Source organism: Phyllostomus hastatus, unplaced genomic scaffold (genome assembly GCF_019186645.2).
Source record: "Phyllostomus hastatus isolate PE091 unplaced genomic scaffold, TTU_PhHast_1.1 phas_contig_40, whole genome shotgun sequence".
NCBI classification, from domain to species: Eukaryota; Metazoa; Chordata; class Mammalia; order Chiroptera; family Phyllostomidae; genus Phyllostomus; species Phyllostomus hastatus.
In genome coordinates this window covers 80,129,593-80,417,950 of record NW_025333872.1, presented here as the reverse complement: position 1 = coordinate 80,417,950, position 288,358 = coordinate 80,129,593, and the positions used below count along the sequence as shown (strand labels likewise).

At 40.7% G+C, this 288,358-nt stretch overlaps 4 protein-coding genes across 11 annotated transcripts; 1 reads left to right on the top strand and 3 right to left on the bottom strand.

Annotated features, from left to right (window-relative positions):
• Positions 1 to 11,050: 11,050 nt before the first annotated feature.
• HECA (hdc homolog, cell cycle regulator) lies at positions 11,051 to 56,435 on the bottom strand. Of its 2 annotated transcripts, XM_045843766.1 has the most exons (5): positions 55,842 to 56,435; positions 25,749 to 26,789; positions 19,915 to 20,069; positions 16,923 to 17,103; positions 11,051 to 12,684 (listed from the first exon to the last, which is right to left on the bottom strand). In XM_045843766.1, the coding sequence occupies exons 1-4, from the start codon at positions 56,110 to 56,112 to the stop codon at positions 16,939 to 16,941; spliced, it is 1,632 nt and encodes a 543-aa protein (XP_045699722.1). In that variant the 5' UTR covers positions 56,113 to 56,435; the 3' UTR covers positions 11,051 to 12,684; positions 16,923 to 16,938. The 2 variants fall into 2 exon arrangements, with proteins under 2 accessions (XP_045699722.1, XP_045699721.1); XM_045843765.1 differs by lacking the exon at positions 11,051 to 12,684 and having other exon boundaries at positions 13,629 to 17,103.
• A 56,644-nt stretch (positions 56,436 to 113,079) lies between these two features.
• ABRACL (ABRA C-terminal like) lies at positions 113,080 to 125,962 on the bottom strand. 3 transcript variants are annotated; one of them, XM_045843595.1, is made up of 3 exons: positions 125,914 to 125,962; positions 120,330 to 120,396; positions 113,080 to 113,657 (listed from the first exon to the last, which is right to left on the bottom strand). In XM_045843595.1, the coding sequence occupies exons 2-3, from the start codon at positions 120,388 to 120,390 to the stop codon at positions 113,473 to 113,475; spliced, it is 246 nt and encodes an 81-aa protein (XP_045699551.1). In that variant the 5' UTR covers positions 120,391 to 120,396; positions 125,914 to 125,962; the 3' UTR covers positions 113,080 to 113,472. The 3 variants fall into 3 exon arrangements, with proteins under 3 accessions (XP_045699551.1, XP_045699552.1, XP_045699550.1); XM_045843596.1 differs by lacking the exon at positions 125,914 to 125,962 and adding an exon at positions 125,695 to 125,827; XM_045843594.1 differs by lacking the exon at positions 125,914 to 125,962 and adding an exon at positions 125,163 to 125,320.
• Positions 125,963 to 164,317: 38,355 nt separating this feature from the next.
• Positions 164,318 to 243,161, top strand: REPS1 (RALBP1 associated Eps domain containing 1). Of its 5 annotated transcripts, none has more exons than XM_045843847.1 (20): positions 164,318 to 164,485; positions 203,270 to 203,393; positions 205,230 to 205,426; positions 205,556 to 205,709; positions 206,229 to 206,290; positions 206,878 to 207,040; positions 207,315 to 207,378; positions 209,411 to 209,565; positions 220,345 to 220,466; positions 223,871 to 223,951; positions 229,408 to 229,495; positions 230,308 to 230,409; positions 231,133 to 231,205; positions 232,737 to 232,855; positions 233,675 to 233,739; positions 235,559 to 235,744; positions 236,791 to 236,886; positions 238,759 to 238,907; positions 240,143 to 240,248; positions 242,887 to 243,161. In XM_045843847.1, the coding sequence occupies exons 1-20, from the start codon at positions 164,333 to 164,335 to the stop codon at positions 242,953 to 242,955; spliced, it is 2,328 nt and encodes a 775-aa protein (XP_045699803.1). In that variant the 5' UTR covers positions 164,318 to 164,332; the 3' UTR covers positions 242,956 to 243,161. The 5 variants fall into 5 exon arrangements, with proteins under 5 accessions (XP_045699803.1, XP_045699801.1, XP_045699800.1 ...); XM_045843845.1 differs by having other exon boundaries at positions 206,229 to 206,353; positions 231,136 to 231,205; XM_045843844.1 differs by having other exon boundaries at positions 206,229 to 206,353.
• A 3,572-nt stretch (positions 243,162 to 246,733) lies between these two features.
• ECT2L (epithelial cell transforming 2 like) lies at positions 246,734 to 285,478 on the bottom strand. The gene is made up of 18 exons (XM_045843569.1): positions 285,238 to 285,478; positions 284,213 to 284,381; positions 283,352 to 283,490; positions 280,576 to 280,744; positions 277,509 to 277,637; positions 273,500 to 273,592; positions 271,710 to 271,892; positions 270,302 to 270,405; positions 268,612 to 268,737; positions 264,770 to 264,856; positions 261,954 to 262,168; positions 260,837 to 260,984; positions 259,148 to 259,221; positions 258,895 to 259,051; positions 258,219 to 258,284; positions 256,745 to 256,833; positions 248,777 to 248,949; positions 246,734 to 247,236 (listed from the first exon to the last, which is right to left on the bottom strand). The coding sequence occupies exons 1-18, from the start codon at positions 285,476 to 285,478 to the stop codon at positions 247,115 to 247,117; spliced, it is 2,484 nt and encodes an 827-aa protein (XP_045699525.1). The 3' UTR covers positions 246,734 to 247,114.
• Between the last annotated feature and the right edge of the window lie 2,880 nt (positions 285,479 to 288,358).

Sequence of the window (288,358 nt, the reverse complement as noted above, 5' to 3'; positions counted from 1 at the left end):
CTATGGTACCTTTACCCAATGGAATACTACACAGCAGAAAGAAGGAGCTCCTCCCCTTCACAACAGCATGGCTGGATCTGGAGAGCATTGTGCTAAGTGAAATAAGCCAGGCGGTGAAAGACAAATACCATATGATCTCACCTGTAAGTGGAACATAATCAACAAAACAAACAAGCAAAATATAACCAGACACACGGAAATAAAGAACTGACAGTAACCAGAGGGGAAAAAGGAGGTGAGGAAAGGGGGAAAGAAGGGGAAGGGTTGTCAAGGAACATGTATAAAGGACCCATGGACAAAGCCAAAGTAGAGAAGAATTGAGGGTGGGAGGTGGGGTAGGTGGGGGTGGGTGGGGTGGGGGAAAGTGCTGGCAGGAAAATGGAGACAATTGTACTTTAACAACAATTTAAAAAAGAACATAAAAAAAACAAAAAATTTTTTTAAAAAAGAAAAAAAGCCCTGGCTGGCGTAGCTCAGTGGATTGAGCGCAGGCTGCAAACCAAATTATCGCAGGTTCGATTCCCAGTCAGGGCACATGCCAGGGTTGCAGGCCATGACCCCCAGCAACCACACATTCATGTTTCTCTCTCTTTCTCCCTCCCTTCCCTCTCTAAAAATAAATAAATAAATCTTAAAAAAAATTTAAACAGACTTTAAAAAAGTGCTTATGCCTAGGACTACCCCCAACCTACATAAAAAATAAAATAAAAAAGAAAGCAAGCTAAAATAAGTGATCACATGTCTGGTATGTGAGGAATAGCAAGGAGACATCACAGAAACAATGAGCAAGGGAAAGAGTGGTGACCTATGAGCTTAGAGAAGTGGGATCCACATCATGTAGTTTTTCATTGGCCATTTAAAGGATCTTCACTTTCACTATGAGAAGAAAAGGGGGACGTGACACAGTTTCAGACAGGGTTATTATGGTGACAATACAGAGGTCAAGGCAGAAGCAGGAAACTGTGACTGGAAGGTCATTGCAATGAGCTGAGCAAGAGACAGTGTGTGAAGCGCAGTAGCACTGTGTCGTGTGAAGCGACTAGATGCTAAGCGTATTTTGTTGGCTGGGTTCACAGGATTTCCTGTAACATTCAATACAAAGTATGAAAAAGATGAGTCCAGGATGATTTCAAGGATTTTAGTCTAACCAATCAGACTTACTTACCAGTAATTGAAACAGGGAGCAATGCAGGAGGAACAGCTTTGGAGGAAAAGCTCAGGAACTCAGTTTGGACGTGTGAGGTCTGAAAGTTCTAATAGGCATTCTGCTGGATGCCATTGCTGCTCCCCCCCTTTTCAAATGAAGGCATACACTGCCCTGTCTCAAGCATATGACTTGCTTTAGCCAACAGAATGTAAGCAGGTGTGACATGTGTCATGTTTGGAGGCACTGAAAATTTCCACCTGCCTTCTTGTTCCTGCTCTCTACTATGAGAAAACAGCTCAGACCAGACAGGGGTGGTACCTTCAGCACCAGGTCCAAGACGGAGGAGACAGGCAGATAAGATCCACCTACAAAACAAGGAGAAAAATCTGAACCCAACCCAGAGCCTGGAGCTGGGATGAAGTTGAACTGCAATCACAAAAGAAAGAAAGAAAGGTTTGTCAGGGTGAGCCACTGAAATATGGGGGTTATTTGCTCTTGAACTAATACAATCTAGAGTGTAGGGGAGAAATCTAGAATTCCTCACTATATGTTGGCATTGAAAGCCATGAGACAAGATGAGATCACCAAGACAATGAGTATAGATAGAAGAAGAGAAAAGGGTCAAGCACGGAGCACTGGGATACGCCACTGTTCAGAGACTGGGGAGATGGAGAACCAGTCGAGGGATAGAGGAGGAGTTCGCTGTAAGGTGGGAGGGAAAACTGGAACGTGTGGTGTCCTGGAAGAGTGAGTGATCTCTGTATTAAATGCTATTAATAAGTTAAGTGTGATGAAGACTGAGAAATGGTGACGGGATTTAATATATGGAGGTCACTTAACTTTGTAATAGTTTAATAGAGTGATACCATGAAAGCAGTCTTTATGATCATATTCACCATTCATTCACTCATTTACAGTATCCAATAACTATTTTAGGGCATCTACTATGTGACAAGCACTATTTGAGATATTCGATATATACCAGTGAAACAGGCACCTCCCCCCGGAAAAAAACTCATGCCTTCATGGGGCTGATTTTCATGGAGAGGCATGCAATAAACAGTAAGCATAATAAATGAGTCAGATGGTAATAAGTGCAAGAAAAATAATGCAGGAAAGGGAAACTGGAGTGCTAGGAGGGTTGTGATTTACAGAGGGGAGCTTGGGTGAGTTTCATAAAGAGGATGACATTTGATTAATAGATTTAAAGAGTTGACTTTCTGGCCCAAGGCTGTATGTACTCCAGGATCTTATTCCCCCTCAAAGCCTCGGTTTACAGTGCTTAGCTGACATTAAACGATCAAGTATATCTACAAGACCTGTGACTCCAGAAGGTTCTCCAAATGTTAATCAGTTGAGTAAATTAACCAGACGTGAAAAACAAAATTCAGCGTCCACTGATTTATTTCACTGTTACTCTTAGAATAATCCAATTAGCACTGTGAACTGTCAGAACCATTCAACAAAGAAAAATCATCTTGGATTAAGTCTGATGCAGGTTCATAAGGCATTAGTAACTCAAAAACAAACCATTAATATTAGATTATTGGTGGGATTGGAAATTGGTGCAGCAACCATGGAAGAAAATATGGAAGTTCCTCAAAAAAATTAAAAATAGAAATACCTTATGATCCAGCAATTCCACTTGTGGGTATTTAATTCAAAGAAATCCAAAACGCTAATTCAAAAAGATATATGCACCCCAATGTTCACTGCAGCATTATTTAAAAAGTAAATTAAGTGTTAAGTTTAGCTGCACATAGAAGAGGCTAAATTGAACTGGGATGTTACGAATGCCAGCTTTAGGAATTGCTTTCACTTGACACAGACCTGAAATTAATCTTTTTTTAAAGGTTTTATTTATTTATTTTTAGAGAGGGGGGGACGGAGGGAGAAAGAGAGGGAGAGAAACATCATTGGGTGGCTGCCTCTCACATGCCCCGCACTGGGGTCCTGGCCCGCAATCCAGGCACATGCCCCAACCGGGAATCAAACCGGTGACCCTCTGGTCCTCAGGACAGCACTCAATCCACTAAGCCACACCAGCCAGGACTGAAATTCATCTTGACGGAACACATGAGGCAGGTAAGAGTCAAATAAGCCCTTTTCCACTGTGTCTCGGGAATGTGGTTCTGTGACTCCTCCCTGAAGGCTGTTTATGGCTGAATGAACCACACACACTCCATGAGTCTCCTGGGTACACCTCCCTTCTAGGATAACCAAAAATGCATAATAAGTAACAAAATCATTCCTCAAGTCATTTCCAAATTTAATTCATTTATTGAAACATATGATACAGTGTTAGGGGCCAATCATCAGGCACCCAATCATTTAAGGTTTTCACAGTGGAGAAGAAAGAGTTTGAGTGAAAAATTCTCATCTAGCATGGTCCAATGGAACTTTCTCCGACAATAAAATGTTTTATAATTGACACTGTCCAATACGATAGTCTATTCACATGCAGCGACTGAAAACAAAATGTGGCTTTTAATTGAACTTTTTTCAAGTTTAATTTGAATGGCCACCTGTGGCTAGTGGCTGCTGTACTGGATGGCACAGCTAGAGACCTCCGTTCTAAGCAACCCTCGTATCTGTTGTCCTTTCTCTACAGTAAGGGGATTGAGAAAGAGGATGTTTAAGGCACCTTCTATTTCTGACATTCTCTAATTTTAATACTTAAATCTTAACTACTCAAATAATCTTAAACATGATCACCTGCATGCTAAACATGAGCAAGATAAAGTGGTTTCTACCAATGTCCCAGAACAGAGGTCAGTTCTTATACCCAGGTATTTTCTTTACTTTTAACATTTTGATAGTTGACTTTGTGAAAGAATCCCTCAAGGAGCAGGCATCGAAGAGCAAAACCAGAAAGCAGAGTATAATGTACACCATAGGACAAGAGGTGGAAAGAAAAGCTGTCTGAATTCTGCCACCACCAGCTCATTTGTGTCTCTGTGAAGAGCTGCCATTGTTCGCTGAACAGATTGCTAATGGGTGAGGCCCTATACTAGGTGTTATAAATACAAGATGTCAGAAACACAGTCCCTGTCCCCAAAGAGAGCGCAATCAGTGGTGTCTATGTGGCATCTCTTCACACAGTTTCCAGGGCAAAAAAGCCTAGCAATTTCTCTGTACCTCTCATCTCAGCAACTTCATGTCCAGCAAGATCCTCCTTGCTAAATGTTGACACTGCCATCCTGTAAACCTCTGTTTTCATCAGGCTCTGCCATCCGCCTGCCTGTACCTCCCACAGATGCAAAGACAGTTTTGTCTTTGAAGAACTGAAAGCTTACTTCCTTGGACCGTATTAGTAATCTGACCCAGAAGTGTATACTTTCAAAATGAGTACATTTCCACAGCAGAGAACTCCATTTACTTCAAGACAGGATATTTTGAGTTTAAAAATAAGTGTTTAAATGTTTAGACTCATCATTAATATCTTGTTGATTAAAATGATGTGTAAACCAAGAACACTTAGTGCCAAAGTACTTTCTCCAACCTTAACATAGAGGCACTTCTTGTTAAAAAAAAAAAACCCTTCAACTTGACTATTGTTTTTTTGTAAACTAAGAAATATCTCTTTATTTTTTTATTGCTGTTCAAGTACAATTGTCTCCATTTTTCCCTCCAACTTGACTATTTTAAACAGTGTCCTTCTTAAATAAAATCATCTCTTTTAAATTTTAGAACTAAGCTGTTCTGAGTAAGCTTTCTCACAGATCAATTTGCCATGGATATGTTCTTAAAATGTTCAACTAATGCAAATCCAAGCATGCACATCAGCTCGAAGAGAAATCATAAAGTTTTTTAGCAACAGAAACAGAATATGCCCATCATCCTTCACAATGTTTTCCCCCAGAGCTATAACATTAGTACTTCTTACACTAAGCATCATGTAAATGCTTAATGCCACAATCCCAATTTCAAAAGAATTAGAACCACAGCCCATATCCCACCTCCTTAGACATCAGATTAAACGCATCTAGAAAATGCTTGAGATCCCAACTCAAATTCTTCAAAAACCTCTTACTTTCCTACACATAAAGTACCACATATGCATTAGTAAATCTGACAAAAATGTAAATGAGAGCCATGCCACGAGTGAAACTTCTCTTTCTGAATTTTTTCAATCTAATACAATTCTTCTTAAAATCTAAAAATGCAAAACCTATAAAATCACATGCTTTGTTAGAATTTCAATGAGTTCTTTTTAAAAAGGATCTGCATTTAAAATTTTATTTCAGTGTGAGGGTGGAAGATCACAGATGAACACAGCACTTCTCAGCGGGAACTATTTTGGGTGTCTACACCTGAACGAGTCCTGTCACCTCTCACGGAATGCTGACACATCAGAAGTAGAATTTGGCAACGTTTTTAAAAGATGTTCTCGGCTATTGAAGATGATCAGACTTCTGAACAAACAATCATGGCTCCTTTTTAACTCCTACCCCTGCACATAGTATGTGCTCCGTAAATGGTAAACTGAATAGCATTTAGCACAACAAGCATGACACGTGAAAGACCACTTTTAGTGAGATAGTCACAGCTGTTTCACACCAAAGAGCAAAGGCATCTGGGATGGTTTTTTTTTTTAATTTAGAAATAAATGGAATCATCACTGAATTGCTCACTTTAATAATCTCTTGTATCTATTTCTCATTGAAAAGTTTATAAATTCACTTAGCCTATTAATTAACTCTAATTCAAGAATATTATTAAGTTGTATTTGTGTTTCCGTGGTATAACAAAAGCATGACCTGAAAGGTTACGTGATTTGCTTGAACATGGAAGAGGCACCATTTAAACTCAGGCGGACCACCTGTGAAGCAGCACCCTAGCCCAATACTTGGCCCTGAAGGGCTGTGGAGTTCAGATGCCTTCCAGGGGTTCAGGACCCTGAAGCATTTCCGCAGGTGCGACTAGCCACCTAGATCCCCCAAGCTGGATGCAGCCGGGACAAGCAAACACCCACAACCAAAGGGCAGCATCCTGGCCAGCACAGGTGACCGTGTGTTTCCATCGCACTCACTAATCAAGAATGTGGATGCCATCCTTAAGGGTTCTTCAGATTAAAAAATAAACAAATAACAACAACAACAAAAACAGCCACTACCTCTCAACTGACAAGCAGCTGCTTGTTTTCACCACCAAGGGGAAAAAAATGGATCGTTTTTCCAGCCCAAGAAGAAACAGGTTTTTGAATGTAGGTCTCCCTTGCAAGCTAAACCCAAGCAGGAAAGAAGCAAATGATGCTTTCAGAAATTTCCAACCTCCTGACTCACTCAGATTTCAGTTACTTATTAGTCTCACAATCTTCTCACTCCCTTATCCCATTGCCTCACTGCGGCCTGGTTTCGCCTCGCTTCACAGACCCAATTTGAATTATATGAAGGAACATCCAATTCAAACGTAGGATTCAGCAAACGTTTTGAAAAGATGTTCTCAGTGCTTCCCACAGAACCTGCAGGATGGCAGAAATGGGACAGAAGACGGGGATGGTCCACAAGTTCACCTACCATGCACGTGGGTCTCAACAGCTGCGGGACTTGCCTCCAAGCCCCGGCCGGCCGAAGCAGCGGACAGCGCCCCCAGCGGCGGCTGAACTGGGTCGCACGGGAGGCAGCACTCAAATGCCTGAGAGAGGTCAAGCAGGGGGCACCGCCCAAGGAGGCATCCTACCTGGTGAAGACGCCAGGGATGGTGGGCAGCATGGTGCGCGTGCACAACCTCAAGACTTTCAACCAGAGGGAAAATCAAGCCTGAGATGTTTGGACACTACGTTGGCGAGTTCTCCATCACCTTCAGCAAGCCGGTGAAGCTCGGCCGCCCACTGCTCCTGTGGCATTCCCCTCAAGCAGTCAATAAAGACACAGACTAATCTTAAAACTTAAAAAATATGTATGGTCACAGCTATTAGGTGATCAGCTTCCTGAAGAGTCCGACATAAAATCTGCAGTTCCTCTCCTAGCATTAGCCTCTCCAGGTTTTCTGCTGCCTTTAGTAAGAAGCCCCCTGGGGCGTTTCCTTAGGGTTACCCATTTGTTGCGGAGGCTCAAGCCCTTCAGCCCTCCATGCCGATGTGAGTGTTGGTGGTGTTGTCAAGCCATTGCCCCCATCTGTAAAACGAATGTGTTGAGTCAGGCAATGTCTGAGGTCCTTCCTGCCCTAACCTGATGAGTGCTTTCTGAAATACAATACATGACCATACTAAGGCACATTTTCCATTTGGGGCTATTACAAAATAAAGCTGCTACTTCGTGCCAGGGATTGTACTAAGCACTTACATTACTTCACTTAAATCTTAATAATACCCATATCCACAGGTAGATGCTCTTTAATGGTTTCAGATGAGGAAAGTGAACATTAAAGAGCTTGAGCAGTAGAAATCTCCCTCAGCTGACCTTTATTTAGCCAATCCAGCAAATGCACTGACTCTTAATTTGTTTTGTAAAACTGCACTATGAAGAAGGACCTGAACCTTGAATGCTGGTAGCTGGTGGCCTCACTCTTGGGCAGCGTCCGTACCCGGTTTTCCCCAGCAAAGCTTGTGTGCTTACCAAAAGTTAACCGTGTTTGTTCCCAAACTTGTTTATGCCAGTTACACTTGCCACTGCAATAAAGAAATTTAACAAGAACAGTATATAAACCAATGAACTGTAATTGCAAAAAGGAAGCACAATTTCAATAACTCAGGAGAATGTTTTGGAAAGATAAGGCGAAGTTTACTCATATAAAAATATTGTTGACTTAAATGTAAGGAATAAAACAGTAAACAATTAGGGGGAAAAAATCCCAAAATCCTAGAAAGTTTTTATATGTATGTTGTTTCTCGTATGTCTTGAGTTCTCGTTAGAAAGAGAACCAAATGGAAAGTATTGTCAGAGAATGCATCACAGAGGGCACTTTGCAATAAAGGTACATGGTTCTACAACTGCAGGTATGGCACATTAAAACAAAAGGACCAAATCTGTCAAATATATGCATATTCCTGAGTTAAATAAAATGTTCATGGTATACAAATCATTCTGGGGTGATGGGGGATGTGTCCCAACAGATTCATTTGCATCTTGTAAAGTGTTGCCTAAATAGAATCATACAGTATGTACATGTTTTTTCCTGAGTCCTTTCACTTCAGCATCACTATTTTGAGAGTCATCCATGTTGTTGCCACTATCAATAGTTCGCTTTGTATTGCTGAGTGATATTCTACTGTAGAAATATCCCATATTTTGTCCAGCCATTGTCCTACTGATGGACGTTGACGTTGTTTCCATTTTGGGCTATTACAAGATAAGCTGCTGTAAACATTCATGAATGTCTTCCTCAGACATGCTTTCATTTTCCCCAAGTAAATACATGGAAGTGGAACAGCTGGGTCAGATAATGTGTATATGCTTAACTTTTTATGAAGCAGACAAACTGTTTCCCACTGGCAGTGTGTAAGTTTGTTACTTCACATCTCTGCCAGCAAGTGGTATTCCGTCTTTTGAATTTTAGTCATTCCAATAGGTGTGCAGTGGTATTGCACTGTGGTTTTAATCTACATTTCCCTAATATCTAATAATGTAGAATATCATGTTTATCTTCTTTTTTCCTTTGGTGAAGTAGCTGTTCAAATATTTTGCCCACTTTTTGTTCTCATGTTATAATCCAACGTATCCATCTTTAGATTTTACATTTAGATCTGCTATCTACTTTAACTTTTTGAAATATGGTGTGAGTTATAGACCCAGGTTAGATTGGTTGTTTTGGATTTTGCATATGGATATCAAATTGTCCCAACTCCATTTGTTTCTCTACCCTTTCTTCACTTAATTCTCATTACACCTTTGTCAAAAGTCAGTTGACCAGGCTGGTATGGCTCAGTGGATTGAGTGCCAGCCTGCAAAATCACAGGGTTGCCAGTGTGATTCCCAGTCAGGGCACATGCCTGGGTTGTGGGCCAGGTCTCCAGTAGGGGATGTGCAAGAAGCAACCCCACACTGATGTTTCTCTCCCTCTCTCCCTCCGTCCCTTCCCCTCTCTCTAAAAATAAAGTTTTAAAAAAATCAGTTGACCATATACGTGTGGATTTCTCGTCTCTCTGTTTTCACTGATGAACTTGTCTATTTCTATGCCAATTGTAGGCATCTACTTTTCAACCAACTTTTCTGATTTATCAACCAACTCCTGTCTAGGCTTGTCAGGAGACTTTTACTGTATTCCAGTAGCTAAGAAACTTGATGCAGCAGGAAGGGCAGGACAAGGTAGGAAAGACAAGTGGGCAGGTACAGAAAAGGTAAGGCAAAAGCATTACATGGGTAAAAGGATTAGAAGTTTTTAAAAATGCATTTTCCCAACTCAGCCATCACCAAAGGCCCCTACCCCCACCTAATATGACCCTAGCCTGTTTTGAAAGGTCGTGTCTATAGAATAAATGGCATTTATTAGGTCGTAATTCATGTGCGTTCTCATATATTATTCATCAAAGGCCTATGCTGCTGCAGTGTTTCGAGCAGTATGAGATAACCAAGGTTGCTACAACTCCTGCCAGAAATAAACTGACCTTTTCGATATCCTGTGCAGTCCTGTGGTGGGAAATGTTATGATCTCCATTAGGCTTTCTGAAATATTCACAACAGCCCCCAGGACTCCCACCACCTGCTCCCTGCCCAAACCACTCTCTTTTCAGAGCCATGGGTTTCTGGGGCCTCGAACAAACTCTACCTAGCTGCCTAGGGGCTTCACCTGGCTTCCTTCATCAACCGCTTGCTGTGTCATCAGAGCTTCAGGAAAATATGTGAATTGTTAATGTGATGAAAACAACAAGAAAGTGTAAAGCACTGATTGCCAGTCCCTGGTTTTGCAATAACCTGGAATATCACTGATTATTAGCTCAAAAGAGAGCCCCTGAAAATCAAGAAAAAAATATTCTATAAAAGAAACCTGTAACCAGCACTTTTCCCACTGAAGCTGTGTAGAATGCAAATAAACAATGATCAGGATTAGCAATTCAAAAAGTCTGGGATACCAGAGCCTCAGTCAAGAGAGTGGGAACTGAACATGAAATACACCAAGAGAAACTATTTGAAAAGTCAGTAGAAAGGAAAACCCTGCCCAAATTAGATAGATCAATGCTATCAAATATGACAGCTTGACATGTTTGAATCCAGAAACATTTCAAAGTCAGATCACATCCCGAAGTGAATAAAACGGATTCTTAGTGTAGACTGTTAAAACGTCACCTTGCACTCCCAGTTCTCCTTAAACAATGATCTACTTTAACAAAAGGGAACAGATGTCAAAAAATTACTGCATGAAAAATGAGGATAGAGGACACAATTATTGATTTTAAGTACTATTTTTCTTTTAGTTGCTTTGTTTTTCCTAAGGGAATGCTTTCAAATGTGCTTGCCACCCTTATGTAGAGGTCCCTGCAAGGGCTCTCGGAACTACCTCCATCACAGCACCTGTGCTGCAGTGCCGAGGGCTACCACACCTTTTCAATGTGCTATGTTGTCCAGACAAGCCTAGTCACCTCTCCACTAAAGAGAACGTACCCGTTCACTGATCTCATTTTGAGGACTACGAGAGGAAACCCAGACTTAATTCCCAGCTAGCCATTAACTACATGGAATTATTATTTAGATTTAAGTTCCCTGGGCCTCAGTTTCTCTTTAAAGTGAGTGCAAAATTCAATGAAATTTTAAAAACGTATCATTGTGAATATGATACAAAACCCGCAGTCTACGCTTTTCTGGAATAGCTGTGGGGTCCAATTGCCTGCCACCAGGAAGCATGACTCCCAATGCCACAGTTTGCTGAAAAGGAAAGGAATTGTTTATTTAAAAATTACACAAATTTAGAATGATGGCAGAATTCTGCCATTAAGTCCAACTCCCTTTAAAACAACCTCCCCCCCTCCCCCGCACACACACACAGCCCTGTCTCCCTTTGCCAAATCAGGCCATTTTCAGGAGGTGCCAGTCAGAGGCACTGTCTTTGAGAAAAACAGATCCGCGGCTCCGCACTGCAGGTCACAGTTCAGCATCCCAGGCATGTCCCATTAATCCGTGCTTGGCTGAGCAGAGTCCTCGATTCCCAGCACCATCATCCAAGTCCCCATGTTCCCCAGGTAGGTTTCTCGGGGTTCTCCTGTCTTTCTCCAGCTCTTAATACAAAACTGCACGGCACCTCCTTACGCACCAGACCTCGTGGCAGGCCAGAGGGGACCTTGGACACCCTTTCAAACTGCATGGCCGAATTGCCTCACCCCTGCCCGCCCTTAGTTTAAATCCTGACCTGGAGCCTCCTTTATGACCTTATCTCCAACTCCTCCCACAATGAGCTACAGCTGCCAATTCTCCTGTATTTACATCTTTGTGGCTGCCATCCCGTCAGCGCAAGAGCGACTCAGTGGTCCAGGGGTGCTGCCCCCCTGGCAACTCGGAGAGTCAGAATATATCCCGAAAGTCACACTCACCTTGCCCCAAGGCGGTAGCACAGCCATTATCTTGCCTTGACTGTGAAAAGTATCTTAAACTGCGTTGTCCGCTACCCCCATCTCCCAGCAAAGGGCTATGGGTGCTTTGGGAGCCCCTCAGTCTACACCCCGTTTCAAATACAAGAAAACTACAGCTATTGCTCTGAGTTCTGGCATCTCTAAATTCTGTGACTATTATGGCTATGCTTTTAGGGTTATGAGGCATGTAATTAGCTTGTTCTAAACCTGATTTTACGATATGATCTAAATTTCCAATCAGGTGTATCAGAACCACTTGGCATGGTGTCCATCCCCAGGAAACGGTGCTGTGGTGGCCGATCCCATTGGAACCCTGATAAATATGCGATCATGTTGTTCTACGAACTCCATAGGGCACAGTGCTTCATTTGTTTCTGCTTCTGCTGTCCTGAGGCCTACCAATACCAGGCCACGCTTATATAAATAATCACAATGCTAAAGGCTGCCATTAGAACAAAAAATATGCCTTAAAAATATATTATTTCAAACAGCACCCTACACAGAACTTCAGTATTTTCAAAGATATTTGACATTCATTAGATAAGATTGATCCCAGGTTGGAGAGCTTAGAGAACATGAAACAAAAGCTCAAGGCAAGCTTTTTCTTCCCAAGTTTAACTCTTTACTAGAGATACAGTGTAGTCTACATAATTAACAATCCAACTGCTGCCAAATTTAAGTCAAAACAACATAAGCAAGATTAAAGAAATAAAAACTACTAGGAACAAGTAAGATTTTTCTTCCATTAAACTTAATTCTTAACAATTACTACTTAACTGTATTTGTTTCTCTACTACAGTTAAGAACTGTACTTTCCTGATAATTGCAAAGGAATTTGGTTGACGTGAATTACAGTAGTAGAAATCACAATATCCCAAGTCCTTGACCTTTTAAAAAAAGTGAGATGTACGCCTCAGATGTCTGTAGTGAGTGAGGGGCAGAACAGGCTTCTGATCCACGGGCAGACTGGACTCCTTCCTCCCCCACATTTCCACATCTTAACCTGTGATTTCGATCCACTGGCTGAGAATTTCTGCAATGAAGAGCAACAACATGGATGAACCTAGATGACATTACAGAAGTGAAATAAGTCAGCCAGAGAAGGATAAATAATGTGTGATTTCATGTATGTGTGGAATCTAAAAAACAAAAAATAAAACAGAAACATACTCATAGATACAGAGAAAAGGCTGATGGTCACCAGAGAAGACAGGGTGGAAGAATGGTTGAAAGGAAAACAAACAAACAAACAAACAAACAAACAAAACTTTCTGAGCCCTGGCTGGATAGCACAGTTGGTTAGAGCATCGTCCTGATACACTCCACGGTTGCAGGTTTGATCCCTGATCATGACACATAAGAAGCAAACAATGAATCCATAAATAAGTGGAACAACAAATTGATGTTTCTCTCTAAAATCAATCAATAAAAATTTTTTAAGTTATTGAGTGTATATGTAGGCTTTAAAATATACTTGCTGAACGTTTCAAAAACTGATGAGGGCTCAAAAAAAAGAAAAGAAGGGGACAAGAGGATGTGAAAGATAAACTACACTTGATTAAAGTTCATAAAATCAACAAGCAGTTTAATTACAACTCAGTTTTCGTTTTCTTATAATGAAGAAGCATGTGATCAAATCTTTTCATTATAAAAATGTTTACACACCTAGGAACCAAAGAAAACATTTGTAGAATAGGATTATGTATCTATTTGATAGAATTCCCTATAACTAGAACAATACTTTTAGATTATTTGTAGGGAATCAACTGTTACCCAGAATGCTTATTTTGCTGCAAAGGGAGTTTACATGTGAAAAACCACTTTCAAACAGCAAAAAAAGTTCATTGTTTTTATTAACTGAAGTAGTGACTTTGAAATGGTTACCTGAATAGTGAACAAAACCTCAGAGTCTTCTCCAGTACGATTCCTGTCAACAACTCCAAGTTCAAAAAATAAAATGCCACACTGAAGAGAAAGTACAAGGCTAGTTTTCGAAATTTTATTATTTTTATTACATACAGTTCACAAACAGAAACCTTCTAACATCACACACAATTCCATAACCAAATGTGTCAATTTTATCAACATTCCTTAACTATTTACACTGTCTTCTCTCCACAAAAGTGCAATCCAAGATATCTTGACAAGAAATCTTTACTGACAAGGACATAGTTTGAGCTGGTTTTAAAAATGCCCACCTATTATGTTTTCTTTCAATGACCTGGAATAATACTAAAGTCAACAGGACACGGAGATGAGCTGGTTAGGCAGCATCCAGTCAGAGGAACCGAAACACTGAACAAGAGCCCTTTCCCCGCACTGCCCCCCCGAGCCTCCAGCTAAAATTCCTGGACAGCTGCCACCATGAGACTAAGGGGAGAGCGAAGGGCAGTCACTGACCCCGGCACATGAGAGCAGTCTGTATGTTAAAGCACTGGTCTTATAGGACAAAGTGAAAGATTTCAGCAGGTTAGTTCTGGTGGTCTGTTAGTTTTAGGATTTAAACACCTAAAAATATTCTTTTCTGATGAATTAATTTGCCCCAGATAGGAAAATACTTTTTATTCTGAAAATGAACTTCTTTTACAAAAACTACAAAACCAAGATTGAGGAAAGCTCCTTCTTAAGTAGAATGGGACAACTGGCCCCAATTGCCAACTCCGTGGCCAATGTCCATCTTCTAACGTATAAACCCAGTACCTTAACTGCTGCAGGTGCCACAAGAAAGTGGAGAACTGAGTTGGCCTGAAGAGAAGATGGAGAGACCATCAGAAAGCATCTTCTCACTAAACCAATGCAGATGATTTTATTTGTTCAACGTATATAACTCTTAAAAATAAATGATAAAAAAAGAATAGATAGAAAATAGCTTTGATATTTTAAGTCACTTATGAGTGGTTCATATTATTGAACACTATTCATCAGAAAACCAGAAAATGGATCTCTTAGGTGACTAATATCTCTTAATATTCAAACCACAACAAAAATAATCATCCTTTTTTGACACATTCCAATTTCCATCAAGGTATTCAGCGCAAAGTACTTTGAGGAAGCATGGGGAAAATATTAAGGTCAGCAGATTTCCAAAACAAGTTTTATTCTTTATATTATAGCATAATCAACTATATTTTATTCTCAAATCAACCAAATATTGCATGTTAAAAGAATGCATTGCCTTCAAGGCAAAGATATTCTTAGGTACGATACCTCTGCCTCTCCTTTCACATAATGCAGCATCAACAGAACCCTAACCTTATCACCAAAATAAAGGCCAAAAGTGAATTTTACCTAATTACAGTGAAACCTCATCTTACTTATTTTTTAGGGACTTGAAAACAACGAAAGGAGAAAACTAATGAATGCATCAGACACTACACTCACAGCCGCTTTAGAATGAGGAGCTTGCTGAGTGCGAATCTATACACAAACTTGAAGCTTGAGAAGAGCAATATAAGCAGGTTTCTCTACAGAAATGTAGGTGGGTTAAAAGAACAGCATTACAAACAGTTTACTATTCATTTTAAATCCAGAAGAAAAATGCAAATGGTGCTTGGAAGACAAGAAAAACTTTCGTACTGAGTACCTCAGAGAATCCACAGGGAAACAGTGAACTCACAATTACAGCTTGCATATTAAAGACAATTGTGCAAGGGTCACGGCCCACAGACCTCTCCCGGCTGCATCAAGTACTGTCGGACCAGTAACAATTTTCTGCTTCTTACTGGCATTGAGCATTTCCCCTATTGTGAAATATTTTTCAGATCAAACACCGAACTAGATGCCAAACTGAAAGATGAAGAATATTACTATACTGGTTCTTTTTAAGGCTGTGTTGTTTCAAACAAAACGTCAAATATTTCATGTAGAACTGAAACTCACTTGCATTAATGCCTAAACACTTCTGAGAGGAAAAGCAACTATTTTTCTGAGAGGGGAAAAATGGTATAAACCAAGTAAGTAACATAAACGTTCACATAACTCCAAAGCTGGCTTCCCATAAAATAATGATTATTTTAAGCATTCATTTAGCATGTATGCATATCATCTTTAAAATTATCAAATTCCTTTTTGAGCACTGATACTCCAATTTCAATTCTATAAGGGTGTACAGGGTATGTCTATTTAAATCACCCAGAGCTAATGAACAGAAACTGTATTCTGGAAAGCCCAAGGCTGTGAGGAGTTAGGTATAAATTATGATCTTTTCTCCCCAATGGTAAGGTATCACCGAGACCTTCTGAATGATCTATTTTAACATCAGTGATTTTCCAAAATGAAATACACTTAAAACAAATACTAAAATTATTTTCCTCATACTCTCACAAGTAATTTTTTTCCTTTCCTTCCTACGGTCAAATCTTTGATTTTGGAAACTCAGCATTAAGTAGGTACAAGGTAGCTTATGAAATTTGGGGATGGTAAGTATGGCCATGGTGGTTCTCAAACTCCCCAGTGAGAACTGGCCGTGAGATTTACCTGTAACAAGGGTCTGACGTGAATGGCACTTCGACAGTGCAACCTGTTGGAATTGGGGCCACCCAAACCATGTTATTCATGGATTCTCCTTAGGGGCTAATGGGACCAAATTCACACCACAGTTCCTGCCTTTTGCCCTCTTGAATCAGCGTGCACCATTCCCCAACTCATTTAGTATATTCTCTGTTTTAGGTCAGCTTACCTAAAAACACTTGCAATACCAGTAGCTTTCATATGTCTCATAATTTGGACACCATTTTCAGTATGAAAACTATTAAATCACAACAGCGATGGAAAAGCACTCGCATTCACCTCCAAACACTCCGTCGGTGAGTGTGAACCGCACGTCAAGGTGCGCTGCAGAGACAGGGCCCAGGTGGACTGACACACGGTCGACTCCAGGGCACACACTTGCTCTCACGTGCCGCATCTTTAAACTCGGATCTTTAAAACAGTTACCTTGTAATGAGTGTGCTCCCAACTCCCACCAGGCTCTTAGTTTACAACCACATAATCCCTTTCCTAAATTCACCCCGCCCCCCTCCTCACCTTGAAAGCTGCATGAGAGACTCTCTGTGGTGGTGAATCAATACCCGGAACTCAGAGGACCCCTCCCTGGGCTCTGGTCACGACCACAGACAAACCCTCCCGAGTCAGGAGAGAGCAAGGGCACCCCCATTTTAGTGGGGCGCACACACACAAAGGAGCCCTCCTTTACATTAGAAAAGTTAACGTCACAGAACGTTTGCCTAGAAAAGATATGTAATAAAGTAATATCAACAAAATAGCTATTACCAAAGCAAAGCTTTCATCAATAAGCTTCGAGAACTTTAAAGGAGGAAAATGGCTTCACAAAATGGTAGTCCAGGTTCCCACAGTGTGGACACTGCTGGACGTTGCTGTACTCGGAGAAGTACTGCATCCCGATCCGCACGTCGATCACGGGCTTCCCGCAGTGCTTGCAGTTCAGCCGCGCCTGTGGGGAGACACGCACAGGAAGCCATCACATGCTCCGCCTCCCAACACTGCCCAAGTCATCAGAGCCCAAATGCAAGGTTGTTAGAGCTGGGAAACTGATCCAGGGCTTAGTAAAGCACCCTTTTATTACCAACACAGGGTAGCAAAGCACAGGGCGTGCATAAGATGTAGGGTCCACTATTCATCATTAGCCTGAAGGTTAACTCCTGATTTCTTCCCCCATATGGAGCCCTGCTACTAGCTTCTACTCGCAGAGAGAGAAGGTACACTTGCACTGCCCTAAATTTCTCCACTGAAGTCCCCTTAACAACACGACATAACTTCCCTCCAGATTTCAAAAAGTGGCTGAGGCTGACTCCCCCCAGCAAACCTGTATAAACTTCTTTGAAGATTTAAGTTTATTTAAAAAACTTGTATACATTTTTCATTCTACCCCTCACTATATTTATGTGTTCTTTGTGTAAAAATAGAATTTCCCTAAAATGCTCAAGCAAAACGAACAGTCCAGGGAGCAGAGCTTCATGCATTGGGAGGTTCTGGAACCCTCTAGCACGGTGCATCTTGATTCATGCCCAGGCCTCTCTTTAAGGGCACGACAGGAGAGGCCTGCACCAACAGGTCTTCTGTGAGTAACCAGAAACAATAAATACAATGGATTCTCAATATGGATTCATTCCAAAAACATAACAGAAAAGTATAACCTCGTTTGCCCTCAAAACACTCCTGTGCGGTGAGAGGTTAGTATGTGAAGTTGTAGAGGATGAAACTCGGGCACACAGGGAAAAAGTAGCATGCTCAAGTCCACACTGTCAGTGAGTACAAAGCCTGAGTGAGATTCCAGCCCAAGCAGCTTATTCCAGAGCCCTCACTCCTAGCCTACCAGTCTGTGACCTGAGATAACCTCCCTTGTAACTGACTAGGATCTCTTTGAACAACATTGAAAGTAAGATTCTGAGCAAATATCTATCTTTAATTTGTTATACCTTTCTATAACTAATCATTGCTTACTTTTGGCTTAAAGTTTTATTGGAAGACTCGGCTTCATCCCTTAGTCACGTCTAACACATGTACCTTCACAATAAATATAGTTAACGAATATTTTTAAAGCCAAGCAACAATCAAGCATGTTTTCCATTTCTGTTGGCAAGGCGTGGAGAAAATAAAGGTCTGGGCTTAAATTGTTTTAAGGAGGACAGATACAGTAAGTGCCAGCAGGCTGGGCATGACAGGGTGCCCCAAGCTCTTCTCTCCAAGGTAAGGAGACAATCCCACTGCCTTTCGTGCTGAACCAGAACAAACACCAGCCTGGGAGTCACAGGTTTCAGCTGTGGCTCTGACACATTCATGCAAAACGTTCTAACTTTCTAAGCCTCCACTGTATGTGGAAAACAAGGAGTCTGGACAAGATCACCCAGGTCCTTCCGAGTGCTAACAGTCTAGAGTTACAGACCCAAACATTCTTTCATTTCCTCGTTTCTCTAAAAGACAACCTTCCTGGAGTGTGTGTGAAGAGAGAAAAGCTACTTCCTTTTGTTTGTCTCACCTCATGGGCTGGCATTAAAGCACAGTGTTATAAAATGCTACAGTGAATAACTAAAAGACTATGATATCTCATTTCCAAGGCCAAGTTTTAAGATGGAAATGTGGCCCATGTATTAGAATAGTGTACAAGTGGTCAGTCCTATCTGGAATCCAATGACAGGCTATGGATGGCCATTTAGGTCTGTCACGGCTATATTTCACTTTTAAGATCACTATTACAGACAAAGTACAGCTGAAATACCAACTCTGCCAACATTTAATTCAACCAACACTGGGTATCTTCTGAATAAACTGTGAATAGTAAGGATATCCTCTTTACAAAAATCAAACCATAATGCCAAAGATGCAAAACTATGTAGTACATCAAGGAAGTGTTCATCACTTTATTAAAAGCTAGGCTTGGCTACTGAAGAGCAAAGGAAAATCTCTCTCTTATCCATAGGATCAAGGAATTGCATAACAAGTGCCTGCTTTTCCCAAGCATTTGAAAATATGAGTAAACCAATGCATGTCCAAGGGTTCTGTCATCTCCTGTGTTTCTATGAACTTCTTTAACTTGCATGTTAATATTTCCCCCTTTTCCTGGTGACAGCTGGATTTCAGATGCTCTCTTAGCAGTGCTCAGTGCTTGCTCCCAGCAGTGCTTTAAGGGTTGCAAATCTTTCACATCAGCCTCAAACACCGTGCAAGGCGGGCAATTCCTGGGTAACTTATACTGTCCCACAGGAAGGAAACCAAAAGGAAATCTTGTCTACTAAAGAAAGTGAAGCTTTCTGCCTCCTTCTAAGTAATAACTTTTGCTGATTAGAAATAGGTATATGTTAACCAGATAAAATATTAGAAAATAAAAGTAAGCAAAGAGAAAACTAAAGAACCACTCAGCATCCCACACCCAGAAACTACCTATATGGTACGTTTTTCATGTATCATACCAAATCCCTTTTCATGTTCACTTTTTACAAATGGAAGCATTTATAATCTATGTATATGCCATTTATAATCATATTTTTTACTAGAAATATTCCCACAATATCCCTTTTCACGACTGCATAGTCGTCCAGGAACAGCTGCACCACGCTGTAGTCGACCAACCACCACCGGCGGACTGTGGAGGGGGTCCCATGAACACTCACTACTAAAGCCCCTTCCCCATGCCCTCTGCCTCCCCTGCCCCAACTGCAATGCTCATTCTAGCTCCTCTACATTGGCCTGGGGTTCGAAGAAGCCTGACATCACCCCCTGCTCATTCTGTGGGGCCAATACCAACCTGACAGCACGGAGAGGCAGCCAGGATGTCGTAGGTGTACATGGTGCCCAGCTGGTGCCAGCTGCCGTCCCATCGAGACTTACACTTGATGCAGATGATCTTGTGAACCCCTTCCAGGCAGTCCACGCACACGGCGTACAGGTGCATGAGCCTCCCTGTGCACAGAAGACACAGTGCTGAGAGTGGCTGTCGAGGAAATCACCCTTTGTCTCCAAAGGAGATTAAAAATTGGCTCATCCATCAATTGTAAACACACATTTTATCATTTGGATAATATAAAGAGCAAAACAGATATCACATATCCCCAAGTTGTCCTTTTAGAATAACGATAAGTTGCAACTATTATCAATGAAACATGTACTTCAAGTTCAATCTTATTAAATAGTGCTTTAACTCCCTTTCCCAAAAAGTGCTGCTAGGTCTAAAATTTGGACGTCCAAACTCAAATGACCAAGCCTCAGGTGCTCAAAACAGCCTGTGACTATGCAGGACCTTCTGCTCAGAAGCCTACGTGTGGCACACAGAACCTGAGCCAGCAATCCTGGACCGTATTCATGGGATCTCTCACCTATTAACAAGCCCCGTGAGAAAACCAGAAGTCTGTCCTAGTATCGGTAGCCCAGAATTATACCACAGCCCAAAGTACTATGTTAATTGCCCTTGTCTTGAAAATTGCTCAGCCATCACGACATCTAATGTAGAAACCAGAATTATATCTCACTTGTAAGTGGCATTTCAAAAGGAGTTCAATGTCCTATTATTTACTGGGCTCTTGGAAGTCATATCCCCATTCCTCCATTATTTATCAACATCTAAGGAAAAAATGCCACCCGGCCTGTATGGGAAGGTTAGGGTTCGCATCACGGAGGAGTCAGATGTTCAGGTCTGCCTGGACAGTGTGGAACGGCAACACTGCTGCTCTCCACGCGGGGAGCAGGAAGCTGCACTCTGCTGAAAACTACTATCAGGAGCACACCCCCCCCTCCCCCGCCCCGCCGTGTAGCTTCCTATTCAAAACAGGCTGCTCGCGGCCATCAGCCAGACCACAGCCCTTCTCCTTCTCCTCTCGGTGCTTAGGACCAGCATGCTCCTCACACGGGAGAAGGGCAAGCAGTACTTCAGAGACACCTTCTACAGCACGTTCTCTCCCTCTTCGAGGACGAGGGTTACTACGCACCCTTTGTAGGCTCAGAGTCGAGCACAGTGTCTGCAATGTGAAAAGCACTCTGTAATTGTATGTTGGATGAATGGAGGGGCATGTTAATAGCCAAAGACTATATAACCTTGGGAGCCATTACTGTCAAAAACAGAAGGGTGACGAGAGCTTCTTGCAGTACGTCCACCTCTGCCCTCGGGCACTGACAACGAAGAGGTCTCACCCACCACGCCCACTCACAGTGGCCCGGGGACAGTTCAGGATGTCAATTCAAGAATCCAGAAAACACTTTATTTCCAGTCTCCCTCCTGGATTTACTCACCACAATTCCCAAATATTCCGACACCCAGGCAGCTGCTAGGAAATGTCAGGGCAGGAAGAGACGCAGAGGTCGGGTGCCATTACCACCCGACGAAGCCGACGGAACGTGTACTGAGGGCTCACGAGGGTCTGGCACTGTGCTCTGAGGCTACATGAAGCGCTTCCCTTAACCCACACAGCAACACTATGAAGGAGGTATTTTTGTTATTCCCACGTCAGGTAGAAGGAAGTGAAACCCAGAGAGGCTTCAAGTCTCACCTGCCTCGCCGCTAACCTCCAGACAAACTCATGGCCACTCCTGGTGTGGACTGAGTCTCTAGATTTGTTTCAGTCACTATTATACATTGTCCTAAATACAGAGAGGTTTAAGTTTCTGAGCTCTAGGGTTGTGAGATCAAACAAAAAGCAGATCCTGAAAGAACAGACACCTGTGGTTCCAAGTGGGAACAGAGTACAATAAAAACCTCCTAAGTAGATCAATGTTAATAAATCATTAAAATCAAACACAAACATCTTATCAGAGGAAGAGCCAGAGAACAGAGGCTGGAGCGGGAGACTGGGGCCGGCAGTGAGGGTAAAGGGAACGGCGAGGGAGTGAGAGTCCACCCGGGCCCGCCCTGGAAGCGAGAAGTTGTTGAAGCAGCACATAAGCAACTGCAGCCTGGAGTCTGTGGCCCGGAAGGTGGCCTTTTCTATCCGAGCTGAACATGCTCTAAGGCCTCTGTGAAGGAAGAAGTAGTCTACACTAGCTTGCTACATAAAAAGGGTTGCATGGACCTGTCGGAGACGCGACAATAAAAACCCTGGCACATGCCGAAGCCCCATAAAGAACTTGGCAAAGCTCTTTATCACGGCTTGGAAGTGCACCTACAACCTGCTCTCCGTCTGCCCTACTCATTCTCCACGCTAGAACCTCTGCTCAACCACAGGTTCTCGGCAGTTCTCTATCTCCCGACTTTTTAAACTACTCTTCCCTTGCACACTGTCCCCTTTCCTCTTACTAACACACACCTGGTGTGGCTAGAACCTCAACCTAAATATGTGCCTTCAGACTGCCTCTGACTGCCCAGGCCAACTGGCCCCTTCCTCCTTGGAAATTATAGGACCCCTACTGTATATAGTATCCAGGTGTCACAGGGTCCCCTGGTGGCACTAGGGTCGTATGCCTGGGAGCTAGCTACATTTTTATAAAGCATCACACATCCTAAATTCTAAGCTAATGAAAGGCAAGGAATGATAATACCCAGCACATGAAATCTGTAAGTTTCAGGTTGGAACCCACTGGTTGATGAGTGGGTTAAATGAAGAAAAAAAAAGTGTGCATTCATGAGTATAAAAAGAACAACACTATTCTCACCTACCCTCTAACCTTGTACCCTTCAAGTATCTTCATAAAGAACATTTACAGTCTAAAAATGGTGAACTAAAGGTATTTCAACTTACTACTCTCTAAAATTATCCCCAAATAGCACAAAGCACAAGAAAAAAACACAAACTCCACATTCCATGAAACTAAGAGGTCCCTCAAACCTGAAGCAGACAGAATATGAGATCAAAAACTGGATGGCCCAGGCTGGTGTGGCTCAGTGGACTGAGCGCCAGGCTGGGGCCCGAGAGGTTGCCGGTCGGATTCTTGGCCGGGGCACATGCCTGGGTTGCGGGCCAGGTCCGCAGTTGGGGCTGTGAGAGAGGCAACCGATCGATGTTTCTCTTGCACATTATTGTTTCTCTCCTTCTCTTTCCCCTTCCTTTCCCCTCTCTTTAAAAATAAATAAATAAAATCTACTTTAAAAAAAGAAACTAATGGAGGAAGGGTGAACGCTCTACCCCTCAAACTGGACATCCAGCACAGAAGAGAGTGGGAAGGGGTGCTGGGAGGGAGACAGCGGGGTAGTACACAAGCAACCACGCACTCTACGCAAAGTTCTCCACCAAGAAGCAGAGTCTACTCAATCATCCCCTGAGTCTGGGCTAGGCTTAAACGTACTTTGAGGAACAAAATGTGACAGAAGCGATGTTACTCAGGTGCGAGCTTAAGTCTCTTGGACCTGAAGGAGTCCACGGGAGAGACTCGGCCTCCTGAACGGTGTCCTGAGAATGCCACGTGAAGCCCGGGCCAGCCTGGGAGGTGACAGAAAGAGAGACCCAGGACGAGCAATTCTAGAGGGGGCTCCTGAGGCCAACTCGCTGGCCCATGCCAGGCGAGAGACAGAGTCCGTCCCACCCAGTCAATCCAGAGAGCTGCCAGGAATTATAAACCCTCACTGCTCTAAACCACTATGTTGTGGAGTGGTGTGCCTGGTAACAAAGGCTAAACAAGACACGGGGGATGAGGTGAAACACTGAAAAATGAGTAAGACCACTCCCTGCCACTTCAGCTCTCTTTCCCTGACGAGAAAGAGAAGAAATTGCATCCATGAAACACACAAGAATAGGACATTATTAAAAAGAGCTCTTGGAAATAATAAATATGAGAAAAAAATCTTTAGGTAAAGAGACTGGAATATAAAGTCAAGAAAATCTTCCAGAAAGCAGAATTAAAATAAAGAGATAAACAATAGGGCCAAAATATATAATAAAAACCAAAAGTAAATTTCCCTAAACTTAAAACCATAAGTTTACAAAGTCAAAAAGCCAAGAAAGCACACTGTACAATGAATGAACAAAATAATAATGAAGACCCGTATCCGGGTGAGGTTTCAGAACACTGGGGAGAAAGAGACACGGGGAGGGGATGAAGGAGCAGGAATAACAGCAGACGTCTCAGTCACCACACCAGGAGACAGGAGATGGTGAAGAAATGCCTTAGACACTCTAAGGGGAAAATAACTGTAACTCGGAAGACCATACCCATCCAAATAGCGGCCACGTGTGACGGCAGACTCAAGACATCCTCAGACTTTCTAAGTCTTAAAACACCTACTTACATACCCCCTTCCTCAGAAAGCTCCTAGGGGGCACTGAACAAGTTCAGGGAACCAATCAAGGAAAAAGAAAACGTGGGGCCTAGGATGCTGCAGGAAAGAAAGAGAAAAGAACTGAAGAAACTCCCAGAAGGACAACTATGCAGCACAGCAGGAACCGAGTGCACCGGGGCCAACAGGCGCAGGAAGATGAAAGGTTTCCGTGAGGGAAATTTCTAGGAAAGAAAGTCTTCAAATGGGATAGGTATGTGGAATTGTTTCTGAGAGGCAGTTTGTATTGCTGCTTCAGAGTGAGAACAACCAGCCAAAGATTCAAAAAAGGCAAAGCAAACGAAATGTGAAGCAATTATCAACTTCAATAAAAACAAAAGGTGTCCTAGAATATACTGTACTCTATACAGGAAATATATGTACCTTCACTTCTTGGTTCAACACTAAACATTTCCACACGAATAGTAAAAAAAAAAAATTCCAAGAATTGTCGTATCCTGAGAGAAAAGGAAAGATGCATGAAAGCATAGTCATCCACCTTAAAAGTCAGTCAGTAATATCTAAAATCAGAGAATGAAGATACCAGTTTTAACATTATGGTGGTAAAAACCTAAAGAATCAGGTTAAGATTTAAAAGTGTCTCTAGGAACTGAGATAGCAAGGGTTGGTGGGAAGAAGATAGGTGGAGATGTATCATTTTCATTGCAGGCTTTTTTTTTTTTTAAGCACACTTTGAAAGTTAAAAAGATACGACATGTGTCCCATCTTTGCATAAATTCAACAGAGTCACATACACTGACAGAGTGCTCACCCTCTGTCATTCAGCTTACGGTTGAAATGTCACTGAGTCCGTGTACGGCATCCACAGCATTAATAAGCTCCCGCCCCTCACCACACCAAGGTAATATACTGAGTTTTCAACAGCCCTCCATTTCCTGTCTGTTGTTATCAGAAAGGCTCATATTCCATACATGTCAAGAGATTAATTCAAATAATCTAAAAACACCTTGTCCCTCCCTGACCCCTCCTCTCATACGCTTACGCAGATCAAAGGGAATACATAGCTTGCTGAGCACATTAACACAGGTTTCAAAGTCAGCTATTTTACAGTGAGTAACGTTTTCATACAATTCCTTCTCTAAACTTCCTCCCAATTATGAAAAGCTATACACCAAAAACCCTCCCTTGTAAGTAGAGTAGAACAAACACAACTGCCCACCAGGACAACTGTACTACTGGTACAGTGCCATCAGGACAAAGCAGGCTCCTACCATCTTCACCCCCTCACTGGGCAAAGCTCAACTATTCAAATGGTACTTTGCACCTGACTGGAACAAAAAAGCACCATCAGTTAAAACTGAGCCAGAACACAGGAGTCCCATCGGGTTTGCTTTCCAGCTCTTAACAAACAGAAAGCAGGCAAGGTGAATTAACACCTGTACCTTGAAGGTGACAAGGAACATCGTATTCGATCTCATCGTGTCTCGATGGGCTTAAGAACAGAGTCCCATCCACCAGTGGGAACTGTTCAAACACGGGGAGCGCCCGGTGGCACAGGGCACAGTTTACAACATTTCTGTGGCTGGCACTGAGGGCCGCAAGAATGAACTTGCGCAGATCCTCGCCCTGGCCCATCTGGGCATCGTCTTCCATCCGCACGTGGAAAGTGTTCAACTTATGCCTGGGGATGTGAGTGAGGAGCTCAGAGAGGTCCAGCCGCCGCAGGAACTGTACGGGCGTGTCAAAGTGGCTGCCCCGGTGAATGGATAAACCAGCCGAACTGTAATCAAAGTGGGCGTTTCGGAACACGTGGCCCCCAGCCATGGCCTTTTTGTGGGGCTCAAGATGGATGGCGTTCTTTAAGAATTCCCCAAGGTATCTGGAGGAGCGGGGGCCGCTGAAGTGGGCAGGGGAGAGGATGGAGTAGCCAGTGGGCGGGGACTGGCCGGGGGAACCACAAGGGGAACGACCCCCGTAGGCCCCAGTGCCGACGGCCTTCTCCTGGGAGTTCTGCCGGTCCATGGAATGCCGGCGCGGGAGGTCATGGTTCAGGCCTTTCTGGGGCTTGTTGGGGGGCCTGCACTTCTTTGCCTCCTCCACCGCCTCGCCAGGTGGTCTCCCTGTGTTCTTCTCTGACCCTGACTTCTTCTTCTTCTCATCCTGCATCCGCTTCACCTGGTACCAGTCTGTGTCCTTCTTTAAGTGGCCCTGTCCACAACGGCAGGAGCAGAAGCGGAAGGCCAGGTCGTAGCCTTTCTTGGTCCACATGTTCTGGCGGCACTGCTTCTCGTTCCAGCTGCGAGCCCGGCCGATGCAGTTGAACTGGACCAGGATGCTGCTCTCCCACTCGTAGAAGCACTGCAGGTGCATCCAGGTGCTGTAGGGGCAGTGCTCGTTGTTGCACAGCACCTTCTGGTAGTCGTCCTTGTCCAGGTCCACCGGCCTCCCGAAGCTGCAGATCAGGGGTGTGGCACAAGGGGCTTCTGGGGAGAAACACAAAAGGAGAGAAACTCAGCACCCAGGACACAGGATTCGGCTGACACCAAGTCAGAGAGCAAAGCTACCCATCCTACATGATCCCACTCACGCTACAAGTACAATTTTTCTGATGTCCAGATTTCCACCACTGGAATGACACCAGGCATGATTAGACAACATTTACCATTTTCTCCTGGGATGGTGTTGTGCCAAGGGAATTTATGGTCTGACATTTGTTATCTGCTGAAAAACACACCAATAAGCTTCAAAAATTCCAAATCCTTCACAGCAGAAATGGCTGTATGTCAGTACTGGTAGCAGGGTAGTATGGGGCTTTCCTGAGACGTAGATAATGACAGACAGTTCCAGGGTTCTTTTAAAGACAAATCACTCCAGTGGACTAGGAAAATAATATGATGAAGCTACTTAACCAACAAGTTCACATGGTAGCTCCCAAAGGGCCTTCCAAGCCCTCAACCATGGGGTTTAGGTTATCCTGAATACCACAGAGGAACTAAAGAACAGACTGGTCTCACCCCCAATCCCTTCTAGAATGGCCTCGCACCTCATGGCAGGGGTGTGTGGACAAACTAATTGTTGCTCTAACAGACTTACACTGCCAGGTCATGGACTTGAACATGGGAATTCTCCAAAGCAATCAAGACAGAGAGAGGGAACACCACGATCTTGCTACCCGACCTAACCACAAGCCCGCGAATGTTTGTGGGGCCCAGCAGATTCCCAGAAAAGAGAGAAACATGGTGACACAAAGTAGAACTCACAACAGAAAAAAAAATATTTAAAAAAGTGGTCAACAGGAAGTACAGAGATTGGAATTCCGCTGGATCCCCATCACCTCAGTGACCACACTGTTTTCAGAAGGCCCATCTGGAGACCAGCACCACTCCCAGAGGGGACCCAGCAGGCCTGATCACAAAGGTTCCATGTGCCACGCTCAGCTTGCACTTCGTCTGTTGTGGCTGAGAAGCTAAATGAGGACTATGAGCCACAGAGCCCCTCGGTCTGAGTTGTTTTAGAAATCTCCCTGGTGGCAGTGTGGGACAGGCGGCTGGAAGCAGGGAGGCCAGCGGCAGGGGGAGGGGGGTCCAGAAATTCAGGCGTAAAATGACAAGCGCCTGGGCTGCAACAGCAGCAGCAGCAGAAGCAGCAGCAGCAGGTGATTCTCAGTGTTGCGGGTGGGCAGACGCCAATGGACTGCAGGGACAGGTTTGGAGGAAGACTTTAGACCGGCCCTCTCTGAATCTGCTACACTGGCAGAGCCTGTGCACGACTGAGGAAGAGAAAGATGTGGCTGGAGCGCAACAGAGCTGGGGCTGTCAGTACAGGTGTGGAGTCATGCACCCACGTATATGATATGGGGATTAAACCCCTGGACTGATGAGCTGGCCCAAAGGAAATGTAAAGAGTGGGAAAAAACCCTGGGAAGTGACACTAAGAGGCTGGAGAAGAGTCCCCCACAGAGCTCGATAAGGAATACACTGAGAATTCAACAGAAGACAAGTCAGGCGAGGATTCCGTCAGGGCAGCTGGGAAAGCTGTGAGAACGGAAGACTTGAATTGTCCCAGGAGTGCCAGGTGAGACTAGTGTTTCTCATCCTGCACACTGCTGACGTTCACAGCCCTGCTCTCTACCCTGAGACTCAGCAATAAGGAGCTCCCCCTGCAACCTGCCAGGCCTGCTTGTTTACATCGCAGCCACTTTGATGTGGCCGTGTGGCTAGGCCTCAAGAAGAACACAAAGCTAAGTGCTTGCTTAATACCAAGTATGTGCAGCAGACACTTCCCCCAAGCACACCTCCAGCCTGAGGGCAAGGATTCTGGAGCAGGTGAGTAACAGGGTGGGCCTCTGAACAGTGGAGGACCTCTGACAAGGCTTCTCAATCCCACACAGCCTGGCCTCTACACTCCAAGGAATGATTTCCTTCAAGGCTTAGTTCAAACTTACGTCTTGGCTGCTATCCCTCCCCCTCCCAATGTCCACACTGGAAAGGCATCTAAAAGGTACCAATTCTGCCCCGACTGTTGTGGCTCAGTGGGTTGGGCATTATCCCCCAAACCTAAAGCTGTCTGGTTCGATTCCCAGTCAGGGCACATGCCTGGGTTGCAGGCCAGGTCCTGGGTAGGAGGTGTATGAGACTCAACCAATCAATGTTTCCCTTGTACACTAATGTTTCTCTCCCTCCCTCCCCCCCTCCCTCCCTCCCCTCTCAGAAAAGAACATATATGAAGTACCCACGTGGATACCCACATGGATAACAGTGTGGGGACTGAGTTTGGAAGTGAGGTGTGCACTGGGTGGAGGAAGGCAAAGGGGGAAAACTGGGACAACTGTAATAACATAAACAATAACATATTGAAATAAATAAATAAGTAAGCAAATACCTTTAAAAAAAAAGGTGTCAGTTCTGTTGACTAGCTGTTTGACACGGAGCAGTTCCCTCACTTGCGAAGTGAGGGTGAAAAAGAACTTGCTCTCACACTTCAAATACAAAGGCCAAGGTAGCTCTACAGTTGTGATATAAACAATAGTCATTAATAAAAAATAATCCAAGAATAAACTTTGTGTTTCGCGCACTCACAGTGGCACGCCTACTCCTGCCCACTCCTGCGTGCGGAAGCACACTGCGACTGTGAAGCCACACAAAAACTCTGCTAAACTGTCCTCACCACAGCCTTCTCCCTGTGTGACTGGCTCCCCAACTAAATGCAAACTGCTCCAACATTTTTCCTACTTTTCCTATCTAATGTTTTAGACATACAATGGGTGTTTAGAAAGTAAGTGAATAAATGAATAATGCCATGTCTCTTTTTTAAATTTCCTAAGTCTTACAGTTAACCAAAACATACAGGAAAAGACTTTGTAACTCTAAGAAACAGCACTGGTGACATTCAAAGTGACACCTATAAGAAATAAGCAGTATTACATACAGAAACATTTGATTGCCTCCTGAAAGTTGTCTCAAAATTTATAAAACACCTAGCTCTTAAAAATAGCCGTACCACGATGGTATAAATGGAATCCACGTCGATGAGATACAACTAAACCTTTAATGGGGAAGTGGGGGGTGAGGGGCTGGGGGAGGGATCACATGTTCAACAAGGGCCTGTGTCACACATATCCCTTGGGACTTCAGTCTAAGCCGTAATGGCTTAACTAGGGATATGGGGGCCACGTTCCCTTACGCAGAGAGAGGCAGCACGGTTGCAAAAACGTATATAAGCCGTCCACAGTGCCTGTGTGTGCAGCGCCATCATCAAACATCCAGTCTCCGCTGCTGTTTCTCTCTGCCCCAGTGAAAACAGTCAGGCCTCACCTCCTGCTGGGCAACAATTTCAAAGTTTTAAGTCCAGACAACAGGATAACTAGACTGAGGTCACCAAGGAAAAGCCCGTCACTCTCCCCAGATCACATCCTGTATCTCACCCCCCACTCTCAGGTCTCCAAGCTCCACCTATGGAGATGACAGTGATCATTTATGCTGACTGCCCAACAAACCCAAACCCCTGGACAAACGCATTCACCCCAGCAGGTGCCCCATAAACCAGACAGTGCCATCTTCAGCTTTTTTTCCCTGTGAGATTGAATGTTTTCCCCCCTCTTAAAATAGCTGTAAGCATCACAAGCATGTGGGGGCTTTGGTGGTGAGAGGGGATGAGGCAGAGACCTGGTCCCATTACTGTGAAACTCCTTTTAGCGTTTAATAGGCGTCTTGTTGAAGGAAAGTGTGGCCCAGTGAGGCTCAGCACTCTAGGTGATGCAGTGCTGGAGGGAGGAGAAGAGGGGAAGGCTAAACCCCTGCAGAGCACAGCCCGAGTGCTCAGCTCCAGATTAGCTCTCCACAGATCTAGATTCAACCCTGGACTCTCTTTGCGGCAGGCCCTCACTGCCTCAAGCTTGCCATAACCTACGCCATTCTCCTTTGGCACCCAATTACCAAATGCAAATATCAGGGGTTCTGAACAACTCTTACAAGGACCTTCGCCATACAGTAATTCCTCTTACATGGAAACACACCCCTTGTTTGCTGAGCAAGTTCCCTTCAGAGTCTGAAGGGGCAAGAGGACCTTCACCTCCAGCTTACCGAGAGGCCTGAGAGCATGGAGATTGTGGACACAGACTCTGCAGCCAACCAGCCTAGGTTTGACGCACAGCTCTGCAACTTACTAGTTTTCAGAGTTTGCCAAGTCACTTAAGCTCCCTGTGTTTTTGTTGCCTTACCTGTAAAGTGGCAGAAAGAGCAGTACCTACACCTCAAAGGGCTGCCATGAGAATTAGAAGAATTAAGGCCATTCGAACAGTGCCTGGCATATAATAAGCACCATTTAGATATAAGCAATTATTGGAAGCCTTAGCACTTATATTACAATGCAGTGGTACCGCGGTACTCATCTTTAATTTGTTCCAGAACTCGTGAGGTGTGCTGAAACCGACTCATACAAATTCTAGCAAATATAACGAGTCCTCATCAAGCACAGTGCTGAAACGTTTTTTTCTCATCAAAATGCAACAAGTGCAGGGTTTGACAAGTACTGAATCCAACAAGTACCAAGGTGTGACTGTACTTGATGTGAAAACCAAGTGACTCTGAATGCATTTAGAACAAAGCTACAACCAGAAAGTGATCATCCTATCGCCACATAAACAGATGCAAGAAATACATTTCTTCCCCACAACAAGCAAGCACAAAATAATTTCCTAAATATTTACCGACAAGTTTTAAAGAAACAGAAGCAAAATTCTCTTCTAACCCTTTAAAGGTGTTCTAACTCAATGTCAGACAAATAAGTATATTGCCCTATATAGTTTTCAACCTAAACAATCTTTCCAAAGCCTAGGTAGCAGGAATTCGTAAAGCATGGCTGCATCTCATTCATGGGACACGTTCCTGAAGAACACACATAATTCAGAGTGACCACACCACAGCCCGGGGGTAGAGCGCAGGGAAGGCAGCCTGAGAACACAAACACCTGCAGTCAGTACTGTGCTGCTGCTTCACCGACGCAGACATCATCAGCATCAGCTCCAGTGTTTCTCAGCTGCACCTCACAGATGGACAGCACGGCACATCGTACTGTTTGGTCACACTTCTGTTCCAAAGTTACTGATTTTCAAGATGTTTTCAGCACCAGTATTAACATGCTTGGATATTTTGAAAGCTTTAATAACGATCTAAACTGTAGCAGTTATTTTTAAAATAACTCCACAAATTTCACAAAAATCCTGTTAGTTCTAAAAAAAACACAAACAAACCAAGAGTTCACATAATATTGCCAAGGGGTAGCAGGTTTTTCTTATTAAGAAAAGGTGATGCAGCCCTGGCTGGAGTAGGTCAGTGGATTGAGCTCGGGCTGCGAACCAAAGTGTCGCAGGTTCAATTCCCAGCCAGGGTACATTCCTGGGTTGCGGGCCATAACCCCCAGCAACCACACATTGATGTTTCTCTCTCTCTCTCTCTCTCTCTCTCTCTCTCTCCCTTCCTTCTCCCTCTAAAAATAAAAATAAATAAATAAATAATCCAAAAAAAAAAAGAAAATATGAGATGGCCTAATGCATAATTTGGGGAAATATGTTCGTTGAAACTTTGCACATAACATGAAGCTTCTATTAATATTATTTATGTCATTACTTGAAATTTGCATAATTCAATTGGCTTGTAATGGGCTCACACGGTACTAAGAAATAAATTAGCAGGCTGCACTTCCTCTTGCCCCAGCAGGACCCGGAGCCTGCTGGGTCACAGAGGACTGCACCACACCCCAACACTGCATGTACTGCGTTCACTCACCCTGAAGGAAAGGTAGGCCCGGGGGCTCTCAGAACCACAGCACAGTCTCTTAAGATGGGAGAAGAGCTCCAGGTTGAGCATATGTGTATGTACGTGTGCATATATATATGACTGCAGAGAAACTGTCCAGACCATTGTTAAAATGTCCCATTTTTAAAGACTCCAGAAAAGACCCGTGTCATCCTTCAGCACTATGTTCCAATTTGAAAGCATTTCCCTTCACTCTTCTGAAACACTACAGAGCTTGATTTATTGCCCTTGTCAACATCCTTCCCACCTTTGCCAGCACAAATATTCACACTGTGGCCATAATCAAAACTCCTAAATCGTATTTTTTACACGTGATCCCCATTTATCGCTTAAGTCACAGCACAGCATCCCCAAAACGGTGGCCAGCTTCTTCTTCCCTTGGCCAGCCCACAACGGTGCCTGGACACCAAAGGCCACAGTGGATTTGGACCCTTCCCCTTACATCTGCTTCCCACTGGCCTCAGCTAAAAAGACGAATGACTTTACCTCCTCCCCAGGCTGTCCAACAGGTAAGACATTTGGCTGCATGACTAACTGGCAACATGGGTCATCTGCAGACCAGGTACCTGTCAGAGAATGCAACCCTTACCTCACCAACATTCAATACCTCCCAAAAGTTCAACGGAGAGAAACAATTTTTAAGAAAGACTTCACAGAAGATGCCCACACACTCCCCTAGACCAGAGTTCCAGTGGGGTGTCTGCAGTGTGTCTTACTGGGCCAGTTGATGGTTTCTGCTACGAAATCCAAGTGTCTTTTTGGTGCATCGTGTACTCCCTGGTCATCCAGGCTTCCGCCCAGCCCCATTCATATATTTATTCATGTGGCAGGACCCTAGAGATGTTTAGGTATGTGACTCCTGTGCTAGATAAAAAATCTGTACCTCAGTTAAGGTAGGTGCCACACAGCTGGTTACCGGGATCACATTGCTTCACTCCCTGGAGACACTGCTTTTAATGACATGAGCAGACCTAATAAATCTGTTTTACCCATGAAAGGGTACTGTCATGGACATTGCTCAATATTTTACAATGTCTTAAATGGCTAAGTGACTGAGTTTTTCCTTTTTAAATTGACGGACACGGTAGAGCATACCACCACTTCTGTTTGCCTCTTCCCTCTGTGTGCTAGACATCTGAAAGCCAAGTCTGTGACCTACTTCTTGTAATGTCACAGGACATCCATTATTTTTCCTAATAGCATTGTCCCTATCACTAATATTCTCATATTTATCTTAAAGTATTACATGTATTTTTGAAAGCCACTTTATTTTTGGAAGGGTACAAAAGATCAAAACAAGAACCAATCTGCCACACCTCCTCCCATAACTTTCAAATCAACTTTGCCTCGTATGTATTAAATTCTGTACTTGACAGGTGCTAAGACCCTCCCCTCCCTCTCCACTTTCCACGGTCTGCCAGTGAAGGGTGAGGAAGGAGGAGGAGCCCAGCACTGAGCCACTGGTCCCAGGAGCCCCACAAACATAACCCCCTTCCTGCAGGGCTACTGTCAATGCCAGCTCCCCCACACCCTGCGGCACAATCGCGAGTCCCTGAAGGCGCTCACCTCACCAACCCACATCCCTTACCCACTCCCCCTTGGCTCAGCTCCCTCGGCTTCAGACTCGGCTATTCATTCCTGGGCCTCCATCTGTTCCCATGTCACCTGCCTTCTTTCCACTCGTCTCTCTGACACCTGTCTTAGGCTGGCTGCTGTGGCTCCATGCTCCGTCAGCCAACAGAGCTGCCTCAGTCCTCTTTGCCCCACCTGGTTTTAAAAACCAAAACCACAGTATCACCTCATGCAGGTCAGAACGGCTGTCATAAATAAATCAACAAACAACAGTTGGGGAGGATGTGCAGAAAAGGAAACCCTCGTCTCCACTGGTGGGAATGCAGACTGGTGCAGCCACTGTGGAAAACAGTATGGAGGGTCCTCAAAAAAATGACAAATGGAACTGCCTTATGAACCAGGATTCCACTTCTGGAACTATATCGGAAGAAACCCAAAACACTACTTCAAAAGAATATATGCACCTCTATGCTCATTGCACTGTTATTTACAACAGCCAAGATCTGAAGAAGCCCAACTATCCATCAGCAGGCAAGTGACTTAAAAAGCTCTGGTATATAAAGACAATGGAATGTTACTCAGCCATAAAAAGTAATGAAATCTTACCATTTGTGATGGCATGGATGAACCTAGAAGGTATTATGGTAAGGAAAATAAGTCAGAGAAAGAAAAAAGCCATATGATTTCACTTACATGTAGAAAAACATGTAAGTGAAGAGAAAAACAAATAAAACAGAAATAGACTCATAGACACAGAGAACAGACTGACGGTTGCCAGATGGGAGAGAGGTTGGGGGGAACAGGTGAAAACGGTGAAGGGGCTGAGAAGTACAAATTGGTGGTTACAAATCAGTCACAGGGATGTAATGTAGAGCATGGAGAATGCAGTCAATAATATTGTAACTACTATGTATGATGCCAGGTGAACACCAGAAATACTGAGAACACATTGTAAACTATATAATTATCTAACTACTATGCTATACACCTGAAACTAATACAAAATAATATTGAATATAAACTGTAATTGAAAATAAAAATTTAAAAATAAAAAAATTTGAAGAAATATTGATGTGACAACTTAATAGTGAGAGTAACAGTATTTATCTGGGCTTTATTAATGGCATTAGCAATTATAATGGTAATTTATTTTCATAATAAGAAAAAGTCCTATTGGTAAACTAATTCTATAATGCAATCATAAGAATTACAAGTAAATTATATTTCTTAAATATAAGAATAATAAGAAAAATTATATATACATACATAAGAATTCTAAGAAAAAAGTTTATAACAGATGCCAATTGAAATAAGGCACATATATTTATACATGAACATAGTTTATTATCTATGAATAACTAGACATAACTTTATCCACGTGATTTTATAACCGTGTACATGTCTACATGTTAATATACACATGTCTACTCTAGATGCATTATTTCCACAGTGAACAAAAAAATCCCTGCATTTTACTATCACGTGCAGAAAATCCAAAATGCTCTTTCATTGGAAAATTGCTTATTATCTTCTTACAATTTTTGCAAACAGAAAACTATGAAATAAAAAGTAGAAAAGACAAGGGCCTTCAATTTATTATACACCCAAACTAGACCTCAAAAGCGAGGTATGTTTTTGCTAACCAAGTTCTTTAACAGTTAAAGTTCAACCTCATGGTCCACTGCAAACCCCAGCCATTTCTGGCCTTGTTGACAGTTGCCAGGAAACAACTGTCTCCTTCAGAGGCTGCGCTTTCTCCTGTCCCTGCACCTCCACTGGGAACTCTGACCACAGTGTCTAGGACACGCATCAGCCCTACCTCCCTGCTTGGCATCCCCACAAATCCAGTGCATCTTCTCCTGGCAGCGACACAGGATTTCGAAGCCTGCCGGTCTAGCAGGCTTCCTTCATCTTTTGTCAGACACTGGAGTAAACAGAATGAAGAAAATACAGGAAAGTACACACAAATGAGTACTTGGGAACAGAAAACAGTGATAACACTCTGTGCATAGAGGTGATCAGCACTCCCAGGTTCCTCTTTTCTGCTCCTGGAACGAATCCAGGACCATCAATACAGGACATCACAACCACGAATTTCTTCTACCATCACAACCAATCATGAAAATGGCGAAAGTCTGCCATCTGCAAATATTATAGATTTGAGCCAGATTTTTTTTAGATCAGCATGTGATGATAAAGTAGACTTAACACCAATATATTAGGTATGGAACAGTAAATTTTCTGAATCATTACAGTAAAAAAGTCATATGTAAGATAATGTGAGTACTTGACTGTAGGTCACTAGAGACCTAGACATCTGCAAAAAAATACTATACTAGTTACATTCCCAAAATACTTTAAAAGCTTAAACCATAAAGATAAACTTCGCATAGGAAAAGACATTTATCAGGTCACTGAGTAAGTCAGTTTTCTTAGCAGGTTTATTGTATATTATTGCACCCCTCCCCCGCAAAAAAGCCTTCAGATTTTCCAGGATGCTAATAAACACTCATTTGGGTAAATGTATGGCTTTTTAAAAACAGCTATCATTTAATAAGAACCCTGTTCTAGGAGCCATCATAAAAACCACCAGGGTTTGTCTTATGGTTATTAAACATTTACTACAAAAGAAGATGCATGCAGTCTGAAAACTAGCTAATAACAACCAGGTGCTAATCGATGTAAGTCAATTCAAATGTTTCTGAACAACTGTTACATGCCCAGTGTGGAGTGCAGTGTTTAGCATAGGGCAAGGGAATCAAACTCATTTTCACCAGAGGCCACATCAGCCTTGAGGTTGCCTCCAAAGGGCCGAATGTAACTTTAGGACTGTATAAATGTAAACACTCCTTAACTAGGGGCAAGGAGCTCAGTGCAACCACAGGGTAGAAACAAGGTGCCGGGCCAGATAAAACAAGGTGGAGGGCCAAAGTCAGCCCACAGGCCTTGTGTTTGCCACCTGTGACACAGGGGATGCAAATGATGAGTAAGATCCTAAGCTGTAGTACATTCCTATTTCTTACACTTTTTTTGAAAACTGGACACTTTATATAGCATCAGGTGGCAACTCTGAAAATCAGTTCCTTCTAATCACAGGATATGCTATTGGTGCTGTTGTTTATTTAGTAATTTCACTGGACTAATTCTGTGAAGTCTGTTATTTAGGCATGGGCAACCACCGAAGTGTCTACTCAGCTTAGTGGTCAGCTAATAACTGGACTGAGCAGCTCTGTAGGGCACTGGGCCACAGAGAAATGCACAGCACTCACCCTAAAGGAAAGGTAGGCCCGGGGGCTCTCAGAACCACAGCACAGTCTCTTAAGATGGGAGAAGAGCTCAGGTTGAGTATATGTGTACATATGTGTACATATATATAACTGCAGAGAAACTGTCCAGACCGTTGTTAAAATGTCCCATTTTTAAAGACTCCAGAAAAGACCCGTGTCATCCTTCAGCACTATGTTCCAATTTGAAAGCATTTCCCTTCACTCTTCTGAAACACTACAGAGCTTGATTTATTGCCCTTGTCAACATCCTCCCACCTTTGCCAGCACAAATATTCACACTGTGGCCATAATCAAAACTCCTAAATCGTATTTTTACACATGATCCCCATTTATCGCTTAAGTCACAGCACAGCATCCCCAAAACGGTGGCCAGCTTCTTTTCCCTTGGCCAGCCCACAACGGTGCCTGGACACCAAAGGCCACATTGGAGTTGGACCCTTCCCCTTACATCTGGTTCCCACTGGCCTCAGCTAAAAAGACGAATGACTTTACCTCCTCCCCAGGCTGTCCAACAGGTAAGACATTTGGCTGCATGACTAACTGGCAACATGGGTCATCTGCAGACCAGGTACCTGTCAGAGAATGCAACCCTTACCTCACCAACATTCAATACCTCCCAGAAGCTCAATGGAGAGAGATAATTTTTAAGAAAGATTTCATGGAAGATGTCCACACACTCCCCTAGACCAGAGTTCCAGTGGGGTGTCTGCAGTGTGTCTTACTGCGCCAGTTGATGGTTTCTGTTACGAAATGTAAATCCAAGTGTCTTTTTGGTGCATCGTGTACTCCCTGGTCACTCAGGCCTCTGCCCCACTAAGTCTCCCACCCCAAATTCACCAACAGGCTGTGTGTGTGTGCTGGGGCACACCTTCAGTGTGTCAACAGTCTACAAGTCTGTTTTAGCCATTACTTCCCTGCTTCTGCAGAGCCTCAAGGTCAGCGGGAAGAGAGAATGATGGCCTCCTCAGGTCCTGCCAGGGCTTGCGCACTGGTCTTCCAAAGTACCAGGAACATATCATAACTTTTTTCTTTTTTTTTAATTTTTAATTTTATTTCAATTGTTGTTCAAGTACAGTTTTCTGCCTTTTACCCCCATCCCAGACCATCCCCCCACCCCTCCCCACCTCCCTCCCATTTCCACCCCTCCTTGTTTTTTGTCCATGTGCCCTTTATACTTATTCCTGCAAACCCTCCCCCTTTCCCCCAAAATTCCCTATCCTCTCTCCTCTGGTTACTGTCAGTCTGTTCTACATTTCAGTGTCTTTGGTTATATTTTGCTTGTTTGTTTGTTTTGTTGTTTAGGTTCCTGTTAAAGGTGAGATCATATGGTATTTGTCTTTCACTGCCTGGCTGACTTCACTTATCATAATGCTTTCCAGTTGCATCCATGCTGTTGCAAAGGGTAGGAGCTCCTTCTTTCTTTCTGCTGCATAGAATTCCACTGTGTAAATGTACCACAGTTTTTTGATCCACTCCTTTACTGATGGGCACCTAGGTTGCTTCCAGCACTTGGCTATTGTACATTGTGCTGCTATGAACATCGGGGTGCAAAGGTTCTTTTGTACTGGTGTTTCAGGGTTCTTAGAATATAATCCTAGCAGTGGAATTGCTGGGCCAAAAGGTATATCCATTTTTAGTTTCCTGAGAAAATCTCACACTGTTTTGCATACTATCAGAGCTTTTCAAAGCCCCCTATGGACATCTCATTCCCAAGATAATCTTTTTAAGTTTTTGGCCCACTTCTTGTTTGCCCCACTGGTATCATTGCTGCAGACAGCTGCCATATCAAACTACTACTGCTGGTTGTTTTCAACAGATGCGCAAGAACAGGGCTTTCACCCCTGGGCGATCGGAATCAGGTCAAATACAGACAAGCCCTCTGCAAGAGGCTTCAGGGAAAAGCTTCCAGACGGGTCAGTGACAGTTCTCCCAGTGCATGGCCTTGGGGAAGCTCCAAGCCTGTCCCTCCCCCTCCTACAAGGTTGTTGTTAAAAGCTAACCAAACCTAAGGAGAGGGGGTGGGAACAAGCAAGTTAAAATACAAGAAAATTCACTGTTCTTTACGATTGTCATTTCCCTTGAATGAACACTCCTAGGATTATTGCAAGCATTTCATTATTTTCTAGAGTTCTGTAAAATCTGATTTTGATCATTTCTGCCAGTGTTCTCATTGTCTCTATGGAGAAACAGACTTCTAGAGGCCCTTATTCTGCCATTCCGGAAGTGCTTCTCAATGTAAATTTAAGTTTATATACATTTTTACATAAAAATCAGATAGGATAATCAATAAAAGACTTTGAAATGAACACTACTCCATCTTAGGATCAAAATCTAGGTAAGAAATAAATAGAAATAAAGAAAAAATGTAAAATTTCTCACTATTATTTTTATATGGCTGATAATGGTTGTCAAGTTAATGATAATTGTATTCTGTTTAAATACATTTAAATGGCAATGTTTGCAATAAACTGCAAGCTGTATCCTTGGCATTTATGTAAACCTTTAAAAAAAACCTATGTGGCAATGTTAAATATGCAAGAGAGACTCTGTTTTTTCAAATTCTTTTAGGGGAAACACAAAAAAAGTCTGATCATCACCTTCATATCAGCCTTCTGAAATTATACTATGATTATGTCATATACACATCAGGGACCTCCGAAACCCCCAGGCTGAAGTCCCAAGTCCTTTGGATATGTTCAAGGAACTCCCATTCAGGCCACCTTCTCCCTTTCCACCTAATCACCCACCAGGCCCAGAAGCAAAACCTCTGCTTCAGCGGAGCCCTGTGGCTGTGGCGGAGAAAGCGGATCAGAAGGGGAAGGAGTGGACGCAGACTGGTGAGAAGACTAACTGCAGCCCACTAGGTGTTTAAAAAAATCATTTCTTGATTAACTAATGAATCTTTTTTAACTGAAAACTAAAGAGGTTCTTAAATAAATTTTTTCAAGTATTTTGAGGCCTTTTTTCTCACTAAAAACTCTAAAAACACACTAAGTCTGATATACAAAGGAAAGTTAAAACAAAAATATTTTGTCAACTTGTTTCAATTACCGTTAAGAGCTACAGTAAGCTCACTTAAGCATATCTATCTTAACCTCTGATTTAGTTTATCCTCCCTTATGTTATTTTAAGTGTAAAGAGACTGTTCCAAAATGGGTAGCAAGTTGGGTACATGGCGATTATATTTGGTTAAACATGTTTTTGTATGCTTAGAGTAGGGTTTAAACACAAGGCTTTTACTCAGACAAACCACTCTATCCAAATAAACATGGAAGCTTCCCATTAACAAAAAAAAACAAAGTGAGCCTTTCAACTGTATTTAACAACTTGGGTTTTCAACATTGTCTCAATATATTCAGTTTATTCTCCTACATCTACTCTTTCCTTACTTTCAATTAAAACCCATAAGCTTAGCCAGCCTCAAATTCAAACTAAACAGGAAGCTATAAGCTTCTTTCGATTTTACCTATTTTTTATTCCCTTTCTGGCCTCAACACCCTGATAACGGTATATCAATACATCAACACTGATTATAAAATAGAAACTCATATCTTCCTTGTCTGACAAAGGCCATGTCAGGGCCCAAAATGACATGGACCCAAAATAAGCCTGATGTAGGCTGAGTATCAGGATGAAGAGAATGGTTTCACAGTTTTTCTTGAGTATTTCTTACAGATAGCAAAGCTCCACAAACAGAATTAAGGCAATCCCTTGGCTCAGCTTCTGCGAACACTTCCTGAGCCCACTTCCAGATGGTCCCCCAGCGTCCTGCCCAGGGTCATTCTGCTAGGAAGTGGCCTTCCTTTTCCATTCTCACCACACACAGACCAACAAAAAGCACAGAGCCAGTTTGTAAGAACAGGCAATGACCAATAGCTTTGTGTACCCAGATCTTAAGTAGTTCTATAATCTGTAATAGTGCTTTATTCAAAATTATAGAGCTATTTACTATGATCTGGTTATACAAGTTTGTTCAAAATGTTCAATACCCATATGAATCCTCAGAATCATGTGAAATCAAGGTATAAGGAAAACCAAGTTAGAGAAGCAAGTACTTAAACCCAACTACAATACAAAGGTTTCCTGATCCCAATCTTTGCACTCCTTAAAAACAAAGAAAGATGGACAATAAGGTAAATGTACTCTACCTAATATAATTGCCAAGGAAAGAAGAAAAGAGAAGAGAGAGAAGAGAGAAAAGAAAAGAGACAAGACAAAGAAAGGAAAGGAAAGGAAAGGAAAGGAAAGGAAAGGAAAGGAAAGGAAAGGAAAGGAAAGGAAAGGAAAGGAAAGGAAAGGAAAGGAAAGGAGAAAAGAAAAGAAAAGAAAAGAAAAAAGAAAAGAAAAGAGAAGAGAAAAGAAAAGAGAAAAGAAGAGGGAGGGTCGGTCATGAGCAAAGGGTCTACTTGTCAATCAATGAGAAAAAGCAATTTTCCTTGGAAAAGACATAAAGAAAAACCTTCTATCAGTATAGAGACTATCAAATTGGGCAGCTGACCCTGAGAAACAGAACCTCAGCCTATTTCTCCTGGGTCACCTTACCAACTTCCAGGATGATTTTAAGACTACTGTATTTAAGTCAGTAAAACCCCTGCACAAAGTGGCTAAATTCATTTCCCTATCTTTGCTTTCCTGCCCTGCTGAACCCCCTGGAAAATACACTCTTTCTGTTCCCTTGCCTTCCCTTCTAAATAAACCTGGCAACATTCTTTATAGCAATTCTGCAGGGATCTAAGCAGAAAAGACAAAGCTTCTGCCTGGAGGCCATACCACTGGCCTATGGACAAGCGACAAGCACATTACAGAATGTGTTGCAACAAGGAAAGGCTTGTCCCAGGAGAAGGCGTATCTAAGTCTCCACATACCTCCCTAAAACCGAAAGCTAGACTCAAGAATCAGTTGTGTCTATGCCCTGGCCCAGCAGTGTACCACCGAAGTCTGAGCACCACAGCCTGTTACCGGAGGACTTGTTTTCAAGAGTGTCTCACAGTATTCCCCACTGCAAAGTAACCTCAAAGTTTAGACCCCACTGATATACTGTCAAGCCAGTAATGTCATTTTAACTAGTTAGTGTCCCAATTACTAACTCTCGCGGAACACAGACGTAACTTTACAGTGTGACCGTCCCTAAAGACGAAACTCTTCACTTCTAAACTAAAGGGAATGAACAATACATCACTTAAAAAAGTTACCAAAATATCTAGACATTTTGCCGTAAGAGAATTTGTCATATTATAGAATTCTATTAAATATGTAAATATACACAAATATACATATGGTTATATTTCAAATGAATTCTAAAGTATTTCCAAACCTGTCTAGAGAAAAACATTTCAAGTCAATTCCTTAAGAATTCTTCCAAGTAATCCTTATATTACATATTTCATAGAATACTAAAAAATAAGTTATTTCAAAGCCAAAATTTGCAAATCTCTGTATCTCAAAGATGAAGCTTACAAATTGTTTTTAATCAGCTACGTCCTAAGAAACTCTGATTCAATATAAACATATTGACACATTTACATACATACACTGATACACATACATACCAAGTATCACACAACTACAGAAATTACTTTGAAAAATTCCACAATATAGTTTGATATATTCAAAATTCTTTTAATTTGTTTTTTGAGGTAACCATTGGTTCATAGCATTATATAATTTCAGGTGTGCAACATTATAAATCTCCATGTGCATGCACTACACCACGCCCACGACCAAGTCTAGTTTGCATCCATCACTACACAATTGACCCCCTTACTGATTTCACCCTCCCTCCAGCCACCCTCTTCCTCCTCTGGTAACCACCAATCTGCTGTATGCTCTGTAAGTCCGTTTTTGTTTCGTGTTTTCTTCTTTGTTTTGTTTTTGTTTTTCTTTAACCTAATGTACAATGCAAACTCTAAAAGGGAGGTCAGGAAACAAATTAAAGTCATATGTAAGCATTTCAATGTTTTTACAACACTTAAACTCCCACTCCATAGGTCCCTAGAGGCAGGTAAAGAGCAGAAGGCAGAAAGGCCTGAAGTGAATCAAGATACAAACTATGTGAGGCATGATTATAAATACAGGCACCTACTCATAAATCATGCAGTACAACAGGCCAAAAGCAGTGCTCTGTTAATCAAATGGTTAAAATCACAGTGCAATCTGCTGTTATAATGAAACCTGGGGACAGGATGATTCACAGATCACAACAAAACAATCCCAAGTGGTAAGAGAACCTTCCCCAAGGCTTTAGCTGCCAGCCCTTCCCTACTCTGGGGTCAGAACGGTCTTCTGCAGGAACTCCAGAAGAGCTCAACTCACTCAAGGAGCTAGGTTTGCCCTGGGACCAGCTGCCAAGCACTGCAGAGTCTTTGGGAAAATCCACACAGCAAGAGCTCCCAGATTGGAACTTAAAGAGAAACTCAAGACTCCCCCAAGGAGACAGAACAAGGATTTCAGGAGAGCATTCACCGCAGACTCCACTGGGGAAAGCAAAGGTCTGCCTGGGCTCTCCCAGCTAATCGGAATGTGCATTCCATCACTAGTTGGGAAGCAGCCACATGACCACATGACACACTATAAACCACAAACCCAACCAGAAAACACTAAAAACCCCAAATGTTGACACAACTATTTGCTTTTTCAAACAGCTTTACAGTTTGTTTGCAAAGATTTAGTCACACACACACAAAATCATGCTATCCTCACTTTCTAAAGATAAGACATACATAAAACACCCAGACACAGACAACAGTGTGGAGCCAGCCAGAGGAGGGGTGGGGTGGGGAGAGGTGGACGAAAGGGGGATAAATGTGGATGGACAGAGACTTTGCTCTGGGCGGTGGGCACCATGCAGTGCTCAGATGATGTTTTGTTGAGTTGTACACTTGACACCTGAATGGTTTTGTGAACCAATGTTAAATTTTTAAAAAACTATGAATTTGAGGATGTTGTACTCCCAATATGTTTACTCACAACTGTTGACTTTTTTATTCTTTGCCAACTAAGGAACAAAACGTCAGTTCCTTCTATATGCTCTTCAGCATCCCTAGTGTTATACATACATATTTTTTTACTAGTCTTATAGATTTACTCACAACTCTACAAATAAATCTTGCTTAGTCTTAAATAAAAAGAAACGAGAACCTCCCCCCACCCCCTGCAAAAAAAGTTAAGCTCAGAGAGGCTCATCGGCCTTGTAAAATGGGAGATCTAAAGCTATAAGCAAATCTCAAATCTCACTCCTCAGAACAAGCAATCAGTCTGGGAGCCTTTTCCAAATCTCAGACATTTGAGAAGACACAAGGGCTGACTGAATCAGCATGATGTATGGAGTGTGAATAAACTCTTGTTTCAATTGAGTGCTATGTTCTCATTTTATTAACATACAAATGCAATTTCAATCCAAGTGCCAGAATGTGAAAAATGAGAACTTTCTTATGAGTCAGCATTTAAGTTTGCTATCACAAGGAGGCTATGGGCAATTTAACCTATAAGAGGCCTCAGCTTGCAGCTTGGTTCCTGAGAAAGAAAAGACGATAAGGAAAGAATGGGCTTTTTTTCTGCAAGTTCCAGGGTCCCTGGAACTAGCTGGAGCAAAAACTGCCAGAGATGTTAGAAATTTACAAAAAGTGATAGGTGTCGAGCCCTGAAGCTCAGCTGCCAACTGGACAGTAGTGGTCAGGAAAGCCAAGGGTTGGGGAAGAGGCCAGGCAGGGTGGCGGGAATTGCAGCCAACTTTGTGAAAGGGGCTCTAACATTAAATACAAAAAAGAACCAGGACCTCACAAGTGTAAGAGCACTGCTGTGCACTGATACCCACATGAACGCGGTCACTGACCTGATGCCATCCACGCCCCACAACTGTTCCTATAAGCAATTTCACAGACAACTTCCCTCACCCTCTGCAGTCTTCCTCTTGAGGTTCTGTCTCCACGTGGATGTTCTGTGATCACACAAAACTGCCACATTTCTAACCAATAAAAACATCTCAAGTGGCAAAAAGACAAACCATAAACCAGGAGAAAATATACATCAAAAAGTATCCTGAATATGCAATGACTGTGCATATCAATAAGAACTGAAATATCTCATTAGTAAAATGGACAAAAAGCACAAACAGAAAAAAAAGCAAATGGGCAGTATACATATAGTCCAACAAATGCGAATACAAATAAAAATGGGGTGCGGATTTTTTCATCTGTCTGAAAATGGTTATCAAAATCCACGCTAGGAGTGGGAAGGCGGGAGCGCTCCACGCAGGACCAGTGTTGGCACAAAGAGGTTAAACCCTTTCTTGAGATCAGTTTGGCAACACGCATCAAAGCCAGAAAGACCGACAGACTTGCGACCAGTGAGCCCTCTCTCAGGACTTTAGCCTAATGAAGATAATCAGTTCTCAGTTATGAACTGTGACCCACTCAGAAGAGAAGGTGTCAGTCCCAGTGTTCACAGGCTCCACGATTACAAAAGCAGGAAGCCCTATCATGAGAAGGGATCAGATCAACGTGAGTGTGCAGGTGTGGGCAAAGTGCTTCCTTGCTCAAGTGTTTTCTTGTTTTACCAATTTAATTTCAGTTCAAGTGCCAAAACGATAAGCAGGAGGCATTTTACAAGCAATTTGAACAGCTCTATTGTTTCCTTGATGTTCTTATGCTTAATTTAAGTCCTCTATTTAAAAACTTGTTCATACTTCATGCACACGTATGTCAGGCAAGTTGAATCCAATATCCAATAGGATCCAACTGTGGTGTCAGGGTGGGCTCATCTCTCTGATCCAAGTGTGCAGAACAGGAGGCCATCTCAGGAGCACAGTGTCCTTGTCCTTAAAGGACAGTGGAATGCTGGGTGTCACACTTGGCCTTAGTAAATCTCAATAGAGGGCAGTGGTATTATCATCATTGTTCCTGTCACTGGGAACAGCCGCTTCTCCTTTCTTTTGATTCTCTGGGTTTTGCAGCACAAACACACCTACCACCCAGAAATCTAACCTCTTTTGTTTCTGTGCTGCAAAACTTCCATCTGCACCTCTAAAACTGACGGCCTAACAGAGTCAGACCATAACACAACAGGGCTACCGTTCCTGCACTGTGTCGGTTACCGCCCAGTAAGAAGAGATCTGAGGAGTCAGAAACCATTTGGAAGAATTCTCGGAGCTGCCCATGATGGTTGTGCACTTTCTGCTTTGACCACTGGAGGACACTTCCCATACTCAATGCCAAGCTCTCTCCATGGCTTCTGGCAGCACTGTGTCTGCTCATTAACAGTCGTCACCAACCACCCCAGGCTCAGTCTCTCAGATTACAGACTGCACCTGCTGCCAATCAAAAGTAGCCAGAACTTGCTTCTGTACATTCCCCAGTTCCCATTTCTGCCCAGACACTGAGTTTTGTAAGGCGTATCAAAAAGAGTGTCACTTTTAGTAAGAAATGGTGTTATAACAGAGTTCTAATAAATCTTGTACTGAAATAATCATCACATTTAGGAGTGCTGATTTAGAAACCTAAAATAGTTTGTGATTCGGTTTCAACATTAATGTCAAAAGATTCTCCTGAGTGTTTTAACTTGAAGAGACGTGATCTAAGGCATCAACAAACAGGCTTCCCCTTAAGGGAAAACATACATTTTAAATTCAGCAAATATCTCCCTTATATGAGCAATTTGATATCCTGCTAACTTTGGTCTAAATTCATCCTCTTTATAAGCTTTATAAAGTCATATGCCTTAAGGCTGTATATTTCTAATACATTTCCAATAAAACGAAAACTAAAACTCCTGAGCTATGATGCTGTCTTTTGCTATCTGACTCTCTATAATTGCTATAATGGGGGTAATGTGATTTGAGCTGTAATATATTGTGAAGGGGTCCAGAATATGCCACTGTGGCCTAAACATTATTTTGAGCTGGAGGTATTTGAGTTCCCGAAAATCTCCCATCTGCCTAAAAGCAGAGCCTCTTAAAAGAACTCAACTGTCAAAACCCCCTTCCTAGGAGACCCCAGGGAAGTCTGACCTTCATGACCAGAGAGAAGCCTCCACAGCCCACTGAAACACACATCACCACAAAACCATCGTATCTCCCCTCTTCCCTAAGGACTCATGCGTCTTCCCAAAAAGCCATTTGTTTTCCTGCAGGTGCCCTTTCTCCCCTCCCATTCTCCTAGTGAGACAGGATATAAGCCACAAATTCTAACCCCTAGCCCCTTTGAGGCACATTTGTGTGTGTGTGATTAAATCTGACTTTTTCTCTCACTTTTTTGGTCAAGTTTAATTTGCAGGTCCCCAAGTACTGAACCTAAGAGAGTAGAGGAAAAGGTTTTCTTCTCTGACAATTTAAATCTAAGAAATACACTGTACTGTCAGTATATAAAAGAAATATAACTTTCTTCTTAATTGCAGTCTAAACAATTATGATTAACATTTAATACTTCCTCTTTAAGTCTTCCTCTTTCCTCACTTTTCTTTAAACTTCCTCTTATTTTTTGTTTCTAACTTTAATTTCTGTAATTGTTTTTAAGTATTATCCTCACAAGTATAATTGAGCAGAAATAATTTGTTTCCCTTTCTACTTCTGATAAATCAGAACACATAATTATTATTAGAAATGCTACTCACTTTTTGCCAGTTTATAAAAACCTCTCAAGTACAATCAAGCTAAAACATTATATTGATTAAACAAAGCAAGTTGCTATTTCACTAACCACTGCAAACCGGAAGCTTTTTCTGAACCACACGGAATTAAAGCACACACACAGTCCCTTTGTACAAAACAGTGATATCCCCCTCGCCGGGGTTTACTGTTTTAAAACTGATTTGATGATGATAAAATAAAATGACAAACCAAGATGATTAGTCCAACCTGGCTCAGAGATATACTTTGTACAAAAGTATGAAAAATAAACCATAGGGAGAGCCCCCCCCACCCCTCCAGAGAAAAGCCTGGCCTTTCAGCTCAGATGGCCCCACCCCTCCCTTGGCGTCTGGTTCTCTGAAGTTAACCTCAATTAGCTAACCTCCTACAGCTCGGAAGCACAGCGATGCCAGTGCCCACAATTCAGACACTTTCCACACAGCAGCCTTGGGAGCTGCGACACTATCACCCTGCTGTGCAGAAACAGCGGTGTGTGCAGTCTGCCTGCTGCTCTACTGAAAACTCACAATCAGGGTCCATGGCAGGCTGGACTGCCCATCCCTGACTAGCTGCATCAAAAGAAAAACTGCCAAGATACCCATTCTGTTAAAATGCACAGCAACTTTACAAGCTTGTCAACAACCTATGTTTACTCCCTTCTGTGGGCTCAGCTGACTTAGTCCCTGGTGACAAACCTCAGGGATAGTTCTGCACCAGCTACAAAACATCCATATGTGACTGCCTGCCTGGCCCCTTCCCTTTCCAGTCTCATGCCCTACTGCTGCACTTCTAATCAGCCACGAACTCCTGGCAGCAACCTGAACTCAAGCCTCTTTCCCACCTTCCTCAGCTTGAAACATCCTCCCTCTGTTTCCAGGGCTAACTGCTTCCCTTCCTACAAGACTCATCTCAACTGTCCCTCCTCCAGGAAACAAGTTCTTTTTTTCCACTGGGCACCCCTAGCGCATTATCACGGCTCCTGGTGTTTGCAGACATGTCTCTTCCCCAGCTTTACCGTGAGCCCATGTGGGTCTAGATTCTGATACCAACAAACATAATTCAACATTATACTTCCAATCGAGAAGACAGTAAACACATAATAAATGTCAAGTAAATGGATAAGTGCATAGATGGACAAAGCAATGAATAAGCAGACAAATGAGCAAGTAAACTAATGAATGAATTTTCTAATTGTTGCCTGGAGAGGGGAGGATATTTGTTTAATTCTCAGCATTATTAAGCCCTGGCTGATCCCTAAAGAACTCACTGGGCTCAACTCCTTTCAGCTACTTTCAACTCCACACGCTCATTTCACGTCTCCTGATCTTCAAATCCAATCCTCATGCTTAAGCCAGTATTTGACCACCTCAGAAGGTCCCGCACTATATTTCATAGCTGCCCGTGTGTAGTACATGTAACTACCTGCTGCCACTTGTTTCTACAAAGTCTCCCAAGTAAACCAAAAACCCTCGGGCCCAATTCTCTTGTCCTTGTAATCCCAGAGCCTAACATAATGCCTGGCAAAGAGCAGACACTCAATATATGCGAGATGGGTAAGTGACTGAAAGTGCAATGGTTTTCACACTTTGCTTTTTCCTTTTCCTTTTCTTTTTAAACTAAATCATCTGGTTTTTTCAGGTAACTACCATCAGAGAGAGATAATGAGGAAAGACTAGAAGGCCATTTATACTTAAATCAGTGCTTGAATAAAAAACCTGTATATACCAATTTTTTCTATAATAATATTCACAGATCCTTCACCACCACCCTACTGTCTCTCAGTGTCTATTCTCAACAGTAGAATAGTTTAACAAATTTTGTTATTGAATAACATTGAAAAAATCACAAAACTTACAATGCTCTTGTTGATAGTGACCATATCTGTATCTGCCAAGACCTTTCACATATATTTTTCTTATTTTCAAAAACACTCCCAAGAGCTGCATTTAGAAAATGGAGGCCAGAAAAGATTAAATAACTTGCCCTGAAGTCACTTTGCTAGTAAACTGTGGCACAAAGGTTTACAACCAGCTCTGTCCAAGCCACCTGCTTTTTGACTACAACTTTAAAAATACTAGGCCTTACTTCTGAAGATTAGAATGATGGTACAAACAGGATTTCAAAAGCCAATGTTTTTATCTTCACTAACTATTCTCAGCTGCTAAAATATCATTCACCATTATCAGATATTTTGTTGGACCCTTGTTAGCCACCAAATCACCAAAGAACACAGAAGTCCCGGCAACAATAAATGCAGCCTTGGAAAGTCCCCCTAAGAGTGGCAGCATCTGCTCCGGGCTGTCAGCCCAGATGAGGCCCTACTGCTGAGACGTTTGGGGCACTAGCAGTTCTCCAGCAGGCCTTTAAAACAATAAAAACCAGGGACTCGAGAGGCCATGAGGAAAGGGCACTCTGGCCACAGCAGGGTCAGGCTGGTACAACCCTTCCATAGGGCCATCTGTCAGCACGTATTAAGAATTACAACAATATGCATATCCTTGGACACAACAAGTCCACAGGTGAGGATTTACCCTAAGGAAGTAACTGGAGAGTGCCCCCGATGGATGAATAAGAACCTAAAGCTCAAACAGCAGAAGGATCAGATTATCCAAGATGCAGATCTATGATGGCATATTATGCACTCATTAAAAGTGGTGACACACCTGTAAATTTACTGCTTTGCTAAAATACTCACAAAACATTTTACATGTAGAAAGCAGATTATAAAATATATGACCCTCTTTTTCCAAAAACTGTCTATTAGAAAAATGTGTAAAGGCTCTAAGAACATATATTAAAATATTAACAATGGTGATCTAACTGATGGGGTTTTGTTTGACTAAAAAGTCAAAAAGAACTTTGCCCATCTTCTTTTATTGTCATTTTCTTCCATAGTGCCCATGACTGGCAAAATAATGAAATGACAAAGTATTTTTAATTAAATCAATCCCCTAAAAATACCAAAGAGCTGGTGATCAAAATCAATCAGGAGAGTTCCCCCCCCGCCCAAAGTTTTCCTCTCAATACCTTCAAGGTCTTTAAATTGTTCATAGGAGGACTGAGCTGCAGAGTTTCCCCAGTTTTACCTCCTGTTTTCAATTTTTATAGGAAATATATATTCTTGGACTTGAAGGAAAGCTAACTTCGAAGCTTTCGTTTCTAGAATTTAAGCTCAGGTCCTGCAACACGTCAAGAGAGAAGAAGTAAGGGCCGTGCGTGAAACACCGTCGGCAGAGCACAGAACAGACTCCACTGGACACACACAGCAGAAGAGATGCGTCTTCGACGGACGAGGCAACATTTTCTACCAGCGCCTCTTACAGAGGTGGACTGCAAGAGACAAGAGCCAAAAGTAGCAAATACTTTTAGAGATCTGACAAAAGTAATTTCTAGATAAGGCAAAAAAATATCTTCCAAGACCACAGTGGTGCTCTACACACTTAGACCCTCAATAAGTATTACTTGCTTCAAAATAAACAGCAGGCAAACACTCTTCCTTTTCCTTCCAATTGATAAACGTAATTTAAATGTAGTAAGAATTCAAGTAAACCCTAAAAGGAGAAACTATTTAAAATACACTATAAACCTAGGGTTAAAAAATAGTGTTTGGTAGCCAAAGTATACCAAAAAATACAAATCTTGCTTATAGTTGCTCCAATATCTTTTTGTAAACAGATGGATGGATTCAGAACACACATTTCCATCAAAACAATGTTAGGAGGGTGGTTAACTCCCAGCCTAGTCCATAAAGCCTATTTAGTCGTTAGGGAGAACTATCCCACACCTGTGTTTTAGGTACATGGCACTAGTGGTCTAAGTGAAGAAACCCATAATGGTAGGGGAGGAAGAACGGCTCTCCTTCAATCAGAACCAAAGGCTGAGTCCCTCTCCATACAGGCTCTCCAGCTAAGAGACCTCTCCAGGTCACACCCTCTTCCCAGGGGCAGCCCAGGTCCAAATACTCAGTCAGTAGGGGAGGGAAGGTTTACAGGCTCTGCCCCCATACCTCCAGGTTAAATACCTGCAAGGCCATCCCAGCTCCAGAGCTCCCTGACAACTGCATCACTGTTCAACCCCTTCCCCTGTGGGAGCCTGCTTCCCTCCTCTGCCACTGGTGATGAGGCCAGGAGCAGCCCCAGTAAACCTCCTGCGTGTACATCTCCATCTCAGAGACTATTTCCAGGATCTAAGATAAACAGTGAACACAGTAAGCTCATTTTATAACTCAGGCACTGTTTATACACACACACACACACACACACACACTTATACATACATATAATGTGTATATAACATCTATACATATTATATACACCATAGGTAAATAGAGACAGCTATCTTACTACATATGTATGGGAAAGTACTATAATCTCAGTTTAAATATGCAGAAACTGAGGCTCAGATAAGTCAGATGACTTACCCTAGCTCATATGCTAAGTAATTTGAGGAGCCAGGATGTGAATCTCTATGTAAGCTCACTCCACCTCCTAGAAAGAGCTACTGAATGAGTTAGGGCAGACACAACAGCCCAGGGATTATGGTGGCAGTCAGGAATGAGTGGAGTGGTGAACCATGGTCATCCAAGAAACAGGAATTTATAGGACTTGGGTCCAGGCCCAATGAAAACTGGATACTATGATCAAGGGTTTATATATTTTTAGGCCTGGAGCAAAACAAAAACAAAAAAAAAAAGAAGAAAAGAAAAAAAAATATATATATATATATCTAGAGAGAAATATCTAATGGAACCATAATTCCAGAATAAAACTACATATTTATAATCAACTGCATGATTACTGGATCCTAAAAATAATGATTGGCAAATCTTGTCCACCTACAACCAAAATGCTACAATATGTGCACACAGATGTTTACTATGGAGAAGGAGGATAGTGCTTCTACATCTTTTACTCCAATCACTGCAAAAAGCTTCATAAATCTATATAAACAGTATCTGAAAATGTACTAATAAATGTCTTACTGGGGTACAAAGTCTTTACCATTAATATTCAACTTACCCAAGATGCACAACAGCAACCGGTTCAACTTCTTCGACTACAACCAGGCCAAGCTTCCCCAAGCTTCCCCTAGCTAGTAATCTGCTTTTATAGAATAAGTAGTTTTTTATACCTACTGACAAATAGAGAACAACTAAGAACTAATATTACCCCATGCTGGTGGCCACACTGCCCAAGAACTTACAAGACATAAAACCATTCTATAAACTCCAAATAACTACTCATACAAGTAAGTACTGTTGTTAACTTGAATCAAAGTCATTAAGTTTGTATACTTGCAGCGTAGATCACAAGTGACTTGAACAGCGAGAACAAACCTTCTGAAGTTTAACAGAATGTAGTTTTACTACATCCTTGAAAGAACTGTTTGATTTGTAATATTCATGATCACAAAATCTAAAATCACAGTTAAGTAAAAAATTGAAATACACTTAGAAATTCTGTAATTGTCCCATTAATGTCATTTTAAAATTCAAAATAATTAGACATTATCGGTTGATTTTGAGAGTTGGCAATATCTGTTGTCCCTTCCTTTAAAGATTCACCAATGCCATTTCTTCCATCTCTATATTATAATGGACGGCTTTAAATGGTAAAACAAAAAGCATTTGCAATTTCCTTATTTACCAATTTTTGCACAGGAGGCCTCAGCATCTTGGTTCAGTTATCATCAACTGCAGTTAAGAGTTCCTCAAATTAAGGTGGATCATTCACTGAGACTTCACACCACGTCAGCACCAAGAACTTAGCATCATAAACTTCAGCTCACAACTCCAATTATAAGTTAAGTTTGATGCTTCTCTAATGCTGATTATGCCCATTTCTGTTAGGCCCATTTCTTCCCTTTTTCTCCTACTCAATTAATAAAACAAGCTCCAAATCAAAAATTATTTCACACAGATATATACAAAACTGCTAAATATACCTGAGGAGAGTAATAATGGGAACATCATAATCAGATTAATGTTTACAAATGAGAAGATACCACTAGCCTAAGAGAAAAATTTCCTCACACAACCTTAAAGTGGTCTCTCATCTTTTGGACACAGAAGAAGAAGAAACAGCCAGTGCAAAGCTTCCACAAAACAACAGGGCAAGCCACAACCTCTGAGCACAGGACTGCAAACTCCACGAGGACCAGCAGGCCCTCTCTCTTGATTACCCTCGTATCCTTTAATATTTAACATGGTACTTGTAACACTGCAAGTGCTTAATATTTTTTTGAATGAATGAATGACTTCTATCATTGTCCATCACTTTTCTTGAGGAACTTTGCTAAAGCTCTTAAAAATGTAACAAGCCCTTAAGACGACTAAAATGAGACTGGGTAGGGAAAGGGCACTCTGAGCCTCACACTAAGCCTATAAGGGCAGCAATATAAGCAGTATTTTTTCCCCCAAGTTTACAGGCGAGGAAACTGAGGCTCAGAAAGACTGACCTTTCCAAGATGACAAAGTTCTAAATGGTTGAGCCAGGAGTCTGTCTTCCTTCCCCTCTGTCACATCAAAACCAAAATGAAGTTTAGAGCTAGGAAAACAAAAGAACATAGAGAAGACAGTCTGGCCAAATGTTGTAGTATCAAAAATTCACATATGCGATAAATTTGGAAATCTCCCTATTTCCATATTGCAGAGACAGAACCAACGGGGCCTGCAGTTCTGTTTCTAACAGGCAACACTTCATTATGGAGCTCTTCTAACGGCAGGTGCTCTGTTTAAAAAGGTGACCGTCTACGAAATGAATGGATTCAAAAGCTGAAAGCTACAAGTTAAAAGCCAGAAATAAAGATCTTAATCTCCTTCCATTATAAGCTACCTATAATTCCCTTCCTTGAAAAACTGGCTGACCAAAGGAATTCAAAGGAACTGTCCAAGTAAGTAAAGTGCTTGCACGCTCCAACAAAAACCTCGACTTTTGTAGTGACATCAGCAATACTGTCACATCTTCACTATTCCTTAAGTGCTCTCCAAAAGGTGCATTCAGGCACTATCTAAGATTATTTAGGCTTTCTTCCAAAAACGTGAAGCAGAATTAAATAAACAATTATTTTTTTAAAACTCCGGGCTGAGAACGGAAGTCAAGTTCAGATTCTCTTCCTTCCTCAAGCGAGCGACAAAATTAAAGAGCACCCCCACCCCACCCACACACACACACACATATACACACATGCCCTACAGTAAAAAAATGTCTCTGGGGCCTCTTCACCTGTGGCAATCGACACAGACAGCTCGTATTTGCTGGGATTTTAGGCTCTTCACTTGGGGGTGGGGGCGGGTGGGACAGGGGATCACAGGGAAGAATGAACTGGTGCCTAAGTTTTCAATCGGATCATTCTTCTCAACTTGGGCAGCTTTTTCTTTCCTTCCTTCCTTCCTCCCTTCCTTCCTCCCCCCAGGCACGGCGCACACATTCGGCTTCACCAGCCGGGGCACCACGGGCAAGGCCCGAGGGTAGCACTGCCGCAGACCCGAACGCCCCTGGTAGTCTGGGGAGCAAGCTGCCCAGGACGCGCGACCGCTGCACGGCGCGGACACCTGGCAGGGGCCGCGGATAAATTGTCGTCGTCTGGCGTGGGGACCGGGAAGGGGCAGCCGCGGTGGGGCAGAGGGGCGGGGTGCGCACTTCCTGACTCTCGCATTGTCCACGCATCGCCCGCGCCACCCAGGGCCCCGCCACCGTGCCGTCCCCGTGGTGGAGGAAGTTGGCACTCGCCCCGTCTTACCGTTCTTGGCGTCGCCCAAGGCTGCAGCCCCCGCGGCGGCCGCGACGTTGGCTGCGCCAGTCCCCGCGCCTCCGGAGCCTGCCGCACCCCCGGCGCCCGGCGCGCCCGCCGCAGCCGCTCCGCAGCCCGCCGCTGCCGCCAGGGCCCCCCCGGCCGCCGCGCCCGCCGCGCCCGCCGCTGCCAGGGCCCCGGCTCCATTTTCCTGCTCGTCCCCGCTGCTGTTGGCGCGCTTGTTTTTGCGGCCGCCTTTACTGTTTTTGGGATTGGGCATCTCGGGAGTGTTCAGGTGCCCGGCGTCAGCGAAGGCAGGTCCCCGCGGCGGCGCGGCCGCTCGGGACCCGGCACGCAGCCGGCTCCGGGGCGGAAGAATGGAGGGCGCGGGCCGGCGGCTCCTGCGCCGCCCGTCTAGCCGCGCGGCCCGCGCCGCGCCATCCCCACCGCCGCGCCCCGCCCGGCTTCCTGGAGCCGGCGCGCGGCCACCGAGGTCTGTAGCCGCGCGGGCGCCGCGGGCTCGGGGCGCGAGCGAGAAGCTCTAGAGCAGGAGGGAAAAGGCGGGTCTCCGGCTTGTTTTGATTCGGCTGCGCTGACACGCTCTGGCCCTGCCCCCGCCCGTGACGACACTGGGGATTCGGCCTGGCCGCGCCCACCAGGTGACCTCACGGCGGACCGTCCCGCCCGCATGACGTCATGCCCGGCGCTGAGCCGGCCACCTTCGAGTGACGTCATGCTGGAGCCCTCACCGAGGGCCTCAGGAGCTCCCGGGCGTGTGGGAACCGCCCTTCCTGAAATGGCCCGGAACGCCAATCCGATGGCATCTGAAGTTATTCAGTGGCCTCCTGACCTTCGTGTAATTGAGGCTTAGCACACTGTGGTCCGGAAAAATGGGCGGTGAGTAGAACAGGAATGGAAACAAACGATTTTGAGTTTCGGATTAATAATCCATTAAAAAGAGCTGCCATTCAGGAACAGCCTGAGATTCAGTAATTTCAGGAACCGGGTTGAGTTCCTAGACGATAGGAATGAACTGCAGGATCCCCACAGGAAGCCATCACAGCCTAGTGGTGAAAGAGTTCATTCGAACCAGACCCACCGTCCAGGGGGGTAAGGAAATGTTGCCGGTGGCCTATAAGCAGGCCCTTCCTGGGGGGAAGCCCAACCATCCCTGCGGAAGAACAAGGGCCACGTTGTTCACAGTGGGCGAGTAGATGCTGACAGGTGATGAAAGGAGATTGCTGGGAAGAGTTGCAAAAGGTTCTTTTCTGCAACCTTTTCCAGCCTTTTTGCATATCAGCTCCTTCCCATCCCCCAGGTTCCAGCTCCAACACATCACTTCCTGCAGGATGATAGAACTGAGGCGCCTTCCCAGAAGAGCCATCAGAAGTATCAACTTGTTCATTTCCCTCATCCACCTCTAATGATTTTGTCAGTATATATGTTTAATTATTTTGTATCTCTTTCTTACTCAAATGAAAGCTCCACGGGATTTTTTTTTCTGTCCTGGGCACCTCGGGGAACAGCTAGCATATATTTGTTGAATGTATAAATTAACACCTTTGCCCATGAACTGTGGAGGAAGAACTATGTTAGCTGACAGTTTACAGTTTTCCCTCCTATAGGTGACCTTCTTTAGTTAACCCAGTTCTTCAGTAAAGGCTCTGTGGCTGTGTTGGGAAGCACACAGGGACAAGCAGGGAAATACAGGGAAGAGTATCTGGGCTCACCTAAGCAGGGGTTCTAGTAGGAAACTCGAGGCATTCGCTACAGGGTCTATAGCATGGCCTGGAGCTGCAGGGAGGAGCACCAGATTCTGGGGAGCAATTGCTAGTTGGCTATTTTGTGCCTACATTTTCATGTCTATTTTTCCTCCACCCAACACCCTCTAAGCCAACAGTCCCCATCCTTTTTGGCACCAGGGACCTAGGAGAGCTAGGATCGTGTCCATCTTTTTAAGTGCAGACTCTAGAGTAAAGCCTGGCCCCCAGTACGTGTCCAATAAAATTTTGTTGAATGGAGGATGCTAGAAGCAGTCTTCTCCTGGCTACATTTGTCTGAACGTTAAAGTCTCAGCAAAATCATCAATTCTCTAGAAAGTCTCTGACAACCCAAAACTAGATTCATCCCCATGTGCTCCCTGTACCTTCCCGACCAGTTTGCATACACAGTAATGAAATTGCCTATTGTCTGTTGTGTGGGCTCCCAATAGATTATAAGCTCTGTTATGGCAGAAAATACCTGTCTTAGTCACCCTTGTATCCTTGGTACCATGCATGGTCCAGTGCACAGTACACAGTAGGTATTTAATAAATACATGACAAATACATGAATGAAGAATGGACAATGCATCGAGGGTAGATGCAGCAGGATTTGGTGGCCACTTGAATTATGAGAGATAAATGAGAGAGTTAAGTCAAGAAATTCTGAAAAATGGAGAAAATGATCATGATTGTTTATTAAATGCAAACTTCTGGAGGAGGACAGTAGGAGCTGTGGACAAAGATAATGAGTTAAGGGGGCCCATTCAGACTTAGCCTAATTTCATTACTGATATTCCTCACTAAAGGTAGCTGAGAGAACTCAAAATCTTCTGGTGACTTTGGCTTTGGGCTTTCTCCCTCTTTTGTTTTATCTGTGTCTGTTTTTAAGTGGTGAGGATGAAGAAGCTTAGGTTAAGAAAATTGAGATAATTATCTCCTTGAATAAGCACATTGCTGTCGTGCCATATTGGATCAGGGTAATTCTTCATGTACCCTGCAGACAGACATTCACACCAGCTGCCTCCCACCTCTACATAACTGAGACTTAAGAATTGGAAACTTTCCCACAAAAATATCATAATTGGCTCAGAGCTTACAGAGAGACAGCCAGTGGCTGTTCTTGTTCATTGTGTAAGCCACCCCCTTCTCATTCAAACTGAAACAAAATGAAAAGGAAGAGAAGCTGGGCCACTTCTTCCATGCCCAACCTTGCTAATCTATTTTTAGCCTTAGCCAAGCCATTCTGATTTATTGTTACAAAAAATGTACTAAAGTCAAGATGTTAAAAACAAAATTTAGGTGGTTCCGGGAGTCCATTTCCTACTTCTGTACAATAATGTGGAATATCATAGGAATCTGCTTTAACCCTTTTCTCTTCCCTCTTCTCCCACCTGAAAGGGAGGATTGGTAGAGAGAGAAAAAAACCTACCTAAAGAGAAAAGATGGCAAACAGTGACTGAAAGCACCTCCCCGCAGATGCTTCCAGAAGGAAAATATGACGAGCTGTAGGAACCCGAGGAAGCCACTTTTCTCTGTATATTCACACTTGGCTTCTTTTTCTGTGATTTCCCTGATCAACTCGTGCTCAGAATGAACTTCAAAAAAATCGTACCTCTATCCAGGGTTTCTTTCCTCCAAACTTCATCACCCACTCCATCACCCAGGTCTGTACACAATTAAACAAAACACAGCAACAAACAAAGGTCATCAAAGGTAATTAATTTACACCCTTGAGAAAAAGGACAAGTTCATCTTCAGGGACAGATATGAACAAGTGGTCATTGTTTCAGCATTATCATCTTGTTTGGGTTTTTGCTTGATTGTGCCCGTATTCTGAATTCTTGGGGGACAACTAAATCATTCAGACTAGAGTTAGCCTGATCTCTGAAAGTGACTTCAAGTAAATATGCCTTGAACAATGTATGTTATCTCTATGTACCAGTTTCTTCTGGAGATAGATTCTCCTCTGCCCACGGGTTTACTTTGAAAATAGTGAGGATTATGATTATAAATAACTTTGACAAAAATGGAATACTAATACAAATAGTAATATGGATTATTCAATGCCACAGATCTTCTCTGCTATTCAGTTATTCCTAATTAATATTTTTCCCAAATATGTACCCTCAGAATTTTTTTTCAGGCCTTTAGTTTGCCTTTTACACTATTTTCATAATCTACAAAAAGTCAGAATTCTATTCTCTGAATTCAGTGACCCGTGAATTTGCTGCTTACTCCAATCTCAGTGCCACCTTTGCTTATACTGTTGTCTGACTCGGCATTAGCACTGTTCTGGACCCGCGCAATCTGCATGGGACATTCCCTTCCAGAGACAGATCAAGTATAATCTTTTCCAAGACCGACTTCCCTGCATTCATTCCACTCAGTGCTCTCTCTCTTACTTCACACCTTCACGTGCTCACTCGGCTACACCAACGTTCTCTGAACTGTGCATTGGTTATATTCTCTTGGCAGTTGTAAAATCAATTCAGAGAATTTTTATCAACATTTTTTAAAAACTAGAACAGAATAGAAATATCAAAATGCATTGCATATAAGAATTAAGTATTGTTTTGTGAAACATTATTTTGTAATATTTGGCTTATGCACAAACATGCACATATACACATCATATATACGTATACGTACACACACACATGCATACTTAGTCATGATGTGAAGTCCATTTCTTATTGTGGTGCAAGCAAAAAAAAATCTGAAAGCCACTTGCTGTACCACAGCATGCAAAATTTGATTATATAGGCCATCTTCCCACAGTCTTCTCACCCCAGAAAGAGCATTTCCTCTCTCTAAGGATATTTTAAATTCTCCAAAGATAAGCATCATATCTTCCATTCTTTATATTTCTTCCAATGAACCTACCATCACGAGTACTTTGCTTGCAAGTTCCACACATGTGCAAAAACAAACCAAAGACCTGAAATTCTAATGGCAGAGGGAGCAGCAACAACACACACACATATGAAACAAATAAAAATTAACATACTATTAACCTGAAAACTTTAAGGAAGTAAAAAAGATGAATACATTGTATTTTGTTTTGTTTTGGAGTTGGAGTGGTCCACTCAGACCCCAGAAGACTGCAGGGTCAGTGGAGATACAGTTGTCAGAGAAGGCTTCATGGGAAAGCTGTGAAGATCAGTCTTTTTAAAAGGCATGAAAACAAGAATGAGTATGGAGCATACAGAGGAGAGGGAGGAGGATGCAAAAACTCTGGTGTTTGCAGGACAGAGTTGGAAAACAGTCAGATCCCGATGGGCCCAGAGCTGCAGTGGACAGACAGTCCAGGCCTTGATAATTCGTAAGGAAGCTGGAGTCACCCTCCCTCTCTCCCTTCCCACTTTCTTTTCTCCCATAATACGTAATTACTATACTATATATTTTTTATTTTTATTACTGTATGACATACTTTATGTTTATTCACTTTGTTTAGTGTTTGTCTTTCCTCACTAGAATGTGGGTTTAAGAGGGTGAGGATTTCTCTGTTGAATCATCAGTGCCTAAAATAGCACCCAGCATATAGTACTATTCAGTACATATTTGTGGAATAAAAGAACATACCGAAGAACACCTCAAAGGAATAATCTAAACCAGACCTCAGGGGGAAAAAAAGCCTTCTAAAACCACATTGCTGTGTTCTTGGTAGACATAACATCCTTCCCCGGCAGCTAGCATAATATTTAAACCAAAGGGGGTAGCTCTATTAGAAGCTAGTTCTTTACAACAAGGAGACATATGATAGCAGTATTTTCTTCAGGAATTGCAGTGGCCATGCAATTATCACATTGTACATCTTGTGTTTCTGATATCTCCTCTGGGAGTGGCACTGAAAATTCAGATTGTTATCACCTAGATTTCATCCTCACAATTCTCTGTGTTTCTTCCCAATTACATCAGTAGTTTTCGATGCTGCCATTCTAAAGCTCGATTTAACCACCATGCTTTGGTCTCTCCTTTGGCTGTCTGCAAGGTGTGATTTGGATAATACAGCCTTAGCCCTCCCTAAATACCTCTTTTAATACTGTGCTAGTTATCCACTGCTGCCTAACAAATTACCCCACAATTTAGTGGCTCAGAACAACAAACATGTATTATCTCACAGCTTCTGTGTCAGGAACTGGGCATGGCTTAGCTAGGTCCTCGGGCTCAGGATCTCTCACAAGGCTGCAGTCCCGTCATGTCAAAGCTTGACTGGGGGAGGACCCCTTTCCACACTCACTCTGGAGGTTGTTGGTAGGATTCAGTTCCACGGGCTGCTGGCCTCAGGCCTCCCTCAGGTATGCCTCTGCATAGGGGAACTGGCTTCATCCAAGTGAGCCAGCAAGAGAGAAGAAGAGAGTAAGGAAGGCAGAAGCCAGTCTTGTTTGTAACCTAACCTCAGAGGTAACATCCACCCCTGTTGATGGTCACCAGGGGTGAGCGAAGTCGCCAGGCTGAGCCCACGCTCGAGGGGAGAGTTTTATGCAAGGGCCTGAATACAAGGGGACAGGGACATCGAAAACCATTTTAGAAGCTGCCGACCACCAGTATGTTACTGTATTTCTTACAATCCAAATTTTCATTTCTAACCACTTCAAGTTTAGTTTATAAGATGAGAAGGGTGGATTATAGTAATCATTTCACAGTGTATACCTATATCAAAACTTTTGCCTTCGTACGCCATAAATATACACAATTTTTACTTGTCAATAAGACAAGAAGAGTTAGAAAAGGTATAAACTTCTGGTTCTTCCTTTCTAAGTTACTGCGGGGGGGGCGGTGTTTGGGTTATTTTTTACATTGTTGTTCAAGTATAGTTTTCTAAGTTACTGTTTTAATCAATCAATTTTTGGTGATGTTGGCTGATTAAACTTCATTAATTTAACATAACTTTTGTAAAATAATTGTTTAAAATTGTTTCAGTCCTCTGTGTTCAAAACACTACTGACACTTAGACACACAGAATAGAACATTATTGGACCCAAGGGCCTGCTTCAAGGACAGTTTTTTTAAGTGCTAACCAAGGGTATCGCTGTGCCTGTTTCTGGAGTCAATTTTGATTGAGCTCAAATAGAATTCTCTCCCAAGATTCCTCCTCCTCCTTTATTTCCGCTTAGAACAATTTCTACCAAGAGTATCCTGAGGAACCCTCGTTATATAAGACATGCCTCTATTTCTGTGGTTAAACAAATCTAGAAAACACTTTTTTATGAGTCATAATATACATTAGTATAGTAAAGATCCTAAAAAGTCCAGCAGTAAGGAAACCTACTTACTCTCAACTTAGAATTTCCCAAGCTTATACAGCCTGTGAATCTCTTTACGTGTAAACCAATTAACACCTGCAAAACCAGAGTTCTGCTAAATACTTTGGGGGGGGGGGGGGAATAGCATCTTAGTGCAAAAAAAAACCACCCCAAAACAAAACCTAATTCCAGCATCAACATCCAAGTGAGTTGATGCCGTGGTGAAAAGTCAGGTGAAAAGGCAGGCACCAGATCCCCCTTGTAAACAACCAGTTCTTTAGAAAATGCCTTGGCAAATACCTTTAAAACTCTACACTCCAACTGTTATAATGATATAAATACATTAAGTATTAATTCTGAATAAGGTAAAACAGTTGAACATTCACAACACTGCTCCCAATTTCAGAAACATCAATTATGCTATCATTGTTCTGTTGAATAAAAATTAGTGTCAACAACCTGGTGAGGACTACGTTTTCTAAAATGCAAAGACATGTTTACCAATATTATAGCCAGAAGCGACTTCCAACTCTTGTTGAGAACCTTTGATGTAATGAATACTATAGAAATACATTGCCTTGTACCCTCTTAATGGGATGCGATTTTTTTCCTTTACATCATATAAATAATCAGTCTCACCTTCAGTCCAGTAGCAATAACTGTTATGTGTGTTTCTAGAGTTAATTTTGATTGATATTGAGTAGAATTCGCTCTCAAGATTTTCTTTCCTTCTGCAAAAAAAATCAGTCCCTAGTCCTTGCATGCAGATATGAGATGGCCACAGACTTGCTACTCCTCCCTTTAAGTGGTGTAGTTTTCCCCTGCCCTTGAATGGGGCCTGGGTTTGTGACTTGCTTTGACCAATTAGAAATGCAGCACAAGTTGTGTTGCTCCAGTTCTCAGACTAGCTTTTGCTCTTACTCCATGAAGGCCAGTCACCATACTGTGAAGGAACTTGAACCAGACTATGGAATGATGAGAGGCCACATGGAGAAGGTGAGAAAGACTCTGATTAAACCCGAGTGAGGCAACTCTGAGTCCTCTTTTTGATAAGGCCCTCACCTTGGAGTCTGTCCTTGACCTGCTTAGTCCAATTTCAGCAAGAATTCTGCTAAGTCATTTTATCAAAAATACCCACTCTTGCCATCAGATCACTCTTGGTATCTTACCACCCTGGTCTGCCTTCAGCAAGGATCCTATGAAGTCAATGTAACCCAAATCTCTCTACCCCTGATGTTTCCTCTTAGTAATTTTCTACCACTGACCCCAACCCTGCTCCCTGGCTATAAATTCCCACTTGTCCTTGTTGTATTGAGTTGAGCCCCATCCCTCTCCCCCATTATAAACCCCATTGTAGTAGTTTCCTAAATAAAGTCTGCCTTACTATCTTTTAACGAATGTCATGAATAAAAAAATTTAAACAAAGGATTCGAAACATCTGGAAGATGAGAAGCCATCTCTGATGTTCTAGTCTCAGTCAAGTTCCTAACTTGGTGTTTCTCAGCCTTGGCAATTTTGCCTCCTGGGGACATTTTTGGTTGCTACTACTAGCATCTAATAAGTTGAGGCCAGGGATGTTGCTAGAATCATACAGTGCACAGGACAGCCTCCACAACAGTACACTCTCCAGCACCAAATGTAGTGCCAAGGTTGAAGAATCCTTTCGTCGCGGAATGCAGCCGTTTGAGTCACCGTGGCTCCACCGTACAGAGCAGACTGCAAAGAGGAGCCCAGACAATCCACAGAATTGTGAGAAATACTGCATAGCTGCTGTTCTAAACACCTGTTGGGGTAGTTTCAGTGGTATGCTTTTGTTAAACCACTGAGGAGGGGCAGGGGAGGGAACCCTGACTTACAGTGTTTACATTTGCCCATGGTCTAAATACTCCAACCACAGTCAGTTTTAGGCTACCAACTAAGCCACCGAACTCAAGGCTGGAAAGAGATGTGAACAGTTGGCTCTATGGGCCAATAGGACTTGGATGCTCTGCCTTAAGCAACTGAGGCAGCCTCCCGTGCACAACGCCTTTTTGAGCCTGAATCCTAAGCCTGGGCATTCCCAGTGTTCAACTGGCCCCTAGTCAGCGTTTCCTATTTGTGTACTGGGGTCACATTGCTACTGGAAGCTTCTCCTTTAAATGACGAGATACTGAGTCTACTGCCTTTCTATCTTGTGCCATTTTTTGCACCATTAAAACTGTCAAATTGGGAATAGTCAAGAGGCTCCCAGAAAAGATCGCAGCACGGAGCCCACTCTGAAGTAATTCCACAACACTCTCAGATTTTAGTACTGCGGCCAATGGTCTGATCGGCGATAAACATGGCGCGCACTGAACTGTGAGTTTGCTCTGTGAAATCAAACGTCTGAACAACAGCCGGAGCAGCCAAGCAAAAGTGAAAGTGGCTGGGTGGGGGTGCGGTCTGCCATGCCGAGTATGGGCTCACGCTAGAGCATGCTTTGGTTCTGAAAAAATGCTTTCCTTACAGATAGAGAAAATTTCTTCCATCACATAAGCCCAAAACATTCCTTGTTATTTCCTAGAGCCACCACTTCTCAGGTTTCAGGGGGAACACTAGATTCAGGTTCTGTTAAGAGTTATTACAGTTTCGTGGTTAGGTATCTGCATAAAACCAAACTTCCTGGGTTTCCGTCTTGGCTTATGAGCTGCGTGACCTTGGGCAACATATTCATGAAATAAGGATAGTAATGGTATCTAGTTTGGAATTAAGATAGATAATTTTTGTGTAGTGCTTAGCACATAGTAAGCTCTCAATAAACAGTAGCTATTATCATTTATTAGGAGCATTTAAAGTGCATGTTCACTATTGCTATTTAACTTCCCTCCTTCTAACTGTAAACAAGACTTTCTTCAAAAATCAACACTAGTGCTAGGCCAAGGATAAACCGTTTTTAACACACCCCTCTCCTCTCTTCCAGGGGCAAACCACACCCTACTTCCTGTTGCATGCAAATACAGTACTTTGCAGGGACCGTCAGAACCAGGCACCCCTGCAGGACGCTAAGATTGCAACAGAGCGCACTCTGGTGTGCACAGTGGGAAGCCAGGGTGGGAGGAGCTGGTGAAAAAGCAATGCTTTGCCCAAGAATTCTGAGTTGATTTGTGTGGATATAAAAAGTTATTGCCAGCTACCAATTTTTTTTAATGATACAATAAAAACAGCATTTTTGGAAGAATAGTCTGACAGTAACACTCAGGATCGATTTGCTAGAAAAGCAAATTGGTGACAAAACTGGTGACAGGGAGCCAGCTGAAAATCTACTGCATCATTGCTGGGGTGAGATCATGAGAGTGTCAGACTAAGTGGTTAACAGGGAAAAGGATGTGTGTGGCAGACATTATGAAAGAAGAAATCATAGGACCTAAAGACAAAACTCTTGGTTTTAAAGAAACACTATCTCGTCAACATCTTATTTAATGTCCGTGAATACGGGGAATTTCAATACCTACAAATAAGTTGTCAGTATCTTCTATTCCAAGTTCATTGGGGTAAAAGAACCCAATATTTACTATGTTGGTTTATTTGCTTTTAAAGAACAAAATTAATTTATTATTAATCAAGACTTGACAATTCTAGGTAAAATTGGACACCTTGTCATTAAAACACATGGCCCAGTAAGCTGGATATCTTTTGCACCAACTCTGGATTTAGTCAACAATCCTGAGTTCAAAGGTATACCAAGATGTTTTTAGGTTCCAGTCTGAGATTTAAAAAATAAAAAGTGCTCACCATTTCTGCCAACCAGTCTAGATAACTCTGTTTCCCAGCCAGCTATTCAGGGAGGTGGACTGAACTCAACATGCATTTATATCAGTTCTGTGCAGAGCTCTGTGATAGATGGGTAGCAAGAACCTTTCATTTTCCTTGGTTTATAAGCCACAAAAATGTCATGACCATAGTTTCAACAGGTGAAAAAGAAGGAATTTTTACTTCGTCCAACTATTCATCTTTGACTCACATAAAAAATATCTTCTGCCTTCCCGTCTGTAGGTGACGATTTGATTCACAGTCTTTTCCCTTTGTCTTGTTACAGAAAAGAAAAGTGGCATTGCTCAAATTACCATTTTTATTTTCTATTTTATGATGGAAATTTCATTTGGTTAATTTTCAAAACTATTTAATGAGCATATAATGAAGGTTTTTGTCAGATGCAGTACAAAGTGATGAAGAAACAACCCCAGTCCACTGTCTAGGAACTCATATCCTGCTGAGAGGGAAGTGCAGAGGTGTCTGTATTCCCATGCCTTCCTTTGAAAGGACTTACAGTAAGAACAATGAGATGTGCAACACAAGAAAATAAAGTTTATTAGAAGTAAGTGAGAAAGATTAAAGCAAAGGAAAGCAATGATGGGATCAGAGGCAAGCTAATGCACAAAATAAATACAATAAAGGCCTATGTGGACTTGCTAAGGATTCATCAGGAATTTGGCTCTCAGCCTTTCAGCAATCTCTGTACAAGGAAAAACACAATCAGTTACACAATCTGCAGGTTCCACCAGATAGAAGCTGACAAAAGCAGACCAATTGTTCAGGATGTAGTAGTCTGGATATAAAGCCAAACAAACTCACAAGGATCCTAAAGATGCAATAATATGTGATACACTGAAGAACATCCTTAATAATATCCTTATAGCAAAGGAGCTATTTCCACTAACATATCTCAGTATGGGCTGATGGCTTATCATCAAAGTCAAGTTTCAGTGAAAGCAATTTTACAGGGGTTCACTTAAGCAGAAAATGTCATTACGCTGTGGTAAGTACAGTGATAGAAATATGCGTCAAGCACTATGGGAGAACGAGGGGACACAACTGCAATTTCATTATTCAGAGTTGGAGCAGATGTCCCCATCAAGGACGGGGCCGAGGACTTCTGTTCAGTTTTCAAAGGAAACAGGCAGGTTTTGCTGCAAACACCTAACTCTTAGAACTCAAATTTTTATTATGGATGGGATATTGTTTTAAAAGAGATTTGTTATCACAGAAAAATTCCCATTAAACAATTAAAACACTGAGGGACAAATACCATATGATCTCACCTTTAACTGGGACCTAATCAACAAAACAAACAAGCAAGTAAAATATAACCACAGATATTGAAATAAAGAACAATCTGACAGTAACCAGAGGGGAGGTCGGAGAGGATAATGGGGGGAAGGGTTTTCAGGGACAACTATAAAGGACACATGGACAAAACCAAGGGCGGTGGAGAGTGGAAGCAAGGGAGGGAGGTGGGAATGGCTAGGGTACAGGGGTGAGTGGTGGGGGGTCAATGCAGACAACTGTACTTGCAGAACAATAAAAGAATTTAAAAAACACAAACTGAAAGATTCTCACTTTTTTGTAGTTTACATATGCCAGTTCACCCTTAAAATTAAATAAAATGACAAATAAGGATATAGAGTCTGCATACTTGAAGAATGGTTGCCCAAAGGATTGATGAGGGTTTAGACTTATATAAGTTTATAGTAGTCTTCCCTCAGAAATCCAAGAGCACAGAACAAAAGGAGTTCTTTGAGAATTAGTTCTGGTTTCATGTTAAGCTACATTTTAAAAAAAATACAATCAAGTTACATTTCTGCCTAATAACAGAGAAAGAGTAAGGATAAAAAGTTTGTGGGGGTGGTTCCACCCGCAGGCTCCCCACCCCCAGCTGCCACAGATGAGAATAAGTCTACCACGACATGATTTGCTTGGGGAGGAAAGGTGACCGATCTCTCAAAGGAGAAAGGCCAAGAGCCTTTTCCTCAATGGGTTTTTATTAGGTTCATTTTGCACAGGAATACAGGTAAAGCTCATTAATCATTGTTAGGCAGTAAGGATCAAACAACAGAAAACATACAAAGAACTCTGAGGGCCTATTCTGAGTCAGGGTCTATTAGCTAAAGGGCTGCAAAACTTTGGGAAACAAACTCATTTCCTGCTGGGACACTTATCATTTAATGGTGAGCATTCTCAGCAAAGCAGGTTTCACAGGATTTTACGTATTCTTTCTCAGGCCTGATCACCTGGAGAACCTGCCCTTTCCAGCACAGGGCTGCACCACTCTCTGTCACTGTTTCAGGCTTAAGTCAGACAGTAGAAGGCAGCCAAGAGATTAGGAGACTTCTCACAGACAGAATGAGGACTCGGACTATGTCAAAGCCGAGGGGTGAGAGTCCATCACCCCCTTTTGCTGTAGCCCCCCAAGTTCTTCCCTGGGGCCTCCCAGTGATTGTGCCTGTCTTAGGTCGTCCCACCCTTGGAGAATCTTACCCGTTATTGGCTAACCGACCAAGCATTGGGGTCCAGGCAGGGTGAAGAAAAAGGAGCAGAAGCGGTGCTTCTGCCAGGGAGATAAGCTTTGTCTCCTTAGTGGCTTATGGTCCGAAGGTCGCTCACTCAGCCTTAGCCATGTGGGGGTTACAGCTTCTGAAACCAGGCAGGGCGTTTCCCAACAAAAGTTCTCAACCTAAAATAATCCACACATCTGGTGTCTAAGAAAAGTCTTACATTTCTAACCCACTTTATAAAAGGGGAGCAACAAAATTTGTCTTGAAGGGAAGGAAAAGCACAGAAAATGTAACATCTTCTGGGGTTGGTTTTCTGAAAGTAGCATTTTCCTGCAGTGCTCCCCCAGGTGTAGAAGGGAAGTAGCATTTCCCAGCTGCTTAGAGCATGACTACCTTCTTCACTGACGGGGCAGAGCAGCCTCCCTCCGTGCACGGCGCTGACAGGCTGATGAGCGGCAGAGAGGCCTTCCTGGCACTATGATTAGGGCTAATGCCAGATAACGAAGGATAGTGTTAACTCTCCACAGAGGAAATGCATGAAATGAGAATGATTGGCAGAGAAGAGAAATCAGACATGATCCTACTTGCCAGCCGCATCGGAGAGCATTCAGAAACATTTGCATTGACTTTATCTCTGAGTACATGTGATGAGTTGCTGAGATTACAAAAGGATATTTAAAAATCTTACCCAGCAGTGCTTTATCCAGTAAGGTTGATAACATTTTTGTGTGTGACAGAAATAAAAGCCAAGGATTGAAGATCGATCTGCCACCATGTAAAGAGGGTGGATCTTTCAGACTAAGGATCTTTTGTTTGCTGAGCACAAATGAAGTCATCCCCAGAACTACAGGCACTTGAAGGTAGTATTAAGTGATGGGTGAGGAGGAGTTGGGGTGAGACACATTTCTATGCATGGGAGTGGAAAGGTAGTTGTGGAAAAACAAAGGGGAGGAAGCTGGGGGTTTCATGAAAGGGAAGGAAGAAGAAAAAACAAGAGACTCATAAACTGGTGGTGAGGGAGGAAAGGGATTTGGGGGAGAAAGATTTAGTAGAGAACCCCCTCGTCCAATGAAAATCTTGCCCTGCAACTCTTTCACGCACCCCAGCCTCCACGTACTCACATATACAAATATAACACCCCAGGGAAAACACCAACCTCTCAGCACTGGAGAGCACTCTCTTTGGGGAACCAGGAGTAGTGTTCGATCCTACTTCACAGCTGGGGTGAAGCAAGAACAGAGGCTGTCGTGCTTTCCTGACTCTGTGAGGAACCCAGGTAAATGGAAAGGCCGAAGGCATCTTTGACTCTGGCTCACTTTTGCACACTTTACTCACTGAATTTTCAGACACTATGGATTCTGCCTCCAAAGTCTCTCACAAGCAGACCCCCCTTTATTCTGTTTCTACGGCTCTTTCCCTCGATGCCCTTCCCTGACTTCTGGCAGAATGCAATCTCTCCCACTCCTCAATACCCATCATTGTTTTCCATTGTCAGCTCACCCTGCTGGGTCCGTCCTAACATACACAGCTATAGCAGAAGCTATATGAGGGCTGCTGTCTTCTTGTAGATTTGACAATGCCTTATTCACAAATAGCGTTTAGGAAATCTTTGTGAAAGCAAAGAAGAAAGAAGAAAAAGAGAACTAGAAGAGAATAGGAAGGAAAGGGAAGGGAAGGAAGGGAAGGGGATAGAAGAAATTATAGGTTATTTATATGAGATATATAATAGGTCTGAATTACAAGTCTAATTTCTTTCCTGTCAGAATAAGCATGTCCATGCTCTTCTTTTTTCATAACCCCTTTTTCAGATGCTTATTTTATGTGGAATGGGTGTCTTAGTTGCACCTTCAAATAACAAAGCACACAGCACTTATACATATTCAAAGAGTAACATTTAGCCCCAGATTTTTCTCTTATTCAAATATCTCTTCTATTTTATTTTTTTCAGCCAATGATTGTTATTTTTAAGGTAGTAGAAGAGAGGGCTAAATAGTTTGGAGACTGCTCAAAATCATTGTATTTTACTGCTTTGTCCTTCCTATCTGAGGTATTTAATGGAGGCTAGTATATTATATATAACTAAAATGATTTTCTCATTTCCATGGCTCAGAAAACTCTGACAAGAATCTCTGCAGCTGCACGGGTTAGAATCCCAGACTGTGACCCCCAGCCAGGTGCAAGGACAATAGCTGCCTGTGAATCACCCTCATGCCAGCTGTTCCCCCAGCATATGCGCGGTGCCCAACAGAAGGGGAGGATTCCATTTTATCTGTGCCTTTCCTTTGTAAGGAATAAACTTTGGTATCGTCTTTGAAATAGCTTCTAGTGAGTTAAAAGAAATAAAGTGTTTTATGCAATATACTTCCCACCCAAAGCACCAATTATAGACCATTTTTGGCCATCCTAATGTCTGAAGCATTGTAGATACAGGGTCCAAGACTTCAGGCTGCAAAGGTTATTGCTAAACTGATGTAGGTGATTTCACTCAAGTCTGCAATGTAAATCAATCCACCATAAAAGTACTCTGTAATCAGATATAATTGATATAATGAATGGGTAAAACGTAAAACATAGAACAGAAGAACATATTGGCAGGTAAGATGTAAGAGAGACCAAGGGGGTACATGTAAAAGGAATCCAAAACAATAAAACTGGGTGTTATTTCAGTTTTTAAAAGCACCAACACTATTGTCTGAGGAACCTCCAATAGAACATGAAGGGGCTCCAACGTACAGACAGGCCATACTTTTCATTCTCTCACTTTTAAGTTAGTGTGTTCTTCATGAATATTTGATGAACCCAATTATCATCTAAAATCAGAAAGGTGGCAGAAACCGAAGTATTCTCTATCAGATTTATTTTATTCAAACTTCCATAATCTTATACGGGGAAAAGACCTTACAATTCAACCTGGAATTCCTTCTACAGCATTCTGAAGATGATCATTTAGTCTTAGCCTGACTCAAGACTTGCTTCATCATTTAGTCTTAGCTTCAGTTGTAAGCAATACAGGCTCACTCCAACAAACAAGAAAAATCTCCAGTAAACAATCTAACTTTACACCTAAAGGAACTAGAAAAATAAGAATAAACAGCCCAAAGTTAGTAGAAGGAAGGAAATAATAAAGATTAGAGCAGAAATAAATAAAATAGAGACTTAAAAAACCAATAGAAAAGATCAATGAAACTAAGAGTTGATTCTTTGAAAAGATAAAATTTACAAACCTTTAACCAGACTGATCAAGGAAAAAAGAGAGAGGGCTCAAATACATGAAATCAAATGAAAGAGAAGTTAAAACTGACACCACATAAATACAAAGAATCATAGAGAATGCAATGAACAATTATTCATCAGCAAATTGGAGAACCTGTAAAAAGTGGTTAAAGCATCTAAATTTTGAGAAACATCATTTTTCCAAGAATGAATTAGAAATAAACCAAAAATCTGAACGGAACAATGACCAGTAACAGAATTAAATCAGTAATCAAAAAACTTCCAACAGAAGTCCAGGACCAGCTGATTTCACTGGTGAATTCTACTAAACATTTAAAGAATAATTAATACCTGTTCTCAAATTATTCCAAAAAGTGAAGTGAAAAGTGAAAAGTAATGCTTCCAAACTTATTCCACGAGGCCAGACTAGACTTACCCTGATACCCAAACCAGACAAAAATACTGGAAAAAAAAAAAGAAAATTAGAGGTCAATATTCCTGATGAATATAAATGCAAAAATTCTCAACAAAATATTAGCAGTACATTAAAAGAATTATACACCATGATCAAGTGGGATCATTTATTCTAGCAATACAAGGATGGTTCAATGTCTGCAAACCATGACACACCACACTAACACAACAAAGGGTAAAATCATATGATCATCTCAATAAATGCAGCAAAAGCATTTGACAAAATTCAACATTCATTTATAATAAAAAAAACTCTCAACAAAATAGGTATAGAGAGAACATAACGTAATAAAAACAATATATGACAACCCACAAATAGCATACTTAATGGTGAAAAGCTGAAAGCTTTTCCTCTAAAATCAGGAACAAGACAAGGATGCCCATTCATCAATTTCTTCAACATAGTATTAGAAGAACTAGCCACAACAGTCAGAGAAGAAAAAGAAATCAAAGACATCCAGGTTGGAAAGAAAGAATTAAAACTGTCACTATTTGCAGATGACATAATACTATTTATAGAACACCCTAAACACTATACCAAAAAACCTATTAGAACTAATAAATGAATTCAATAAAATTTCAAGATACCAAATTAATATGCAGAAATCTGTTGTGTTTCTATACACTAATAACAAACTATCAGATAAAGAAATTAAGAAAACAATTCCATTTGTAGTTGTGCCAAAAAGAATAGACATCTAGGAATAAATTTAACCAAGGAGGTAAAAGACTTGTACTCTGAAAACTATATGACATTGATGAAAGAAATTAAAGATGACACAAATAAATGGAAGAATCTATCAAGCTCATCAATTAGAAAAGTTAATATGGTTAAAATGCCCATAGTACCCAGAGCAATCTACAGATTCAATGCAATTTCTATCAAAATACGACTGTCATTTTTCACAGAACTAGAACAAATAGACCAAAGATTTGTATGGAACCACAGAAGATCACAAATAATTAAAGCAATCTTGAGAAAGAAGAACAAAGTTGGAAATATGATGCTCCCTGAATCCAAACTATACTACAAGTCTATAATAATCAAAACAGTATGGTACTGGCACCAAAACAGACACGCAGATCAATGGAACAGAATAGAGAGCCAAGAACTAAACCACACTATATGGTCAATTAATTTACGACAAAGAAGGTAGAAATATACAATGAAAAAAGCACAGTCTATTCAATAAATTGATGATGGGAAACTGGGAAGATACACACAAAAAATGAAGACAGATCACTTGCTTACACCATATACAAAAAAGCCCTGAAAATGGATTAAAGACTTAAATGTAAGACCTGAAACATGAAACTCCTAGAAGTGAATATAGGCAGTAAACTCGTTGACATAAGCCTTAGCAGTATTTTTTAAATATGTTTCCTCAGGAAAAGACAGCAAAAGCAAAAATAAACAAGTGGGACTACATAAAACTAAAAAGGTTTTACACAGCAAAGGAAACCAACAAAATGAAAACGCAGCCTACTGAATGGGCAGATAGTTCCTGATAGGATCATGTGTTGAAATGATATATTCAATAAAGGCTTAATATGCAATCTGAAAACAAATGGACAGGGGCCCTGAATAGACATTTTGCCAAGAAAGACATACAGATGGCTAGCAGAAACATGAAAAGGTGCTGAACATCACTAATCACGAGGGAATACAACTCAAAACCACAATAGGATATCAACTCACACCTGTCAGACTATTAGCAAACAGACAACAAATAACAAGTGTTGGTGAGAATGTGGAGAAAAAGGAATTCTCATGCACTGTTGGCGGGATTTAAATTAGTGTAGCCTCTATGGAAAACAGTATGGAGCTTCCTCAGAAAATGAAAAACAGAACTACCATATGACCTAGCAATCCCACTTGTGGGCATTTATTCAAAGAAAACAAAAGCAGTCCTTTGAAAAGATAGATGCATCCCTGTGTTCAATATTATTTACAATAGCCAAGATACAAAGGCAACTAAGTATCCATCAACAGATGAATGGATAAGGAAGGTGTGGTATAGCCATGTAATGGAATAGTACTCAGCCTTAAAAAAGAATACAATTTTGCCATTTGCAGCATCATGGATGGATCCAAAAGGTATTATGCTAAGTGAAAAGAGTCAGATAAGGAAAGGCAAATATTGTATGTTTTCACTTACATGTGGAATATAAAAAAACTAACAACAAAAACAGGCTCAAAGAACAAACTGATGGTTGCCAGAGGAGAGGGGAGTTGGAAGGATGGGCAAAAATGATAAATGTGATTAACAGATACAAACTTCCAATTATAAAATAAGACACAGAAATATAATGTACAGCATAAGGAATATAGTCAATAATATCATAATAACTTTGTCTGTGGGTAGATGGTTACTAGACTTATGATAATCACATTGCAAGGTATATAAATGTAGAATTACTATATTGTCTACTTGAAACTAGTATCATATTGTATGTCAACTGTACTTTAACAAAACATGAAAAAAATTTAAATAAATATATCCTAGATCAAAAGGGCAGGCAATTAAGAGAGGTGAAATAAGACACATACTTTTATATCCAACAACGCTTTTTGGATCAAAGTAAATAATGTAACTCATTCTTCTAACTTTTATTCAAGGTATTATACAATTAAAAAGTTAGTATGTACAGTTAAGACTTAAAGTTGTGTCACCCCTAAATACGATACTTTCTAACTAGACTCAACTGTCGCCATTCAATTTCTCATGTTATAATTGCTGTAATCGCCCAACCTAAAATAGAATCAGTTAAAGGCTTTGGGAGTAGGAGACACAGGGAAATAATATTTCTAAGAATTTTTTCCTTGAAAATATTAAAAGCTGGCATTTCTTTCTGTTTTATTTTTAACCCAATAAACTTGATGCTGAAACTGTCATTTATAATCAAAGGCCTTGGGAGACATCTGCATTGCCCCACCTCCCACAGAACTTCAAACTGCAAACAACATTCTGAAGCTCTACCTACCACTTCCCCTGATTCTGAGGTTAAAAGCAAGCGCTTGCCCTCCTTACTCTACTTAAGATCTTATCTTCTCTTCTTTTTCTTTTTCTTTTTTTTAAGATTTTATTTATTTATTTTTTCAGAGAGGGAAGGGAGGGAGAGAGAGAGAGAGAGAGAGAGAGAGAGAGAGAGAGAGAGAGAGAGAAGCATCAATGTGCGGTTACTGGGGGTCATGGCCTGCAACCCAGGCATGTGCCCTGACTGGGAATAGAACCTGCGACACTATGGTTCGCAGCCCATGCTCAATTCACTGAGCTATGCCAGCCAGGGCTGTTTTTCTTTTTCTGATAGGCTGCCCTGGAACCACTCCTGGGCAGAAGAGAATAGTGCCTTAATGTTTGCCTCTCTTGAGGTCCAAACTGAAAGAAGACCACTGGGAACATGCAGCCATACACACACAAACATACAAACACACACACACTCACAGTCATTGCATTAGTCCTTTAGTCTTCCCAGGGCCAGGAGACTCGCATTGCTACTGCATTTCAAACTCTCCTTTCGCATCTATGATGAATACCTCACCGTGTCTGTCCTATATCTGCTTTTTGTTTTTGTAACCATAAGCTTACAAAAGAGATTTGTTCACTTCAAGTAAATCCTTTTTTTCTTCCTCTAAACAAATTTTGAAAAGATACATTTTAAATAGGTTAGTTCTCTCATACATTCCTAGATGCCAAATTCCTTTTGAACAACAACTGTGCTTATGTTTCGTTCACCGAGTTCAAAAAATATAATAGAATGAATTCTAGGAAGCATGCCAGATATACATTTTTTAAGCCAAATGGTGAAATTAGGCCAGATTATGCTGGGAATCTTTGAGCTATTTAAAAATCATTAGAATTTAATTAGAATTAAGAAACACCAATCAAATGCAAAATAGTTATTTCTCTTTTTATCTTCTAAAGTCAGTGAAAGAAGGTTCTCACACTATTTCAAATAACAAAACAGACCTTTGCATTTGTTCTCTAAGTAGTTTTCTTCCAAACATCTTCAGCCTAATACATCTTGAAATTTTTCAAATTGTTCTCCATCTGTGGGTGAGTAAGCCAGGTATTTCACAGGAGATTTCCAAAAATAAGTTGGAAGAGATGACCTCTCAGACATGGTTTAAGTCTAAATTCATAATTCTATGAAACTACACATAAATATATCATAAAAAACAAGTACATATTTAAATGTAGACATAGTAAGGTATGTGAGAGCCCCGCTGTGTGCGAGACAAAGAATTGCACCCTTGGACAATTGCAGCGTTATTTACAATCATCAAGATACGGAAACAGCCGAGCGTGCATCAGTACATGAGTGCATAAAACAACTATGGGACATTACACAATGGAATACTACTCAGCTATAAAAGGGAAGAAAATTTTACTCTTTGCAACAGTATAGATGGACCTGGAGAACATTATGCTAAGTGAAATAAGCCAGTCAGAGAAAGACAAATACCATATAATTTCACTCATGTGTGGAATCTAATGAACACCCTGAACTAACAAGCAAAATAGACAGACTCACAGAGGGAGAACAGATGACAGCTAGTGGGGTGGGGGAGGTAGGTTAGGGGTTGGAAGGTTTGAGCAAAAAGGATAAAGGACCCATGGACATGGATAACAGCGTGGTGATGGCTGGGGGAGGGGCATATAAGGGGACTAAATGGTAACGGAAAAATATAATAAATATTAAAAAAAATTTAAATCTCCAAATTCACCCTGGCTGGTGTGGCTCAGTGGACTGAGTGCCAGCCTGCAAAGCAAAGGGTCACTGGTTCAATTCCCAGTCAGGCCACATGCCTGAGTTGTGGGCCAGGTCCCCAGTAAGGGGTGTACAAGAGGCAACCACACATTGATGTTTCTCTCCCTCTCTTTCTCTTTCCCTTCCCCACTCTCTAAAAATAAATAAATAAAATCCCCAAACTCAAAATCATGTACCTCAAAATAATCAACATGCAGACAACTAATTTAAAACAAAGAGTTTCCTCTTCCAAATGCTCAGGATCTTGTTTGTATTGATTGTAAAATTGCTTAGAAAACAGAATAGTAAAACTACCCCAGATGAATCTCTATTATAGTTATTTAAAGAATATATATAGCCCTGGCTGGCGTAGCTCAGTGGATTGAGCATGGGTTGTGAGCCAAAGTGTCGCAGGTTCAATTCACAGCCAGGGTACATGCCTGGGTTGCAGGCCATAACCCCCAGCAACCGCACATTGATGTTTCTCTCTCTCTCTCTCTCTATCTCCCTGCCTTCCCTCTCTAAAAATAAATAAATAAAATCTTTAAAAAAAAGAATATATATAAATATGACTTAAAAATAAATAACAAGTTCCCCAGGTAATTAATAATAAGATGCAACCAGGACTGAGAGCCATGGATTTGGGGCGTATCAGAGACATCTGTGGGGAGTTTGGAGAATGGAAACTGTGCAGAGGACAGTTCAATACCTTCTTTTCCTTGAGAATCTACATTTATGTTTGTGTTAAAGAGATTGTGGGGATAAATACCATCCACTGGTTTTGGTCTGGGAAGGCTTTTAAAGGAGATGAAGGTTAAGCAGAGTTTTGAAAGAGGACAGAATATAATTTTATTATAAGAATAGGGGAGCCAAGATTCAGTCAGGAACTTAGAAGAGTGAGTATGAATTATGTTCTGAGCTGGAGCAGAGCTTTTAACTGAGAACAATGAAAGAATACCAAAACCCAAGATTAAAACTTTGTTTTCTTTGAGTACTCAATGTATAATAATTAAATTTCATTGTAATTAAATTTAAATAATCTTAATGGAAAACTCTTAAATGGCTCAGATTAAGTTTTGTATTTATCATTGTAGTCACTTAATTCTGGCCCTAACTCTCAAAGATTTAGAAATATTATAACTCAAGAACCATTCTCTTCACTCTCCCTTCCCACCACTTATTATCTTTTCAGCAGCACAATGAGTGGAAATTATTCAAATACTTTTATTAGCAACTTCCACTCCTTCCTTTCACAGACCAAATGTTACCATGACCCCATTCAAAGGAAGATAACTTTGAGATCTTATAAAATTTCCCAATATCCACAAATATATATCCATCATGGGAACATAAAATTTCCCAATATCTACCATGATGGTGGCCCCATTACCATGGGAAAAAAAGATTATATTTTAATAAAACATTTCCACTGAATTTTAGAATCTAATAGTACCTTAAGTGTTATATCTAGTTCCTCTATAAAACTTGTAAAATATTTCTCACCCTTTTTTAAAATATCACTTTAGTCTCTTAGAGAGTAGATTCAAACATGGATAGTTTGTGAGATATATAAAGAAACTAGTCGCTGGCTAATTAATTCAGAGTGAAATTTTAATGAGACTTGCTTGAAAATCAAACACGACCTTCCTGTAATATCTTTCCTTAAGGACTGCAATCATCACTTAAAGATTAGCAGCTGCAGCCTCAGCGTCAAATAAGCTCTTACCAGCAGCCTTTGTCCGCAGGCAACAAGACATGGCAGAATTCAAGTATCCTTATCATCTTCAGGTGAAAACGTGGTATAAGATACACTGGACTCATTAGGATCTATGGGAACAGTGTAATAACTGACCTTAAAAATACTGAAACCTTTGCTGCCGCTCCACCTCAGTCATAAATTCATTCATTCATGCATTCAAGCGTTCAGCAAACACTGAAGCCACATTGTGTGCCAGACGCTGAACGGGACAGGCTATTCTTCGTCTCACAGTTTAGTTGGGGAAATCTACCAATAAACAGGTAAATAAAAAAAAATTCTAATTAGCCCTGGCTGGTGTAGCTCAGTGGACTGAGCACAGGCCATGCGAACCAAAAGCATCACCGTTTTGATTCCCAGTCAGGGCACATGCCTGGGTTGCAGGCCATATCCCCAGTATGGGGTGTGCTAGAAGCAACCATACATTGATGTTTCACTCCCTCTCTTTCTCCCTTTCTTCCCCATCTCTCTAAAAAAATAAATAAAATCTTTAAACAATCATAATTAAAAATTGAAAAATAAATGTTGTGAAGGTAACAAACAGCGGGTTACGCCGTGAGGGACTCACAAGAGGGAGCCCATCCTGCACACAGTCACGAGAAGGAATTCACGGAAGGAGAAATCCCGAGAGGAGGCTGGAGAGAAAGAAGGTCATGGTTCCGTTGTATGGGGCTTGTTTTCTACTCAGCCTGGTTCCTCTCTGCCACCCAGGGCCAGGAGTTCGGGCTAGCCAAGAACACTTCTTCTGCAGGACCCAAACCCAGCGCATACCCTTCTGTCTTCTCTGTGAAGAGTCTCTCTCAGCAGATTCAGCCTTGCACTGTATATGTGCACTTAGTGGCTTACGAAGAAAGAAATGAACTGCCTCACAGTTTTGGAGGCTAGAAGTCCAAAATCAAGGTGTTGGTAGAGTTGCTTCTTTCTGAGGGCAAATCTGTTCCATGCATCCCTCCCACCTTCTGGTAGTCTGACGCTTGTAGATACAACACTTCAGTTCTCTCCCTTCATGTGGCACTTTCCCCTGTGACTGTGTCTTTGTCCAAATTTCACCCATGTAATAATAAAACCAGTCATATTAGGTGAGGGCCCTCACTAATAATCGCATCTTGATCATCTATCTACAAAGACTGCATTTCCAAATAAGGTCATATTCACAAATACCAGGGGTTAGGGCTTCAACACCTTTGTGGGGGTAAGGGAACACAATTCAACCCACGGTAGGTACCAACATGAATCTCCCTACTATGAGAGACTAAAGAGCATCAGTAAGGTTCTAAGATGAATACCTCATCCAGCAGGCCCAACTACTCAACCATTGTAAAGAAGCTTCAGTAAGGATGGATACTGTCCGTGGGCTCCCCCTGCTGGAAGAGGCAATGATGTAGTTAAACTTCTCTGTTCTAGCTGAATTTATACCTGTGTCTCCAGGTAAAATGAGCCAATAATTTTCCTTTCTTGTTCAGTCCTTAAAATGAACTTTGCGTTATTCTCATAACATGAATTGGGGCTGTCCCTACTTAACTATTCTCAGGATTATTATGTATAAGATGGAAATTACCTCTTTTGTTGTTTGAAGATTCGGTAGAACTTGCTTATAAAGCCACTTTGGTTTTAATGATATTTAGTTTTGCTCTTAGGCAGATGTTCTTTAAACTACTGATTCATTCTCTGTGTCTGTGTGTCTGTCTGTCTGTGTCATTTCCTGCCTTCTTTGGAATGAATTTGGTTTTTTACACTTCCTTTTGTTCTTCAACTGGTTTGGAAGTCTTACTTTATATTCCTGTTTACTTTCACTTTACTTTGTCTTAAATTTTAACATGCTGTGGTAGGTTCTGGTCAAGCTTGCTGTATCTAAGTACTCTTCAACTTTGAACCCCAGCAGACAACTGACTGCACATATCACCACAGCCTAGATACCATTATACAACTTCTGTACCCAGAACCGGATATTCGACGACCCAGCTACATAAAGGCAACTTTTGAAACCACAAAAGCTAATTATTTTGAAATTTAAGAACTGAGGTGCAAGAGCTTGGTAAACATTGTTTTACCTCAAACAAGCAGAACACCATCGCCCAACGCGAGCATGTCTACGAAGCCCTGGAGGGCATTTAAGAAGCCGCGCTCACTGAGTATCTGCCTGTCTGATGTTCGCTGTTGGGGTCAGAGTTCCTCACCGTGAAATGTGACTGGTACACAGTGTACTTGTCAAAGGCTCATTTTCCTCAAGACCTAGACTCAGGCCTTGTAGGACTATTTTGCCTGGATACTTAACAAAATCCAAATTAATATCTTAGACTTCATATCTGACAATAAAAGGACTTGGAATGTCAATACTTTATTTTAAAAAATCCTCTCATAGCACATGTAACTATATGCTAGTATTTAGGTTTTTTAAATTTTTTTTAAAGATTTTATTTTATTTATTTTTAAGAGGGAAGGGAGAGAGAAAGAGAGAGAGAGAGAAACATCAATGTGAGGTTGCTGGGGGTCATGGCCTGCAACCCAGGCATGTACCCTGACTGGGAATCAAACCTGAGACACTTTGGTTTGCAGCCCACGCTCAATCCACTGAGCCATGCTAGCCAGGGTTTTTGTTTTTTTTTTTAATTTTTAATGTATTTTTTCATTACCATTTAACTCTGTTACCCCCCTCCCCCCAGCAATCACCACCTTGTTGTCCATGTCCATGAGTCCTTTTTCCTTTTTGCTCAATCCCTCCACCCCCAACCACCCCCATAGTAGTCTTTAGTTCTACTTTGTTTTTAACTCCACACACAAAAAAACAGACATTAATATTTGTTTTTCAGGCTTATTTTATCATCTCTTCCATTTTTCATCTTGCATGTGAAATTCCTGTGGGCATGAATCTTCTTTGTTGTGTCTGCTGACCCTCACACATGGTAGATTGTTTCCCATTGTTGTCCATTCAATGGATTGTTGCCCATTTTTTAACTTTCTGCTTATGTCGAACTTGTTTCATCAGGTTTCTTCCTGCCAGGATCCCATTCAGCCTGGGTTGTAGGACAATGCCACCAAGGAAGTTTTGTGTTTTTCCCTGCTCTGCAAAAGAGGGCAGTATGCAACGGGAAAGTAACTTTATAGTAGAGAAACCTGACAAACACCACCTCAGCCAGGTGATCAAGGTCAGTATCACCAGTGATAAGTCACATTGATATTATGGACTCTTGATAGGTGACGAAAATAGCCCTTTGCTTCTGTGGCCTTCCCGCCTAAATCCATAACCCCAGTCTAATCATGAGAAAAATCTCCTCACAAATCCCGACAGAGAAACATCTGCAACACACCTGACCAGTCCCAAAGAGGTGAAGATCATCGAAACAAGGAAATCCTAAGAAACTATTAAAGACAGGTGGAGCATAAGTGGAATTCTGGAAAAGAAAAGGGATATGAAGTAAAAACTAAGGAATTAAGAATAAAGTATGGAATTTTGCTAATAATGTATCAAAATTGGTTCATTAGTCTTTATGAATGTACTATATTAATATAAGGTGATTATAAAAGAGGATATAAGTTTTATAGGAACTTTCTGTACTATCTTTGGAACTTTTTTGTGCATCTAAATTTACTCTTGAGTAATATAGGCTACTTTTTAAAAGTAAATGCGGGCTTGCAGCAGGCCCCCCACTGGACGCACCTGTGCAAGGTGAGAGCCCACCCAGAGCCCTTCGTTTGTTCTTCAGAATGACTGGCCCCAGGCTGTGGAGAGAAGTGGGACAGAAAGGCTCTGAAATGAACTTTTAGAGGTTTTCTGACACAGAGTCCAGGAACAGGGGTGTAGCTGGGCCTCTGTCATAAACTGCAAACAGTGACTGGGACCCGGGGAGTGGACAGCTGCCCTTACTTCCATCGCTCTTTTTGCTTTTCTCTGCAGGTCAGCTTGATTCCCTAAAGCTGTAGGTGGACTCCCTCAGAAAGGAAAGGTAATTAAACATACACAAGAGAATAGCCTTGAACAAACCAAAGATGAGGAGGAGCATGTTTAATTCAGCTCTCTGAACCTAAGTTTTTAAAAATAAAACAAATAAATAACTAGAAGGAACACATCATATAAATAAATAGGAAGCCAATTATTATAAATAGGTCGGTGATTTCAAGTTCATTTATAGACTTATTGCAATCCCAGTCTCCACTGTAATGGAATTTGGAGTAGGATCTTAAAATAAGGGGGAGAAAAAAAATGAATGACATTAATTTTAAAAAATAAAAACAATTGGTAATGTGAAAAAATGTAATTTCTAGCTATTAAAATATATCTAATTATACTTGGCTTGGCATAAGCATGAACAAACCATGAGAAATCAATGTACAAAAGAGACAGTCAAGAATGCCTCCGGTCATTCTGTAGACACTAAAATTCAAGTTGTTAAGCTGGTGAATCTGATAATACCTCAGTCTGGGGCTGTCAGAGCTTTAGCTTGAGCTTTTACTTTGGAATTCAGGATTTTCACATTCATTCTATGAACACAAGAAAAAATTAAAAATTTCATTTATCTGTTCCTTCCTACATGGTAACAAATGAGTTTATAAGTCCTTTGCTCAAGAGGGAAGTCAAATGGCCAGACTGAGGTTTGGCTCTCCTGATTCAACTATAACCTTCTCGTGGAATGGAGCTTGTATCCTAATCCGGGTCAGAGGTTCGCCCTGATTGCATCAGCTGTACCTGGGGTGACAAAGTCATGTACAGTAACATGGCCGCTTCTATTGTGACTTTGAGAGTTGGGCAAGTAAAGAAGAGACATTCCCAGAAAAACAAAAGAAGTAAAACAGTGGGTGCAAAGAAATTTGTAAAACTTAAAGTTAAGTCGAAATAAGCATTGATAATGTAATTACATAGAAACATTTCTAAGATAATAGAAGGGAAATAATGATTGTTGGGAAACAAATGCCCAGATGATTGCAGTAAGAGGTGGTTCTATTTGTTTGGGAGAGAGGCCTCATATATTAATTACTTCTTATAGAAAAGCATAAGCTAAATCTCCTGTTCCATGAATACTTTACAGTAAGCAATTGTAAAAATTGCTTGTAAAAATTGTAAAAGTAAAAAATTATTATATTTGCAATTTTTTAAAATAATGAAGATAAAAATGTTTATATTGTATGATCCAGTTATTTTATTGGTAAGAATCCATCCTAGAAATAAATTGAAATATAAACAGATTTATGTGTATGCACAAAAGTTAATAAAGCATTATTTATTTATATGCATAAAAATTTAAAATAAATGTCCAATTACAGATAAATTATCTTAGGAACTGGACATTTCATAGAAGCTATGCTATTAAACCACTAAAAATGATGGTTCCAGAGTTGTTAATAATGAAAGAAAATTCCTAGGCTAAGAAAAACTAGATATGAAATTATATAAACTTGAGGATGTGAGAAAATATTTTGTGATGCTAGAAAATACATCAAAATCCTAGGTGAAGAGACCCTCAAGACAATAAAGAATATCAGCAATTCTTGGGGGTTTTAGGCTTTGTTTTTTAATCTAGAGAAAGAAATGGGTGACAAACTATCCCTTACAAAATGGTAGATCCAGGTACAAAACAGATAGCCAAGAACATTGTTGGCCTTATGTAGATAATAAAATTCAAGTTCCTAAGCCAATACTGAATCTGATAATACCTCTGTCCAGGGTTGTCGCAGTTTTAAGTTGTGCATTTTCTACTCTTGGTGTAACTCCACCAAAATGACCTATTCAAGAAATAGGAGGATATCAAGACTTTGAATATTTTGTTTACTTTGGTCTCTGTGGATATTGGCTTCCTCTGGCTGGATGCAGCTCTACATCACCAGAACGGAAGCTCCCAGCGTGAGATGAGTGTCGTCGTGCCTTAAGCAGACAGAGGCAGTAGCATCCCTTCACATAACCTTCTCTCAGTGACCATGGCTCGTCAAGCCGAGACAACTTCCGCGTGCACATTTAAGACCTGGTGTCGGTCACATTGCAGGTGTATGACCTAGATGAGTTCGTTATCACAAAATAGAATGCTTGGACTACCGCAGTCCAGTGGTCGTCCTCAATAATGGCTCTTTGACAAAACGAAACCCTACAGAAAATGATTAGAATGACCATTTTCTCAATTACCCCTCCATGATCCATGACTAGTGCCATTGCAAACACAGGGAAGTTAAGTCACTTTAAACACTGAGTGTTTTCAAGCCAATTCTCTCGTGAAATTTCACTTGAGAAAAGCTAGAAGAGAATAGCTAAATACATTACACTTCTCCCAAGCAAAATGGGCCACTTTCTTTCAACAATTTGATGTTTCAATCTATGGAGTACTGAACAGCAAAACTTACAAAATCACCTATTTCAATCATCTGGATTATGACCTCAGGAAATCTTGTGGCCTAAAAACACTTAATGGCCCAGGTTTTATCAGTTTGCTAGAGCTGCTGTGACCAAGTACCACAAACAGGGAGATGTAAACAAGAGAAATGTGTCCTCTCACAGTTGTGGAGGCTAGAAGCCTGGGAAGCCAGTGCTGGCAGGGTTGTTTCCTTCTCAGGGCTTGAGGGAAGGAACTATTCCAAGCCACGTTGGCTTGTGGATGGCCGTCCTCATGTTCGCATGGCATTCTCCCTGTATGGCTGTCATTGTCCAAATGTCATCTCTTTGAAGGACACCAGCCGTGTTGAATCAGGGCTGGTCCCAGTGATCTCATTTGAACTTGATTACCTCTGTAAAAACCTGATATCAAAATAAAGTCACATTCTGAGGCACTGGAGGGTTAGAATGTCAACATGTGAATTGGGGGAGGACACAATTCAACCCATAACAAGGTTGTATAAGCAGTTGCTAGTTGTGCCTGGTCGGCACCCACTGCACTTTCTTCTTGAACTGAAATCCTCTATCAGTAACTTTTTTCCAGAATCACCACTACTTCCAGGGGTAGGCATATTATCCAGACTTCAACAGTCAGAAAAGCACATCTCCCTGGCATTATGATTGGTTTAGGTTGAGCACATGGCTCAAATCAAGCCAATCAATGTCCTCACTAGGACTTTTACCATCACTACCAAGAAAGGTTACAGGTGCTAAGGATCCTGCCAGCCTAGCTGCTGGTGGCCATCTGTAGTGGCACGTGAGGAAGGCAGTGCCTGAGGATAAAGTCAGCCACCTGCTCATGTGGCTCACTGCCCAGGTCACTCCTTCAGAACTGGGGCATGCATTTTCCCGGTTGCTTGGAACATTGGCTGCTGATGGCTCCCAGTTGAGCTGCTCCCTGTGCGTTGCCCTCAGCCAAAGACAGCCACCTGGACCAGTGACTGAATAATGTAGAGGTGAGGGCTTATAAATGCCCTTTCCTGATGCGTGGGTCACCAGCCAGCAGTGATCACGGAATGCTGAGGATGGCTCGTCGAAACGCGAGAAAAACATACACAGAGACAACCAGGTCCTGTGGGGGAATAGGGACAGCAGGGCCACTCCTCACGTGGGGAGCGCCTTGGCCACCCTCTCTCCTGGAGGGTGCTGCTTGGCCACCCTCCCTGGTCGGGAGAGCGCCCTGTTCCCCCTCCGCAGAGGCTTTTTATTGGTTTCGTTTGCATAAGAATTCAGGTAAAAGCTCATTACTCATTGCTAGGATGTTAGGATCAAACAATAGATAACAAGGAAGTCTGAGGGCCTATTTTGAGTCAAGATCAAAGAGCTGTAAGACTCTGAGGAACAAACTAACTTCCTCCTTGGATCCTTCTCATTCAACTGAGAGCATTCTAAACAAAGAAGGTTTCACAGGATTTTACATATTCTTTCTTAGGCCTGATCACCCGGGGAACCCACCCTTTTCAGCACAGAGCTGCACTACCTTGTCATTGTTTCAGGCTTAGGTGGAGCAAGGGAACTAAGGCAACCAAGAGATAAGGAGATTTTCTCCGAGACGATGAGGACTCAGGCTATGTCAAAGCCAAGGAGCAAGGGTCCATCACCCCCTTTTGCTGTAGCCCCCAAAGTCCTTTTGAGAGCCTCCCATGTGATCGTGCCTGTCTTAGATCGTCCCCCCCTTGGGGAATCTTACCCGTCATTGGCTAACCGACCAAGCTTTGGGGTTCAGTTATGAATAAAGCAGCAGAAGCAGTGTTCCTGCCAGGGAGATAAGCCCTTATCTGCCGGTTTACAGTTCCAAGGGGGTTCCCAACACTTTCCTCCACACAAAATAACCTTAAAGGGTTTTCCAGCTCCAGTGCTCCTCACAGAATCAGTGGCCTCCTGCTGCCCAGCCCTACTTTCTTAGGCACTCTCCTCACACATACTGAAACCAAGAACACTCCCACTACACTTCCTGCAAACCAATCTTTGCCTCAGACCAGTGATGCCAAGATGACCTTGTTTGAGGCCATGGACCCAGCCCTTGAACCTCTTGGTTATATGAGCCAATCAATTTCCTTTTTTACTCAAGCTATGCAGTTTTACATTCCTGTCACTTTCACCAAAAGAGATTTGAGTAATTACAACATCCTAGATGCTCGTACAAGTAGCAGAATCAAAGAGGAATGCCTGCACATTCATCTAGCCATCTACTTTGTGCCAGGTTCTGTCCTAGGCACTGGGGATGCAGAGATGCATAATTCAATGTTCCTGTTCTCAGAAGACTTACATTTTAGAGGGGAGAAGGAAAAATAAGTAATCGGGGGGGGGGGGGGAAGCCCAGAGTAGTTTTTAAGTCAAAAATACCCACCCAAAGTTGGTCCTGGGGGTTGGAGTACCATAGGGATTGGCTCTATTAGGGTAGATGGCAGGTATTGGAGCAGAAGAGGCTATTTTCAGGTGTTGTACCTGTAGGAGGGTGCAGCCAGAGGGGGGCCCAAATAGAGATTTGGAATGGGGTTCAGAACTCAAGGTGTCCAGGAAATATTAGAAAAATATATAGAATGTCCTCACCTCCACCCCAGGGGAAGGGGCAAATGGAGCAGGGCCATAGAGAGCTGTTTCGCATAGCAACAGCCTTGCAGCTACCCTCTGGTGTGGTCATTTAGGATATCTATAACTTTTAACTGGTTGCATAGATATGTTAAATAGCTGTGACCAGCTCTGAGCCAGGAGAATGGAAGTAACTTCCCCAGCCAGATGTAACTGGGGGGCAGGTCCCCTGGGTTACAGCGCCTGCGTGGGAGCTCAGAGAAGACTGGCTCCATGACATGGGGCCACGCCTGCCCAGACCCACAATGGCAGTCCACTAAAGCTGGAAGGCTTTGAGAGTTCTGGCATGTGAGGCCGAGTGTGGGAGGAGTTGGAAATGGGGCTGCAGAGGAACATTGGCTCAGGGATTTAAACTCAGGTGCCGCAGTCACTGATGAGAGAACCACGCAGCCTTGACAGAGTGGAGACTCCCGCAGCCCTGAGAGAGAGAACCATGCGGCTTTAGCAGAGTGGGGAGGACCGCAGTCACTGAAGAGAGAACCATGCAGTTGTGGCAGTGCAGGGAGGACAGAAGCCACTGAGGAAAGAACCATGCGGCTTTAGCAGAGTGGGGACTCCCACAGCCGTGCAGACACCGTCCAGGATGCAGCCGCCTGCGGCTCCTCTACCGCCTGGCTCTGAGCCCCAGCCGGCTCTGCAGCCACGGCCGCGAGAAGGGGCCACCAGTAAGTGACTTGGGAGCACTAGGTCACTGCCCGGCTGCCGCAGCCACCACTAGGCCTCCACACGCTGCACCCGCTCTCTCACCACTCAGGCTCAGCCAACCTCACAGCCACCTGCTCTGGCCAGGACACGATGAGCTCAGCGCTAGCCCTCTCGGTGCTGTGCTGCTGCTGCCGTCGCTCTCCCAGAAAGGGGGATCACCCCGCCCACCCCCCCCACCCCCCGCCGCAGCCATGGGAAGAACCACCACGCAGCTTTAGCTAGAGATCCTGGCAACACAACCAATGGTGCTGGGAACTAAGGAAGGCCTGCCAGCCGAGCACAAATTACTAGGAGAAACTGAGAGCTGCCTAAGCCACCGACTTCTATTTCTTTTCCTGAGATACGGTACCCCAGACTGGGCAAAGGGGGGAAGGAAGGACTGTGTGTGTTTGTGGGTGTTTCAAGGGACTTTGGGATTTTGACAAAGACATTAAGTCATTACTTTTAGCCTGTATAACTTGAATAAATAACTCTTTTCTTTTTCACCAATCTCTAGCATGGAGAGCTATAATTCTCTGTCTTAGGGAAAGGGGAACCTAGTACAGGGGGCCCCAGGAGAAACAGGGATTAATTCGGTAGCATTGTGGGACCCTCTTCCCTGGTGGCCAATCCGGGAGGATCACGGGAAACCATATGCGCAGTAGCTTTAAAGTAATGCAACTACTTGTATATACTCAGTAAAGTCCAACAAAATTAGCCAGGAAGAATCTGCCCTATAAGAATAGAATCCCTCCAGCCCATGAGGTCAATCTCTGCTTGGAGTTGACCTGCTCCCATGTTCTCTTCTATGAACTCTGGGTGTTCGGTTCAATTCTTTGTCCCGATCACTAAGAACCTGGTTACCTGTGCCCACCATGCTGCAATATCTCCCTGGAGGGCTGCTATGGCCTGTTTAGAGTCACCCACAGGGACTAGGAGGGGCCACGCTACCCTCCAGGGCTACACTTGACCAAGGCCTAACTAGGCAATTCCAGAGTCTGCTACGTTAGATCTTGACCTTTTTGGAACTTGGACTTCACCACAGTTCTTCCCTTCTCAGATCACCCGGGAATCTTATGTGAATTATTTCACTGAGCACTCAAACAACCCTGGAAGCTGGGTATTCCCGTCTTCATTGCTAGATAAGGATTCCGAGTCACAGAGAGGATAGGAAGCTCCTCCACGGTCATACCGCTACTGAGTGGCTGGACAGTCTGACCAGAGCATTAAGCAGCCCCTTTGGAAGCCTGCGCAGCTTGGCAATTCTTGACCCAGGGTCATACCCATCAGAGTGCCTTTGCACCAGTATCTGGGTCTGTTTCTTGCCAAGGTCAAAACCATGAAAAAAGGGATTGATATTTCCTGGTCTCCTACTTCGTTCCAAATCATTTTTACATGTAAGGTCATTTAATTTTAGAAAACAAGCCCAATAAGGTTGCCATCTTTGTCCCCGTGCTGCACATGAGGAATTAATGCCAGCACAGGTTTAAATGTCCAGCACTAGCTCTAACTAGTGCTAGAGGAAGATCTCAGACCTGGATCTGGCTGACTCCAAAATACGTACTTGGTGTGATGACAACTACACCTTACTACGTTTTCCAGCAGATGGTCCCCCGAATCCACCGAGGTGTAGTTGTTTACTTTCATTACATTTCCTCTGGGGGTGGGGAAGGGAGACTGACGTTTTTGAAAGAGCAGATGTCACTGAAACTTCTGGGCAGAATTCTTCATGTTAGGAATTGAGAATTTCCAGAGATTAGTTGAGAGGAATCCCAGCTACACAATGAATATGCCAAGCTTTTAACTTGCACATATATGGGTATCCTGCTGTGAATACAGAGTAAAACACAAGAGTGGTTTCCATACGGTCACCTCATGCTTTCCCACTGAAGGACCGGTGACGTTTTCAGCCACAGGTGAGCAGGGCACAGCCTCGGTCCTGGTCATGATCCTCAGCCTTGCCCTCTCCTGGATTCTAGGCCTGACCTGACCAGCTTGCTCTTTTATAGCAGTCATGACTTTGCAATATTCCCTCCAAATTTTCTCAGGCTTTCTGCCTTTCCTCAGGCAACTCCAGCACTTTTACCTCATACCTCCTACATCACTGTTGGCATTGGTGTCCGCTCACACACAATACGAAACCCAGCACTGAGGGCCAGGCCCTCTCGGTGTGGTCCCAGAGGTAGGACTTCTGGTTTCATCTTTGCTTGGATGTCCTTTGCTCTGCCTTCTCAAGGTTGAGAGAAGACAATCTCCCAAGGGCACACACCTTGGCTCCAGGACTACAAGGTCAGTAACCTCATTATGGTCTTCTTTACTTGCTGGTCCATTCTCATCATCAGCCTCAATGGGCATCTGATCTTCCCCTGCGTGTGCCTATGGTTCCCAGCTCTCAGTGCTCCTACTGTCTTCTAGAGTCTTGGATCCCTGCTCACACCTGGGAAGTGCTGGTTCTACCGTTGCTGTGCTTTTTCGTGGGGAGGCTCAAGTTCCTTAGAGATAGATGACTCCTTTTTCTATAGTTGCTTCCTGGATCCCTTTGAAAAGATCTCTCTTCTTCCACAGCTTCGGGACAAGGGACAAAGAGATCTTTACTTAACATGCAGATCTTGCAACCAGCCTTCCAACTGCTGTTGCTGCAGAAAGCCCTTTTTGATACTTAAAAAGTCTTTTACATCTTCCTGCTCTGCCCCCTTGCATATAGGTTATGCATTTTTATTGCAACAACTTTATAAACTATATAATGTATCTCTTAATATATTTAATATAATCGCAGTGTGTTCCAACAGCTGATGCTGCGTGCTCTTTAAGCATCTAAGTTAACTACCAAATACAGACCTGAACTTTGGGGCTGAGAGTAAACACCATTTTTTGTAATGTTACCCTGAGATATTTACAAGTGCTCTGATAAGAACATGTCGGTATGTACTTGTTCTTAATGCTCTTTCCTCCAGAAATAAACCCTTTAAAATTTAAACACAATTCCAGTCCATTAAAATTTCACAATATGGCTTGTAATCATTCTCTGAGAATGAAAAAAGTAACTTATACTTAATGAGAATTTACTCCATGCCACGTTCAGCACTGAACACATTATCTCATTTACTTCCTTGACAACTCTCAGAGGCCGCAATGACAATAATAATTTCCAATGAGCTAACTGAAGCTCAGAGGAGTTCGATAACTTTAGCAGAATTCCAGAATTAGGCCACAGTGGAGCTGGACTCCAAAAGCCAAACCTTAACTATCAAGTGACGCCACCTTCTCAAACTGGGTAGAGATAAAAAGTGTGTGTGTGTGTGTGTGTGTGTGTGTGTGTGTGTGTGAGAGAGAGAGAGAGAGAGAGAGAGAGAAATAGAGAAATGTATAGAGTAAGAAATCCTTTTCATTCAGGACCCTCGTACCCCAGGCAGATTCCCCTACGTGCGGTTGCACTGTGAACAACAGTGCTGCTATTGCTAAGACTCGCATTCCATTCCTTTGACAATAGAAGGGACACACTTCTTCTCTGACCACTGGAGGGGGCTTTGGCATTTGCTCACTCATAAAATAATCCCCTCAATGCTTCCTTAACTCATGATCTGTATTTTTCAGACCACAAATATACTCAGCTTCAAAATTATGGACAGTCCTCATCAAATGAAAAGTGTTCATGTTTTTCTACTGTGCTGTTTTGGTTCTTTTGTAATATTGCATGCTTAAAAAATGGGCTGATTTTTATTATAAAGAGCCTATCATTTATATAGTTTTACAAGGTTGCAAGAAACTTTCTTAAGACATAGTTTTATCAGATCTGTGTTAATTATTTCAATATGGTTCATGAGAAACAAACAGCAAATGAACCAGATAACCCTTTAAGTTTAATCACATTTTCATGGTAAGGTGCCCAGCAAGTTGAATTAAGTTTTCCCTTCTTTCAGCCTAAACAATTATCTCTGGCGTTATGCCGCTTAAGAGTGACAAAGAGGCAAACACTTTACCCAGATTTCATCGTAAAGAGGGTTGTCATGTTAATAATAGTGTTGCTGGTGAGTCACTGTAGCAGCAGCAAAAGCAACAGCAACCTTGATACTATATTTATTACACGGAGATGGTGTTATTAAGGCTACAAAGCCAGAACATGACACATCCCTCTCATCATTCTGCCATTTATCTGGAAAGAAGAAGATGACTCTTATGTAGTCCCAGAATAGGTCCAAGAAGACCCAATTTGTCCCTAGACTGTTGGTAAAGTGTTGGCCCTTGAGAATTCCCGTTGCACAGTCTGTATCGCCTGCCTTGCCAGAGTTGGAAGCACCGACTGCTGCACACCGACGCTCACAAGAATTCCTCTTGCGCATACACATGAGCTCTGGGGTTTTCCAAACACACCCCCCCAACCCAAGCTACAGGGCTTAAGGCCTTCTAACCATGCACCAAAGATCTCCTAAATTAACATCACTGAGACTCACAGTAAACTCCTTATAAACCCTGAGATGGATGCTGTGGGTTGGCTGGCTCAACATGCAGCCCAGCTCCCTGTGGTTGGAAGGACTGGGAATCTAAAACTGATCTTTCCCAAACTCCCTAACAGACGGGGTTCTGGATATGAGATGTATTCCGTCTAGTGTGTGCAATCGGGTGAGAAGTAGAAGGCAGAAATGAGGCAGAGGCCTCATTCCTGCCATGTTTTGATCAGGTTTTTTTCCTACAGCAATGTTCCGGGTCCTGTTCTCAGCTTCCTGAGTGTGAGAGCAGTTGGAGCAGCAAAGACGACGCCCCAATTCCAGCTTCCTGGCCACCGGAACACAGCCGCGATGCTGCGCTCTTGAACTCGTGGCTCCAGGACAGTCTCAGGAGGAGCACATCCCCGGAGTTTCAGACCCACGTGATTCATGGACCCTGAAAGCAATCCAGGCCTTCAGTGCTGAACCAACAGGTCCGCTGTGAAAGGTGTCTGCCCCGGGAAGGGCGCACTCTCCAGATGCAGCCAGCAAAGCTAGTGGACCAAGAGGGCAAAGCCCAGGACTATGGGGAGCAATGGACCGAAGTGCTCCTCCTCCAGGAGCAGATCCAGGGGCTAACGAAGGACCTCACTTCATTACCAGGGCCCAAGTTTTTACATCTCCTACCTACCAAATATTCATAATCCCCATCAACCAGTGACTGCCATGTGCTTCCTGTCCTCTTTCCCAAATGATAGTGTTTGTTGGAGTTACCCTGTCTCTAGTTTTCCTCTGCATTTTGGGCATTAGATGGAGGCAACAACAACTTCCTATCCATGGATGGGTCAACAAACCAAATGATCCACTTCCAGCCCAGCTGGAGAGGACTTCACGTCACCCAGAGCTGTCGGACTTTGGACTGGTTGTAGTCCCTTGGAAGGGAGTTTGATTCATCTGCTGTGGGGAAGAAGTCAATGTGTCCAGTGTATGGGAAGAAGAGCATGCATGTTTGGGAGGCAAGAGGGATAACTGTAGCAGAGACTTAGTGTCCACCAAATCCTTTTTTCCCTTTAATGATAAAACTCCCAAGTTTGAAGGGGCAAAGGACCACCAAGGTACAGTAGAAACATCTCAGCAGCCCTTACAGTTTGGGGTCATCATATCACTAAGTTATGGTCCCATGAGATGCGGATAGAAGTAATTTCCATCTCTACAAAGTGGTGTCCTCAGAAGGAAGGCATGTGTGCTCCCCTGCCCATTCCCCCTCTGTAAGGAGGGAGATGAGGAACTTTGGTAGGGAGTGGAGACTTACCAAGGATGGTAGAGCCTCCCACTGGTCCTGACATGATTAATTTGGGACTGTTAAGTGACAGAGATACCATTGTCTTACTCCAGCCATCCTGTACTCTAATATCAGAAGCAAATACAAAAGTTAATGACTAGCTGAACTGATGGCAAAATCTGGCCAACCTAGAAATAAAAATTAGAACCACATATAATAATTACCAGTTGATCCCATTACAGCACCTGGGACCTTGCATTTGTGTGGCATCTGAGATGATCCTGTAGGCACCGTCATTTCCATCACCCCTTCTCTTCTCAGATTCTGGTGTCCTCGTGATCCTCCCATTGACCCCCTTCTCTGAGCCCATTAGTATAGACAGGAAAGAGAAGACCACTCACTTTATTGAGTACTTTCCCTATGCTTAACACTACATATGATGTGAGCTAGACAGTATTAGCATCATTAATTCTCAGAGGAGAAAAGTGCAGTTCAGAGATATTTATTATCTTCTCTTAAAGTCATTTATCTAGTAAGCAGTGAGAACTGGCTGAAAATCAGTCCCTCTCACTAAAACTTGCAGGTTTACAGTTACACATGGCTCCGTTAGTGTAGTTTCAGGCATCACTGAGTTGGATAGAGTTCCCATTTGTGTTTTGTGTGGAGCCACTGAATCACAACACAGAAATACTCACTTCCAAAAGCAGATTAACAATTTGAACTCCTTTGCAGGCTTTTAATTAATGTAATAATGATACCAATATAATGCAAGTGACTATGATGGCCGTTTTTTCTTGCATTAATTATTAAACATTCTAGGTATCCCTCCAATATATCATATACTCTCCTTCCTTTAGGACCATTTAGTTCAGTGCTTTCCATTCTGCAGATTTATTGAGGGGAGCTTGGCATCCTAATAAAATGAATATAACCACAGCCCAATCTTAACCAAAACTATAATAGAGTATAACCCAAAAGTAAAATATCAGTGTGTATTCAGTATGTATTTTTCATGGTATAGGTGAGCATTATTTCGTGAAAATATTGCATTGGGATTGAGAGAGAGAGCGAGAGATTGAATGATCCCCTGGTTCTCCAGTATGACACAGAGTCACAAACTGGGCAGTGCTGCCACAGCCATCTTCTCTCTGAGGGCTCTTTGCTTTTTCTTAGCTTCTGGTGGTTCCTGGCAACCCTTGGCCCTGCTTTAGCTGTAGCTGCATACTTCCAGTCCCTGTCCCGCCTTCACACGGAAGGCCGTCACACATGGCCTTCAACCTCACACGGCCGCCTTCCCTCTGTGTGTGTCTGTCTCTGTCTCTTTTCTCTTTTATAAGGACACCAGTCCTATTTGATTAAGGACCCAGCCTAATCCAGTATAACCCTATTTTAATTTACTATATTTGTAACAATGCTATTTCCAAATCAGGTTACAATCTCAAATTCCAGGCAAACAGGCAAACATGAATTAAAGGAGGACAGTATTTGACCCAGTAAGATACACACACGTATCACACACAGTACTTGACCCAGTAAGATACACACATATGGTGTATTGTGTGCATGTGCATGTATGTTTACCAGGGCAATAAAAAATGAGTTTCTTCCTGTGGGTCATGATCACAAGTACGACACTCCCTCACTCTGGCGGGAGAGCGCACGGCATGCCCTTGTCATGATGCTGGCAAACTGCCATCACACGTGGGGCACATGTTAAGTCCTGAGAGGACGCAGGGTAGAGAAAACAACTGAGGTTGAGTGCAGTCCAGAACAAACACTCAGTGTAACGCCCGCTCCCGCCCTCTGTGACAGCAGACGTGTGGTTGTCTGGACCAGTGAGTGGAGCTCACCGTAAAATGTGGGAATCAGACAATATTTTAAATTACTTCAGCGATGGTCCTCACTGTGTGTTGGTGAACATCACAAATAGTAGTTATTTTGCAGCCACTCTAGTGATACTAAGTTGGATATGAATTAATAACCTGGAAAGGAGTTTCTTGAGCACGTTGATAACACTTCAAGGTCTTCAAGGATGAACTTATCGTGTGAAAATACAAGGCTTCGATTCTACAGTACTGAGAAACCCACACCACCAACAACTAGAATTGCACTATAAAAAATAAGTTTCAAGGATATAATGAGCAATCACATATTTCTTTTAAAAAATCTATTTCACATTAACGTATCAAGTTTTCCTAAGCAAAAAAAACTTCCAGTATATTGCTGATTGAGTTAGAAATTAATTGGGAAAGAGCTGAAGCAGGTATAATGAAATGGTAACATTATATTTTGGCAAATTGTACATGGACACCTCTCATAATATTCTCCATATTTTCTTGTACGTTAAAAGTATTTCTTTCTTTCTCTTTTCAAGGAATCGGTTGTGCTAAATAGGGTTGTTGTGCTTATTCCATCTCAGAGACCCAGGGAGTGGCTGCCAGGTTCCCTCTCAAAGCCCCCGACCTGCTTCCACGGACAAGCTCTTCCTCACCTGTTCTCTTGCTCTTCAACGCAACACTCAAGTCTTTCATTTCCCCCTAGAGCCCAGTGTCTGGTGGCAACTAGATTGATCCCGGATTCTCTTCTCCAGCCACTAAGGTTATTCCTCTTAGTGTCAGGATGCCTTCAGGACCGGCTCTCAAGGAACCCCACAAGAGCTCTTCACAGTCACATGCCCTCCTGAGGAAAGTGTGGTGCTGGGGTGCTCACCCTGGCTCTGGAGGAGGGGTGAGGCACAGGAAACCACGTGGGGGCTCCCACAGGCAGCCTGGGTTTCGGGGGTTGGCGGTCTGAACAACCTGCTTCCATGACAATGGGATCCAGTGGTAGTCTTCAAACTGCATGTTGCTCCACAAGCCAAAAGCCTCATGTGTTGACATAAAGAATTTTTAAAACCATGTACCACTCACATATTTTAAGTCTGATTCTGAAAGTACTTGTTATCATAAAGTTTAAAATTTCAAGGAATATAATTTCCAGTGTGCTTTAAATAGTGATGTATTTGTTACAAGTCTGACATCACTCTTTTAAAAGTAGCCAATGGAATCTAAATATTCTAGCAATTTGGTACCACAAGTATCTGTTTTTTAAAAATCCGAACAAGAAGTTTCTTTGGGTAGAAAGAAATGTCTGTTCCTTGATGCCTGGGCGCTGCCAGACGTGCCGGGGAGACGCGGGGCAGAACAGACACTGCTTCCCCCGGATCCCCTCAGAGACCGTCCAAGAGGCCCTCCCCGAGGCCCGCAGCGGGCTGGTTTGTGTTCCTTCATGGAGCAGGCCTCCGCCCTGCCCAGGGCAAGCTCGATAGGCACTTTTCCCTACTGAGGGGTTGGTCATGCCCCAGTACCCCTACCCCTCCTGCCCTGTTCCTCAGAACCCCTTTGCCCCGCGGACTGGTGGGTGGTATCCATGACATTTGGTATGCAAGTTCCCTTAAAAAACTGTTCATGTGGGAGAGTCATCAGCCTCTTCCCATGGTCTCTTGGCCCTGGGGAAATTTTCCCAACACTAAATCCATCCTACCCATCACATAAATTTATCCAAATGTAACGCCATTCGATGCTCGAAAGTCTTTTATAGATAACCATATTATATTTTCTGTAAAACAATGTGCATGCATTTTCAATATATAAATTGAAAAACATTTACTTTATGGACCCATTATGCTCTAAATGTTAAAATTTTCCATCAGTAAAATTACTAGTACACAGTTGATCAAAACAACACCCGCATGCTGACACTTTTGATAGCTAATTAGTAAACACATAAGACATTTTTTGTTGGAAATGCATCTCTTAATGACATGAATGAGGCTGCATTTTAAACATTTGTTCATATATTCATCCATGAATATTATTGTTACTAATAAAAGAATGATTGGGGTTTTTTTTCTTATTTTTCATTTTTGTAAATGTAAACTCCAAGAAATCTTTCTAAGACAAATAAATACAGGGCTGGGCAAATGTAGGCTTACAGTCGTGAATACCAGAAACAGAGATAATAATATCGTAATAACATTAACCTAGACGTCTTTTTCCACACAAATAGCTGCAAACCTGCTTTTGCCAAGCCCTCTATGTGGGGATGGAAAAAGTTTCATTGAAACAAAGTCACTCAGTTCTTTGAACTCCTAAGTTTTATGTCAAAAGTCACCTGGTGATTTGTCATGAAATTATTTTCATGTTTTATGAAATGACAACTTGATTAGGCTTGCCTTGGATTTTGCTGGAAGAAAAGAGCTGGAAACTACCTGGCTTGTAACTGAAGTTTTATCCAGTTATTAGGTCTTTTGCCAAGAAAGCTTTTGCCCAGACTTATGAAATGCCCATTAATTATGTAATATAAAATATATTAATTATATATTTTATAATATATTTTATATTTGACCTACAGGTACTTTCTAAAATAAGATACATTTAAAAGGAGTTGAAAGATCTTTATTTTTATATATCTTTGCATACTCATAATTTTCAATAAAATTAGTTTTATTTTTTTATTTTTCAAAAAATTATTTTATCTTACCACATTTTAAATCTGTTTTTGTCAAAACTCTGATGAGCTAAAGCAACAGATTTAGCTCACTGAATATGTGAAAACACTCACCACCTAATCTAACTAGCAAAATCAATCATATCACAATTACTTTCTTCAGAAAAACTTTGACTTCAATTCTCAATTCAAGTAAATATATTAATATGGATTTTAAGAAATAGTATGAAAACTTAATACATAAATATGAAGCACATCTTAAAAAATAAATTGCTGAAAGTAGTAAAGTCAAGATTAAAATTATGTAGAGGTAATAGAATTTTCTCACTTTTTAGAATAAATTATAAAACAAGAAAATAATGTTGTTTTGCATAACGAATCTGTAATTAAGTGGTGTAATATGGCATTCTAGCTCAGTAAGAAGCATGTCTTTCTCTTTAAACTGGAAGAAAGACTACTGGAAAAGGAGATGTCAGAAGGAAGAACCTTCATAAACACACCAGCCAGCTCTCAGGCAGATCAATTTCACGAAAGAGTATGTATGGGAATTGTGAACATAGAAGTTGACTTCCTTACAACCATTTATGCTCACGTGCCCCTCAGAAAGTCTTCTATGTTCAGGGGTACCCCAGTTTGAAGACTACTGCTATTAAGAACCAAAAAACCAATCTACTTTGATGCCTAAAGGAACCAGGCATAGAACCAGTAACAATTATTATTATGCTGAGAAAGGCCAACTGCCATTTATAAGCCAAGAACTCCCAAAATTATAATCAGCTATGCTGCTTTATGATTTTCAGATGTCAGCTGAATACTGCAGCTGGATGAGTCACAGTCACCATAAACACAACACATCTATAACTGAGCACATTGTCCTTTCACTCAGACTAGCTACTCATCCTGCATTTCCTGTCTCAGAGTATGAAGCCAGCATCTACCTAACTACCTGTGGAAAATGCTTCTGTTGTCCATTCACAATCCATTCTGCACCAACAGAACCACTGTTTCATTCAGAGAGGCACTATACGCAGCTCAAAAACTCCCTTGCAACTAAGGGTAGCTATGCAAACTAGTTCTGGCTAATGCATGTTACAGTGACAAGGACGGACACTGAGGAAAGTATTTTTTAAAAGGGCAGACTTGAGATCTGTATATGCTAAGGGAGATAAGTCAGATGGAAAAGGAAAGAACTGTATGATTTTACTCCTATGCAGGATATAAAACAAAAAGCAACAAATGATTTCTCAAAAGAAAGCTTGCAGGCAAGAAGTGGCTGGAAAGAAGTATTCAAAGTCATGAAAGGCAAGGACCTACATCCAAGATGACTCTATCCAGCAAAGCTATCATTTAGAATGGAAGGGCAGATCAAGTGCTTACCAGATAAGGAAAAGTTAAAGGAGTTCATCATCTCCAAGCCCTTATTATATGAAATGTTAAAGAGACTTATGTAAGAAAAAGAAGATGATCAAAAATATGAACAGTAAAATGACAACAAACATACAACTATCAACAACTGATCCTAAAAAAAAAAGAATAGAAACAAAATTCAAAAACAAACAAAGCAAATAACTAGAACAGGAATGGAATCACAGAAATGGAGAACACATGGAGGGTTATCAGTAGGGAGTGGGGAGGGGGAAGAATGGGGAAAAGGCACATGGAATAAGAAGCGTAAATGGTAGGCACAAAATAGATAGAGGGTGGCCAAGAATAGTATAGGAAATGGAGAAGCCACAGAACTTATATGTACAACCCATGGACATGAACTAAGGAAGGGGAATGTGGGTGGGAGGGGGGTGCAGGGCAGAGGAGAATAAAGAGGAGAAAAATATGAGACAATGTAATAGCATAATCAAGAAAATATTCTTTAAAAAATTAAAAAAATGAACAAACATATAAAATAAACCACCCTCATAGACACAAGCAGCAGAATAGTGGTTACCAGAGGGGCAGGAGGCTTGGGGAGGAAGAAGAGGGGAAAGGGGTCAAATACAAGGTGACAGAAGAAAACTAGACTTCAGGTGGTAAGAACATGATGAAGTATACAGACGTTATACTATAATAAAGTTGTTCACCTGAAATTTGTATGATGTTATTAACTAATATTACCCCAATGAATTTTTAAAAAATTAAAAAAATAAAAAGGACAGGTTCAGCTTTTTTGTCCTTCATCCTTCTCCTGCATCCAACCTGGACCACAGCACATGTGATGCTGGATTAGCACAGGCTTCCCGCTACAAGACACATTGAAAATGAAGGCCCACACAAAAGGAGGCTGAGCAGAAAGCCAGGAGGATTCTAAGACCTCGAGCACATTGCAATCTGAAGCATGGTAGTAGAAGGCACTGCCAGCTTTGCTAGTAGCCAAAGACAACCCTAACACCCTAAACAACCCAGAAACCTGAGTCATTCTCTCAGACTCATTTGCCCAAATCTCCCTGTCCACCTGGTATCCACACCCCGATTATTTTATCTCCCTAACATCTCCACCATCATTCACCCTGTCTCTGTCCCTACAACCACTGCCTTAAGTTGACCCTTTCAGTGTGTCCCTGTCTCTGATGGCAATGTGTCCTTATTAAAGAGTCTCAGTTTGCCACCAAAGCTTCAAATGGCCTCAGATGGCTGCAGAACGAAGTACCAACTTCTTCATAAGAAACGCTAGGTCCTGGAATATCTTACTCTTGCTTGCCTTGCTAGATTAACTTCAGACCATGCTTCTCCCTTTACTGCAGAGAAAGTGAGTATTTCGTGTAAAGTGAGTACTTTACACTAAAGTTGTCCATTTTTTTCAGACCTTTTCTCTCTCTCCTCTTTCCCCTAAAATAACCTTCATCTTTTGTGACATCATGATAGACATCTTCTCTTCTCTTAACACTCCTCTGATATCTCTCTTGAAGGCTTTCCTGAGTCCACTCCTCCCTTGCTGAAACACACAGAGAAAGGGAATTAAGGGATTAATAAGAATTAGTCTTTAATGCTACAATCTCCACATGAGTGTAGAAAATTGGTTTTAACTAAATATGTAAAGTATATATTATATATGCAAAAATTTATATCTATGAATTTTAACTCAAACTATACCCTAATTAATGCTGTTGTAGCTGAAGTCATTGCTTATGGGTTTCATAACTTCTATGAAGTTAATATTTACACAGAAGCTGGTGGTAAAATGGAGCCAGCCCAGTAATTCCTGAAGATGCCATGGGTGTCAGGCTGGTGTCATTATTCCAGATCTTATTAGCACTGGTGCTTATTTTCAGTAACAAATGATGCCTGGGTGGTTATCTGCCCAATTCATTTGTTTTATGTGTGGTCTAATCACAGCTTCATCAATATCTCAGCATTTAATAAACATCTTGGAATAACTGAATGCTAACAACGTGAATTGTCCATTTAATCATCATAATACAAGCACCATCGTGCCTTATGTATTGACTGTGTACTTAGAATTGAGAAGAGATGATGATACAGAGATTTAAGTTTGACTATATTAAAATAAACACTGAGTTTCAAACATCTGGCTAGTGATTAGTTACTATTTTAAAGGCCCTTCCCGCAATGCCGGGAATCCTGGTGTGATACGCACAGAAAGAAAGAGGACTGGACTTGCGAACCCATTTCCTTCGCGTTGTTGGTGATTTGCTTGATCATATAACATACTCACTCAAAACACACTTTCAAAAAGTGATGGGATGCAAAGCACCAGGAATGTGGTATAAAATACACCAAGTAAAGGCATCTCCTTTTACTCCTTAGCATACATAGTGTAAAACTGAGTCTACTGAATTTTCTCCAGAAAGGGCTCTCCCTTCCAGTGTTATATGCAATGTCCCTTTTCGTCTTCTTCCTTCCCGATAGCCACAGCTCATTTGTCCTCTTTGCCGCTTCTCACTCTCCCCACCAAGCACAGTCCCCTACTTTTAATCTGTGTTGAGTGCACTGACAGATGCTAGATGTGTGACGGAGCCCCCGGCAAGGTGTCACAGAGTGTCTTCATGACAGAGGTCACAACTTAGATGCCTGCAGGGACATGCTCATAACAGAACAGTGAAGCCAGACAGCGGGGGGGCGGGGGGGGCGGGGGGAACTGAGGAGTATAATCCACATGATCTTGGCCTCATATACCCAGATCTCCTGTTGTTTTCTTTACTTTTGTTTTCCAGAGAATCTAGGAATCTGTTCTGGTTTGGTTTGGTTTGGTTTGGTTTGGTTTGGTTTGAAAGACCGCTTGACTTTCAAATGTCAATAATGAATTTTGTTTTTAAACATAGGGTCAAAAAGAAATACTTCGGTGGGCAGCATAATAATCCACAGGTCCCGTTGTCAAACATGTTTTCTGTTCAGCAAACTTCTCCGTGTAACTTTGTGGTAGGAGCACCTGGTCGGCCATTGCAGATATTTTCCAGGAGTCAGAAAAAGGGGAGGACACAACCTGGACATTAACTGTGAAACTAATTAACTAAAGAAATTGTTAAAATTGTACCGTTGACAAAAGAGGCACTAGCTGAAAGGACCCTCACACAGTGATCTGATCATAAATTCCCAGCCGGCAGATCATGGTGGGTATTCACACCCCAGCCCTATAACTTCTTTAGTTAAAGGTTGAAGCAAGCCCTAGCCACTGTTTTTGTGCACCTAGGTTGACACAACCTTGAAATGCCAGAAGTAATTAATCTTCTTTTGCAGAGCCCTAGAAAACACAACCACCCTTGAGAGACCACACAATCTTGTGAATTATCCTGTAATGCAATCCCTGCCTTGCTTTCTTTCACCTTCCTGTCATGTTCCCTCCTTAATTCCAAGTGTGTAAAAGAAACTACAAAACTGTCCCTCTTAGCCCTGGCTGGTGTAGCTCAGTGGATTGAGAATGGGCTGTGAACCAAAGTGTCGCAGGTTCGATTCCCAGTCAGGGCACATGCCTGGGTTGCAGGCCACGGCCCCCAGCAACCGCACTTTGATGTTTCTCTCTCTCTCTCTCTTCCTCCCTCCCTTCCCTCTCTAAAAATAAATAAAAATAAAATCTTTAAAAAAAAAAGACACTGTTAAAAAAGACAACTGTCACTCTTCAGAGCTTGTGAGATCTTGTTTCCCAGCAATGTTGTCAGTTTTGGCTCAAATAAACTCATAAAAATTTTCTACACGTTTGGACATTTCTTACATTGACAAATGGAGATACTATCTATTTGGGTTTTTTGGGGAGCCTGGGAGCATAATTTTTAAAAATTACTTTCTAGGTTTAATATTTCTTTCTTTCTTTATTTTTCTAAGGAATTACATTTTTTTTACATTACCTTTTAGTCCCCATATACCCCCCTCCTCCCTGCAGTCACCACACTGCTGTCCATGCCCATGAGTCCTTTTTCCTTTTTGCTCAATCCCTCCACCCCCTAACCTCTTCCCGCTCCCCGCCCCCAACTAGCTGTCATCCTGTGCTCCATCTATGAGTCTGTTGAGCCCGGGAGCATAACCACCATTTACAACATTATTTGGGGGGACATTATGTTTCAAGTTTCAACAACAAAAAGAAATAGCTTTTGGAACAAAACACTTTCATTGATCGGAGGGTGCCATTATGTCCAGTAAATTAGGGTTTTCTATGAAATATAATCTGACAAGGTTTTAGAGAATTCCTAAAGATTTAGCAAGATATCTGATGTTTTTGATATAATATGGACATCTAATCTCCTTTATAACTAAGATACCTCAGCCAAGAGTAGTATCAGTGACTGGCTCATGCAACATTAAACCCCAAGATTATGTATCAGTTGGAATAGAATATAAATATCTACCAGAAATTCATGTGCTCTAACTATATAAGCAGGGCCATTTAAGCAGAGTACATAACTGACTGTTTTAACTTTAAACAGGATTTATAGATGCCATGATGGTTAATTTTATATAGCATCCTGGCTAGGTTCTGCTACCCAAACATTGGTTTAGATGTTGTTCTAAACACATTTTTTTAGATGTGATAAACCTTTATAATCAGCTGATTTTAAACAAAGGAAATGATCCTCCATAATGTGGGTGGGCCTCAACCCATCAGGTGAAGGCCTTAAGAGCAAAGACTGACAGTGACCTGAGAAGAAGGAACTGGGTCTTGAGACTGTAACAGACAAATCCTGCCTGAGTTTCCAGCCTGCCAGCCTGCCCACCTGCCCTGGAGATTTCAGGCTTACCAGGCCCCACAATCACAAAATCCAGTTTGTTAAAGTAAATCTCTCTCTATAGTCCTGTGCTGCTTAACGTTGGTGGTATGTTCTGAGAAATGCATCATTGGGCGATTTCACAGTTGTTCCAACAAAACAGAATGCACTCACACAAGCCTAGATGGGATAGCCTGCTACGCACTGGGCTGCATGGTATAGCCTATTGCTCCTAGGCCACACACCTGTGCGGCACGTTACTGTACAAAACAACGTGAGATTAAATTAGCCATGAGAGAAAATGATACAATCAAGAAAAGTGAACATAAGATGTGTAAGAAGACTGTTTTATCACAAACTCTTTAAAGAAAGTGTACACACTAAAAGAATGATAAAATGTATAGTATAGTAAATATGTAAACCAATAACATTTATTTTATTATCAAGTACTATGTACTGCACATACCTGCATGCTCTATACTTTCATACAACAGAGAGTGCAGCAGGTTTGTTCACACCAGCATCACTGCAGACATGCGAGTCATGTGTTACAATGTAATGTTGGTATAAGAAATGTCCAAACCTGTAGAGAACTGTATAAGAGTTTTTTGAGCCAAATTGATGACAATGTCTGGGAAGCAAAATCTTAGATGCTCTGGAAAATGGTGGTTTTGCAGGTTTTTAAAATGCATTTGTAATGAAGGAATTGTAAGGAAGATTACAGGAAGGTGGGGGAAAAGCAGGGCAGGGACTGGATTACAGGATGGTTAAGAAGATGACGTGCTCTCTAGAAGGGAGGTCCACTTAAAAAGGGGGCATTTCAAAGGTGCATAACCTAGATGCGCAGAAAGAGAAAGGGACGGGGCTTGTGCACAGCAACTTGGGAAGTAACTTGGGGAAGTTACATATAAAGCAAAGAATAAAAATACTAGTATTATTATTGATATCTATTTGATGAGTGTTACAAAGATTAAATAAAATACTATATGTAAAGTGCTTAGTACATTGTTAAATATGTACTAGTAGTTACCTATTACTATAATCATTCCACAGTGAATGATGTAAAGGACATTAGTTCATTTACTCAAAAATATGTTTATTGAGCACCTACTGTGTACGAGGTATTATTTTAAGCACTAAGGACACAACTCTGAACAAAACAGGCCAAAAAAAAAAAAATTCCCAGTCTTGCTGAGGTTTCTATTCTAGTGAGAAGGGTATAATCGTGTCACAGATGAGAATGTTAAGACAGACCTTACGAGACAGATCTGGGAAATCTCCTAACTATCCTGCGAGACGTGGCATCACAGTTGCACTGACTTTCCTCCCCAGAGGGGCTGAGACCACGGCAGGGAAAGAGGCACGCCAAGTTCCTTCCACACCTTCCTGGGAGATAGCACGCATCCAGGAAAGGGAAAGTTTAGCACCTGCAAATCCCTTCCTTAAAAACTTTAAAAGAAATCCTTCTTGTTCTTTTGATATGTGTGCCTCTGTAATAAACTGGAAAGAAGCATCTTCATTTGCATATCAAATAAAGGTAAGTTGTGATGGGATGTCACACGGGTCCATGATTTCTGCTCCAGGGGAGGTGATAACAGGGGCCACAATCCTCCCCTGACTGCGGGAACAGTTGCTCAGCTGGACATAAATCACTGTGTCTACCCTGGCAATGTCCACTCTGTCAATGAGCCACAGCCACCCTGGGTCCAGCCTCTCAAAGCACTCCGATTTTGGTGGTGGGGAGGGGGAGTGCTGAAAACCATGCAGACTATACTTGAACATTTAGCATTTGATTTGGTGGAGGAGAAAAAGAGAAGAAACCCTCTTACCATTCTCTCTTGGTGTTCTTCCGTTTTTTTGTCTTCTCGTACTTAAAAGAAACCCTAACCTAGCCCCAAATGGAGTCATTCTGGATTTTGGCAGATTCTAAAAGAGAGGCTAGGAAGTTGCTTTGTGGAGCCTTTTTCTATTCTTGTCCTTTCTCCCCCTCCTTGCATCACAGGAGTCACTGCATAAATAGCTCCTGGAAATACCTGCACCCGTTCAGAAAACCGCTCTCGGCCCCCCATCTTTATTCTCAGCCTTCCTGCCCGCCCCCTCTCATGTTGTCCCATCGGGGTTCAGTCGAGCCTTGCAATCATTCTAACACAGCAGGGAGTCGTTAGGCCTGGAATAAAAACAATCCGGACACATCTGTTTCTGCCTGAAGACCTAGGAGTCGGAATTCGAATCCTGCATTTAAGTAGCCACCAGTGGCAACATCTCAGAATTACAGGCACCGATACCTTCAACACAGTTGGGTCTATGTGGAGTTTCCCTCCTACCCAGATCCCATGGCCACCTCTTAGAAATCAGCGCCACAGAGGCATTGGCTCTCTGGCCCCCGGGGCTGACCAGCTCCCGGCGTGTTCCTCTTCCCCTCCCCCTAACACTGGTCTATCAGCATGCTTTGCAATCAAGTGTGGCTAAATTGTAACACGTAGACTTCTAAGTATTTGATAATAGAAGTGAACATTCTTTCCATAACCTAATAATTTTCATGGGAATCTTAGCTTTTCAGGCCATTTTCCTAATGTCACCAACATATAATAGTAGCTGCTTTTTGTTCATAGTTTTATCAAACTAAAAATGTTTGAACAGCCCTGGCTGGTGTAGCTCAGTGAATTGAGCATGGGCTGTGAACCAAAGGGTCGCAGGTTTGATTCCCAGTCAGGACACATGCCTGGGTTGCAGGCCAGGTCCCCAGTGGGGGCCACACGAGGGGCAGCCACACATTGATGGTTCTCTCTCTCTCTTCCTTCCTCCCTTCCCCTCTCTAAAAATAAATAAATAAAATCTTAAAAAAATGTTTAAACGTTGTATTTCAAACTTTTTGGACCATAGTACATTAAGCAAGGGAAATGACCCAAGCGCCACTAAATAGTCTCATTTCCACTAGAGAAAGAACTGAGTGAAGAAAGTAAACTCTAGCTCTATAAGTACTTATTGTGGGGTTTCTGTACACAATATTCTCTAGCAGTAGAGAGTAGGGGTTATTCATATCTCAAACTCTAGCTCCAGGGGAAATTATAGGCCAAAAATACCATTGCCTCAAATATGTGTCACCACTTGCAACGTTGTAATCAAACAACCAACAAATTTAAAATAATGAAGCTAAATCCACAGTTAGTCATTAAGCAGCCAGAATGGCAGCAATTAGAAATTGTGATCAGCTCGATAAAACACTGATGATACACCGTTAACAAGGTGCCCCTTCAAAGTGGGGATTCCGACCTCACCACATGTGCACTCGATACACGCTTCATAATATGCACAGCGCTGACTACAGACCAACTTTTGCAGTAGGTTTTGAGTCAGCTGCTTTGTCAGCGGTGATAGTCACACTAATTTCAGCTTAACAGACAACTAAGTATGGCAACTCTTAGCTTCCTTAGTAGGTTATTAGTTAGCATCTCTTAGCCCTATGTAAAATGAAAATAACTTGCCTCTAACCACCAAAGAAATACCTAGCGTGTTTAAATCAGTTGTGGGCTCCTCACGGGGGCCCACAACGAACCCCATTATGGAAACCATTATACTAAAGTAGAACATGCAAACAACTGTTCCTTTAAGCCATGTGCTGCCCTGTTCCTCCTCCACTGGTATCTCTGCCCCAGATCCACTAGTAAGCTCCCTTTTCTTGATTCTGCAGTCTCCTCTTATCTTTGTCATTACCTCTCTCTCAAACCACAGTTTGAAGTCTCTCCAAACTCCCAACCTGATTGTCATTCCAAAATAAAAGTTCTCCAAACCTTTATCCAAATCAACCATTCCCTACTCTGATTCTGTAATGACTTCAGAAGGTCCTACTCAGAAACAGCCTCATCAGCCAGGCCTGTCACAGTGGGAACTTCTGCTGCACCCAACTCTCTGGGAAGGCAACTGCTATCCCTTCTCCTGCATCTCAAGCTCCTATGTATGCAGAGCTTTGTCCCCAGATATGCACTGCCTGAGACTAGCTGGTTTTGGATTCATCCCAAAATTTTTCCATTTTGGCACAGCCTTGCAAAGGCTCATTTTTTATTTCTCTAATTATGAAACATATTCTAAAAAGCTGGCGATGAAATGAAAGGTTTGTTATTTCATAAAATACAGGAGCCATGTGTTACCTTTCTGTAAGAAAGTACTCATTTATCATTCACACACTGTATAATAAAAGCTGCCAAAACAGATTTTTAAAAAAAACTACAGTACATCGCCAAACCAAAGAACTGTAACTGCCAACCCATACTCCTTCTTGTTATTTTAAGTTGTAAGTGACCATGATACATGAGCATACTTCTGATGCTCAGAACAGCAACCAAGCTCTTCTGCGACACTGATTCATCCGTCCACCCTTTCATTCACCCACTCATTCAACAGTGATTTATTAAGCATGTATTAAGTGCCAGCACTGCTCTCGGGACTGGAGTTCATCAGTGAACAAAAGACCAGGTCTCCATAGGAGGGATAACGGTATGTTGAGAGATGGAAGAAAGGGATTTGGCTTTCCTACCAAAACCCACCAAAATAAAAACTAAAATTTCTAAACCGCCCTCTGAATTCAGTCCTACGACTTTCACTAAGCCTTCTCTCCTCCCCTGGAAGTCTGATTCCGAGACACCTTGACTGTGACCACTTCCTCTGTTTGTCCTAAGTCACCCTTGATGTTCCAGTTACTTTCAGTCCTGCATCAAACACATAATGATAACAACTGCAATCCCAACAACGTCCCTGACAAGACAAATGATTGTAACAACTAACAATTATTGAGCAATTACTGCATTTCAGACATTAATCCTCATAATAACCCTAAGAGTAAGGTATTAATGATTTTCCCCATATTGCAGATGAGGAGAAATCAAGACTTGGAGGTTATTACATTTGTTCGCTACTCCCCACCAAGCGCCTAGTTCTTTAATTTGCTGAGTGTGTCCTGGCTGCCGTGGTAAAGTCTGAACTCTGTGATTAACTCCAGCTCCCAAATGCCTCACCTTATTATGGGCTCTTGGTGCTAATACCCTTTGCAGCCAGACGTCAGCGAGCACCTTCTCTGCTGGTTACAATGTCAACACCCAATAAATATTGAATATATGTAGACCGTTCACTATTTTCATCAAATAGTGCACTCCACAAAATTAATTTGGCACCCATTTAATGATATACATGATTATTATTGCATTGCAGGGCAATTAGATAAAGTCTCAATAAATTCTGCTCCCAAATAATTATGTTTCTACACCCGTTTTTAAATTTTGTGGTATCTACCATTTCCAGATAAGTGAAATTTCTTCTACCACTTCCTCTTTTGTTGCTGCCGAACACACACACATGAAATAAGATACTATCAGCCTAGACTGCATTACCTAATGGGCTAAATCCCACATGCTCCAGGAAGGAGATCTGTCTGGGCTTCTCCTGGCACCTGTACCTCCGGTCCTGATCCCCAGCTCTGCCTGGATGACCTGGAGGCTGAAGCATTCTGAGACAGCTATTTTTTGACCAAGAAGAAAGTGAGACTTAGAATGAAATGAATGAAATTTATATCACAGAAGGCAAAACGCACAAACAGGGGAAAAAAAATCCAGGATTTTGGTGACATCATTGATTTGCTTCATCAAGCCATCCCTGAAACTCTGTCTCCCTCTCAACATGCTTTTTGGTCACTTCTGGCCCACCCTCCGAAATCACTAGCATCACTTATACTGTATTCCATTTGCTAAAGTAGTCACAGCCTCCCAGCAACCAGAGGAGGAAATGCGGAACTACCACTGACTCCAAGAAAGGAAGTTAGTGAGTAACAAACCCGGAGGCTCCAGTGCTGCCCAGGCTTTTACAAAGCCTGTGGATTGTGTCCTCTGTGTCTTCTAAGTGCCCGATTGTTAAATTTTCAATTTAATGATAATAATACAGAATTATGATCACTTACACATATCAAAATTGAGATGGAAATCGATTTTGAGTCTTAATTCTCAAGTCTGTCTACACTCCTGAATCCTCACTTGTGTTCTACAACCAAATCCTTGCCTGCTTACTGCACATTTCCCTTACCCACCTCAAATTCACCGTGCTCAAATGAAACGTTCCTAAAACCGGCCCTCTTATTCCATCCAATTTCCCTGTCTCTGCTAACACGTGATTCTCTCTGTCACTGAGCCCGCATATGGTGGTAGCTTTTAACTATTCCCTCTCATTTACCCTTTATCTGCCACATGGTTTTCTGGATCTCCTTCAAAGGGACTCTTGTACCTGGAGCGAACATATGTCATTCCCATATACCATGCACCTCTCCTTTGGGGAACTACCTCTCCTACCTGAGGTGAGGACACGAAGCACGGTACCCTACTGCACCTTTGCTCAAATGTGACCTAGTTCTGTCAGTTCCCTGCGTCTCACCCTCTGCCAAATGTTATTGGCCAAAGGGGCAGGCTTGAGCTGCAAGTGGGGCCCAAGTCCCTTTCTTAGGACTTATTAGATATAATCAATTTTCTTTCCACTGGGGTTGTTAATCTCTAGTATGTGATTAATTCAGATTATGTGAATTCGCCACTATCAGCAGGCCTCTCTCCCTGGCTGTATGCTGAAAGACTATTTAAAGTAGAGAATGGAATTGAACCAAAGGTGTCAGGGTCAATACGGAAAGACAGAGTTTTGACAACATTGCTTGGGTCCCCAGAGCCAGCCATGCCTGAAGTTTATCCTGTCCCTGGACTTGCCATTTAGATGACTCTAATTTCAAAATTCCTATTTACCCACTGTCTAAGTAGGTGAACCTGGAAAAGCTACTTAACTTTCTTGAGCTTCTCTTACTTTATCTATAGAATGGGAGATAATATTAATACTTACCTCACAGGGTGATGTGAGGATTAATTAGCATTGTAAATGCCCAATAAACATTAGCAATGGCTCTGAAGTGCCAGTGAACTCTGTTGTTTAATCTAGTTTGAATTGAGATCCTGTCACAATAAAAAAAAATACTGACGTTTCAATTTCCTTCAAAATGTGCGGGAGGTCCATCCTTCATTGCCCCTCCATTATCACCACCCCCAGGAGATTCCTGAGCAATGTTTTAGTGGGCCTCTCTGACTGCATCTTTACTCTCTACCACCCACCCTGGCTACCAGTGCCAGAGAGAAACAGCACCTTCATCCCGCAAACCCCCGGCTTCCCAGCTCCCACCTAAATTACCCAGCCCAAGTCACCTCTCTCCCTAATGTTTCAGCCAACCTGACATCTTCTGACCTTTCACAAGCTCCTGTGCTGCTAATTCATGTCCCTCTGGCTTACCTTGAGGCATCACCCTCACTAGCCCCACTTCTCCCTCTGGGATAATCGACTCTGATCATGCAAATTCGGCCTCCTCTATGATATCTTTTCCAGTCATTATGGCTTTCACTGATTCTACCCTCCTTGAGATTCCAGATCATTTTCCATCCTGTACTACAGGCTGCAACATGCAATTACAGACAATCCTGTCAGGTGGGTCTAACTAACCCAACTGGAAAGTGAAGTTTTTGGGTTATGCGTTTTGGCATGCCCCCAACTCCATGTAAGCACGCGATAGGCATCAAAAGCAGTATTTTTTTAATGGGGCCCCACCATAACACTAACCATCCTTACTTTTTAATTTTTAAACGATTCTGTAGCTTTAAGAGAGTTTTTATGCAAATTAAGAATTACTGCAGTTACCTATTCTTGATGCAAAAACTCGATTCTGAGAGGCACATAAATCTTCAATGGCAAAATAAGACAATAAGGCACTTTTAAGATAGCTACATGTTTTTATTACATAAACATTATAATATTCTTTGGGGGAACTGGTTTTCAGTTTGCTTCTTGCTTTCACAGAATGTCAATTATCTGTAGAAATTGTCTAAGAATGATTTATGAAACACTCTCACACGCCCACCAAAAAAAAAAAAAAGCCTCAATGTCTACATTTTCCAACCAGATTCCTGAGAAAAATAATAGATTTTGTTTGACAGTGTAATACATAAATTTTCTTCCAAAATATAAAAAGGATGGACTTCTAAAACATCTCTTTTTGTTTACAAGGTCTATAAAAATACATTAAGTATGCTCATGTTTGCCCTTCGGCTTGAAAATATTCCAGTTTACCAGAAAATAACAGTAAACGATGATAGGCAAACTACATTAATCTTGCAGCAATATAATATCAACATCATCATGAACACCTTGCAAAAGCAGCTCTCCAGCGTATGTAACAATCTTTCTTCGTTTTGCAGCTTTGAGAGTTCCTACCAATGCTTCAAAGAGGTTGGCACATCTGTCATCTCGGAAGAGGACCCCAAACTTCACACTTAACTTCCCATCAGCATCTAATTTGAGAAAATACAACGTTAGCCAATGCAAACTCTGTTTCTCGCTCCCATGTACGAAAGAGTTACATAATCTTTAATAAACATCTACCTGGAAGTTAACTAAAATTACAATTCAACATTTAATAGTCATAAATTCAAGGTAACCTGTTGCCAGACCCAAAAAGTGATTAAATAAATATAACACACTGCATGCGTCCCAGCCTTAGTATTATCTTGGCAGACAGGAAGAAACCTAAGAAACGTTTACAAAAGAATGTGTTACAGTGCTACTTATTACTGTGGACCAATTTCTCTCTGCCTAGATTTCAATTTAATTGTTATGTTAGTTGTTGAATCAGTAAAAATAACAAATACAAGAGAAACCCCAGGTCAGGAGCAATGCTTCTCTAGGTGTATTCTGAATGTGCTCGGAACCCCCAGGGAGGGATCAATGACCTGAAAAATGAAGAAATCTGTATTTACTAAGATACCTAGATTACCTAGATCAGAGGCCAGTTTTTAACACAGATGTTAAAAATCAGGGTGAACACTAAAAAGAAATGAGTTCTCAAGCCATGAAAAGACATGGAGGTGCCTTAGAAACATATTACTAAGTGAAAGAAGGCAATCTGAAAAGGCTACATGCTGAAGGATTCCAACTACGGAACATTCTAGAAAAGGCAAAAAGTATGAAATAAAGCTAAAACAAAGTAAAATGATCAGTGGTTTTCACAAGTTAGGGTGGGGGAGCGATGTACAGGCAGAGCACAGAGGATTTTTAGCGCAGTACGAATACCCTGTATGATAACTGTAATGATGGATGCATGTATTGTAAGTTTGTCCAAACCCTCAGAATGTACCACACCAAGACTGAACCCCTCATGTAAACCACGGACTGTGGCTGGTGTGTCAAGGCAGGTTTGCCGACAGTAAAAGTGTGCGGTCGGGGCGTTGACGATGGGGGACTATGCATGTGGCGGAGTAGGACGTAACTGGGAAACCTCTGTCCTTTATTCTCAACTTGATTGAAACTCCAGAACTGCTCTTAGACAATAGAGGTTTCTTTTAAAAATTAAGGTAAGCAAAAGGAGGATCTTTGGTTAAAATCTATCCACTGAAAACTCAGAGATAAGGGTAATCGGAGACACCTCCCCATGGTTGGTTGATTCCTTCGACCTGCCTGGCTGATCCCCTGACCTCCTTCCTACAGCACTGCTTCACCTTCTTCCCTCCGAAAGCTGCGCCACTGTCAAGAAGATGGCCTTCTCGGTGAGAGGGAACCATTCTCTGGCCAAGGTTCTTGGGTTCCTGTGCTCCCCTGCTAGAACTTCCAACCTGAAGCCCTGAGTAGCCTCCCCTTGTGAATGCAGCGCTGTGCTGGGCACTGGAGGCAGACAGAAGGAACCATTGAATCACTTTCTAGCTTCCAAAGAAATGACTTCAAATCCTGCAAGGCAGCAAATAGTATATGCCTAACCAAGCGACAGTGCAACGCAGTGTGTGATTGGACCCCAGGGAGCAGCAAAGACAGGTTAGTTTGGAACAGCCAAGATGGCTTTGGGCGAGAATGGTGAAGACAGGCTTGCCGAAGGAGGCAGTCGCTGTTCTGGACTTTAAAGGGGAGTTTCACAGAACAGTCCTCAGATGAAATCTCTGCCACCCAGTAGTTGTTTGGCCTTGGGCAACTTGCTTAAGCTCACTAAGCCTCAGTTTCCTCATCTGTAAAATTGGAATCTTAAACCTCTGCACAGGGTTGTTGGCGGCCACAGTTCCAAAACACACAACACAATGGCCAGCATGCACTCTGCAGTCGGTCAGCGATCACTGGCTCAATTACGAGTAAGAGAAATGCAGGAGTGTCCCAAGCCAGAGTCACTGCGTAACTAGAGTGATTCGTGTCAAGTAAGCTAAGATGAGAAGAAAAAAAGAGTAAGTTTGTAAATAAAAACAGAGAATCTGACTGTGCTTGGCCTGGAAAGCAAAGATGTAACCTCTTTGATTTTTTTCAACTTCTAGCAGTGAAACTCCGTTTCACCAATTCCAGAAATAAGTGCAGCTGCTGGGTGACCTTGGGCAGGCCCTTCGAGATCCCTGAGCTGCAGTCATCTCATCCATAAAATGAGGGTGAATGTAGCCCTCACAGGGCTGTTACAAGGATTACAAGATGAATGTCGGTAAAGTCTTTTATAGAGTGCCTGGCGCATGGTAAATTCAGATTAAATACTGTAAAGGCGCCAAAGGCAGTAACCTGGGTGTAATCTTGGAGTTCTGCCCGTTCGCCCCTCAGCCTCACAAGCAATACCACTTTCTTTGTGTCTTCTGTCGCTCTAGCTTCTCCTCTCGGTGGACAATTAATTCCCTCGTTCAGGCCTGGACTGATTCTCATGTGGGTAACTTAGAGACTCCTTACCAGCCTCCCTTTCTCCATTTTGACCCCCAATACATCCTTTATATTGGTACAGAATTTTCAAACGTGGAAAAATCTACAAGATGCAACTTGATTGACAACCTTCTGCTTTAATTTTTCAATGGCTCCTTATTACCCTTAAAATAAAGTGAAGTTGTGGCCTCACAGATAAGATTCCTCATCCGCTGGCCTTTGTACTCATCTCTTGCCTGGTCTCCTGCCACATTGCTCCATGCACCTTCTGATGCAGCTAAAACGAACAACCTGCTGCTATCCCAGGTGACATGAAAAACTCTGCCTTGGTAATTGTACCTACACTGAGCCATCTGCCCAGCACCCAGACCCCTTTCCCAAGCTAAATTCTTTTTCTTTAAGAATGGACTCTTGCCCTGGCTGGTGTGGCTCAGTGGATTGGGTGCCAGCCTGCAAACCAAAGAGTCACTGGTTCAATTCCCAGGCAGGGCACATGCCTGGATTGTGGGCTGGGTCCCCAGTAGGGACCATGAGAGAGGCAACCACACACTGATGTTTTTCTACCTCTCTTTCCCCCTCTTCTCCCCCTCTCTCTAAAAATAAATAAATAAAATCTTTAAAAAAATGGACTCAAATGTCACCTTCTCTGAGAAGCCCTCAGCTGTGTTAATAGCTCGTCTCATAAAATTAAATATACAGTTGTCAAAGAACTCACCATTAATTATAGTAATAATAGTTAACATTTATTGATATTAATGTGTTGCTGGAACTATTCAATGCATTTTACAGTCATTAAACCTCACTTAATCCTCATTTCATCAAAGACATAATTAATTTCAAGAGGGACCATTATTTTATGTTCCAACTGAACCACCAATTTAACTACCACACACCATGTAGGAGAAGATACATCCTTATTTTAGAAATTTCCAAGTGCGAAAAAATAAAGTATCTTTGAGCAAAACAGAGTATTATTCATCTACAACTAAGGAGACCAAGGCACAGAAAAGCTGAGCAATGTTCCCAAGGCCCCACGGCACGCCTGTTCAGGAGCTGGGACGTGTTCCTGGAGTCCGGCTCCAGAGCACGTGCTTTCGGCCACTTCCTGGCACCGACTCTCAGTGTGCTGTCTCTCCACCTGCCACCCAGAGGGACCCACAAGGGCAGAGTTGGAATCTTGTTTGCTTTCACATTTCCAGCACTTAAGCGTAAAAGCAGCACTCAAGAAATATTTCTTGAATGAAAGAACTTAAATCTCTAAATAATATTTATCCACTTAATTTTTTCCTACTGGATGGGAAATGAGAAAAAAGTTTTCTTTTAAAAGAAACAGATAAAACTAAGGTCACCAATTCCCACCTTCACTGATATATCATATTTAGATTAATCTACATAGGATTAATCTATATCATAATTTAGATTCACCAAAAGTATTCCAGACACAACTTAAATAATTTACCATAACGTGTCAGTAGATAACATATCTCCATAGATACTTTCCAATTCATAAGCCATCCATGATCAGAAATAGGTAAGTCAAGAAGGCCTAATTTATGATAATTACTTTGTTGTCTTCTAGTTTGTAAAGCTGCTAATTTTGGAGCGGAGGTTCAGTTCACCCTTGTCAAACAGGATATAGAGGTTAAACTTTTAAGTACAAGACTTTGACCAATAAACACTAAGCGGAGATGGAGAAAGAGCTAAGAGAAAAAAGAATGCTACAAATCTTTAGAAATGCATCTTTAATCCCTGTAGTACACAACTGTGCTACTCCCAGGAGTAACATGACCTCCCAGAGCTCATGAGAACCTGGGAATGCAGAAATGAGGACCACAGGTAGAGGCAGTGCTATTGAAAACAAGACTCACCAAAACTTCCACCCAGCGGGTGGGAGAAAAGTGGGGTTAGGAAAGGTTGCTCACTGGTCTGAGAGAGTAAACTAAACAAATGACATCCTCCACTGTCTCCTCACACGTATCTCCTAAACTGGCCTGTCCTGCACTTCAAAGTCCGACTTGCTAGTTAAGGATTCACCAAGTGCCTCAAAACTACCGTTTCCACTCACCTAGATCTCTGGGACTGTCCTGAATCGGATGTCAGCACCTCACAGTTTAGCATGCCATTTTTTTCTGATAACTGCCTCCTAAGCTTTTAATCTATTTTTCTCAGCTAAGTATTGTAGTAAGATCCTTGAGGGACAGGAACACACTCTATGTCATTGGTACTCACACAGTGCTTGGCATGTAGAGATTCCCAACAAGTAGTACCTGACCCAGTGATTAAACTTGGTTGTTGAGTCCACACCAACTTTTATAAGCCTAGTTTATTTTTCTCTTGGTATATATCAGTGATGACAACTCAGGTTTGGAGAAGAAATAAAGTGCCTGCGAAGACCACGAAGGGGAGGTGACAGAAAGTATAATGGCCCCCAAAGGTATCTGTGTCCTAAGCCCAGAACCCGTGAACACGTTACTCTACACAGCAATGGGACATTTGTAGATGAGACTAAATTAAGGACCCTGAAATGGGGAGATTATCCTTGACTCTGAGGCTGAGCCCAATGTCACCACAAGTGTCCTTATGACGTGGAGGAGGGAGGCAGGAGACCAAGTCAGAGTGATGCGATGTCGGCAGCTTAGAAAGTAGAGAAAAGAGGCCAGGAGCGAAGAATGCAGTCTGCTTCTAGAAGCTAGGGAAAGGCTAGAAAACAGATTCTCCAGACCCTCCAGAAAGGAATGCACCCCACCAACACCCTGATTTTAGCCCAGGAAGACCCTTATCAGACTCTGCGATGGTCTGAGTGTTTGTGTTCCCCCTCAACCCCAGAACTCTTATGTTCAATTCCTAATTGCTAATGGAATGATATTAGCAGGTGGGACCTTTGGGAGATGCTAAAGTCATGAGAATGTAATGATTCAAAGTCATGAGTCACAAGGATTCATGAAAGAGGCTGCAAAGAGACCCCTAGCCCTGTCCACTGTGTGAAGATACAAGAAATCTGGCACCTGGAAGAAGACTTAACCCAACCATGCTGTCACCCTGATCTTAGACTTCTAAGCCTCCACAACTATGAGCAATAAATTTCTGCTCTTTATAAGCTGGCCTGTGGTATTTTGTGAGAGCAGCACCAATGAACTAAAACTCCTAAGCTACATTACTGCTAACATATTACATGTGTTGTTTTACATCACTACGTTTGTGGTAATGTTATGGCAGCAATAGAAAACTAATACACGGGACATTTCATACTAATGGCTTAATGGAATTTTCAATGTATGTCTTGTTATTCATAAGCAGACAGAGCTATAAGTAAGAAGAATCAAGCTATAATGACAAAACAACTCTTATGAGGTAATTTAAAGTTATATTTCACTTATAAGATGTAATTTTATAACTTTCAGTTCCATTATCCTAGTTGTTGCTAAATATGTCTATTGCTCTTACGTTTTCAAAATACTCCCCAAATCTTTCATGTCTTACCTGAGATGTACAAATGCCCACAGCTACAAGCACAATAGTCACTTTCATTTCACCTTAGGAAAAGGACACTAATACTAGCAATTACACACGTCACTAATTTCACAGTAGCTGCTTATATGCTGCAAGAGAAACCTGACTTAAAAAAAAAAAACTAAAGGATGGCTTAATTATATGTCCATAAATACTCAAGAATTTGGGGAAAATAAAGACAATTTAGTGTCATTTTAATCTTAGTCCCAAGTCATTTGGAAGTTTATAAAATGCTGGCAGGATACAGCAGAAAATAAATTTTAATAGTGTGACAAATACAAATTTGAACATGATTCAATTAGCGGATTTCAAAGCAGCCAGATTAAAGAGGCACAGCAATTTCTTTTTTTCTTTTTTTTTAAAGATTTTATTTATTTATTTTTAGAGAGGGAATGGAGGGAGAAAGAGAGAGAGAAACATCAATGTGCGGTTGCTGGGGGTCATGGACTGCAACCCAGGCATGTACCCTGACTGGGAATCGAACCTGCGACACTTTCGTTTGCAGCCTGCGCTCAATCCACTGGGCTATGCCAGCCAAGCCCGAGGCACAGCAATTTCCATTCCATTCAAAAGATAATGGAATATCTCAACTATTCCTTGCATCAGAATCACAATACCCCAATAGCTTTGTGTGTCCAGATATTACTTCCTGACTGAGGGCCCTTGTCACCTGGAACTGAGGGCAGAGCTGTCATAACTGTCCTGACACCAGTGACCCCTTCCTAGGTTTTTACCAAAAAAAGCTGGTCCTACTTGCTCTGAGGTAAATGCAATGGAAATGTCAGTGTTACAATACTTACTTTTTGAACCCAAACGATGAATTTCCTCCACTAAGAGGTTAACCTCATGATCCACATTCATTGCTGTCTGAAAGAGAAAAAAAATCCATATTACTGCCATTTCTTCATCCCATTAAGCACATCTTGCCAAATCCAAGGGCCCTTTCTTTTATGTAGCATTTGTCACTATTGATTTATTGTGCTTCTCTTCCTAAAAATACTTGTGTGACGTACATGGCGCCAGAGTACCTCCGTTTTCCCTCCATTGGTACCACTTTCCCTCTGGGCTGACCCCACTCTTATTCTACACACTCTGTTGAAAACAATGCAGCCATTTTCCTTGCACCCACTTTTAACTCTAAGCCCCATCGTCTTTATGGTTCTCCGCAGGCCATCAAAAGTAAAAAGGTGGCACAGGACCTGTCTGCAGGGCTACTCACCTTCCAGAAGCAGAGCCAGGGAGGGAACGCAAAGCGGTATGACTGCACTCTGAGTGACGGGTCCAAGGCATTATGGGAGCACAACGGAGGAAGCCTCAGGAGGCTCCGTGGAGCCCACTGGGGAGGAGCAGGCCAGGCAGACAGTTGGGAAAGGGTGTTTTATGCATGGGCTAGAGCATGTACAAAAGCAGAGAAGCAAAGGAGAAAAGGCAGTCCTTACGTTAGCAGTTGGAGGTACCAGCATAGAGGTACACACTCCCCCACTCTGGGAGCCTGCCATCCAGCGAGGAAGGCAGATTGACACAAGGCAATTTTAATAATGTCAGGTCAGTGCCATGATGACTTCTGGGTCACACTCAGGGATATGTCCTTCCCTGGTCAGTGCTCAGTACAACCTAACTATAGTGGACAGCTTGTGGTGCATACCATTTTTCTTCAGGTAATGGGAGTTGTTAAAGTTATCTCAGCTCACCAGGCCCTCCATGGGCTGGCTTCTGCCCACCATTCCCGCCTCTTCCACTCCACCTTCTTGAACTCTAGGCTGCATCTACCTGGGGCTTCTTTTTTATTCCTCAAATGTCCCTCAGCCTCTCGCCTCCAACCTTCCTCCATACTGTTTCTTCAGCCCAGCCTATGACTTATTCCTCTTTCTTGGGGCCAACTCCCACACATGCAGTCCCAGCTTAGTGAATACTTCCTTCAAAGCCTTCCATGAAGCCTGGAGTAGGAGAGCTCCCCGCAGGGTGTGCCCAAAGCGTCGCCTGCCCTCTTCACTTCATTTGATTGGAATTACCAGTTTCTCGGCTTTCACCACCAGGCACTCAGCTTCTCTAGGCAGGGAGCTGACTGTAATGCTCTCTGCTGGATTGTTTGGCACCAAGAGGACAGACTCAATAACTTTTGGTTTCATGGACTGAGAGAAGGAGCAAAGGCAGGAGAGAGGGTGGAACTACGCCTGGGGGAGCTGTCCTGATAAAGCTTCTGATTTAAGAGGGGGATAGAGAGCAGCTCTGGGAGGAAGAGCGCTCAGAGAAAGTGAAGGGAGGGTAAAGGGACCTGGCAAACAGCTATGTAAGTGAGAGGAGAGAAATACCAGCAAGAACAGGGAAAAGTAGTTAGAGGTGGAGGTCAGAGAACTCTGACCGACTTGGATCAAAGAAGAGGAGTTTCCATAAGACGGGAGTAATTCACAGTGAAGGGGACAATGTGGGGGTCAGAAAGTTTGCATCAATCGGTCTTCTACTCAGAAGTTCTCCAAATCAAACAAGGGACCAAAAAAGGGGGTTGTGTGAATGGTTTACTTTGTGGTGACAAAATGGAAAAAACTTTATCCAGACAAATTGTAACCCATTCCTGGTAGCTTTTAAAAACACGAATGGCATCCATGTTTAAACTATACTGATTGGGACCCCAGATTTTCCATCAGCCAATAATTAAAAGCACAACTGCCATCTGCTACATTATATGTGTGGATATTATAATTTAAGAAGCTTGTATTGCAATGAAATGCAACATCTGAGGTTAATGCAACTACATAAAAATTATAGCATCCAAATATTAGGAACTTTATGTTGGTGAATTTTATCTATAACATTATAGTCAATTCATGATATAGTTTGAGAAAGATACTCATAAGCTAAAATACACACAGAGGATACAACTAAAAGACTTACCATGAGAATTATGGTAGAAAAAACACCTGTAAATGTCAGAGTGGGGGACAGCTGTCACTTGTACCTACCCAGCACCCATTCCCCATTCTGGCACCATTAGTCTAATTTTGTTTGGATCAATTATTTCCTACTTCTAAATCCATGTATCTTGGATAGGGCCTCACCCTAAACTCCAGGAGTGGTTCAAAGCCAGAATAACTGATTTGGGGCACAGGTAGGTGACCTCATCATGAACAGAGAGGCTCAGCCCATGGACTTTGCCACAACTATTAGTAAAATTACACTGTCCCACTGGGCTCTATGGTATAAGTTTAGAGCCCTTGATGTACACAGCTACTACATGGGGAAAATCTACCAGGAATAAAGTTCCTGGTAGAAACAGAAGTCCAACCACATAACAATGACTGAGCCTCTACATGACCCTGGACTTTCCCGTTACACAAACCAATCAACTGCCCGGATTTAGCTTGTGTTGTTTGAATGAATTTCTGTCACTTGCACTTGATTAAGGACTCTTAACCCAAAAAGTTAGCCTAGGAAAGACCTACCACTATTTTTTTTAATTAAAGCTCCTTTTATGTACTTACATGAATAGTCTCGTTTTGTGTTGCTCTTGGACAGGACAGAAAGATGTAATAAAACGGCAGATTTGGTAGCCATATAAGAAAACATTGTTCTAACAATCAAAACTGCCTAACAATGTACAAAGTTGGCACCCTGTTCCTGGAAGCATTCATGCACAAGTGGTATGGATCTGGGGGTGTTGGTGAGGAAATCAGCCCACAATGATCACAAGGGAGAATGAAATGTCATTCTAGTCCTAGTTCTCAGATTCTATGATTTCCTCCCACTCTGAAAATTTCTCTAACACTATTCTCCATGCCTACCACCCACCACCAGCCACACATTTCAGACATGGTTCTCCTTTAATAATGAGACTCAAAATGGAAATCCTACTATTATGTATTTGTGAATACCGGCATCATATCAAACAGATGTACGCTCATCCAATTTTGAGAAGGGCAGGGAAGGCAACCAGCATTTCTTTATAATTAATTACACACGGGGCCCCTTATCTATGTTAATTCATAATCCTAAGAGCCTTGCAAAGTATTTATTATTTATCCCCATTTTATAAATGATGAAACTGGCTCAGAGGGGCTCCCCGCAATTAAATGCTGTTTCTACCACATCCTCCTCTTCCATCTCCCCCTCCCTCTTGTTCTTTTCTTTGCTAATTACTATTCAAGGTGCAGTAAATATAATAGAGTTGTATTTGTATGAAATACTACAAATTGAGTACTTCCTAAGTTAGAACATGCTACCATACATAATTTGGCACGATTTTTTAATTTCATTATTTAGCAGAGACAAAGGGGGGGAGGGGATAGTGTTACTCAACCCTTGGAAGACCCATAGCATTTTAGCAGGACACAGGCCTAGGACTGAAGTAAGCTACAACAACAACAAAAACAAACAACAAAAAAAACAAAAACAAAAACAAACAAGGGAGGCTGTAAGAGGGCAAGTCAAGGGGAAGAAAGAGCCAGTCGATGGGCTGGGCGAGCGAGGGGAACTGGGAAGGCGGTGGCAGATGCTAGGCGGGCCTTCTAATTGTGACAGATTGTAATTAGGCATTGTGCCTGTGACTTACAAAGAAAGCAGAATGTCAGAGGACTGGGCATTTGATGAAAAGCTCCACCATTAATATACATTTATTCAAGGACCCTCTTATAATTTTTTTTTACAAGTTTGGGGGCAGTACATGGAGATTTCCTAATATTCAAGGTCTAAAGCCTCCTGAACGGGGTGTCTGGGAATCAGGAGCCAACTCTACCTACCAGGGCCGGTCACTTTTTTCCCCCGCCCTCCTAAGCAGTTCGAGACCAGCTGCTGAAGCTGGTCAAAGGATGACTGGGTTCCTTCCTGCCGGCTCGCCTGCGCGCACACACTCCATATTTGGTCATCCCTGCTCCAGGTTTGGGAGCTGGCCCGGAAGGGGTCCCAAGACCCTGTCCTCCGCACGATCACTACCCGCCCTGGAGTTGAGGAATGCGGGGCTCGACCCGCTGCTCCGGGACATCCCTGTGAGCTCTGGGGCGGCCTCCCGGGAAGGGCCACGTCCCGGAAGCCTTTGTCTCCGCGACTCCAGCGCCACCGGCCCGCGCTCCCCATGCTCCCTGCGCCCCAGTGCTCCGTGAGACTGAGCGCCCAAACTGGACAAGGAAAACGGACCCCACTCCGAGTTCCACAAACCCCTGGTGTCTCCTCACTACCCCCCGACCCTTTGTACAATGGGGAGAGCACAGAGCCGCACCCACCGCCCGCGCCGCAGAACCCACTGTCCTGAGGCTATGCGGGGATGGCTCTCCCCGCAACCCCAACCCTTCCACTCCCTGCTCTGCAGAACTGCCTCCCGACCCCGCCAAGTGCAAAGGCGACGCGTGGCACCGCGGTAAAAATCGGCACATAGGCGCGGGCTTCCCCGTCCGCACCGAGCCGGCAAAGCGTCACGTGAGCGGAGTGCGGAAGTCTGCGGGAGCGGTAGGGCGGTGGGCGCGCCCACCAGCCCCCTGCACCGCCGCAGCCGGATTCCAGTTCTAACAGCCGCGCTCCCCTCCCGGATGCCGGCTCTCCACCCGCTGCCCACTATTCTCCAGCTGCTTGGCGTGGCCTGGCCTCCACCGGATACCGGGTCCATCCCTTACACCTGGCCACAGCGTCCCAGGGGACTGACTTACCTCTCCGCCTCCTTTTCTTTTCCGCTGAAAAAGTGCTGCAGCGTTAGCCCGGAGCTAATAAACGTTATCTTATTCACCGCCCAGGGGAGGAAGAGGCTGAGGAAGGAAGTGACTGAAGCAAAGAGAAAGGCTGGTGGTGTGCGGGAGGAGGGGGGGGGAGGGGGTAGTAAGAGTTCCTGCGCTCGGAACAGGGCCGCCCACATTCCCAGAGACAAGCCTGAAAGGAAGAAACTCGGGAGACTCCTGTTAAGGGGACAGATTCCAGACAGGTGGGAAACTCTCGCAGATTTTGGATTACCGCCGCCTTTCTTCCGCGGTACTCAGAGCCAGTGGTCCCCAGCCCCAGGCATCTGGTCCTTGGCGTGGTTTCCTGCCAAGATCTCTCCCATAACAGAAGAAATGAAGCGCCCCCAAAGTGCTGAACGCTGAGGTCTCCTAGGAGGAACCTGACTTTGGTTCCGTACGCCAGGAGCAGGAACCTCCGGAAAACTCCAGGACAGCAGAATGGTCTGATTTGCAAAACAAAACTCACCTTGAAAACCTATTTGTTCTACTGCAAAGAAATTACTTGGACAAAGCCAGTTCTTGATTCTGGGTCAATAGAGGTTTCTTCCATTCATTTATTACTTCCTATATTTAATTGCATAATGCAGTCAACTTACTCATACATTTCAGCCACAGTTGTTTTCATCAGTAAGTGCGTGTGTGTGCGTGTGAGCGCGCGCGTGTGTGTTATATGCTCGTATTGTACCTGGAGTTCCTTTCCTTTGTAAAGGAAACCGAGGCTCTGTTGAGAGAACTGACCCAAACCGTCCCAGGGCAGAGGTTGTACAAACAACTATCCAGAAAGCAACCCCTTCCAATAACTGATTGGATTAAGAGTGATCATGTGACCCAAGAGCACACAGTCCATAAACTGGCCGTCATCCTCGGAGGTGACCTGGAACAAACAGTTCTCACTGAACAGTAAAAGGTAATCGGGTAAGCCAGTCAGTCTCCCTTGAAAATTGGAAGGGGAGAATGATTCATCCGATAGAAAGGCTGAAGCGGAGAAAGGGCTTCGGGCGGAGTAGTGAAAATGGGCCTGCAGAAAGCAAAACGTCTGAGTGAGCAGAAACTCGAGGATGCAGCAGAGGTGGGCGGGGCGGAAGTGATAGAAGCGGGCTCTAACAAAAGCTGAGACCCAGTGAGGGAATACGAGCGACAAAGACCTGCTCCCCAGGGGGATATGAATGTCCAGGCCCCCGGCTGGGCGCGCTCAGGATCCATCCGCTTCCCAAACTGTGTTCTTACCCTTTCACCATAAACACCTATCCTTCGGGGAGGGACTGAGTGAGTCTCTGTACCCCACGGCCAAAAAGATAACTCTTCAAGGAAGATCCGAAGGGTCTAGGTTTCTCAGTCGCATGAAGTTTAAGGTGACTCCAGGATCCTTTGAGGCCTATTTTTCCTCACTAAAAGAAATCTGAGAAGTTATACTTTATATCTTTCAATATATATAATATAAAATTTATGGTTTTAAAAAATATATCATGCCCTGGCTGGTGTGGCTCAGGGGATTGAGCATCAGCCTGTGAACTAGAAGGTCACCGGTTCAGTTCCCAGTCTGGGCACATGCCAGGGTTGCCTGCCAGGTCCCCAATTGGGGGTGTGCAGGAGGCAAACCAATTGACATCTCTCTCACACATGGATGTTTTTCTTCTTTCTCCCTTTCCTTCTTCTAAAAATAAATAAAATCTTTTAAAACAATGAAAAATATCATATTTAGCAATTCTCCAATCAGGACCTGGCTATTTTGGCTGGTGTCTTACATCACAATTCTTCATTCATCCAATAAAACAAATAATTAATCTGTAGCGTGACACTTCTGTTGTGACTAATTAGTGTTTCACACTATTTTGCCAGCAAGCAAAAAAGAAAAAAAGAAATTACCTAAACAAGTAACAGTTCGTGTTAACATAAAAATGGATTCACTCTTTAAAAGTACTTCCTTTATGCATATGCTGCACTCAACATACAAACTTCATGTTACTCTACAAGGAATTACAATTCAGGAAATTGTTTTTTGATGAAAGAAATATACATTCTCCAACTAATATATTTTATACCCAATTCCTCCTCTTTCAGTTTCCATACAGACTTTTGTCATATCTTTTCTTGATCTTTTAGGAATATCATCATGATGCAGCTAAACAAGGTGGAATCTTAACCTAAAAAGCAAAGTGTAAAGTTTAACAAACAGTTAAGAAGTATTCATTATTTGTCAAGCATGTGCCAGTCCTAGAGACTACAAAGTAGTGCAGCATGATCTTTGTAAAAAAAAAAGTCAGTAATGTACATATAAAATATTAAAACAATCTGTCCTTTTATTTCATTGCATAGTACCAATCATTGTCCAGGGGAAATATAATTATGGTCCAAACCTGTAACTTAAAATTTTCTAGTAGCCACATTAAAAAGAAACATATGATATTGTTAATAATATGTTTGAGTTAACTCAATATGTCCAGAATACTATTATTACAACCTGTAATGGCTATTTAAAAATTATTACTGAGACATTATAAAATGTTAGTTTTGTACTGAGTCATTGAAGTCTATTGTGTAGACAGCCCATTTCAGGTGCCCAAAAGCTTTACATGACTTGTGGCTGTTGTACTGGTCAGTATAGCTATAGACAATTCCAAAATAAAGCATGATATGTATGTTATAATTTACTTAAGAAGTTACACGTTCCTAGAATGAGATAAATTATAACATATTTAAATCTTCATGGAAATTTCAAGTTCTCACCTCATAATATGTAATTGCATTTCATAGAAAACAAATCTTTGTACAGGATCAGTGGTTATCCTTATTGGGTGGTGGGAGATGGGGCATGAAGGGGCATTACAAGGTGCTGCCAAGGCCCCCTCTTTAAATACCTGTTACACTAGTACACAGACCAAGAAGCAAAAGAACGCCTGCTTTTTGATCTGTGTACTAGTTAAACAGGTGCTTTGCCTTGAGAATTCCTTGAGCTGGATTTCTTAAAAATTAAGTTTATTAGGGTGACCATGGTTAATAACATTATGTTCCAAGAGTACAATTCTATAATACATCACCTGTGTACTGCACTGGGTGCTCATCACCCAAAGCCTAGTCTCCCTCTGCCAATATATATTTGACTTACTTTATCTTCTTCATTTCCCCCACCCCGTTTCCCTCTGGTAACCACCCTCCTCTTGTCTGTGTCTCTGAATTTGTTTTGTTCACTCATTTGATATCTAAGCAGCACACTTAAGATAAATATTGTTTTTCCAGTGACTATGTTCTATTCCATTAAAACTTTTTAAAATAAGGAATAGAGGATCTTGACCAAGCAAGGCTTATCCCCAGGAATGGAAGAATTATTCAAGAACATCATGAAATTCAATAATGCCCTGTGGCCAATACTCTTTAAATTTTATCTAATTCCTTAAAATATGATTTCTCATTTGGGCCTGTCATTCTAGTTCAGACTGTCATCAACTTGTGCTCATATTAATGTTGATGGTGATGGTAATGATGATGATGATTGCACAATGATGTCCGGGTCACTAATTCTTTATCTAATTGCAGTATTGTCTGATTGCTTTGGGTGACACAGGAGGTGAAGTAAAACTTGTGCTCTCAAAAATAATGGTGTAAAGATTATATACCATGAGCAAGTGGGATTTATTCCAGGAATGCATAGTTGGTTCAACAAATAGAAATTAACCAATGTAATACAGTATACTAATAGAATAAAGGGAGAAATCCATATGATCATCTCAATAGATGCAGAAAAAGCATCCGACAAAATGTAATACCCTTTCAGGATAAAACATACTCAATACTCAATAAACTAAGAATAAAAGGGGAATTACTTGACATAATAAAAAGCAACTATTAAAAAATCACACCTAATATCATACTTACTGGCAAAAACCAGCAAGCATTTCCCCTAAGATCAGGAACAAAATAAAAATGCTAAAAAGTCACACACACACACACACACACACACACACACACACAATAAAGCTATTTGAGCCAATGAACCAGTTCAGCAAGGTGGCAGGACATAACATCAGTAACGAGATCTGCCGTAGAGTATCCAGAAATAGGGACATTTATTGAAGAAGATACAAGATACAAGAAACATTGTACAGGGGGCAATGATGCCTCAGTCTCCTTCAAAGCTATGACTTTCCTGAGGAAATCTAGCTCATCAGTGATGGTTTGAATCAAGTCATTAGCGACTGCAGCATGATGTTCCTTCTGCTCTAATAGTAGAAGCCACAAAACAAGTTTTGCCACAACACGCTTCATGCCAAGACCCTATGTCAAAATATCAGACATGGTAGTTTTTGGAATCCCCAGATCAGCTTCTAGTTCTCACACTGTCAGTTGCCAGTCTTTCTCGATTGCAGCCCATATATGTTCAACATTCTCAGGTGTTGTGCTTGTTGCAGGCCTTCCAGACTGTGGATCGCTTTCAACAGATTCTCAGCCATCACTGAAGCGCTTATGCCACACTTTTATTTGTGCTGCACTCATCCCATCCTCCCTAAAAGCCTTCTGAATTATCCAAATAGTTTCTGTGGAGGAATGTTCAAGCTTAATGTGAAATTTGATGCAGATTTGTAGTTCTACTCACTCAGTCATTTTGAATGTGACAGCCACCCAGTACACATGCTCACTCAATGGCACCTACTGCCTGCCCCCGTCCCAACACTGACTAGTACGTGAAGTCATCATTGTTCATGCATGAGCATTCCATTCCCCTCTCCTTGAATGCCAGGTTATATCAGTGTTGTGCAAATTGTTCTCATTATATTAACAATGGCTGGGCTTTTTCCAGATAGACCTCATATAAAAAGCAGTTGTATTTCTATATACTAGCATTGAACAATATGAAAATTAATAAATCAAGTCTGTTTACAATAACATCTGAAGAATAAAATACCTAGGAATACATTTAACTAAAGAAGTGCAAGACTTATACATTTGTATGAAATATTGTTGAACAAATATTTTTAAAAACCTAAATAAATAAACATCCCATGTTTATAGACTGGTACATTTAATATTATGAAGATGGTAATGCACCCCAAATGATCTACAGATTTAATGCAATTCGTATCAAAATTTTGACTTTCTTTTGACAAGCTGATTCTAAAATGCACATAGAAATGAAAGGGATCCAGAACAACTAAAACAGTCTTGAAAAAGAATTACAAAGTTGGAGGACTCAAGTTCCTTGATTTCAAAGCTTACCACAAAGCGACAGTAAGTGGCACTGTGGGTTAGATATATAGAAAATGGAATAGAATAACAGTCCAGTAATAAACCCATTTATCTATGATCAATTGATTTTTGATATAGGCACCAAGACCATTCAATAGAGAAAGAATGGTATTTTCAATGAACAGTGCTGGGACACTGGATATCCACAGGGAGAAGAAGTAAGTTGGACCTGTATCTCACACCATACACAAAAACTTAAAATGGATCAAAGATACAAATTTAAGAGCAGAAACTTATAAAATACTTAGAAGACATACATGCAAATATTCATGACCTTGGATTAGGCAACATATTCTTAGATGTGACTCCAAAAGCACATACAACCAAAGAAAAAATAGAAATATGGACTTTATCAATTTAAAAATGTGCTTCAAAGGAGACCATTAATAATTTTTTTGACAACCCACAGAATGTGTTAGGTAAAACAGTCAGTGGGAGAACTAGGGGAGTCTCCGTCCATTGGCCAATATGGCGGCAGAGGTTGGTTCTTACACCAAGAGCACCAAAAGCTAGAAAGATGAATGGATGGAGCCCATAGCAAGTTGAAAGCTAGAAAGATGAATGGATAGGGTCCCTAGCATGCCAAAAAGCTAGAAAGATAATTGGATTAAGGGAAAAAAGCCCTCCCTTCCCTACCCCTATAAGATCTGAGTGGGTTTGAGCAGGACGAGAACCCTCCATTCTCCCAGGCCGTGGGGCACCTGAATACACCCCTTTCCTTTTGTAAGAACACTTGACTCAGGAGTTTGGATTCTGTGGTGGCAGGCAGTTGAACCTCCATTTTTTTTTGTTCAGTAACAAATGGGAAAATAATTTTTCAAATCATATATCTATAAAGATCTAGTATCTGGAATATGTAGAAAACTCTTATGACTCAGCAATAAAAAGACAAATAACAAAATTTAAAAGTGAGCAAAGAGTTTGAGTAGACATTTCTCTGAAGGAGGTATACTGTAGAAACGGCTAATAAGCACCCAAAAAGATGCTCATTTGTCAGCAGGGAAATGCAAATCTAAAAAATAGTATCACTTTACACCCACTGGGATGTAAATAGAGCCATGGCTGGTGTGGCTCAGTGGGCTGAGTGTCATCCCGCAAACCAAAAGATCATTGGTTCGATTCCCAGTCAGGGCATATCAATCACTGTTTCTCTCTCACATTTCTCCCTCTCTTCTCTTCTTTCTAAAAGTAGATAAATAAAATCTTTTTTTTTAATGGAAAATAAGAGTTGGTGAGGATTCGGAGAAAGTCATTGGTAGTTCCTTAAAAAGTTAAACACATATTTTACATTTTTTGACCCAGCATTTTTACTTCTAGTTGTAGTTACATGTTCAGAGAAGGCAAACTCCCTGAAGTTACTTGTTCAGAGCAGGCAAATCCACAGCAAATGGATCCATGGTGGCTAGAGGCTAAGGGGAGGAGGGAACAGCGCTAATGGGCATGAGGTTTCTTTTTTGGTGATGGGAAACATCCTGGAATTAGATAGTGGTGAAGTGTGCACAATCTTGTAATACACTAAAAAACATAGAATTGTGCACTTAAAATGAGTTTTATGGTATGTGAATTACATATCAATTTACATGTGTTTGAAAAGATAAGACTAATTGACAATTAATAATTAAAAACCAAACCAGAGACCAAATAAAATTTATTTGGCTGAAAATAAAACTGTTGAACAAAAAAGGTCATCTGACTATTTTAGGAAGGTGCTGCATGTCCCCATTGCTGCTTCATTCATTTATTCATTCATTCACCTGTCTGTTCATTCATTCACTCAACAAAAGTTTATTGAAAATCATTATGTGCCCAGCCTCATACATCTGTTATAGAGTGGTCAAAAAGAGCCACCTTCCCACATTAAAGAGAATCATTCTTTGTCAACTGAAGAATGGGGTTCTTCTAAGCTGGCTTATTAGGTAATACATATCACCATTATTTCTAGAATTTACATTAAGACATTTTCTTATCTTCCTTTTTTTCTTTCTTCTGTATCTTTAAAAATATTTTTTCTCTTCTCTAACACCCCCCAAAAAACAATGCCTTCAACAAAGCTCAGGTATAATGTCCATTACTTACAAAACAACATAATTTCTTCCCTCTCTTTCCTTCCTCCTTTCTCCTCAACCCCCTCCCCTTGGTTTCACTACATAGTTTCCAGTCTCTAGCCCAACATTACTTCAGGTTGTTTAGGGCTTTGCCTTTCCTTAGCACAATCTCTACTGCCAACCCTACTGGTTCAGCTTGCCATTAACAAGGGGATGCAGTCTTTCAGTATCTCGGTTCCAGGGTCTTGGAAGAGACAAACTAATTGACTCAGTTTGGAGTGACACAATTGAAATCAACCAGTTATATCTTCTACAATATGTTCAATACATAGGGCTGTTCTTTCTAAAAACTGTAAACGAGATAGTTTCTCTAAAAAGAAGGTATGGGAAAAGAGTCACACCCAAGTGTGTCTATCACAGACCACAGCAGCTCTAGAGATCTGCCTTGTACACTAAGTAGCTACTAGACACACAGGGGAGTTTTCATTTACTTTTAACTTAATTGAAATGAAATAATATTAAAAATTCAGATCCTCAGTCATTGTAGCCTCATTTCAAGTACTCAATTGCTATTGTTGTTGATAGCACAGAAAATTTCTCTTTTCCCAGAAAGTTCTATTGGATAAAGCTGTTATAGCTGTTTTAAAAAAACAACAAAATGTAGAAAGTTGCTAAAACATTAGTAATTTTATAAACACTATTTAGTTTTTGCAATTCTTCTCCCACTCCCAACCCATCAACCAAAAATTTATAAATCACCTAAGCTCTAGGATTTCTACTTCTCTGACAAGAAATCTAAATTCTATGCCCTGGCTGGCGTAGGTCAGTGGATTGAGCACGGGCTGGGAACCAAAGTGTCCCAGGTTCGATTCCCAGCCAGGGTACAGTCCTGGGTTGCAGGCCATAACCCCCAGCAACCGCACATTGATGTTTCTCTCTCTCTCTCTCTCTCTCTCTCTCTCTCTCTCTCTCTCTCCCCCCACCCTTCCCTCCCTAAAAATAAATAAAATCTTTAAAAAAAAGAAATCTAAATTCTTACCCCAAAATGATTACTCAGAAAGATAAAATCTGGGATGGTCTCAGTCAATTTAGGACAACTGGTTACCCAACCCAAATTTCACCCTTCCCTTTTGTAGATTTGTTTCTTTGGCTTTCGATTCTTCCACTTTCTTTTTTCTGAGTCTTTGTTCTAGCTCCAGTAAGAGAGAAGCCACATTATCCTCTATTGAGCCCAGGCCAAATGGTCAGTGTTGCCAGCTGAGAGTTAAAATTTCTAGATCATTGAACTCAATCACAAGAGGTGAAATGTTCTGTGCAAAGAGCAGCCAGACAGGTAGCTGTGTTATGACAGTGGAGACAGGTGAAAAGGTGGGTTGAGAAATACAATGTCTAGTGCAGATGCCCAGGGTGTTGTCTAGGGGATACAGAAGGCCTGGAGTGGAAGGGGTTAATGCCCCAAAGCATGATAGTGGTAGTTAATTTGGCTACACGTTAGAACCACCTGCCAACCTTTAAGAATCAGTGCTCAGAACCCACCAAAATTAATCAAATCATACATAATCTCTGGGGCATCTGTGTTTTAAGGTCCCAAAGTAATTCTAATTTTTGGCTGAGGTTGAGGACCACTGATCTAGACAAGCCTGTGAAGTCAGCAGCCAGGGAAATCTCAGGCAGTAGTTGCTCCAAGGAATTCCAGTGGATTTCTGCTGCTTTTCAGCTATAATAGTTCAGCAATAACTGTTTAGTTCATTTCAAAGAATGCAGAGGGTCTGTTCTGGTCCCTGTTCTGGTCTTTGCCCAGGCTCCCTCACTGGTGGTATCTCAGGACGGGTTACTTTCCAGGATGGCAGAGGACACTCTGATATCTAGGCAAGGTAGGGACTCATTATAAAAATTGAGGGGTGATCAGGAAGGTTTCATTTCCCCAAGATAGCTCCTCTACCACCATAATTTATGCCTGGAATTTCAACCAGGATAGCTTGCTTTAAAACAGTTGGTACAAATTCCAATGCCTTTAGAGACCGGCAAATAATATAAATGACAGCTGTGGGTATGTACACCCAAAGATGCTAGCCCTGACACTTTTCAAGAAAAAAATAGAAATCCAGATCTAAAAAATATTAAGTTCCCAATTTTTTAAAAAATGAAGCAATTCATTAAATGCTTTTAAAAGACGGTCCAAACAAAATGAAACTTGTGTGCAGACTGAAAAAGTCCCTCCTCAAAATTCAAATGTCCCTAGGAGTAGCAACAGAGGGTTTTCTTCCTCTCTTGTCTTTGCTGGAGCATTTTTCTCTTTCTACAATCCTGGTAAATCCTCCAGTTTATTCACCATTCCTTCCCTCAGTCCTGCTGCTGGATTGAGCTTCTGTTTTCTCTTTTTCTCAACAAATTTCCTCAAACACTTTACATTAGTTGCTTCTAATCTTCACTATCCACCATTTATTGCACTACTTGTGATCTGGTTTCTGCCTTCCCCTTTTTCCTGAGGCTACCCTCTCTAGTCTACAGTCACTGATGACTCCCAGTTGGCAAACACAGTGGCCTCTTCCTGGTTCTGATTGTCCTGCAGCTCTCTGTAGCACTTGGAATTGTCACCAATCCCCTGGTTAATGGCTACCCAGGTACAGAGAGGAAGTGGCTCTAGGCTGCTGGAGATCAGGAAGAAGTGGAACCCTCAGAGAAGAATGGGAGAGCAGGGGGATGCAGGAGACAGGGGCAAGAACAGTCTCTCGCAAGGAAGTGAGATTCTAAGGCTGAGTTCAAAAGAAGCACAGCTGAAGCAGTTCAAAGTTGAGGTTCTAATCTGGAGGTTTCCGGCTTGGGAGGAAAATAAAGGTTCGGGTTGGATGCCTATCACACAGACAGCACTAAATAAACATTGATGGAACAGAACTATCTCCACACATCTCCTGACTATAGCCTGGACCAGGTGCAGGAGCAAAGCAGAGATCTTGCCACTGGGTCCAGGCTGGGGATGAAGGGGAGAAATAGAGCCAGAAGCCAGGGCCTAGGCAGAGAAAATCATGGGTCAGATCCCCAACCAGCACACCCTAAAGCTCTCAGTAGGAGGTTGGCAAATACTGACTGCCACAATGGTAGGCAGCCTGCCCTTTGGAAAGGACTCCAGGAGAAGCTGGAGCCAAACAACATCAATTTCCTGTAGTGAGCTGTGGGAGAGCAGTGACAGCCGGAAACACTCTCATGTATACACAGAAAGGCTGGGAAGGGACAGAGCAGTGCATGAGCTCAGATCCTTTCCTGTATCAGGAATGGACGAAGAGCTCCCTAAAGACTCCCCCATATTGCCATTTCTTTCTTCTCTAACTCCTCTTCCTGTTCTGAGGCTCTGAAAAAAGGAAGCCCTCCAAGCTCATAACTTCTCCCTTTCCCTCTGGCCCACCCCTCCAGTGTTCCTCTTGTGGGGTTAGCAGAGTCCCAAGCTCACCCAGTCCCCCTGGGTCAGTCTCTAAGGCACAAAGCTTGTCAGAAATGCAGAATCACAGACACAAGGAAACAGTCAGCATTACATTCAAGCCTAAGATGCCCTGCTCTAGGCCATCCTTCACCCAATGCCAGGGTCATTTTCTGAAAGTACAGTGGCAATCATGTGACACCCCTGCTCAAAATTTTTAGTGTCCCCTCATGGACTATTAAACCAGGTGCTATACATGTTTCACCAGGCCTTTTAAAACCTTCTGCCACTTGGCCCCTACTTCCTTCCAGATTTCTGATCACCCAAAACCATCTGTGAAAACCATGAGTTGGTCAGACTGAACCATATCCTGTTTCTGCATCTGGTCCATGGTGTGGAATGGGGGTGAGGTAAAAATCAGTTTTGTTCTGTAAATATTTATTAGCATTTTCTGTGTGCCTGGCATACAACCTGTTCATTCTTCTCACCCAGGCCTGGAACCACCAAATCCCCATTTCCTTGCCTTTGCTCTGATCCCTCTGCGTGATGAGTCCTCCCCTCCCACTGTATCTTTGCCTCCTGAAATCCAAGGCCAAACTCGAATGCTGGTTCATGCACCAGTTCCATGTGTTGTGTACGGATAAGGCGGAGATGACCCAGGCACCCTGGCTGGCTCCAGTCCTGGCTGTATCTGTCTTTGACCAGCCTCAGTTTTCTAACCTAAAAAGCAGTGATACTAAAACCTGCTTTCAAGGTTGTAATGATTGAATAAATTAGTGTCTCATTTTAAAGCAGACTTCCTCACGGCAAAAGGATGTTAAGGGAAATGAACAGTATAGAAATCATGCTCAGCTCTGCTTCTCTTCCTTCCTTCCATCCCCGTCTGTCCCCAGTGTGCCATAACCCCTCCTGAGAGCTGTGCAGCACTTTGGACATCTTTGAGGATAGCTGTTTCATGCTACCTTATGACATGCATATATCACTATCATCTTTGAAATTTAATAAACTCAATTCAAGTTCATCCCATAGGAAGTCTAATGCTCTTCCTTACATTTTTGCAAATTCTCCAAATGTATGTTCTGCTTTCTGCAGGCTCTGAGCTGTCGAATCCCAATTACCTATCACATTTCACAGATGTTCAACCATCTCCATCCAAAATAGACATGAAGAGCTCCACTTCTTTAATTCACCCCTCCCCCCACCAACTCCTTCTCCACTTGGCATATAGGATGAAGACCAGTTAGGTTAAAGCAAAGCAAGCAGTTTGTAATGGCACATGTGATAGCCTGGGTAAAGATCTTTCACCCTACTGCCTCTGGAACTGCTCACAGGCCCCTGTCCCCCAGCTCCAGCCTCCTATCTGCTGCAGGGCACTGTCCTCACATAAGTCTGTTCTCCAAGGTCCTGCTTCTCAGGCTCCAGAACCTCCAGTTCCCACCTTTATCATGCAGAGCAGTTTAGCTTTCTAGTCCAAACTCCGGTCTCATTAATGTGCTCTGCTGAAAATCACCTGCTTTGCTGACCCCTGAGCATCTTGGAAAACCTAGAAGAGCCTTTTAATTTTCCCTCTTTTTAAATTTCTTTCTTTCTTTTTATTCTTTCTATCTTTCTTTCTTTTTTTGTCCCAGTTCGCCATAGTTTGTATCAGTGAAAGAGTGAAAGTAAGCCCATAGCAAATTCTTTTCATGTGAATGATGACAATCCTCTTAAGAAGACAAAAATTGCTACAGTCTATTTTTTTAAAAGCACATTTAATTAAATTTGTTTTGGAACTTGTACCACAGTCATTTCCCCTTAGTAGAAGATAGAGTTCTTGATCGTGGACAGTGTCCTATTCGCTTTGTATCCTTCGAGATGCTTGGCACCAAGCACCGCAGGGAGTGGAGTGGGTGGTTGACAACGGACTTGTGGGGTGGACTTGAGAGTTGACTGTCTAACCTCCTGAGTCTTCTCAGGGCTGTTTCAAATGAAAGATTAGATATGTAAGCCTATTATCTTAGCCATTGTAGGCTGAATAACTTTTTCAATTTTACCCAAATTTAAACAAGTTTCTAGGGAAGAGGTAATATAAGCAAATTTAGTATGCATTAAGTACACATTAGTGCCAGCATTTATATTCAATTTCCACAGTCTTTTTATTGTGAGATTAATGCCTAACATCTCTGCCCTCAGTATCAACACCTCTGGATCATATTCAATTAAAGTAAGCCACTATGATATGTAAAAATTAGTTGAATACATTTTTAATGGAATAAAGTGCCAAGTATCATAACAATGAAAGTTTCACTAATACCATAATTTAAAACATAATGTGGATTTTAAATATTATTAATTGCATGTAAAATTCTTCAGTGCAGCTGCCTTTTAGCTGTCAATGATTAGTAAATATTCAAATATCAAACACATTCATTAACTCTTCCTGAGAGAAATTTCAGAGGAAGATAGCAGAGTTATAGTTTAATGTTTTGTCAACACACATTTAAAAGATTTATTCACAAAAGTAAGCCTTTGAAGTCTTTGTGGCAGTTTATCTATATATTTAAGGGATGAAACAGCAAAAATATGTAGGAAGGCACATATATCACATTTTCTTACTTCTTGGTCTTAGCAGTGTTAATTAAAGTGTTTGGGGTGTTCTAAATAAGCCATAAGAATTCTTTGATGAACAGAGTTTGTTTTCTAAAACTGGTTGCAATCTAGTCATTGATTCCTTAGGAACTCAGAACATGCTTTTTTATTGACACACATGTCCTTGCAATAGCTGGATATATTCTTGGGCTTATATAGTGCAGTCGAGTTTGACAGGTTATATCATTCAAATATTTAGATTTCAATTTAAAAGTTTAAGCATACAGATGTTTCTAGATGAGTTTCTGTTCTGAGTAGTTACTTGGTTTCAGGATGCTCATCCAGGTAAGACAAATCAGAAAAACTTGCCAATATTAACCATGCATATACACAATGTTTTCTTTGAGACATCAGATTATTGTACAGTAAAAACAGTAATTGTATAAAAAGTTATGTTAGTTGTATCTACTGACAGACATTCACAGTTTATTGTACTTGCAAAATTAGATTGGTTTCCACACAGTGGTTTTAATAATCACAGTATTAGACAAATCATTTGGATTACTTGCATATTAATAGAAACTCAAAGCTTATGAGAGAAAAGAAAGAAGATGACTAGATATGTTATAGTAATACAAGAGTTTAATACTAATATTTTATCAGTTCAGTTACATTTGTCCTTGATGATTATAAAATTAAAACACATTTATTAAACAAATATTTATTGAGTATTTACCACGATCTTGATAGGTGACTTCCATTAGCAGGGGTTTTTGGTCTGATATTCAGGCTGTGGGATGACCATTTACTGTAATGGGCAATCTACAAGATGATGCTTCAGCTGACATGGTGTAAGTCTATCAAATTCTCCCTGTTGGGTACCTCACAATGATCTTCTGTTTACAGTTGTTAAACTATCGTTCTGTCCCAGTCAGTAGAGAGCCTCTGCTAGCTAGCTAGATCCAGGCTTATTTTTAAATCAAGTAAGAGTACAGAGGCCTTAGTACACTTGGGGTAGGCAGCCATTTGTGTGGAAAACTTGAGACTAAAAAGGCCTACTACTAAGAATAATGGTTGCCACGCTGTTTCAAAGCAACTACTTGTACTTCCACAAGCAAAGATTTGGAATTTGACTATATGAAATAAGCCACTTTGCTATCAATTAAGCATCAGTATTATCCTGTGATGATTATTATTTGTTACCATTATTCTGCTTTTTAAATGATCATAAATGTATTATTAAGTATGTTTATGAGTAATTATAAATGACTTAGGTAAGTACATCATTGTTAATTTAACATATATTATATATTGACATTGGTTTTAACTTGGGCCCACAGTTTTCTAATAAGCCATTGACAAATGACATGTACTCCTGAAAACACCCCAAATTTGCTGCATGGTAGGTAACATTTAATTTATTATATGCTCTCAGTGAATCTATACCATTTAAATAACTTCCATTATACTTAAGAAGTTAAATATAACAAGTTACTACATTATAATTTGTGGATTATTATTTTAGGATACATAAACTGTGTATGTCTTTATTCTGTTTATAAACTAAGTTAAATGTTTCAAGCTAGAAGTTAATGTAACACTTTACCTCTTCAATTTTTTGTTATCAAAAATTTCTTTATTTTCATTGGAAAAAGCGGGTCGAGTGAAGCTGGTGTCCTCATCCAACACTGGTGAAAACACTGGGGTACTCACTTTGGTGCCTGACAGGCTGTGCGTAGAATCCCCAACTCCATCACTTCATGTGTGTGCTCAGGCTCAGTCTCTCAAAGACCCAGGTCCCTCCCATGTAAAATGAGCATAAGAACATTTGCTTTATAAGGCCATTGTAAAGCTTACCTAGCCCCACACAGTCATTCAATGAGCAGTAATCATTATGAACAATACGATTAAATGAGGGCGCACATCCATCCGGGCCTTGGGAGGCATCTTGCCTTGGGTGAAGACCGGTGGTCTCTTCTGGAATTAGTGGGGAGATGTGTGTGCTGCAGTGTAGTTTCAAGATAAGAAAGTGGGTGCCACGTCCCTTTCTCTGACTTGCATTTTATAGGCACCCCAAAGGCTGAGGGGAATGGCCATTTTGTTTGATCTTGTACAGATGTGGTAAACCAATTTTGTATTTAGCCACGTATAAGTTAATCTGTAATTTAACCTGTGTGAGTGCATAGGAACACTCTGGGTCTTCTTCCCATCAGCTGGATGAGCCATTTCAGGACTTGCAAATGGATCCTTTTTAAAGCATATCAGGTGCTCAAGAGGACAAGTAAAGGTGTGTCTGAAAGCCACAAGCCTGAGCTCTCATAGTTACCTCACACATCTATTTACACAGGGCCTGGTTTTCTATCTTAAGAGCAGAATGCAAAGATTTTTCTTCTGAAATTCTCAGAAAGTTAGGATGGGCCAGGAAACTAACTGTGTGGTAACTCTAAGGACCTTGACAGGTATGCCTTATAGGTAGGCTTAATTGAAAAAAAAGCACTGGTGTCAATCCCTTGGAGCTTGTCCTAAGGCTCAGTGACAGGGTCTCCCCCTTCCATTTTCCTTTTGGTGAGGGAAAAGGAGGACACAGCCTGATTAGGACACGGGCCAAAGGGCAAGTGTCGGATTCGGCTCTATGTAGGGCAGGACACAAGGAGGCTGTAACAGCAGAAAAATTCAAAATCCTACAGGATAGCCAATTCCAAAGGGCCAAAAGTAAGAGAAGCATCCAATCTGAGAATCTAGTCTCAAGGTCAAGTTCAAAGAAAAGGCAGATAATATAAGAAAAGGAAGATTCAAATGTGATAGAAAGGTGCATAAAGGGAGAGAAAGGAATAGTGTTTCTGAAAATTTTTTATAATATCAATTGACATCAATAGTTTACATCTAATGGCTTGCCATGGGGACTAAAGAAGTATTGGTGGCAAGTGGGCAGGTGGGTGAGCAGAGCCTGGGGGAAACAAACAGGTAACAGGGACTTTAGTTATTACTTCAGTGCAGGCTGATTTTAAACTTCTCTGGTTCAGCATCTAGTCAGGTATGAGGGAACTCCCTGCCCCCACCCAAGAGTAGAGCCCTTGCCCTTTTCTCTTGGATCTGCTCATAGTCTGGGTCTTTGAAGGAGTGGAGGGGGGTCCACTTGGGTAATCATTTAAGGAGTAAGCCCGAGTGGACTTCACTGTGCTGGGCAGCGCTGGGTGTGGACCAGGAAATGGCTGCTTTGGTCCCTGTGTCTAGGAAAGGGGCTTCCCTGCTGAAGTCAGATGTTCTGAGATTCGTGACTTCGGGACCTCAAACAGTAACCCTTTCTGAGTTCTACTCACGCTGCTCTTCTGAAGCAACGGCCCAAAGCTCTCTAGGCCGCTTCTCTAAGGACCAGTTCCCAGTGTCGCCCAAGAGGCCCTCTGGTAAGCCCCCTCCTTGGAAAATCCCTTTCTCACAACTTCCTGTTTCCCCCTGAAGCCCTGTCCCCCTTCTTCTCCTGTGGCATTTTCACAATAGACTTTGATCGTTTAGAAATTAACTTGTTAATTAAAAACTGAAGATTTAGCTGCCCTTGAGATAAAAAAGAACTTAACTCCAAATCCTCCCTGGAAGGGACGTGAAATGTTTGCTTTCCATCTTTTTGTGCAGACAAGCCAGGGAAAACCAAGCCTACCCAGTAACCAGTCCGAATGTTCTCAAAATGTTCACATAAAAGGGGATCGAAGGCCATTGGAGGAGAACCAGACATCCTCAAGCCAGGAACAAAGCTGGGCTGGGACTCAGAGGTGGAGGGTGGGGGTGGGGAGGTGCACAGTCATACAGTACAACCCAGGACAGAAAAGATCTTAAGCAGTATCTATTTGTCTCCTCCGCGAACCTGGAAATTCCTCCATGATGGTGATCATGTTATTCAACTTTCTGTTCCCAGTGTCTAGAACAGTTATTAGCATGGAGTAGGTGCTCAATAAATGTTTACTTGAAGATAACTAAACTTACCAAACTGTTTTCACAACAGGATTATAGGTATGCACAAAGTCCCCAGTATGATTTAAAAGCTCTACACATCTCAGATAACTCTTAAACCTTTAGAGGAGCGATTTTCAAATGGTATGCCACAAAAGGCACAATGATATGCAGTAAGAAGTTATTTTTAGCTCTAGCTGGTGTAGCTCAGTGGATTGAGCGCGGGCTGCGAACCAAAGTGTCGCAGGTTCGATTCCCAGTCAGGGCACATGCCTGGGTTGCAGGCCACGGCCCTGAGCAACCGCACATTGATGTTTCTCTCTCTCTCTTTCTCCCTGCCTTCCCTCTCTAAAAAAAACAAAAACAAAAACAAATAAAATCTAAAAAAAAAGTTATTTTTAAGATTTCGTTTATTTATTTATTTCTAGAGTGAGGGGAAAGGAGGTAGAAAGAGGGAGAACAACATCGATGTGAGAGAGAAACATCAATCAGTTGCCTCTCACATGAGTCCTGACCAGAGACCAAACTTGCAACCCGAGTATGTGCCCTGACCAGGAATCGAACTTGTGACCTCTCACTTTGTGAGATGATGACCAACCTATTAAGCCACACAAATCAGGGCAAGAAATTTTAAAACATCCAATACCTGACTATTTAGTCAGGGGCACTGACGTCTTTTCCCTCAGAGCGTCAACTTAAAAAATGACAACAGCCAACACAATAGCCATCCAGTGTGAATACATCAAAATTATGCCTATTTTTTTATCAGATTGGTGAAAAATATAACACATTGTTTGGTGTGCTGCAGAAATTTAGTAATGTGTTTATGTGTGTCGTGAGATGAAAAAGGTTGAAAATTGCTGCCTTAGAGGATTAGAGGATTAGAGATATACTGAAATGTTAAGTGAATGCATATCCACAAATGTCCTAGATTGACAGAGAGACAAATATAAAGAAAATAGGCAGAAAAGTACCTGGTTGTAAAAAATAAAGTAAATGGTGACTCTCCTATTCCAAAGCTAGTTCCATTAAACAATGTCTTTAATTCTAGGTGATCTTATTAGAGACACCTTAGAAATATCGAATAGCAGTCTTATTTAAAAAAAAAAATTCAGAAAAATGAAGGCAACAGAGAAGGCATTCCAAAGGGATCACATCAAGTGGATTCTGGGGCCTGGCTGGTGTGGAGAACCAGGCATCCTTCTCAGCTGCGGCCCAGCCTGGCCAACACAGGATTGTATCGTGGGAGTATTGCTGCTGCCGGTGTTGTTTCTAAAGCACTATGGTAAAGACGCTTAACGTGGGTTTCTACTGTTTTAAATTTTTAGGCGTACAATATAGGACTGTTGAGTACGTTGTATGGCAGATCACTGGAACTTATTCATCTTGTAGAACTTCCACCTTTCCCTCCTTTTTCTCACTACCTTTCATTTCCTTTTGCCTTCATCACGTCTAGTTCCGTTCTTTATTTCCCCATCTCCAGTGACCTAATTTGAAATGTCATCACTTTAATCTGGTTAACTGTCACTGGTCCTGTTCCATCTGCAAAAGTATTGGTGATGATTACACAGTTCCCTTCTGAAGGAGTGGTCAACAGCAAAATATCAAACTGGCCTTACTTCTTACCATTCCAGGTCTATACAGGGCAACTTTTCTATATATACCAGGATTATTCTGTTTCTCTCTTAGACCGTGTACCACACCGTATTATAATAACTTGTTTTCTTACAGTGAATGTCACCTTTACTATCTTCTTACCCCTTTAAAAAAGCAAGAAATGTTTTCTGCAAATCCTCAGACTTAGCATAGTGCCTCACACATAGTATTTAATAAGTGATGAATGAAAGGGAGGGAGGGAAGAGGTAAGAAGGGAGCAAAACAAAAAAGGAAGGAGGATGAAAGAAGCTAGTGAATTTTAATAAATTCATAAAGAAAAAATATGATACTATATTTTTGGAAACCAATGATTCATGGGTACTCTTACAACAAAATCACTGTTAACTGCTCCTTAGTCCTGTCACTTGGAATCACCTGGCTATCTAGGAAGCCTGTCTTAAGTTAACTTCACATGCAAGATACACCCCAGTCTGCAGATTAAGGTAGAAAATCAAAGCAATCATTTGTTTTGTAAGGGTCCCAAATTCTACAAATACAACAATCAACAACAAATACTGAATCAAACTAACCAAACAACCAACTTTTTTTTTGGTTATCAGGGAATTTCAGGAAACTTATGGTTTTGATTCCTTAGCTACATTTCTCTGTTTTTCTTTTTCCTCTTTGTACATAAAACAGGTTACTAATGGTTGTCTTTCTGATAAATAATCCTTTGAAAATTATTCTCTTTGAGTGACTTCACTGGTTTATTGAGTTACTTTGGTAAATAACTCTCTGTCTTTAAATCAAAATATTGTTCCAGGAAACATGGGTACTGTGGACGCTGGGACCACTGAGACTGAATCTGAGTGTGCTTATCGGCTTCTTGCTGAACTGACCTTCAAGGGTTTTCTTTATTATGTGCTACAGAAAATAGCACACAGTAAATTTTATAGTTCTTAGCTGAAAATCACTTATCTTGGTAAAATCAGCTCTGCCACTGTCCAAGTAGTACACTTTTACAATGAGATTTCTTAAAAATTAAAGACAGTATAAATCTATTTTTAAATAATCCAATAAAGTAGTTAAATTATCTTCTACCTTGAAACTTAATTATGGTCTATCATTAAAGTAGTTGTATAATACACATTAAAGAAGATCAATGACAACTTTAAAATCTCAACATAATGAATACATTTCTGAGAAAAAAATTCATTCAACAAGAAAAAGAAAATCTGAATATACCAATCATCTAGGAAGAAACTAATACAGTTGATGGGGAAAAAAAACACCACCCAAATATATCAAATGGTTTTATAAATGAATCATTCCTGTGGTAAACAGAAAAAGGTGATCCAGTTAATTTGGAGACTGTATTTTGCTGTGTATAACGTGCACTTTTTTTGCCCAAATTTTTGAGGGAAGAACAAGTGTGCACATTATACATGAGTGGTAACTGAAATACCTTATATCTGTTCTTGTGTTTTGTAATTGTTTTTTACATAAAATTTCTTGTACCATAATATGTTCAAAAATAAATGCTAAAATTCCTTTATAATACAAAAATAAGTATCTAAATGTACATAAATAAATAATTGAATTGAAAATTGAAATGAAAGATTTTTTTTCCCTGAAAGTTTGGACCAAAAATGTGGGTACACATTATACATGGCAAAATATAGTAAATATAATCTTGAGAGGGAACTGGCAATAGTACAATGCCAACAATAGAAAGATGTGACCTTCGTTTAATGACAAAGAGAAACCCAGTCTAAAGTAAACCTCTAGTTAGTGGTACTCATTTTGTGTCGGTTATAGTATATATGATTTAAAAAGACAAATCATTTTACATGACTTATTCATTATAATGAACAACAGTGGACACTTCCATTAGGAGGTGGACTATAAATAATTCTCCGCTCATTAAGTCTATTCTGGCCTTCATAACTCACCTATAATCAATTAAATGCATTGAAATGATGCTGCACAATTTCTGCCTTGATCTCTTGGAATGCGTGCTTTTCAGATGCTGCCTTTTAAAATCCAGCCACCATGCTATAAAAAGCCGGAGCAAATGGAGATGCCAGGAGACTCTGAAGGTGATATCCCAGATGAGCTCCCAGATGACAGCCAGCATTGGTGGCTCCCACGTGAGTGAGTCATGCAGCCTAATCAAGCCTTCAGGTGACTGTACACATAAGATACCACAAAGGATAACTGCCTGGTCAAGCCCTTCCCAAAACCCTGACCCACAAAATCATGTTTTGTGCCACTCAATTTTGGGATAATATGTTATGCAGCAATAGATGACCAAAGACTCAATTCTATGAAGCCACCCACACCCTCATCCTGGCAAGTCCCTATATGGACAACTGGAACTAATAGCGGGAGGACTGGTGAATGACAGTCCGCCAAGTGCAGACTTCATGATTAACGGTTACAGGTACAAGTGATTTTGTGATACAAGCCTGATGCCCTGAAAGGGCATACTGGACCAGTGAACTCTAAGGATCCCTCATCATAGACTTGGGGACTACAGCATGCCAGCCACCTTATAGTGGAACCAGAGGACAGCACAAAGGACTCCAATAGATTTGAGACCCCTTCTCTCTCACAGTCAGGAATCATGCAAGCTATCTCTATTTCCCACTGCCGTTATCCGCTCCAGAACATCTGGGAGAAGATCAGTGAGAATAGGAAGAAATATGAAAGGCTGAGCATTTACGTGAAAGACTGAATGACTTATCCCATTACACTTTAACAGAAAGATCCTAAAAGAATTGACAAAATTAAGTTCAACCCCATGCTGTTACTGAGGAAGACTGTATTCATGAGAGACAATTAAAAAGCCACTTACACTGTTTTAGATGTTTGAACCCACTGCTTAGGTACTTGTATTGAAATAATTATTTTTAAAAAGAGATAAGTTGAGAGCCCTGGCTGGTGTAGCTCAGTGGATTGAGCATAGACCTGCAAACCAAAAAGAGATAAGTTGATTTTAAGCCCTAAATTCCTACTGATTATAACACTGTTGAATGTACCTAAATCGCTAGACACAGGTAAGGTTTTCTTTGTCCAAGGGATTTACAGTATAGTAACAACTTGAAGACTAGGAGGAAATGGATGTGATAACTAATAATGGTATGTTTAAAATAGTTACTTCTCTCTGACTGGTGTGGCTCAGTTGGCTGGGTGTTATCGATCGAAAGTACAATTCTGGTCAGGGCACATGCCTGGCCAGAAAGTATAAGATTGAAGTTTCTGCCTCAGACAGATTTTTGTCTCCCTCTCTTTCTCCCTCCCATCCTTTCTCTCTAAAAAAAAAAATAAATAAATAAGTAAAATCTTTTAAAAAATAAATTATTTATATCTTAAAGGATATATGCCCTGGCTGTTTGAAGTATTTGAACAGAGAGCAAGAATAAACATAAAAAACCTAGACTTTAATTGATCATGTTTGTCATTGACAATAGCTGCCATTTGTCAAACACCAATTAAATAGCAATCTTTTCTATTCATTACCCATTTTCTCTTGTTCTTGCACTAGCCAAATAAAGTATTCTATTTTATAGAAGGGGGCACTTGTTGGGAGGCTAAACTTGCCCTAGATAACCCGGCTAATAATTGCCAGAAGTGGGCTTCAAACCCAGATGCCTTTGACCTCAAATTAGAACTATTCTGTTTCCATTATAACTGGATACCTTCCTATTGCCATAGCCATTAAGACAGGTTTATTTTCATTTTTATTTTAGACATTTTTAGTTTTTAAGATTGCACAGAGATAACCTCTAGATGTCCTTGGAAAGTGAAATATTGACAACATTAAAGTATGATGTAGGATTAACATGAAAAAATACTTCACAAAGCAGGAGAGTTCTAGCTTGTAAGCGCCATGGAATCGTATGAAATCCATGACACTGTAAAACATTTTCATGGCAAAGTGATGGGGGGATAATATAGATAGATAGATAATATAGATAGATACTAATATAGGTTATAGAAGTAGAATAAAGGACAGATTACTTTGTTTTATTTTTGTTAAATTAATATTTTAAAAAGTTGAAGTGTTTGGAGATGACTTTGCCCAAGAGCAAAGTTTATGCTTTAGAAAACACTACTAATAGCAAGTGACATACTTTAGCATTTTCTAAAACTACCTTTGCATGCTTTAGTATAATGAAGAATAGAGAAACCATTTCATTTTTTCCAAGTTAAACATTCATAATACTAAAAGCACACTAAGTTAAAAATGTTTACAAAGAAAACTTAAGGGGAAAACTGCTTTGCAAATAAATATTTGTTGATTTGATTTTTATTGGGGAAAAAAAGTGCTTTTCATTTTGGTTAATCTCTCCTGAGAATTCTATTTATATAAAGAGTCAATTTACTCACAAAATAAGTTTTAACAAATTTAAGAAAATTGAAATCATATCAAGCATTTTCTTAGATCACAATGGCATGAAACTAGAAATCAACCTCAGTTAAAAAAAACCCTCAAAATTATTCATATACATAGGGACTAAATAGCATGTTATTAAACAATGAATGGATCATCAATGATATCAAGGGAGAAATCAAAAAGTAGCTGGAAACAAAGGAAAATGGACACACAACAACTCAAAACCTATGGGACCCAGCGAAAGCAGTCCTGAAAGTTCATAGCATCACAGGCCTACCTCAAGGAGATAGAAAATTCTCAAATAAACAATCTAACACTACACCTAAAAGAACTAGAAAAACAACAAACCCAAAGGGAGTAGAAGGAAGTAAATAATCAAGATCAGTTCGGAAGTAAATAACACAGAAACTAAAAAAAAAACAAAAATAATTCAAAAGATCAACAAATCCAGGAGATGGTTCTTTGAAAAGATAAACAAAATTGACAAACCTTTAACCAAATTCATCCAGAAAAAAAGAGAGAGGAAACAAATTAATAAAATCACACATGAAAGAGGGGAAATAACAACAAATACCACAGAAATACAAAGGATTATAAGAAATTACTATGAACAACTATATGCCAAGAAATCCAACAACCTGGGCAAAATGGATAAATTTTTAGAATGTACTATTTCCCAAAACTGAATCAAGAAGAAGCAGAACACCTGAATAGACTACTAACAACTAATGAAATTGAAGCAGTAATCAAAAAACTCCTAGCAAACTAAAGTCCTATAGCAGATGGCTTTGCAGGTGAATTTTACCAGTCATTCAAATAACTAACACCTATCCTTCTCAAACTATGCCAAAAAACTTAAGAAGGAAGGCTTCCAAGCTCTTTTTATGAGGCCAGTATTATCCTAATTCCAAAACCAGGTTAAGATGAAACGAAGAAATAAAATTATAGTCCAATACCCCCAATAAACATTGATGCTAAAATCCTCAACAAAATATTAGCAAACTAGATCCAGCAATACATTACAAAGATTGCACACTATGACTATGTGGTATTTATCCTGGGGAAGCAAGGTTGGTACAATATTTGCAAATAAATAAATGTGATACATCACATAAACAATGAAAATTAAAATCACATGATCATATCAATACATGCAAAAAAAGAATTTGATAAAATCCAGCACCTATTTATGAAAAAAACTCTCTGCAAAGTAGAAATTTAGGAATCTTACTTCAACATAATAAAGGCCATATACAAAAAACCTACAGCCAACATCATACTCAACGGGCAAAAACTAAAAGTGTTTCCTCTAAGATTAGGAACAAGAGATGGATGTCCACTTTCACCACTCTTATTCAACACAGTACTGGAAGTCCTAGCCACAGCAATCAGACGAGAAGAAGAAATAAAAATAATCCATATTGGAAAGGAGGAAGTAAAAGGGCCTCTTTTCCTGGTGCTGGAGTTGCCAAATACAAAGCACAATTTTCTTCTGCACTTATCTAAACTGGGGGGTACCATCAGTACCACTGCCCTCCAGAATAATGGAGATCTTTAAGTAGTTCGTTTTCCACAGAAGTCAAGCTCTCTATACAAAGTTTTTGGGAAAAATGGGTTGGTGATACTTTTGGACCTCTAGCAACTACACTCAAAGGCAGAAGGAGAAGTGGGGCAAAACAAATGGATACATTCAGAAAATTGTATTAAATGGGTCAGACCCATGGATGAGAACCATTTTTAATGAAGTCTGATATTGCAACATGTAAGCTATTTATTTCCCAAAGATACAAAAAAAAGCTACAGAAAATAACTATCTCCATTTAAAAATTACTCTTTTTCCATTTTACATCTTGACATTTCACCCCAAAATACTCCAATGATAGACTTGAGTTCTCCTTCACTGGCTATGTCTCACTGGCAAATTCAAGTAACCTATGTATTTCTTTAAAAAATGAGATATCCGAGTCCCATTCCAGTTGCATTCCAGCCCCATTCCAGATGACATGATATTGTACATAGAAAACCCTATAGGCTCCACCAAAAAACTACTAGATGTTATAAATGAATTCAGCCAAGTAGCAGGATACAAAGTCAATACTCAGATATCGATGGCATTTCTATACACTAATGAACTATCAGAAAGAGAAACTACAAAAACAATTCCAGTTACTATTGTACCAAAAAAAAAGGTATTTAGGAATAAACTTGATAAAGGAGGTGAAAGACCTGTATTTGGAAAACTGTAGGACACTGAAGAAAGCTGAAGAAAGAAACGGAGGAAGATACAAATAAGTAGAAGCATATACATGTGTTCATGGATTGGAAGAATTGACATCATTAAAATGACCATAATACCCAAAGAAAACTATAGATTTAATGCAATTCCTATTAAAACACCAGTGGCATATTTCACATATCTAGAACAAATATTCCAAAAATTCATATGGAACTAAAATAGACTTCAATATACACATCAATCTTGAGAAAGAAGAACAAAGTTGTTCTTCTTTCAATTACAATACCTGATATCAAACTATACTATAAGGTCACTAATCAAAACAGTCTGGTACTGGCACAAGACAGGCATGTAGATCAATGGAACAGAATAGAGAGCCCAGAAATAAACCCATGCCTTTATAGTCAATTAATATTTGACAAAGGGGAAAAAAACATACAATGGAGTAAAGACAGTTTCTTCAATAAATGTTGTAGGGAGAACTGGACTAGTGCTTGCAAAAAAAAATGAAACTAGACCACCAACTCACACCATACACTAGAATAAACTCAAAATGGATAAAGACTTAAATATAAGTCATAATACTATAAAAATCCAAAAAGAAAACATAAGCAATAAAATTTCAGATACCACACGTAGCAATAGCTTTACCAATGTATCTCCTAGGGCAAGGGAAATAAAGGAAAAAATAAACAAATAGGACTACATCAAATTAAAAAGCTTCTGCACAACTAAAGAAACCATCAGCAAAATGAAAAGGGAACCCACTGTATGAGAAAATTTATTTGCCAATACATTGGACAAGGATTTAGTCTTCAAAATATGTAAAGAGCCCATATGACTCAACACAAGGAAAACAAACAATCCAATTAAAAATGGGACTTCAGGTCAAGAAGGCGGTATAGGTAAACACAGCTTGCCTCCTCTCACAACCACATCAACATTACAACTAAAATATAGACAACAATCACTTAGAACCAACAGAAATTGGGATAAATGGAAGTCGGACAACTATGGAATTAAAGAAACCACATCCATCCACACTGGTAGGAGGGGTGTAGATGTGGAACGGCCTGGTTCCATATCCACTTGAGATGGATAAAAGTTCAGGAGGGATATCTCAGGAGCAAGGAGTCCCAGACTCACAGCAGGCCCCCCAGACCAGGGTTCCAGTGCTAGGAAGATAAATCTACACAACATCTGGCTGCAAAAGCCAGCAGGGATTGAGTTGCTGGAAGAAACGTCTCAAGTCCCAAACAGCTCCCTTTAAAGAACTCACACACAGACTTACTCAGATTAACCCTCTCTGAGCTCCAGCACCGGGGTAACAGCTTGAAATGCATCAGTAGCATGCAGGGTGAGAAGGAGGGGAACTGAAGTGTCTGGAATCAAGGAGAAAGCTGAGGGACAGTTTCCTGTCAGACAGAAAGGTGAGCAGAGGCCATTGCCCCTTTTCTGAGCCCTTCCCCACAGAGCCACAGAGCTGGCGGGCTGATACCATATCTGACTCCATCAGCTTGGCTAACATTGTTTGCCCTGGCCTGGAGATCCCCTGATACTCTGTCCCGCCCAATTTACAGGCTTGTCCAAATTTTTAACTGTAACTTTTCCACATGAATGGCTGATCTTGGCTCATGGTTCACAATTTCCTAAATCCTCTCAGACAAGCAACAGCTGGTCTCAGTGAACCCCTTACTTTTTTGTACATCCTGCTAAGTGGCTCCAGGCCAGGCACTAGCAGCAGCCAGCCTAGAATCACAGTTTGGCTTCACCTGTGAATCTCCAAGCTCAGCAAAAGGAGCAGACATCTTAGATAGCTTTATAGCTCAGGCAGGGTCTCCCCAGGCAGAACACAGGTTGGGGCTGACTTTAGCCTGCAACACCCAGGAAATCCAAGAGCCTGCACACTCAGTGGACAACTTCAGACCACATCACAGCACCAACCCCCTACCCCTGCACAGCTGATCCTCCACAGAAGGTAGAGGTTAGTGGTCAGTGGTCACAGCCAGTCCTTCAGCTGACTAGTTGGGTAATTCCCTTCCATTGACCTGCCAACAGCAATCAAGGCTCAATTACAAGAGGATAGTGTACTCAGCACACACAGAGGGCACAACTCGAGTGCCCAGCTTGGGTCATAGGGGAGGCTGTGCCACTGGACCCTACAGGACACCTACTACATTAGGCCATGCTACCAAGACAGGGAGTCATAGCAGCTCTACCTAACACAGGGAGGCTGCCAAAATGAGTAAAGAAACATGGCCCAAATAAAAGAACAGATCAAAACTTCAGAAAAAATAACTAAACAAAATGGAGATAAAAAATTTATCAAATGCAGCGTTCAAAACACTGGTTATAAGGATGCTCGAGAAACTTAGTGAGGACCTCAACAGCATAAAAAAGAATAGTCAGAAAGGAAGGACACACTAATTGAAATAAGGAACAATTTATGGAGAAACAACAGTAGAGTGGATGAAGCTTAGTATCGAATCAATGATTTAGAACATAAAGAAGCAAAAAACAACCAAAGAAAACAACAAGAAGAAAAAAGAATCCCAAAACAATGAGGACTGTGCAAACAGCCTGTGTGACAACTTCAAGTATTCCAACATCTGCATCACAGGGGTGCCAGAAGGAGAAGAAAAAGAAAGAAATTGGAAAACTTTTTGAAAAAATAATGAAAGAAAACTTCCCTTAATTTTGTGAAGGAAGTAGACATGCAAGTCCAGGAAGCACAGAGAGTCCAAAGAAAGGTCAATGAAAAGAGGCTCAATGCAAGACACATCATAATTAAAATGCCAAAGGTAAAGATAAAGAGAGAATCTTAAATGCAGCAAGAGAAAAGCAGTTATTTATCGGCAGGGGTGTCCACATAAGACTGTCAGCTGATTTCTCAAAATAAACTTTGTAGGCTAGAAGGGATTGGCAAGAAATATTCAGAGTCATGAAAACTAGGGACCTACAGCCAAGCTCTACCCAGCAAAGATATCATTTAGAATTGAAGGGCAGATAAAGTGCTTCCTAAACAGACAAACAAAAAGAACTAAAGGAGTTTATCATCATCAAACCATTATATGAAATGTTACAGAGACTTATTTAAGAAAAAGAAGACCAAAACTATGAAAAATAAAATGGCAATAAATACCTATCTATCAACAACTGAATCTAAAAAACAAACTAAGCAAACAAGAACAGAGACAGAATCATGGATATAGAGAGCATTTTGATGGTTGCCAGATGAGAGGGGGGTAAAGGAGAATGGGTGAAGAGGTGAAGGGATTAAGAAGTGCAATTAGGTAATTACAGAATAGCCATGGGGATGTAAAGTACAGTACAGGAAATGGAGTAACAAAAGAACTTATATGCATGACCCATAGACATGAACAATGCTGTGGGGATGGCCTGAGGGAGTGGGGAATGCTGGGTAGAGGGAGGCAAATGGGGAAAATTGGGACAACTGTAATAGCATAAACAATAAAAAATGAAAAAAAAAAAGAATTGATGTACTTTTGCTGTTGCAAAAATTTTGTTTAGGTTTTCATGCCTTTGTTCCTGATGAAACTCATGCTGTCTTATTAGATATTAAATTTACCTAGCATTTCCTATCTTGTGGGGGGGTGCTCCACAGGGCTCCCCTGGCCACCAGGGATGAGAATAAGTCTACCAAGACATGATCTGCTTGAGGAGGAAAGGTGACTGATCTCTCAACGGAGAAGAACCAGGAAGGAGCCTGTTCCTCAATGGGCGTTTATTGGGTTTATTTGCATAGGAATACAGGGCATATATGTAAAGCTCATCAATCATTGTCAGGCAGTAAGGATCAAACAATGGATAACATTCAAAGAACTATGAGAGCTTACTTAGAGTTAGAGTCAGATAGCTAAAGGGCCATAAAACTTTGGGGAACAAACTTACTTCATGCTTGGACCCTTATCATTTAAATTGAGGGTATTAGCAAAGTAGGCTTCATAGGATTTTATGCATTCTTTCTTAGGCCTGAGCATCCTAGGGAACCTGCCCTTTCCAGCACAGGGCCGCATCCATCTCCAGCATTGTTTCAGGCTTAAGTCAGGCAGCAGAAGTAAAGCAGCCAAGAGATTAGACTTCTTGCAGACAGAATGAGGACTCAGGTTATGTCAAAGCCGAGTGACGAGGGTCCATCACCCCCTTTTTCTATAGGCCCCCCCAAGTCCTTCCCTGAGGGCCCCTTCATGACCATGCCTGTCTTAGGTCATCTCCCCTTTGAGGAATCTCATCCATCATTGACTAACCAGTCATCCGCCCAGAGCCAAGCAGGGTGAAGTGAAAGGGAGTGGTCCCAAGGTCTTTTTACTCAGCCTTAGCCATGAGGGGTTAAAGTTTCTGAAACCAGGCAGGGCAGTTCCCAACACTATCTCATTATTAAACTACTGATTTACAACTGCAATGTCCACAAAAATAATCACTGTCTGATTCTCTTTGAGTTAGGTAATGAAAACAGATCCCATTGGTAATGTAATATAAAGATGACCTAATATGGCTTTGGTGAGTATACAAGGGTTGGCAAAAGTAGGTTTACAGTTGTTCATATGGAAAATAATGCAATAATTAATAAATAATGATACAAGAATAAACTATGTTTCCCATACTCACAACTGTAAACCAATTTTTGCCCACCCCTGTATTTTTTAGTTAATCTGATTATGAGGAAGAGAAATAAAATTTATAGTTAGCTGCATATTTGAAAGTTATGAAGAGAGTAGATTTTAAGAAGTTCGCATTACAAGAAAAAATGTGTAACTGTATATGGTGATCATTTTGCAATATATACAAATGCCAAATCAGTGTGTTGTACACCTGACACTAACATAACGTTCTAAGTCAATTACATTTAAAAAAATATTTTTAAATAAAAAAGGGACCATTTCTTTATAAGTATAATCTGTAGTTGAGTGAAAAAGATCTACAAAAGCTATTACAAAGAAATAGGCCTACAATATCAGATAAATGGGTGAATTATATGGGTGTATATAATATATGGTAATAACATAGTAATATATGAAATGCACCCATTTATTTGATATATTTGCTATAATATGTAATAATGTATATATAATATGTAGTATATATGTACATATATAGTATGTATGTGTATGTATACATATATATATCCCATCCCTTTATTTGATATTGCATGCTTATTCTTTTGTGTGTATTTTAAACAAATGATGCCAAAAGAATATTCATGAAAATGTTAATAGAAGTTGTGTGGGTGGCAAAACTCCAGGTAATTTTCATTATTTTATTTATTCTTTCCTGACTCACCTTTTTACAAGGAGTGCATTTTACAAAAATAATACAGTTCTCAAAAAATAAGAAAAAACACCAATTCCTATTACCGTTAAAAAACTACACTCCATTGCAAACTCTACATCATGCAACAAGAAGCACACGTCGAATACAACCGTGTGCTCAACACGTGGGTACCATGTTGCTTTTTCTAACTCTGAATGTGGCGTCAGGAATTCCATAGCTAATTCAACAGCAACCTTTCTTAGCAATTTGCCATCATTATGTTTTCCCAATACACGATTCTTGGTTTTAACAAAACAAAAGCCATCTTTCTGTTTTCATAATGGATTTGTTTATGTACTATTTAATCCATTATAACAATTACAATAAGTACAACAGGTTGGTAAGCAGTAACTCAACTTAATAGGGGCAGAAGTGTATGGGTGGCTTAGGTCAGGATCCCTGGAAAACACACAGGAAGTGAAGGTTTGGTATTGAAAGTTCATTGAAAGTTGTTGTCAGGAAAACACCTATAAGGGAATGAAGGAAACCCATAACTGAGCAGGGGGAGAATTACGATAGGGTAACAACAGAATTTCCAAGCAACCCCTGGCAGAGCTCTGGAGCTGAAATGGCTCTTCAGCATTGTCCCAAAACAATGCAAGGACCTTTAGGCTCCTACGACACTGACTAGTCATTGAAGTGACTGTCCCTAGGCCAGGGATGTAACTCTGGGTGAGGCAACTTCCCTCTCCCAAAGGCGGTTCCTGCAGAGGGATTCAGCTGCGAGCCCCTGACATTTCAACATCCCCAACAGCTGAAAGAATGGGTGGCTCAGTCCTGGGGGTGGGGGTGGGTAATTTGGGTAGCCCACCCCAGCGACCACCACAGCCCATCCTCACACTACTGAGATCCACATGCTTCATATATTTATCCCATACGGGGACAACTGCCTCGGGATTCTGATGGGTCTCATTTCCTGAAAACTTTTACAAGAGAGCAAGAGGAGGGGTAGTGGAATGAACTGTGAGTTGTAGTTCATTTCAAGGCCACACCTGACACTCACTGTCTCCTTTCAGTGAGTGTGTCCACTTAACCCTCAGCTAATGGCTTTGTTGCTCCAAGTGGCTTACTTTGTGGGGCAACACCGACCCTCACCCCTGAGAGGTTTGAGTCCCTTGTTGCCACACCATCTCACATTGTACCGGTTACACTTGTCTATTTGTGGTAAGCAGTTAGACAGACATGAGAAGAACAAGGACGACAAGCCAAGTACAGAAGGTCACCAGGGTGGATAGCCCCCACCCGCCTTGCCTAGCTATAGGCAAAACCTGGAAAACAAGGATCTTGTCCCTGGGGTAACCTTTCCTCCTCTAGCATTTCTCCGCTTCTGTGGTTTAGGTCCCCTGACTTTTCATATCACTGGTCATGTGGTTCACGCCCTCCCCAACCTTATCCTCCCTTGGTATGTTGCTAATCATAAACTCCCTCGGAGGGGAAACGAACAAGGGAGCCAGAGAATAGCCCTTAAGCATTAAAACCCCAAGACAATGAGGTTCTGACCTGCATCAAATACATCTAGGCCTCAGCTGTGTTTAAGCTTCAGGCCCTGAACAGCAGCAAAACCAGACAACCCAGTACAAGGCTGACCTCAGGACCAGCTGCATTGGCTCATGACCGCCCCCCCCGCCCCGTGCTGACCAATCAATGGAGCCCACGACCTTGAAAGGACAGGCATGGAAAGCTGATGAATATTCTACTGAGATACTTCCCTGGGACCTCCTCTGAAATCTCCACCCTTAAAAGCCCATAGGCAGGAGGACCCAGCTCCTCTTCCTCCTGGGAACTTCCCAGCGTCTCTCCCCTCCCCTTCCCCTGACCCACAGGCATTTTACCTTCACCCTTCTCTCTCCTAAGCTCCAAGGGCCTTCTTTAGCCTCTGTAACTTCTTTCCTGAGCCCATTTCTTCTACTGCTCATTTCTTCTACCTCTGTGACTTTCTAAATAAACCATCTCTTATAGTTGGAGTCTTGGCTCTGAATTACTCCCTAGACAGAACTCAAGTACCAAGGTTGCTGAACCAGGTGCCATTTGACTCCACCTGGTGCCTGGTGCCATTCTAACACCTAACATCTAACATTCTAACACCTGGTGCCATTCTTGCCATACCAACACATTCACCATTGAAACCGAACAGGGAAGAACCAAGAGATACCACCATGGTGGAGCTTCTGGATGTGAAGCATTCTTTCCTGCCTCGATTGTGCAAAATAACTACCTTTTTCTGATGATGAATAGGTTCGATTACCCTTCAGTACAAGTATGGTGATTCTTTTGTTCCCTACAATCCCATCTCCATTGGCATGAGGAGCCCTAAATGACAGGACAGCATTTGTAGCTTAAATTTTAATGGGACTAATAATAAGCCTTCTAGTGGAAGCACTCCACTATGAGAACCAGGAACTCCAGATGCTGAAAAGCTACAATGGAGAGGACAGGAAGTACAAACTCCCCCAAGTGAGTCACTGAGAGCAAACACAAACGGAGCCGGTTTTTCTTCCACCTTTTGGTTCCCGTCCCATATACTCTGCCAACTGGGAACACAGTAGTAAACAGGGTGGGTAATTTAAGATAGATGCTGCATTCTGGAGGATGGATGCCCATATTCACAGAATGTCATCACCAAGTTGCACCTTCCAAAGCCATTCTTCCCGCCAAGGCCAGCAGCTGCTGGATGATGTGGTACGTGAGAGGTCCGGCAGGTCCCGTGGGCACGTGCTCCCTGGCGTGCCTCTACTGCTGTACAGTGAGTGGGTCTCTCGGTCCGAAGTGCTGTCATGCAGATTCCAGGTTAGTGATAAAAATGCTCTTAGATCCTCTGATACGGGTGCTTGCTGAGGCCCTGTGGATAGGAAAGCAAACGGATGCCCAAAATATATTTGTTTCCAGTAAACATAAATCAACTTGTCCCCGTTGGTCTTCTTGAGGGATGACACTGCATCAGAAAACTCAATCTGGTGTTGAGCTGACACCCAGCTAAGTTGAGCTGAATTCAACAGCTGCTGGCAAGTTGGACATTTGGCCTTAGTAAGTGGAAACTCGTACTGTGGAGCCCATGCATACCTTCCACTGCTGTCACAATAGCTATTCAGTTCCTGCACCAATGAGCCACCCTTGGGTGGCTGATAGCAGAGGCTGCCTAACATCAACAGGCCAAGTCCTCTGCCTACTTGGTTACCTTGTGCTTCCTTCCTAGTGGATGCTTTCTGGTGGATGTGAACATGCAGTACAAAGGTAGTCACACTTCATGTCCCTTCTCATAGGTTCAGTCCCAAGCTTCTCTCCAGACCTCGTCCTCCCTGGTCCTTCCAAACTGCCTCCTTCCAAGCCCTTGCCCTACCAGCTCAACCATTTGTCATTCTCCATGGGTTTAATATCTGTTCTTATCTTGGGCCACTTTTCCTCCCTCCCTCCCTCCCTCCCTTCCTTTTTTATTTTATTGATTTGAGAGAGAAAAACATTAATTTTCTGTTCCACTTATATTTGTGCCCTGGCTGGGGATCAAACCTACAACCTTGGCACATAGAGAGATGACACTCCAACCAACTGAGATACCCAGCCAGGGCAGGTGACTTCTCTTGTACAAATTGAATGACCAGGTGCACTAACTGAAATTCTGTTTGGTGGATTTCCCCTCATTAATGTCTTTTTGAGTTACCCCTAAGTGGGACTTAGTCCCAATTTTAACAATTCTGTTCTGCAGAAGATACCGATGAGTAAATAAAAAGGCAAGCCACAGTCTGTCGAAAATACTTGCAAATCACGTATCTGACAAGGGCTTGTATCACAAATGCATAAATAATTTTCAAAACTTAACATTAAGAAAATGAACAATCCAATAAAAAAATGGGAAAAATTTTGAACAGACCCTTTACCCAAGAAAATATCCCGGTAGCAAATATCCACATGAAAAGATGCTCAATACTGTTTGTCATCAGGAAAATACAAGTTAAAATCACAGTGAGATACCCCTACATGCCCATGACAGTGACGTTGGAATGCTTTGTGAGGGTGAAGAGAAACTAAAATTCTATGCATTGCTGGTGGGGATACAGAATCGCACGGCCATTCTAGAAAACAGTGTGGCGATTTCTTTTAAGTCAAACATTGCTTACCATATGACTCAATAATTTCACTCCTAGATATTCACCCCCCCGAAAATGAAGACTTAAAGTAGCACAAAAATCTGTATATACATGTTTACAGTGTCTTTGTTAATAATCACCCTAAATTGAAAGAAACTCAAACATCCTTCATGTAGTGAATGAATGAACACACTGTAATTATTCATACAAAAGAATACTATGCAGGAATAATAACAATAATAATAAAACTGAACCATTATACAAGCAAGAATGTGGAAGAATTTCAAATGCATTATATTATGTGAAAAAAGTTCAGACTCAAAAGGCTGCAGACCACATGGTTTTATTTATATGACATTTTGGAAAAGGAGGAAGTATAGAAATAGTAAAAAAGTAGTGGCCAGGGGCTGAGAGTAGAGAGTAGAGTTAGTACAAAAAGGCAATAGAAAGGAATTGGGGGGGGGGGAGGGGCTCAGAATGGTGCTGCATCTGCTGCTGCTGGTGGTTACATGACAGTATATGTTTGTCAGAACTCATAGAACTGCATACCAGAAACAATACATTGTAGTGTATGTGGTTTATTTTAAAAACTTAAAGATTTCCCATTAAAAAACAGTTGATATTTGCTGGCAGTAACCAACTATTTGATCTTACCTGAAAACCCACATCTTTAAATGTGTAGCTATATAATAATATGGACCATCTGTTTTAAAATAGCTTTCTCCTGATGTCACGTTTTAAAATTGGTATGTCTAGAAATGTAAAGGAAAGAAAATAGACTTGACCTCAAAGAGCCCACATGTTAAATCATTTCTTTCCCTTCAAACCTGGAAATATACATTTAAGTGACAGATATAGAGAAAAAACTCTTTCACTTGTGAAACTGTCAAATTCTCCAGCATCAGGCCCACCCAGTATCCGGCTAGAAGCCGAGAGGGTCTCCCTTTTGGGGGGCCTCCCTGCTTTTTGAGCCCCTGCCTCCACGGGAGGGGCTCTCTCTCACCCAGGCACAGGACTCCTCCCCCAGGCCCTGGGGAGTGGGTCAGTGGGGCTGAGGCAGTGGTTGCTGGCTATAGGGTCCATCTAGTTGCTTCTTAGTAAGCCCTTACTTAGGGAAGAGGGGGTCTGACCTGATTGTCTTTCTTTAGAACATGTGGAACTTTTTGTCAGCTTGCCCTTGGTCATCAACAGGAAATCTCCTACTCTATGTCCTATTCCATTAGGAAAGCCTCACAGAGCAATAGGACCACAGGAAGAGTCCCCCTCAACACCCTATAACACATGTGTGGCCAATTCAGTATTAGTATTTGGCAAGAGGTAGGGAGGAAGAACAGTGCATCCAGGGTGCAGCAGCATGTCCTTGGCATGGCTGACAATACGGTCCCTGGAGTGAGTGGTCCCCGAGGAGAAGACCGTGCACTGGCACGAGATGCTCCAAGTGGATTTTTGAATGCATGAGTTATGTGTTTGGACAGAGAGAGAGGAGAACTTGAAGCTTATAATGAGCAGGCTTATTGGAGGAATGGGAAGTGAGAGGGTAAGAGGATAGCATGCTACAGACTGAGAAGGAAATTTCAGAATCCCAGAACTTGGAAGTGAAGCAATCCTATAATTATTGTAGGTTGCCACAGAGAAGCGGAGCTGGGGGATGCTCAAGTTAGGGAGACTGACTAGGAGGTCACGGTACTGACTGGCTCGCCATATCATTTGTTCCTTTATTTATTCATCCAATTCTTGATGGGTGCTGTGTGCCACACACTAGGCCTTGGAGCTATGACAATGAATATATGTCTTCTGGTGCACGCAGGGATGGTGTGGGGGGACTTAATGAAAAAGTAAGAAGGGCACTGTAGGATAGTGATTTTGGAGTTAAGACTGGATTTTGAATCCTAGATCCAAACACTTAATAACAATGGGACTTATAACTTACTTATCTCATTTGTGCCTCAGTTTCCGCTTCTGTCAAATAAAAATACGATAGTGCCTACTTCACAGGCACTTGTTGTGATTAACATGGTAATTCATCAGTGTTAAGTTTTAGAACAGTGACCGAAACCTGGTAAGTTCTCCATAACTATTAGCTATTAATAATTTAAATGGATATATACTTTCATGTCAGGTAGTAAAAAGTGCGATAAAGGAAAATAATTCAGGTAAGGGGGCCGAGGGCAGTGGTAGGGCTATTCTAGGTCAGGGATCGGGGGACGGTCTCTCTGAGGAGGTGACATGTGAACAGGGACGTGAATGGTGTGAGGGAACAAGCAGGGCAAAGGTCTGGGGAAAGACTAATTTGGGTGGCAGAAAGGACAGCCCTGGGGCAGGAGAGACCTTCAAGGCCTAGGGAAGGGGGTGAAGAAAACCGATGCTGAAGACAGTTGAGCCAGTCCCTACCCCTGTGTGCTCCCCCCTTTCATGCCTTGGGAAGACAGGCCATCTGTGGGGCTCTGATCACCTCTAGCAGGTGCCCCGTTAGAGGTATGGGAGGTATCTCTGTGGCACATGGAACATTTCAGAGGAAATTTGAGCTTCATGGCATGTCATATTCATATCTATATAAAATGCTACTACACAAGTTAGAAAATATTCAGAGCTCCACAGTCCCTCATCTTTTTTAAATAAAGAAGGGTATGCAATGCCTATAAACAGTGTATATATTAACATCCCATTAAAGGCTGGAGCAAAATGAATAAATACTGACGCGGAGTGGCATAAAGACTATACATAGCCTCATGTGAGTTAGGATTTTTGTCTCCAAATGAAGCACGTCAGGTTTTGCTGTCAAAGAGTTACCCAAAAGCTCTGGATTTACCGTGCTTCTTGAATTTTGGAATTCCAGTTAAAGGATCGTGAACCTGTACTAATCTGCAGGATCAGCACTCTGGGGAGCAACACGCAGAAGGCAAAATAAAAAAACCAATGCTGCAATTCTGTCTTAGCTGCTGTTCTTGAAATATTTCGTATTTGTTACACATAAACGCTTGTTAAGATCTGCTTGAGTTATCTGAAGAACCCCCACTGTCAGATAGGTGCACACAGAACAGTGCAACTCCATGACTTCCACAAAGGGAGGTATGAAAGGTTTATAGAGTTGATGGTAAAAACCTATAGTGCACGAAGTTCCTGGTGCCCAGAACGACCTTGTACAAAGAAGAGAGCTTGTCAGTTTTCCTCTAGCCAGCCAGTTTTGTTTCTCAGATAGAGGGCTTACAACAAGAGCGGGAGTTACCTAAGTCGCAGTGTTAGTGTGTGTTTAAGGAGAATTCCCAAAGGGACTGGGTATTCAAAGCCTTTCAGAACGCTCAGAAATGCTGAATTTACTCTCAGAAACTTCTGACATCAAAAAGGTACGAAGGGATACAATACCTGAACATTGTTCCCTTTCAATCGAATGTTTATTCAACCCTGAGTGCCAGAAGCTTTGAAACAATCTAATCGGCAACCCCGATCTCTAAGTTCTCTTGGTCTCAATGAGCCGCAGGCCTTTGCCCGCTTGCCCTGGCTTCTCTGGGGGTCCCAGCGCGCCCGGCGGAGGGCTGGCTGGTCGGCCCCCAGCCGCAGGGCTCCGGCCACCAGGGGGCGCTGCGGCCCCCTCTCCCGGGAGCGGCCGAGCCAGCCCGGTGGGTGTTTCTCTCTCCCTCTCGCGCTCTCTCCTCCCGTCCTCACATCCGGGTCTGGAGCGCGGCCGCTGTCAGTGGTGGTGCGGGCGCGTTGGGGGCCGGGCCGGGGCGCAGTAAATGGCGGCGAAGAGAGGCGGGGCGGCGGCCGCGTTCAGCCTAGAGACCCCGAAACTTTAGACTCGAAGCCCCACAACTTTCCGGGAAGTGCTGCCGCTCCGGGGGCGTGGACGGAAGGGGAAACCGAGGCGGAAAGCCTAGGGCGAAGCGGAGGAGAGCCGGGGGACTCGAACCTGCAGCCCGGGCGGTGGCGGAGTCCGCCAGTGCCTCGCGCCGCCGCGGCCCCCGCCTCCTTCCCCGCGGCCACTGAGCCGGAGCCGCGCGCCGCGCCGAGCCCGGGACTGCGCGGGGCCTCGCAGGCGGCGGCGCGCCGAGCTCAGCCGGGCCCCCTCCTCACGACCTCCGGCCCTGTTGCTCGGTGCACCGCGCGCGCGTGAGGTCGGGGCTGGGGCTCCCGGGGGCTTCGGGGCGAGGAGAAAGCCGGGCCACGCGCAGCCCCCGCTGTCCCGGGGTCGTGGGGCGGGCCCGGGGTGTTGCATGCGGGGTGGGGCGGCCGTGAGCCGGAGGCGAAGATGGAAGGCTTAACGCTGAGCGATGCGGAGCAGAAATACTACTCGGATCTCTTCTCCTACTGCGACATTGAGAGCACCAAGAAGGTGGCGGCCAACGGGCGGGTGCTGGAGTTGTTCCGGGCCGCACAGCTGCCCAACGACGTGGTCCTCCAGGTAACGTCGCCGCCCGCGCCTCCCTCGGCGTCCGGGGCTCTGCCGGCCACCGAGGGGTCTTCACCCGGCCGCTCGGGCCTCCTGCGGTCCGCCTGGGGGGTGGGAGTGGGCGCCGATTCCAGAAGGGCCTGCGCTGGGCCGGTTTCCCCCGGCTCCGCCGCCCTCGGCCGGGGCCGCAGGTGCCCGGGCCGCCGGCACTCGCGCCGCGGTCGAGGGGGAGGGGGTCGCTCTTAGAGGACAAAAGTCTTGCAGAGATGCGGTGGGGTGGGGGTGCTTTTATTATCTCTGAAGAGCCCGAGACCTGTATCTCTCGGCTATCCCTCAGACTCTGTGATTTTCAACCCTGGAAGAGCAACTTCGGATGAAGGATCTTGGATTGTGATCATGTCTTTGACTCCTCGTCTTGGTGTATACATAGCTCCTCGGTTCCTGCATAGTAGTAAAGTCACTAGTATGGTAAAAAAATATATAATTTAATTCCAGAATAAACCGAACACACACAATGAAGTGGGTTTTATAGATGTAGACATCGAAGAAGCAGGTTTTCTAAGGAAGCTAAATACTTAGGGAGATTAAAACATTTGAACTTCTAACTAGTGGTTCTCAAGAAGACCTGGAAAGAGCTTATAGTTAACTGCACAGCGTGTGAGTGATGTAAATGGGACAGCGTTTCGATTGGCACTCGATAACATTCGGTGGAAGTTGTGGATTTGGGTCGCGAGATAAGTGTTGAGCAGCTGGAGGTCAGACTGTGCCTATTTGTCTCAATCTGTAGTACTAGTGGGGCAGCGGAGTAAGTTGTAAGCTTTTTCTATGACATCCGTTTTCCTAGAAGTCCTTACCTAATGTGTGCGGTGGGCATTAATGTTACTGTTTAATGATTCGTAGCTGCTGGTAAGCGTCTGTCTAAATAGCCTATCAGGAACACAGGTCTTAAGCTTTTATCTATATGATGATTGAAGCTATTGTCCAAATCGCCGAATCTTAAAGCCAAATGCATCGTTACGATGCAGTGGACTGCAGAGAGCCGAACTCAGGAGTTTGGAGGCCTGGGGTCTTGGACCCCACTCTGTCGTGAACTAACATTGTGACTTTGGGTCAGGCGCTTCACTCCTCAAGCCTAAGTGTGCTCATTTCTAGAATGAGAGTCAGGTTTTTTCCAACAAAAATTCTGGGAAGTATAAAAATCCACACAGGCCTGTTTTAGAAGTTACCTTTGCAGTAACTATGACTAAGTTGAATGAATACTATTTTTTTAAACAATCTTGTATGTTTTACATTGCTTTTTTAAAAACCTTGGGAGGAAAAGTTGGGTGTCTTACACGCTAACAACTAGGAGTCTCACTAGTCGTGCTGCTGACAAGGAAAAGGGTTTTAGGCTTTTTCCTGCCACAGTCTCTGTCCCATACTCTTTGTTTTTTTACAACCCTTTAAAAATGTAAAAACCATTCTTAGCTCAGGGGCATGCAAAACAGGGCCTCTAGGTTGCTGACCCTGCTAAGGGATACTGTCTTCATATGGTTTTGGTGTGGTCAGAACATGGTCTTTTTGTAGGAATAACAAAACATACACCTTCAGGTCATTTAGGAACTAAAATTAAGGAGAGATCTCCCGTGTTCTGTTTTGGTTTATGTCTTCGGGGTGGAAGAAATGAAATAAACTGACTCATTTTTTTAGGGCTTTGAATGTATTACTTAGGATAGACAAATTAGCATTAATTAACCTTTGCTTGAAATATGTTTAATCCAATCCAGTTATTTTCATGTTTTGCTTAATTTTATTAACATTGAAAAATAAATTTCTGTAGCCTATTTGTATAGAGAACTTAAATAGCATAAATATTCCGGACTCAGTTACAAGTTGGAAGCTATAGGCACTCCTTAAAGCAGAACTCGTACAGTAACTTATACTAAATAGCAATTTGGGTATCTTGAAGGCAGTTTACTTAAAAAATGGCTTAAGACATAAAATGTGAGACAAAGGGGAGAGAATGTGGATTTAGTTCCCTTAAGGCAGTTTGAGGTTGCCTGAAAACACGGCCCTCCTCTGCTTTCAAAGGGGGAAGCTCAAATGTGATGTTGAGTTATCTGCCTAGCACTGGGCCAGGCATCCCACAGCATCAAAAGAGTAAGAAGCTCTCAGGGACCTTGTAAACTACAGGAATACATGTGTAACATAAAGCAGAATGTGAATACCATAGGAAAGGCACGCAGGAAGTATGATCAGGAAAGGCTTCTTGGTTCAGATGGACTTTAAATTAGTGTGGAGGGAGGGCAGTGGGATTAAGAGGACTGCCAGGCAGAGAAAAAACATGACCAAAGGTGGAAAGTGTAGGAACCTTTCCAAGGACTAGCTGATACGTTGTGCCAAAGGTAGAGTATGTTTTCAGGGTAATGGAACACAGAGCTAGACTATACTAGGAAAGACTATAAAAAACAAATGGAAGATTTCATATTTCAGTAGGCGGTGGAAACTCACTGATCATTTTTGACTTCGAGTGAGGAGGACAGTAGAGGCTGGGGAAGGAGGCTCACCCAGTGGTCTGGAACGGCTGCTAGGTGATGGGCATCCAAACTGGAGCCCCCACACTAGAATAGAAAAGGAGGGGCTGGCTGAACAAACAGGTCTGTGTTATTGAAGGTCTGCTAGGTACTCACTGTGTGAGGTGCTCTGTGGGATAATGTTTAATCGAGGCCAAATTATCAAGGCTGGGTGGAGAGCTTTCAACTGATTGTGGAGGTAACAGAGTTGTAGATATAAGAGAAATGACTCATAAAAGCAGTGCTTTAGGAAGTCTTTCGTTTTTAAAGATTTTATTTATTTATTTTTAGAGAGAGGGGTAAAGAGGGAGAGAAACACAGATGTTAGAAAGAAACATCAGTTGGCTGCCTCATATACATGCCCTGACTGGGGACCGACCAAACCTGCAACCCAGGCATGTGCCCTCATGGGGAATCGAACCTGTGACCTTTCGCTTTGCAGGACAATGCCCAACCAGTTGAGCTACACCAGTCAGGGCTTTAGGAATTCCTTAGGAGATCAGTGGGACAGGAGTTAGAGGGAAGAAACTGGAGATGAATTTGGGGACTGATTCTCTAAATGCATATATGAAATGGTGAGAAACTGGGCCTAGGTACTCAAATGTAGGAGGAGGGAAGGCATTGGTGAGGGCAATTACTTTGTCCTCTGGGAGGCATTTGGCACTGTCTGAACATATTTTTGGTTGTCATAACTGGGGGGAGGGAGCAGTTATACTGGTGTCTGGTGGATAAAGGTGAGAAATACTGCCAAACATCCTACAATACAGGGAACAAACTCCCACAGCAAAGAATTACCTGGCCCAAAATGTCAATAGTGCTGAGATTGAGACAGTCTGACCTGGACTCGTGGTGGCAGAGGGGCAGAAAATGAGGCCAGAGATACAGTAGAGATTATGCAGGTAGACTTGGTGACATTGAGATGACAAAAGAATAAGGCAACAATTATATTCTGTTGGAACCCACTCAGTTAGAAAAGGGACTGGAAGAGGGCCTGATTTTTAGAGAGATAATCATGAATTTGATTTCAGGCATTTTGAGATAGCAATGCAAATTTCCAGGAGATAGTTGGAAACAGGTGGAGATTTGTTCACCTCAGTGCTGGTTCTTGCAGTGAAGTCGAGGTGTTGGGGTCACTTCTTTATCACCTAATTTGTCTCGGGACAGGGACAGATAGCTTCTCACACTGGGCATGCATCTGCACATCAGATCTTTGACTGATGTAGTAGTTTTCAGCATTTGTTAATAAAAGCACGAGATGGCTGAGTCATCTGGGGGAATGAGCCTAGGAACAAAGAACAGAGGACCCAGAACTGAAGGAGGAAGGAGCTGGCCTTTATTGAGTGCTTATTATGTTCTTTTTACCTGGCAAATAACTTACATGGAGGAATTCATTTGATGTTTGCAAGAGCTCTGAAGTGGATGTTAACTAGGAACTTGATAGGTAGAGAAATTAAATAATTAGTGAATAGTCTCTCTTCCAATTTACATGTATATGCATTTTCTCCTTCACGTAGTAAATAGTTTTATGTATGATGCTGTCTTGAAACACAGCCACTTAAGGGAAATAGGAAGATTCTTGCAGTTGGTAACCTGGGCACATAGATGCACAATTTTACATTACTGCAACTGTCAAACATCTTAAGGTGTGCTCATTAATTATGCTTATTTGGAATAGCAGAGTAAAACCTGTTTTGAGTTTAAGGGGGATTTTTTGGAGACAGTGTAGCAATGCACAAAGTAATTAGCTAACACTTGATAGGATTATGCTCCACGCCATAAAGGAGCAGGATTAGGGGGAGAAAAATCTGTCTCCTAGGATCTACTTGTAAGGAATTTTGCTGTCTGCTCTGCAAGAAAATATTCAGTGGCTTAAAAATATTTTTTCCCAGAAGTAATTTATTTTTAAAGATTAGGGGAGGTATACTATTTACCACACTGTTTTCTTAGCTTTTACTTAAAAGCTCTATGTAGGGAAATGTTTTTAAAATGTCATACAGATTTTTGAATACATAATAACTTGACAGAAGTTTCCAGTACTAACTGTTCCTTTATTGAAGGTTATAAACAATGTACTCTATTAATGAGGCTGAAAAGTCTTTTAGATCATTTGTGTTGAGCGATATCTTGGTAGAATATTTGAATGACTCATTAATTAGGGGAAAAGTAACAATAATGTAACAAACCATTTTGTCTTTCTCTTAAGATTTGTTCAATTGTAAGAATTACTCATTAGTGATAGGATTAAAAGAGGGAAACAGCCCCATTATGCACTGAAAATTATAAACTCAATACAAATAAATGTCAGGTTTATTCTTCTGGAATTGTGATTATGTTCATTTGTGATTTCTGAATCACTAAAATAGTTATAAGAATGTTCAAAAATAATCTTGCCTTAGACACTTATATATAGTTGAAAAACATATTATGGGGAATACTCAGAAATACCTGGAGTTTTGTTCTGGAGGGCAGGCCTCTTGTAGTACAGGCTTCCACCAGTAGGTTAGTGTGCTAGGAACCCATCTGTATCAGTGTACCTGCTGGCGTTGTTGTGAGAGGCTGCATTTCAGCTTTAGTGAATTTTTTTTTTTTTAAGATTCTTTCAGCATGTTTTCCCATTTCGTGGTGGGTAATTTATAAGCGCACCTGCCCAAACCACACTGAATGTTCAGCAGTTTTTGACCAAAAACGACATGACTCCCTTACCCCACCCTCTCTCTTCATCCTGAGCGATTTTTTTTTGTTTCCCTGGATGAAAAAGTCCTGAAAGGAAAATGTTTTGCCATTGTGGAAGAGGTAAAACAAAAAACAATAGAAGCACTTAAACGGTGTCAAAATTGATAAATTCAAAAACTGTTTTGAGCAGTGGAAGAAAATCTCAATAGGTGCATTGCATCAAATGGAGAGTACTTTGAAGGTGACTGAAGTTTAAACATGTAAGAATAAATACACAATTTTTAATAAATAAATTCTGGGTTTTTGTGGGTCCCCCCCCCAACGCCTCTACATTGTGAAAAAAGTCTCAATGGCTTTCTGTAGTGTTATAGTTACTTCAAAGTTTTTTTCTTTTTTATATCATATTGTGCTAGTTTTGGTCTTTTTTTTTTTTTTTTTCTGGTTCCTTAACCTGTTTTGCACAGTTAGCTTTAGTATTTTGGAAATTCATGCTAAGCATTGTGAGGAGCTGTGAAGGAGCCTGAGAGGTTGGTGTAAGGAGCACTAAAAGGGGAGGCAGGTTCCAGTCCTGTCTTTAGCTAGTTTTGTGACCGTGAACAGATCACTTAATGCCCAGGTGTTAGTTCGCACTGCATGAAATGATTGGATTGGATTTTCAAACAAGAGTGTAGGGGATGGCACCTTTAACCACAACTTTAAGAAAGTAGCGCACAGACTTGAAATTAGTTGCTTCGTGATTTTGACACTGGAATTGATTTTTTAATGTTTTGGGGGAAGAGTTGAATAGGAGAATTTCAAAGGCTTTTTAGGTGCTTAGTTCTTCAAGGTATCTAGAATTTTAAATGGGTGATAACACTTGACGTTTCTGATGTTTTCCCTCATACATGTCTCATTTTCTGTAGTCTTTCTGGTGACAGGTGTACCTTTATTTGTCTTTTCCCTTCTTTACTGCTGTGTAAGGAATTTGTGTCTGATGGGTTGCACACACTAAAAGGTATGGCAAAAAAAATCAAAATGTAATAAGTTTGGCTTAGAAATCTTTTAAGTTCACACCACACACCAAATTTCATTGGGATTTGATAAATTATAGGACTTGGGCTTCAGAAAAAATTGTATCTCCATTTTGTTTCAAGAATTGACTGTATGTTAAATTTGAGTCTATCTTGTTAAATATGAAACTAGAATTTATTAGATTGTGTATCTCCTGTCAACATCTTCTAGGTTGTGGATTCCTTTGAGGTGCTGGCACACACATCTGCTTAGAAAAGATAGTTACACAAAATTTTGCATGTGATTTGAGGTTGCCAGCCTTCCCCCGACCTAGTCAAGCTCACTCTGTAGATCACTGCATAAAAGGGTTTTAAGGAAGAGCTGGTGGATCTGTGCAATGCTGAATGAACATGTGTCATCATAAAGTTTTGTATATTTTCAATAAATACTTCTTTGTGGTTACTGTTTGTATTTGGGGTGTATATGCAGTGGTGAAAAATCAGAAAACTTCCCTGCCTTCATGAATTATAATTTGTGCCAATGTAACAAAGGGAAAACACTGTGTACAGTTAATAGAGAATCGTGGGAAACAAGGGAAGCTGCTCAGACATAAGGGAAAGCTTCTCTGAGGAGAGGCAGACATGGAGTGAGGGAGAGAGCAGAAGTGTTTCACACAGAAAGGAACAGCATGTGAGAGGCCTGATGCTGGGAAGAGCTTCATGTGTTGAGGAAATGAAAAGCTGGAGCATTATGAGCAAGAGGGGAAAATGGCTATAGAGCCTTGTACACAGTGATAAAAAGTTTGGATGATAAAACACTAAAAGACTTTGTTCAGCAGACAGCATCATCTGAATTACACATGGTGACAGTTACCCTGCCATACAGAGGAGGAGTACTGGGGCAAGCAGAAGTACAATGGATCGGCCCGTGGATATGCAGCATTTCCGGCAGGACATGGTGACTTACATCAGTGGGGCAGCAGTGGGATGAAGAGGGGTGTACATATTTGAGGTATTTTTAGGTGGTAGAAATCGGAGGTCATGTAAATGCATTGGATGTAGAACTTAAGGGAAAGAGAACAAATCTGGGATGTTGTTGGAAGTTGCCATTTTGGATGGCTGGGAAGGGAATGGGTTTTTTGAATTTTTTGTTTGTTTGATTTTGGTGGAGGGAAAATGGTGAAATCAGGAGTTTCCTTTTGTCAGTCTTGAGTTCTCAGAAGCCTGTGAGATTGTCAAGTAGGCCTCTGTCAGAGAGGATGAATGAATCTTGAGGAACTCTGGTATTTGGCTTGGAGATGTCAATTTTTAGATTATCAGAGTATTAGTGATATTTAAAGCCATGAAAATAAGTGAAATCTCTGAGGAAGAGACTATAGAGGGTACAGAATTGGTTAGAAATAGAACCTCTAGGAACGCTGCAAATTTTGAGTTGGGTAAGCTGGGAGGCTGCTAGGAAGGAGGCTTACAAAGGACAGCCTCAGTGGGTGTAGGGGAACTGGAATGCCCATTGGATCGTGTTATAGATGGCAAGTAATGCAAGTATTTCAAGAAAAGGATATTAACCTATATTGAGTTTGGCTTAGAGGTTGAGAATATGTGAGCAGAAGTATGTCCCTTGGATTTGGCAACCTACAGGTCATCAGCAACTGAGATGAACCAGTTTCACTGACTGAGCGAGATGGAAGCCAGATTTAAGTGACTTGAGGTAAATAATGGCTCAGGACTGGAAGTTTGATGTATAGATTCCTTCCTTCCTTCCTTCCTTCCTTCCTTCCTTCCTTCCTTCCTTCCTTCCTTCCTTCCTTCCTCTTTTGCCTATGAAAGGAAATAGGTATGGGGTAGAAGCTAGAGATGTATGAGGATATAAAGGAAGTCTTCGTTGAGTGTAAGAAACACTGAAGCATAGTTTTAATTGTTAGGATTAATGAAGGAAGGAAAGAAGATGAGAGAAGTGCTCGGGTAGACAAGAAAGGTCAGGATCTTTACTGTACAGAGGGTGTTCTGTAATAGGAAATGGATTGTCCTCAATTTTATAAAGAGGGAAGAAGAACACACATATAGAGGCAAGTAGTATATAGATTTGGAGGAGGGAAATTAGGATATTCTAGCCTAATGGCCTCTACTTTTTCTATAAACAGAGGCAAGGTTAACAGTTCAGTAGTGAGAAATAACCTGAATATGAAAGTAAGAAAAAAATCTATTCACAGTGGCATCAAAGGAAATAAAATACAAGGAATAAAATTTAATAAAAGAAGCACCAAGATGTTTGTACTACAAACACTGCTGAGGGAAGTTAAAGAAGATTTAAATAAATGGAGAGATGGTCTGTGTTCATAGATCAGAAGATTGAATAACAAGCTAATAGTTCTACCCAAATTGATTACAGATTCAACAAAATCCTAGTAGACTTTTTTTAAGAAATTGTCGAGCTGATCCTAAAATATATAAGGAAATGCAAAGGACCTGCAATAGTCAAAACAATTTTGAAGACAAACAAAATAGGAGACTTAACCTAGCTAATTTAAAAATTAAGCTATAATCTATAATCTATAATCAAGAACATGCGATTGGCTCTGGCTGGGTATCTGAGTTGGAGCATTGTTCTGTACACCAAAAGGTTGTGGGTTCAATTCCTGGTCAGGGCTCATACTTAGGTTGTGGGTTTGAACACCAATTGTGGCATGTATAACTGATGGATGTTTCTCTCTCGCATGGATGTTTCTTTCTTTCTTTCTCTCCTTTTCCTTCTTTTCTCTCTAAAGTCGATAAACATATTCCTGGGAGAAGATTTTTAAAAAGTGAGTTATTTGAAAGAAAAAAAGAGAATATGTGAGATTGGCTTAAGGATAAGCATACAGAGCAGTGGAACAGAATTGAGAATCCAGAAATGAAACCCTTACATGTATGTTCATTTGTTTTGTTTTTTAAGTGCCAGGATAATTCAAATGGGAAAGGATAGTCCTTCAACAAGTAGTGTTGGGACAATTGGATATCTGTATGTTTTAAAAAAATGGACTTAAGACATGTTGTATATATCTATATGTTTACCATATGAACCAGCAATTCCACTTTTAGAATCTACCCAAGAGAAATGAAAATGTGCACATGAAGAAGTATAAATGTCTGTTAGCACCATTATTACAATAGTCAGAAACTGAAAAGCAATAAAAATGTCCATCATACGGTGAATGGATAAACAACCTGGTATAACCATACAATGGATACTGTTCTATAAATTGCTGATAAATGCTACAGCAAAGATGAATGTAAAAAACATAACAAGCCAGACACAAGAGTGCAGATTGTGTGGTTATTCTCATGATGAGTTTCTTTTTTATATTATTTGCAAACTTACTCATTTTTTATAGTCCTTTGGTTTCCTTCATAATTTTTATGCCAGGTATAATATTTTGTAAATAATCTGAATCATCAAGAAACATCCATATACAATTATATTGCCTTTTATGGAATTAGAAAGGTACTTGAAATAATAATTCAAAAACTATTAAAAATACCATCTTTGTTTTTGTGTAATACCTTACTTCTTCTTTGAACTTTTCCCTGATCATCTCAGCCATATAACCCTCCTGTAACCTTCACACACTGGTCTGTTTGCACACCTATACATCTTGTACTTTTAGCCTCCTGTTCAGGTTTTCTCTTGATAGGTGGCAAGCAACTTGAAATCGAGTATTAGCTTATTCTTGCTTTCCCTCATACCCCTCTGTTCACGGTAGGTGCCCCAAACATATTGGACTGTTTGATTTGGCACTACAGGGCTTCACTTCTCATCAGTGCACTGAAGAGTCCTAGCCTAACCACTTCATTTTATCACGCTGCTTGAAACATTCCAAATGCCAATGAATGAGCGTTTTGAACAATATGAAGCCTCTGAGACCAGATTATATAGCTCTTTCAATTAGACTGTGAGTATGTTAGTGAATACTTTTGAAGTTGTTCATGTAACTCTAGTAAAATATAGTGAGCATGTATATTAATAACTTTTCTTTAAGGCACTGTACCTTAAGGCTCTTCTCTTAATTTTTTTTAAGATATCATAGTTTAGCAATAAGCTCACGAGTTGCTCTGCCTTTCGGAAGTATAATTTCCTGTTCTTGAACTTGACAATGAACAGGTAGTGGTAGACAATTAATTTAAATAAGGGAACAGGTCAGTGGTTTTTCAGGGAAGGCATAGCATTCTCATAAAATGCACAATACTAGGGAAAATATATCAAATCTGAGTGGTCATGCCCACCCAGCCTTAAAAGTTATCTGCCAATTTACCCTCAAATCTCACAGTCTTGTTTCTTACGATTCTCCTAACGTGGACTTTGTGTTCCAACCCCGCAGATCTGTTTTCTGTTTCTCACAGTTACTTGTTTTTTATCAGTTTCTTCATGCTACTTTTTTCATCTGCAGCACCCTCCCCCAACTTCCAGGCTCCCACTCTTCTTTTTCAGACTGTGACTTAGCTTTGGTAGGGTTTGGAAATTTAATTTAAATATCCTTACCCTCACTTGGAGACTTTCGTTTCCGCATCCTTTTGAGTGTGTTTTGCGCTGTATATTGCCTTTTGTTCATTTATGTCACTGCTTAGCTGCTTTTCCAATGTTTTTACATTCTAACAATAGTTTAGCAAACTGAATAAAATTCAGGTTTGTTTTCTTTCATGACCTTACAATGTTTAGAGCAGCAAAAGCACATAGTAGATGTTTAGAAAATAACCAACTTTTTAGAGCAAGCCAGTTGCTTAGCCCTGCTGTTGCTTTGCATTTGTAGATGCAATCCGGGTGATGAGTTCTGAGCTTTTCACCCAGGGAAGTGAAAAGGGCGCGGTGAAGCTTACAGCCTTGGATGTTCCACTGCTAGCATTTTGGGTGCTCTCTCCCCACCCCAGTCAACATTCTAAGCAAGAGAAAGAGACAAGGAGGTGGCAAGAACAGGAAAAAGTATTCTGAGCTCTCACTTTGCTGCTTTGTTGACCAACATTGTCAGTTCCCCCTCGTTCCCTTTTTTCCTATTATTTTATAGAAGAGTGATTGTAAGTTTAAAAAGAAACAAAGCTGGAAATTTATTGGCAACGAAGGAAATAAATTATGGTGGAATCTGCCTATCTTGGGGGTATGGCATTGTACATTCTTTTATAAAATGTCATAAAGCACAGCTTCTGTCAGCTTCCAACGTACCTGGCTGAAAGTGGAAGACCACAAATCCATGTAGAGATGAGGGTGCTGGGTATGCTCACAATGGTATCAATCAGGGATAGCACATTCCTCAGCACAGGCCGCTGATCCTTGGGACAAGTCAAAGTTAACAAATTACACTACTTGTCACGGTCCATATAAATCTCACATAATAGCGAAAACTGCAGATGGGAAACCTCTGACATCTAAGAGCTACTATATTCTGTGCCTGCCTTTAAAAAGCTAAGTATTTAATAACCAGAAGAAGGGAGTTTATGGTTGGATTTTCTACTATCCACAGTTTTGAACCCCTAGACATAGAAATCTTTTACTTCCCTAATCACATTTATGCTGATTCCCCCAAGACTTGATTCTGAAGCCAGTGCAAACTTAGTGTTTCTCACTTGGCACCTAACAAATGACAAAAACAGAATTGTCATAGTTACTAATTGTATTGTGTCATGGTTATTTTCTGCATAGTGTTCCTTTTTTGTTTCCTGTGTTGTTCATTTGACCCTGTCTACCCATTTGCTGTCTTATTTTTCTTCTTCCTTTTATTGCCAAATAACAAATGACCCAGATTTCTTCTCTGCTGCCTGTACCCTCCCTAAACTTGAATAATCTAACTCTATCATTACCCTTCTCCCATCCCCCTTTTAAAAAAGATATTCTAAAAGTTCACTTTTACCCTAGTCAACAAATCCAATAACCTTTTCTGAGGTCTTAATCTGTTTTACCACTTCCCTTGCAGTTGACACCAACTTCTCAGTGCATAGCATCTCTTCTTTTTGTTCACCTTGATGCTAAATTATATGTTATCGTATGTCCATAGCATTCTGTCTTCCCACTGCATGTCCTCTTGTTCAGTCAGCTTTAATTCCTTTCCTTATGTATATAGCCTATGAGGCTTTCTTTCTTTGAAAGGTCTCAGCTAATCATCCTTTTCTATGCTTTGCATTACTTACCCAAGCCCTGACCACCTCGTTGCTAAACTATTGCAGTTGCCTCCTAAATTTTAACTAGTTTTTCTGTAATTGCTGGGGATCCAGTAAGTGAATTTCTAAAAAATTATATGCCATTCCTCAAATTTTCAGTATAGTCTGGCATTTAGAGCCCTTACTACCTTAGCTTAGTCCACTTTGCTACCTAGTCATTACTACAATCCCTGCTTTGATCTAGGGGTGCTAGGCCATCTTGTTTTGACTTAACCAAGAACCTGTCCGTTTTTTAAGGTCCATATCAGACTTTTCTTCCTTCATAAATATTTTGTATGAATAATAAACCTCTTCAACTCTTAGAGTAACAAGTACTTACTAATCATATAGCACCTATTATGGGCCAAGCATTGAGCAGTTTTAGATATGTTTAATTTTTTTAATGTTTTATTTATTTATTTTTAGAGAGTGGAAGGGAGGGAGAAAGAGGGAGAGAAACATCAGTGTGTGGTTGCCTCTACTGTGCCCCCTACTGGGGACCTGGCCTGCAACCCAGGCATGTGCTCTGACTGGGATTCCAACTGGCGACCCTTTGGTTCATAGGCTCGCACTCAATCCACTGAGCTATACCAGCCAGGGCTAGATATGTTTAATTTTAAACTTAAAGAATAGGTACTACTTCTGGTTTACAGCTGAGAAACCTGGCTCCAGAGGCTAGATGCTTGACATGAGTTGGGATTCAAATCCAGCTCCTTCTGATGACAAAATTTGTGTTCAGTCACGACACCAACCATTTTGATATGTAAGATTACAGCCTTACATCATGGTCTAGCTACTTCAGTTGTATATCTTGTTTACAGCTAGGTGAGAACGGGGATGTGTGAGTTCTTAAGAGCATTTTGATGAAGCCTTCCTGTATTGTTACAGATTTTAATAACCACTCTGCCTCCTTTTTGTGTTAAAGCAGTCTCAGAAATGCTGTAAGTGCAAGAAAGTTTGCAGGCATGGCTGCATACTTGAATTAAGGGTAGGCAATAGAGCAGATGATGATTTGTCTCCCGAAGTATGGGTTACATACCCAACAACATGTGCAAGCACATCCTAAGAGAGCTGTTCCCTTTTCAGCCGGTTTTCAAATCTGATTAAGGAGACTTGGGTACTTGTAAGTTTTTTAATTTGGTAATTGTAAGGTTTTTTTAAATATATTTTATTGATTATGCTATTACAGTTGTTCCATTTTCCCCCTTTCACTCCCCTCCACCCTGTACACCCTCTCCCCCCCTTTAGTTATGTCCATGTGCCATACTTACAAGGTCTTTAGCTTCTACATATCCCATACTTTTCTTACCCTCCCCCTATCTATTTTCAGCCTACAATCTATGTTACTTATTCTCTGTACCTTTTTCCCCTCTCTCCTCCTCCCACTCCCCTGTTGCTAACCCTCCATGTGATCTCCATTTCCGTGGTTCTGTTCCTGTTCTGGTTGTTTGCTTAGTTTCTTTTGGTTTTGCTTTAGGTGTGGTTGTTAATAATTGTGAGTTTGCTGTCCTTTTACTATAAATGTTTTTTCTTTCTCTTCTTTTCTTAGATAAGTCCCTTTAACATTTCGTAAAACAAGGGCTTGGTGATGATGAACTCCTTTAACTTGACCTTATCTGAGAAGCACTTTACCTGTCCTTCCATTCTAAATGAAAGCTTTGCTGGATAGAGTAATCTGGGATATAGGTCCTTGTCTTTCATGACTTGGAATACTTCTTTCCAGCCCCTTCTTGCCTGTAAGGTCTCTTTTGAGAAATCAGCTGACAGTCTGATGGGAACTCCTTTGTAGGTGACTGTCCCCTTATCTCTTGCTGCTTCTAGGATTCTCTCCTTTATTTTTACCTTGGCTATTGTAATTATGATGTGCCTTGGTGTGTTTCTTCTTGGGTCCAACTTCTTTGGGGCTCTCTGAGCTTCCTGGATTTCCTGGAAGTCTATTTCCTTTGCCAGATTGGGGAAGTTCTTCTTTCTTATTTGTTCAAATACGTGTTCAATCTGTTGCTTTTCCTCTTCCCCTTCTTGTACCACTATAATTCGGATGTTGGAATGTTTAAAGATGTCCTGGAGGTTCCTAAGCTTCTCCTCATTTTTTTGAATTCTTCCTTCTTCATTATTTCCTGTTTGGTTGTATTTTTCTTCCTTCTGGTCCATTCCATTGACTTCAGTCCCAGTTTCCTTCCCATCACTATTGGTTCTCCGTGCATCTTCCTTCATCTCTTTTATGGTAACCTGCATTTTTTCATGTAATTTGCGCCCAAAATCAACCAATTCTGTGAGCGTCCTGATCACCAGTGTTTTGAACTGTACATCTGATAGATTGGCTATCTCTTGGTCTCTCAAAAGAATGAGCCCTGGGGCATCACTCTGTTTTTCTATTTGAGACATCTCTCTCTCTCTCTCTCTCTTTTTTTCTGGTCACTCCAGTTAGGGTGAGGGGCGGAGCCTTAGGTGTTCACCTGGGCTGGGCACCCCAGTTGCTAGATTGTGACGTTGTATGTGGGGGCGGGGGCGGGGGGAACAATGGCGGTATCTCCTCTCCTGGCACCTCAGTACCCCTCCTGGGATCCTGGGTTGCGTGCTCTGCCCTGGTCCACAGTCACCACCACACTGGGTCCGCCAGCCACTGCTTGCATACTCAGGGTCTACCCGCTGCGATCCTGCGCACCCCGGATGGCTAACGCGCTCCCAGTTGCCTTAGGCGCCCCGTTCTCCCTGCTCTCCACTTGTGCCGTGCCCCCCCCCCCTTCGCCCCTCCTACCGGTCTGGATGAATGGGTCTACTTCAACTTCTTGGCTGTCCGACTTCCATTCAGATAAATTTTGTCAGTTCTGGGTATTATTCTGCCTCTAAATTGTTGTTGTTCTCATCTTGGTTGTGCGTGGAGGTACGGTGCGTCCACCTATGCCTCCATCTTGCCGGAAGTCCCTGGTAATTGTAAGTTTTTAACACCTTTCCAGCACAGTTTACTCTTTTAATAAAGAATTAGTAGACTTTGATGTAGTCACAAGCCAATTTTGCAGATAGTGGTATTAGGCTGAAATTATATAATAGTTTTGCCCTGGCTGGTGTGGCTCAGTGGGTTGGGCATTGTCCACAAACCCAAGGGTCTCCAGTTTGATTCCCAGTCAGGCACTTGCCTGGGTTGCAGGGGCTAGTTCCCTGGTTGGGGGCATGAGAGAGGCAACTGGTCAATGTTTGTCTGACACATCGATGTTTCTCTTCCTCTCTTTCTCCCTACATTCTAAAAATAAACAAATATAATTTTTTAAAAATTAAATAACTAAAATTAAAAATTAAAATTTTTTTTGCATTGAATTACTGTTTTTGTTGTCTTCTATTTCAAGTGATACATATTTTCCATTTATATTATAATACAAGTTCCTTTTAAAATAAATTTTATTAACTTTTTAAAAAGTCTTCATCTAAAGAAGAAATACTAAGAATGTAGTAGCACAGGTAGCCCATGGACTTGGCAGGATTCATGACGGTGACATGCTAGTGTCTGAAGTTTGGGAAACACTGGCATGATGGAAAAAGCCAGGCTGATGAGTTTCACAAAGCTGGGCTCATTTTGGCCCTGCTTCTTTCTAGTCTTTGACCTTGGGCAAGAACTTTCTTTTTGCCTTGCTATTTTGATTGGTGAAATGACTATAACAATGCCTGCTTTTAAGGGTTGTTTGAGGATTATCTTAAATATGTACTAGTATACCAGCTAAATGGTAGTTTTTCATCATCATCATCCATTTTACTTTGTTTCTTTTGTCATTTAGTCAACAAAAAATCTTTGATAGAATTTTAAAGATGCAGTTTAATTTTAAGGATTTCTTACCTTCACGCAAGTACTTAACTGCTCTGGGCCTTAGTTTTTTAGGGTGTTAGTTTCTTTGCATATTGGGAATAATACAGCACTAGCCTCATAGGATTGTTTTGAGGATAAATTCATAAAATACCTGGAAGAGTCCCTTGTACTTTCAGTAGTGCTATAAAGCTGTTAGCTGTTAGCTATTACTATTGTTATTAGTTATGTTCCTAAAATGTTGGTTATAAAACAAATACAGTAAGCCAAATTATTTCCCTATTTTTTTCAATAATTAAATTGGTACTCTTTCTACAAAGTGGAATATTGAGCATAAGACAGTAACAAACTAGAATACAGAAAATTTATTATCAAATATTTAATAAAAACCATCATAAAACACTCATAGAATAAAAATACTGATTCTTGAATTTCACACCAGATCTTGCTCCTTTGGAGCTTGATTTATAGGATGAGGTTTAACAAATGACTATTATTCCTACATAAATCCCCAGCACAAATTGATTTAACTCTTTATATTTTTGCTCAATGTAACAATTCATATTTAAATATATATCTGTGTCTTTTTTTAAAAGGGGGCAAATGGCTAATAATCTATGTCTGATACTATGGCAGAAATAGTTTTCAGAGGGTATTTTGTACATATAATTATATGTATCATATGTAATAGACTATGAAATTTGCATTCAGATAAATAATATTTACACTATAAAAGATCTTAGATGTAGAATCTAACCTTCTCATTTTGTTTAGGAAACTTGAGATATCTGAGTTAGCTATATTTACATAACAAGCAGTTATCAAAACTTGATTCTGTGGCCTATCCACCAAGAACTAACAGCTCTTGTTTTATGTTAATAACATAGAACTCTCTTTATAATACAACTTATATTAATTTTCCTTTGGACAAATAGGATCCCTGACAAAATAAAACAGTTGTTGAGAGCATGGGCTTCAATCTGGGTTCTGTTACTGTGTATCCTTGAGTAAGCTCACCAGGATGAAACAGTACCTACTTCTTATGGTTGTTAGAATGATATTAGTTAATGTGTTACTAAGGTGTGTGCTTGGAACAACACCTGCTATGTGTGTACACTGTTTATGCTAGCTATTATCATAATCATTATTGTCATTCTTACTGTGTAATAACACAGTAGCCCACAGCACAAATTAAAACATCATAACAACAGTGGAGTGAATGGGTTTCTCTTTATCACAAATAATAGAAATTTCCTAGGCCAGGGTTTGCTGCTACCTGACTACTGATAAAGAAATGAACCAGAAATTATATCACAGGTGCTTAAACCTGTCCAGTCTTGGTCTACTCACTGACTGCAGACAGTTTAGAGCTTCACTGTGTTCTATATGTTTATGACAAATCACGGGCTCCCAAGTCTTCCCACTAAAGGAGCAGTAGAGGTGACATAATGCAGTAGGTAAACACGCATTCTGGAATCCTCAGCTTCCCCACTTACTTTGATTTTAGGTGGGTTACTTGACTTTTCTGTGCTTTAATTTTCTCATCTGTAAAAGTGGGATAAAGGTCCCTGTCTTTCAGGGAGAAAAATTTCTGTTATGAACAACAGTGTGGTGATTGCAGTGTGGGGAGGGGTGGTGTGGGGAGGTGGGGCAGAGGAGGGTAAAGGGGGGATAAATGGTGATGGACAGAGATAAGACTTGGGTGGTGAACGCACAATACAGTGTACAGGTGATGTGCTGTAGAATTGTGCACCTGAAACCTGTGCAGTTTTGTTAGCTAGTGTCACCCCAATAAACTCAATAAAAAATTCATTATGAAGACTGAATGAGGTAGTTTATAAGTGCTTTTAAAATTATGTCTAACTCAGTGTTTAAATGTTTAACTTTTATTATTATTTAAAATTTTTGATTAAGTAGGAGTTGCTGAGGCTCTAGAATAGTCAGTTAGGTCTCCAAGTAAGAAAACAGGAGGGTTTGACTGTTAGTAACTGGTCCCTGAAAAATAGTACTTCTTTTCAAAAATTAGTATTTAATATGGCATACTATAAGGAGACATGTTGTAAATGTTGACTTTGCATGTTGTTTGATGCATCTTACTGGCTTAATGGGTTTGCTTGAGACAGTGCCAGCTTACGTGTGCCTTTTGTCCGGACATAACTATACATGGTGCTCCCTTTCACTCCTGCAGCTGTCTCAGGTTGGATGTGAATTTTATGGTCACCCTAAGTATAGTTTACTGGCCAGATTTATTTCACTGCACTCTCCCCATGCTCCAATATTGTCCAAAGACAAATACTACTATTTTAAGCTTAAGTTTTAGATGGTTTGTGGTATTTTTGAAAGTACCATTGCATTTTTGTTGTTTTTCTCTTTACCTTTAATCTGTATTTCAGTCCTCTTTTTTAAAGTTTTTTTGTTGTTGTTGTTAATATAGATAATACTAAAAATTATTTTATTTGGGAATTTGGGACTTTAATTGAACTACCAACAAACTTTATAGGCAGTCATTATATTTTCATATCAGAAAGTTCTTACATTTTGAGGCTATCAGAAGTGTTTTATTTGTTTAGATAACTAATGACATTCTGATTATAAGCAATAAAATATTTATTGGTCTGTTTATACTACTCTTATCATAGTAGACAGTCAGTGGGAGTGTATATTGCCCAAAGCAAGTAAAATTTATAGTTAAAGGATTAAGAGTCAGATATTACTAAGAGGAATCTCTTTAATTACCTCTACTATTCAGAAATTCAAGTCAAGAACATTACAAATTTTAAAAATCATCCTCAATCCTCATTTATGTTGATTATTTAACTCAAGACATTTCTTACGGTTCTTTTCTTTAGCAGGTACAATAAAATCTGCCTTTTAAATATAATTAAACTTCTAGGTCCTGTAGCAGTAATCTATAACATTATAGTGTTAAATTTCCTTTTTATCAGTATTTACTAACATAGTGTTAAATATCACAGTATTTAGTAAGGGGAAAAGAATATATAATATATTTGAACTTTTTCTGCTGAAAAGTTATTGAATTGAAAAATACACCTTTCTTTAAAAAAAAAGATTTTATTTATTTTTAGACAGAGAGGGAGAAAAACATCAATGTGGGGTTGCCTCTCACATGCCCCCTACTGGGGACCTGGCCTGCAACCCAGGCATGTGCCCTGACTGAGAATTGAACCTGTGACCCTCTGGTTCACAGGCCGTGAAATATACCTCTTTCAAATTACTTGCTTGTAGTATAGAAAGGGGATTAATTCTTATCCAATGCTTATATAATATTTTGGTGCCTGATATACATAGTAAGGGCCCAAGAAAATCTAATACTGCTATTTTGCTCTAGTACTTATGACAGCTTTTATACATTCTTATTTTTGAGTTGGTCTGTAAATTAATGTGTGCCACTTGTTAACATAAAAATTTATACAATTTTTTATTTTACTTAAGGATACTGTTGGGGAAAGACTTGAAGAACTCATCCTTAACTGGGATAGGACAGTGGTTGATATGTGAAATGGAGGTATGAAGGTATGATTGAAAGGAAGAAAAGAACTAAGGGAATGCTCATGTATTTATGTAAAAGTTAAGATAAAATCATAGCAGGAGAAAGCAAGAGGCAGTGTGGTCTTGGGAAGCAGGCTTGAAATCAAAGACCCTTTGAATTGTGTAAGCCAAGCAATAAGCATGAAAGGTTTAGAATAAGAAGGTAATGTAGTGAAAGTGAGTTGAGATATTTGTTCTAGTACAACTAAGTATCTGGAGAGGGTTGGTAAGATTGCATTTCACTTCAGATCTGACTTTAGTAAAGAAATTTGGCAGTGGAGTTGGTCACTAGTAGCTAAAATCATTTAGGAATGTGAATATGCACCGTGCATGCAGTAATGGATATTAGTCACCCACTTGCTTGTTGGACTCTGCTAAGTATCTAAATTAAATTGTTTTTGTAACAAAGTAAAATACTAGAGGTTAGTGTGTCCACATAATTTGTGTTGACAACAGTGTTTGAAAGAAAATTAAGTCCTGCTGAAATGGCTTTGATGTGTGAGGCCTCTCCAGAAAGTATCCAGCCATGTAATATGAAAAATAGAGGCATTTATTGACGAAAATACAAGAAACATTGTACATAGGACAATGACGCCTCAGTCCCCTTCAGAGTAGGCACCTTGGGGCCTCACAATAGTTCTGTACAATTTATCTCCAGTTATGACCTTCCTGAGGAAATCTGGTTCATTGGTGGTGATTTGAATCAAGTTATCAGCAACTGCAGCGCAATGTTCTTTCTGCTCTGGTAGCAGAAGCCACTGAATGAATTTTGCTACAACATGTTTCACGCCGACATCCTGCATCAAAATCTCGGGCACAGTAGTATGTGGAATCCCCAGATCAGCTTCTAGTTCTCACACTGTCAGCCACTGATTTTTGTGGATTGTAGCTCGTACAGGCTCAACATTCTCAGTGTTGTGCTTGTTGCAGGAACTTCCAAAATGTGTATCACTTTCAACAGATTCTTGACCATCTTTGAAACGTTTATGCCACACTTTTATTTGTTCTGCACTCATTGCATCATCCCTGAAAGCCTTCTGAATCATCCAAATAGTTTCTGCATAGGAATGTTCAAGCTTAACACAAAATTTGGTGCAGATTTGTTGCTCTACTTTCTCAGTCATTTTGAATGCAAGAGCCACATAGTGCACACGCTCACTCAAAAGTATTTACCACCGCCACTGACTAGTACAGTGAAGTTGTCATTGTTCACATGTGAGCATTCTAGTCTACTCTCCTTGGCTGCCAGGTTACATAGATGTTGTGCAAACCATTCTTGTTACTAATAACAATGGCTGGACTTTTCTGGACAGACTGTGTATACCCCTATCTTTGCCATTGACTTTTTTTCCTTGCCACAGTATATTGTGGGGGTAACATGATATGTATGGATCATGTAAAATCTTAAACAACCTGGACAGAGCAAACAATGTTTATTATTAGAAAATATTTAATTTTTAAGGAAATGGTAAAAATGATCTTTTCAAGTAAAAAAGATTTAATTCAAATGAAGACTAACTGAATTTGGTAAATCAGGACGGTGTGAGCACCATTGGGGAGCCATTCTTTTCAGCATTAAGTGCTTATTTTGTGCAAAGTACAATGCCAGGCTGTAGGGGATTCCATTATGACTAAATCACAGTCCCTGCCTCCAAGAAGCTTAGTGGAGGAACGGGGGTATAGGGAGTCTGTGCTGTGGTTACCATAACTGCACAAAGAACTCAAGTAACTCAAATCGTAGAACTTGGACTAGTACAAAGAAAGAAAAAGTCACTTGCTTATAGAGTAGGAAGGATAGAAAATGTTACAGGAAGGGAGAGGCTCTTATGGTGGGTTGTGAATGAAGAGTGTAATTTTAACATACAGACATAGTTAAGAGAGAAATATGGAGAGAGAGAAAAGTGAAAGTGTGAAGGGAGAAGAGTTCAACCTAGACTAGATTGTGACCAATCTAGGTCACGATAAGACAGGGAAGGGAGTTTGGAGCTATGTTATAAAGAATCTTGAATGCTAGACTTAGAAGTATATTCTTTAAAATATAACAAACATTTGGAGCTATGCTATAGGATTGTCTGTCTGCTAGTCTGTATAGGAGTGGAAAGAGATTACAGCAAAGTTGATTAAAAATATTTCATTAATTTATCCAGCCAACAAATATATTAATGCTGTGCATCAGAAGTTATCTTGGTGCTGGGAAGGTAAGAATGTAAGAGGTCTTCCCTGTTCTCTGGAGTCTCATTCTTTCGGGAAATGTTTACAATCAATAAGTAAACCGGTAAGGTGCTCAAGGAAAGCCTCTGAGATCATGGCACTTGAGCTGAGACCTGAGTGACGAAGAAGCCAGCCAAGCAAATAACTCAGGAGAAAACATACTGAGAGTATACCAAGGGCAGAGTTCCTGAAGTGGGAACATGACTGGCTTTTTGAAGGAAAGAAAAAGAGGTGTTTCAGAATTCTTGTATTATTTATACTATGAGACTTTGTAAGGACTATATACCTGACACACCAGTGAAGGATGAGATAATGCATTTTCTTTAAATTAATTTCCTTGGTTACTCTTCAGTTGTCTTGGTACCTTGAATCACTTTGCCAGAAAACAAGATCTTATATAAAGCCATTATGTAATGAATCACTAAGGGTATGAAAATAGTTTTTTTCTGGGCATATCTAGTCTCATACAGCTGAAACACTCTTGGACCATTATATAAATAGGGCAAGTTAATATATAACACTAATGCCTGTATATGTGTATATATTTCATGAAATGGCCTCACCTTCTTTTCCCACTCTGCTCGTTAGAGAACCTGAAGGAACATTATTGCAGTTTTTGCTGTTTACTATTTTATCACCGTTTTTCTAGTATTAGCTATAGAACATCCTCTGGGACAAAATGTGTAGATAGATGGTTCACATGTTTTAAGTTGGTCCGAACATTTTTTAAAAAAATGGTTTTGAGTTCATAGTAGCATATAAAAATGAGAACATATAGAAAATTCCAGATTTCCAGCTTTAGAAAAATCTGGGGATGGCATGATTTGACAGATAATTCTATTGCAGCAATGAGCTAGAGCTGAATAGCAGCTGCTCCCTTCACACCTGCTTTCCTTAGCTCCTTTCGTTCCCGACCTACTGACCAGGCCAGTTTCATTTGTTTATGTTACTTGCACCTGGAGTCTTTGTGTTTCAGTGGCTGCGTTAGGGCAGGGAATATAAAGCACTAGCACCAAAGCAAGAGGTCCTCCTAACACTGTATTCTGATTCACTCTGTAGAATAAGAGGGTATGCTCTATTAGCATTTCTCAAAGTTTGGTCTATAGACTCCTGATCTGTGAGGTTAAAATTATTTTCATAATAATAATATGTTATTTGCCTCTTTTTCTGTATGACATTTGCATCGATAATGCAACAGTAGTGGTGGATAAACTACTGGTTCCTTAGCACAAATCAGTGCAGTGTCACCAAACTGTACTAGTAATGTATGTTGTACTGCCATACAGTGAAGAAGCCAGTTTCACTTAAGAATATTATATGTGTAGAAGACACTAATTTTATTAAATATTAACCCTTGAGCATATGTCTTTTTAGTATGTTGTGTAATGAAATAGGAAGTATGCATAAAGCACTTCTGTATACTGAAGTATGAAGATTGTCTTGAGGAAAAGTACTTACTGAGTTGTGAGCTGTAGTATCCAGTTGATTTTAATGATACATTATTTTTTTCAAGGAACAACTTGCTTGGGACTGGACAGACATTTTCTTGAAAATGAAGAGAGTATGCCTGTCACTTAAAGGAAAAAACTGTTATTTGTTATTAATGATAAAATTCCAGCTTTCTGGCAAAAATTAGGATTTTGGAAAACTTTTATCTATAGGAATGGGCTTCACTGCTTCCCAGTATTTAATGACTTTTCAATGAGATCAATGGTGATATTAACAATGTGATTTTAAAATACTTTATAAATGAAATGTGTCAATATTTGGAAGACCTTCATAAGTCCATGAACCAAGAGTTTAGAAATGACCAATGCAGAGTGTAGTTCACCAGATACCAATTAATTTTAATGTAAGAATACACAAAAACATTATTGATGTGGCTTCAGATTCCATATTGCAGCTAGCCATTAAGCAGCTACCACTCGTTAACTTCTGTTGTGGCATCAAAAAATAATATCCGAATTATCTGGAAAGGCTGTTTGAACAGTCCTGTTCTCCAGGACATGTCTGTGTGAAATGGGAGTGTCTGCTTACACTTCAAACAAAAGAACATATTGCAGTAAATCTAAAACAGAAGCAGATATGGGAACCTTCTCCTAAGCTGAACGAACATTAAGGTAATTGGCATATATATAAAATATGTACTCTTCTCACTCACTGTATTTTACAAAATTTTGTTACATGTAATGGTATTCTTGTTTTTGTTTTTTTTAAATTATTTTTAAATTATTTTAAATTTATAGTCATAATGCAATGTTATATTAGTTTCAAGTGTACAACTTAATAATTGGACATTTATATAGTTTATGTACTGATCACCCCAATAAACTTAGTACCCATCCGATACCATACTTAGCTAGTACAATATTATTGACTGCAATCCCTGTACTGTACTTTGCATCCCTGTGACTATTCTGTAACAGTCAATTTCTACTTCTTAATCTCTTCACCTTTTTCACATTTCCCCCCAACCCCTCTCCCATCTATCAATCATCAAAATGTTCTCTGTATCTATTTGTTTTTGTTTTGTTTGTTCATTTATTTTGTTTTGTTTTGATTTGTTTTGTTTTTAGATTCCACATATAGGTGAAATCATATGGCATTTGTCTCTGACTTATTTCACTCAGCACAGTACATCTGGGTCCAAATCATGTTGCACATGGCAATATTTCATTGTTGTTGTTGTTTTAATCCTTATCCGAGGATATGTTCACTGACTTTGGGGAGGAGGGGAGAAACATCAGTGTGAGAGAGAAACATGGATCTGTTGCCTCCTGTACTTACCCTGTCTGGGGATCAAACCTGCAGCCCTTCGGTGCACATGATGATGCTCCAACCAACTGAGCCACCTAGCCGAGGCAAGGTTTCATTCTTTTTTATGGCTGTCATGTTCTAGAGTCTGCAACATTGATTCCCAAAAGGTGTTATATAGAGCATCTGATCTGGAATTTTTTGGTGTTTATGGGCTAAAAGTGCACTGTGACATTTCCAAGGGGACTACGATGTATCTCAGCATATTTGATGACAGAGCCTTTAACTTGGTTGATGTCTTTTCAAATACATTTTGGAACTACTGCTCCATGAACAGTCAATATTCAGTGTTCTGCTTAGCTTGCCTTGGAGACAGCTGGGAACAGAGAGGCTTTGGGCTCAGACTAACTAAACTTTGAATTGGGGTTCTACCACTTACTAGCCTCAGTTTCCTTTCCTGCAAACTGGGGGTAATGGTAGCAAACATTAGATTGTTGTGAGCATTAAGTGGGATAATAAGTAAATAGCCTTCATAATAGTATGTACTCAGTATAATTGTTCAATGCTTTATTCTAATTTCTGTCCATTACAAGTATTCCCATGTTGGTAAAGCTAATGAGTTGTGGAGGAGTGTAGAGACTAGTCTAAGTTGAACAGTAAAAGTGACACTGACTGCCTAGTTAGTGTTGTGCATATAGGTAGACCAAACTACCCTAGCTTTTATTTTATTTTTTTAAGGATTTTATTTATTTTTAGACAGGAAGGGAGGGAGAAAGAGAGTGAGAGAAACATCAATGTGTGGTTGCCTCTTGCATGCCCCTCACTGAGGAACCCGGCCTACAACCCAGGCATGTGCCCTGACTGGGAATCGAACCCATGACCCTTTGCTTCGCAGGCCTGCGCTCAATCCACTGAGCTACACCAGCCGGGGCCTACCCTGGCTTTTAAGCCACCAAACAAATACAGTCAACATGTCCACTGACCCAGTCCCACTTAAATTGAAGAATGCCCATTAAAATCAGTGCAGTGGAGTCACCTCATTTTTAACTTGATAATGACTATAAATGGAAGATCTATTATGTTTTGTTATATTAAATTCATAAAATTTCCTTTTGGAGAGAATATTAATGGCTTGCTGGGGTGATTCTCAGTATTATGTATAGTTTCAATATATCATTTGTTTTGTTTGGCAGGGTGTGGTTTGAGCTCTTATATTTGTGATTCAGTTTATGTTTTTAAGCCCAAATATCTAATTTGGCAACCACTTTATTTAGGTCTTCCTTACTTCAAATAAGAAATAACTTCCATATATCTTTATTGTTGTTAGCGTTCCCTGTACCCTGGACTGTGAGACATGCCTTATGATTTATTGAGGATACTTGCACAGAGGAAGCAGACATTGTCCTGGGAAAAGAATAATGTACAACATGTTTTAGTAGGAGCTTAAAGGCATAACTTTAAATTACAGCTCTGCACTTTGTTGGATACTCTGGCCTTAATTGTCCAGGCTGATTCTCTTTCTTCCTCTATATAATTATAATAATACCAATTCTGCCCCATCACTTTTAAGGATTCTAAGGGACCAGCTGGACTTTTAGCACTGTGTTTAGCATTCTGTGCGTTCGATAAATGTTAACCCCTGCCCCAACCACCACCACTTCCACCACCATATTTGTTGTATATCCGGAAGTAAAGAATGATACTTATCTATTGGGTTGGCCAAAAAGTTCACTTAGTTTTTTTCTGTATGTTGGCTGTAGTAGTGCTTAGTTGTCTTTGACTTTATTCAAAATAATTCTGTTAGATTGTATTGTGACAGCTGTCAAATCAGCATGCATTTACAAAAATCATCAAAATTGGTGAATTTTTGGTACAGGCATTTTAATACTAAAGATGGATGAAAATATGCAACATTTTTGGTGTATTAAGCTTTATTATTTCAAAAAGTAAACATGCAACTGAAATGCAAAAAAGAAAAAAAAAAGATTTGTGCGGTATATGGAGAAAGTTCTGTGATTGATTGAACATGTCAGAAGTGGTTTACAGAGTTTCTTGGTACTGTTAATATTTTGGCCAAATAATTCTTTGCTGTGGGGCTGCCTTATGCATTGAGAGATGTTTAGCTGCACCCCTGGCCTCCACCCACTAGAAGCCAATAGCAGGCGATAGCTAACATACTCAAAATATCCAGATCAGTAAAGTTATTGGTGAAAATGATAAAGTGTCTTTTATTTTATGGAAAAAAACTAAACTGACTTTTTTGCTAACCCAATACTTTGCTTATTGCAGAACTCCTCACGTTATTTTTTAAAGAACTTTATTTTTACTTTATACAGTTTTAAAAAGTTGGTTCTATTTCTAATGTACAGCATACAAGGCAGAAGGCAACAATGGGAAGGGCTGCTGATAAAAGAAGGCATGGAAGCTTGGCAACAAGGAAAAGTCACAAATCATTAGAAAGGACAGAACCAAGCCCTGGCTGGTGTAGCTCAGTGGATTGAGCGCGGGCTGGGAACCAAAGTATCCCAGGTTCGATTCCCAGCCAGGGTACATGCCTGGGTTGCAGGCCATAACCCCCAGCAACCACACATTGATGTTTCTCTCTCTCCCTCTCTCTCTCTCTCTCTCTCTCTCTCTCTCTCTCTCTCTCTCTCTCTCTCTCTCTCTCCCCCCATTCCCTCCCTAAAAATAAAAATAAATAAATAAAAAAATTTAAAAAAAAAAAAAGGACAGAACCAAACAAAAACTGTTAAACAGCATTATTTTATTTGGTGAAAAAAAAACATTCTACTTTTTCAGAAAGTCCCTAAGTACATAATTTGTTTATAAAACCTACATGGTTGAAAATATATGAGTCTGTGTTTAATATACTTTTTAAAAGCATATGCTTTTGATTTTCATAAAAATAGTATCTACACATGGTTAAAAAATCAAAGAGGTTTTAAGGGCTTATATAAAAAGCAACAGTTTCCTCCTTTACCTTTCCAATGCTTAACGTTTCTTATAGAAACCACCTTGAACCTTTTCAACTGTTTCTTTGATGATTGCTTCTATACATTTTTAAAAACCCCGCTTTATCTGGGCTTATCAATTTTATACATTATTCTGCTGTGGTAAATAAAGATTTCATTAAGTTACTTCTCTATTCCTCTCTTGCCCACATCTTGTTCTTTTAGTTCTTTACTTACTGTTGACACTATTCGCTTATTTCTTGCCCTGTTAACTTCAGTTGAGTCCATGCCCCCCTTTTTAAGATAGACTTTAGTAGTTTAACATTCACAGCAAAAACGAGCTGAGGGTACAGAGTTCCCAAGTACCCCTCCCCCCACACATGCATAACTTCCACCAGAGTGGTACATTTGCCAAAACTGATGATCCTGCATTGACACATCATAATCATCCAAAGTCCATAATTTACATTAGGGTTCACATTTGGTCTTATACAACCTGGCATTTGGACAAGTGTATAATGGCACATATCCATCATCATGGTATGTATCATACAGAGTATTTTTATTGCTCTAAAGATCCTCTGTGCCTTCTCCTACTGATTTTTTTTGCCTGCATAGTTTTGTCCTTTCCAGAATATCCTGTCATTGGAATCATACAGTAGGTAGCCTTTTCAGATTGGATTCTTTCACTTAGTAATGTGTGTTTAAGGTTCCCCGTGGTCTTTCATGACTTGGTAGTTCATTTCTTTAGTTCTAAATAACATTCCACTGCATGACTGTTCCAGTTTATTTTTTCACACCTACTGAAAGGTATCTTGGTTTTTTCCAAGTTTTGATAATTATGAATAAAGCTGTTATGAAATGGTTTTTGTGTGCACATAAGTTTTCAACTCCTTTAGGAGCATGATTGCTGTATGATAAAAGAGTATGTCTAGTTTTGTAAGGAATCACCAAACTGGTTGCACCATTTTCTATTCCCACCAGCAATAAAATGAGAGTTTTTATTGCTCCATACCCTCATCAGCACTTGGTGTTGCCAGTTTTCCAGATTTTGGCCATTGCAATAGGTTTATAGTGACATCTTATTGTTGTTTTAATTTGCATTTCCCTGATGACAGATGATATGGGGCATCTTTTCATATTCTTATTTTCCATCTGTATATCTTTAGTGAGGTGTGTTTTAAGGTCTTTGGCCCATATTTTGATTAACTTGTCAGTTTTCATACTATAGAGTTTTAAGAGTTCTTTGTATGCTTTGTTTAACAGTCCTTTATCATGCGAGTCTTTCACAAATATTTTCTTCCATCCTGTGACTTCTTACTCTCTTGACCCTTTTTTTTGTAGCATGGATGTCCAGATTATAATTTTTTTTCTTTCATGATTTATGGGTTTGTTGATGTACCTAAAGGGCCATTGCCATATCTCAGGCCATCTAAGTTTTCTCCTATTTTGTCTTCTGAGAGATTTATAGTTTTATATTATTTATATTGTTGATGTAAGAAACATCCAAACCTGTAGAGAATTTTATAAGTTTTTTTGAACCAATCGGACAATTGCTGAGAAGCAAAATCTCAATGGATTGAGAAAATACTCCAGAAAGTCACAGTTTTACCATTTATTTCATACATCAGAATCAAGTCAGTATCCCAGAAGGCAGCTTCAAGATGGCAAAACTTTAGTTCCCTTCAAAGACATTTAAGGTAGTTTCTCTGGGATGGCAGCTCTAACTTCAGTGGGAAGTGGCTCTGTTTATATTATTTTTCACAATGCCGATGTGTTTTCTTCCAGTAAGTGGTGAGTCTCTGTATTTGCTTTTTGTTGGCCTCCAGTTTGGGGTGGGGGTGGCGGGTAGCAGTTTGCTCTTTGACCTTGTCTACCCATGGTTGTTGGTGCTAATTCAACGCCAACAATTATACGCTGTATAATTCTGAATTATACAGCGTAGCTGTGAAAACAGTATGGCTGTGAGGCAGCTCTCGGGCCAAGCCCCTTTCCAGCTAGACAGCTCTGCTTTTCCTCCATGGTCTGCTCTGCTGTGCTCTGTACAGGTCTGCTTTGCACTACACTGCTCTGATAAGACATCTTTGGTGTTTCAGCTCAGCCAGGGAGACACAAATATTCAGTCTTCAGTGGAAAGCAGAAGTGTGCCCTGGAGCCAGAGGGGAGCTGCTGGCTTATCTGGACAAAACTCCCTGCCCTGGTACCTGATTGGTCTGTCCTTATTTGAGGACTCCAAATTCTGGCAGTGTGATTGGTTCAAAAGGCACTGTCCTGATTGGTCAGAATAGAGGTGCTTTGATTTTTCTGGAGCCTGTAGCTCCCATTGGATGGGGAAAAGCCTCAGTCCTGTGGCTTGAAAAAGGATACCAGGAACTACTTTAGAAGGACTGACGCAGGCGGCAGCCACAGTGCAGGCAGACAGTCCAGTGTCAGCTTCTCTGAAGTGCAGTTTGTGTGAGAGGCTCCTGTGCAGAAATGGCTGCTAGGCGCTGTTTTTAAAAATTTGAGTCCAGTTAGCCACCAGGAGCCCTTCTTAGTAGATAATCTTTTTTCTTGGGGTTCACAGCCTCAATTCTCTTATGGATCAAAGACGAGTTCTTGATTTTTCATTTTGTTCAGCTTTTTACTTATTAGGATGGAGTGTCAGCTTCTAAAGTTCTTATGGTCTAAACCAGATACCAGAAGCCCATGTCTTTTTCTTTTCATCTTTATCCTTCTCTCAACCTGTTAGCTATACTTTAATATACTTAATATTGATAGCATTTTTACATCATGTTCTATAGCCATAATTCCTAATTATTTAATATGTTTTGACTTTAGATTGAGTCTAAAAGTTGAAAGTAAAAAAAGTATTTACATTATGACAATATACATATTTTTACTGTATTTCCAGATATTGTACTATGATTATATTCTTAAACAACTATTTCGTCTGCAATTTCTCAGTTGCCTTTCTTTTTTTCTTGTACCATCTGCTTTCATTCATTTCTCCTCCTTTATTTTTTTCTGCAATCTTCCTCCTGGAACCTTCTGTCATTTTACTCTTATCTGGACTGGTTGTTCTCTAGGCCAGTAACATCCAAACCCATGGAATAATTTTACAAGCATTTATTAAGGACCTTTCTAGAAGGAACATCTGAACAGATTAAGAAAATGCTTTGGAGAGTGGTAGTTTTGCAGTTAATTTTATACATTTAGAATCAAAGGAGAAAAACAAAGGAAGGTTATATGAAATCCATTGGTAGATTAAGGAGACAGGAGAAAGCAAAGTGGGGAAATCTCTGGGAAAGGATAAAAAGCAAAACATTTGTGGGCACAGGAAAATTAACATCTAACATTTACAGTAAGTAAAGATGGTATACAGGCTACAAGATAACAGTGGGGAGTCTGATGAAGGTGGTTACACCACCTACTGAGGGTCTGGAAAAGATTGCTCTGGTATTTCAAAGGTATGTTAACCTAGGTGCAGAAGAACAATGGACAGAATGCTCTTAAGGCAAAAATTACCCTTTTACTAAGAAAGGTGTAGACTCGGTGTGTGACTACCCACCATGACCTGCCAAGTTAGGAGTTTATGATCAGATCATCCTGTGTGGTTTTGTTGTTGGTGGAAATTAGAATCTTCCATGGGATCATGAGGAAAGCATTGCAAAGACCCACAGACAGAAGATTGTGATGGGGCATGGTTTATCTGTGCAGAAATAGAAACTGTCCCCTAGGTTTCCAGTGTCCCATCTCCCTCTGCCCTGCCATGGAAAAAGTCTACCTGAGTCCTCGGCAAGGCCAACACAAAAGCCAGTGTCAGAGTTTTTGCTTCATATTAAAGCTTAGTCTTTGGAGCCCACAGGTTCAGACCCTATACAGGTAGCTTACTTAGCTTGTTCCCATCTGCTCCAGTGGCACAGTCCATGTGGCTGCTATCCGTGCGGCTGCTAAGGCCACACGGCTATGGAGAGAGAAGGTGTGAATGCACAGGGCGAGCACAGTACTGGGTGGGGGAAACGTAGAGAAAACTTAGTCCTTTTGGAGCCCACGCCATTTTCTCCAGTTGCTAGACCCATGTGGCTGCATGCTTCCAGGCATGAGGGGGCAGGAATAAATGGGGCGAATGCATTCTCACGTGGGAGAGCAAGAGACACTTCTTTGTTCCCCTGGGTTATAACCAGGAGCTTGGGTTTGAGATGGACCAGGTGCTTTTTCAAAATAATCAATCTACTTCCCAGGCCTTTGCAGGCTTTGGATTGATTTACCTCCCAACCAGTCCCTCCCTTCAGGCTAGATTTACCTCCCAACCAATCCCTCCCTTCAGGCTAGATTGACAGGCCTCATTGGTCTAGCACCTTCCCCTGCTCTATTTTCACTTCTGTTGCATAGGTGCTTGCTTTCCCTTGCTCCCACCTGGCAATCTGGTACCACAGTGGGGGAAGAAAAGAGTATTAATCCCACTGGCAGAGCAATGCTCTAATTCCCTGGAAGATGAAGATGTAGTTTCCTGGCTGGCAAGCAGACAGGCTCATGCTTCCCATTTTACTAAGCTCAATGTCTGAGTCCCATTTGCTCCCTTTTTCTAACTCAATACTGACAGTAACAGTTACTTTTGGTCACTGAGTGTTAGGCTTCCTAAGTAGCCCCTTGAACTTGTCGTGCTTTCTCCTTAGTCCAATTTTCTTACACAGCTGTCATCCTTAACTTTATTTCCCCAATTTCTTGGTGTATATCTACTTTTTCCTGGATGCTCTGTCTCCAAATTTTGCTGAATAACACCTTCAAATATTTTCTCAAGGAAGAGTTCATAGGAGGTAAACTTTATTTCTGCATTTATTAAAGTGTCTGTTCTTTCCATCATCTTCACGGTAGTTCAAATACTGAATTCTAGATTGAAAATAATTTTTTCTCAGTTCTCTGAGGATGTTGCCTCATTGTTTTCTGATACTCAATGTTACTGATAAGAAGTGTGATTCCAGGTAAGTTAATATTTCTTCTTAAGTGTTAAGTGTCTCTCCCCTTTATCCACCTGCCCTAAGCCTACTCTTGGTGCTCTTGGGGTCTTTGTCTTATCTGAAGTCCCACAGAAATGTGTTTAGGAATTTTTTAGCCCATTGTGTTGAGCACTCAGTATACTCTCTCAATATGAACAACTTTTGTCCTTTAGCTTGGGGAAAACTCTTGTTCTTGAATTATCACTCTTCTCTTTTTTCTGCATTTTAATTAAAATGTAAACTTCATTTTAATTAAAATATGGTTATTCTGATTTCTCTTTGTTTCTTTTCTCTTACATTCTCCCATTCATCTTTCCCTTCCTACTTCTAGAGAAATTTTTTTTATTTTTATCTTCTAGTATTTCTGTTGAGCTTTGTATATTTCCATACATCCGATTCTGTGTCTCCTTTTCGTAGTATCCTGTTACTGTTTTATGGCTGCAGTATTTGCCTTAAGTCTGTCAAAGGATACTCATTAGAGTGTTTTCAAGTGTTCTTTCATTCCTGAATTACATCTTTCCTCTTAGAGCTTTTTCTTCCTGTTTGTAAATCGGGCAGTTCTCTTTCATTTTGTAAGTTTTGCTCAGTTGTTTGTTGATCTTTGGTACCTGTTCAGACTTAATGAGTCAGTAGAAAACTGCCGGAGCTGGGTCTGGGCTGCAGCGTCGCAGCCCAGAAGGCTGCCTGCCTTGTGTTAGGAGTGGGCTGAGTGCTGACTCAGGCTGGGTTACTAAATGCGAGAAACAGAAGCTTCTCTCTGGGGCAACAGCTCCTATCTGCATCAGCCCTTCTGGTGTATTTCCCTGACCTTTCATTTTTTAGAGATACAACTTCCAGTGTTTTGTTTGATTTTACTCGGAAGGTCAAGTCTGGTTGTTAGTATTCAGTGAGCAGCTGTAGAAATGAGGATCTTTATCTCTGTCCCGGTCTCACCCTTAGTCAGTCATATCTAGCTTGTTGGGGTGAGGCCCTAAATTTTTCAGAGCAAATTGATTCTTTCCCATGGGTATTCTTGACACTAATTTCTTCCACCTTACTGCATTAGGTATGACTCCATCTGTTTTCTGATTGCTAAACTATTGAGATTTCTTGTCAGCTTTTTGGTCCCCTTCCCCTCTTATTTTTGTGGATGTATTCCCTGTGTCATTTTCATAAGTTTCCTGACGGCAGAGGATAAATTCCAGTGCTCAGTGTATTGTGTTAATCAGAAGTTCAAAATACTTAAGGCACGAGAGCATCCTTGATTTTAGAGTACTTTTTGTCAAAAACTGGAATAAATCCTATTTTGGTACCTAAAGGCCTTAGCTCTCAGCTCTGAAGAAAATGTGCTTTTCAAGAATGCCTTAGCCTCTGAAGTCCCTGACAATGTAAAGTACATATGATGAGAGTAATAAAAAAGTGCTTTATTAAATGCAGACTCACTGAATCCTCACAGCAACTATATGAGGTAGTATATTTTACCAGTTTACATGTGGGGAAACTGAGGCACTGGAAAAGTTACATAACTTGCTCAAGTGCTGTATGAATGATACAGAACAATTCCCTAGTCACCTTGATCTCTATAGGTATTCAGGTGGACCACAATCTAGTTTATTTTCCTAGATGTCAGTGACTGTTTTGTAAATATTATGGAACAGAGTAGAGAAACCAATTCTGACTTATTTAGGGCTGGTATACCTTAGTGGAGTTTCATGAAGCCAATAAAATTAATGACAACTTAGACTTCTCTCGAGTTTAGACCAGGCAGCCAGGCAGTCATTGAGATGTTGCAGTCCTTCAGAGTTTGTAGTCTTTGAGTAGGTATATTTTAAAGCACATTCCATTTCTAGATATTTGTTCTACGCTTGTAAAAGTGCACAAAAATAGATGTGCACAATTATTTTGAAATTATTTCTAATGGAAAGCTGGAAAAAACCTAATGTCCATCATCAGTAGGGGATTAGTTAATTTGTAATAGGTATATCTGTGTAATGGAATGCTATATAAAAAATAATCAAGGAGAACTTTGTATGCTGATATAAAAAGATGTTCGAGTAATATGTGAAAAAATATCTAGTATGACCCTATATTTGTAAAAAGTATGTGTATTACATATGTGTGCTCATGTATTTATATACATGTAGAAAAAAATTGGAAGAATGTATGAAAGGAATTGTTATTTCTGATGGGAATTGTGGGAACTTTTCATTCTGTACCCTTAAGTACTATTTCATTTGTTTTTCCATGAGCATGTACATTTTATAATGTTAATAAAATAAAGCTTAATAGCTTATAGTAACTATCAGCAGTGTAGCAGCCACCACTAGCTTGGTTTTCTAGTTCAATTAGAATCTGATGGAAGGGGCCTGGGATTCTGTATCCCAAAAGTTGAATTGGTTTCACTGGAGCAGAAAAAGAGGAGCTTGTGCACAAATATACAGACTTTAGATTAAGGTGAAATTACCATAGAGAGTACATTAAAGCAATAAGACTACTTTGAATAATAGGCTGAGCTAATAATAAATATAAAAATTTGGAGATGATAAATGATTTTCTAGGAAATTATTATGTATTTTAGAGAGAGAAAACCTGGTTTATACCAAATAACATTGAATAACGTGGAGACACATGTCAAAGGTGTACATGTCCACCCTGTGTTATAGGCAAATTCTTAACACATTTTTGAGGAATATATAATTGCTAATCTATTTAAAGTATTTCAGACCAGAGAGGGAAAAAAATAAAACCTGCTAGTTGTGTTTACAAAGCCAACATAACACCAATTCCAAACCTTCCAGATATAGGGTTTTGTTTGTTTGTTTGTTTTTAAAGCTTACTCATTTTAAAATTCTGGTTAAAATTGTATAAGTATTTTGTTTTTAACGTAATACATCATGACTAAATGGAATTCATTTCAGGCAGGAATCAAAGATTGGTTCGATGTTAGGAAATCTATTAGTAGAATTATTAATATTAATAGACCAAAGGAAAAAAGTATGATCTTCTAGTTTTCTGCCCAAATATACACAAAGTAAAATTAACACCTATTTGTGGTTTTTTAAGATAAAAAACAAAAACAAAACTCCTAGAATAGGGGAACTTCTGAGTAGTTACTTAATATGATAAAGATATTACAGAGTGTTTATACCACTACCATGCTTAGTGATAAAACACTAGAAGTTGTCTTGTTAAAGTTAGGAATATGACTATAAATAAATTGCCATCCCAGTTAAAACCTCAGTTTATTTTTATACATGATTCAAAGGATTTATTTGGAAGAAGAATATGAGAATAGCCTTGAAAATTCTAAAGAAAAAAAAAATGAGAGCTAGACTAACCTTATCAGATATTTAAATATTATAAAGCTAAAGTAATTTAAAAAACAGGTCTATGTTAGCTATACAGAACAGTGTAAAATAGCGAGCCACAGATACTTGTAAGTTTGAGTGGTTTTTCAAGTTACTGGAGATAAGATGAGAAACAGGCACTCTCATGTTGAAAGTGGGAGAATAAATTTCAGTAACCTTTTTGAAAGGCAATTGGTGATACCAATTATATTTTCAAATATACAAATACTTCAGTCCTGCAGTTTTGCCTTTAGAAATTTTTTTCCAGATATTTCTTCAGTGACACATTTTATCTAATTCACAAGATTGTAATGATAAATCAGACTTTTTGATTCTGAAATCTCTTGATTAAATCAGAGATTATTTTTATAAATTGTATGTCACAGCTCCTTTCCTCCTTCCTCTCCTTTCCCCCCAAAATTAATTAATTTATGTATTAGAGAGCCTGAAGGGAGGGAGAAAGAGAAGGAGAAACATTGATTGGTTGCCTCTCACATGAGATGCATACAGGAAACTTAACCTACAGCCTAGGCATGTGCCCTGACCAGGAATTGAACCTGCAACCTTTCACTTTGCAGGAGACACCCAACCAACTGAGCTGCATAGGCTGGGGCCCTGCTTTCTTTTGCTCTCAAGAGCTTGTGGCCTTTCCAGTTGGTGTAGCTTGGAGAGATAATCAGTGAGACACATGGCTGATTTGGGCCACAGTGAGTTTTTCAGTTGGTGCAACCGGAGCAATTGTAGAGAAATAACTGCAAATACTGCCCTTCGAGCTATTTTCCTCTCCCTTCTCAAACTTTTTCTTTGTCTTTTGAAAAACTTTATTCTGTTTAATTTTTTATCCATTACCCTTTGTTCCCCTTGTACTCAAATTTCTTTTCGTGCTTCCTGGGGTGGAATTTTGGCATACAAACTCTTAAAATTTTGTCTTGGGTGATGCAGTAGACTGGCAGTTTACTTCTTTGCTCTCCTAACCACTCTGGAAGGACTTTTGTGTTTGGAATAAAAAGACCTGGTTTCTAGTGTCAGCTCTTCCCCTGACTAGTTCTGAGATTTAGGGAGAAGCAATATTACCTTCCCAAACTTTTTCAAAACCAAGCATCTTAACCTGTTTACTACCTGTCTTTCCACTTAAATTCCTCCTGTTCATTCCTTAACTCATTGCAAACTGTATTTTACCTTGCCACACCTCTACTCGAGCAGCAAAAACCTCCTGATTACAAAATACAGAGTACACTTCCTCCCTTGTTTATTTGGTCCTACTATTTCTCTTTTTTATAAGTTATTTATCAGTTTTCTGAGCAAATGATAATATATTTTTTGGTAGCACTGCAATAACTACAGACTCATGTAGTGAAAACAGAAAAATCCCTTAATCTCAGCACCCAGACAATAAATACTGGCATATTCACTGCCATTTGTATGTATATAAATGAAATTGGAATTAAATTTATACATTACCTTTTTAAATAACATTAATACTATAAGCAGTTAGTTTTAGGGGCTGTATAGTTTTCTTATATGGTTATTCCATAGTTTATTTTATCTATTTTGTTCTTGTGATAAGTTTACTTGGCTTCTCCTTTTGGTACTTTCCTCCTGCCTTTTCCATAGACTTCTTTGTGCCCTTTAGGTTTCGGTGTTCTCTGGCGTCTCCTTTCACTGCTCTGGGCTTGCAGGTAATCTCCCTTCCTGCCCCAAGTTCAGTCATCACTTGTGTCTACTTCCCAAATATGGAGCCCATTTCCACAGCTCACTCCCTTCTGGACACTCCCTCTGCATTTCTAACTGTTCCCTGGGTGTCTCTCCCTGAGTGTCCCACAGGCCCCTGAAACGGATGTAACAAGGCTAAATAAACCATATGTTTCCTTTTAGGTTCTCCCTTTATCTAACATATACCTACCATATTTTAGATGCTTTGCTTTACAAACAAAAACATCTAAGATGCATGATGATTTCTTAAGGGATGTTAAGTGGGCAGAAGAGCGTAGTGGATAAGGACAATAATCCTAACAAAATGCCTACGCAGCCTACGAGGCTGTGTGCCCTTCCTTTCCTAAGTCTCTCATCCTCCTTTTCCTCATAGCTCCCTGAATGTAAACCTGCCTCTTTATCCTCCTTGGCTTTTTAAACATTTTAAAAATTTTAAAAGAAATTTATATAATGTTTATTGATTTTAGGGAGAAAGGGAGGGAGGGATTGAGGAAAAATGAGAGAGAGAGAGAGAGAGAGAGAGAGAACGAACGAACGCCTGCGTGAGAAGAAAAAGCATCATTTGGTTGCCTCCCATTCACACCCCGACCTGAGATTGAACCCACAGCCTAAATATGTATCCTGATTGGGAACTGAATCCCCAACCTTTTGGTGTACCGAAAATAAGAAAAAGTCCTACCCTTAATCTCACTTAACAAAATTATTGATAGAATTTTTATATATCTGGTTATTTTCAAATTTGTATTTATGTGGTTCAAATGTGTCCTTTTTTCCACTTAATACATGATTTTATGATTTTTACTTTAAATGGCTGCAAGATAATCTGTCAGTTGCATGGCCCTGTTGAAGAACAGTGTTTGTGAAGAAGTGTGGATGGTATATTATTTCTAAAAGTACGACTCCTGTAAAAAAGTTACTCTAATAAAATAAAATTGCTTATCACATCGATTTTAGTAAGTAGGAGAACAATAACCTACTCATTTAAGGTCAGTGCCTTTTTGTTTTCAAACAAACCTGAGACTTGAGGAAGTAGGTCATCAAGTTGAGAGTAATATGTCAGCTATGTATTTTTGGACAAGTTATCAACAGAAGTTACATAATTACTGTCATAAATCTTATATTACACTGTGTTCTTTTACAGATTATGGAGCTTTGTGGTGCAACAAGACTTGGTTATTTTGGAAGAAGTCAGTTCTATATTGCTTTGAAACTTGTAGCTGTGGCCCAGTCTGGTTTCCCTTTAAGAGTGGAAAGTATTAATACAGGTAAATATGGGATACATTCGTAACTGAAACAAAACTAGACTTCTGATCACAAATGAAGTAAATTCATTACAAATGTTGAGTCTTTCTGATATGATGGTGGCATTTGCAACCCTGAGTAAAGTGTCCTGACTTTATTCTCACTGCCATACTTTTTAAAATTTGTGATTATTCAGAAACATTTATCTTAAATATTATGGCATATATGTACTTCATACATACTTAATTATATAAAACAAAATGGTGATTTTTATAGCATAAATTTATTAAGAATTGCTTAGAATATAGGTAGGTAAATTTATCAAGGTAAGTGGTGAATTTCAGTGACCTTCATATATGCTTTCTTTATATTTTTTTTTAAGTACAAAGCAACATTATACTTTGTTTTCTTGTTTGTGAAGATTATGAAAAGCGTCATATAGAATTAGAAAGTATTAGTTAAACAGAACTTTCTGGTTGATAGACAATATTAAAATATTGGCAGACTAAAACCTAGTTAACAGATATCTAACTGCCTTGTAAGTATCACCTAGAATAATTAGTTTTTCTGTTATTTGGACGTGTGTTGATAGTAAAGTAGATGGAAACTTTAAGCGTTTAAATGCAAGGAGTTTTATAGTTTTCATAGGGAAAAAAGGGAAAGAGAAACTGCATTATCTCTAATACAGTAGTAGTTTTCAGTACCAGTTTAGTTTATTAGTCAGCTGGATGTTTTCATTGTGGACCTCTGGTTTGCCACACATCGTTCTTCTAGTGTTGAGAGTTTACATTCTTTTCAGGTAATTTGAATTCTTTACATACACATTGAATAACTTTAATCTCCCCCTTAGTGTGGAGATTCTCAGGAGCCATGCCGGTAGTCATAGTGGAGGGAAGTACATTTTCTTCTAAAAAATGATTCTGCTGCTATATTATTCTGGTCTAAAAGTATGAGTTATGACTGACCTACAGAGAAGATTTTTATTTTTGTTCGTTAAAAATTGAATGTAAAGCCCAGGCTGGTGTAGCTCAGTGGATTGAGCGCGGGCTGGGAACTAAAGTGTCCCAGGTTCGATTCCCAGCCAGGGTACATTCCTGGGTTGCAGGCCATAACCCCCAGCAACTGCACATTGATCTTCCTTTCTCTCTCTCTCTCTCTCTCTCCCTTCCCTCTCTAAAAATAAATAAAATCTTAAAAAAAAAAAAATTGAATGTAGAGTATCTGCCTATAGGAGTGAAATAAACCAGACTAAAATTCATAGATTGAGCAGTTTATATTGTATCCTTGGTAGGTGAACAGTAAAACAGTTTCAGGAATTTCTGCCATGAAAATGTCTAGATTGATCTAGTCTGAAACTTGGTGACATACTCTGTGTTTTACTTGGAACTCTAACATCTTACTTTAGAGAATCAGTGTTGAGTAGAAACAGCCTAGGCTTTGTGGTCAGACTGACCTGGATTTAGGTTTTGTCAGTTATTGTTAGTGATTGGCATCTTGGAGTCTCAGTTTCTATACATATAAAGTAGGGACTTTGCAAATTTATAATGGTTATGAGATGAGTTAAATATAAAGTGCAAATATAGGACTAGACATGGAATGGACATTTAATACAGCTGTTGTTATAACCTCTTAGAAGGACAATGTGGTGTTGCTGTTTCTGTTTCTTTCTAGATTATACTCTCCCTTAACAATCTAAGGGAGACAGTGGTCTAAATTTCATAATGATAGACATTTTATGCCTATTATTTCTATATCAGTTTTTATAAAATTCTTTCTCATATCTAATTCATCTCAATTTCAGTTTTTAATGTGTACATTATTATTTATTTTAAAGTATTAATTATTTTCACCACTAACAGTAAAGGACCTTCCTCTGCCAAGATTTATTGCTTCAAAGAATGAACAGGAATCTCGCCATGCAGCCTCATATTCTTCAGATTCTGAAAATCAAGGGTCTTATTCTGGTGTGATTCCTCCACCACCTGGAAGAGGGCAGGGGAAAAAAGGATCCGTGAGCCACGATGCCGTCCAGTCTCGCACGTCTGCAGACCAGCAGGTAGTCACGTGCATGTCAGTATTATCAGCTGACATCCTGTGTAGATGCTTACAGTAAAACTTTTACTGAGCGCCTTAATGAACATGCTATCTTGAAATTAAAATTTAGAAATAATAATACTCGTTCTAGGAACCTGCATCTCCAGTAGTTTCTCCACAGCAGTCACCACCAGCTTCTCCGCACACATGGAGGAAGCACAGCCGACATCCCAGTGGAGGAAACAGTGAGAGGCCTCTTGCCGGACCTGGGCCGTTTTGGTCTCCCTTTGGTGAAGCACAATCAGGTATTTAGAAGTTCTAGGGGTAACATGCATTGATTAAAGGTGCAGATAGAAGGAAACTTGGTAACATTTCTTTAAGAGTTGCCTCCAAGACAATTTCTAATTATAAGTTAAATGCCTTAAACAGAAGCAAAAACCAACTATGAAAATTTGTAAGTAGATGGATCACTTTGAATAGTGGTAATTGCTTTTACTTATATCTACAATGCTTAGAAAAAAAATTATAAATACCAGATTGTCTGAAGGTGAAATGAGTATAAATAATTATTTCCCAGGATATTAGGTATATATTGTATTAGTTTCAGTATTGACAAGGAAACCTCAATAACAATTTAATAGATTAAAATGAGATAATTTTAAATTGACAGAAAAGATTTTATTTTTAGAAAATAATATTCTTTAAAGTTAGAGCTTGAAAGAATACTTACATAATGTGTGTGTATGTGGTGAGTTTACAATAAAAAGCCTGGTAACTTTTTTTCTTTAAAAGTGAGTCAGCATGTTTACCCATTCTGCTTGTAGGTTCTTCTGCTGGTGACGCAGTGTGGTCAGGGCATTCTCCACCTCCACCTCAAGAAAACTGGGTCAGTTTTGCAGATACTCCACCAACCAGTACTCTTTTACCCATGCATCCTGCTTCTGTCCAGGTGTGACATTTTATTGGTATTGCATTTTTATTTGCTTCATTCAGAGTATTGCTGCAGTCATTGTTTTTCTATTTTGCTGTGCAAATTTTATAAACACAAGTTAATTCTTTTATTTTTTAAAAAACAGAACTTAGCTCTGTGCCATTTCTTCAAGTTTTCTTCAAGTCTGTTATCATTGAAATGTTTCGCTAAAAGTTCTGGCTGATTTTCTTTCTAATTCCTTAGTGAACTTTGGAAAGGTTTTGGCATCCAGGAATATATTTGCTTGGCTTTCTTAGCACATTTCCATAACTTTCTGTTGCTTACATATTGCTGTCATTCTACACATTTATATAATCGTGGTCCAAAAACATTCAGTAACCTGGTTATAAATCTGTGGTTTGCTGATGAGTTTGTGAAGACTTCTTATATTTTAAACATCCACAAAAAGTAAGTTTTACTTTCAAAGATAAGTAACCTAGCAGTCTTGGTCCATGTAATCATGAAGATAGATACCATACTGAGGAAAAATTGTTTCATTACAGGACCAGACAACAGTACGAACTGTAGCATCAGCTACAACTGCCAATGAGATTCGTAGGCAATCCAGTAGTTATGATGATCCCTGGAAAATAACAGATGAACAAAGACAGTATTATGTAAACCAGTTTAAAACCATTCAGCCTGATCTAAATGGATTTATTCCAGGTGAGTTATTAAAAACAAATTCTTCTAGATGGGAATATTCAAAGTCTCAATTTCATAATATCAAAGACATGGTTCTATTGGTCAGAAATTATAAAAGATAATTAATTCTCAAATTATCTAAAAAGAGCTTATAATCACTGGAAACCAAAAACATGCCATATATAAATGTTAAGATTACCTTTTTTTCAGTGAAAAAGGTCTTAAGACATACACATGTTATTCTTGGATCTCTCCGTTCAGAATAATGCTAAATAACACCTTTTTAATATTTCAGGATCTGCAGCTAAAGAGTTTTTTACAAAATCAAAGCTTCCTATTCTTGAACTGTCTCATATTTGGTAAGTGTGGTGTATATTAGTTGGGTAATGTGGGTTGTTTCAAAGGAGTTTCCTGCAGGTGTATTGTTTTTTTAACTTTAAAAAACAAGCTATTAGACTAACCTTTTCAAGAATGTTCTTAACTCAATATTGGCCTTAAAGTAGTCAGCTTCTCTCTCACTCTTAAGAAAAGAAATAAAGTGATATTGGTATAGTAGTTCTTTAAAAAGTGCTAAAGTCTTTAAGCTGTATTAACCGTCTCTTGTTGCTAGTATAATGCATGGAATAAAAGTTAGTTTGCTTATACATGTTTATGTTTATTTGAATTTAAGCAAGTTTATTAAGTCCTATACTAGCCATGAGTTTGAGAACAGAGCTTAGCACCCATTTAAATACAGACTTAAGACTCTGGATAGTAGCTGTATGGTTAGAATTAGTCATTAAATTACAGTCACATATTACTTTTTAAAAACAATTATCAGATGTGGTTGGTGTCTCTCAGTTGGTTGGAGAGTCGTCCTGTAAACTGAAAGGTTACAGGTTCAATTCCCAGTCAGGGCACATACCTAGGTTGTGGGTTTGGTCCGCAGTTGGGGCGCATATGAGAGGCAACTGATCAACGTTTCTTTCCCTTTCTCTCTCTCTGAAATTATTAAGCATGTCCTCAGGTGAGGATAAAAAAAACAAGATATCAGATAAACACAGGCATTATTTCCACTTTATATCAATATATTTATCAATATTCTAAATTTTAATAGGACTTTTAGTAGCATAGTGCGCTATGGTAGGAGGTAGATAATGCCTAACACCAAAAACCAAGAGCTAACAATCTATTCATGCTTTTTGTAATTTAAGGTGATAAATACAAAAATGGTTGCACCTGCATCTAGGAAATGGCAGGATCAGAGGGCGGGGCTGCTCTCTTTTTGCGTCGAGCCTTGTAGTTGTATTGGGTGCTTTAAAGTACATGCATGTGTAGACCTTTTATAACAATAAAAACAAAGTTGTAGACAATTTTATTGACTTATTAAATAAACTTGACTTCAACTAAATCTGGTTTCTAAAAATACATACGAGGTCTGTCCAGAAAAATGGTGCCGTTGTTAATAAGTCTGGTTGGCGGGAGATCGATGTGGCCTAGCAGCCAAGGAGAGTAGACTGGAATGCTCACGCATGAACAGTGATAACTTCACTGTACTAGACAGTGGGGGCAGTAGACATCGTTGAGTGGGCATATGCACTGTGTGGCCATCGATTCAAAATGACTGAGTGAGTAGAGCAACAAATCTGCATCAGATTTTGCATTAAGCTTGAACATTCCTCTGCAGAAACTATTCAGATGATTCAGAAGGCCGAAGCTATGGGTAACTGGTGATTGGCAGCTTCATCATGACAGTGTACCTGCTCATGCATCATATCTTATGCAGAATTTTTGGTTAAACATCAAATCACCAGTGTGACTCAGCCCCACTACAGCTCAGATTTGGCACCCTGTGACTTCTTCCTTTTCCCAAACTAAAATCACCTTTCAGAGGGAGGAGATTTCAGACCCTCGATGAGATTCAGCAAAATATAAAGGAGCAGCTGATGGCAACTGGGAGAACTGTGTGAGATCACAAGGTGCCTACTTTGAAGGAGACTGAGGTGTCATTGTCCCATATACAATGTTTTTTTATCTTCTATAAATGTCTCTATTTTTCATATGACATGGCTGGATACCTTCTGGACAGGCCCCATATGTGTTAAAGGTCTTTTTGTTTTTTGGGGTTTTTTTGCTGACCTTATTTTGGGGGTTCTTTTTCATCATTTTAATATGAAAATTTTAAGCGCATAGAAAAGTTTAAAGGATTATTCCTTAAACCACTCACATGCCTATCACCTATATCATATAGTTAATAGTTTGCTACATTTGCTTTGTTACATATCTTCCCACCTATGGGATTTTTAAAGTTATTGATTGCACTTTTTCTGAGGAAGGGCTTCTTTCTTTTTTTGAGATATAAATGGATCCGAAGAAGAATATGATTATATTCATGATAAGTTTGTCTTTTAGGGAACTCTCAGACTTTGATAAAGATGGAGCATTGACACTGGATGAGTTTTGTGCTGCTTTTCATCTGGTAGTTGCTAGGAAGAATGGCTATGACTTACCAGAAAAACTCCCTGAAAGTTTAATGCCCAAACTGATTGATTTGGAAGATTCAGCAGGTAAGATCCAGGAGCCTGAAGAGACCTGATTGCATGCCTTGATAAATAACACTTGCTTCTCAAAGCAAAATCAAGATAGAGATGTTAAAACTTAGTTTAAGAATATAAACATTTCATCAGGAGCATGTAGATTTGCCACTAGAATAAGATGTACAGCCTGGCCTCAGGTTAATGTTTTGTCTCTTTAATCAGCTTTAAACAAAAATAAAGAATATATGCCACAACTTTACTTGACACTTGTGACTTACTGAGATTTGAAGAGCATTTCACAGTGTCTTATTTTTCATCCTTTAATTGCATTTTATATTGTCTGAAGTGGCTAAAGTAGCCTGTCTTCATTATCAACATTTTTCCATTTCATGCATCTTAACTTGTTGAAGGGAAATGCCTGGCTTATCTTTGGACCTTTGCAGTCTGCAAGCATTTTCCTTTAAAAAGCCAATTTCTTCAGACTCTAAAGAAATCTGGAAATTTTGTGTTTGATGTAGGTAATGCTGCATGGTTGATCATGTTTACAAGAATGCTTTTATAAATGCTCATATTTACTGACAGCTTTATTTTAAAGGAAACAAGAATGTAAGGGGTAGAAAATGAGTACTTTAAAAAAATTCTGAATGACTAAAGGGAAATCTAATGTTAAAGAGTCTAATTAAAATTAAATTAATTGTCTTTGGTTTTTATACTTTTAAAAGAGAAGTTAAAACAGAATTTGACTCTCAAAAGGGCATTCATCTATTAGGCAGCATCTCTTTGACCCAAAATTGCATATGATATGACTTTATTGCCTGAATTACATGTTAGGAATCTTTTTGACTTTTACTGTCAAAAAGAAAATGGTCTCCTTAGAGTCAGGAATCTGAGTGTGCTTCTAGTTTTGCTAATTACTCCTGTGACCTTGGGCAAGTTCTAACCATTTACTGTATTATTTCCTTTTTGTTTCTCCACCTGAAATGTGGATTCAATACCATTCACATTTCAGGACCTGAATTGTACACTGACTTTTTGTCAACCAATAAGTGGATTTAAAATTTTAGGGTTGGTTTTAGTTTTTTAGAAGCATCCTATAAGAATCCTAGGATTTTCCTGATCATTTCAAGTAGTTATTAGGCATTAGTTAACATCTAACTTGAGCTAAAATGTTAGTATTTTGGGGGGGTAATTTTGCTTCAAAGTACTTTGATTTACCAAATTTTAAGAAATAAACAAAAAGAACAACTTTGGTTTATTCAGTAGTAGCCAAAAGGGAAGAAATTCTGATAGCTACAGAGTTGCTATGCCATTGATTTAGAAATTTGGCCCAATGTCTAGAGTTTTGCTATGACTTTAATCCTTTGAAAACCGGTACCATGTTAATAAGTCAAGCTTATTCTGTTACAAGTCATTCTTTAGAGACTTGTCTGATTCTGTTATCTGTTGCATATAGGTTGGTAAATCTGGCTTTTGCATGTAGTCTTTTCTTTTCCTTTTATTTAATTTAAATAAAATCTGTTGGGTTTTTTTTTGTAAATTTGATCTGCTGCCTGAATTTTAAGGTTGATGATTCAAGTAGAAGTTCTTTCCTGGGCGTATTTCTTTTTACTCCCCTTAGATCTTTTTAGTGAAGAGTCACTCTGATTTTTTTTTGCCTGCGTGTATCTGTACACTATTGTTCCAACTATAATTTTAAAGGTATCAAAGTCTCAGATAGTTTTTTCCCATTTCAACATAATCTATATAGTTTTCTGAATTTATTTAAACATTTGCCCACATGATATTAAATTCAGATCTGCTTTGCCTACTTACAAATGATAAATTTGGAATTTTGTTAATTTAGGGGTTGGAAAACTGATGAATCTTTTTTTTCTCCCAGCTATCGCAAGCCTGAAATTGTTATGACACAAAGATTTTTGTGTATGGAAATTGTCATGTGGCACTGGATCAGTCAAGATCTGTAAAAATCCTTTTAAATACCTGTGTTTTTAGAGATCACAGTTGAAAGGGAAATACCCAAGCAATATCTTTTGCGTGACCTGAAAATTTAACATAAATATTTCTTCCGTGGAGCTTTTCTGACTTAAAGACAAAAGTAGTTTCTGTCTTCTCTGATCTTTCCTACATGCTGTTTATTGTGGCATACGTCACATTGAATCTTGTTCTTTTTTTTTTTTTCTGTTTCTGCCACTACACTCTGAGTTTCTTTTTTAAAAAGGGAAATATATCACATTCACTGTAATACACCCAAGATCTGGCACTCTGCCAGGCAAGCACTAAGTTGCTCAGTAAATAATGACCAAGTGGATCAATGCTAAATGTGTGCCATCTTTAAAATAGGATGTTTTTCTTGACATATTTCTATCTTTGAAAATACAGTCTTTTGTTACATGTTTGTGATCTTGGGACAAACTGAAATATTCACTCCACAAGTATGTTTCTGTTTTTATAAGTTAATAACATGGGAAAACAGGTGGTGAAAGTGGTGACTTACATTACAGTAGTTTGGAGAAATGAGCTAGGCTTTCTAGAGGCAGACATGGGTGGGATATATATATTTTTTCCAAAATTATTTGAACAAGTTTATGGGATTAAGTAGCAGATAAAAATAAAATAGCTAAGGATCATAGGTATAAGTACTTAAATGGACCTGAATTAAAATTCTTAATAATTAACATCGGCACTACAGAAATTCATTTGTGGAAACATCTTTCTGAAGCTGAATTCAAGAAAGAATGTTTATCTTCTAAGAGTGGTTATCTTTTTTTAAAATATAGATATATAGATATATAAATATAGATATATTATAAAAGTGACCTGCCAGCTTACCACAATACTGTATCTTCAAGGAAAAAAACAGACATATTGAGATGCTTTGCATCTTAATCTCAGTCTCTGAAGAATCTTCTTTGTAGCATGATTGCAGTTATACACATACTGTATTTTATGGGATTATTGGATAAAATGTTTCTATGTTAAGCTAGAATAGAGGCCCTTGGATGGGCAGTAAGAAGATTGATCTTGTTCATTATATCTCAGCAGCTAGTAGGGTGAAAATTAGTATATAAGTAGACATTTTTTTAATGACTAATTGGGTGAACTACTTGTTTTTTAAACTGTTTTCTGTCTTCACATCACAGTGCTCACATGAGCAACTCAGTGATACCTGAATCAGGGCTCAAAGAGGGAAAGGAATGCACACTCCCCATTCCATCTCCTCCTTCATGATCACTATTTATACAGTAAGTTTGAGCAGATTTTCATTGTTGATATGGTGCAAAACACAGATCCTCAGACTCCTAGAAGTACTTCCAACATGGATGTTTTTAAAAGCCAGGATTTTTTAATGAATAGTTTACTATAAAAATGTATAGTTGATACTAGTCTGATGTGAGTTAATCACTGTTAAGAGTTTCTCTGTATTCAGAAAATTTTAACATGAAAGATTACACAGGTAACATACGCAGATATCTGATTTAACCCAAGTGTATTCACACTGTACACCCTTGATTGTTTTTCCTACAATGTTGGACATCTTTGCACTTTGTCACCTGCAGACTTCTTACCTTAATTTAACCAGTCTCTTCCTGATGGATTCTGAGGCAGTTTTTTGGCTTTACCTTTAAAACAGTGCCTCAGGGAGCATGCTTCTACCAAGAAACCACAATCTTTGTTTTTGAACAATTCACTCTCCAAGTGCCCTTAGTTGCAGAGGGAAAAATAATGAAAATATGCATTAATATTGGTCATTGACTTTCCAATTAAGGAATTACTTCCCAAGCCCCCCATAGAAACACATGTACAATCTTAACATTAGAATTATTTAGCTCCAGATAGTTGGGTTTTATAGCTCACAAATCAGTACAATTGTAAATATTGGCAAAGATGCACCATTTAATGAAATTGGTCAAAATAATTGTTCTCAAATTCCTGGCAAAGACATTGGCAAATAAGTTTGGATAATATAGGAGAAAACCTATACAAGGGGACACACTAGAGGCTTTTAAAGATTCTAGTTTAAATATCAGTGGATTAATAAGAGTCTTGGGGATACTTGATGACCCCTCTAGTTATATTATGCAGAAGTGGCCTTTCTCTTTGCCTGTAGTGTTGTGGAAGTCAAAGGTGAAGGAAGGTTGTCTGTCTTCCTCTGTTAGAATGAAAACTCCGTGGAAATGGGGGCCTTGTCTTTTCAATAGAACATTTTTATTTACTGTTATTTATGTATAGGTCCTCATTAAATGTTCTTCGACTGAATTCATGCCTTTATTAATTTTGCCACCAAATTGCACCCACAGAATTTAGCGTCTTTCATTCTTTGTTTTTCATTCTCATTTTCACGATTTTCTATGTAAATTTTGAAGACAAAGCCCTAATTAAATTTTTCTTTTTATGAAATTATAGTCCTTATTTTCAGTGGGTTAACTTTAAATGAACCTTTTCCATTTTTAGCTGTCCTTGGCTAATGGGAACCTCCTGTAGAGCTGTGATGTTCTTTGAAGTATAGTAGCTGAATCAAGTAAGCTCTAAAATGTTTATCAGTACTGCCAAAAAAAAAAAATGAGCCAGTACAATTTAATTAGTGTTTTGGGTGAATGTTTTGGTTCACTTCAAACCTTGTTGGACACATTTTTACTTTTTTTTAAATCTTACCTTTGATTTTAATTTAAAACTTAACAGACTTCTACATAAGCCTTCTTAAGGTTGGCTTACTAAGTTTCCCTCTTGTGGTGTGCCTAGAAAAATAAAATTAATTTTGGAAATAAAATATAGTTGTTGATGCATATAATATTCAAAACAAAGCATACCTGAAATTGTTTATAATTTCTTTTTGCATATATTGCTTATCCCTGTTTTTTAAGTATAAGTGAAAAAGGTACCATTTCTAGTTTTCCTTTAATACTTAAAATTTATCAAAGCCTGTGTATTCTTTAATTTAAATATTTTTTCTTGTAAGAATATTACTGACATCTCAAATAAATAAAAACTCTAGTTAACCTTTGCTTTGATGAAGCTATTAAGTGAGATTGGAACCTTGAATCTTTATGATTAAAGAATTCTTCCTACATGTTTGACTACTTGAAAACAAAATAAGTTTTAAACCATAAGACTTTAGGGTGTGTATGTACTTCTCTAAGCTTAATAATAGCTGGCAGTCATTTTTGAAACAATTTTTTAGTATATTGCATGTATTACTAAGACAATAAGAGAAGTTTAGGGTGGGGGGATTATAAACCAAGGTAAAAACTGAAACTGTTTAAGAAAGGTTGCTTAGCAGGTACACTGCCTGTACTGAAGTGAATCTGTGGACTTCGCAGAGTCTTTTGAATGACAGAAGGGTGAAAACTATGTACAGTGTTTTTATTTTTAGTGTGAACCTGAAAACATGGTTTGCGCTCATTTAATTTGCACTCATTGCTAACTTTTAAGTGCAGGCTGACAGTATGTCAATATGACCACAGAGGGTTGTGTCTTCCAGACACACTTTTATACATGGAAATACTTTTTGCAAAAAGCCCTTTTGGGGTTGACTTTAACAAATAATTTAGGCTCATGCTCTTCTTTTTCAGCCCTGATGCTCTGATGATGTCAGGGGCAGAGCAGAACCCTCAGGAGGGAGGCAGGGTTGACACAGTGTTCCAGCGGGAGGCTAGGTTGGAACACTGCATCAGGTAAGAGTAAAACGACACCCCTGCCTCCGTGAGGACACAGTCTTAAAGCGAGCTTTCATGGGTGGGCATGAAGCTCTTCATTGGAATATTTATAGGGAGCCAAGTGGAAGGCGGGATAGCTTATTTATAGACCTAATGCTCATGACTCTTAGTTTCTAGAACATAGGTAATTTGTTCTTTTTCTACAGCCGTTTGTTGTTCTATACGTGAAGTTGGAAAAAAAGCAATGTGAAATTCTGTTAATTTATTCCATAAATAATTGGGGGGTTTTCTGAGAGAGTGATTTTTTTAAACTTTTTAGTCTTAGAACCTTTATATTCTTAAAAAATTCTGTGGATCCCAAAGAGCCTCTGTTTAGGTAACTTAAATCTATTAATAGTTACCCTATTAGAAATTAAAAATGATAAATTTTAAAAATGTATATGGCTATTTTAAAATAATAATAATAAGCTCCTTAAATATTAGCATAGATATTTTTAGGAAAATAGCTGTGTTCCCCAAAATAAAAGAAAAAAGTTACGAAAAGGGTGGCATTGCTTTACATTTTTGTAATCTCTTTAATATCTATCTTTGTAAAAGGCAGCTAGATTCTCATATTTGCCTCTGCGTTGAGGCTTGTTGGATGTTATCTTGTTTGAGGTGTTGGGAATCCGGAAGACTAAGTCCTCAGGGCCAAATCCAATCTGCTGACTGTTGTATACCCACAGCAAAGAGTGTTTTTTAATTGTTGGAGAGTACGAAGAATATTTTATGACACATGAAATTCAAATTTGTGAAATTATGTGAAACTGAAATTTCACTGTCTTGGTAAAATAAAACAAAGCTCACGTCTTTACTAATGACCATCGCTGCTGTGCACTGCAGCTGCAGAGTTGAATGTTTGCACTAGAGACCATCTAGCCTGCGAAGTCTTGGCAGGAAGAAGGTGCCAGTCCCTAGTACATGAAGAAAGTCAGGTCTTGCGTGGTGAAAGGAAGGACAGTTTCTAGATAATTGTGGCTATTCTTTGATACTACACCAAATATCACAAATGGTGATTTCTTAAATCTTAATTGCAGTGTAAAAAGCTGAAACCATCTTAGTAAGTAACTTGTACTGTTACCTTAAAATCCATAGATCTGTCTTACACTGTGAATGTGCTCTGAATGAATCTTTTACCCATGCATGATTTTATAACATAATTGATGATTTGTAAATATTGAGTTATACAGATCTTTCCAATGTTGGAATACTTTATTATAAAATATTTAAAAAGTGTGTTTGTTAATTCTATAGCCTATTTGATCAAAGAAATCTTTAAGTACTGTGAATCTCTTGAGCTTGTGGATATGGATGCACATTTGCCAAAATTCTAATTTTGTCTTACAAGCTCAAGGTTTTTCATTAGTTAAAATACTGAAAACAGTTGTTTTCTTGAAGTGACAGGCTCACTTAATTCATTTTTAAGAAAATGCCTACATCAAGTCTGAATAATTACAGTTTATCAGCTGTTCTTTAAAGAAAAATCATGTTGCATGGAAAAAAATGGTCCATTCAGCTGACAGCTGGACCACACAAGTACTTTTCCTTGAGAGGATCATTGTGCTATGATAAGAGCCATGCATAGGCATAATATATATGGAATGTATCTACTATATCACCCCCCTTTACTTTGGAATTCCATTATATAAATTTGCAAATATTTATTTTACTTCCCATTTTGCTACACAGAGTATTAAAAAGATGTGTTTCCAGGACTGAGATTTAATAAAAATTTTACAGCTTAGTTGTGAACACTTTTCAGTGATAATCCCATGCTTAGCTGTTTATTCATTTTAACTAGAATGCGTGGGGGAAGAATACAATGACAAATACAGGATGGGACATAAGTAGGTTCCAGCTTTTTGTATATAAAAAAAATAGTAGTACAAGAATAAACTCTGTTTCATGTACTTATGACTATAAACCTACTTTTCCCCCACCCTTTATATTTTGGTGCCATTGCCTTGTTTCTTGTTAGTAAGTCAACAGTTTTACCCACTGTTGCTTTTGCACTATTAGTTCAAATGCCAACACAGTAAAAAAGTGTTGTTGTTGTTGTTGTTATTGTTGTTGTTGCAAAAATCTTTTTGACTTTTCAGACACCCTAAAAGAGTCATGAGGATTCCCTCGAGTCCATGGTCCACAGTTTGAGAACTGCTACTCTAGGAAAATGATTCTGTTGGAATACTTACGAAGTATAATTATACTTCAAGAGTCTGTACCCAGTACAGCTTTATGCCAGTGAATTGCAGAGGTTCCTGGAATCTGTCCCGAATTGTAACTGCCCTGAGTTGTGGGCGTAGGGTACAGTCTGGCTCTAAATTTCCCGGTAGAAGACTGACATGAGAATGGAGGTGTAGAAAGCCAGACCAGGGTCTCAGTGTGCCCTAAAATGACATTTGTAACTGAAGTAATGCAGTATGACTATAGATAGGTTTTTTTCTTTAACACCTGCTTTGATGGATCTCTTAAAGACCCTTCTCTGTTCACCATCCTTTTAACAGAGTTTCCGTAAACTGTCAGAATTTATGTCCATCATCCTCCTTTCCTGAGCTTCCTTTCTCTTTGTTATCACAGAAATAAGTTTGTAAATTTTGTTCACGTTAAAAACCACAAGAAGCTATTCCCATGAGGAATTTGCTGCTACTATTTATCATAAATTTTTTTTTCATTAGTTTTTCTCTAAGAGCTTTGACTTACGTGGTCTTCATACAACATTCTCTGAAGCCTGTCTGCCTCTTGTTTCTATACTATTCTGACACTTTTATTGAGAAAGGGATAGGATTAAGAATGAAATAGCAACAGTTTCTGATCTTACAAAAACAAAACTTCACAAAATATGATGCTGGACTGCATATTAGAACTTGCATTGAGAAAATGGAAGAAGGAAAAAAAAGAACTTGCAGTGTGATATAACTGTAGAGAAATAATGTCTGGGTAAGTAAAAGGGATGTGTTGAGTTGGCCACAGAGTCCATTTAGTTTTTTCTGCAAAATAAAAGACAGTTTTCATTTTCACCAATAACTTTATTGATTTGGATATTCTCAGTATGTCAGCTGTCTCCTGCTATTGACTTCTAGTGGGCAAAGGCTGGGGGTGCTGCCAGCCATGCTCCGATACATGAGACGGTCCCGCAGCAAAGGAGTATCTGGCCAAAATCTCAATAGTACCAAGAAACTTCGAAAATCACTTTTGACATGTTTGATCAGTCACAGCACCTTCTTCATACACTGTGCAAATCTTTTTTTGTGTTTCAGTGTTTGCGTTTTTTGAAATAATAAGGACTTACAGGCCAAAAATGTTGGGTAGTTTCTTCCATCTTCAGTTTTAAAATGGCTACACAAAAATTCACCAGTTTTGATTTTTTTAAATGCATGCTGATATGACAGCTGTCATATCACAATCTAACAATTGTTTCAAATGAAGTTAAAGACAGCTAAGCACTACCAGTGCCATCATACGGAAAAAGCTAAATGAACTTTTTGGCTAACCCAATATTTTGAGATACTCATGTAATAGAATAGGGCATAGAGAAATTGAGTACCTTTTCAAAATATTAGTAGTTAGTTTTGGTTCTAGGAAGATAACAGTAGAGGAGAATGAATTTAATGAAGAAGAACACAAAAAGCAACTCATTCAATAAATATTTGCTTGCCCAATATGTATTAGGTTCTGTGTTGGGCAATAAGATGAGAAGAATTTACTTAAGAATAGATTGAAAGGTTAAAACCTATATAAACTACTAGGTTGTTATATGGATATCTGTGTAGGAATTTGAGGTGCAGTGCTAACATTTAATGGCAGTGTCTTTTGTTCTGATGGAGAAACTCTGGTGCTGTTTCATTCGACTTGCCCATGGTCAAACAGTGAACATAGTGACAGATGGTGGAATAGCGTTTTAATACAGGTTCTAAATAGATTAGGTTTGGCCCATTAATTTGGCTGTTAATATGCTTTTCACACTGGGATTATATTCACTCAAAGTCATGTAAAACTTGGGAAGATTGGAATGAGAATTACCATTGAAATTTGTCATTTTTAAAATGGAATTTAAGAAATATTCCAAATTAAGGCTTAACCAATTAAAAGTAGAGTATGCTATCACATAATATTTAAAAACCCCTTTGACATTGTGCCATGGATTTGTAGTTTTCTCATGAAAGCTGTAAGTGCCAGGGAGCCTCATGATAAAAGTTTGTTCCGTGTGGGCTCATTGACTACTTTTTGCTCATGCCTGAGACTCGTCCTCTCCTGCTCTCTGCCCTGCAGTGTGATGCTTTTTGGTAACGGGATACTCATGGAGAAAATGTGAGTGGCTTGGCATAAATTAGCAGTTCCCAAAGTATATTCCAAGGGAATATCAAGGGATTTTATTTGATAAAAAAAGGTTTGTGTTAGGGGAAAACTGATTTAAATCGTTTATTTGCTCTAGGACATTACAAGTCTTTGATATAGAAATTGTTTCTATAGTTCCAACAGGGAATTACAGTATCCGCAAATTTATCTGAACAGAAAAAAAACTTCTTGAACCTACTTTTTGAAAAGATTTCATTTCTTTCTAGACAGTAGGTAAGAGAGGGCGAATGTGAGAGAAACATGACCCATTGCTGCTCGTATGCCCCCGACCAGGGACCAAACTCACAACCCAGGCATGTGTCCTGAGCTGGAATCAAGCCGATGACCCTTCCCTTTGCTGAATGACACCCAGCCAACTAAGCCATGCTGGTCTGGGATTGATCCTAACTTTTTAAAGTACCTCACTAATATTCCATGAAATACACTTTGGGAACTGGTACAAGTTCATCCCTACGATCAGAAAATGATTCAAAGCATGGTTGCTATTGTATTATTATTATTATGTATAACACTCTTTTTTCTATTTATTCCTAACTAGAATTTATGTTTATGGAAAGCTGTGGTTTCAGGTAGACAATAAATAGCAAGAATAAGTCCTGTCTCATTGTCTGATTGTTAAAATATTTATTTTAGGAACATGAGGAATGAAATTTCAGATTATAAATTACTACTTGTCATAGTCTTCGTTTTGTTTTTTGTAAGTAATATTCCTAAACTAAAATACATTATTAATAGAGAATTTCTCTATTTTAAATTGCAGACGTTGGGGATCAGACAGGTGAGGTAGGTTATTCAGGCTCTCCTGCAGAAGCACCTCCAAGCAAGTCACCATCCATGCCGTCACTCAACCAGACTTGGCCAGAGATGAATCAGAGCAGTGAGGTTAGCAAAGCTTCCCTTTCCTTTCAGTAACATTAACTTTGTTAAGGTAAGATGTTCCAAACAGAGTGATTTCAGCATCTAGCTCTTTCAGCACGTACGCATAGTTCAGAGAACATATAAAGTAGGACTGTGATGTTTATAATTATGTCACTCTGAGGTTTGCAAAGTACTTTTTCACATATATGCTGTCATTTGGTTTCTACTACTCACTCCTGCAAAATTCCTGTGAGTTAGATGGGGCAGGCACATGCTGTTGACAGTCAGAAAGGCCAAGATCCCTCAAAGCTATTGAGGAACAAGAGCTAAGATTGCAACACAAGTGCTTTGACATGCAGTCAGCTACCATACCCACTGTGTCGCACTGCCTGCTCGTTCTGTAGGCAAAGTATGTGATAGCACATTTGGAATCTTAGCATTGTGATGATACAAGTAGTCACTAATGAGCCTTTGCATATGAAAAAAGTGTTTTTTTCAACCCATGCTCTTCATAATAACTTAGTTTTATTTAATACAAAGTCAAATTTAACCCTGTTAAATGCAGTGGTTAAAAGATATGTTACATGTAAGACCAAGCATAACATGCAAAACACAGTTTGAGACAAATGCAATCCCCCTCCTCCTCATTACTTTGTAACCACATTATGTAAAGCAATAGAAGTAGGCCCACTCAGATTAGAATAAGGGAATGGGCCTGAGGCCCCTGTGTTAATAAACCTTAATGCTCTGTAGAACTTGAGTTAAAAAATAGCTGTTCTAGCCTTTTAGAGCAGTTTCCTTTGTGAACAGGTTATTTTTTTTCTTACATTTTTGGTGTAATTTTTAGGTAGTGCTACATATTTAAGTTTGTTGGCTTTCAGGAAATTCTAAACTTCTGTGTTTTCCATGTCTTTTAAGCCAGAAAATTACTACTGGGTTAAAGAGACACTGGTTCATTTTGCACAGTTGAAAACAGAAGTGACTGGCAGGTTGAAAGTACTTGTTGCTGCTGTGTGACAATTACAGACACCTGTTCCCGAGATAGAACGTGCCACTTGTCATTCCGTCGGATGTAAAACCGTGTACAGAAGAGATTTCCTAGGCACAGGAGATTTTTTCTAGAGGGAGGAAAGAATTTACTAAGAAAGAGGCTTTATAAAGGGTAGGGTCACTGTTTTAGAAATGGCTGTTTTTGCTCATTTTTTAAAAAAGCAGTATCAGATTAAGAGTAGTTTTTCCATTAATACCAGGTCATAAATAAAGCAACTGTTTCTGGAGCATCTCAATTTTAAAGCCCATATTCATTCTAAATAAAATTGTGCCTGATTGTTAAAGACTAGGAATGAAAGTCCCGTCCATGTTCTGATTTAAACAGTTGTACTTTTTCTTTTAGATAGCACAAGTTTCATTTTGTAGTACTCAGTAATAAGGTTATGAATGTCATAGTTATTTTTCTTTTTACTCTGTGTGGAAAATCAAAATGTTAATAAAACTAACACTGACTTTGAGACATGTTAATAATTTTCTACCACAAAGCACTAATGATTCTTTCAACAAATATTTATTCAGCATGTGAATATGGATGAGGCACTGTAGAGGATAACACTAATAATAATAACAACAGCACTAATAATAATCCTTAACATTTACGGAGCACTTCTGATGTGCCAGTTCTGTTCAGAAGCTCTTTACATATATGAACTCTACTTCCTCACAACAATCCTATAACATAGGTATTCTTAATTTCAAGTTACAGATGGTGAAAGGAGCACAGATTAGTTAAATAATGTGCTTAAAGTTGTACAGCATGACTAGGATTCCGGTAGTCCAGTTCAAGAGCCTATGTATGCTCTTAACCATCATACTAACATTATAAAGATGAGTGTTGTTCTGCTCTCCAGGTAGCTTCCGTACAGTCTTGTGAAACCAAGTAAAACTTCATGCAACCAAATAAATAAATAAATGCCTTCTTTTTGGCAAAAATCTGTATCTAAACATTTCTCCGCGGTTACATCATTAGTATTTTAAAAATTCCTTCTGTACACATGCAACAATAATTATTGAAGAAACGATAACAACAAATATTGGTAAGTCGCTTCCCTGAAGTGACATCCCATGATAAAAATGAATTATTGTGAGCTCTCTTTATTCAAGAAACACTTTGAACTTATCAGTATGTCTTTGTATATCTTAGTTTTTATGAGTTTAATACTAATATATAGGCAAAGTTGTTGAATGATGTATTAGCCATTTTTGTAAATAATTTATCAATACATTAATTTGCTAAATATAATTTCTACAAGTCTTCTCAAATTAAATACCATTATTTTAAATGAGTCGAACTTTGAAGCATAAAAATGAATACTTTTCCATACTGAATTATAAAAAGGATTTTGATGAATGGGGTAGGTGTGTCTGTGTGTAAACATTTGTTTGTATATATTGTATATGTGTAGATGTTTTTCCCTCTTCAGAATACAACTGATAATTCTTAATCAAATTTTAATGCAATTCTGATATAAAAATTCTACGCTATTTTATTGCCAAGATCTTTAAAACAAATGGAATTTACTAAAATTAATATTGGCTTATTACTCCACCTATTTTGAGGTATGATATTTGTGTACCTCTTTTAGAAGAGTAGTATTTCATATCAAACTACATCTTCTATATATGTAACACATACCCAGATGCTTGATTTGCTCTCATTGTGGCCGCATTCTGATTTTCCCAGCATGGGGGGGCAGTGCCTGATTGGCAGTTCTGTCTTTTGGTCTGGCATGGTCCTGTTCCTAGTGCTGATTGCAGAGGTTGACCTGCTACAGATTGACATAAGCTCAAACATATATTTTAATTCCAGAAATCTTTCCTTTTTTCTCAATTATATTTTATTAAGTATACATAGGTATAAAATAATGTGCACGTACATAATAGAATCATCTTTCAGGGGTCGCACTGGCAGGTCACATTGACTTGCTTTGTTTCGACCAAGAGTTTGGTACTTCAGATGCTCTAACATTACCAAATCAGTACATTAGCATTTAAATTTTAAAAGGAGGATTTGAAGTTATTCTTTGTCTAGTCAACACACCCCTTTATATTTTTACATTGTTGCCATTTATACCTCTTAGACACGGTTCCTATATTAGGTTTTGAATTTGAATTCTGTAAGGTTTTGAATCTCTTCATAGAGATTGCAATAAATTGTTACTATACATTTGATTGTGAAGCCGCTCACCTTACATCACAAGATGACCCAGCATAGAACAGTATAAAATGCTTATGGAAAATTAGAAATTATGGAATTTTGTCAGGCCTATGAAACACAACTTGCAGTGCAACCTCTGAATTACTTTGCTCAACCTTCTCCAGTGACCTTTACTCCACCTTTCTCATCATGCTGACTTGTCTCTCCTCTGTCTGTTCAGCAGTGGGAGACATTTAGCGAACGCTCTTCAAGCTCACAAACTCTGACCCAATTTGATTCTAACATTGCACCAGCTGATCCTGTAAGTCAATCACTTAGCTTGCTTGTTTGAAATTAATTTTATTAACCCAAATTTCCATTCATTATGGTTTTTAGCTATGCATGATTCAGTGGAGTGCTTAGAGGGAAATAGTGATAGGCTTTTCAATTTTTGTGTGCCTAATGATGGAAAGAACATTTTTTTTAACCATTGTTTGTATTTTCTAGTTATTTTGGTGAGAGAAAACTGTATGTTTTTAAAATCTGGTACATGTGTCTAAAGAAACATTTTGTGACAGTTGACTTAGTTGACTTGTTTTCATTTGCTAATTGAGTGTATGTGTTATTAAACATACTGTTTAGTGTAGTGACACTTAGTAAATACTATTTTATTTGTATGCTTACACATCATGTAATACGTACTATGTATGTAAATATACAATGTCATCTTTTATAGTCCAGATGGTATGGCTTTGACTTTAATCGTGTGTTGAGTTCTGTTAAAGAGAATCAAGTTCAGCAGAACAATGGAGTTGTTAGTCAAAGATCCATTGTGCAAAGGAGCCTGTCTTGTCTTCCTGTGGTTCACTGTGTTGCTTTGAAAAATGCTACAAAGTTCACATCCTGATTTCAAAAATAAATTCTATCCCCATAGATTTAATTTCTTATATACCTCAACTATCTCAAGTTATTTGAAAACTTCAAGACCTTAGCTAGTAATTATTTTTCTCACTATTCACTCCTGGGTTTTTTTTATTTTTTCTTTTAAAGAGAAGAACATGCTAATAAGTACTTTTAAAAAAGAAGAGGCAGTAGGAAGGGAAGAAGGATTTAAAAATGAGTTCAGTTGAAAGATAGGGAGAAAGGGATACAATATATTCTTTTTAGATATTTCTTCAAAGACAGCCAGCACTTATTAATTAAAATGGTCTTGTTGTTTAATGTTTGAGACAGTGGCATTTAAAGTAATATAGTACATCAACAGCTTAATGGATCTTTGGTGGTGTGTTTTACAATTTTAAAGAATTTGTATGTGAAATATAGAAGATGATGTTGAATTAAATTCAGACAGATAATATATAGAAGTTTTTAATGTGTTTTATAATTTATTAATAATTTAAGAGTCAATATGTAGGTCATCTGTGCCTTTTGCTTTTTCTGCTGTGTTGAGGGCATTTATTAATCTTCCATTTTAAACAGAAAAATTAAGGAGAAATAAAAAACACGATTTTTGCTACTTATTATCAGCTATAATTAAGGTCTCTTGGGAAGTGACAGGTTGTGTAAGCTGAAAGAAAATCTTACAGTACCTTAGCACTCTCTGTTTCATGCCTCCGTATTATTCTGACCTCCTACTTACACAGTCAAGATAGCTTTATTTAAAGTACTCCATTAAAGTATTTTATTTGGGAAAGAAGGTTTGCTGTAGCAATAAAGGAACTCTAGTCTCTAACCCTTAAGAAATAATTAAAATAATTATTCACAGTTTTATGATTTTTTGTCAGGCCAGGAAAGAACATTAAATATGAAATGTAGAATTCAGGAACAAAATAAGTTAACTCGTGACAGGCAGGAAATGCAGGGAAATAAATTGGCTTAATAATCGTGATGTTCTTATAAATTCTTGGTAATAATATCCAAATTTATGAATTTTAGTGTTTAAAATACTATGGCTCAATATTTTCTTTTGGTATCTCTAGTGTGGCTGGAGGCTCTAGAAATTTTTAAAGTGTTTAATCAACATTTTAAACTTGAATTTAGACCTCTGAATTTCATAGAGTTGCCAGTTTTAAATATTTATAATCTGGAACCTAGAAACACTTTTCTTTTATGGTGGCAAAATTATATCTAAACTTTGTTCCCCAACTAGTAATTTCTCTTTAAACTTTCAATTAGGAGAATATCCTGTTCCCACTGAGGGCCTGAATTTCTTAACCTTCATTTAATATCTCCCTGACATAATGCCTGTACACACACACCTGGTAACTATAATCCCAAATGATCTTTTGCAAGGTTTATGTAAATAAGGATTGTACGCAAGTAAGGTCCATTCAGATTAGAAAAAAATCACCTTGGAGAAAAAAACAAAACAATTGTAGTTCTAATGTGAATTTGACAACCATTATAGACCTAAAATTCCTAAAAATATTCCTAAAAATGGAATATTTTTAAAGCTAAAATTGGTAATTAGCCATTTGCTCAAAACAATGAAAGTCTTTGAAAAGCTCTAAACTGCTCTGTAGCACTTGGAAACAGCTATCCCACAGCACAGTGACCTCACATGCAAAATGAGATAGTTAATCATTAGTCTCCCAGAATTGTGGTGAAATTGAATTTCTAATATTTCATTTGCAGAAACTTGGTCACTTTTGTTGAGCTGCTTGTCAGTTAATTGCCTCTGGCAGAATCTGCCTCTGCAAGGGAATTCTAGACTGAGAAAAAAGTTAATGCACTAGTCTTCTCCATGATGTATGCCTGATCTTGAGTGCTGCAGAACTTCCAAGCAATTCAGGATATGAAAAGGAAGTGAGTTTGATCACTGATTATGCCCAGCCAACTCACCTAGTTTGGTGGAGCCCCTTTCTAGGTGCCTGTGATATTTTCTAGGACTACAAAGATGTCAAAAATAAAGTTGCAGTCTTAAGTAGACCGCAGGTTAGTTATTATAAGCTTGATTTTTGTAATATAGCTGATTATAATTATCATCTATGGCTGTGGATGAAACTGTGGGTGGAGAACCATGGACCAACTCAGCCCAAAAGGTTTCTACAGAAGTATTTATGGTTGTGTGCTGAGTTGTTAATGAGTTACTGGAAGAACAAGAGCATTGGGAGCAGAGAGAATATCATGAGCAGGATCAAATTCAGTGTGGTGAAAATAGAGGGTAGACATGTGGGGGGTGAGGAATGATGGGGACTGACCGATGTGGTTGGAACCAGACCAGGAATATCATTGTATGTTAGTCTAAGAACCAAAGTTTAATCTCATAGGCACTGTAGGCTACGAGAAGTACCATGATAGAATGAGGATGAGGAGGAACAGGAAGCTGGGGGGATCACTTGGCAATAGTGTGAAAGATTGATGGGGTCAAAAGAGAGATGATGAGCACCTGAACTAATTTAGTGACAAAGGGACAGAAAGTAGGCAGGGCTGGATTTGGACAGGATGACAGAATATAAAGGGAGTAGAAAAATAGATATCTGAACATTAATATAATATTCAGTAAAGTACTAAATTGTATAAAATCAAATGTCCAAATAGATGATACAAATGTGTCATGAGTGATTAGGAATGGGTTTCCTAAAGGCTTTGGGTTATTTAAATAGAAGAAAGTGGGGAGAAGCTGCCAGGCAGTCTTAATACTTTCTTCTCTCTTTTTAAATTTGGGGATTCTAATTTGGAGCAGAGAAAGTATTATTACTTGGGCATCTTGTGACTCAGGACTCTGAGGCTTGTAAGCATTCATGGTTCTTCATTTGGATGTTGAAATGCTTAAAGTCAGAGCTCTCTATCCTGTGTGACGGTCATTTGTGAAATCACACGAGCTTCTGATATGCTGGTCCCCAGTCTTCAAGGAATTACCTTTTCCTGCTGGTATCAGGGTCCATTGGACTAAAGCTATTACAGGCCCATAGCAGCCAGTTGATGTATGGGTGACGTATGTAGTACATGCTTTGCTGCTGTAGAAATTTAAATTATTTGGGAGAATGAATAGCACATTCATAATTTTCTTTTCTTGGAGTCATTATTGTACTTCCATTTATTGTACTAGAAATACATGAAAAGGCTATTTAATATTTCTAACTGTTTTAAGTTTTATAAATTTGGTTTTATAAGTATACACAAACTATCAGTATATGCTATAAGTTAAAGCATCTAATAAATTTTCCTTGTTTTTTTCTAGTCTTGGGGAATAGGGGGTTGGAATAAAAACTTAATGTGTCACCAAGTACCCTTTCTCTTTTAATCTTGCATTATAAGATAAAATTCTGATTTTCATAGCAGTTATTTCTGCTATTAAAAATTGTAAGTTAAAAAACTGGTAATTATTTCTAAAGCCATGTTTTTATAACCATAACAACATCTTAAGTGTACTGTTATAAATAATTTCCTGTGAGTGACTCATTGTTATGTGAGGAATCTAAACTTTCATCCATCTGTAATATTCATCTTGATAACTATAATTTTAGAGTTCAGGTTAATTGGATAATAATACATGATCCCTGTCCAGAATCTCAGTGGTACAGAGGCAGGAAATTACTATGAATGGATTTATCAGTATAATTGCAATAAAAAATTAATTTGTTATGAACTGTTTGAATTTGGAGACTATGAGACTAAGCCAAGGAGAGCTATTCAACAAGAAATGGTGTGCTGGAACTTAACTTTCTCTAGCAGAGACTTAGTGTTACTCAATACTGTCATCAAGGTGGTGTTCAGCTGAAACTGAAAAGTTGTTATCCTTTATACTAAAGTATAAACTTGACTCATTACTAGATATATGAACTTGAAGGATCTCACGTTCAGTTTTTTGCAGCAGCACACATACAAACCGACTTCTCATATAGGGTTCTGAGCCCCCTCCACAGTATTTTTCAGCTGGTGTGCTCCTATTAAGCCAAATGCTTGATCCCCTTCTGGTTCCTCCGCTGGGAGTCTCAGCTCCCAGGGTCAGTCAGGCTTGCCTGTGTTCCCAGGTGCACCTTTCTCTTTTCCGTCCCTTTCTGAGAGGCTACCATTTGTGTTTATCCCCTCTTCCTTGCCTTACTCTTTCATTCTTTGCAAAAGTCTCTTCTACCAGTTTCTTTACTTTTCTAACAAGGCTTGCCATTCGAGAAGTTTAGGAATATCAGATGTATTACAGTCTTGAAAAGGTTTAAGAAGAGTGTTAGAATCTTTGAATAGGAGTCTTACTGATCTCTCTTTAAACAAATGGATTTTTGGGTGGAAGTTGTATGCAAAATTTTAGAATGATATAGAACTAATCTATAAAAGTATGTGTTATGCCTACTATTACAATCATAGCAGGCAGCTCATTAACTTTTTTTTATATATGAAAAAGAGAAGTGTCAAATTTTCTTCATCAGTTTTCTGAAAATGAGTTTCTCCTGTTATTTGATTTTGGATTCTCATGAAATAGTTCAGTTTACTTTAACCTGAGAGGTTCAGACTTATATGATTTTATCAGATCATTTCATACTTTGCCTTTGAATACTGTCTTAAATTGTACTTTTATAAGGTCATTTTTTATGCAGTCCATTAATCATTCAGAAGTTAAAATGTTTTTTATCAAACAAATCAAATTGTTAGCATATATAGTGAATTTGATTTTTTTACATATAATTCTATAACTTTTAATTTAAATTAATTTTCGTGCTTACCTTAGTGTGAATGAAGAGTCTAGCTAGTATTTGTAAAGTTTTGTTAATTTTGATTATTTCATGGTATCAGCTTAGCATTTTTAATACAAATTCTGTATTCCCTCTCGTTTGTCTCTAGGATACTGCTATTGTTCATCCAGTGCCCATTCGGATGACTCCAAGCAAAATCCACATGCAGGAAATGGAGCTTAAACGAACTGGCAACGGTAAGGAAGCTGGCTAGACTGTGTTTTAGGTTAGCAGGTTGTGTTTTACATTAGCATCAACTAAAATACACAAGTAATTATTCTGTCAGCATTCAGATTTCTTTCATAAATGCTAATTTTTCAACAGTACTTTCTACAGTTATATGTGTGCATATTTATATATATATTTTAAGTTATGTTACCATTTATAAAAGGAAATTTTTTAGTTTAAATTATAAAACTTTTACATAAGGACGTTTGGAAAATGTGCCTTTTCTGACTCTGTGTTTTTATGATCACTTTTGTGAATTTTCATTTAAAGTATGTTAAAATTGTAACTGAAGAGGCATATGTTAAATTTTGGCTTTGAAATTCTTTTGCTTAAACTCTTGAATTTTTTCTTCATTTTAGATGAAATTTTTTATAGTTAGGGTTTCTCAAAGGTAAATATATTTCCTATAAGACAGCATAATAAATTACTTATTTACAGCCATTTTTGTTACGGAATTTGTATTAAAAACGCCAAACTGGTACCATGAAATAATCAAAATTTTGTTCAAGTTATTACCCTAAAGGGATAAAATTAACAAAGTATTAACATGCAAATTGACTTTTTTATTATAAAATATCTTCTATTATGTCAGAAAACATATTTCTATATAAATAGGCTTATATTTGTTTTTAATTAAAGTAGTATTTTGTGTAAAAAAAGTATTTTTTCTTATCTGCTACTTCTTTGTAATATCTAAATGAAGTTTTATCATGGGCTCTGAGGTTTATAAATTTATTAATTCCGATACCTATATCTTGTATTTTTACCTATTCTCTACTAGATCATACCAATCCCACTAGCCCATTACTTGTGAAACCGTCTGACCTATCAGAAGAAAATAAGATAAATTCATCAGTGAAATTTGCTTCTGGAAATACTGTAGGTAAGTGAAATGTAGCATTACATCTTCCATTAGAAGTTCATTAAGTCTGGATTTAGAGCCTAAATGATGCAAATGTATAGCCATTTAATACTGTCTTCACCGAATAAGGTAGAGAATAGTCAGTGGTTCCCCGTTGTTGCCTGAGCCTGCTTCAAGGCAGGCCTCCTGTTTGCTCTTCCTCTCCAATAGCCAGATTTAGTCCCTTGGCTCTTTCCCACTAGCTCCTTTCTCCCTCTCTCACAAGGAATTGTGTATACTAGTATCTAGGTATTCGGCCTGTGTGCCAGGCTCTGTTCTAGACACTGGGGGTTCAGCAGTAACATAAACAGGTCTGAGCCTTTATGGAGCTTACATTTTGTAGGGGAGATAAGAGGAAAGGCGGGTTAGCAACCCATATCTTAGCAGGTGGTTAACACCCTGCAGATAAATGGTAATTATGTACTGTTTTTTGACCCTCTTTCATGTGACTTATTCTGAATATTTCTGTTATTAAGTATTAACTTTTCTGATTTGTAACAATCTATATGCATAGTATTTTATTGTATAAAAAGGCCATTATTTGATTTACATTTAATTTTTTATGGTAATACTGGGATGAACTGTTGTTAGCCAGTCTTTGAATATCTCTGCTTTGAAACAGTAATTCAGTTATATTTGTTTGAGGCACATAGAGTGAAAGTGAAGAAATTATTATTATTAAGTAGGATATATTCCATTTATCAGCAGATGGTTACAGTAGTTCAGACTCTTTTACTTCAGACCCAGAACAGATCGGGAACAATGTAACTCGTCAAAGGTCAGTATTTCTGTCAATAAAAAACATATTAAAATATCTTGTTACATTTTAATATTTAAAATGATTTAGGACCAAGTATAAATTATGTATTTTTCTCTATTCTTTACTTCTTTGCTTCACTGAAAGCTGTTAGATTACCTATTAATTTATGTAAAAGAAAAATAATTTTTATTTTTTCCAATTTGAACAGAAAACAAATAAAATCCTTATTGTCTCATGGCATTCTGTGGAAGATTTAAGGACTGATAATTTCTGCCTGGCTTCTGTAGCTCAGTGAATTGAGAGTAGGCCTGTGAACCAAAGGGTTGCTGGTTCAATTCCCAGTCCGGGCACATGTCTGGGTTGGAGCCCGGGTCCCCGGTAGGGGTTGTGTGAGAAGCAACCACACATTGATTATTCTCTCCCTCTCTTTCTCCCTCCATTCCCCTCTCTCTGAAAAGAAATAAAATCTAAAAATAAAAAAAAAGAAGGGCTTATAACTTATTTGCAGTAGCAATTTAATGCTGGTAGTCCTTTTCTAGGTAAACATGAGAGCCTGTTTAAGTAATAAATGTGCAGATTTCCTTTTATAGCCTTAGGGGAATCACCAAAAGACTTCTGTGTTTTAAAAAGCTATCCAGAACCCCAGCCCAGTGTTGGGCTACCTACTGACCCAAAGATCTGCATTATGTATAATTTTTCAGGCACAAACTAAAAGGATGGGGGATCTGATGAGGATGGCAAGGGTTTGTCTGCAAGGGCTCTACCATTTACAAAAAAACTACAGACAGAAGCATCGTTCCCCCCTTGTTTCTTATATGTGGTACCTTTTAACACACACGTGAAGGATATAGGAAGAGGCTAGTAGTAATACAGAATTGCCGAAGAGCTTGGAGTCAAAAGGCTGCTCGCTTCTTCATATAGTTTTCCTATGTTACTTAAAATTCTCAGTCATCTTGGATTTTATTCTGCTTTTTATCCGTATAAGTGAGGATCAGCTTGCCAGAGTCCACAAGACTCTTTTCAGAATATAGAACATTTTGGTAGCAAATAAGTGCATCTCTAGGGTGAGCTGAGTGTAAGTGTAGTCGCCTCTAAAATGGTATGGCCAGTGGTAACACCGGCATGGGAACCACAGGTAGTTGGGCCACATTCTACCTTGATTTTCCAAACTCCAAACTTTAAATAAGTTGAAAACTATCCTTATCTGAAAGTAGAACTTCTCATATTTAAAAATAAATATTTTAGACTAATGCATAGTACCTTTCATTGAATGGGAAAACATCATACTAGTTTTTTAGTCTACCTTGAATTCTTGTTAATAATTAACCTTCTTTTCAAATTTTTTGAAATTTTGTTAAATGTAAAATTATACTTTATAAAAAGATTATTTGCCACATTAAATAATTACTTGTTTAACGCACATCATAAATAGTGCTGTATACCTACTCGAGAAAATATCCTTTGATGCTTAGCCCAGTTTGAATGCTTAAAAAAGGAAGAAGCTTCAATATCAGTAGCATGACCGACTGTAATGCGATGAACTTTGCAGGTCTCATTCAGGAACGTCACCTGATAACCCCGCACCGCCACCTCCCCCTCCAAGGCCACAGCCCTCTCATTCTAGATCGTCATCTTTAGACATGAATCGGACCTTTGCAGTCACCACAGGTAGGGGTTAGAGAGCCATTAAACGTGCAATCATTGGAGTTTAGAGTTAATTAAGGGCACACGACATATCCTCAGTATGTCTTTAAATATTTATCTGAAGGAAAAACTCAAATTTAAAAAGTATCACATGAGAAGTGATTTTTTCTTAATGACTGTCTAAAATGTGTTTGAATTCATGTGGTAAAGATGGGAGCCTGAGAGATGCCACAAGAGATTTTAAAAGCACGATGTGGTGATATTAAGGAGGAAAAGCTAATAGGTCTTAAGTTAGCTGACAGAGGAGAGAGGGGAGTCATAACTGACCCTGAGATTTTAATTTTTATGTAACTGGTAATTATTATGTTGGTCAAAATAGAAAAGTTGGGACACTGGGTGAGGATGTCCTGTTTGGACGTGATGAGTTTGGAATGATGAGGAATGATATCAACAGACCGCTGGATTTGTGGGCTAGGAGAGATTGATGTATGGTTTGAAAATCATCTACATAGAAACTGTAGAGCAAAGTATTAATTAAAAGAGAAAATTGGAAGTCCACATATTTGATGGCTAAAGATCAGTCAGAATGTGGGGTGAAAACCAAGGCTGCATGGTATTACAGGAACAGGGCAGGGCAACCAAACGAGAGAAGAGAGGTCTGAGAAAAGGCTGCGCGATCTGGCCGCTAGGTCACACCTCGACAGTTGTATAAGACAGTGTATGCCTTCCGGTACTTACCAGACAGTCTTAGAAATCTGTGTCCTTTGATTATATTCATTCAACCTGCTCTACTAGCAAGGTAATTTTATATTTGCTAAAACAAAGACTTATGTATCCATGCAGGACAACAACAGGCCGGAGTTGTTGCCCATCCTCCTGCAGTGCCTCCCAGACCTCAGCCCTCACAGGTATTTTTTTCATTACTCAGCATCAGTCATTACACTCCCCATGGTCGGTCTGTCTGTGAGGTATTGGATTCTGTTCTAGAATTATGTTGAAGATGCGAAATTGCCTAATTGTCATTCCTTCTGAGCAGTTAATTCAGAGAAGAAAAGTCTTATTTTGAAAGATAATTCCAGTAAAGATTTGAGGGTTTGTTGGTTGTTTTTTTGTTTGTTTGTTTGTTTTTTTTGAAAGATGCTTCATAGTGAACCAAAGGCTAGTGGGATAGTGTCTTGACAAAGGAGGGTTTAGTGGACAGAACAAAGGATCGGGAGATCCGAGATGTCCATCTCTGCTGGGTCCAGCAGTAGTTCACAGCAACCTCCTGCAACTGTCTGGATGTGTCGCCGCATCAGTAAAGGACGTAGTAGGTGGCCTCTGCATCCTGCTAGTGTGACATTGTGTCGATCTGCACAAAACTATTATGTGCCTGGGCAGATTCTGGATTATAGCTGTTAGTTTACGTGCCTGACTGACTACCTTTACATAAATGAATTTGGTTGATTTTTTTTTTAGAGTCTTAAAATAAAGTTGGGTGTTTGCAGTTAAAAAGATGGTTTCTTAATCATAAAAGATACTGAAATTTAATATTCCAGTGTTTATTTCATCTAAAGTACCAGCACATGTACAGATGTATTTTTACTGGGGTTAAGCTATAAAACCCAATGAGTTTCTCTCTCAACTCAAGAACAAGTCTAGTGGGGAAGACAGAACTATAAACAGGTATTATAAGGGTAACTGTAGATGTGTTTATGAAATGCTTTGCTACACCTTTACTAGTTAGTAGTCAGGGGTCACATTGAAAAGGTTAAGTAAAGTGAAGGAAGTAAGACTTAAGCAGAGACTGGGAAGACAAAGTGACAGTCCTTTTGCAGAGGGCATTCCAACCAGACGGAATGGTACCCACAGAGCCACAGAGGTGTGAGGTAAGTCTGGCATGTTCTTCAAGGAAAATCGAGTTAGTTCAGTGCAACCGAATTGATGGAAAAGGGAACTGAAGAGGTCAGGAAGGGGCAGCGCCTCTCCTATATGTCATTCTGAGGAGGATAGAATTTTTCTTAGAGATGGGAATTTTTTAAAGGGTAAGCAAGGAAGAGAACTCTGATTTATTCCAATAGCATCTTGTACTTCCTTTGTCATAAAACATTTCACACTCTGTTTTAATACCTTGTGAACCTGTGCCTCACTCATCCTGCAGTGGACTGTGAGCTCTATTAGGGCATGGACCTTACTTGTTTTGTTCAATCTTACAGCCATAGTGCATGGCCAAAAGGAGATCCTCAGCAAATGTGTTTTTCGATGGAAAATTGTAGGATTGGCCTAGCAAAGGAGTGGAGGACAAATTGAAGTGAAGTACACTGAAGTGCTGGAGGGATCGTTAGTGCACTGGTTTTCACATTAAAAATAACCTTTTTAGAAATACAATGAAACATTTAAAAAAGTAACTTGTTTAAAGAACAATCTGTTAAGCAGTAGCCCAATTAAAAAAAAATAGAGAATCAGAGAGTAGGGCCAGACCTTCCTCCCTCCTTATGCACTTTCTTTGCAATAATAGTTTTGTAAAAGTATCTCTTTCATTGGGGTTTTGTTATCTTTTTTTTGTGTGTGTGTGTCTTAGCATTTTGCTTCTGGGTTTTTTAGAGCTTAATGTCACTGTAGCTCACCTTGCTGAATTTACAGATAATAAAACAGATCACTTTCATGACAATATTTTCAAAGAAGAGGACCCTTTGTGACTGCTACACCATTAAAATGTTTGTCCCTCTGTTCCAAACCACGGCATAGGCCCCCGGTCCCGTAGTGCATCGGCCTGTGGATGCTGACAGCCTAATAACTCACACCAGTACCTCACCTCAGCAGATACCGGAACAACCAAATTTTGCAGATTTCAGCCAATTTGAAGTATTTGTTGCCTCAAATGTAAATGAAGAACAAAAAGATGAAGCTGAGAAACATCCAGAAGTCTTGCCGGTTAGTTTTTAAGGGCTCATGTAATTTTCTACAGGGAATCTCTTTCCATATCATATTCATAGTCTGTCTGTAAACAGAGGAACTTCCAAAGGAGCACATATTAAGAGTGAATGTCAGTGAGCAAAATATCTGCTGCTGCTTCCTTGAGAGGATTTGTATTCCCCAGGTCCTTGCTTCTCGATTTTTTCATTGGCCTTAGACATCTGCTAGTTGCAGTGTAATGCTTAGTAAGAATCAGAATCTGGGTGGGAGTAGCTGTTGTGTGAAAAGACACAACCATCTGGTCCTGGCTAAAGCAGGTCCCTGGGTTGCATCTTCATGCTGAGCTTCTGACTCTGATTTGGTGAAGATTTCTATGTAGCAACAGGCACTGGTCACCACAGCTACACTCAGTTTGTACAGCATGAGAGTTAGTCACTTCAGTTAGACAGATTTACAGATTACATCTTTGCAGACAGCGTTGCAGAAGACTCTGTTTAGTCCTGGTGGCAAGAACTTCCCTAGGGTTCCCTGACCTCACTAAATAAATACGGAATTGGAGGGACCAGAGGAATTCTAAAACCTTGGTTCTGATTGTCTCAACTTGTCGAGCCTTTCTGACAGATCCCAAAATCCATGTTTATTTGACTGGCATCATCGCTAAAGGTTTCTTATGTGATCCACGGAAAATTTTCTACTAGCCACTTCTTCAAACCTGTAACCTTCTGTGTCACTGTGGGGCCACTCAGGGTATGGACCACACCTCCAGGAAGGCAGGGGAGAACCTGAGGGGAAGTGCTGGTGTGTGCTGGGTACTGGTACTGTGCCTCTGGGGTGGATGCATCCCCTCCCACCCTCAGATCAGTGACCTGCCCTCCTCTCTGCCCTGCAGCAGCAGGGAACGGCCATTTTACAGGGTTTTCTCAAATTCCTTCTCATCTTCATCTCAGATTCCTCACTGTCACAATGAATGGTTTCTTAACGTTTTACTCTGATGTGTGACATGTATTTATGCATAATTATATATTACTTGTATATAATTAGTAATATTGTGTATTCATCTCTAGGTTGAAAAAGCTTCTGATCCTGCAAGTTCTCTTCGAGTTGCCAAAACAGAGAGTAAAATCGAAGAAAAGACAGCTGCTAGTGCTCCCGCCAATGTGGTATGCAAAAAGTCTTCAGAATATTGGCCATTTTCTATGTACAGAATGTTACAGGAAATCATTTTTACTTTTTAAGATTTTAAAGATGACAGATATCTTAGAAATAAAGTTAGAGGTCATCTAACTCATTCTGCTGCCTCTGCCTGTTAAAAATGCTAGGTGGTAGTCTGTCATCTATATTAGTCCATGCCACAGGTTATCAACATTTATGTGGTATTAAAGTGATCTAAATACGTATAGTAGAACTTCCTTTTTGGAAGTTCAGGATTTTTTAAAGTATAATAGGGAAAAATTATCAGCCCTCTAAGGTTAATGTTATATTCTGTGTGTCTTTAACTGTTCTAGGGATAATTTTTTCTCTCACATTTTATGAACATTTTTAAGCATACAGAAAAGTTGAAAGAATTTTACATTTTAATCAATAAACCTATACCTTTATTGTACCATTAGTATTTTATCATACTTGCTTTATGCATATTTCTCTATTCTTATATCTATTTATATCAGCAATTTTCAGCCTTTTTCATCTCATGGCACAACATAAGCTAAAACACTACAAATCTGTGGCACACCAAAAAATACATTTTTTGCCAGTCTGACCAAAAAAAAAATAGGCATAATTTTGATTTATTCACACTGTATGGCTATTATGTTGGCTGTCATTTTTTTTGTTTGGCCATCTAAGGCACAGGTGGCAAACACAAGACCCGAGGGTCAAATCCGGTCCTCCACCTTGTTTTATCTGGCCTGGTACCTTGTTCTACCCAGCTGCAGCGCCAAGCTCCTTGCCCCTAGTTAAGGAGTAGTTACGTTTATACAGTCCTAAAGTTACATTCGGCCCTTTGGAGGCAACCACGAGGCTGATGTGGCCCCCAGTGAAAATGAGTTTGACACCCCTTGATCTAAGGGAAAAGAGGACAGTACCCCTGGCTACACAGTTAGGTATTACATGTTTTAACAATTCTTCCAGTACACTAATTGAAAATCACTGATCTGTATCAGTCCTCCTTGTCTTTTGTTTGCATTTCCAAGTAAGTTACAGATATCAATACACTACCCAAATTTTGCTAATTTTTTTTCTACTTTCATCTAGACATTCCTAATAGTTATTAAAATAGCACTGGTTTCTGAAAGTGGTTAAATTCTACTTTCTGGACACTTCAGTGTTGACTACATTAGTAGTTCTGTGGTGTTTTTTAATAGTTAATTTTTGTCAGCTCCTGGCAACAAATTAAAAATAGATGTGGTAAGAGATGGCAGTTGAGTCTTTCGTTTATTAACAGGTCAAACCGGGTTGTGATAAATACTAAATACTGTATTTGATTCTGTCGAAGGCAGATTCACAGTTTCCAACAAAACATCCATTCATTTTCATGAGTTACAATTACTGTGCACCTTAGTGAAGGGTTTTTGTTTTGTTTTTTTTAACAATGCCTGGCTTTTCACTTCTTTATAAATTGCTTTCTTCATTAAGGTGACACTGATTGGTATTTTTGAGTAGGAAATTCTGTGGTGATAATCGATGCACATTTCTGGAGACTCCCTTTTATGTTTATTGAACAGGTGTATATAAGCTTATATCATCATTATGTTAAGTCTGTGAGTATTACAGGTTTGAGTCAGATTCAGCTCACAGGGAGCTGCTATTTACTCTTTAAAAATTGTCTAAAGGGTACAGTCACAATTGTGATGTCAAGCAGGAATATCCTTTCTTGTTGTGTTGCTACAAATGGCAAATTATTTTAAAGTAGGAAAAGTGACTTAATTTTTGGAGAATAAGTGGCTTAAGGAAAGCAAGTGATGTTGGCAGTTTTGATTGACCATGAGTGTCTTTAGGAAATGCTCATTATTAATGGAATTCTTGTCTTCTAGAGCAAAGGTACAACACCTCTTGCTCCACCACCCAAACCTGTTCGAAGAAGATTAAAATCAGAAGATGAGTTAAGGCCAGAAGTTGATGAACATACACAAAAGACAGGTGTCTTAGCTGGTGTTCTTACATCACAGCCTCCTCTTCCTAGGTAATCAAAGCTATTCCTAAACACATTTAATTACTGGGAACAAAAAGCACAGCAATTAAGCCCTGACTGGTGTGGCTCAGTGTGTTGGGGGTCATCCCACAAACCTTAAAGGTCTCCAGTTCAATTCCTAGTCAGGGCACAAGCCTGGATTATGGGCCAGGTCCCTGGTTGGGGGGCATGTGAGAGATAACCGATCGATATTTCTCTCCCTCACTTTCTCCCTCCCATCCACTCTCTCTAAAAATAAATTAATCTTAAGTATTTTTTTAAAAAGCACAGCAATTAAAAATATCAACCAGAAAGAAATTGTGTCGGACTAGTTCTTTAGTTGAAGAGAAGTTCTTAATTTTTGCTCTTTGAGAGTTTTCTCATTTATGAGTAAGTAGAATAATCTTTCCATTTTTTCCTTCTTTTATTGAATTCAATTCCAGTTCCATTTTAGTACCCTATTGCAAACCCTGAAGCAGACTTTTTAAAAATTAACAGTGTAGAGTAACACTGATACTTTAACTATAGTTGTTTTAGACCAGGAATTGGTAGACTAGGTCCCATGGGCCAAATTCAGCCCATGGCCTGTTTTTGTAAGTCCCATGAACTATGGTTTTTACATTTTTATAAAAAGAGGAGAGGGAGAGGAGAAGAGAGAAAAAGAGAGAAAAGAAAAAATGAGAATGTGCGGTGGAAACCGTATGGCCTTCCAAGGCTAAAATATTTACTATCTGGCCATTTACAGAAAAAGTTTGCCAGTGCCTGCTCTAGACTAACTTAAACCCAGGTGACCATAGAAGAAGAATAATTAAAACAGTAATAACAATAATCGAGTTTCTGAAGCTTAGATACCTTTGGTTGACCATTGAAACTAAGTAAGGTTAAGTTATACTAATAAGGCAAAAGATGCTCCCTCTGCTTTCTAGTTTAGAGATCAGGGCCCTGACTGGCATGGCTCAGTTGGTTTGGCATCATCCTGCAAAGCGCAAGGTCACCAGTTTGATTGCTGGTCAGGGCACATGCCTGGGTTGAGGGTTCAGTCTCTGGTTGGGGCACGCACTAGAGGCAGCCAGTTGATGTTTCTCTGTAACACCAGTGTTTCTCTCCCTTTCTCTCTCCCTTCCCTTCCCTAAAAATAAATGAAGTCTTTAGAGGTAGATCAGGAATGAAGGGAGAGAATTTAAAGATAAGAGATGAAGGTTGGTTATTTATTTATTTGTTTGTTTTTGCCCTCTTTATTTTCTCAGGTCTGTGGGGAAAGATAAGAAAGCTATTCAGGCATCAATTAGACGCAATAAGGAAGCCAACACAGTTTTGGCCAGACTGAACAGTGAATTACAGCAACAGTTAAAGGTAAGGTAGTTTCCTTGCGTGGACTCAGTATCTCAGAGTTGAACTGGAACTTAGAAGTGATCCAGCAGTTCTTACACTAGTATGAAACTTTGCATGTAGCAAGAGAAATATGTGTCTAAAATGTTTTACATGTCTTTGAGTCTTTTAATATTAATAGGAATTTCTTATACTGAACTCTGATATGACTGCCTTATAAGGCCTTGCTGTTCTTACAATGTTCCTGATTTTCTATAGTGAAACAAGCAAGCACGTGTGGTGACCTGCGGTACTTCCCAGATCACACACACGGCTCTCTCTGCACTCTTCCTCTGAGAGGGTTTGAGTGTTGTCAGCCTATCCTTTCATCAGACAGATCTAAAGAAGAGAGACAGCACAGAGGCAGTTTAGATCTTCTCACCTGTGGAAAAGATAAGACAAGCCTTAGATAGAAGTGGCGCTTCGGGCTTATGTGTGCTTCTGTATGTGAGGGGCATGGGCTTGTTTCTCTTACTCCAGCATGACTTCTTTTAATCCCTACGAACAAAAATTAACAGCCAGGATCATTTATGGCTTAATGTCATTGAGCATTCGTGTCTCATAAACCAGTGGTTCTCAACTTCAACATGTAGGACCCTGAGAATTCTGCATCTCTAGTAAGTATTCAGATATTGGAGATGCTTCCAGACCGTTGGCCCCCACTCTGAGTAGCAAGGTTGTGAGCCACAAAGATGAGTGGAAATGAATTTGCAGAAATGCGGAACGACCACAGAGTTCGTTCATTTCTATAACATTTTGTTCACATCCAGCATTTATCACAGTCTCCTGGAGTTATTATCTGTGGCACATTTGTTTCTGCCCTATTAGCTAAACTGAACTCATTGAGGGTAAATTACAATCATTTCTGTTTGGGGTGACCATATAATTTATGTCCAAACCAATAAACTTTTGAGATAAGAGAGGGAGGGGAGTTAGTTCTTAGGCCAGGACATCAGAGGTAAACTGGAACTCTCCTAGGTAAACTTACAACCATCTTGTCTGTATCCCCTAAACCTAGCATATGTTAGGTTTTTGGGGTTCCCAGGCTCAATTCCAACATTGGGAGCGGGTCCCCCACACCAACAAACAATTCTGACACTATCTACCTGGAGATAACATTTCGTTCCACAGGTTAAGAGTTTCTGACCAACCTGGTATAGATGGAATTCCAGTGACACCCCTCCCCCTCAATAATGCCAATCACAAGTCTAGGTTGTTACCAGCACTTCTGACCAACTGGCCCACTCGTTGGTTGATTAATTTGCTAGAAAGGTTCGCGGGATGCAGAGAACTACACCCCTTACTAGAACACTGGTTTCTGAAAGGTTATGTAGCTCAGGAAGATGGGAAAGGTGCATGGGACAAGGTTTGTGGGAGGGGGACACGGGGTTTCCATGCCCTCTCCAGGCAGCACTCCCCCACACCTCCATGTGCCCGCCAGTCCGGAAGTTCTCCAGATACCGTTCTTGGGGGTTTTTACAGAAGCTTCAATGAGGCCTGGTTGATTAAGTCATTGGCTGTTGACTCAACCTTCAGCCCAGGGGTGGGAATAAAAATTCCAGCCTTCTAATCACTCGGTTGGTTCTCCTGCCAACCAGCCTTAGGTGCTTTCCAAAAGTTATTTTTATTGACATAACAAAAGATGCTTTCTCCCCGACCCCCCAAATGCTTGTGAAATTCCTAGGGTTTTGGGGAGCTGTGAGCCAGGAACTATGGATGAAGACCAGATATGTATGAGAGATATAGTTTGGTCATCTGAATGAAAAATGTGTATTTCTTATAAATCACAGTATTGCATTAGGCATTTGATAAATGTTGAATGAATGACATTCTTATAGAATTCTTTAATCAAAGAAGATATTTCATGTTCTGTATTCATAAATTTGGTTTGTTGTAAAGAAAGAATATAAAACTAAGGACAAGCTGCTAGTACCATGCTGAAGATGAAAATTTTGTTAATGGGTGTTTTTCTGAAGAACTAAAGAAAATCATAGAAACATGTAGAGGAGCCTTTTTAAAAATCACTTTTCTCATTATCTCCAAGAATAGAAATAGGAAGTATGGTTCCAAATAGGAAGAGGTAGTTTGGTTAAAATATGATACTATCAGTATGATGGGTGGGGGGAACGAAAGTAGATAAATTAGAATTTGCCGACTATCTGAAAAGACTGCTCAAAATCAACAGTGACTAGAAATTCTGATTGCAAAATGAATTTATTCTTTGTGAAACTGAAACTCAGCATGAGGTGTGGGAGTTGCTGTGACCGGACGTAATCACCAGGGGAAAGAATGAACCTGTGCTAACTCATTTACAGTTTTTGCAGGGGGTATGCTTCGTGCAGGTTTCATGCATAATAGCCATCTTTTGAAATACTAGCTTTTCTAATTATTAAACAAAACAGTTTATTATCCTGATTTATGTAATAAGGATATTTTAATAGCATATTTTAATATTACATACGTAAAGAAACATTACTAAAGTGAAGTATCTTTTTAAAAAATGAGTAGTTGTCCCTTCATCTTCTTAATAATTTAAAATTGTTTTCTTGATGCAGAGCTGTTGATAGGTGTGCCTTCACTTTTATATGTGTTAAAACATAACTTGGCTTTTCACCTTTTGCAGGATGTTCTCGAGGAGAGAATTTCCCTGGAAGTTCAACTGGAACAGCTTCGACCATTCTCTCACCTATAAGCCAATTGCCGTTAACTGTGAACATACCCTTCTTGAGCAGTTTGGGGTTCAAGCCAATTTGGAGACCCAAACATACAGCTCATTGCTTAAGTCAGCGTTAAATTTTATGATTCTGTTTTGCCCTCTATGTTCACCATTGTATTTAAGTATCTTTTATTTTTTAATTTCAACAATAAAAGGGTCAGGATGACTTTTTCTGGAAGGTATATTGTGTTTGTTGGCACACACCACCCTTGTTATTCCAAAGCATCAGTATTGGTCCCTTACACTTAAGTGGCCAAAACTTCACACTGATTGGATTTACAGAATGGGCTTCTCTTTACATCTCAAGCCTATTTGCAAAAGAAGACAAAATTGAGTAAACTAAATGTTACACATAAAGCATCTTTGTTCTATAAAAATCTTTAAAATGAGTTTCCTATATTTTTTTTATTTGAAAGAACTATATTGGATAGGGCATTCTTTAACCATAAGCTCTGCAGTAATCAACATTGTTCTGGAGTAATGTGGTACTTTCAGTTTTCCTTGTCAGTTCTGTTTTCCTCATGAAAATTTCATCAGGTTCACCAGTGACTTAAAATATTTTTAAGATTTTATATATTTATTTTTAAAGAGGGGAAGGGAGGGAGAAAAAGAGAAACATCAATATATGGTTGCCTCTCACGCACACACTACTGGGGACCTGGCCTGCAACCCAGGCATGTGCCCTGACTGGGATTCAAACCAGTGACCCTTTGGTTCTCAGGCCAGCACTCAGTTCAGTGAGCCACACCAGCCAGGGCTTGTGTAAGATTTTAATTCAGCAGCAAACTTATAAAATAGCTGTGAAGACAGACTGTTCTTAATTGTACGCTAAAAGTGAAGGGAAAGTGTTGAACTACAACCAACATAAGTATCATCCACTTGCAAACATCACTACTGTTTGGATGATGTATGCACTTAACTCTCTTTTAAAAGCTTATACTCATCAGTCTCTACAGAGATTATTTTCAAGTAATATGTTTTAAAACCTAAGAGGACATTAATTAGTCACAGAATAAATGGAAACTCCTCAGGATTTCTAGTTTACCTTCAGCTGTCTTGTCACTCACTCTTTTGCCATGTAAACAGGGTTTTCCTATTAACAGAGTTTCTGGGGTGTGCCCCATTCAGGATGATACACTGTCTTAGGGTTTGTTTTAGACCATATGATATATATACATTTTGATCAAATTTATAAATTTACATTCATTGCTAATAGCAAATACTCCCTTTAGTGGTTTATTCTGTCTGTGGGATCACAGATATAAAGCTGTGTGAATATATCTTAACAGAGTCAAAAGTGTGACTTTACACTAATAAAACGATATTTGAAGTTTTGTATAGTTTTTAACAATTTAAAATTTTACAAATTAAATTATATTTTCATTGTTGAAAAAAGAGACTGTTTAAAATAGCCTAGTTCATAATCCTGTAGTATACTAATAGATTTTACTACATTAGAGGAGAATATGAAACAAAAAGGAAATTGATAAGCCAAAGCTCCCTAGATTAATATAACTTTTACCATTATCTAAATAAAAATATTATTATTGCATATATCAGCTAAAGTTTCCAAATAACTAACAGGTTATGGTTTCAGTTTATTAAATAATTAAATGAAGACTTTAAAGAATGATCCAGAAAAATACTCAACACCTATTTTGCTGATTCTCTTTTGAAATAGATTTGTCTTGATTTCTTTATTTTTATTTAACAAAATTCCATTATAGGTAAGTTTTGGTAGATATAGGCTTCCATTTATTTATTTTTTAAGTATATTTTATTGATTATGCTATTAGAGTGGTCCCAGTTTTTTCTCCTCTTTATCCCCTCCTCTGCCCTGCATTCCCCCACTCTTCAGCAGTCCCCGCCTTAGTTGATGTCCATGGGTCGGGTCGTACATATAACGTCTTTGGCTTCTCTCTTTCCTAGACTATTCTTAACCTCCCCTGTCTGTTGTGTCCCTACCAATTATGCTCCTTATTCCCTGTACCTTCGCCCCCATTTTCTCCCATCCCCCTCCCCACTGGTCATCCTCCATGTGATCTCCATTTGTATGATTCTGTTCCTGTTCTAGTTGTTTGCTTAGTTTTTGTTTTTTAGGTTCAGTTGTTGATAGCTTTGAGTTTGTTGCCATTTTACTATTCAGAGTTTTTGATCTTCTGTTTCTTAGGTAAGTCCCTTTAACATTTCATATAATAAGGGCCTGGTGATGATGAAGTCCTTTAACTTGACCTTATCTGGGAATCACTTTATCTGCCCTTCCATTCTTAATTGATAGCTTTGCTGGGTAGAGCAATCTTGGATGTAAGTCCTTGCCTTTCATGACTTGCAATACTTCTTTCCAGCCCTTCTTTTGAGAAATCAGCTGACAGTGTTGTGGGAACTCCTTTGTAGGTAACTATTTCCTTTTGCTGCTTTTAAGATTCCTTATCTTTAATCTTAGGTAATTTAGTTATGATGTGCCTTGGTATGTTCCTTCTTGGGTCCAATTTCTTTGGGACTCTCTGGGCTTCTTGCACTTCCTGGAAGTCTTATTTCCTTCACCAGATTGGAGAAGTTTTCTTTCATTATTTATTCAAATAAGTTTTTAATTTCTTGCCCTTGTTCTTCTGGCAGCCCTATGATTGGAATGTTGGAGCACTTAAAGTTGTCCCAGAGGTTCCAAAGGCTCTCCTCGCTTTTTTGAATTCTTGTTTCTTCATTGTGTTCCAGTTGGATGTTTATTTCACTCTTTTGTTCCAAATCATTGATTTGAGCCCCAGTTTTCTTCCCCTAACCGTTGGTTCCCTGTGTATTTTCCTTTATTTCACTTTTTATAGCCTTAGTTTCTTCCTTCACTTAGCGGTCGAGCTCAATCAGTGACCATCCTGATTACCAGTGCTTTGACCTCTGCATCTGGTAGGTCGTCTGTTTCCTTGTGGCTTAGCTCTTTTTTTCTGGAATTTTGATATGTTCTTTCATTTCGGCTGTGTGTCTTTGCTTCAGCACACCTGTTAAGTTGTTAGGGGGTGGAGCCTTAGGTATTTGCCAGGGCAGGGCAACTCTGCTGTGTTGTGGCGCTGTCTGTGGGGAAAGGATCAGAGAGGGAATAATGCCACTTGCTTGCTCCACTCTAGCCCCAATTTTCGATGAACTCTCCTATGAGACTGGGAGTTTCTTCCACCTTTGCAACCCCCACAGTATTTACAGCTAGAGGTATTGAGTCTTTAGTTTCTTAGTGAGCCAGCCCCCTCTCACCTGTGTGGTCCATGGCCTTGCTGTGGGTCCTCTCCAGTCAGCTGCCCATCTCTGCCCCTCCTGCTGGGCTGGATGAATGTTTAACTCCGTGGTTGTCGGAGTTCCGTGCAGACTGCTATTCTGGCAGTTCTAGTTATTTATTGTTTTTAAGTTGGTTGTTATCCTTCTTTTAATTGTGTGAGGAAGTGAAGCATTTCTACCTACCCCTGTATCTTGGCTAGAACCCTATTTTTTTTAAAGGTATGTTTTTAACAGCCTTCTAATTTAACAATGTCACAGATTTTTAAAGCTTATTTGGAAGGTCTAAGAATTTTATTTTGCAACCAAAGAACACTTAAAAATTACAGAAAACGTTTTAGTACTTCGTAGTAGTATATTTTTAATGCTATCTGGAAGAGTACATTCATATTAAGGATATGTGTGATGAGTTTTTAAGTAAATTGCCATTTATATTTTCTATACATATTTTTAAATCAATAATTATTTTCTTGAAAATGTTGAAGATGATTGGTAAAGTACCAACAAATTAAAATATTTCTCCAGACTGATCATTTAAGGAACCCTTTTCATTGTGATTTTATTTTTTATTAGATCATAAAACAAAATTTTGAATACATAGTATGCTTATTCTGTCTTAGGTTTTGTAAATCAAGTAACTAATACTGTCTGTGAAAAACAACTAGCAAAAGAAGTGGTTCAGAACCGTGGACTTGTCCTTATTCTACATTTCAGATGATTGAACATAGATGGTGAAGTGTATAAGTTAGACAGAACCTTATGGGCTATCCTAGGTCATCCTCTCACAAAACTTAACCTGGAACAGAAAATGCATGTTGTCTCTCTTTGCCAGGGAGAACCAGTGGCCCTGAATTTTTTTTTAAAAAGTCCAGGCTCACTTCTACATTGTACTTTTGATTGCATTTTGGAGTACAGACAACCACAGGAACTTGTCATCTTCTGCTTCTGTGGCGCAAATCCATTCATGTCTTGGACCTTGAAGAATGAATGCATTCTTGATATCTGTAAAAATATTTAAGGTACACTAATTAATCTTTGCAGGTAACAATCAAAAGAAGAAATTATTTTAAAATTCAAGAATTACCCAAGTCTTCTTTAAGAATTTTTTGAATACTAAAAAAGGAATTCAAATCCAGTTTAGAATATAACTCCCTAAAATTACTGAATAATTCAAATATATGATAATGAAAATAATACTCTTTATATTATAATTAATTGTAATTAGTGATTGTATTTAAAGACTAAATGATAGGTGGTTTAATTTTTAAAAAATATTTTTAGATAGAGGGGAATGGAAGGAGGAAGAGAAAGAAACAGATCATGTGCCCTGGTGGGGAGTTGAACCAGCAACCTTTCAGTTCACAGGCCAGTGCTCAAACCACTAAGCCTCACTAGTCAGTGCTGATTTAATGTTCTGTGATTCCTTGTTTTATTCACTCCAGAAGGACCTGGAGCTAGTGAAGGTCTCCACTAAGTTAGAGATGCTGAGAGCTAGACCTGGACAACATTGGTATGAGGGCCAATGACAGAACTCAGCCAACTGCTTAGCTGAATGACCACTACCTGTGAGGTTACACGATGATATTTAACACAGGGCATAGCTGGCTAAGGGGCGTCACACCCTTTTCAACGTACCGAGTGACACTGGTAACTAGCCCGTTTTATCTGAGCTTGTCTTCTCGGTGGAGATATTTAGTCCCGCATTTGATTTTCATTTTTTTCCCCCTTAGGCTCATTTATAATGGGGCTGAAGCTAATGAGAAGCAGTTCTTTCTAGGTAATATTTTCTCAAGTCCTGCCATGACACACAGTGACAAATACTGGAACGAGAGCGGTCCATTCAGGTTTTCTGGCCCAACAAATACAAGAGAGAGATGTGGAGCCTTTTAAGCTCGGGAAGTAGAGTCTAGAGTAACTAAAAAATGGGCACAGTAGGGTTAGGTTTTAATTCGGAAATTTTTTTTGTAGCATGATTTTTTATTGAGGTTATTATGAATGAAATGTTTATTACGAAATATCCTTTACAAATCTCTTGATCTCATTTCTCTGTTGCTCTCAACTTATGAATTTAAGAAAAGGTACGGTCAGATCTGTAATAATCACTTAGTTCTAGTAGAATGGAAACAAAGTCTAAAATGGTAACATCCACAGGCAGTATAGAGTCCTAACAGAAGGAAAAGGGAACAGATAAAAGCCCAACACTGGAACCCCCCGAGCAGTGTAGAGTGGTAGGTAAGGGTCAGCACTCCTATGGACCTGCTTCAGAGAGTCCCTCGTGGTGATGTGGGGCCATGCCCCGCGTTGTGAGTTTGGAAACTTTCTAACATCCAGGGTGGGTGGCTGACAGTGCCAGCATCCTTCTCTTCTGCTCTTTCAGGTAGATGGATGTTTACCTTAGTGAAATTTTTTGAATAGGGAATTATTTGCCAACTACAAAGTATAATTCCAATCCTTTTCCTACTTTCTAAATTAATAGTAAATGAGCATTACAGAATATAGCTTTCAAAAGGTATTTAACTCTTGGGAGTAAAAGAATACATACATTTGGAATCTGGAATATCTTCTACAAGTAGCCTGTGTAGGGCCACAGATGCAATGAACTGGTAGGTCGATTTCGAAGTCCTTTCGAATGGAGTGTGAGATGTGCCCCGACTACAAACAAGCAGTGCATCGTTGAGGAGGAAAAGGCTGAGATCTCGGGTGTGTTCATAGAGCCTGTGTTAGAACCAACACAAGGAGGGGCGGTTTCAGAGGATTTCCTGTGCAGTGTGGGCAACGTGAACGTTCAGCTCTCCCTCCTGTGAGACCTAAGTCGTGCTGTGTTTTGAAACTTCTGTCAAGTTTGATATTTAGTGTTTGGTACATTTGGGCAATCTGGAGAAAATAATTTTCTGTTTGGTTTCATCTTTTAATGGTAACAGATTTGGATGAACCAGTGTGGCACGAGGTGCCTTAAGTAAAAAGCATTTAACTATTGTAGGGAAATTTCTAATTTTGATTGGAGTAAGGGAAATTGGTGTGCAACTTAAAATACCTCATCAGTATGAAAAGTTCAAGTTAAGAAGCTCTCGGTTTTCACTGAGGTTGCCAGGACCATGGTCAAACAGAGGCATGTGTATCAGCAGGCAAAATGTGTCCACAACCCCCATCTGTTGCCTTCTTGCTGTTCTGTTGTTGGAACCAGGTCAGGTCGGTTTCCCTGTTCACTGGCAATGGGCTGTCTTGTGCGAGCACTCGACACGCATCAAGAGACGTGCTGGGGAAGAACTCAGGGAGCCCCACTCCACCAGGAGTGGCTAAACCAAGCTCAGTGTTTTGATGAAAGATGACCAAAAATTTCACTTTCTCTTGGAAGTGTCAAGCAACCCTCAGGAACTCTGAAGAAGGGAGTTAATTCACTAGCTTGTTAAAGGAAGCCTCTTGTTTTATTATCTCCACTTTTCATTTAATTTTTAAATTGTCGATTTTGATCCATACACAGTTTTAATAAATGCTAAAGTGACATCACATACCTCCACTGAGGTCACCCAAGATACCAAACTAATAGATATTTTTCCAATTGTTTTAATCTGCTCAGGTAATTTTAACAGGCATGTGCACGCGCCTGTTTACAGGTAGTAAACAGGCTCACACCCCTATTTACAGGTAGTTTGCCATTATTTTACAAAAATGGTAACAATATTCACATTTTTTCCTGCTTTTCTCACAATACTTCATGGTGTAGATGGGGCATTACTTATTCACTCACCCCCTTTGGATGGGCAGCCCCCTTTTTGTATGATCCTCACTTGAGGATGTGTCCCTTGATCTTAGAGACAGAGGAATGGAGAGCGAGAGAAACATCAATAAGTTGCCTCCCACACACACCCCAAGCAGGGATCGAACCCACAACCTAGGTATGTGACCCTGACCCGGGATCAGACCTGCAACCTGTTTGGTGGACAGGATCATGCTCCAGCCAACTGCCACCAGGCTGGGGCAGGCTGTCCCCTTTTGATAGATGGGTGCTTTGTTCACAGGTTTGGGTCTCGTTCCTCCCTTCCCCTCCTGTCGTTTGGTCTTTATTGCCACTGTGAGCAGTATTGGAGTAAACTGGTCCTTACATATAAACAAATTCCTTACATGTGCTCTTATTTCTATCACCAAGGATGATAGGATCCTTACAGGATCACCAAGAGTATGATCAACTGGTGAAAGGGTTTATGTATTTTTATCAAAGACTTCCAGATCCTCCATAGAAGTTGCTCTACTTTATATGACAATGTCTCTGACTTGTACATAGTACAAACTTTAATGTGCATCTGAATTACTTGGAGATTTTGTTAAAATGCAAATTCTGATTGGATAGTGCAAGGGTAGCTTGTGACTCTGTTTCTGACAGTTGGCTGGGTGTGCTGACAGGCAGAACGCACTGAGCAGTGAGGCACTTACTAGTTACAGCCACACCTATCAGCTGGGCAGAGGACTGGGTCAGGGAGCTCCACACTTTCAAGAGTGCTGCACTGCGGGTTCAGCTGTTTGCAGAGGTTAGGAAGTGCGGGTTGTGTTAGGTGTGTGAAGAGACAGAAACGGTCATCCAGTCAGTAGTCAGCTTGTTCGCACACGTCCCCTTCCTGTCTCTGGTTGGGAAGACTCGGGCGGGAAGGAGTGGGATGCTGCACATACACTGGTACTCTGCAAGGAGTAATGCTCTGATCAGGTTGATAGTTGTTCTGACAATAATGGATGAGACGGAACCAGGGATGAAGGAGAAAGGAAACAAGAATGGCATAGGGTGCTTTTTAAGTGCATGCGTGGTGGGTGACCGGTGGTGAAAGGCCACTGTAAACAAGCAGAGGATCTCCCCCCACGCCCTTGCCCCTTTGAGCAGTACTTTCACTATATGACTGGTAAGAGCAATTATTCCCTCTATCGTGCCAATTTAGGAAACTTGAAAGCTGTAATGAAACTTTGCTGTTTCATGTGAATTATCCAAGAGGCTGCCTACAAGGGTTCTTGAAGAAGGGGCCCTGAAATGGGTATTTGCTTTGGTAAATAGTTTCGTTTTCCCTTTGGAAGGGAAAACATCGCGAGTAGAGGTAAATGAGTGAGAATTCCCATTTTGTGATCCACTTGGACCAGGTGAGTGGTCAGCCCAGGGAAGGGAAGGAGGAGGCACAGTAACTGAGTTTGGCAGTAAGGTCACTTGTAGGCCAAATGCATGAGTGGGAAAATATAAACACAAGTTTTTATTTCAGTCTGCTTATTGGAGTGCTATTTAAAATACATACAAATCTGAGTTTTATCTAGAAAAAAAAAAGATTTTCAAAAGTCATTTACTAAATTAAGGGCCCCAAGATCTCCAACAGTTTTCATCCAAAGACATAAAAAAAGTCAGAATCTTTCCTAAAAAAAAATCTTAATTCCTCTACATACAGAAAAGCAAATAATTTCACCATTCACACTGACCTGATGGAGCCGCTGAAGTTGAAACTGGACTCTGCTAGGGTTTCAGAAAACTGCTTCTGCTCACATTCAAAAGAACCACCTCTAAGGGTAGAGTATTTTCCCTGAACTTGGATAGGGTTTCTTTGCTTGTTCACAAATCAGTTCAATGACTCAGCAAGATGGAACGGGTCTACTATAGTTTAGATTCTCAGCACCGTTCTAGAAGTATTTTGTTTACTTCATTAGCCTGCCCAAGAGACAAAGCACCCAACTTCAATAAATACATAAAACTTTAAAGGGGATTTTCAGAACCTAATCTTTGGCTAATCTTTGAACAGACATCAGCAGACAATCATTCCCAGGAAAAGAGTCAACTCAAGCAGAGTTAAGCGTCCCTGAAAAGTCTAGGTTTTCCTTCCCCATGCGCAAGTGCCCTGGTAAATGACTGCATTCCCTTTGGGGAGAGCTGAAAGGAAAGGTAGCTGCATGTTTGGTGTTGTAGCAGGGTTTTTCCTCAAGAAAACTCTGGGTCTGAGAAGTGGATGATGGCTCTATTTGATGATTCATGGCTCTAGTTACCAAGTCTTGAGGGGCTCAGTTTTGTAAATTTGGGGAGACCCCACTGAAAGGGGAAAAGGCACGCTGAAAATCATCAAACTTAAAGTCACATAAACAAAAATTGGTGTTCCTGAAAAAATGATAAAAGTTCCAAGGTGCATAATGTATTCCAAAAGAATATACCGAAAACTTGGGCCTATATCCATACACAAATACCTCCAAATTTCCTAGCTCTAAAATGATGGACTTGATCTCTATCCAATTTTTTAAAATGTATAATGCAAATATTATTTGGTCTTTCTATGGCAGATCTTGTTGATTAGTAACTTACTTGTTTAGCAACTGCTGCCGTATCAGTGAGTTTATGAGGAGGAAGACTCAGTTCAGCTTTCCACCTGCCGGTCCAACCAGCAGTTGGAGCACTGAGACCTGGGTTTGGAATTCCAGGCCAGCACTTGTTAGTTCCATGACTCAGACAACTTAACATAAGCACCAATTTCCCATCCATACTCCGGGCTCTGGTCCTGCCTTCCTCACCAGGTGATCGTAAAGATCATATCAAATGAGAGGAGTTAAAATGCATGGGAGACTGTGAAGCCTTGTACTCGTGTGGGTTGGTGGGGTACGCATAAATGTAAGCAGGGTTTCCTGTAGGTAGATATTCCTGATGAGAATCATGGGAATGTCATTTCTTGGCTTTTCTGTGATTTTCTAAAATGACAGAAAACAAGGTTGCAGGCTACATACTCTATGATACGTTTTAGAACATAAGCCTGTTTTGCATTTACTTGATTTCAAATGTTAATGTGGAATTACATTAACATTAATTGCTTGGCAAATTGCTGATGCATTGTCTACTTAAACATAAGTGTACCTCATACTCAGAGTGCAAAATAATTAGTATTTTCTCACTATTGTCAAATTGTCAAATGTACTCTGTTGTTGAAACACTGAAGACAGACATCTAAATTCTAATTGAGTCTTCTAGCTTCTGGTTGTATGTGTAAAGAGCTTGGAAGTCATCACTTTCATCCTCACAACAAAAAAAGAAACAAAAAAAGTCAGAATTAACAAGTCCCCTTAGATCCATCTGAGAGCTGTGGTCACAAGATAAACCACTACCCTGAAAGCTGGAGAGGCGGGTGCACACGGAGAGGGGCAGCTTACTGGAAGCGGAAGCTGCACACTGGGGCCAGCCTTGCCTAAGAATACTTAAAGGGACTTGACTAATTGTTAGAGACTCCAACTGGTTCAAAGATTAAAGACTCCTGCCGACTTCGCTTTGGGGAGATCCTCTACCCCCTTGCATCACTTTCACCTCCAGAACCCCCACCAGGTTCCGTCTGTGAAGATCTGAGAGAAATCTTCCTTCTCCCAATAGGGAAGAGAAAAGCAACAATTCTGAAACATGCTCAGAATGTGCTATTCTTAACAAAGGCCTGCCCTCAAGGGAAACTTTTACGGGAACCTAGACAAAGTGGGAGAAGGGAAATACCCAACTCCAGCTCTCTCTAGCTTTCCTGCCTTACCTTAGAGGCAAAAAAAAAAAAAAAAAAAGACAAAACCCTAAGCAGCTTTTGTGAAGGTCATGGCTCAGGGGCACAGGCTCACTGATATCTGAGACCAAATCACAGGACTATAGAACTCTTCCTCTCCCCCTCATATTTTACCGCCACTTCAACAGGATGCTTTAGAATGACAAGGGATTACAGCTGAAAAGAAAAGCAAGGCTCAGACTCCCTTTAAAGGATCTTTAGAAAACCCGGTGACAACAGGGAAGACAAAACCAAGGACAGCAGAGAAAACCGGATCCTCTAACACAGTAGCTACAGCAAAGAGAAACACAGGCTCACACACAGCCAAGTAAACATAAAACCTTACACTAAACGCCTATTTACCTCGGTTTCCTTTCCCCAATACCTCATGTCTGGCTTTCAACAAAGAGTGGCAAGGCAGGCTAAGAGCCAAAGGAACACTCTGATGGGACCAGGGAGGCAAGCCACCAAGCCAGACTCAGATATGACGAGAGAGTTTGGAATTTCAGCATGATGATAAGGACTCTATCAGAGAATTGGACAGCATGCAGGAACACATGGGTAATACAAACAGAAATAAAAATGCTAAGACATTTTAGAAATCAGAAACAATAGATGAATAATGCCCCTCGATTGGTTTATCAGCAGGCTGGACATAGCCAAGGAAAGAAACAGTGAGATTTGTCAATAGAAACTTACCAAACTGGAAGCAAAGAGGGGAAAAAAAAGACTGGAAAAGAAAAAAAAAAAACATGACCCAAGAAATAGGGGACAACTACAAAAGATGTAACTTATGTCTAACAGGAATATCAGGTTCAGAAAAAAGAGGAATCAAAGGAACATCTGAAGTAATAATAGCTGGTAATTCTCCAAAATCATTGAGAGACACCAAATCACAAGTGCAGGAAGCCTAGAAAAGAGAGTATCAGGTAAGATGAATGCCTTAATATATACACTTAAGCCTTCCACATTCAAACTCCAAAATATCAGAGACAAAGATAAAATCTTTTTAAAAAGATTTTAAATATTTGTAGAGAGATTGGAAAGGAGGGAGAAAGAGAGGGGAAAAAACATCGATGTGAGAAACATCAACTGGTTGCCTCTCATACAAACCCTGACTGGGAATCGAACCCACAACCCAGGCATGTGCCCTGACCAGACATTGAACTGGCGACCTCTTGCTTTACAGGACGTGCCCAAACAACTGCGCTGTACTGGTCAGAGCCAAAGGTAAAATCTTGAAAGAACCTAGAGAATTTAAAAAATGCCCTAATTACAGAGGAACAAGGATAAGAACTACATTGGACTCCTCTTCAGAAACCGTACAAGACGGGGGAGGGAGAAAGGAAAGTGCCAGAAGAGGCGGGCAGGGAGGGGCTGGGAGAGAAAGGGGGGAAAAGAGTGGAGTGAAATAAGTGTTGTAAGAAAAAGCCCATCAGCCTAGAATCCTGTACCCAGCAAAATTATCCTCCAAAAGACTTCTCAGGAACATGTGTAAAGGACCCATGGCAATGGACAACAGGGTGGGGACTGACTGAGGGAGGGAGGGTGTCCGATCAGGGGAGAGCAATGGGGGAAAACTGGGGCAACTGTAACTGCTCAACAATTAAAAAAAAAAAAAAAGACTTTCTCATACAAACAAAAATTGAGGGACTTCATTGCCAGTTGACCTGCCTAGCAAGAAATGTCAAAGGAAGTTCTTCAGAGAGAAGGAAACTTATATGTCAAAAATTCAAAATTACTTCAAAAGAGGAGGAGTGTTTTAGGTTAAATACATTCTATGAAGGGGAAGTAAATTCTAATCATCAGGAAGTGCAGCAATCCCTAGCGCGTCCCTACCGCTCCAGTGTGTTTAGAATCGCTGGCTGGGCAGCTAGTTCCCTTCCATCACTGTATCTCTTTCTATTGCTCCTGACCAAAAACAACAACATCAAAACATAGCAAACACTGACAGTAAGCACGTGGCACATGGTGGGATTTGATTTTCATTTAAGACTCACTCCAGGTGGGGAGTAGGTGAGAGAACGGATTTCTCCTAACAACCCCTGAACTCTGTCCTGTGTCTTTGGGAAGCATTTACCAAAATATTCATTGAAATAACTGGTAAACCAATTTTTATTTCTCTTATTGGAGTTGGATGAATGAAAGAAGTTAATTCCTCTCCATTGGGTTTCTACTGAGTCATCGTCTTTGCCGTTAATACCGAGTGAGAACACAGTTGGGCAAACAACTTCTGGAAGCAGAGAGATGAGCAGACTGGCCGCATTGCTGGTTTTTGTAAATAAAGTTTTACTGGAACGTAGTTACACTCATTCATTTATGTATTATATTGTTAATTAGGATTCTATTTGTTATATTATTGTATTGAGTATACAGCTGCTTTTGTGCTTCAAAGACAAAGTTAGGTGGTTGCCATAGAGATTATTTGGTCTGTAAGCCGTAAAACGTTTACTGCCTGACCCTTTACAGAAACAGCGCCCATCTTTGTCCCACAGGAGAAAAGTGGGTGCCGGTTTATGGAAACTGACACTCTCCCATGTTTTGTACTTACATTACTCTGAAACTGTGCAAACTAGACTGGGCGAGACCTCGGTGTAACGGCTGGCCTTTGGTGAGACCATTGAAACACTGGCCACAGTGACCATCTGAGGGTAATAAACTGGGGCTCCCTTCCTCACGCTGAGCAAACGCTTCATGCGATGTCCCGAGGTCGCCTCTCGGTGGGAAAGTGATTCATCTTGAGAATCTCTGTTTCTCCACAGTTTGTGGTCAGCAGAGACTATTCATTCTCTCCTGTTTTGCCCAGTAGCTGCCTGGAATTCAAGTAAGGTGATAAGGCATCTTTCCTTATCTCAGAGGAGGGTATGTGTGTACACTTGCAGTTCAACACACAGATTGTCGTAAACTTACACGGTGTCAGACACGGAGCTGGGTGCCTGGTACAGGGTGACTAAGATGTGGTCACAACTGCAGGGCATTCAGGTGTTTACCTTAAAGAGAAACTTGTTTCCTCATCGCAGCCGTGAAGTTGGGCTACGTCTTGGACCCTAATCAGATATCTGTGTGCTTCTGAGAGAGGCTAGGAAATCAAAAACAAAATGAGGAACATGGATAATTGTTAGACAATAAAAGGCTACTAAGTAGTAGTGACTACTGCAGAACCATTTTGCATCCCAGCACATGCGAGTGTCGAGTAGAACTCAGCTCAGTTATGAAAAAGGGAATGTTTTAATTGTTTATAAAACAGGCTTTCTTTAGAAAGATCACAGAATTGACCGTGAAAACTATATTTTAGGGTATTGTTTAATTCTTCAACTACTGAAATTGTTTTATTTACAAATGTTCCATGGTATCAAAAATAAAGCGGGGGTGGGGTGAATAAGAAGCACCGTATCAAGAGAAGGAAGGGAACGAATTGTTGCAAAGTAAGAGTCAGGCCCCTGCACGGATGGAGCCTTGCGCATGATCACGTGGTGTGAGCAGCGACCTGGAATTAAGTTCTGTGGACTCTGCCCATTCCACGATTTGGGGCTTTTTGTAATCCAGTTAACTCCACTTTCCCTACCAAAACGTGCAGATCTAAATTATGATAGAACAGCTCCATCTTGCCTCCCCATTTTAGCCGAATAAACATAGCATCTCCAATCAACTGGTAATTTCAGTCCTTAGAATTCTTATACTGAGCTCCTATTATATGTCAAAGCCTGGAAGACAAGTCAGTCACAACTCACACCTGACGGAGTTCCCAGTCGTATAAATAAAAGATTGTAACAGAATGTGACAGAGGCCCAGGGTGCTGCAGGACACCTAGGAGAGGGCGATCCACAGCGGGCGACGTGGGAGAAGCTATGAGGAAGATGATGGTTGAACTGGATGATGTAAAGGAGGATAGGAGCTGACCCAGTGGAGTGAGAAAGGAAGGTAATTTCTGAGAAAGAGGAGTATGGACAAAGCGTAACTGTACAAGGAGAGGCCAACACGACTGGAGAACTGTGAGTCGATTTGCGTGGTTTGCTCAGGAAGTGGTAGGCAAGGAGGTAGGAGAGAAGGCAGAGTGAGGCCAGATGATATTCTGTGGGTAACAGCCAGCACAAGACTTGTGAGACTTTTTCAGGTATCCTTGGTGTGCAAAGCCCTCCACCAGGTACTATGCACAGGGATATATAAAACAATAGAAGACACGGCCCCTTTCCTCTGGGGTGGGGGTTCTGATCACAGTAGTGCTGAGCGAGGAGCTAAGACTGCAGAAAAGTGAAGGGACAGGGTCAGGCCCACGTGTGCTGCGTCTCCTGTGGCATCCGTGCAGATAAGGAAGATGTGAGGTGTGAGAGCTCGGCAGTAGCAGGCACGGCGCGGGCATTCACCAGATGTTAGCTGATTTGACACCTGGGTGTCTCCCTTTGCCAATGACACGAGAGTTTATCCATGAGCATGAGATGTAGAAAGTACATCGGGAATACGTACAGGGCACCCCCAGATGCTTCTCTGTATGTCTGACAGCTGATCTTTCGTGTTGATGCTTTGCTTCATCTAGAAAACAAAGTGATTTTAGGCAACATAAAACCGTGAGATTTGTATACATAAAAATAGATTTGAAATATTTCATGGCACTTACAAGAATCTGGTTTCATGTACCCAGTGTTTTTAAACAAAGAGGCAAATGACAAGACTGTATTCAAAAAGCGTCTTCTGGGCATAATGTGTTAGCAGTTAACATTCAGCCTGGGCGCCCATGAAGAACGCACGGCAGAGGGATGTTTTCGGAGTGAGAGCACTGTGCTCCGCGATGCTGAGTTGCCCAGGCAGGAAATCTAATACATGAAGGAGTTGTTTCAGGCACAGAGGATCTTCCTTTTTCACTTTTAGTCCTCTAGAAAATCAATCCAGGTACCCACTTCTTCAAACTTTTGCATTAATAAAGATTTTATCAAACATGTATAGTTATCCAAAAACATGTTGTTTGGCTCAAAATAGATACCTTTAGTGCTCCAAGTCTCTGAATACAATGATTTCACACTGAAAAGACGAAAGAATTTGAAGACTGCCACAGGAAGAACAGGCATTTCTGGACCTGTGAGTTCGAGTGCCAGAAAAGCACTGCAACATTTTCAAAGGACCCAGACTCTTGTCAGCCACCAACCTGATCTATGTAACCTGTATATGTTTTGATTTGGTCAATTGCAGTGGTCAAGTCCCCACGGTCAACGTGCTCTGCAGGGGTGTGAAGCCTCAAAGCGTAGAGAAGATGAATATATTCTCCGAATCTTCGGGATGGGTACAAGAGCAGCTCCGGCAGGCTGGGAGGCATAGACAGGGGAACCTGGTCTCCTTCTGAAGGTGCAAGAATGCCCCATCCCCGGGGTGCCTCCGCCATGCTCGCCCTCAGAACTCACCTCAGCATGTTGGTAGCGACAGTCTTATCGTGCCTCTTCAGGAAAGCTCGGAATGCTGGTCTCGCTTCTCTGCACTAAAGGTGAGCATCGTGTTGTCAAAGCTTAGCTCTGCGTGCCCGCCGTAAAGCCTTCCATTCCCCCAGGCGGACGCGATCTTGGAAGCACTCAAAGCCAAGAGGCCAACGTCTGCATCTAGTCCAAGCATTTTTAGTGCTCACTGACACTAATGCGCCAAGGAGAGTGGTTTATTTATGCCACAGACCTCACCCTATTCACTGTCCTTAAACAGGGTAGACCAACAAAAAAAGACTTTGTAACCAGGGAGCCTGAAGAAGAATTAGAATTCTAATCGAATTCTCCCTAGTTCTTTGGGACCTTGTTAAGTTACTTCACGCCCCAGAGCCTTGGTTTCCTCCTGGATATCAACCCTAACTCTTGTGGTGAAGGAAAGATAAATCCTGTCCATAAAATGCCTGTCCACACAGCAAATGTTATTTCCTTGTAGTAAAAGACTATTGAAGGTATCCACTTATAATACTACTGCTAATCATGTGTGATGTTCTAAAAGTGCTCCACTGTATTTAACATCTGTTTTAAAATGTATTCGTGCATCACCTTTAAAGTACGCTGGAAGTACCCATTTTTCTCCATGGGGTACATGCCTAAAAGATGCCAGTAATGCTAATTTCCAGAAATCAAATATTTATTGATTTCAATAATATTAATAGCTAACAAGTATTGAGCACTTGTGTGCCCCCTCTATGGTGGTGAAACAGACACCATTAGTATCTGTGACTATAAAAATGTCATCACCGGTTTGTTTCTGATGATACAGGACACTGCGCTCCAATTCCTGAGCTCATGGTCAGTCAGTTCTATGAAATTGCCTTGTTCACACAGTTTTCCCACAAGACATAATGAGATCGTCCAGCAGTGTTAGACTCTCTGGGTGTGGGGAGAGGTGTGCTATAAAGGAAGGTGTCCAAGGTCAGGCATTGGCCAGAGACCTCAGTGCAGACAGGGGGACACAGCGGAAGTGGACATGCTGGACACTGGCAGACGAGTGCCCCTGTGTCGCAAGGGAGCGGGATCTTACTGCCATCAGAAGGGATCCCAACAAGAGCAGCGAGTGAGTGACACAGAGGAAAGCGAACATTCCTGCCCAGACTACACACGGCACAAGGCACAAGGAACTCTCCACAGAATGTAAGACAAAAAAATTCCTCACGCACAGTAAAATATCACAGACTGAGAATCCTTATCCCAAGAAACATGGATTACTAATTCCTAGTCTTTATGAGAGAGCCAGCCTTGTCAAGGTCACCCGGATCTTTGCGGCAGGGTAACACTGGGGCTCACAGTCTTTCTTCTGCCTGTTAAACGGTTTCCTGTAACTGAGCCGCAGGGCGTCTGCAGCAGAGGGGAGTCTGACAGTTTGTGTGAGGATGAGTTCAGTCCAACAGCCAGTTTCTGGGCCCTGCTGTGTCAAGCACTGTGCTGGCCCCTAGTGATACAAAATTAAGCATCAGGGTCCCTGTCCTCAGAGTCCACAGTGAACTAAAGGAGTAGATCTGGAAGCAAAGAGTGGGGAAGAAATCTTTCCTATTGACCCTAGTCCTCTGGATGTCACACGAACCTTCCTTTCAAGCTCAGGTCTAATAAATGCCTGGAGGTGATGCAATCACTTACCTTCTCAATAGTTTTCAGAACAACAGGGTAATTGTTGAAGAAATTGGTATAGGTGTTCAACTGGCTTCCAAACTTTAGGAATATTTCTCCCACACAGCGAGCTGGGCCCCAGTCCTGGAGTCTGTCTCTCAGGTTACCTAGAAACTGCCTGCAACATGAGAAACGCATGCGCGTGAAAGATTGGTCTGTAATAACCTATAAACTTAGTGATTAAATCAGTTGTCACCCATGCAGACTGCTTCAGCCTAGTCATTCGTGGCTGAGCTTTTGTCAATTGCTTTTGTCTTGAGACAGGGCAGTACCGAGCAGTCCCGGGGAAGGGGGAGTGGGGAGGTGAGAAAGTGGGTTGGCTGTGGTGGGATCCCACCTGTTCACCTCACTCCTTGAGTCAGGGCCTCCACAGGCTGCCTCTGACTCTCCCATTCCCACAGGGCCAGCCAGCCAGGCGGCGAAGTCTTCTTTCAATTCTCAGAGTAGAGCATTCAACTCACTTGAGATAGCCATAATCTTCACTGGGCCCATTTCCCCATGAATCTAAGGTTATCCCTCATCCAGCCACCACAAGCCTTGAAAACTGGAAGAGGCCTAGTTCAACCTCTTGACTCTGTGGGGGCCCACAGAGGGTCAGAAACCTCTTCCCAGTCTTCTAGAGCATTACTGGCACAGAAGCACAAGCTTAATTTTGTCTTACTTTACCACCAGGGCAAGCGATCACTTTCCTCCATGAACCCTCACATACTCTAGACACCTGCTGTTACTAAGGTGGACCTTGGGTTCGCTAAGCAAAGTATCCTAGTGACTTAGTCCCATTAAATTCTTTGGTTCCTTTCCCATTGCTTAACTAAACATACTGTCTTGTCTTTTGCATGAACAATGTACTGAATACAGAACCCACTGGCGGTGAACTCCACTCCTAGCACCATGGCTTTGAATTGAAGCAGAAGTAGCACCCCAAGAATCATCACTACTGGCTGCAGCCCAGTGGCAAGAACACTCTCCTCTGCGTGCTGCTCAGGGTCCCCAAGACAGGCGGAGATGCCTGAGCCTCTGTGCAGTTCCGTGTGGATTCTTCCCGCTGCAAAACAAGAATGTCAGAATATGCAAATTTAGGAATTACCTGTTGAGACTTAAAATCTGCAGAATATCAGAGAAAATGATCTGGATGTTTGCAGCACTCAGAATCGCTCGGTTTGAGGACAACGCTGCCTTCAGTGGCCTCACGTAAACATCTCTCACTATTTCCAGCATCTGCACGTATCTTCTCTCGCTCTGTAAGAGCTCCCCGGCCACTCGAGTTCGCTTCACAGCTGAGTCCATCTGCAGCTTTCTCTCCTGTGGAAAAGCATTGAGAATGCATAAGGAGTCTTTCCTGGCTTACAGCTTCAAAAAAGCCTGAGAGTCGAAGGAGATGGAGAAAAGGAAGCAATCAGGCAGTCCCTTGGAGATGCCCCTCTCTGGTCTGTGACGTGCAGGGGTGAAGGGAATCTTGACAGGGGACTATGGAGGCCCCTGCTGACTGTTGCATGTCCCCAGCAGGGGCACACAGCCCCTCCCATCAGGCCTGCATAATGCCATAGCAGAGGTGGAACTTGAATTCTGGATCCTGAGAGGGCCGGCTGAGACGGCTTTTATCTGTTTGCCCCTCGAATACGTGCTCAGCGCTGGGTGCTAGTTGATGACTGGACAATGATGAGAAGACAGATTCCTGCCTTCTCACCACTGTGGGTGAGGAAGCCTTTCGCTTGCCCACTCTTGCTTGTTTTCCTTTTTCCAGGAGTGTTTTATTGATTATCCTGCAGACAGAAGGGCCAAGTGAGCGAGCCCTCCCATTATCGATTTGCTTCCACAGGTGTGTCATGAAATACGGAAGCCCATATTCTCCTTTCATTATTCGGGAAAACATACCTAACTTCGGAAGGGCGGCCCGATCTCTCCTGGGTAGCTAGGCGGTCAACTGTCCTGTTTTCTCCATTTCAAAGTCCTGCTTTATTTTTTTTATTTTTATTTTTATTTTCTTAGATTTTATTTATTTATTTTTAGAGAGGGAATGGAGGGAGAAAGAGAGAGACAGAGAAACATAAATGTGCAGTTGCTGGGGGCCATGGCCTGCACCCCAGGCAAGTGCCCTGACTGGGAATCAAACCTGCGATGCTTTGGTTCGCAGCCCATGCTCAATCCACTGAGCTACGCCAGCCAGGTTTCCTGCTTTATTTTTTAACACAGAGGGGAAAATCATAAACTGATATAAAGAAATTGTAGACCCTATCATTATATCTGCTATGTTTATCTTTGGAGAAATTAGTTTTCACAATGGGAATGGGCAATTCTTTTCCTTTTGTCTGTACTTTTCAAAGGGTGTAAAATGAGCACCTTTATAATGGAAAACAATTATACTATTCAAATGTCTGAAATTATTGGGCTTGTATTTGAGCCTAGAATTATTAATACTCTTAGAACACAATTTCCCCTTTTCCCTTCAGCCCGGAGCATGCCCCAGACTGCCCCAAATAAAACGATGGTAGTGAAGCATAGTGCCATGTGATCTTCACCCAAAATAAATCAACCAGAAGTTTATGAACTAAAATTAAAATGGAAAAGTAACTTAAGAGAAAAATTAGAAAACTCTCTGTTTGTTATACTATAAACACACTGTTCTTAGTGAATTTTATCTCTCAAACACATGGTCTGTATATAATGCCCACTTAGATATATCTAATGAATTAAAAATACATCTACATCCCACTTGAGTTTGCAGCCCATATTATATTTTTATGTGTATTTACATATTTTTTAAATTTATTGGACCTATCCAACATATACAGGATCTAGCACAAATAACACCCCTTTTTATTACAAAATCTTTTATTACAAAATCATAAATATGTGATCCTGTAACGTAACAACAGCACGCTGAAGCACACCATGTGACATTTCAGGTGAAATGTTCAATTGAAACTCTGAATTACCACACCCATATCATGACCCTGCCCACCGCACTGAAGCAGGCCTTCCTGCTGCTGGACCCTGTGTAATGATTTTGACTTAAGGTGTCCGTTGTCACACTTCCTGTCGTCTTAAAACCGTTCTCAGGTGTTGTCGCCCACAGTCAGCTGAGGTGCGGTGCTGCTCACTGACGCCCACTCCAGGGGGGGTGCGGTCTGCACCGCCTGCCGCAGGTGTGCTCCCCAGGCTGCTCTCCGCTGTCACAGAGCCTCGGGCTGAGGTCAGGGCCACAGGGTTCAAGTTTCTTTCTGCCAGTTATCTGTCCTTAGGGAAGTCTTTTAAGTCTTCTGACTTTCGTTCCTCATCTACAAAGATGTGGCTACTAGTAGCTGCATTACAGGACCCCGAGAATGAAATACGACCATAAACGCGGACGGGAGTGGAATCCACACAAGTGCCATACAGTAGCGTGAGGCCGGACCAGGCCTGCGCTTCCACCGCAGCCTCCTCCGCGCACCGCCCTCTCTCGCCCCAGAGACGAGCCCTGAATGTGGCATTACCGGTTCTGCTCAACATCTGAAGTGGGACCATGAGTCAGTCGGTCGGCTGGAATCCGGCTGGAATCCGTGCACCTTCCTGTGCATTTCTTTAAACGCCGTCCCGGCGTCAGGTCAGACAAGCACGGAGCAGCAGAGGTGGCTTTCACTCCCCAGATGAGTCAGAAGGACCTGGGTCCTCTGGACTCAAACTTCATTTTGACCAGGAAACATTCCAAAGAAAACTTATTGCCTGGATTCCCCTCAATTACATTTGGAAGCCCGTCTCCCCCAAACTTTTTTCTTGGAATTTTCTAGAAAAAAAGAAGAACTAACCGGAATAAAGGCTAAAGAGTTTTGTTTTTATTCCCCCCCTCCCAATTCAGGGAGGGTGGCAGGGGGAGGGTCAGGAAAAAACAAAAGGAAAATTCTTATTATGTAGTAATTGGCTTACCAGCTGAACCAGCACCCCAAAATCTGGATCGCTTTGGCTGAGACTTGATTTTGTGTCCCGAGGATTGTCTTCCATAGCGTTTCTTTCCTGGGGAGTCGATGCGGATCAGGTCAGCCGGGGGCAGGAGGCGTCGGACGCCCACGGCAGGCCCTCTGGGCCCTGCCTTCAGCCCCGGCTGTGACTGAAGCACTGAACAAGACCGAGGCCTCTTGTAAAGTAAATTTTATGTTAAAAAATAAAAACAGAGCCTTTAGCTTCCTTTGAACTGCGTTATCTTGAGAAACTAAATCCAGAGCAGCTCCCTTCCAAGCCACCCCCCGCCCCCGCATCTGCGCCCCTACCCAGGCTGAGGGAATCCCACTGTCCTGGGTCAGGGGCCGCTGCCTCCGCTCCGGTTCCGCTCTGTCTCGTGTCAGTTGAGGGCAAACAGGTTAAGGCTCCAGAAGAAAAAACTCACAACACTCCACAAAACACACGGCTTTTATCACCTAATTAAAATGCATCCGAAACAATTCACATGACCTTTCTAGACCTGTCTGTTACCACATTTAAATATGACTTTTTTCTTCACTTTACCCATTGTTTTTTTAAATTGTTTTATTTATTGGTTTTAGAGAGACAAACATCAATTTGCTCTTCCAATTATTGATGCATTCATTGGTCGAGTCCTGTATGTGCCCTGCCCAGGGATCGAACCCACGACCTTGGCATATCAGGACAATGCCCTGACCACATGACCAGGGCCGTTAATTGTTCTTGGGGACTCCATATAAATTAGCAGCATCCCTGGGTCCACTCTAGCAATAGGACAATGGTCCGACGTTTATGCTGAGAGCTACTAAGGGAGGATTAATGGTCATTAATGCTGCCGTGTGTTGTCAACGATAAAACTACCCGTGGTCAAATCTTGATATCCAGGGGTGAGACTGGAAGGAAACAGCGATTTGTAAGCGAGACTCCTTTCACCTTACTGAGGCAAAAACTAATTTGTTCTGTACCTGTAGCCCCAGGGCTGCCTGAAGGCTCCCGGTTAGGGCCCTAGGGGGTCCTGACTGCAGCCCCACAGCTTCTCCCTGGTGTCTGGAGGCCCCCCTGAGCCTGCGTGCTTTCTGCCATTTCCCAGGCCTTCCCCATTCCGGGCATGGCATCCCAACCTGGCCTGTGTTTGTATTTATGCTAGGGGGGTAACATCTACTTTGAGTTTTAACAAAATGTTTTAAAATTTCTCTGAGTGGAACACTCTTTTCTCCCAAAATAAATAATAGCACTGATCATTTTTATACTGAGAAATGGCAACTTCAACCAATCAGCAGTGACACCAATAGTTGTGTAGGTCGAATGGTTGCAGACACGAAGGGAAAATTAAACCCAAACTGCCAGGCCCAGGATTAGGAGAACCCAAACAGAACAGAATTGCTTGTGGCTCTCATAGATAGGGGAGGCACCGTCATCTGGGAGAGCACCCTATTGTAAGGGCTCACCTGAGCGCCAATGCGTTAAAATTCAGGCGTCAGCATGGACCCCAGACCATCCTGGTTCTTTCTTAAGCTGCTTGCTCACACGGGGGCTTTGTTTCTCCTCTGGCTTAGCTGCAGCTATTTTTATTAAATATCAGGTTTTCTTTGTGGACAGGAAATTGACATGGCATTGTAATTTTGTTTGAACCTAAAAGTATCAAGTTTTCTCATTTATTACACATCTAATGATTAGAAATTTTAGAGAATGTTTTTAGATTAAGATAACATCCCTTATTTTGTTTTTCAGGATAAATTCAGAGGGAGTAACAGAAGCAACAAACTTCGCACATTTCTAAGAAAACAATTATTTTGGGTCGGTGGCCTTTGCCTTGGCTCTCCCCTGGCATATAAGAGCAACATCCAATTGATCACATGGTAGAAATTTTCCTCCAGGATGGAGCAGGCAGGCACTGCATGTTCCAGAGACACCCCAGTTTGCTGGTGCTTCTCCCAGAAAACACTTAGCTTTCTGTATTAGGGGCCAGAAATAGTTGTGAAAGTGACAGGTCCTGCTCAGGGACAACTATGGTTTTGGCTGTGACTCACTGCCATGGTTGTGTGGTATTAGGGTAAACACTGTGGGCACACAGAAACCAGCAGTCACTGCTCACTGGGCAGCAAGATGGGGGATGGGCGGACAGGTGGGCAGACAGATGAGTCTGTCTCTACCTACATATATCCATGTGTGTGTGTGTGTGTGTGTGTGTGTGTGTGTGTGTTGTCCTGGATTTGGCAGACAAGCCCCTGAGGAAGGCTCTTTGAAACAGTATCTCAGCAGACGGCATGACTTTCCACTCCTAAGGCTGTGAGGTTTATGTGCTTCTTTTGGATGAATACCTCGTTTCATTTAAAGTAAACCCCCATGTGTGAAGTGGTAACTCAGCTTCTCTATTTTATCCTAATGCAGCACCCACATTTAACCTGTGGTTTTTTTCCCTCCTGGGGGTCCCCAACTTTGTTTTATGGGCTTTGTACATAAGCTCTTGGTACTAAATAATAGAAAACCAAATAAGAATCTAACATATTTTTCTACTTGATTTTTTAAATAAAAGTATCAATTAAAAAGTAAAAATATACCCAAGAGATTTCTAGGCATTAAGGAGTTTCACTGTCTGTAGTTTCATCACAGACAGGTGCTATAACCCTAGCAAGTCTGATTTCCAGCATTGAGGCAACTTTAAGCTCAAACTTTCTGCTCTATTTTATTAAAGTGAATACATGTTTAGTTTGGCAGCAGGCTGAACATCTACCCTCTGGGAGAATAATCCCCAAGAATTGTATAGAGATTTGGGGTGGCCCGAGGGGACACTGACTCTAGTGGTCCTCTTGTCGCCCTTCCCAGCACTTCACCATCCACAGCAAAGACTTCCAAGATGTCAGGTTGTAGGAAAACAAGTGATTTACCTGCTAAGGGAACTCACAGTCTAAATCCCTACGACCATTCTCCGTGGTGAGTTTGTGTTGGGGCTGGCATCCCAAGCCTATGATCATGCAAGACAGGTAGGTGGTGGTTCTATGGGCGTAAGATGGCTCTAAGATGACATTTTTATAGAAGTCAGCTCTCTGAATGACAATGCAATTTTCCATGTTTCCTGGATCCTGATGATTTCACTTAATCAAGAATATATAGATTCTGCCCTGGCTGGTGTGGCTCAGTGGATTGAGTGCCAGATTGTGAAGAAAAGGATCGCTGGTTCGATTCCCACTCAGGACACATGCCTGGGTTGCAGGCCAGGTCCCCAGCTGGAGGTGTGTGAGAGCCAACCACACATTGATGTTTCTGTCTCTTTTTCTCTCTCCCATCCCCTCTCTAAAAATAAATTAATTAAATCTTTTTTTTTAATATATGGGTTCTGAATACAGTATGGGCAGAATCATTATTTTTTGCCTGAAGAACTAAATTCAAACCCACTTTTTTCTCTTTTATGAATTTGAATCTCAATTAAGAAAGAAGAATAATTCTTAGTTTAACACACACACACACACACACACACACACGTCCTGGGAGGCAAATGAAAAAAAAATCTAAGTTATCTCAAGACTCAACTGAAAAAGAGGCAAAATGCAAACGTCCAACTTTCCTCTGAACCCTAGGAGCGTTATTCCTGTCCACATGGTGCAGCTTATGCTTGTAAGTACCTTAAACATTACTCGGGATACTGCAAACACTTTTGCAAATAATAATTCAAGGAAATAAAGTTATTACAAGAAATGAGCAGCTGGAAGCCATCCAGGCGGAACTGTCATCATTGTCTGTGAACTACTCAAGCACGTGTGTCTGACTCCTGACTGAAGCAATAGCACAACATGCAGCGGTCACTTTACCTTCACGAATGAGTGGAACGTCGCCTTTGGGTCTGGTTTTGTCAGAATAGCATTTCCTTCAAGATCTTTGCTCTTTTCACTACATTTCTTCAACAGAAAATGTGACAAAAATTCCAGAGGTTTGTCCTGAAAAATCCACAACCCCAGAACCCCCCCAAAATTGTATTTAAAGCCTTCATCAGAAATATAGATCAACAAAACTGTAGTAGAAAAGAGAACCTGTTTTTTAGTAGAGTTTGCAATTTTCTACCTAATTAAGTTATAAGTCCAGCAAACAAAGTAGTGATTATTCAACCAACTAGAGTCAGTAAGTGAGACTTTCTGGTTAATCATACATTCCAGTTGCCATGTATATTCTTGATTCTCAACTGACTGTCATAATTCAAGTCGTATGCCAAGGTCTTATAGGAGGGTCTCAAGATCTTCAGAACCAAAGTGGCCCACACACCAGCCTCTTGGCCAGATGAGGAAGAGGGCAGGAGGGATTTTATCTTTCAGGAGAAAGGCAGCTTGAAAGAGGGACTACACAGCTAAATGGCTGGGAAAAGCACTCAAATTTGGTTCCATCCACAGTTATTTTTAAATAATGAGCTGGCAGTAAGTGCACTCAACCTACACCAAACACATCTAGTACATCTTTGGTGTTTCGGGAGACAGTGCAGGACCTTTCAAAGTCTCAGTGTCGCCCTGTAAACTTCCCTGATCATTCAAAGCTCACCAGAGCACTCATCCCTCAGCTGCCCCGGGGTTGGCTGGAGCGCCCGGAGCTGAGACTTCAGGGAAGGCAAATCATGGCCCGCTGCAGCTTCTCAGACTCCACAGCAAACCCCTAGCCCTGGGGATGCCTGGTGGCTGCCCAGGAAGCCACGGTGGAACCAAAGCAGACACAGGACAGAACAGGAGAACGCACGCAAAGACAAAGTGAAATCCGCCCACAGAGTCAAGTTACTGCAGCGGAAGAGATGGACTGGAGAACCTCCTGTTGAAAGACGAAAGCCCTTGCACAGCACCCAGCGTGTCTGTGCCGTCCCTAGTCCCGTCCTCCTGTCCACTCCCCCTGGCCCACGGCTGCCCAGTCCACTTTCCCGGAGCCTCGTGAGGGTCTCGGGGCCTCTGCTCACTGTGTCCTCACACGTGGACTGACTTTTCCGGGAGAGCGTCCAAGGTTCGCTTCTGATGGAAATGCGTCATCAGGCGTCCCCCACGCTGGCCCCCAGCCAAATGATGAGCAGGCTTCTTCCCGTCCTTCTGGGTTCTCTTTCCCCTCCCCTCATCCACCCTCTGGGCCCTTCATCCTTTTCCATCTGCTTTCACACTTTTTCAGTTTTCCTGTCCTACTATTAATTGTTTTAACCATGGATTAATATTTACGTGAAATATAAAGCCACTCACGTGTTTTTTAAAGAAGTCATTTCTGACTGAAATGATTCACAAAACAGAACACAATGCACAATGGAGCCCATTTTTAAATAACCTGGATTTTCTGTCCGTCTGTCCATCTGTCTTGTGTGCCTAGTAGGCCTGGGGCCCAGAGTCTGTCAGTGCTCTTCTTACAAACTGATGTGACTTTTCTGAGGAACTGTGCCCTGGAGGGATATGCTAGTTAAAAAAACAGTAATAAATACAAACTAAAAATGTATTTAAGTGTTGGGATTTCGTAGTATACTTTATTTTTTTTTAAAATGCTTACAGAATTTTCTCTTAAAAGCTCCGTCAGTCCATCTGCCAGAGCTCGTGCGATCTCTTGGTTGTGCAGAGTGTCGGTCACGCCCATGGTGTCAAACATGAACTGTCCTGCAATCAATTTATGTAACAGATATGATCAAGAAGAGCACAGCTCGGTCCTCACAGTTGCTTTTTAGTGGATAAAGATGCAAAGAATAAAAATTGTGATTCTGTTACACCATGAAGGTTATCTATCATGATAAAAATATAAAGCCAGCAAAAGCAGCTAAATGTGCAGGGCGTAAAAAGGACCCACCCCAGCCAAGCTGATGCTGAATAAAATCTACAACCTGGACAATAAGGAGAGAACGTGTGGAAATGAACCTTATAGGTTTAGATTTTAGACTCACAATCCCACCAGAGATCCCTCCACACTCTCATTTATCTTTGTGCTCAGATATAAATATTTTAAGACCATAGAAAATAATATCCTAACATACATACAGAGACATCTTTTACATTTAAAAATATTGAACAACATGCATTTATATGACAAGAATTTTCTTCCATTCTACTTCTTATTGTTCACATATATCATCAAGAGATCTGCATGCACACTCGTGTGTTATGGCTCTTGTGTAGAGAGTGACTGTGTAAACATGCTAAATAAGGAGCAGGCTGGGGAAAGGAAGTAAGGCATACGTATATAATAACCTGATTCAAAGGGTGTTTTATTTAGTTATATGGAAAAGGGGGAAATTGAACAGGTAAAGATAGAAGGAAAACTCATTGGCCCATGCGGTAAAAAAAAAAAAGTATTTTAAAAAATGGACTGATTTAGATGAAGTTCCAGTTGACACAGGGCATCGCTTCCAAAAGCCTCTGTTGTGATAATTTGGTCAAGGCTGTGGAGTGTAAATGAGAAAATAAATTCAATAGTGTCCAACAGGTTCAGCAGAGGACTCTGGAATCCATCACCCAATTACACGTTTTAGGTAAAAAATAAATAGAACACAATTGCAAAGCCATTTAAGTAATGGGTGTTATGCTTTAAGAGGTGCTTAGCTTTGACAGAAAACTGCCATGAGAAAGGACAGAGTTCTCAGGCTGAGCAAACACACAGTGCATTTGGCCTGGGTAAACAATTGACTGACACAGGATTAATACGACGGTAAACTCTGAAACCAGGAACTGGCTTCAGCATGAAGATGAATATATTTATTTGTCTTCACAGGTAATATTTATTAAATAGTATTTAATATTTATTCTTAATGGGTATTCATTAGATTTGAAACAGGACATGAAAAACAAAGGGAATAAAGTAGCACTCACAATATTTAGGAGTCAACTTTTACATTCCTAAACTTGGGCTGGCCCTGGATGTGAAACAAACTTCATAATCAGACTGCAACAGAAGTAGCAAGAGTTCTTACCGATCATCCTGCCACTGACATTCTTCTGCAACTCCTTGAAGAGAGGACTTAACTGTTTCCTTACTGATTTCAAGGTGTCTTCCAGGAAGTCCGTGAGGCTGGACCACGTCTGCAGCTTCGATTCGCTGAAGTAGATGGAGGGCGGAGCCCTTCCCTGCGGGGGTCCCAGCCAGTCGCTAAGAACTGACACGATTTCCTCCTCTTATTAGTGCAGACATAAGCTCAGGTGAAATCATTCTACTTCTTTCGGATAGTACACACGCGTGTGCACACACACACACACACACACACACACACCCCTTAGCTGTATTTACATCAGGCTTATTATCCTCTCCCCTTAGAAGGCTAAGATAAACACCCATAGTCTGCTTTCAAAGGTAAAATTAGAAACTCAAAAAGATTACAATGAATAATATCAAATGTCTATCTACTTTTTGATAGATGGGGTTGATATATTTGAAATAAAAAAATTAAATAGCTGCTGGATTTGTGCATGGGGAAGCAGAGCAGACATCTAAGTAAGAACGTACCATGTTATGTTTTTATCCTCAAAAGGAAAACACAAGGGAACCCCACCCTGCCTGCTTTCCCCATCATACCATCCAACGTCACCCCTGTCCTAGCCAGCCCTGCATGTTCCTTACATTATGTCAAGTTGCGCTTGCTCTCTCTCTCTCTCTCTCTCTCCAAATATCTCCGCATGACTCCAGCGGGTGCTTACACAAGTCTTTCTCCTTGAAAATCAGTTACTGAAGGGCACAGTGCCACGTTCAATTTGATTTTCCATCCCGAACGGATAGATAGGCTTGTCTGACTCTCCCCCACCCTGTGTTTATTGCTGACCATGTGAAAATCTTTGTGACTGTTCTCCCAGAGGGAGAGTAAGAAGAGTGGGGGGAGGAGGACGATCAGGGGGAAGAGGAGGCAGAGGAGGAGAGAAGAAGGAAACTTGCTCTGCAAACACAGTGTGTGTCCCCTGCTCCGCTCTGCGAGGCAGATTCCCCTCTCCAGGGCCAAACATGTTCTCACTGGGGGATGTTGTCATATAAGCTAAAATTAACAAGTAACTTCTGTTACAAAACCATGTGAAATCAATGCGCTTTTTGTTACAGCATTTCCCAGACAAGTTCCCCAATCGTGGTGGCAGCTTTCCCGTCTTCAAAGGTAATTTGGGATCAGAGAGGTAATGCTTTATATCATCTCTATATCACCCCGAATGCTGTGTGATAAGAGGCAGGGAGTTTTAAAGGGGAAATGATTCGCATTACTGTGACAAAGCCGTTGGTTCTCTTGTTGGTGAGCCAATGCTGTGGTTCAATCTAGTATCTTCTGCTTTTGCATCTAAACAAAACTTTGCTTCCAGGTGTGTTGTATCGCTGGCTGGTTTTCCTCTCACATAATGAAATGGAACCTGAGCAAGCCTCTTAATCATCTCTTTATAGCTGAAACTCATTTTTCCAAATGAAGCCCTACTAATTATATTTACTAAAAACTATTCTTTGTATGTATTATTTCTCTGGATCAGCAACTATACATCTTTGTTTAACTGGTAAAGATGATGTTTTCAACTGAGTTTTACAAATGATGGCTTGAAGCAAATATCTGCAATACATAATCCCCTTTCTAAGCAAATGACAGAGTGATGGGAAATGACACAGTTTCGGAGAAGGAACGGTAGTTGATGTCAGCCAGAACCAGTATTATGTGGCCGCACTTTGTCTTTTGGTGACCCTGGAGTTGGTGGGCGTTATTGGGCCCGGGGTGGGGGGTCAGCACCCATGTGCACTTACTGTGCTGGTAAGAGCCAGTTGCAATCCCGGTGGGGGCAGTAAATAACGTGCCAGTTAGTTGAGACAGCTGAGAAAGAACTTCTACGCCTGCATCTGCACACAAAATACTTTTATTAGTTTACTCACAGGTTTTGCGGTGAAACAGGTAAGTAGTACTTAGGAGCACTAATGAGCCGGCCATGAAAGGCCATAGCAGTTCTCGTCCTCATTTCAAATCCCTCGTGGAACAGGTCACCAACACGTCACAGCTCAGCTCTACGTGCTGAGGTCCAAACACGGAATTTATGCGGACTGCACAACAGGGTGGAGAAGAGGGCGTGAGGTTTGAGCTTGTGCTCATTTTCACATCTGGAATACTCGGGCCAAAGGCACAGAAGAGGAAGTCTCAGTGTAAAAGGAGAGACATAAAACCATTAAACACCGAACAGAATACGATGGTCAAACTTGAGCCCGGCATTAATTTCACTCCCTCTTCAGTGACACTGTAGACTGAAGTATGCTCATCATCTTGACTGTCCTATGGCTTCACGGGCTATGACACATGTCAGAATTTAGCCAATTGCACACTTTAAATATGCATAGATTGTGGTATGTCAACTACACCTTAATAAAACTGTTTAGAATTGTTAACAATTGTTAATGCCCCCAGAAGATGAATTTTAGGTTTCTGGCTTATGAAGTAACTGGGTGAACGACCGTATCTTAACCGAAGAATCCAGGGGAGGGGGAGTCTGGTGCTGGGCGGGCAATGGCGAGTTTGTTCCCGATGTGTTAGCTCTGAGAGGCTCTTAGATGTGCCAACTGAACAGCCGTAGGAAGATGCCGAGCACGAGTTAGGTATGGGTGTGCAGCTCAGAGGTACCTGAGCTAGAAGCATCAGTTTGGGCGTTTCTGGCTTGTGGATTGAAGTCAGAGTCTCGGGAATAGACGAGACTGCATGGGGAAAGTGTGGGCTTGGAAAAGGAGAGCACCCAGGATCAAGCCCTGGGCACCTTTAAGGGTCTTGCGGAGGAGGAGGGGCTGGCACAGGAGAAGGAGGAGAAGCTGCCGCTGAGGTGGGAGGAAGACTAGGAGAGTGTGGTCTCAGGAAATCAAGAGAAGGAGGAGAGTTCCGAGGAGTGGTCCTCTGCGTCCAATGCCGCTGAGAAGTCAAAGCCAAGTGAGGAGAAGAAGGGACCAGTGGGTTTGGGCACGTGGAAGTCACTTATTTTCTTCTAAAAGCAGTTTCGGTAGGGAGAAAGAGACCACCTGCAGGAGCTTGAGGAGCAAATGACAGGTGAGGAAGGTAGACCAACAGTTCCCAGAGGGTGGCCGTTGGGTGGGCAGTGGCAGCAACACCTGGGAACGTGGTAGAGATGAAAATCCTCAGGCCCCGCCCCAGACCCACTGAATCAGACACTCCAGGACGGGGCCCAGCGATGCGTCCCTCAACAAGACCTCTGGGTGATCCAAACACACGCTGAGGTTGGAGAAACGCTGGTAGAGTCAACTTAAAATGTGGCGAGGGAAAGTTTATGATCTCTCTTTTTGTTTTTTTCAGGACAGGAGCTACTCCAGGTGTTCCTGGTTTGATAGGAGTGATCCACTACAGACAGAGATCCACTGCAGACAGAGAACTGAGGCCACACAAGAGGGTGCAGGCGCAGAAGTGCAGTCGGAAGGTGAAAAGCAGTGGGCTGCGGAGCCCAAGTGGAGCAGCTGGTCTTCCCCTTGAGCAGAGAAGCTTCTTCCACAGCGAACAGGAGGGGAGACGGAGAATGAAGGTAAGCGGCAGGGCAGGTGGTGGATCCGGCGTCAGGGGGGAAATTAGGGAGTTGTCCTGGGGAAGTAAAAGCTGAGGTCCACGGCTGAGAGAGAACATCGCTGAAAGGACTGACTCCAGGGGAGAAGGGGGGAAAGAGTTATTTCAAAGGGCGGGGAAATGGATTTGCCCAGGAAATGAGGTAGGATTGCTTTATCGGTGCGGCAACCCTGCCTGATATTTAGGCCCTTGCAGTAAAGTCAGGTCAGTAAGAACACTTGCATTGCTTCTCCCAGCAGCCTTCAGCTGCCTTAGCGCAGGCTGGGAAGAGAGTTTGCAGGTGACTGTGTTTGAGCCAGCGCTGGACTTTAGCCAAAGGGGTGGGGATTTCACCGGGAAAAAGACAAAGAAGTTCAGTCTTTGCAAGAGAGTAATGATAAGGATGACCCATTAAATCCAAGTTTAACGAGGAAGGAGCCAAGGACGAAGGCATGGTGATAGAGAGAGAAAGAGGGGAGTGTGGATTGCAGCTCTTCAGGCAAAGAACTGATAGAGTGGGAATGTTGATTCATGGATTGGAAGTGGTACTTAAAGAGACAGGTGCTTGAAATCCAAGATGTCAGAGGTGATACAGCTATAGAGTGATGCTTGAGGCGGTGGAAGAGAGAGTTTTGGGCAGAGAAGCCAGGGTCATCTGACTGAACCAGGGCATGATGGTTCATCCAGGTGGAAACTGAACACCGTTCACAAGAAGTTCAGGGATGGTTTCAGGGCCCAGGGTGGGGGTGGGAAATCTGTAGTTTGAGTGCCACTAAGTTTCACTGAGACAGTTTTCATGTCACCAAATCTATTTGTTTTCCTTTTTTGCCTTTATTGTCTGACTTTCAATCTTTTACTTTCCCATATTCTTTCTTTTTCTTCTCCAATTAGAAAATTTGTTGTGCTCTGATTATAAAAGAATGTAATACTAGTTTATTACAGAAAATAGAGGCAAATAAGGTGAAAGAAAAGATTTAAATATAAAAGGAAGGAAATCTCACTTATCTTATCCAACCACTGTTGACACCTTGGTATATGTCCCTTTCTGTATACAGACCCCCCTCAAAAAACACAGGTTATATGCATGCAACCACAATATCTGTATTCTCTGTAACACACTTTTAAACACTGTTGAAAATTATAAAATTTGAAAAACACATCTAGGGATAGATTCTGTTACTATTTTGCTATATTTCCTTATTGATTTTTCTATGCATATTTTCTCTATAGTTTAGGTTATATTATTGTAATAACTGTAAAAAAATAGAATCTCATTTTCCTTTAAACACTTTCCCTCCTTTTGTTTTTATCCTTTCCCCTGGTTGAAGCTTGCTAGTGAAATTTGAAAATTAAGAACTTTAAAATTCAGTTCTCTAAAGAATAGGTAATAAGAAACAGTTTGAGAAAATTTAATTTCATGCTCTCCCTCCCCTGTTCTGCTTGGTAAAAACCAACCAACCAAACAAACAAACAAACCCAGAGCCCATGAAGGCAGGGCTTTTATTTAACAGATAACTCAAGAGTGAATTTGATTTAATGTTTCTGAAATTTCCCTTCAAGTACTAAAATCAACTTCAAATTATAGTGGCTGTGACTAGACAGGGAGGCACTTAAAATTATATCAGCAACCTCAGTGATCAGCAATTACACTCATCTTCACAAAGCACGTCACTGTTTCTAGTGTTCTAATGTGAAGTATTTATATTATTACTGATTTGTATAAATTAAGTTTTTATATTTTTTGATATTCACGAGTCCTATAATGTCAGGTAGTTTTATCCTAATGCTCACAGGAGGAAATGGAGGTTCCCAAACTGGCCTAAGGCCACGCAGCCAAAGTGGCCCGAGCAGGATCCAAGTCCAGGTTCTTGGTCACCAAGTTCGCACTCACACATTCCAGGTTCAGGACACAGCATGGCAAACTGTGTCAGACTGACCAGTCACAGCTCCTGTGCTGATGACGTGCTTTCCCTCGTGTTGTGCAGCCTGACTTCACTGTGTTTTCCAGAAGAAGCAGAAATAACCTTCCTGCCTGGCTCTTGTCACTAGTGACTTCATTTCTACCGAACAGTTTACTGGGACCACTAGCCTCAAAGCCTATTTCCTCTAAATGCCTGACTATATAAGGTATAAAGCAAAAAAGAAAGAAAGAGTAAATGTGACAGAATCATTTGAACAAATTCACAAAATATCCTAAGGTGGGCAGGGCCACTACCTTTCAAGCCTCACCTGATGCTCCGAGTGGCACGAAGAGGTCCACGTGACCCCCTTCTTCTTCAGGGGCCACACAGCTGCCTAATTTCTCCCAGAAGTCTCTCACCTCTGGCTTCAATAAATTTTTAATACCGATTTTATAGCCTGAGGAAGAAAATCAAAAAGTCATATTAATTTGTAACATTGTCATGACTAGAAACTCTTAGCAGCTTGTGAAAAATGGAAGCACAATTCAAAAAATCAACATCTGCCCCTCAGATCAAGATCGGCAGGGCATCTGGGCTTCCACGCCACAGCGTGGTCACACAGCGTGTCCAGGCCACGGAAGGTACCACTGGACTTCAGCATGGCCCTAGTCTCCTTCACACTCCGGATTTACTGGACACTACGCACTTGGTTGGGGACCTTGTGTTCCTGCTGTCACCGTGTAGCAGTGGAAGGGACCAGGCTCACGACAGGGTTCAGCGCAGATGGCCAGTCAAGTACTGGGACTTTGCAACCAAGTTCTAAAGGAGAAATGTTTCCCACGAATGTCAATCAAAAAATAAGCCACTTGGAGCAGAAATGATGCTCCAGGAGATGGCAGACGTCACCGCAGTGCTCACTCCCTGGGAATGTGGGCGATGACTCAGCCCACCTGTGCGTGTCTGGGCTGATTTCAGAACCGGTCCTGGAGGCTCAGCTTTGCTGGCCCCACAAAGGTAATGCACATGGAGTCACACGCAGAAGCTTGGCGGTTTGCGCCTTCACACTGAGAGGTCCAGGCACATAATGGAAGGTCCTTTCCAGGTGACTGGACTGAGATTCCATTTTGTTGTTTTTAAGGCAAAAGCTTTGGGGGAAATGCCACAGTTATATAGAAGGAAACTTTAGTTTTCTGTGGTATTTTTGTTATTGTCACTGTTGCCTTAATGAAAGGAAACAAAGAAAAGGCAGCGTTTGGAAACCTTTCTCATCTGGAGATCAGCCCTGACTGGTGTGACTCAGTAGGTGGGGCATCAGCCTGGAAAGTGAAAGCCACTGGTTCGATTCCTGGTCAAGGGCACTCGCCTGGGTTGCGGGTTTGGTACTGGTTGTGATGCTTACGAGGGGCAACCAATTGATGTTTCTCTTACACATTGATGTTTCTCTCCTTCTCTTCCTCCCTCCCTCCCCCTCTCTCAAAATAAATAAGTAAAATCTTAAAGAAAAAAAAAAGAGCTGCGATCAGGAAAAAGCCCTGACAAGCCCTCTTGCCCCGCAGGAGGCACACCTGCTGCCACAGTGCAGACCTGCGCTCGCACGTCACTGTTCAGTGAAGAGCCACCGTGTGACCCGTCACCAATGCAAACCCCAAATAGCAGCTGCGCTTTACTTTGGGGGATATAAAAATTGGGTGTGGAATACAACTCGCTTCACGCACAGGTAAACTAAACAAGAAAAGTGAAAAATAAGGCACAGCTGAACCAAAGACTAATAACAAAATTCACTGAAACTTGAGGTCCAGCCCCAGACATGGCAGTTCGGCGGGCGGTGGGGGTGTTCGCTCCGCCGGCGTGTGAGCTCCCTGCCAGCTGGCCCCTGGGCCAGACCTGTTCCCTCTCCTCCCTCGTCCCACAAAGGTAGAAGATTTCAAGTTAGTAAAACTGAAACAATCCTATTTTAGGTATAAGCTAAGAAAGATGCAAGTTACAGTGAGAGGAAGAATAGGAACTAAAAGTTTTATTTCTAAAATATTTAGCACCTCCTTCCCCCTAAACAGGTAACTACTGAAGTTTTTAAAAGATGGCCCATGACTGGTGAATGATGTCGGCCGACCCTCTCCTTTGCGGGCAGCCATGTGGAAGTACAAGGAGTGCTGTCAGTGCACACCAGCGTACAGATCTGGGTTTGCTGCTATTAAAATTGCTTAACTTTCATCAAACTTAACATTTTTGTGCATCAAAGGACATAATCAACAGAGTAAACGGCAACCTACACAATAGGAGAAAATATTTGCAAACCATATTCTGATAAGAGGTCAATACTCAGATCATATAAAGAATGCCTACAACTCAGTAACAAAAATCAAATAATCCAATTAAAAATGGGCAAATGACTTGAATAGACATCTCCCTAAAGATGTCCAAATGGCAACCAGCATATAAAAAGATGTTCAACATCACTAATCGTCAGAGAAATGCAAATCAAAGCCACGATAGATGTCACCTCATACCCATTAGGATGGCTACTGCTTAAAAAATAACCCGGAAAATAACAAGTGTTGATGAGATGGGAAGAAGTCGGAGCTCTTGTACGCTGTGGGTGGGATTGTAAAGTGGTGTAGCTACCACGGAAAATGTAGTATGGTATTTTCTCAAAACATTAAAACTAGAACTACCATATAATCCAGCAATTCTACTTCTGCATACATAACCAAAGGAATTAAAAGCAGTCTCAAAGATATATTTGCATACTCACATTCATAACAGCACTAGTCACAATAGCCAAGAGGCGGAAGCAACCAAAATGTCCATCAATGAATGAATAAACAAAGTGTGTTATATACATACAGTAGAATATTATTCAGCCTTAAAAAAGGTAGAAAAACTTGCTACATGCTACAATATGGATGGACGAACTTTGAAGACATTATATAAAATGAAATAGGCCAGTCACAAAAAGTCAAATACTATATGATTCCAGTTATATGAGATCTAAATTAGTCACCTTCATAGGAGCAGAAAGTGGAGTAGCAATTCCTTGGGGCTTGAGAGACAGGGAAAAGGGAGTTCTTGTTTAATGGTGTGATGGTTAATTTTATGTGTCACTCTAGTGGGGTGCCCAGAATTTTGGTCAAGCATCATCCTAGGCGCATCTGCGATGGTGTTTGGGGGCGACATTAACATTTGAACGGGTAGGCTAAGCAAAGTAGATTGCCTACTGTGGGCGGGCCTTGTTTCCGCAGTGGAAGGCCCGAACAGAGCTACTCCTGCCTGGTTAACTCTGAGCTGGGTTGTCAACCTTCTTAACAACTGGGAACTTACACAGCACCAGAAGGTCATCTACGTGGACAGACACTGCATCGGTGCACAGTTGGCTGTTCTTTCCAAGCCCACCTTACCTTGCAGTAAGTTGATTTCTCTGCTATCTCCATCACTAAATATTCCCACACTCTGTGCCTTCTGCCCATCCAGAGCTTTGTCTATGAGGTACAGCAGGCTCTCCAAGGTCATGCCGCTATGTTCGTACACCACAGAGGTGACACCCGCCCTGACACTGTCCACCACCATCTAGAAGATAAAACCAAAGCCCTTTACTTGAGACTGTTAATGATAGAAGTTTAATGAATATGTCTTCTGTGACTTGGAAAGACTATTGTTTTTTTCAGAAATTATGGAAAGAGAAACATAACCTTTCTCCTTCACTGGGCTTTTAAGAATTATTTTTTTTCTTATTATTAGAAGAGAAAATGATGTACATTTGTGTGTGTATCACTCAGATAAATTCTAGTAATAAGTTAGGTTATTTCCTTCCACCCATACACAGAGACATATACAGCCTTCAAAAAATAATAAAATTGACATCATTCAATTTTGCAATAGACTTCTGAGATAGATTTAATTTTCTTCTTAGTTATGAGTTTTTGCATTATACGCATTGATAAAAATTTCCCACTTAAATCAAAATCAAAAACAAAAACACCATTTCTTGAATTCAACAACCAAATAAACTTCACTGTGACAGATTTAATTGGTTAGCGGCAGACAGGTCAGAAAGTCACTGAAGTCATTAATGTTTCACAAAACCTCAGGCCGCCTTCTGGAGATCAGAGTTCAGCAGAATGGAGGACCACCACACGGCTACACCCTCCTTTGTACCTACCCCCCAACACCACGTTCATAGTCAAGTAGCTATGACACAGTATTATATACAGAAGACAGGTAGGAGAATTGACTTATTTTATATCAGTTTATTCACCCATGCTCTGTCACCAGTTACTCTCTGTGCCCAGCACGGTGAATTTGCAAACATTAGGGAAACTGTGGCCCATGCGGAGATCAGAACTCTGATCTTGCTTCCCTGTGGACCTGCTAAGTCAGCCCTTGTAAGTGGTTAAGGTCCATCCCTAGATGCTCAGAAACAGAAATGATTTCATATCTTAACAAGAAACATTTTGGCCCTGGCCAGTGTGGCTCGGTTGGTCGGGCATCATCTCACAGACTGAAAGGTTGCCTGTTGGGTCTGGGAACACACAAGAGGCAGCTGGTGGATGTTTCTCTTCCTCTCTCTCCCTCACTTCCCCTCTCTCTAGAATAATTTAAAAAAAACCATTTTGTTGCAAATAGGAATATTTTGGGAAAACTTTAAGTAGGCTAGTCTATTATATAACCTACTAAATATTATCGCTTACATATGTCCCTATGTGTGTACTAATATATATATGTACTTCCTTTATTTTCCTTATTTATATTGAAATTAAAATATGTAACTTCATCATAGAAAGAGTATATTTTAATTTAATGACACCCTCATTATACAGACCACGAAATAGGATTTCTGACATTATCCCTTTGAGAGGTGCTGGGTACATATTGTTAATTCCTTGGGCGTTGCAAAGAAGTTTTAAAATAATCTGCAATCACCTTGTTCTTTTGTGGATTAAGTGAAGCAAATTCAGTAAGTATTTATTGGATACCTACTAAATATAGGCAGTCTAGGCCTTTAATGCTTTATTTTTTGTTTCTTTAAAATTTTTATTTTAATTTTTAAATAGACAATGAATCAATCAAACCATACATTTTATAGTTCACTCAGAGAATCTTAAAAATAACTGGTTAGTAATTCTTTTATTTTCATAAAGTTACGTTACTTTCAGTAATTATATATTAGTGCTCTTTTTAGAAGTAACAATTCTCAGTGAGCTAATACTTTGTAGCAGTTTTTAACATGTACATGTATATTCACTCATAAAGCATATATAGTACAAACCTCTGTTCAATATTTCCATTAGCTGGATCACTAGAGATTTTTAATGGTTTAACTTAAATTAATAACTTTACATGAAGTGATCCATATAATAAACTTTTGTGTTAGAAGAGACTTATTAAATAGTGCTTTGAATTCTATGACACAGCAATTAATAAATCTCGAATACCTAACAGGTATTTTCTATACTGAAAGAACTTAAAATTGAGTGCTATTTACACTGGAGGAGAGCATACCAAAGAACTAAATTAATGTTCTGTAATCAAAGAATGTCTGTGCTTTAATTCACTTCATACATCCTAATCACCAAATTAAAATTTTAGGAACTTCTAATTCATCCATAACAACAAAAGTATACAAAAATTGAGTGGAAGAAAATATAAGTTGTCATTTTTAAGTTCTTTTCCTTTTTATTGAATTTATTTTGGTGATACTGGTTAACAAAATTTTGCAGGTTCCAGGTGCACAATTCTACAACGCATCATCTGTACACTGTACTGTGTGTTCACCCCCCCGAGTCACGTCTCCATCCACCCCCATCTACCCCTGGGCCCTCCTCCACCCACTCCCACCCCCCAGGCAGCCACTGCACTACTGTCAGTATCCCTGAGGTTTTTCTCTCTTTTTATTCTGCCCCATCCCTTCAACCTCCATTCAGCCCACCCCCCCAAAAACCTGTCAGCCTGTTCTCCATCTATGAGTCTGTCTCTAATTTTGATTTACGGTTATCATTATTGGTTCTCATTTTTAAAACTGCTCTGTGTTTGTAAATTCCCACCTAGAGAGGACCAGTTGTCTTATAGGAGATGAATCATTTTCATGCACTTGGTGGCCAAGGATCATCGTACAATCTGCAGTCTCAATGAAAACACTTGATGCGGAGAGGCCTGGCCTTCTGACACACTCTGTACCTCATATGCAGGAATCCGAGATGATATCAATATGAAGTGTGGTGGCAGAGCACATGAAGGGCTGTCATCATTTTTAAAAACTCCACGCCAATTTTTCTTTGATAGTAGAGGGTAGGAATATCTTCCAGAAACATTTCTTCTATAGGGGAAAAAGGGGGGGAGCAAGTGAAACTCTCATTTTCTCTTAATTCAACTTTGATTGCATGTTCTCTGTGTCCATCAGACACATATTGTATATGAGGCAGGTGGCCTCAGTACCTCAGTCTCCCTGCAGTTGGGGACAAAGGCAAATGAGTCTCCTGGGCAGGGTGGGGGCAAAGATGCCCTCTGGTCCTCTCTTCCCCCATCTGTGGGATGCCAGAAAGTTCTCTTGGAACTCAGCTTCTGTGGGGCACTTAAAATGAATGTAGTAACTTACTTAGGGGTTCAAAACAACATTTTGAAAAGGGGCAGTGGAGAGATTTCAGGTTTTCATAATCCCCCAGGCCTCACAGTTACCTGAGTAATGTCTCCATTCTCTCCAGCGCCACCCCCACCCCGCCCCCACATTACCATTTGGATATGCTTACACCCTAAAACATTTCGGGGGGAAAATGATATTTTTGCTCAATAACTTTGTGCAAAAAATATACTATATCCACAGTACAGCCTTCCTCATAAGGTTAAGAATATCTGAAATGTAAATTTTGAATGTTATATATTGCTTCCTTCAGAAAGCATGCTAAAGACCACTGTTTTTGCTATATCCAAGGGGAAGAGCTGTATAATTATGAGATCCTATGTGTTAGCAAGATTATTCTAGAATAAATTCTCAGTATCAAGGGATGGTCCAGAGCCTTCAGGGGATGGGGGTTTGCTTACCGCTTGGGTAAAGCTTCCAAGGATGCCAAAACAAGCCGTTTCTCCAAAGCTTCGTGTAGTCCCACTCGATCCCTCACAGTCTGGGAGAGACGTGGCTGGCATTGGGATTGCAACAATCTAGAGCAGCCTGTTCCACTCACCCAAGGGGGTCGGGCCCGGAATAACTCCTCTGGAAGACAAACAGCAGCCGGCTGGGCTGTTCACAGTGCGCTTCTCCCCGCCAAGTCTCCATAGATAAAAGGCACCAAAACCAAGGCTGCGCCAGGGCAGCATTCCAAACGGCAATCATCATGGCCACTTTCACACTCTATTTGTGTTTCTTATTCTGTCCGCACTGTGGCTGCAAGTTTCCAGTCATTTCAGGTCAAGAAACAAAGCTCAGAGAACAAACAACTCTTTTTTTTGTGGAAACCAGTTAATTTATAGGCTTCCCATCCATTTCTGTCCACCTCCTTGGCTTCAAGTAACTTCTCTTTGCTATGATCTCACAGAGGGCGAGTCAGTAAAATAATAAACGAATAAAAAGGAGAACTCAAATCGACTTTGTCGGTTACCTTTCCACACAAGTCAGAAGGCTTAGCTGAAAGTGTGTCTTCCCCCACTCCCTTTCTACTTTTAAAAAAGTGCCACTCTTCCTGCTCCTGTTCTCACACTCATTTCTCCTCCTTCTCATCAACCCCAAGTCTTCTGAATTGTCCTGAACCTATTCCTTTGTTTAGGCTTGTGTTCACACTTCTCTCGCCTCCTTATCTTTGGTCTTATAAATTTGAGAAAAACTAGGACAGGCAATGGAGACACTGATACTTGACCTTATATAGTTCATCTGAAATATTTTTTGCTTATCAATTAACTGGAAATATACACTGAGGAGAAAAAGAGCTTATCCTGAACATATGAGTACTTCCGAGAGTGCCACCCACGTGCTATTCCAGAAAAACAGCACTACCCTCCTCTGTGGGAATTTGTATGTAAATCCATTGGTTTTGACACTACTTGGTCAAGATAAGTTTTAAAATGCTACTCACTCTTACGCAGTGCAATTTTCTCCCACATTATTTTCCTTAGGCGCTTTTCTCTTTGTCTCTCCTGTAGCTCCTCATCTTCTGTTTTGGGTTCATTCAGGGTCCCATAAACAGCGGCAGCTTCCCTAGGTGTCAGCCAGTCTAAGTTGGACACACAAGCAATGTAATGGTGCTTCCAACCACCGTATTCATGATCCGTTGGAGTATAGGGCAGGAACCACCCGAACCTGATGCACTTGGGCATCCATAAGCAGTCCTTCAGAGACAGAAGTGAGAAAGATGAGTTGTGAGCTTTTTAAAGGTCAGTTTCCTAGTCACAATGCTTTCAGGTACACAGATCATTTGTTTTAGTACTTTAAGATTTCTAGTGCAGTTGACTTGCCATCTAAACTTGACTCTGAAAATGAGAAGCATTCCTTACTCCATAGGAAAACTATTCTCTGATGAACATGGATGTTTATGTAAATATCTGTATTAGTTGTCTTTGTGTACTCGCCTAGTGCTCCCAGAGCACTTGGTTACTTTAACCCTAGATTCGGAGACTTCTGCTTCTAGCAGTGATGTGTGTGTTCATTCCCGCCAGTCCTCCCCCTGAGAACAACTTTGATTGAGCCAGAAGAGATTGCTCATGTGCCACCATTTTTGAGATATGAAAACAGCAACTTTCATGTGATGTAATCAAATTAAATATCTAGACAGAATATCAGACAACAACCATCTGAAGTCATGATGGAGCTACAGTGCATAAGCACCTGTGTAGCCAAGACCCTGGAGAGGAGGGAAATCCAGGGGTGGGCGTGGTTGTCAGCACTGCTTTCACACCATTTGACAGTTCCAAAGTCAAGTTCAGGCTGACAAGCAGAGCAGAAAGTTATAAGTGAAAGCCTTATAAGCTCAAAAGACTTTAAGGCATTCTCACAGGGAAGAGAGGAAACAAACTTAAATTGGGGGCCCATGAAGGGGAAGAACCCTGGTAACCACACCAGGTTGTCAACTGAGATCCTTTTCAGTAAGGATGATAAAGAATTGGATAAACTCTCACCAGGACTGAAGCTAGCTTTGAAATTTCTCACTCTCTGATTAGATTTAAGGGATCTATTCCTAGCTGAAACAAATGCCAGAACCAAAAGCAAATTCTTTCTGAAGGAAGATAATATCATCCAGAGACTCAAATTACTATGTTAACTTCTTGCACTCAGTATCTGGTACTCAATCAAAAGCACCAGGTACATAAAAAGACATTTGTCTTTGAATAAACAGAGAGAGACCCTCAGGAGATCCAGATGTTATAATTATTAGACATGAACTTCAAAAAAAAAACAACTAAACATGGGAAAATATATTTGCCAATGGTACCTTGGACAAGGGTTTGATCTCCAAAATATACAAAGAATTCACACGACTCCACTCCAGGAAGACGAACAACCCAATTAAAAAATGAGCAAAGGACCTAAATAGACACATCTCTAAGGAGGACATACAGAGGGCCCAGGGACATATGAAAGGCTGCTCAGCATCACTAGTCATCAGAGAGATGCAAATTAAAACCACAATGAGATACCACTTCACACTGATCAGAATGGTCATCATAAACAAATCAACAGACAATAAGTGCTGGCGAGGCTGTGTAGAAAAGGGAACCCTAGTGTATTGCTGGTGCGAATGCAGACTGGTACAACCACTATGGAAAACAGTATGGCATTTCCTCAAAAAACTATAAATGGAACTGCCATTAGACCAGTAATTCCACTGCTGGGATTATACCCTAAGAATCCTAAGATACCAATTCAAAAGAGCCTATGCACCCCAATGTTCATAGCAGCACAATTTACAATAGCCAAGTGCTGGAAACAGCCTAAATGCCCATCAGTAAATGAGTGGATCAAAAAACTGTGGTACATTTACATAGTGGAATACTACACAGCAGAAAGAAAGAAGGAACTCCTATCCTTTGTGACAGCAGGGATGGAACTGGAGAGCAGTATGCTAAGTGAAGTAAGCCAGGAGGTGAAAGACAAATACCATATGATCTCACCTATTAGTGTAACATACTCAACAAAACAAACAATCAAGCAAAAATAGAACCAGAGACAAGGAAATAAAGAACAAACTGACAGTAACCAGAGAGGAGGGGGGAGGGATGATGTGGAGGAAAGAAGGGAAGGGTCAAGTCAAGGAACATGAATAAAGGACCCAAGGACAAAGACAATGAGGGGCGGTGATTGAATGAGGAAGATGGGGGATGGGTAGGGCAGGGGAGAGTAATGGGGAAAATGGGGACAACTGTAATTGAGCAACAATAAAAATCTCTATAATTAATATGTTTAAGAAATTAAATGGCTAGGTGGAAATTTTTGGCAAATAAATCAACATTCTAGAATTAAAAAATATGATAACTGAAATTTGTAACTCAATGGACTAGTTTAAGAGCAAATTAGAATCCAGCGAAAGAGGTCATTAGTAAACTGAAAGACAGGCTAGAAGAAAAGTCCAGACTGAAAACACTGACAGCCAAAAGGATGGAAAAGACGTCTGAGAGAATTCGAGACTTAGGGGGTGTGGGGGATCAGTCCAAGATAAGTATGGGATTCCCACAAGGGAAAGAGGAGAGCAGTATATAAGGAGACAGCATCTGAGAACTTTTCAAAGTGTATAAAGGACATTAAATCTCAGATTCAAAAATCACTGCAAAACACAAAACAGGATAAGGGTCATCAAGAAACATGTATGAAGGACCTATGGACAAAGCCAAAGGCGGGTAGGATTGAGGGTGGGAGGTGGGGGTGGGTAGGTGGGGGAAAGTGGCAGCAGGAAAATGGAGGCAACTGTACTTGAACAACAATAAAAAAAGAAAAAAATAGTATTTTAACTAAAAGTTTTATTACTATTAAAAAACAAGATAAATACACACACCAACACATACCTTCTAGGTACATTATGAAAAAATTACACAATAGAAAGAGAAAAACATCCTAACACTTACTAGAGAAAATAGAAATATTACCTTTAAGGAAATGACAATTAAACTTTCTACTTCTCAACAAATAGTTATGAAAGCCAGAGAACAATGGAAAATTTTCAAAGTACTATAAAAAATTAACTGCCAACCCAGAGTTCAAATTTT

Excerpts from the sequence above, each read along its gene's own strand:
- HECA (XM_045843766.1), bottom strand. The coding sequence starts at position 56,112 with ATGCCCAATCCCAAAAACAGTAAAGGCGGCCGCAAAAACAAGCGCGCC. Across the intron at positions 20,070-25,748 it reads TGTTCCTTGTCACCTTCAAG|GGAGGCTCATGCACCTGTAC; the intron begins GTACAGGTGTTA and ends TTCTGTGCACAG. Across the intron at positions 17,104-19,914 it reads CTGCCTCTCCGTGCTGTCAG|GCGCGGCTGAACTGCAAGCA; the intron begins GTTGGTATTGGC and ends GTCTCCCCACAG.
- ABRACL (XM_045843595.1), bottom strand. The coding sequence starts at position 120,390 with ATGAATGTGGATCATGAGGTTAACCTCTTAGTGGAGGAAATTCATCGT. Across the intron at positions 113,658-120,329 it reads TCATCGTTTGGGTTCAAAAA|ATGCTGATGGGAAGTTAAGT; the intron begins GTAAGTATTGTA and ends TTCTCAAATTAG.
- REPS1 (XM_045843844.1), top strand. The coding sequence starts at position 164,333 with ATGGAAGGCTTAACGCTGAGCGATGCGGAGCAGAAATACTACTCGGAT. Across the intron at positions 232,856-233,674 it reads GACCTTTGCAGTCACCACAG|GACAACAACAGGCCGGAGTT; the intron begins GTAGGGGTTAGA and ends GTATCCATGCAG. Across the intron at positions 233,740-235,558 it reads CCAGACCTCAGCCCTCACAG|GCCCCCGGTCCCGTAGTGCA; the intron begins GTATTTTTTTCA and ends ACCACGGCATAG.
- ECT2L (XM_045843569.1), bottom strand. The coding sequence starts at position 285,478 with ATGCCCAAGTGCATCAGGTTCGGGTGGTTCCTGCCCTATACTCCAACG. Across the intron at positions 268,738-270,301 it reads AGCTTTTAAGAGAAAATTCT|GACAAACCTCTGGAATTTTT; the intron begins GTAAGCATTTTA and ends TGGATTTTTCAG. Across the intron at positions 256,834-258,218 it reads GAAGCATCTGGGGGTGCCCT|CCTCTCTCAGAAGCACACAG; the intron begins GTACGTATTCCC and ends TTGATTTCCTAG.